This window comes from Dama dama, chromosome X, assembly GCF_033118175.1.
Source record: "Dama dama isolate Ldn47 chromosome X, ASM3311817v1, whole genome shotgun sequence".
NCBI classification, from domain to species: Eukaryota; Metazoa; Chordata; class Mammalia; order Artiodactyla; family Cervidae; genus Dama; species Dama dama.
In genome coordinates, this window is record NC_083714.1 from 30765255 (window position 1) to 31053612 (window position 288358).

Below are 288358 nucleotides of genomic sequence, written 5' to 3' on the forward strand. Positions count from 1 at the left end.
TTATTTTTTCTTTTTTATTTTTTCTCTTTTATTTTCCTTTAAAATTCCCTATTACTCCCCCATTACTCCTTAACTTTCATTTGTATAGATTTTTACGATTTTTTTAATTAGGGAAAAAAATTTTTTTTTCTTTCTTTTTTTTTCTTTCCTTTTTCTCTTCTATTTTCTATTTTTCTCTTTCTCTTATTTCTTTTGAAGTCCTCTAGTACCCCTCTACTACTCCGTAATTTTCATTTTCAATACACTATAACCTTACAAAAAAAAAAAAAGAAAAGAGAAGCCCTATTTTTAAACCGAAATTCAGTTCCCATTTTTATTCAGGAGTGTGTTGATTATTCTCTCCCAATCTTGACTCTCTGTTTTCTACCTCAGAACACCTCTATTGCCTCCTTTCCCCTTCTCTTCCCAATCCAATTCTGTGAATCTTGGTCGGTGTCTGGGCTACGGAGAACACTCTGGGAACAGACAACTGCGTAGATCTGTCTCTCTCCTCTTGAGTCCCCCTTTTTCTCCTCCTGCTCATCTCTATCTCCCTCCTCCCTCTCCTCTTCTTCATGTAACTCTGTGAACCTCTCTGGGTGTCCCTAACGGGGGAGAATCTTTTTGCCATTAACCTAGAAGTTTTATTATCAGTGCTGTATAGTTGGGAGAAGTCCTGAGACTACAGGAAGAATAAAACTGAAATCCAGAGGCAGGAGACTTAAGCCCAAAACCTGAGAACACCAGAAAACTCCTGACTACATGGAACTTTAAGTAGTAAGTGACCGTCCAAAAGCCTCCATACCTACACTGAAACCAACCACCACCCAAGAGCCAATAAGTTTTAGAGCAAGACATACCACGCAAATTCTCCAGCAATGCAGGAACACAGCCCTGAACGTCAACATACAGGCTGCCCAAGGTCACACCTAACACATAGACCCAACTCAAAACTCATTACTGGGCACTCCATTGCTCTCCAAAGAGAAGAAATCAAGTTCCATGCCCCAGAACACTGATGCAAGCTTCCCCAACCAGGAAACCTTGACAAGCCAATTGTCTAACCCCACCCATTGGGGGTAAATCCTCCACAATAAAAAGGAACCACAGACCTCCAGAATACAGAAAGCCCACTCCAGACACAGCAATCTAAACAAGATGAAAAGGCAAAGAAATATCCAACAGGTAAAGGAACATGAAAAATGCCCACCAAGTCAAACAACAGAGGAGGAGATAGGGAATCTACCTAAAAAAGAATTTAGAATAATGATAATAAAAATGATCCAAAGTCTTGAAAACAAAATGGAGTTACAGATAAATAGCCCGGAGACAAAGATTGAAAAGATGCAAGAAATGTTTAATAAAGACCCAGAAGAAATAAAAAAGAGTCAATTAAAAATGAATAATGCAATGAATGAGATCAAAAACACTTTGGAGGGAACGAAGAGTAGAATAACAGAGGCAGAAGATAGGATAAGTGAGGTAGAAGATAAAATGATGGAAATAAATGAAGCAGAGAGGAAAAAAGAAAAAAGGATCAAAAGAAATGAGGACAACCTCAGGGACCTCTGGGACAATGTGAAACGCCCCCAACATTCGAATCATAGGAGTCCCAGAAGAAGAAGACAAAAAGAAAGGCCATGAGAAAATACTCGAGGAGATAATAGCTTAAAACTTCTCTAAAATTGGGAAGGAAATAGCCACCCAAGTCCAAGAAACCCAGAGAGTCCCAAACAGGATAAACCCAAGGCGAAACACCCCAAGACACATATTAATCAAATTAACAAAGATCAAACACAAAGAACAAATATTACAAGCAGCAAGGAAGAAACAACAAATAACACACAAAGGGATTCCCGTAAGGATAACAGCTGATCTATCAATAGAAACCCTCCAGGCCAGAAGGGAATGGCAGGACGTACTGAAAGTAATGAAAGAGAATAACCTACAACCCAGATTACTGTACCCAGCAAGGATCTCATTCAGATATGAAGGAGAATTCAAAAGCTTTACAGACAAGCAAAAGCTGAGAGAATTCAGCACCACCAAACCAGCTCTTCAACAAACGCTAAAGGATCTTATCTAGACAGGAAATGCAGAAAGACTGTATAAAGGTGAACCCAAAACAACAAAGTAAATGGCAACGGGACCACACCTATCAATAATTACCTTAAAGGGAAATGGGTTGAATGCCCCAACCAAAAGACAAAGATTGGCTGAATGGATACAAAAACAAGACCCCTATATATGCTGTCTACAAGAGACCCACCTCAAAACAAGAGACACATACAGACTAAAAGTGAAGGGCTGGAAGAAAGTATTTCACGCAAACGGAGACCAAAAGAAAGCAGGAGTCGCAATACTCATATCAGATAAAATAGACTTTCAAATAAAGGAGGTGAAAAGAGACAAAGAAGGACACTACATAATGATCAAAGGATCAATCCAAGAAGAAGATATAACAATTATAAATATATATGCACCCAACATAGGAGCACCGCAATATGTACGGCAAACACTAACGAGTATGAAAGAGGAAATTAATAGTAACACAATAATAGTGGGAGACTTTAATACCCCACTCACAACAATGGATAGATCAACTAAACAGAAAATTAACAAGGAAACACAAACCTTAAATGACACAATGGACCAGCTAGACCTAATTGATATCTTATAGGACATTTCACCCCAAAACAATCAACTTCACCTTTTTCTCAAGTGCACACGGAACCTTCTCCAGAATAGATCACATCCTGGGCCATAAATCTGGTCTTGGAAAATTCAAAAAAATTGAAATCCTTCCAGTCATCTTTTCTGACCACAGTGCAGTAAGATTAGATCTCAATTACAGGAAAAAAATTGTTAAAAATTCAAACATATGGAGGCTAAATAACACGCTTCTGAATAACCAACAAATCATAGAAGAAATCAAAAAAGAAATCAAAATATGTATAGAAATGAATGAAAATGAAAACACAACAACCCAAAACCTATGGGAGACTGTAAAAGCAGTGCTAAGGGGAAGGTTCATAGCATTACACGCTTACATCAAGAAACAAGAAAAAAGCCAAATAAATAACCTAACTCTACACCGAAAGCAATTAGAGAAGGAAGAAATGAAGAACCCCAGGGTTAGCAGAAGGAAAGAAATCTTAAAAATCAGGGCAGAAATAAATGCAATAGAAACTAAAGAGACCATAGCAAAAATCAACAAAGCTAAAAGCTGGTTTTTTGAAAAAATAAACAAAACTGACAAACCATTAGCAAGACTCATTAAGAAACAAAGAGAGAAGAACCAAATCAACAAAATTAGAAATGAAAATGGAGAGATCACAACAGACAACACTGAAATACAAAGGATCATAAGAGACTACTACCAGCAGCTCTATGCCAATAGAATGGACAACTTGGATGAAATGGACAAATTCTTAGAAAAGTATAACTTTCCAAAACTGAACCAGGAAGAAATAGAAGATGTTAACAGACCCATCACAAGCAAGGAAATCGAAACTGTAATCAAAAATCTTCCAGCAAACAAAAGCCCAGGACCAGATGGCTTCACAGCTGAATTCTACCAAAAATTTAGAGAAGAGCTAACACCTATCTTACTCAAACTCTTCCAGAAAATTGCAGATGAAGGTAAGCTTCCAAACTCATTCTATGAGGCCACCATCACCCTAATTCCAAAACCAGACAAAGATGCCACAAAAAAAGAAAACTACAGGCCAATATCACTGATGAACATAGATGCAAAAATCCTTAACAAAATTCTAGCAAACAGAATCCAACAACATATTAAAAAAATCATACACCATGACCAAGTGGGCTTTATCCCAGGAATGCAAGGATTCTTTAATATCCACAAATCAATCAATGTAATACACCACAGTAACAAATTGAAAGATAAAAACCGTATGATTATCTCAATAGATGCAGAGAAAGCCTTTGACAAAATTCAACACTCATTTATGATTAAACCTCTCCAGAAAGCAGGAATAGAATGAACATACCTCAACATAATAAAAGCTATATATGACAAACCCACAGCAAGTATCACCCTCAGTGGTGAAAAATTGAAAGCATTTCCCCTGAAATCAGGAACAAGACAAGGGTGCCCACTCTCACCACTACTATTCAACATAGTGTTGGAAGTTTTGGCCACAGCAATCAGAGCAGAAAAAGAAATAAAAGGGATCCAGAGAGGAAAAGAAGAAGTGAAACTCTCACTGTTTGCAGATGACATGATCCTCTACATAGAAAACCCTAAAGACTCTTCCAGAAAATTACTAGAGCTAATCAATGAATATAGTAAAGTTGCAGGATATAAAATTAACACACAGAAATCCCTTGCATTCCTATATACTAACAATGAAAAAACAGAAAGAGAAATTAAGGAAACAATACCATTCACCACTGCAACAAAAAGAATAAGATACTTAGGAGTACATCTACCTAAAGAAACAAAAGACCTATACATAGAAAGCTATAAAACACTGATGAAAGAAATCAAAGAGGACACAAACAGATGGAGAAACATACCGTGTTCATGGATTGGAAGAATCAATACTGTCAAAATGGCTATTCTACCCAGAGCAATCTATAGATTCAGTGCAATCCCTATCAAGCTACCAACGGTATTTTTCACAGAACTAGACCAAAGAATTTCACAATTTGTATGGAAATACAAAAAAACCTCGAATAGCCAAAGTAATCTTGAGAAAGAAGAATGGAACTGGAGGAATCAACCTGCCTGACTTCAGACTCTACTACAAAGCCACAGTCATCAAGACAGTATGGTAGTGGCACAAAGACAGAAATATAGATCAATGGAACAGAATAGAAAGCCCAGAGATAAATCCGCGAACCTATGGACACCTTATCTTTGACAAAGGAGGCAAGGACATACAATGGAAAAAAAGACAACCTCTTCAACAAGTGGTGCTGGGAAAACTGGTCAACCACTTGTAAAAGAATGAAACTAGAACACTTTCTAACACCATACACAAAAATAAACTCAAACTGGATTAAAGATCTAAATGTAAGACCAGAAACTATAAAACTCCTAGAGGAGAACATAGGCAAAACACTCTCTGACACAAATCACAGCAAGATCCGCTATGACCCACCTCCCAGAATATTGCAAATAAAAGCAAAACTAAACCAATGGGACCTAATGAAACTTAAAAGCTTTTGCACTACAAAGGAAACTATAAGTAAGGTGAAAAGACAGCCCTCAGATTGGGAGAAAATAATAGCAAATGAAGAAAGAGACAAAGGATTAATCTCAAAAATATACAAGCAACTCCTGCAGCTCAATTCCAGAAAAATAAAAGACCCAATCAAAACATGGGCCAAAGAACTAATCAGACATTTCTCCAAAGAAGACATACAGATGGCTAACACACACATGAAAAGATGCTCAACATCACTCATTCTCAGAGAAATGCAAATCAAAACCACAATGAGGTACCATTACACGCCAGCCAGGATGGCTGCTATCCAAAAGTCTACAAGCAATAAATGCTGGAGAGGGTGTGGAGAAAAGGGAACCCTCTTACACTGTTGGTGGCAATGCAAACTAGTACAGCCGCTATGGAAAACAGTGTGGAGAATTCTTAAAAAACTGGAAATAGAACTGCCATATGACCCAGCAATACCACTTCTGGGCATACACACTGAGGAAACCAGATCTGAAAGAGACACGTGCACCCCAATGTTCATCGCAGCACTGTTCATAATTGCCAGGACATGGAAGCAACCTAGATGCCCATCAGCAGACGAATGGATAAGGAAGCTGTGGTACATATACACCATGGAATATTACTCAGCCATTAAAAAGAATTCATTTGAATCAGTCCTAATGAGATGGATGAAACTGGAGCCCATTATATAGAGTGAAGTAAGCCAGAAAGATAAAGAACATTAAAGCATACTAACACATATATATGGAATTTAGAAAGATGGTAACGATAACCCTATATGCAAAACAGAAAAAGAGACACAGAAATACACAACAGACTTTTGAACTCTGTGGGGGAAGGTGAGGGTGGGATGTTTCAAAAGAACAGCATGTATACTATCTAAGGTGAAACAGATCACCAGCCCAGGTGGGATGCATGAGACAAGTGCTCGGGCCTGGGGCACTGGGAAGACCCAGAGGAATCGGGTGGAGAGGGAGGTGGGAGGGGGGGATCGGGATGGGGAATACGTGTAAATCCATGGCTGATTCATATCAATGTATGACAAAACCCACTGAAATGTTGTGAAGTAATTAGCCTCCAACTAATAAAAAAAAAAAAAAAAGGAAACGAAGTAGCTAGAAGTTGCCATCGAAGATAAGCAAGTGCCATACTTCATACATTACAAGGCTTGGACTGGATTCCAGAAGGCAGAGTCCTGAAGCGTGTGGATGCCAATCTGCAAAGCAAAAACTTCAAAGAGCCAGTCAGCAGAGGCATGCAGAACGGAAGACGCATGCGAGGGGCGGCCCCTGGCAAGAAGCCTGGTGCAATGCAACAGAGAAACGTTGAAGCGAAAACGAAGAAGAACAAACTTAGAACTCCCCTGGAACTGGAGATAGTGGCTGTCCCAGAGAGTCACCTCAGCCTCCTCCCAAGAGACGGTCTCGGGTAGATCCTACTGTTGAAAACGAGGACAAAGTCATGAGCAGAACTGCCGACAAAGTCACGATCCCCAACAATTCAAACGGTGGCTAGGTGATGACTTGAACTTAATGACCCGGCCCAAACAAGCTCTCTCATCTTCCTTTGAAGAAGAATGTGGATTCCGTGCTAGTGCGTGTCTTCCAGATCGCGACAGTCTCATGCGACTCTTGCCTCCCCATGGACTGTAGCCCACCCGCCTGAACTGTCCGTGGAATTATTCAGGCATGAACCCGGGGCTGGTTTACCATGTCATTCTCCAGTGGATCTTCCTGACCGACCGAGGGATCGAACCCGTGTCTCCTTTAGCTCCTGTAGCACTGCGGTCAGATTTTTTATGGTCTGAGTCTTGGAAGGCCGAATTAATCATCTCGGTCACCTTCTTGCCTCCAGTTAAATATTTAGCTCCTCACAAAAGCATTGAGGTCCGGTTGCTGGGCCGTCTGGGACACAGGCACATGGGACCAGGACATAGAGTTGGCGATGCCTGAGGGCAAGTCTGACGCACAGCTGGGTGGGGTAGAGATTTGGTGGCAGTAGTCAGGGCTGGTGGGAGGAGGCGGCGGTGGCAGTAGCCAATCTCTCATCCACAGCACCGAAGCAGGACATGAAGCCTCAATTCCAAGAGTGTCAGACAATGTCGTGCTTGTGGAGCTCCTTCTTTAGGAAACGAAGTAGCCAGAAGTTGCCATCGAAGATAAGCAAGTGACATAGTTCATACATTACAGTGCTTGGACTGGATTCCAGAATGCAGAGTCCTCAAGCATGTGCATACCAATCTGCAAAGCAAGAACTTCAAAGAGACAGTCAGCAGAGGCATGCAGAGGGGAAGACACATACAAGGGGCGGCCCCTGGCAAGAAGCCTGGTGCAACGCAACAGAGAAACATTGAAGTGAAAACGAAAAAGAACAAACTTAGAACTCCCCTGGAACTGGAGATGGTGGCAGCCCCCGTGAGTCACCTCAGCCTCCTCCCCAGAGAAGGTCTCGAGTAATTCCAACTGTTGAGAATGAGGAAACGTTCATGAGCAGAGGTGACATCAAAATCTCGATCCCCGAAGTACTCAAACGGTGGCTAGGTGATGACTAGAAGATAAGTACCCGGCCCAAACAAGCTCTCTCATCTTCCTGTCAAGAAGACTGTGGATTCCGTGCTAGTGCGTGTCTTCCAGATCGCGACAGTCTCATGCGACTCTTGCCTCCCCATGGACTGTAGCCCACCAGCCTGCACTGTCCCTGGAATTATCCAGGCATGAACCCGGGAGTGGGTTACCATGTCATTCTCCAGGGGATCTTCCTGACCTAGGGATCAAACCCGTGTGTCCAGTAGCTCCTGTAGCACTGCGGTCAGATTTTTTATGGTCTGAGTCTTGGAAGGCCAAATTAATCGTCTCGGTCACCTTCTTGCCTCCAGTTAAATATTTAGCTCCTCAAAAAAGCATTGAGGTCCGGTTGCTGGGCCGTCTGTGGACGCATGTACATGGCACCAGGACATAGAGTTGGCGATGCCTGAGGGCAAGTCTGACGCAAGCTGGGTAGGGTAGAGAGTTGGTGGCAGTAGTCAGGGCTGGTGGGAGGAGGAGGCAGTGGCAGTAGCCAATCTCTCAACCACAGCATCGAAGCAGGACACGAAGCCTCAATTCCAGGAGGGTGAGACAGGGCCGTGCTTGTGGAGCTCCTTCTTTAGATAACAAAGGAGCTAGTAGTTGCCATCGAAGATAAGCAACTGCCATACTTCATACATTACAGTGCTTGGACTGCATTCCAGAAAGCAGAGTCCTCAAGCATGTGGGTACTAATCAGCAAAGCAAGAAGAACTTCAAAGAGCCAGTCAGCAGAGGCATGCAGAGGGGAAGACGCATGCGAGGGGCGGCCCCTGGCAAGAAGCCTGGTGCAATGCAACAGAGAAACATTGAAGCGAAAACGAAAAAGAACAAACGTAGAACTCCCCTGGAACTGGAGATGGTGGCTGCCCCTGTGAGTCACCTCAGCCTCCTCCCAAGAGACGGTCTAGGGTACATCCTACTCTTGAAAACGAGGACACAGTCACGAGCAGGACTGCCATCAAAGTCACAATCCCCGACAACTCAAACGGTGGCTAGGTGATGACTAAAACTTAATTACCCGGCCCAAACAAGCTCTCTCATCTTCCTGTCAAGAAGAATGTGGATTCCATGCTAGTGCGTGTCTTCCAGATCACGACAGTCTCATGCGACTCTTGCCTCCCCCTGGACTGTAGCCCACCAGCCTGCACTGTCCCTGGAATTATCCAGGCATGAACCCGGGAGTGGGTTACCGTGTCATTCTCCAGTGGATCTTCCTGACCTAGGGATCAAACCCATGTCTCCTGTAGCTCCTGTAGAACTGCGGTCAGATTTTTTATGGTCTGAGTCGTAGAAGGCCAAATTAATCGTCTCGGTCACCTTCTTGCCTCCAGTTAAATATTTAGCTCCTCAAAAAAGCATTGAGGTCAGGTTGCTGGGCCGTCTGCGGACGCAGGTGCATTGGGAACAGGACGTAGAGTTGGCGATGCCTGAAGGCAAGTCTGACACACAGCTGGGTGGGGTAGAGAGTTGGTGGCAGTAGTCAGGGTTGGTGGGAGGAGGCAGCGGTGGCAGTAGCCAATCTCTCATCCACAGCACCGAAGCAGGACCCGAAACCTCAATTCCTAGAGGGTGAGGCAGTGCCGTGCTTGTGGACCTCCTTTTCTAGGAAACGAAGTAGAACCTTTGTGGGGAGGAGCCAAGATGGTGCAGGAGTAGGACGGGCAGACCACTTTCTCTCCTACAAATTCATCGAAAGAATAACTGAACACAGAGAAAACTTCACTAAACAACTTCTGATCGCTAGCTTAGGTCATCAGGCGCCCAGAAAAGCAGCCCATTGTCTTCAAAAGGAGGTAGGACAAAATATAAAAGATAAAAAGTGAGACAAAAGAGCTAAGGATGGATATCCGTCCGGGAAGGGAGTCTTAGGCGGCACTGCTTGGGGTAGGGTCCGGGCCTGAGTGCCCTGAGGACTATCGGAGGGAGCTTCTGTGAGTTGCCAACCTGAACTGTGGGAGAGCAAAAGAGAGAGAGAAAACTAACCGGCCCAAACACACTGCTGGCCGTTCGCAGAACAAAGGAACCGAGAAAGTCCAGAGAAGAGCTCGCAGGCTGCGGACCGGCCCAGCCCCGCCAGAGGCAGGAGGCAGGGGGGAGGGGAAGGTCGCGGCGAGACACAGGGCGCAGGCACCCGACCGGCGCGGGTGGGGACTGGGGCTAGGGACGCGGAGGGTAGAAGGCGCACGCACCCGACTGGCGCCAGCAGAAACTGAGACTGGGTCCGCGGAAGGAAGTGGGCGCGCCACACCTGGGGAGAGTGCGCCCATCAAGCCCCTGGCTGCCTGGACCGCTCTGACGGGGAAGGCACAGAGAGCAGGCACAGCTGTTTGCTCCGCGCTTTTGTGGAACACCCGAGGGCTGGAACCGCGCGCAGTGCGGGGCGCGCTCCATATGGAGCGGCTGGGAGCCTGAGCAGCGCAGACGGAGAAAGCAGCACCAGCCCCTCCCTGCAGCGCCAGCCCCTCCCCGCAGCGCCAGCCCCTCCCTGCAGCGCCAGCCCCTCCCCGCACAGCGACGGAACTAGCTACCTGAATAAGAGTCCACCTCCGCCCGCCTGTGTCAGGGCAGAAATGAGGCTCTGAAGAGACTGGCAAACAGAAGCCAAATAAACAAAGGGAACCGCTTCAGAACGGACCGGTGCAACAGATTAAAATCCCTGTATAAAACACCGACTACACCGGAAGGGGCCTGTAGATATCGAGAAGTGTAAGCTGGCTCGAGGAGCTATCTGAAACTGAGCCGAACCCACACTGATGGCAACACCTCCAGAGAAATTCCTAGATGTATTTTTACCTTGTTTTTTAAATTTTTTATTTTTTCTTTTTTATTTTTTCTCTTTTATTTTCCTTTAAAATTCCCTATTACTCCCCCATTACTCCTTAACTTTCATTTGTATAGATTTTTACGATTTTTTTAATTAGGGAAAAAAATTTTTTTTTCTTTCTTTTTTTTTCTTTCCTTTTTCTCTTCTATTTTCTATTTTTCTCTTTCTCTTATTTCTTTTGAAGTCCTCTAGTACCCCTCTACTACTCCGTAATTTTCATTTTCAATACACTATAACCTTACAAAAAAAAAAAAGAAAAGAGAAGCCATATTTTTAAACCGAAATTCAGTTCCCATTTTTATTCAGGAGTGTGTTGATTATTCTCTCCCAATCTTGACTCTCTGTTTTCTACCTCAGAACACCTCTATTGCCTCCTTTCCCCTTCTCTTCCCAATCCAATTCTGTGAATCTTGGTCGGTGTCTGGGCTACGGAGAACACTCTGGGAACAGACAACTGCGTAGATCTGTCTCTCTCCTCTTGAGTCCCCCTTTTTCTCCTCCTGCTCATCTCTATCTCCCTCCTCCCTCTCCTCTTCTTCATGTAACTCTGTGAACCTCTCTGGGTGTCCCTAACGGGGGAGAATCTTTTTCCCATTAACCTAGAAGTTTTATTATCAGTGCTGTATAGTTGGGAGAAGTCCTGAGACTACAGGAAGAATAAAACTGAAATCCAGAGGCAGGAGACTTAAGCCCAAAACCTGAGAACACCAGAAAACTCCTGACTACATGGAACTTTAAGTAGTAAGTGACCGTCCAAAAGCCTCCATACCTACACTGAAACCAACCACCACCCAAGAGCCAATAAGTTTTAGAGCAAGACATACCACGCAAATTCTCCAGCAATGCAGGAACACAGCCCTGAACATCAACATACAGGCTGCCCAAGGTCACACCTAACACATAGACCCAACTCAAAACTAATTACTGGGCACTCCATTGCTCTCCAAAGAGAAGAAATCAAGTTCCATGCCCCAGAACACTGATGCAGGCTTCCCCAACCAGGAAACCTTGACAAGCCAATTGTCTAACCCCACCCATTGGGGGTAAATCCTCCACAATAAAAAGGAACCACAGACCTCCAGAATACAGAAAGCCCACTCCAGACACAGCAATCTAAACAAGATGAAAAGGCAAAGAAATATCCAACAGGTAAAGGAACATGAAAAATGCCCACCAAGTCAAACAACAGAGGAGGAGATAGGGAATCTACCTAAAAAAGAATTTAGAATAATGATAATAAAAATGATCCAAAGTCTTGAAAACAAAATGGAGTTACAGATAAATAGCCCGGAGACAAAGATTGAAAAGATGCAAGAAATGTTTAATAAAGACCCAGAAGAAATAAAAAAGAGTCAATTAAAAATGAATAATGCAATGAATGAGATCAAAAACACTTTGGAGGGAACGAAGAGTAGAATAACGGAGGCAGAAGATAGGATAAGTGAGGTAGAAGATAAAATGATGGAAATAAATGAAGCAGAGAGGAAAAAAGAAAAAAGGATCAAAAGAAATGAGGACAACCTCAGGGACCTCTGGGACAATGTGAAACGCCCCCAACATTCGAATCATAGGAGTCCCAGAAGAAGAAGACAAAAAGAAAGGCCATGAGAAAATACTCGAGGAGATAATAGCTTAAAACTTCTCTAAAATTGGGAAGGAAATAGCCACCCAAGTCCAAGAAACCCAGAGAGTCCCAAACAGGATAAACCCAAGGCGAAACACCCCAAGACACATATTAATCAAATTAACAAAGATCAAACACAAAGAACAAATATTACAAGCAGCAAGGAAGAAACAACAAATAACACACAAAGGGATTCCCATAAGGATAACAGCTGATCTATCAATAGAAACCCTCCAGGCCAGAAGGGAATGGCAGGACGTACTGAAAGTAATGAAAGAGAATAACCTACAACCCAGATTACTGTACCCAGCAAGGATCTCATTCAGATATGAAGGAGAATTCAAAAGCTTTACAGACAAGCAAAAGCTGAGAGAATTCAGCACCACCAAACCAGCTCTTCAACAAATGCTAAAGGATCTTATCTAGACAGGAAATGCAGAAAGACTGTATAAAGGTGAACCCAAAACAACAAAGTAAATGGCAACGGGACCACACCTATCAATAATTACCTTAAATGGAAATGGGTTGAATGCCCCAACCAAAAGACAAAGATTGGCTGAATGGATACAAAAACAAGACCCCTATATATGCTGTCTACAAGAGACCCACCTCAAAACAAGAGACACATACAGACTAAAAGTGAAGGGCTGGAAGAAAGTATTTCACGCAAACGGAGACCAAAAGAAAGCAGGAGTCGCAATACTCATATCAGATAAAATAGACTTTCAAATAAAGGAGGTGAAAAGAGACAAAGAAGGACACTACATAATGATCAAAGGATCAATCCAAGAAGAAGATATAACAATTATAAATATATATGCACCCAACATAGGAGCACCGCAATATGTACGGCAAACACTAACGAGTATGAAAGAGGAAATTAATAGTAACACAATAATAGTGGGAGACTTTAATACCCCACTCACAACAATGGATAGATCAACTAAACAGAAAATTAACAAGGAAACACAAACCTTAAATGACACAATGGACCAGCTAGACCTAATTGATATCTTATAGGACATTTCACCCCAAAACAATCAACTTCACCTTTTTCTCAAGTGCACACGGAACCTTCTCCAGAATAGATCAAATCCTGGGCCATAAATCTGGTCTTGGAAAATTCAAAAAAATTGAAATCCTTCCAGTCATCTTTTCTGACCACAGTGCAGTAAGATTAGATCTCAATTACAGGAAAAAAATTGTTAAAAATTCAAACATATGGAGGCTAAATAACACGCTTCTGAATAACCAACAAATCATAGAAGAAATCAAAAAAGAAATCAAAATATGTATAGAAATGAATGAAAATGAAAACACAACAACCCAAAACCTATGGGAGACTGTAAAAGCAGTGCTAAGGGGAAGGTTCATAGCATTACACGCTTACATCAAGAAACAAGAAAAAAACCAATTAAATAACCTAACTCTACACCTAAAGCAACTAGAGAAGGAAGAAATGAAGAACCCCAGGGTTAGCAGAAGGAAAGAAATCTTAAAAATCAGGGCAGAAATAAATGCAATAGAAACTAAAGAGACCATAGCAAAAATCAACAAAGCTAAAAGCTGGTTTTTTGAAAAAATAAACAAAACTGACAAACCATTAGCAAGACTCATTAAGAAACAAAGAGAGAAGAACCAAATCAACAAAATTAGAAATGAAAATGGAGAGATCACAACAGACAACACTGAAATACAAAGGATCATAAGAGACTACTACCAGCAGCTCTATGCCAATAGAATGGACAACTTGGATGAAATGGACAAATTCTTAGAAAAGTATAACTTTCCAAAACTGAACCAGGAAGAAACAGAAGATCTTACCAGACCCATCACAAGCAAGGAAATCGAAACTGTAATCAAAAATCTTCCAGCAAACAAAAGCCCAGGACCAGATGGCTTCACAGCTGAATTCTACCAAAAATTTAGAGAAGAGCTAACACCTATCTTACTCAAACTCTTCCAGAAAATTGCAGATGAAGGTAAGCTTCCAAACTCATTCTATGAGGCCACCATCACCCTAATTCCAAAACCAGACAAAGATTCCACAAAAAAAGAAAACTACAGGCCAATATCACTGATGAACATAGATGCAAAAATCCTTAACAAAATTCTAGCAAACAGAATCCAACAACATATTAAAAAAATCATACACCATGACCAAGTGGGCTTTATCCCAGGAATGCAAGGATTCTTTAATATCCACAAATCAATCAATGTAATACACCACAGTAACAAATTGAAAGATAAAAACCGTATGATTATCTCAATAGATGCAGAGACAGCCTTTGACAAAATTCAACACTCATTTATGATTAAACCTCTCCAGAAAGCAGGAATAGAATGAACATACCTCAACATAATAAAAGCTATATATGACAAACCCACAGCAAGTATCACCCTCAGTGGTGAAAAATTGAAAGCATTTCCCCTGAAATCAGGAACAAGACAAGGGTGCCCACTCTCACCACTACTATTCAACATAGTGTTGGAAGTTTTGGCCACAGCAATCAGAGCAGAAAAAGAAGTAAAAGGAATCCAGAGAGGAAAAGAAGAAGTGAAACTCTCACTGTTTGCAGATGACATGATCCTCTACATAGAAAACCCTAAAGACTCTTCCAGAAAATTACTAGAGCTAATCAATGAATATAGTAAAGTTGCAGGATATAAAATTAACACACAGAAATCCCTTGCATTCCTATATACTAACAATGAAAAAACAGAAAGAGAAATTAAGGAAACAATACCATTCACCACTGCAACAAAAAGAATAAGATACTTAGGTGTACATCTACCTAAAGAAACAAAAGACCTATACATAGAAAACTATAAAACACTGATGAAAGAAATCAAAGAGGACACAAACAGATGGAGAAACATACCGTGTTCATGGATTGGAAGAATCAATACTGTCAAAATGGCTATTCTACCCAGAGCAATCTATAGATTCAGTGCAATCCCTATCAAGCTACCAACGGTATTTTTCACAGAACTAGACCAAAGAATTTCACAATTTGTATGGAAATACAAAAAAACCTCGAATAGCCAAAGTAATCTTGAGAAAGAAGAATGGAACTGGAGGAATCAACCTGCCTGACTTCAGACTCTACTACAAAGCCACAGTCATCAAGACAGTATGGTAGTGGCACAAAGACAGAAATATAGATCAATGGAACAGAATAGAAAGCCCAGAGATAAATCCACGAACCTATGGACACCTTATCTTTGACAAAGGAGGCAAGGACATACAATGGAAAAAAAGACAACCTCTTCAACAAGTGGTGCTGGGAAAACTGGTCAACCACTTGTAAAAGAATGAAACTAGAACACTTTCTAACACCATACACAAAAATAAACTCAAACTGGATTAAAGATCTAAATGTAAGACCAGAAACTATAAAACTCCTAGAGGAGAACATAGGCAAAACACTCTGACACAAATCACAGCAAGATCCGCTATGACCCACCTCCCAGAATATTGCAAATAAAAGCAAAACTAAACCAATGGGACCTAAAGAAACTTAAAAGCTTTTGCACTACAAAGGAAACTATAAGTAAGGTGAAAAGACAGCCCTCAGATTGGGAGAAAATAATAGCAAATGAAGAAAGAGACAAAGGATTAATCTCAAAAATATACAAGCAACTCCTGCAGCTCAATTCCAGAAAAATAAAAGACCCAATCAAAACATGGGCCAAAGAACTAATCAGACATTTCTCCAAAGAAGACATACAGATGGCTAACACACACATGAAAAGATGCGCAACATCACTCATTCTCAGAGAAATGCAAATCAAAACCACAATGAGGTACCATTACACGCCAGCCAGGATGGCTGCTATCCAAAAGTCTACAAGCAATAAATGCTGGAGAGGGTGTGGAGAAAAGGGAACCCTCTTACACTGTTGGTGGCAATGCAAACTAGTACAGCCGCTATGGAAAACAGTGTGGAGAATTCTTAAAAAACTGGAAATAGAACTGCCATATGACCCAGCAATACCACTTCTGGGCATACACACTGAGGAAACCAGATCTGAAAGAGACACGTGCACCCCAATGTTCATCGCAGCACTGTTCATAATTGCCAGGACATGGAAGCAACCTAGATGCCCATCAGCAGACGAATGGATAAGGAAGCTGTGGTACATATACACCATGGAATATTACTCAGCCATTAAAAAGAATTCATTTGAATCAGTCCTAATGAGATGGATGAAACTGGAGCCCATTATATAGAGTGAAGTAAGCCAGAAAGATAAAGAACATTAAAGCATACTAACACATATATATGGAATTTAGAAAGATGGTAACGATAACCCTATATGCAAAACAGAAAAAGAGACACAGAAATACACAACAGACTTTTGAACTCTGTGGGGGAAGGTGAGGGTGGGATGTTTCAAAAGAACAGCATGTATACTATCTAAGGTGAAACAGATCACCAGCCCAGGTGGGATGCATGAGACAAGTGCTCGGGCCTGGGGCACTGGGAAGACCCAGAGGAATCGGGTGGAGAGGGAGGTGGGAGGGGGGGATCGGGATGGGGAATACGTGTAAATCCATGGCTGATTCATATCAATGTATGACAAAACCCACTGAAATGTTGTGAAGTAATTAGCCTCCAACTAATAAAAAAAAAAAAAAAAAGGAAACGAAGTAGCTAGAAGTTGCCATCGAAGATAAGCAAGTGCCATACTTCATACATTACAGGGCTTGGACTGGATTCCAGAAGGCAGAGTCCTGAAGCGTGTGGATGCCAATCTGCAAAGCAAAAACTTCAAAGAGCCAGTCAGCAGAGGCATGCAGAACGGAAGACGCATGCGGGGGGCGGCCCCTGGCAAGAAGCCTGGTGCAATGCAACAGAGAAACGTTGAAGCGAAAACGAAAAAGAACAAACTTAGAACTCCCCTGGAACTGGAGATAGTGGCTGTCCCAGAGAGTCACCTCAGCCTCCTCCCAAGAGACGGTCTCGGGTAGATCCTACTGTTGAAAACGAGGACAAAGTCATGAGCAGAACTGCCGACAAAGTCACGATCCCCAACAATTCAAACGGTGGCTAGGTGATGACTTGAACTTAATGACCCGGCCCAAACAAGCTCTCTCATCTTCCTTTGAAGAAGAATGTGGATTCCGTGCTAGTGCGTGTCTTCCAGATCGCGACAGTCTCATGCGACTCTTGCCTCCCCATGGACTGTAGCCCACCCGCCTGAACTGTCCGTGGAATTATTCAGGCATGAACCCGGGGCTGGTTTACCATGTCATTCTCCAGTGGATCTTCCTGACCGACCGAGGGATCGAACCCGTGTCTCCTTTAGCTCCTGTAGCACTGCGGTCAGATTTTTTATGGTCTGAGTCTTGGAAGGCCGAATTAATCATCTCGGTCACCTTCTTGCCTCCAGTTAACTATTTAGCTCCTCACAAAAGCATTGAGGTCCAGTTGCTGGGCCGTCTGGGACACAGGCACATGGGACCAGGACATAGAGTTGGCGATGCCTGAGGGCAAGTCTGACGCACAGCTGGGTGGGGTAGAGATTTGGTGGCAGTAGTCAGGGCTGGTGGGAGGAGGCAGCGGTGGCAGTAGCCAATCTCTCATCCACAGCACCGAAGCAGGACATGAAGCCTCAATTCCAAGAGTGTCAGACAATGTCGTGCTTGTGGAGCTCCTTCTTTAGGAAACGAAGTAGCCAGAAGTTGCCATCGAAGATAAGCAAGTGACATAGTTCATACATTACAGTGCTTGGACTGGATTCCAGAATGCAGAGTCCTCAAGCATGTGCATACCAATCTGCAAAGCAAGAACTTCAAAGAGACAGTCAGCAGAGGCATGCAGAGGGGAAGACACATACAAGGGGCGGCCCCTGGCAAGAAGCCTGGTGCAACGCAACAGAGAAACATTGAAGTGAAAACGAAAAAGAACAAACTTAGAACTCCCCTGGAACTGGAGATGGTGGCAGCCCCCGTGAATCACCTCAGCCTCCTCCCCAGAGAAGGTCTCGAGTAATTCCAACTGTTGAGAATGAGGAAACGTTCATGAGCAGAGGTGACATCAAAATCTCGATCCCCGAAGTACTCAAACGGTGGCTAGGTGATGACTAGAAGATAAGTACCCGGCCCAAACAAGCTCTCTCATCTTCCTGTCAAGAAGACTGTGGATTCCGTGCTAGTGCGTGTCTTCCAGATCGCGACAGTCTCATGCGACTCTTGCCTCCCCATGGACTGTAGCCCACCAGCCTGCACTGTCCCTGGAATTATCCAGGCATGAACCCGGGAGTGGGTTACCATGTCATTCTCCAGGGGATCTTCCTGACCTAGGGATCAAACCCGTGTGTCCAGTAGCTCCTGTAGCACTGCGGTCAGATTTTTTATGGTCTGAGTCTTGGAAGGCCAAATTAATCGTCTCGGTCACCTTCTTGCCTCCAGTTAAATATTTAGCTCCTCAAAAAAGCATTGAGGTCCGGTTGCTGGGCCGTCTGTGGACGCATGTACATGGCACCAGGACATAGAGTTGGCGATGCCTGAGGGCAAGTCTGACGCAAGCTGGGTAGGGTAGAGAGTTGGTGGCAGTAGTCAGGGCTGGTGGGAGGAGGAGGCAGTGGCAGTAGCCAATCTCTCAACCACAGCATCGAAGCAGGACACGAAGCCTCAATTCCAGGAGGGTGAGACAGGGCCGTGCTTGTGGAGCTCCTTCTTTAGATAACAAAGGAGCTAGTAGTTGCCATCGAAGATAAGCAACTGCCATACTTCATACATTACAGTGCTTGGACTGCATTCCAGAAAGCAGAGTCCTCAAGCATGTGGGTACTAATCAGCAAAGCAAGAAGAACTTCAAAGAGCCAGTCAGCAGAGGCATGCAGAGGGGAAGACGCATGCGAGGGGCGGCCCCTGGCAAGAAGCCTGGTGCAATGCAACAGAGAAACATTGAAGCGAAAACGAAAAAGAACAAACGTAGAACTCCCCTGGAACTGGAGATGGTGGCTGCCCCTGTGAGTCACCTCAGCCTCCTCCCAAGAGACGGTCTAGGGTACATCCTACTCTTGAAAACGAGGACACAGTCACGAGCAGGACTGCCATCAAAGTCACAATCCCCGACAACTCAAACGGTGGCTAGGTGATGACTAAAACTTAATTACCCGGCCCAAACAAGCTCTCTCATCTTCCTGTCAAGAAGAATGTGGATTCCGTGCTAGTGCGTGTCTTCCAGATCGCGACAGTCTCATGCGACTCTTGCCTCCCCATGGACTGTAGCCCACCAGCCTGCACTGTCCCTGGAATTATCCAGGCATGAACCCGGGAGTGGGTTACCGTGTCATTCTCCAGTGGATCTTCCTGACCTAGGGATCAAACCCATGTCTCCTGTAGCTCCTGTAGAACTGCGGTCAGATTTTTTATGGTCTGAGTCGTAGAAGGCCAAATTAATCGTCTCGGTCACCTTCTTGCCTCCAGTTAAATATTTAGCTCCTCAAAAAAGCATTGAGGTCCGGTTGCTGGGCCGTCTGCGGACGCAGGTGCATTGGGAACAGGACGTAGAGTTGGCGATGCCTGAAGGCAAGTCTGACACACAGCTGGGTGGGGTAGAGAGTTGGTGGCAGTAGTCAGGGTTGGTGGGAGGAGGCAGCGGTGGCAGTAGCCAATCTCTCATCCACAGCACCGAAGCAGGACCCGAAACCTCAATTCCTAGAGGGTGAGGCAGTGCCGTGCTTGTGGACCTCCTTTTCTAGGAAACGAAGTAGAACCTTTGTGGGGAGGAGCCAAGATGGTGCAGGAGTAGGACGGGCAGACCACTTTCTCTCCTACAAATTCATCGAAAGAATAACTGAACACAGAGAAAACTTCACTAAACAACTTCTGATCGCTAGCTTAGGTCATCAGGCGCCCAGAAAAGCAGCCCATTGTCTTCAAAAGGAGGTAGGACAAAATATAAAAGATAAAAAGTGAGACAAAAGAGCTAAGGATGGATATCCGTCCGGGAAGGGAGTCTTAGGCGGCACTGCTTGGGGTAGGGTCCGGGCCTGAGTGCCCTGAGGACTATCGGAGGGAGCTTCTGTGAGTTGCCAACCTGAACTGTGGGAGAGCAAAAGAGAGAGAGAAAACTAACCAGCACAAACACACTGCTGGCCGTTCGCAGAACAAAGGAACCGAGAAAGTCCAGAGAAGAGCTCGCAGGCTGCGGACCGGCCCAGCCCCGCCAGAGGCAGGAGGCAGGTGGGAGGGGAAGGTCGCGGCGAGACACAGGGCGCAGGCACCCGACCGGCGCGGGTGGGGACTGGGGCTAGGGACGCGGAGGGCAGAAGGCGCACGCACCCGACTGGCGCCAGCAGAAACTGAGACTGGGTCCGCGGAAGGAAGTGGGCGCGCCACACCTGGGGAGAGTGCGCCCATCAAGCCCCTGGCTGCCTGGACCGCTCTGACGGGGAAGGCACAGAGAGCAGGCACAGCTGTTTGCTCCGCGCTTTTGTGGAACACCCGAGGGCTGGAACCGCGCGCAGTGCGGGGCGCGCTCCATATGGAGCGGCTGGGAGCCTGAGCAGCGCAGACGGAGAAAGCAGCACGAGCCCCTCCCTGCAGTGCCAGCCCCTCCCCGCAGCGCCAGCCCCTCCCTGCAGCGCCAGCCCCTCCCTGCAGCGCCAGCCCCTCCCCGCACAGCGACGGAACTAGCTACCTGAATAAGAGTCCACCTCCGCCCGCCTGTGTCAGGGCAGAAATGAGGCTCTGAAGAGACTGGCAAACAGAAGCCAAATAAACAAAGGGAACCGCTTCAGAACGGACTGGTGCAACAGATTAAAATCCCTGTATAAAACACCGACTACACCGGAAGGGGCCTGTAGATATCGAGAAGTGTAAGCTGGCTCGAGGAGCTATCTGAAACTGAGCCGAACCCACACTGACGGCAACACCTCCAGAGAAATTCCTAGATGTATTTTTACCTTGTTTTTTAAATTTTTTATTTTTTCTTTTTTATTTTTTCTCTTTTATTTTCCTTTAAAATTCCCTATTACTCCCCCATTACTCCTTAACTTTCATTTGTATAGATTTTTACGATTTTTTTAATTAGGGAAAAAAATTTTTTTTCTTTCTTTTTTTTTCTTTCCTTTTTCTCTTCTATTTTCTATTTTTCTTTTTCTCTTATTTCTTTTGAAGTCCTCTAGTACCCCTCTACTACTCCTTAATTTTCATTTTCAATACACTATAACCTTACAAAAAAAAAAAAAAAGAAAAGAGAAGCCCTATTTTTAAACCGAAATTCAGTTCCCATTTTTATTCAGGAGTGTGTTGATTATTCTCTCCCAATCTTGACTCTCTGTTTTCTACCTCAGAACACCTCTATTGCCTCCTTTCCCCTTCTCTTCCCAATCCAATTCTGTGAATCTTGGTCGGTGTCTGGGCTACGGAGAACACTCTGGGAACAGACAACTGCGTAGATCTGTCTCTCTCCTCTTGAGTCCCCCTTTTTCTCCTCCTGCTCATCTCTATCTCCCTCCTCCCTCTCCTCTTCTTCATGTAACTCTGTGAACCTCTCTGGGTGTCCCTAACGGGGGAGAATCTTTTTCCCATTAACCTAGAAGTTTTATTATCAGTGCTGTATAGTTGGGAGAAGTCCTGAGACTACAGGAAGAATAAAACTGAAATCCAGAGGCAGGAGACTTAAGCCCAAAAACTGAGAACACCAGAAAACTCCTGACTACATGGAACTTTAAGTAGTAAGTGACCGTCCAAAAGCCTCCATACCTACACTGAAACCAACCACCACCCAAGAGCCAATAAGTTTTAGAGCAAGACATACCACGCAAATTCTCCAGCAATGCAGGAACACAGCCCTGAACGTCAACATACAGGCTGCCCAAGGTCACACCTAACACATAGACCCAACTCAAAACTCATTACTGGGCACTCCATTGCTCTCCAAAGAGAAGAAATCAAGTTCCATGCCCCAGAACACTGATGCAAGCTTCCCCAACCAGGAAACCTTGACAAGCCAATTGTCTAACCCCACCCATTGGGGGTAAATCCTCCACAATAAAAAGGAACCACAGACCTCCAGAATACAGAAAGCCCACTCCAGACACAGCAATCTAAACAAGATGAAAAGGCAAAGAAATATCCAACAGGTAAAGGAACATGAAAAATGCCCACCAAGTCAAACAACAGAGGAGGAGATAGGGAATCTACCTAAAAAAGAATTTAGAATAATGATGATAAAAATGATCCAAAGTCTTGAAAACAAAATGGAGTTACAGATAAATAGCCCGGAGACAAAGATTGAAAAGATGCAAGAAATGTTTAATAAAGACCCAGAAGAAATAAAAAAGAGTCAATTAAAAATGAATAATGCAATGAATGAGATCAAAAACACTTTGGAGGGAACGAAGAGTAGAATAACGGAGGCAGAAGATAGGATAAGTGAGGTAGAAGATAAAATGATGGAAATAAATGAAGCAGAGAGGAAAAAAGAAAAAAGGATCAAAAGAAATGAGGACAACCTCAGGGACCTCTGGGACAATGTGAAACGCCCCCAACATTCGAATCATAGGAGTCCCAGAAGAAGAAGACAAAAAGAAAGGCCATGAGAAAATACTCGAGGAGATAATAGCTTAAAACTTCTCTAAAATTGGGAAGGAAATAGCCACCCAAGTCCAAGAAACCCAGAGAGTCCCAAACAGGATAAACCCAAGGCGAAACACCCCAAGACACATATTAATCAAATTAACAAAGATCAAACACAAAGAACAAATATTACAAGCAGCAAGGAAGAAACAACAAATAACACACAAAGGGATTCCCGTAAGGATAACAGCTGATCTATCAATAGAAACCCTCCAGGCCAGAAGGGAATGGCAGGACGTACTGAAAGTAATGAAAGAGAATAACCTACAACCCAGATTACTGTACCCAGCAAGGATCTCATTCAGATATGAAGGAGAATTCAAAAGCTTTACAGACAAGCAAAAGCTGAGAGAATTCAGCACCACCAAACCAGCTCTTCAACAAATGCTAAAGGATCTTATCTAGACAGGAAATGCAGAAAGACTGTATAAAGGTGAACCCAAAACAACAAAGTAAATGGCAACGGGACCACACCTATCAATAATTACCTTAAATGGAAATGGGTTGAATGCCCCAACCAAAAGACAAAGATTGGCTGAATGGATACAAAAACAAGACCCCTATATATGCTGTCTACAAGAGACCCACCTCAAAACAAGAGACACATACAGACTAAAAGTGAAGGGCTGGAAGAAAGTATTTCACGCAAACGGAGACCAAAAGAAAGCAGGAGTCGCAATACTCATATCAGATAAAATAGACTTTCAAATAAAGGAGGTGAAAAGAGACAAAGAAGGACACTACATAATGATCAAAGGATCAATCCAAGAAGAAGATATAACAATTATAAATATATATGCACCCAACATAGGAGCACCGCAATATGTACGGCAAACACTAACGAGTATGAAAGAGGAAATTAATAGTAACACAATAATAGTGGGAGACTTTAATACCCCACTCACAACAATGGATAGATCAACTAAACAGAAAATTAACAAGGAAACACAAACCTTAAATGACACAATGGACCAGCTAGACCTAATTGATATCTTATAGGACATTTCACCCCAAAACAATCAACTTCACCTTTTTCTCAAGTGCACACGGAACCTTCTCCAGAATAGATCACATCCTGGGCCATAAATCTGGTCTTGGAAAATTCAAAAAAATTGAAATCCTTCCAGTCATCTTTTCTGACCACAGTGCAGTAAGATTAGATCTCAATTACAGGAAAAAAATTGTTAAAAATTCAAACATATGGAGGCTAAATAACATGCTTCTGAATAACCAACAAATCATAGAAGAAATCAAAATATGTATAGAAATGAATGAAAATGAAAACACAACAACCCAAAACCTATGGGAGACTGTAAAAGCAGTGCTAAGGGGAAGGTTCATAGCATTACACGCTTACATCAAGAAACAAGAAAAAAGCCAAATAAATAACCTAACTCTACACCGAAAGCAACTAGAGAAGGAAGAAATGAAGAACCCCAGGGTTAGCAGAAGGAAAGAAATCTTAAAAATCAGGGCAGAAATAAATGCAATAGAAACTAAAGAGACCATAGCAAAAATCAACAAAGCTAAAAGCTGGTTTTTTGAAAAAATAAACAAAACTGACAAACCATTAGCAAGACTCATTAAGAAACAAAGAGAGAAGAACCAAATCAACAAAATTAGAAATGAAAATGGAGAGATCACAACAGACAACACTGAAATACAAAGGATCATAAGAGACTACTACCAGCAGCTCTATGCCAATAGAATGGACAACTTGGATGAAATGGACAAATTCTTAGAAAAGTATAACTTTCCAAAACTGAACCAGGAAGAAACAGAAGATCTTACCAGACCCATCACAAGCAAGGAAATCGAAACTGTAATCAAAAATCTTCCAGCAAACAAAAGCCCAGGACCAGATGGCTTCACAGCTGAATTCTACCAAAAATTTAGAGAAGAGCTAACACCTATCTTACTCAAACTCTTCCAGAAAATTGCAGATGAAGGTAAGCTTCCAAACTCATTCTATGAGGCCACCATCACCCTAATTCCAAAACCAGACAAAGATTCCACAAAAAAAGAAAACTACAGGCCAATATCACTGATGAACATAGATGCAAAAATCCTTAACAAAATTCTAGCAAACAGAATCCAACAACATATTAAAAAAATCATACACCATGACCAAGTGGGCTTTATCCCAGGAATGCAAGGATTCTTTAATATCCACAAATCAATCAATGTAATACACCACAGTAACAAATTGAAAGATAAAAACCGTATGATTATCTCAATAGATGCAGAGACAGCCTTTGACAAAATTCAACACTCATTTATGATTAAACCTCTCCAGAAAGCAGGAATAGAATGAACATACCTCAACATAATAAAAGCTATATATGACAAACCCACAGCAAGTATCACCCTCAGTGGTGAAAAATTGAAAGCATTTCCCCTGAAATCAGGAACAAGACAAGGGTGCCCACTCTCACCACTACTATTCAACATAGTGTTGGAAGTTTTGGCCACAGCAATCAGAGCAGAAAAAGAAGTAAAAGGAATCCAGAGAGGAAAAGAAGAAGTGAAACTCTCACTGTTTGCAGATGACATGATCCTCTACATAGAAAACCCTAAAGACTCTTCCAGAAAATTACTAGAGCTAATCAATGAATATAGTAAAGTTGCAGGATATAAAATTAACACACAGAAATCCCTTGCATTCCTATATACTAACAATGAAAAAACAGAAAGAGAAATTAAGGAAACAATACCATTCACCACTGCAACAAAAAGAATAAGATACTTAGGAGTACATCTACCTAAAGAAACAAAAGACCTATACATAGAAAGCTATAAAACACTGATGAAAGAAATCAAAGAGGACACAAACAGATGGAGAAACATACCGTGTTCATGGATTGGAAGAATCAATACTGTCAAAATGGCTATTCTACCCAGAGCAATCTATAGATTCAGTGCAATCCCTATCAAGCTACCAACGGTATTTTTCACAGAACTAGACCAAAGAATTTCACAATTTGTATGGAAATACAAAAAAACCTCGAATAGCCAAAGTAATCTTGAGAAAGAAGAATGGAACTGGAGGAATCAACCTGCCTGACTTCAGACTCTACTACAAAGCCACAGTCATCAAGACAGTATGGTAGTGGCACAAAGACAGAAATATAGATCAATGGAACAGAATAGAAAGCCCAGAGATAAATCCACGAACCTATGGACACCTTATCTTTGACAAAGGAGGCAAGGACATACAATGGAAAAAAAGACAACCTCTTCAACAAGTGGTGCTGGGAAAACTGGTCAACCACTTGTAAAAGAATGAAACTAGAACACTTTCTAACACCATACACAAAAATAAACTCAAACTGGATTAAAGATCTAAATGTAAGACCAGAAACTATAAAACTCCTAGAGGAGAACATAGGCAAAACACTCTCTGACACAAATCACAGCAAGATCCGCTATGACCCACCTCCCAGAATATTGCAAATAAAAGCAAAACTAAACCAATGGGACCTAAAGAAACTTAAAAGCTTTTGCACTACAAAGGAAACTATAAGTAAGGTGAAAAGACAGCCCTCAGATTGGGAGAAAATAATAGCAAATGAAGAAAGAGACAAAGGATTAATCTCAAAAATATACAAGCAACTCCTGCAGCTCAATTCCAGAAAAATAAAAGACCCAATCAAAACATGGGCCAAAGAACTAATCAGACATTTCTCCAAAGAAGACATACAGATGGCTAACACACACATGAAAAGATGCGCAACATCACTCATTCTCAGAGAAATGCAAATCAAAACCACAATGAGGTACCATTACACGCCAGCCAGGATGGCTGCTATCCAAAAGTCTACAAGCAATAAATGCTGGAGAGGGTGTGGAGAAAAGGGAACCCTCTTACACTGTTGGTGGCAATGCAAACTAGTACAGCCGCTATGGAAAACAGTGTGGAGAATTCTTAAAAAACTGGAAATAGAACTGCCATATGACCCAGCAATACCACTTCTGGGCATACACACTGAGGAAACCAGATCTGAAAGAGACACGTGCACCCCAATGTTCATCGCAGCACTGTTCATAATTGCCAGGACATGGAAGCAACCTAGATGCCCATCAGCAGACGAATGGATAAGGAAGCTGTGGTACATATACACCATGGAATATTACTCAGCCATTAAAAAGAATTCATTTGAATCAGTCCTAATGAGATGGATGAAACTGGAGCCCATTATATAGAGTGAAGTAAGCCAGAAAGATAAAGAACATTAAAGCATACTAACACATATATATGGAATTTAGAAAGATGGTAACGATAACCCTATATGCAAAACAGAAAAAGAGACACAGAAATACACAACAGACTTTTGAACTCTGTGGGGGAAGGTGAGGGTGGGATGTTTCAAAAGAACAGCATGTATACTATCTAAGGTGAAACAGATCACCAGCCCAGGTGGGATGCATGAGACAAGTGCTCGGGCCTGGGGCACTGGGAAGACCCAGAGGAATCGGGTGGAGAGGGAGGTGGGAGGGGGGGATCGGGATGGGGAATACGTGTAAATCCATGGCTGATTCATATCAATGTATGACAAAACCCACTGAAATGTTGTGAAGTAATTAGCCTCCAACTAATAAAAAAAAAAAAAAAAAGGAAACGAAGTAGCTAGAAGTTGCCATCGAAGATAAGCAAGTGTCATACTTCATACATTACAGGGCTTGGACTGGATTCCAGAAGGCAGAGTCCTGAAGCGTGTGGATGCCAATCTGCAAAGCAAAAACTTCAAAGAGCCAGTCAGCAGAGGCATGCAGAACGGAAGACGCATGCGGGGGGCGGCCCCTGGCAAGAAGCCTGGTGCAATGCAACAGAGAAACGTTGAAGCGAAAACGAAAAAGAACAAACTTAGAACTCCCCTGGAACTGGAGATAGTGGCTGTCCCAGAGAGTCACCTCAGCCTCCTCCCAAGAGACGGTCTCGGGTAGATCCTACTGTTGAAAACGAGGACAAAGTCATGAGCAGAACTGCCGACAAAGTCACGATCCCCAACAATTCAAACGGTGGCTAGGTGATGACTTGAACTTAATGACCCGGCCCAAACAAGCTCTCTCATCTTCCTTTGAAGAAGAATGTGGATTCCGTGCTAGTGCGTGTCTTCCAGATCGCGACAGTCTCATGCGACTCTTGCCTCCCCATGGACTGTAGCCCACCCGCCTGAACTGTCCGTGGAATTATTCAGGCATGAACCCGGGGCTGGTTTACCATGTCATTCTCCAGTGGATCTTCCTGACCGACCGAGGGATCGAACCCGTGTCTCCTTTAGCTCCTGTAGCACTGCGGTCAGATTTTTTATGGTCTGAGTCTTGGAAGGCCGAATTAATCATCTCGGTCACCTTCTTGCCTCCAGTTAACTATTTAGCTCCTCACAAAAGCATTGAGGTCCGGTTGCTGGGCCGTCTGGGACACAGGCACATGGGACCAGGACATAGAGTTGGCGATGCCTGAGGGCAAGTCTGACGCACAGCTGGGTGGGGTAGAGATTTGGTGGCAGTAGTCAGGGCTGGTGGGAGGAGGCGGCGGTGGCAGTAGCCAATCTCTCATCCACAGCACCGAAGCAGGACATGAAGCCTCAATTCCAAGAGTGTCAGACAATGTCGTGCTTGTGGAGCTCCTTCTTTAGGAAACGAAGTAGCCAGAAGTTGCCATCGAAGATAAGCAAGTGACATAGTTCATACATTACAGTGCTTGGACTGGATTCCAGAATGCAGAGTCCTCAAGCATGTGCATACCAATCTGCAAAGCAAGAACTTCAAAGAGACAGTCAGCAGAGGCATGCAGAGGGGAAGACACATACAAGGGGCGGCCCCTGGCAAGAAGCCTGGTGCAACGCAACAGAGAAACATTGAAGTGAAAACGAAAAAGAACAAACTTAGAACTCCCCTGGAACTGGAGATGGTGGCAGCCCCCGTGAATCACCTCAGCCTCCTCCCCAGAGAAGGTCTCGAGTAATTCCAACTGTTGAGAATGAGGAAACGTTCATGAGCAGAGGTGACATCAAAATCTCGATCCCCGAAGTACTCAAACGGTGGCTAGGTGATGACTAGAAGATAAGTACCCGGCCCAAACAAGCTCTCTCATCTTCCTGTCAAGAAGACTGTGGATTCCGTGCTAGTGCGTGTCTTCCAGATCGCGACAGTCTCATGCGACTCTTGCCTCCCCATGGACTGTAGCCCACCAGCCTGCACTGTCCCTGGAATTATCCAGGCATGAACCCGGGAGTGGGTTACCATGTCATTCTCCAGGGGATCTTCCTGACCTAGGGATCAAACCCGTGTGTCCAGTAGCTCCTGTAGCACTGCGGTCAGATTTTTTATGGTCTGAGTCTTGGAAGGCCAAATTAATCGTCTCGGTCACCTTCTTGCCTCCAGTTAAATATTTAGCTCCTCAAAAAAGCATTGAGGTCCGGTTGCTGGGCCGTCTGTGGACGCATGTACATGGCACCAGGACATAGAGTTGGCGATGCCTGAGGGCAAGTCTGACGCAAGCTGGGTAGGGTAGAGAGTTGGTGGCAGTAGTCAGGGCTGGTGGGAGGAGGAGGCAGTGGCAGTAGCCAATCTCTCAACCACAGCATCGAAGCAGGACACGAAGCCTCAATTCCAGGAGGGTGAGACAGGGCCGTGCTTGTGGAGCTCCTTCTTTAGATAACAAAGGAGCTAGTAGTTGCCATCGAAGATAAGCAACTGCCATACTTCATACATTACAGTGCTTGGACTGCATTCCAGAAAGCAGAGTCCTCAAGCATGTGGGTACTAATCAGCAAAGCAAGAAGAACTTCAAAGAGCCAGTCAGCAGAGGCATGCAGAGGGGAAGACGCATGCGAGGGGCGGCCCCTGGCAAGAAGCCTGGTGCAATGCAACAGAGAAACATTGAAGCGAAAACGAAAAAGAACAAACGTAGAACTCCCCTGGAACTGGAGATGGTGGCTGCCCCTGTGAGTCACCTCAGCCTCCTCCCAAGAGACGGTCTAGGGTACATCCTACTCTTGAAAACGAGGACACAGTCACGAGCAGGACTGCCATCAAAGTCACAATCCCCGACAACTCAAACGGTGGCTAGGTGATGACTAAAACTTAATTACCCGGCCCAAACAAGCTCTCTCATCTTCCTGTCAAGAAGAATGTGGATTCCGTGCTAGTGCGTGTCTTCCAGATCGCGACAGTCTCATGCGACTCTTGCCTCCCCATGGACTGTAGCCCACCAGCCTGCACTGTCCCTGGAATTATCCAGGCATGAACCCGGGAGTGGGTTACCGTGTCATTCTCCAGTGGATCTTCCTGACCTAGGGATCAAACCCATGTCTCCTGTAGCTCCTGTAGAACTGCGGTCAGATTTTTTATGGTCTGAGTCGTAGAAGGCCAAATTAATCGTCTCGGTCACCTTCTTGCCTCCAGTTAAATATTTAGCTCCTCAAAAAAGCATTGAGGTCCGGTTGCTGGGCCGTCTGCGGACGCAGGTGCATTGGGAACAGGACGTAGAGTTGGCGATGCCTGAAGGCAAGTCTGACACACAGCTGGGTGGGGTAGAGAGTTGGTGGCAGTAGTCAGGGTTGGTGGGAGGAGGCAGCGGTGGCAGTAGCCAATCTCTCATCCACAGCACCGAAGCAGGACCCGAAACCTCAATTCCTAGAGGGTGAGGCAGTGCCGTGCTTGTGGACCTCCTTTTCTAGGAAACGAAGTAGAACCTTTGTGGGGAGGAGCCAAGATGGTGCAGGAGTAGGACGGGCAGACCACTTTCTCTCCTACAAATTCATCGAAAGAATAACTGAACACAGAGAAAACTTCACTAAACAACTTCTGATCGCTAGCTTAGGTCATCAGGCGCCCAGAAAAGCAGCCCATTGTCTTCAAAAGGAGGTAGGACAAAATATAAAAGATAAAAAGTGAGACAAAAGAGCTAAGGATGGATATCCGTCCGGGAAGGGAGTCTTAGGCGGCACTGCTTGGGATAGGGTCCGGGCCTGAGTGCCCTGAGGACTATCGGAGGGAGCTTCTGTGAGTTGCCAACCTGAACTGTGGGAGAGCAAAAGAGAGAGAGAAAACTAACCGGCCCAAACACACTGCTGGCCGTTCGCAGAACAAAGGAACCGAGAAAGTCCAGAGAAGAGCTCGCAGGCTGCGGACCGGCCCAGCCCCGCCAGAGGCAGGAGGCGGGGGGAGGGGAAGGTCGCGGCGAGACACAGGGCGCAGGCACCTGACCGGCGCGAGTGGGGACTGGGGCTAGGGACGCGGAGGGCAGAAGGCGCACGCACCCGACTGGCGCCAGCAGAAACTGAGACTGGGTCCGCGGAAGGAAGTGGGCGCGCCACACCTGGGGAGAGTGCGCCCATCAAGCCCCTGGCTGCCTGGACCGCTCTGACGGGGAAGGCACAGAGAGCAGGCACAGCTGTTTGCTCCGCGCTTTTGTGGAACACCCGAGGGCTGGAACCGCGCGCAGTGCGGGGCGCGCTCCATATGGAGCGGCTGGGAGCCTGAGCAGCGCAGACGGAGAAAGCAGCACCAGCCCCTCCCTGCAGCGCCAGCCCCTCCCCGCAGCGCCAGCCCCTCCCTGCAGCGCCAGCCCCTCCCCGCACAGCGACGGAACTAGCTACCTGAATAAGAGTCCACCTCCGCCCGCCTGTGTCAGGGCAGAAATGAGGCTCTGAAGAGACTGGCAAACAGAAGCCAAATAAACAAAGGGAACCGCTTCAGAACGGACCGGTGCAACAGATTAAAATCCCTGTATAAAACACCGACTACACCGGAAGGGGCCTGTAGATATCGAGAAGTGTAAGCTGGCTCGAGGAGCTATCTGAAACTGAGCCGAACCCACACTGACGGCAACACCTCCAGAGAAATTCCTAGATGTATTTTTACCTTGTTTTTTAAATTTTTTATTTTTTCTTTTTTATTTTTTCTCTTTTATTTTCCTTTAAAATTCCCTATTACTCCCCCATTACTCCTTAACTTTCATTTGTATAGATTTTTACGATTTTTTTAATTAGGGAAAAAAATTTTTTTTTCTTTCTTTTTTTTTCTTTCCTTTTTCTCTTCTATTTTCTATTTTTCTCTTTCTCTTATTTCTTTTGAAGTCCTCTAGTACCCCTCTACTACTCCGTAATTTTCATTTTCAATACACTATAACCTTACAAAAAAAAAAAAAAGAAAAGAGAAGCCCTATTTTTAAACCGAAATTCAGTTCCCATTTTTATTCAGGAGTGTGTTGATTATTCTCTCCCAATCTTGACTCTCTGTTTTCTACCTCAGAACACCTCTATTGCCTCCTTTCCCCTTCTCTTCCCAATCCAATTCTGTGAATCTTGGTCGGTGTCTCGGCTACGGAGAACACTCTGGGAACAGACAACTGCGTAGATCTGTCTCTCTCCTCTTGAGTCCCCCTTTTTCTCCTCCTGCTCATCTCTATCTCCCTCCTCCCTCTCCTCTTCTTCATGTAACTCTGTGAACCTCTCTGGGTGTCCCTAACGGGGGAGAATCTTTTTGCCATTAACCTAGAAGTTTTATTATCAGTGCTGTATAGTTGGGAGAAGTCCTGAGACTACAGGAAGAATAAAACTGAAATCCAGAGGCAGGAGACTTAAGCCCAAAACCTGAGAACACCAGAAAACTCCTGACTACATGGAACTTTAAGTAGTAAGTGACCGTCCAAAAGCCTCCATACCTACACTGAAACCAACCACCACCCAAGAGCCAATAAGTTTTAGAGCAAGACATACCACGCAAATTCTCCAGCAATGCAGGAACACAGCCCTGAACGTCAACATACAGGCTGCCCAAGGTCACACCTAACACATAGACCCAACTCAAAACTCATTACTGGGCACTCCATTGCTCTCCAAAGAGAAGAAATCAAGTTCCATGCCCCAGAACACTGATGCAAGCTTCCCCAACCAGGAAACCTTGACAAGCCAATTGTCTAACCCCACCCATTGGGGGTAAATCCTCCACAATAAAAAGGAACCACAGACCTCCAGAATACAGAAAGCCCACTCCAGACACAGCAATCTAAACAAGATGAAAAGGCAAAGAAATATCCAACAGGTAAAGGAACATGAAAAATGCCCACCAAGTCAAACAACAGAGGAGGAGATAGGGAATCTACCTAAAAAAGAATTTAGAATAATGATAATAAAAATGATCCAAAGTCTTGAAAACAAAATGGAGTTACAGATAAATAGCCCGGAGACAAAGATTGAAAAGATGCAAGAAATGTTTAATAAAGACCCAGAAGAAATAAAAAAGAGTCAATTAAAAATGAATAATGCAATGAATGAGATCAAAAACACTTTGGAGGGAACGAAGAGTAGAATAACAGAGGCAGAAGATAGGATAAGTGAGGTAGAAGATAAAATGATGGAAATAAATGAAGCAGAGAGGAAAAAAGAAAAAAGGATCAAAAGAAATGAGGACAACCTCAGGGACCTCTGGGACAATGTGAAACGCCCCCAACATTCGAATCATAGGAGTCCCAGAAGAAGAAGACAAAAAGAAAGGCCATGAGAAAATACTCGAGGAGATAATAGCTTAAAACTTCTCTAAAATTGGGAAGGAAATAGCCACCCAAGTCCAAGAAACCCAGAGAGTCCCAAACAGGATAAACCCAAGGCGAAACACCCCAAGACACATATTAATCAAATTAACAAAGATCAAACACAAAGAACAAATATTACAAGCAGCAAGGAAGAAACAACAAATAACACACAAAGGGATTCCCGTAAGGATAACAGCTGATCTATCAATAGAAACCCTCCAGGCCAGAAGGGAATGGCAGGACGTACTGAAAGTAATGAAAGAGAATAACCTACAACCCAGATTACTGTACCCAGCAAGGATCTCATTCAGATATGAAGGAGAATTCAAAAGCTTTACAGACAAGCAAAAGCTGAGAGAATTCAGCACCACCAAACCAGCTCTTCAACAAACGCTAAAGGATCTTATCTAGACAGGAAATGCAGAAAGACTGTATAAAGGTGAACCCAAAACAACAAAGTAAATGGCAACGGGACCACACCTATCAATAATTACCTTAAAGGGAAATGGGTTGAATGCCCCAACCAAAAGACAAAGATTGGCTGAATGGATACAAAAACAAGACCCCTATATATGCTGTCTACAAGAGACCCACCTCAAAACAAGAGACACATACAGACTAAAAGTGAAGGGCTGGAAGAAAGTATTTCACGCAAACGGAGACCAAAAGAAAGCAGGAGTCGCAATACTCATATCAGATAAAATAGACTTTCAAATAAAGGAGGTGAAAAGAGACAAAGAAGGACACTACATAATGATCAAAGGATCAATCCAAGAAGAAGATATAACAATTATAAATATATATGCACCCAACATAGGAGCACCGCAATATGTACGGCAAACACTAACGAGTATGAAAGAGGAAATTAATAGTAACACAATAATAGTGGGAGACTTTAATACCCCACTCACAACAATGGATAGATCAACTAAACAGAAAATTAACAAGGAAACACAAACCTTAAATGACACAATGGACCAGCTAGACCTAATTGATATCTTATAGGACATTTCACCCCAAAACAATCAACTTCACCTTTTTCTCAAGTGCACACGGAACCTTCTCCAGAATAGATCACATCCTGGGCCATAAATCTGGTCTTGGAAAATTCAAAAAAATTGAAATCCTTCCAGTCATCTTTTCTGACCACAGTGCAGTAAGATTAGATCTCAATTACAGGAAAAAAATTGTTAAAAATTCAAACATATGGAGGCTAAATAACACGCTTCTGAATAACCAACAAATCATAGAAGAAATCAAAAAAGAAATCAAAATATGTATAGAAATGAATGAAAATGAAAACACAACAACCCAAAACCTATGGGAGACTGTAAAAGCAGTGCTAAGGGGAAGGTTCATAGCATTACACGCTTACATCAAGAAACAAGAAAAAAGCCAAATAAATAACCTAACTCTACACCGAAAGCAATTAGAGAAGGAAGAAATGAAGAACCCCAGGGTTAGCAGAAGGAAAGAAATCTTAAAAATCAGGGCAGAAATAAATGCAATAGAAACTAAAGAGACCATAGCAAAAATCAACAAAGCTAAAAGCTGGTTTTTTGAAAAAATAAACAAAACTGACAAACCATTAGCAAGACTCATTAAGAAACAAAGAGAGAAGAACCAAATCAACAAAATTAGAAATGAAAATGGAGAGATCACAACAGACAACACTGAAATACAAAGGATCATAAGAGACTACTACCAGCAGCTCTATGCCAATAGAATGGACAACTTGGATGAAATGGACAAATTCTTAGAAAAGTATAACTTTCCAAAACTGAACCAGGAAGAAATAGAAGATGTTAACAGACCCATCACAAGCAAGGAAATCGAAACTGTAATCAAAAATCTTCCAGCAAACAAAAGCCCAGGACCAGATGGCTTCACAGCTGAATTCTACCAAAAATTTAGAGAAGAGCTAACACCTATCTTACTCAAACTCTTCCAGAAAATTGCAGATGAAGGTAAGCTTCCAAACTCATTCTATGAGGCCACCATCACCCTAATTCCAAAACCAGACAAAGATGCCACAAAAAAAGAAAACTACAGGCCAATATCACTGATGAACATAGATGCAAAAATCCTTAACAAAATTCTAGCAAACAGAATCCAACAACATATTAAAAAAATCATACACCATGACCAAGTGGGCTTTATCCCAGGAATGCAAGGATTCTTTAATATCCACAAATCAATCAATGTAATACACCACAGTAACAAATTGAAAGATAAAAACCGTATGATTATCTCAATAGATGCAGAGAAAGCCTTTGACAAAATTCAACACTCATTTATGATTAAACCTCTCCAGAAAGCAGGAATAGAATGAACATACCTCAACATAATAAAAGCTATATATGACAAACCCACAGCAAGTATCACCCTCAGTGGTGAAAAATTGAAAGCATTTCCCCTGAAATCAGGAACAAGACAAGGGTGCCCACTCTCACCACTACTATTCAACATAGTGTTGGAAGTTTTGGCCACAGCAATCAGAGCAGAAAAAGAAATAAAAGGGATCCAGAGAGGAAAAGAAGAAGTGAAACTCTCACTGTTTGCAGATGACATGATCCTCTACATAGAAAACCCTAAAGACTCTTCCAGAAAATTACTAGAGCTAATCAATGAATATAGTAAAGTTGCAGGATATAAAATTAACACACAGAAATCCCTTGCATTCCTATATACTAACAATGAAAAAACAGAAAGAGAAATTAAGGAAACAATACCATTCACCACTGCAACAAAAAGAATAAGATACTTAGGAGTACATCTACCTAAAGAAACAAAAGACCTATACATAGAAAGCTATAAAACACTGATGAAAGAAATCAAAGAGGACACAAACAGATGGAGAAACATACCGTGTTCATGGATTGGAAGAATCAATACTGTCAAAATGGCTATTCTACCCAGAGCAATCTATAGATTCAGTGCAATCCCTATCAAGCTACCAACGGTATTTTTCACAGAACTAGACCAAAGAATTTCACAATTTGTATGGAAATACAAAAAAACCTCGAATAGCCAAAGTAATCTTGAGAAAGAAGAATGGAACTGGAGGAATCAACCTGCCTGACTTCAGACTCTACTACAAAGCCACAGTCATCAAGACAGTATGGTAGTGGCACAAAGACAGAAATATAGATCAATGGAACAGAATAGAAAGCCCAGAGATAAATCCGCGAACCTATGGACACCTTATCTTTGACAAAGGAGGCAAGGACATACAATGGAAAAAAAGACAACCTCTTCAACAAGTGGTGCTGGGAAAACTGGTCAACCACTTGTAAAAGAATGAAACTAGAACACTTTCTAACACCATACACAAAAATAAACTCAAACTGGATTAAAGATCTAAATGTAAGACCAGAAACTATAAAACTCCTAGAGGAGAACATAGGCAAAACACTCTCTGACACAAATCACAGCAAGATCCGCTATGACCCACCTCCCAGAATATTGCAAATAAAAGCAAAACTAAACCAATGGGACCTAATGAAACTTAAAAGCTTTTGCACTACAAAGGAAACTATAAGTAAGGTGAAAAGACAGCCCTCAGATTGGGAGAAAATAATAGCAAATGAAGAAAGAGACAAAGGATTAATCTCAAAAATATACAAGCAACTCCTGCAGCTCAATTCCAGAAAAATAAAAGACCCAATCAAAACATGGGCCAAAGAACTAATCAGACATTTCTCCAAAGAAGACATACAGATGGCTAACACACACATGAAAAGATGCTCAACATCACTCATTCTCAGAGAAATGCAAATCAAAACCACAATGAGGTACCATTACACGCCAGCCAGGATGGCTGCTATCCAAAAGTCTACAAGCAATAAATGCTGGAGAGGGTGTGGAGAAAAGGGAACCCTCTTACACTGTTGGTGGCAATGCAAACTAGTACAGCCGCTATGGAAAACAGTGTGGAGAATTCTTAAAAAACTGGAAATAGAACTGCCATATGACCCAGCAATACCACTTCTGGGCATACACACTGAGGAAACCAGATCTGAAAGAGACACGTGCACCCCAATGTTCATCGCAGCACTGTTCATAATTGCCAGGACATGGAAGCAACCTAGATGCCCATCAGCAGACGAATGGATAAGGAAGCTGTGGTACATATACACCATGGAATATTACTCAGCCATTAAAAAGAATTCATTTGAATCAGTCCTAATGAGATGGATGAAACTGGAGCCCATTATATAGAGTGAAGTAAGCCAGAAAGATAAAGAACATTAAAGCATACTAACACATATATATGGAATTTAGAAAGATGGTAACGATAACCCTATATGCAAAACAGAAAAAGAGACACAGAAATACACAACAGACTTTTGAACTCTGTGGGGGAAGGTGAGGGTGGGATGTTTCAAAAGAACAGCATGTATACTATCTAAGGTGAAACAGATCACCAGCCCAGGTGGGATGCATGAGACAAGTGCTCGGGCCTGGGGCACTGGGAAGACCCAGAGGAATCGGGTGGAGAGGGAGGTGGGAGGGGGGGATCAGGATGGGGAATACGTGTAAATCCATGGCTGATTCATATCAATGTATGACAAAACCCACTGAAATGTTGTGAAGTAATTAGCCTCCAACTAATAAAAAAAAAAAAAAAAGGAAACGAAGTAGCTAGAAGTTGCCATCGAAGATAAGCAAGTGCCATACTTCATACATTACAAGGCTTGGACTGGATTCCAGAAGGCAGAGTCCTGAAGCGTGTGGATGCCAATCTGCAAAGCAAAAACTTCAAAGAGCCAGTCAGCAGAGGCATGCAGAACGGAAGACGCATGCGAGGGGCGGCCCCTGGCAAGAAGCCTGGTGCAATGCAACAGAGAAACGTTGAAGCGAAAACGAAGAAGAACAAACTTAGAACTCCCCTGGAACTGGAGATAGTGGCTGTCCCAGAGAGTCACCTCAGCCTCCTCCCAAGAGACGGTCTCGGGTAGATCCTACTGTTGAAAACGAGGACAAAGTCATGAGCAGAACTGCCGACAAAGTCACGATCCCCAACAATTCAAACGGTGGCTAGGTGATGACTTGAACTTAATGACCCGGCCCAAACAAGCTCTCTCATCTTCCTTTGAAGAAGAATGTGGATTCCGTGCTAGTGCGTGTCTTCCAGATCGCGACAGTCTCATGCGACTCTTGCCTCCCCATGGACTGTAGCCCACCCGCCTGAACTGTCCGTGGAATTATTCAGGCATGAACCCGGGGCTGGTTTACCATGTCATTCTCCAGTGGATCTTCCTGACCGACCGAGGGATCGAACCCGTGTCTCCTTTAGCTCCTGTAGCACTGCGGTCAGATTTTTTATGGTCTGAGTCTTGGAAGGCCGAATTAATCATCTCGGTCACCTTCTTGCCTCCAGTTAAATATTTAGCTCCTCACAAAAGCATTGAGGTCCGGTTGCTGGGCCGTCTGGGACACAGGCACATGGGACCAGGACATAGAGTTGGCGATGCCTGAGGGCAAGTCTGACGCACAGCTGGGTGGGGTAGAGATTTGGTGGCAGTAGTCAGGGCTGGTGGGAGGAGGCGGCGGTGGCAGTAGCCAATCTCTCATCCACAGCACCGAAGCAGGACATGAAGCCTCAATTCCAAGAGTGTCAGACAATGTCGTGCTTGTGGAGCTCCTTCTTTAGGAAACGAAGTAGCCAGAAGTTGCCATCGAAGATAAGCAAGTGACATAGTTCATACATTACAGTGCTTGGACTGGATTCCAGAATGCAGAGTCCTCAAGCATGTGCATACCAATCTGCAAAGCAAGAACTTCAAAGAGACAGTCAGCAGAGGCATGCAGAGGGGAAGACACATACAAGGGGCGGCCCCTGGCAAGAAGCCTGGTGCAACGCAACAGAGAAACATTGAAGTGAAAACGAAAAAGAACAAACTTAGAACTCCCCTGGAACTGGAGATGGTGGCAGCCCCCGTGAGTCACCTCAGCCTCCTCCCCAGAGAAGGTCTCGAGTAATTCCAACTGTTGAAAATGAGGAAACGTTCATGAGCAGAGGTGACATCAAAATCTCGATCCCCGAAGTACTCAAACGGTGGCTAGGTGATGACTAGAAGATAAGTACCCGGCCCAAACAAGCTCTCTCATCTTCCTGTCAAGAAGACTGTGGATTCCGTGCTAGTGCGTGTCTTCCAGATCGCGACAGTCTCATGCGACTCTTGCCTCCCCATGGACTGTAGCCCACCAGCCTGCACTGTCCCTGGAATTATCCAGGCATGAACCCGGGAGTGGGTTACCATGTCATTCTCCAGGGGATCTTCCTGACCTAGGGATCAAACCCGTGTGTCCAGTAGCTCCTGTAGCACTGCGGTCAGATTTTTTATGGTCTGAGTCTTGGAAGGCCAAATTAATCGTCTCGGTCACCTTCTTGCCTCCAGTTAAATATTTAGCTCCTCAAAAAAGCATTGAGGTCCGGTTGCTGGGCCGTCTGTGGACGCATGTACATGGCACCAGGACATAGAGTTGGCGATGCCTGAGGGCAAGTCTGACGCAAGCTGGGTAGGGTAGAGAGTTGGTGGCAGTAGTCAGGGCTGGTGGGAGGAGGAGGCAGTGGCAGTAGCCAATCTCTCAACCACAGCATCGAAGCAGGACACGAAGCCTCAATTCCAGGAGGGTGAGACAGGGCCGTGCTTGTGGAGCTCCTTCTTTAGATAACAAAGGAGCTAGTAGTTGCCATCGAAGATAAGCAACTGCCATACTTCATACATTACAGTGCTTGGACTGCATTCCAGAAAGCAGAGTCCTCAAGCATGTGGGTACTAATCAGCAAAGCAAGAAGAACTTCAAAGAGCCAGTCAGCAGAGGCATGCAGAGGGGAAGACGCATGCGAGGGGCGGCCCCTGGCAAGAAGCCTGGTGCAATGCAACAGAGAAACGTTGAAGCGAAAACGAAAAAGAACAAACGTAGAACTCCCCTGGAACTGGAGATGGTGGCTGCCCCTGTGAGTCACCTCAGCCTCCTCCCAAGAGACGGTCTAGGGTACATCCTACTCTTGAAAACGAGGACACAGTCACGAGCAGGACTGCCATCAAAGTCACAATCCCCGACAACTCAAACGGTGGCTAGGTGATGACTAAAACTTAATTACCCGGCCCAAACAAGCTCTCTCATCTTCCTGTCAAGAAGAATGTGGATTCCGTGCTAGTGCGTGTCTTCCAGATCGCGACAGTCTCATGCGACTCTTGCCTCCCCATGGACTGTAGCCCACCAGCCTGCACTGTCCCTGGAATTATCCAGGCATGAACCCGGGAGTGGGTTACCGTGTCATTCTCCAGTGGATCTTCCTGACCTAGGGATCAAACCCATGTCTCCTGTAGCTCCTGTAGAACTGCGGTCAGATTTTTTATGGTCTGAGTCGTAGAAGGCCAAATTAATCGTCTCGGTCACCTTCTTGCCTCCAGTTAAATATTTAGCTCCTCAAAAAAGCATTGAGGTCAGGTTGCTGGGCCGTCTGCGGACGCAGGTGCATTGGGAACAGGACGTAGAGTTGGCGATGCCTGAAGGCAAGTCTGACACACAGCTGGGTGGGGTAGAGAGTTGGTGGCAGTAGTCAGGGTTGGTGGGAGGAGGCAGCGGTGGCAGTAGCCAATCTCTCATCCACAGCACCGAAGCAGGACCCGAAACCTCAATTCCTAGAGGGTGAGGCAGTGCCGTGCTTGTGGACCTCCTTTTCTAGGAAACGAAGTAGAACCTTTGTGGGGAGGAGCCAAGATGGTGCAGGAGTAGGACGGGCAGACCACTTTCTCTCCTACAAATTCATCGAAAGAATAACTGAACACAGAGAAAACTTCACTAAACAACTTCTGATCGCTAGCTTAGGTCATCAGGCGCCCAGAAAAGCAGCCCATTGTCTTCAAAAGGAGGTAGGACAAAATATAAAAGATAAAAAGTGAGACAAAAGAGCTAAGGATGGATATCCGTCCGGGAAGGGAGTCTTAGGCGGCACTGCTTGGGGTAGGGTCCGGGCCTGAGTGCCCTGAGGACTATCGGAGGGAGCTTCTGTGAGTTGCCAACCTGAACTGTGGGAGAGCAAAAGAGAGAGAGAAAACTAACCGGCCCAAACACACTGCTGGCCGTTCGCAGAACAAAGGAACCGAGAAAGTCCAGAGAAGAGCTCGCAGGCTGCGGACCGGCCCAGCCCCGCCAGAGGCAGGAGGCAGGGGGGAGGGGAAGGTCGCGGCGAGACACAGGGCGCAGGCACCTGACCGGCGCGGGTGGGGACTGGGGCTAGGGACGCGGAGGGCAGAAGGCGCACGCACCCGACTGGCGCCAGCAGAAACTGAGACTGGGTCCGCGGAAGGAAGTGGGCGCGCCACACCTGGGGAGAGTGCGCCCATCAAGCCCCTGGCTGCCTGGACCGCTCTGACGGGGAAGGCACAGAGAGCAGGCACAGCTGTTTGCTCCGCGCTTTTGTGGAACACCCGAGGGCTGGAACCGCGCGCAGTGCGGGGCGCGCTCCATATGGAGCGGCTGGGAGCCTGAGCAGCGCAGACGGAGAAAGCAGCACCAGCCCCTCCCTGCAGCGCCAGCCCCTCCCCGCAGCGCCAGCCCCTCCCTGCAGCGCCAGCCCCTCCCCGCACAGCGACGGAACTAGCTACCTGAATAAGAGTCCACCTCCGCCCGCCTGTGTCAGGGCAGAAATGAGGCTCTGAAGAGACTGGCAAACAGAAGCCAAATAAACAAAGGGAACCGCTTCAGAACGGACCGGTGCAACAGATTAAAATCCCTGTATAAAACACCGACTACACCGGAAGGGGCCTGTAGATATCGAGAAGTGTAAGCTGGCTCGAGGAGCTATCTGAAACTGAGCCGAACCCACACTGATGGCAACACCTCCAGAGAAATTCCTAGATGTATTTTTACCTTGTTTTTTAAATTTTTTATTTTTTCTTTTTTATTTTTTCTCTTTTATTTTCCTTTAAAATTCCCTATTACTCCCCCATTACTCCTTAACTTTCATTTGTATAGATTTTTACGATTTTTTTAATTAGGGAAAAAAATTTTTTTTTCTTTTTTTTTCTTTCCTTTTTCTCTTCTATTTTCTATTTTTCTCTTTCTCTTATTTCTTTTGAAGTCCTCTAGTACCCCTCTACTACTCCGTAATTTTCATTTTCAATACACTATAACCTTACAAAAAAAAAAAAAGAAAAGAGAAGCCCTATTTTTAAACCGAAATTCAGTTCCCATTTTTATTCAGGAGTGTGTTGATTATTCTCTCCCAATCTTGACTCTCTGTTTTCTACCTCAGAACACCTCTATTGCCTCCTTTCCCCTTCTCTTCCCAATCCAATTCTGTGAATCTTGGTCGGTGTCTGGGCTACGGAGAACACTCTGGGAACAGACAACTGCGTAGATCTGTCTCTCTCCTCTTGAGTCCCCCTTTTTCTCCTCCTGCTCATCTCTATCTCCCTCCTCCCTCTCCTCTTCTTCATGTAACTCTGTGAACCTCTCTGGGTGTCCCTAACGGGGGAGAATCTTTTTGCCATTAACCTAGAAGTTTTATTATCAGTGCTGTATAGTTGGGAGAAGTCCTGAGACTACAGGAAGAATAAAACTGAAATCCAGAGGCAGGAGACTTAAGCCCAAAACCTGAGAACACCAGAAAACTCCTGACTACATGGAACTTTAAGTAGTAAGTGACCGTCCAAAAGCCTCCATACCTACACTGAAACCAACCACCACCCAAGAGCCAATAAGTTTTAGAGCAAGACATACCACGCAAATTCTCCAGCAATGCAGGAACACAGCCCTGAACGTCAACATACAGGCTGCCCAAGGTCACACCTAACACATAGACCCAACTCAAAACTCATTACTGGGCACTCCATTGCTCTCCAAAGAGAAGAAATCAAGTTCCATGCCCCAGAACACTGATGCAAGCTTCCCCAACCAGGAAACCTTGACAAGCCAATTGTCTAACCCCACCCATTGGGGGTAAATCCTCCACAATAAAAAGGAACCACAGACCTCCAGAATACAGAAAGCCCACTCCAGACACAGCAATCTAAACAAGATGAAAAGGCAAAGAAATATCCAACAGGTAAAGGAACATGAAAAATGCCCACCAAGTCAAACAACAGAGGAGGAGATAGGGAATCTACCTAAAAAAGAATTTAGAATAATGATAATAAAAATGATCCAAAGTCTTGAAAACAAAATGGAGTTACAGATAAATAGCCCGGAGACAAAGATTGAAAAGATGCAAGAAATGTTTAATAAAGACCCAGAAGAAATAAAAAAGAGTCAATTAAAAATGAATAATGCAATGAATGAGATCAAAAACACTTTGGAGGGAACGAAGAGTAGAATAACAGAGGCAGAAGATAGGATAAGTGAGGTAGAAGATAAAATGATGGAAATAAATGAAGCAGAGAGGAAAAAAGAAAAAAGGATCAAAAGAAATGAGGACAACCTCAGGGACCTCTGGGACAATGTGAAACGCCCCCCAACATTCGAATCATAGGAGTCCCAGAAGAAGAAGACAAAAAGAAAGGCCATGAGAAAATACTCGAGGAGATAATAGCTTAAAACTTCTCTAAAATTGGGAAGGAAATAGCCACCCAAGTCCAAGAAACCCAGAGAGTCCCAAACAGGATAAACCCAAGGCGAAACACCCCAAGACACATATTAATCAAATTAACAAAGATCAAACACAAAGAACAAATATTACAAGCAGCAAGGAAGAAACAACAAATAACACACAAAGGGATTCCCGTAAGGATAACAGCTGATCTATCAATAGAAACCCTCCAGGCCAGAAGGGAATGGCAGGACGTACTGAAAGTAATGAAAGAGAATAACCTACAACCCAGATTACTGTACCCAGCAAGGATCTCATTCAGATATGAAGGAGAATTCAAAAGCTTTACAGACAAGCAAAAGCTGAGAGAATTCAGCACCACCAAACCAGCTCTTCAACAAACGCTAAAGGATCTTATCTAGACAGGAAATGCAGAAAGACTGTATAAAGGTGAACCCAAAACAACAAAGTAAATGGCAACGGGACCACACCTATCAATAATTACCTTAAAGGGAAATGGGTTGAATGCCCCAACCAAAAGACAAAGAGTGGCTGAATGGATACAAAAACAAGACCCCTATATATGCTGTCTACAAGAGACCCACCTCAAACAAGAGACACATACAGACTAAAAGTGAAGGGCTGGAAGAAAGTATTTCACGCAAACGGAGACCAAAAGAAAGCAGGAGTCGCAATACTCATATCAGATAAAATAGACTTTCAAATAAAGGAGGTGAAAAGAGACAAAGAAGGACACTACATAATGATCAAAGGATCAATCCAAGAAGAAGATATAACAATTATAAAATATATATGCACCCAACATAGGAGCACCGCAATATGTACGGCAAACACTAACGAGTATGAAAGAGGAGGAAATTAATAGTAACACAATAATAGTGGGAGACTTTAATACCCCACTCACAACAATGGATAGATCAACTAAACAGAAAATTAACAAGGAAACACAAACCTTAAATGACACAATGGACCAGCTAGACCTTAATTGATATCTTATAGGACATTTCACCCCAAAACAATCAACTTCACCTTTTTCTCAAGTGCACACGGAACCTTCTCCAGAATAGATCACATCCTGGGCCATAAATCTGGTCTTGGAAAATTCAAAAAATTGAAATCCTTCCAGTCATCTTTTCTGACCACAGTGCAGTAAGATTAGATCTCAATTACAGGAAAAAAATTGTTAAAAATTCAAACATATGGAGGCTAAATAACACGCTTCTGAATAACCAACAAATCATAGAAGAAATCAAAAAAGAAATCAAAATATGTATAGAAATGAATGAAAATGAAAACACAACAACCCAAAACCTATGGGAGACTGTAAAAGCAGTGCTAAGGGGAAGGTTCATAGCATTACACGCTTACATCAAGAAACAAGAAAAAAGCAAATAAATAACCTAACTCTACACCGAAAGCAATTAGAGAAGGAAGAAATGAAGAACCCCAGGGTTAGCAGAAGGAAAGAAATCTTAAAAATCAGGGCAGAAATAAATGCAATAGAAACTAAAGAGACCATAGCAAAAATCAACAAAGCTAAAAGCTGGTTTTTTGAAAAAATAAACAAAACTGACAAACCATTAGCAAGACTCATTAAGAAACAAAGAGAGAAGAACCAAATCAACAAAATTAGAAATGAAAATGGAGAGATCACAACAGACAACACTGAAATACAAAGGATCATAAGAGACTACTACCAGCAGCTCTATGCCAATAGAATGGACAACTTGGATGAAATGGACAAATTCTTAGAAAAGTATAACTTTCCAAAACTGAACCAGGAAGAAATAGAAGATGTTAACAGACCCATCACAAGCAAGGAAATCGAAACTGTAATCAAAAATCTTCCAGCAAACAAAAGCCCAGGGACCAGATGGCTTCACAGCTGAATTCTACCAAAAATTTAGAGAAGAGCTAACACCTATCTTACTCAAACTCTTCCAGAAAATTGCAGATGAAGGTAAGCTTCCAAACTCATTCTATGAGGCCACCATCACCCTAATTCCAAACCAGACAAAGATGCCACAAAAAAAGAAAACTACAGGCCAATATCACTGATGAACATAGATGCAAAAATCCTTAACAAAATTCTAGCAAACAGAATCCAACAACATATTAAAAAAATCATACACCATGACCAAGTGGGCTTTATCCCAGGAATGCAAGGATTCTTTAATATCCACAAATCAATCAATGTAATACACCACAGTAACAAATTGAAAGATAAAAACCGTATGATTATCTCAATAGATGCAGAGAAAGCCTTTGACAAAATTCAACACTCATTTATGATTAAACCTCTCCAGAAAGCAGGAATAGAATGAACATACCTCAACATAATAAAAGCTATATATGACAAACCCACAGCAAGTATCACCCTCAGTGGTGAAAAATTGAAAGCATTTCCCCTGAAATCAGGAACAAGACAAGGGTGCCCACTCTCACCACTACTATTCAACATAGTGTTGGAAGTTTTGGCCACAGCAATCAGAGCAGAAAAAGAAATAAAAGGGATCCAGAGAGGAAAAGAAGAAGTGAAACTCTCACTGTTTGCAGATGACATGATCCTCTACATAGAAAACCCTAAAGACTCTTCCAGAAAATTACTAGAGCTAATCAATGAATATAGTAAAGTTGCAGGATATAAAATTAACACACAGAAATCCCTTGCATTCCTATATACTAACAATGAAAAAACAGAAAGAGAAATTAAGGAAACAATACCATTCACCACTGCAACAAAAAGAATAAGATACTTAGGAGTACATCTACCTAAAGAAACAAAAGACCTATACATAGAAAGCTATAAAACACTGATGAAAGAAATCAAAGAGGACACAAACAGATGGAGGAAACATACCGTGTTCATGGATTGGAAGAATCAATACTGTCAAAATGGCTATTCTACCCAGAGCAATCTATAGATTCAGTGCAATCCCTATCAAGCTACCAACGGTATTTTTCACAGAACTAGACCAAAGAATTTCACAATTTGTATGGAAATACAAAAAAACCTCGAATAGCCAAAGTAATCTTGAGAAAGAAGAATGGAACTGGAGGAATCAACCTGCCTGACTTCAGACTCTACTACAAAGCCACAGTCATCAAGACAGTATGGTAGTGGCACAAAGACAGAAATATAGATCAATGGAACAGAATAGAAAGCCCAGAGATAAATCCGCGAACCTAATGGACACCTTATCTTTGACAAAGGAGGCAAGGACATACAATGGAAAAAAAGACAACCTCTTCAACAAGTGGTGCTGGGAAAACTGGTCAACCACTTGTAAAAGAATGAAACTAGAACACTTTCTAACACCATACACAAAAATAAACTCAAACTGGATTAAAGATCTAAATGTAAGACCAGAAACTATAAAACTCCTAGAGGAGAACATAGGCAAAACACTCTCTGACACAAATCACAGCAAGATCCGCTATGACCCACCTCCCAGAATATTGCAAATAAAAGCAAAACTAAACCAATGGGACCTAATGAAACTTAAAAGCTTTTGCACTACAAAGGAAACTATAAGTAAGGTGAAAAGACAGCCCTCAGATTGGGAGAAAATAATAGCAAATGAAGAAAGAGACAAAGGATTAATCTCAAAAATATACAAGCAACTCCTGCAGCTCAATTCCAGAAAAATAAAAGACCCAATCAAAACATGGGCCAAAGAACTAATCAGACATTTCTCCAAAGAAGACATACAGATGGCTAACACACACATGAAAAGATGCTCAACATCACTCATTCTCAGAGAAATGCAAATCAAAACCACAATGAAGGTACCATTACACGCCAGCCAGGATGGCTGCTATCCAAAAGTCTACAAGCAATAAATGCTGGAGAGGGTGTGGAGAGAAAAGGGAACCCTCTTACACTGTTGGTGGCAATGCAAACTAGTACAGCCGCTATGGAAAACAGTGTGGAGAATTCTTAAAAAACTGGAAATAGAACTGCCATATGACCCAGCAATACCACTTCTGGGCATACACACTGAGGAAACCAGATCTGAAAGAGACACGTGCACCCCAATGTTCATCGCAGCACTGTTCATAATTGCCAGGACATGGAAGCAACCTAGATGCCCATCAGCAGACGAATGGATAAGGAAGCTGTGGTACATATACACCATGGAATATTACTCAGCCATTAAAAAGAATTCATTTGAATCAGTCCTAATGAGATGGATGAAACTGGAGCCCATTATATAGAGTGAAGTAAGCCAGAAAGATAAAGAACATTAAAGCATACTAACACATATATATGGAATTTAGAAAGATGGTAACGATAACCCTATATGCAAAACAGAAAAAGAGACACAGAAATACACAACAGACTTTTGAACTCTTGTGGGGGAAGGTGAGGGTGGGATGTTTCAAAAGAACAGCATGTATACTATCTAAGGTGAAACAGATCACCAGCCCAGGTGGGATGCATGAGACAAGTGCTCGGGCCTGGGGCACTGGGAAGACCCAGAGGAATCGGGGTGGAGAGGGAGGTGGGAGGGGGGGGATCAGGATGGGGAATACGTGTAAATCCATGGCTGATTCATATCAATGTATGACAAAACCCACTGAAATGTTGTGAAGTAATTAGCCTCCAACTAATAAAAAAAAAAAAAAAGGAAACGAAGTAGCTAGAAGTTGCCATCGAAGATAAGCAAGTGCCATACTTCATACATTACAAGGCTTGGACTGGATTCCAGAAGGCAGAGTCCTGAAGCGTGTGGATGCCAATCTGCAAAGCAAAAACTTCAAAGAGCCAGTCAGCAGAGGCATGCAGAACGGAAGACGCATGCGAGGGGCGGCCCCCTGGCAAGAAGCCTGGTGCAATGCAACAGAGAAACGTTGAAGCGAAAACGAAGAAGAACAAACTTAGAACTCCCCTGGAACTGGAGATAGTGGCTGTCCCAGGAGAGTCACCTCAGCCTCCTCCCAAGAGACGGTCTCGGGTAGATCCTACTGTTGAAAACGAGGACAAAGTCATGAGCAGAACTGCCGACAAAGTCACGATCCCCAACAATTCAAACGGTGGCTAGGTGATGACTTGAACTTAATGACCCGGCCAAACAAGCTCTCTCATCTTCCTTTGAAGAAGAATGTGGATTCCGTGCTAGTGCGTGTCTTCCAGATCGCGACAGTCTCATGCGACTCTTGCCTCCCCATGGACTGTAGCCCACCCGCCTGAACTGTCCGTGGAATTATTCAGGCATGAACCCGGGGCTGGTTTACCATGTCATTCTCCAGTGGATCTTCCTGACCGACCGAGGGGATCGAACCCGTGTCTCCTTTAGCTCCTGTAGCACTGCGGTCAGATTTTTTATGGTCTGAGTCTTGGAAGGCCGAATTAATCATCTCGGTCACCTTCTTGCCTCCAGTTAAATATTTAGCTCCTCACAAAAGCATTGAGGTCCGGTTGCTGGGCCGTCTGGGACACAGGCACATGGGACCAGGACATAGAGTTGGCGATGCCTGAGGGCAAGTCTGACGCACAGCTGGGTGGGGTAGAGATTTGGTGGCAGTAGTCAGGGCTGGTGGGAGGAGGGCGGCGGTGGCAGTAGCCAATCTCTCATCCACAGCACCGAAGCAGGACATGAAGCCTCAATTCCAAGAGTGTCAGACAATGTCGTGCTTGTGGAGCTCCTTCTTTAGGAAACGAAGTAGCCAGAAGTTGCCATCGAAGATAAGCAAGTGACATAGTTCATACATTACAGTGCTTGGACTGGATTCCAGAATGCAGAGTCCTCAAGCATGTGCATACCAATCTGCAAAGCAAGAACTTCAAAGAGACAGTCAGCAGAGGCATGCAGAGGGGAAGACACATACAAGGGGCGGGCCCCTGGCAAGAAGCCTGGTGCAACGCAACAGAGAAACATTGAAGTGAAAATGAAAAAGAACAAACTTAGAACTCCCCTGGAACTGGAGATGGTGGCAGCCCCCGTGAGTCACCTCAGCCTCCTCCCCAGAGAAGGTCTCGAGTAATTCCAACTGTTGAAAATGAGGGAAACGTTCATGAGCAGAGGTGACATCAAAATCTCGATCCCCGAAGTACTCAAACGGTGGCTAGGTGATGACTAGAAGATAAGTACCCGGCCCAAACAAGCTCTCTCATCTTCCTGTCAAGAAGACTGTGGATTCCGTGCTAGTGCGTGTCTTCCAGATCGCGACAGTCTCATGCGACTCTTGCCTCCCCATGGACTGTAGCCCACCAGCCTGCACTGTCCCTGGAATTATCCAGGCATGAACCCGGGAGTGGGTTACCATGTCATTCTCCAGGGGATCTTCCTGACCTAGGGATCAAACCCGTGTGTCCAGTAGCTCCTGTAGCACTGCGGTCAGATTTTTTATGGTCTGAGTCTTGGAAGGCCAAATTAATCGTCTCGGTCACCTTCTTGCCTCCAGTTAAATATTTAGCTCCTCAAAAAGCATTGAGGTCCGGTTGCTGGGCCGTCTGTGGACGCATGTACATGGCACCAGGACATAGAGTTGGCGATGCCTGAGGGCAAGTCTGACGCAAGCTGGGTAGGGTAGAGAGTTGGTGGCAGTAGTCAGGGCTGGTGGGAGGAGGAGGCATGAATCTCTCATCAACAGCACCAAAGCAGGATCCAAAGCCTCAATTCCAGGAGGGTGAGAGAATGCTGTGCTTGAGGATCTGATTCCTTCTGAAACAAAGTAGCTAGAAGTTGCCATTGAAGATAAGCAAGTGCTGTACTTCATACATTACAGTACTTGGACTGGATTCCAGAAAGCAGAGCCCTCAAGCATGTGGATACCAATCTGCAGAAGCAAGGAGAACTTCAAAGAACCAGTCAGTAGCGGCAAGCAGAGGGGAAGATGCATCCGAGGCGCGGCACCTTGCAAGAAGCCTCGTGCAGTGCAGCAGAGAAACGTTGAAGTGCAAAGGAAAAGGAAGAAACTTAGAACTCCTCTGGAACTGGAGATGGTGGCAGACCCAGTGAGTCACCTCAGCCTCCTCCCAAGAGACGGTCTTGAGTAGGTCCTACTGTTGAAATCAAGGAAACGTTCATGAGCACGGTTGCCGTCAAAGTCATGATCCCCGCAGAACTCAAATGGTGGCTAGGTGATGACTGGAACTTAATTACCCAGCCCAAACAAGCTCTCTCATCTTCCTGTCAAGAAGAATGTGGATTCCGTGCTAGTGCGTGTGTTCCAGATCGAGACAGTCTTATGCGACTCTTTTCGTCCCCATGGACTACAGCCCACCAGGCTCCTCTGTCCATGGGATTCTCCAAGCAAGAATCCTGGAGTAAGTTACCATGGCCTTCTGCAGGGGATCTTCCTGACCCAGGGATCTCACTGGTGTCTCTTGTTGCTCCTGTAACACGTGGTCAGATTCTTTACCGCTGAGCCACCATCAAAGCCCTCCATTTAGAGGGTTATGCAACGTACCAGAAATCTTGAAGCATCACAAATAATAAGGAGTATGCAATCAATGAAATTTGGCCATTGTAAAGGAGTAGTTCAGCACGATGCTGGGCACTCAACAGCTGTGTAAGTTTGAGAGGCCTCATACGCTGAGATCCTTGTGGACCACCCTGGTGCACCCATGTCCCAGGTGTACTGGTCCTCACATCTCTTGAGAGTGTTTTTAGAATTGGAGCAATGTTGGTCTATACACCTCTGGATCAGAATGGCCTTGCTTTATTTTTGAATGAATTATCTTCATCATTTCCTAAAATACCCGGCAAAGAACTCTACAACTTTGTTTAGTGCCAGCGATTATGAAGTTGTTCCCGTGAGTCCCACTGGAAATCTGTGTGATATGCTTGCACTCACCCTTTTTTGTTCTCTGTAAACACATTTTGCTTCTTAGTCCTTCTCCTGTAGAAACAATGTACTTTGTAAACGTTCATGTTAACAGAATTAATGTTTGCATTCTGTTTGATTTTAAATAGATAAAATAAAAGGAGTTACAGCTCCTTTTTTCTTTTCAAAGTTGCTACCAGTTTATTCGGTGATGGACAACAGACATGCTGTCGATTGTTTTATTGCTTAGTGGGCAAAGCTGCTTTTGAACGCTCATAGCTTATTTCTTTAGCACCACGCACTTTTACAATATGTGCTAATGCTATATGACATGATACTCTGATTCCTAGTGCCAAAGGTTCAATTCAGTGTATATAACTGAACTCACTCATCCATTTGTGCTCCCGCCATTTTTTATGGTGCTTAAAGTAAAAGGAGCCCATCCTTTGCGAGTCATCCATCCATGTTGTTCATTAGGCATTTTATCTTTGCTCAGATTATTGAAGAACGGTGGCTTGTTTCATGGTTTATGTATTTGTGCCTAATGCATGTTTTAACTTGATAGACGCAATACATTATGCAGCTACAGTTTTCTGGAAAAAAAGTTAATCGTTTAGAAATTGTTTTTCAGATCTTCAATAAATTTTTTCTTTATATTTCAAAACATATATAGTCATCTAAACTCAGACATAAAGTTTAGGGGTGATAAAGAGTAACACAATCCATCCCATATTCAGTTCTCATCTGACCCTCTCTGCATGATTAGTAAACTAATGTATTCTTCACAAATAACCATAGCTTTGTTAATATAAAGTTATCTTACTACAAGTATTTCTAAATATTATGCTTTAATGTTAGTCATATGATGTTTTGGGTTTCCCTCTAATTATGGTTTATTCACCAATTAATTCTTTGTACAAGTATTCTAATATTTGACTACTTTTCCCAATATTGGTAAACTGAAGCTGGTGGCCAGTATCTCAGGACTAAGGCTACATCTACTGGAAGCTATTACTGGCAGAGTGATTTTCTGGGTGACCATACTGCATCAACAAGCATAAATATTAAACAACTTTAGTTCAGAAGTCACTTGCGGATGTATCACTATTTTACACTGTCTTAACATCCTGCTTATGAGGCAGAATTATCTAGAAGTTAAAGCTATTAATGTGTAACTTTAATTCTTCAGCATCCTACTTTCTTTGTGTTCGTTCTGAAGCAACTGTGACAAAAATTATTTTTATTTTTTCATAGGGAGATCCTGCTTTGTTGTATTATACCTGATCCTGAAACTCAGGGACCCTTGGTGGCAGCCGAGGCAGATAAACCTTTCAGGGAGATATGCTCCAGGTTCCAGGGACCCAGATGATCTCTGTCTCCTGGGCCAGTGTCATTGCAGTATTGTTAAGTTCAAGTTATCAAGAACTTATTGGTAAGTTCTGCCTGCTCACACCTCTATTCCATATGAACTGTTCAGAATTGAATATATGATAAAATTTTCTACAACAATGAAAGTTATTACTCTGCCAGCTTGATAAATTGTAGTCCCAACTGGCAGAGCCATTTGCCTTGCAGTAAGCACAAAATGATAGAGTTCTTTTCTCCACACCTCTCCAACACTTGTTATTTCCTACCTCTTTCATAATAGCATTCCAACAGTTGTGAGGCAATAGCTCATTGTGGTTTTGATTTGCATTTCTCTAATAATTAAGGATGTTGAATATCCTTTCATTTGCCTATTGAACTATCATATGTCGTCTTTGGAAAAATGTTTATTCAGCTCCTCTGTTCCTTTTTAAAAACTGGGATTCTTTTTGTTATTAACTTGTATGTGTTCTTTATATATTTTGGCCATTAACTCTTATAAAATTTATGATTTGCAAATACTTTCTCTCTTTTAGTAGGTTGTCTTTTGATTATGTTTTGGTTTCCTGAGCTGTGCAGAAATCATTTAATTTGCTGTAGTCCCACTTATTTTTGGTTTTGATTCCCTTGCATGAGACATCCAGAAAGGTACTGCTAAACTGATGTTAAAGAACATACTCTTTATGCTTTCTACTAGGAGTTTATGGTTTCATAGGCCATATTCAAGTCTTTAGTCCACTTTGAGTTTATTTTGTGTATGGCATGAGGTAGCAGTTTTACTTTTTGTTTTCTGATTGTTCTGTAACTCGTTTATTTTTGTGTTTTCTACCATTTTATGTTAGTAGTTTTCTATGTTTTTCTCAGTTTCCTCTTTTTTGTGTGTCTGTGCTATAGATGTATGTTTTGTGGTCACCAGGAGGTATTTTTAAGATGTCTCATAGACAAAATAGCCCTTTTGCTGCTGATAGCATCTTATCTTTATTTGCCTGATGTTCATCCTTTTTCTCTTCCCCCTTTTATGCTCTTGTTATCTCACATTATCTATCCATTTTTATGTTTTGATTTTCTTACCAAATTGCAGTAGGTGTAATCATTTTTTACTGTCTTTTCTCTTTAACCTTCATGCTATAATTAACTGTTTAACAGCCCATTCTAATATGGAATTGAAAATATCTGATTCTATCACCTTACCCAAAGCTTTATGTGCCTTTGCCTTTTTGTTTCAGATAGAAGAACTGCTTTCAACATGTCTTGTAAAGCAGGTCTAGGGTTGACAAACTCCCTCAGCTTTTCTTTTTCTGGGAAAGGCTTTTGTTTCTCCTTCATAGCTGAATGGCATCTTGCTAAATAGTATATTATTGGTTGACAGCAGTTTTTATCTTTTAGTATTTTGAGTACGTCATTCCACCCTCTCCTTGACTATAGAGAAATCTGCTGATAGCCTAATAGCAGTTTCTTTGTAGGTTACCATTTTTTCTTCCCTGGCTGACTTTAAAATTCTGCCATTGTCATTGAATTGTGATAGTTTTAATATAATACATCTTGAGGAAGGTCTTTTTGCATTGAGGTAATTAGGTATTCTCTTGGTTTCATGAAATTCTATATCCTGTTCGTTCCCCATATTTGGGAAGTTCTCACCTATTATTTCTTTAAATGAATGCTGTTATACTACCTTCTACCCTTCTCCTTCTGGGATACCCATTATCTTAATTTTTCCCTTTGTAATAGAGTTGGGTAGTTCTCATAGAATTTCTTCATTTTTTTAGATTTTTATTTCTTTCTCTTACGTGTGTCATTGCTAGGGTTCTACCTTTGAACTCACTGATTCTGCTTTCCACATGGTATTTTCTATTTACAATGCTTTCTATGCATTATTCATCTAATTTTGGGGGGTTCTTCAACTTAATAATTTGGTACTTTGTTTTTTAGGGATTCATAGGTAGCTCAGTGGTAAAGAATCCACCTGCCAGTGCAGGAGACACAAGAGATGCATGTTTGATCCTTGGGTCAGGAACATCCCCTAGAGTAGGGAATAGAAACCCACTCCAGTACTCTTGCCTGGGAAATCCTATGGACAGAGAAGCCTCGTGGGATGCAGTCTATGGGGTCGCAGAGTTGGACATAACTGAGCACACATACTGTTTTTTTTAAGAGTTTCAATTTCTCCTTCTGTTAATTATATTCATGAACTTAACTGAACTGCCTTTCTAAGTCTTCTTATATATCACTGAGTTTCTTCATGACAGTTACTTTGAATTCTGTATCAGTTACCTGGCAAAGTTCCATGACTAAGTTTGGCTTCTTGGGAACTGTCATTTTCTTCTTATGATACTATGTTAGTGTGGTTCTTCATGTTACTTGATGTTGTTCCTCTGCTGATGCATTTGAAGTAACGGACACCTTTCTTCCTTCTCTTCCTCGCCTCTTTATTCTTCTCTCTTCCTTGATTCTAAGAATTCAACAGGTTAGTAATTAGGGGCCTTTCTTTTCTTTTCCAGTAGGTGGCACTATATCACAAGGTTTTCATTTCTCCTCTCAGAGCTACCTCTGGGTATACCTGAGAATTGAAGCTTTCCACCCTACAAGGACTCTTCAGAGGTTATCTCCCCTCAATGTTGCTGATTGTGCCTCTGGAGTCACGGATGCCTTGCTGCTACTGGTGTAACTGGCAATGCCGCCTGTGGCACCAGGATGGTGGGCATCTGTCCTGGATCCAGTATCCTGAGTTGTATACTCTCCCATCATGAGGAGGGGTGGGGACCCAGGGTCAAAGGTGTCTCTGCCTTGACTAGGGTTGTTGGGTTCATGGGTGCCACCACTGTAGGTGGTATTGCAGGGCCAGAGTCATAGGTGCCTCTATGCCTGATGGGACAGGGTCACAGGTTTTACTGCCCCTGTGTTCAGTTAGCTCCCTGTGACTGTGGACACCACTGCAGCTGAAAGGCTGGTTATGTGCATTGCCTTCCCTGATGCTTCTGGGTTCTATGGGGCTGCAGGCTCAGCCACTGCAACCCGGGGTCCAGGATCACAGGCACTGTCTCAAGTGCTCCCCTTGTTCTACCTCTTCTATGTGTCCACTCCACCTTCCTTTAGATGTACAGATGTGTGGAACTGTCCAGAGTCCTGGGCAGAAGCATCTTTGTTGAGTTATAGCTGTTTTAATGGTTATAGACTGAAGAGGAGAGAAAAAGGGAGCATTTCACGATGCCATGATGTTAACATTACTCAATAATTCTTTATTAATATTGGGTTAGCTGAAAAGTTCATTTGGGTTTTTTCCATAAGATGTTAGTTAAATTTAAGCTTTTTCAACAATTATCTTAAAATTGTAGCTTAAACCAAATACAACAAAAGTGAGAAACTTCCAAGTTACATTGATACTTTAGTCACCTGCTGTCAATCACTATCATTCCTAGTTCCTTCTAACTGTAGACATGACTTCTTCATATTTACCTGAGGCCTCTCCAATGTGATTTGGACACCAACAATTCTCAGTCTTATATTTTTCATAATTTGCAAATCTCAGCTACTACAGGGAAGAAAATTATATTGTAAGAAAATAAGACTGTGTTTACTTTCTCAAGGTCCTGTTTGTACTATTTCCAACAACCAAAACAACATCTGAGAGTTCCAGTTGTTTTACATCTTAACCAAGTTTGGAATTGTCAGCCTTCTTAATTTTAGCTATTTTGGTATGACTATAAAGATACCTCATTTTGTTTTTATTTGTTTTCCCCTAATGAAGAACAATGTTGATCACCATTTGGGAAAAATGGAACCAAATGCAATTAGTTATCACTGCACACCTATTAAAATGGATAAAGCTATAAACAAGAACTTAAAATACAAAGTTCTGGAGAGAATGCAGAACAACTGAAATGTCAAACACTGCCGGTAAGAATGTAAAATGTTATAATCATTTTAGAAAACAGTTTGGCAGATTCTTATGAAGTTAAATAACCATACAACGTATGTCTAGCAATCCAAATCCTAAGGATTTATCCAAGAGAAATGTAAATTATGTTCATACAAAAGCTTGGACATATATATAGAAGTTTTGTTCAAAATTTTCCCCAAACTGAAAGAACTTAGATGCCTTTCAAAAGGTGAATGGATAGATAAACCTTGGAACACACATGGAATGGAGTGTTCCTTAGCAATAAAAATAAGGAACTAGTAATTCATTCAACTGAGGTAAATCTTAAATGTACTTTGATAAAAGAAGCCAGATCCGAAAGACTATATGTGATATGATTCCATTTATATGACATCATACATGGCCATAAGACAAGTTAGAAATTTATTATAAGTATACAGTCTGATTGCAATGGAATTTAATCTCCTACTAGGGGAAAAAATCCAGAAAATAGACAAACTTTAAAAACTAAGGAACATACTTCTAAATAACCCATAGATGAAGTCAGTAATCACAGCAAAATTAGATAAGTTATTTAAGTGAGTAATAACAAAAGAAATGAACATACAGGAAAGTAAATATCTAGAATAAATGATCTAAGTCTCCAACTTAAGAAGCTATAAAAATAACTGTGCAGAAGTCTAAAGTAAGGAGATGGAAGGGGATAACAAACTACAATCAGACATCAAAGAGAGACTTCCCTGTCAGTCCAGTGGTTAAGACTGTGCTAAATGTAGGGGGCATGGGTTCCATCTCAGGTCAGGGAACTAAGATCCTACGTGCTATCTGTAGAGCACAGCCAAAAAAAGAAATAGGAAACAATATAAAAAAGTTTTAAATTGAAAAAAAATGTTTTTTGAAACGTTTAATAAGTTGTAAAGAATCCACATGCAATGTGGAAGACCTGTTCGATCCCTGGGTTGGGGACATTCCCTGGAGAAGGGAAAGTCTACCCACTCCAGTATACTGGACTGGAGAATTCCATGGACTGTATAGTCCATTGGATCCCAAAGAGTCAGACATGACTGAGTGACTTTCACTTTCACTTCACAAATCCTTAAAAGAAAGACCAACACTTGAGTGAATGTGGATTTTCACTACAGATCTGGGATATATTAAAAGTATGGGTAGTCACAAAAATGGGGTACTACAAATTTCCAAGGCCTTATTCTCCCTCAGAAAAAATACAAAACAAGCAGGGCTCTCTGAACCATCTTTGTCAGATTTCTGGAGAACAGTCAAAGGTTTATACAAACCAAGTGAACACTCAATCAGAAAAAAAATCCTCCAAAATGATAGAAAAATTTATTTGTATGTTTACTTTTCCCCACATTCTTCTGGTGTGGAGCCAGTCTTGGTCTTGCAGTGGGAGTACTCTAGTTCCCAGTTCCCTCTCTTAAACCAGAGAGAACTGGCTGATCTTACTTGCAGATTATCATATACATCTGTTCTAACATGTTTAGGGGATACCTGAAGCAAAGCACTCATTTCTACTTCTCCCAACTCCGGACACAGGTGGGATAAGTAGCTGGCCCTTCTCATAAAAGCTACAAGAGGACAATAAATCCACAGACACCTGAGGCAAGAGATTATGGGCAGAGACATACAACAGACCACATAAGGAACTAGAGTGAGGCTTTTTGTGGAATTAAGATGTTCAACACCAGCCACATAAATGGGAAAACTCAGAAAGCTGAGATACATGCTCAAAAAGGACTTGAGGAGACATCAAGCTTTCATGGTGGGCTACAGAAAAGAGGCAATTTGCAGACTAAGAAAGGTAACTGAGTCTTTTTGTTTGTTTTGCTTTTCTTTTTTTTTTTTTTTTTTTTGATTTGTCTGTTCTGTTATAGCCTGTGGCATTAAAGGAAATTTCTACTAAAATGTTGCCTAAATATAAGTTATGAAAAGAGACTTCAGTGATTACATACAGTAAGAAATAGCCTTTGTAAAAATAGTCTAGCAAAATCTCTAAACAAATGTTAATACCACACTTTAAGTGATTTCAAAAAAATACCACAGAAAATCCTGGAGAACTGGATATGAATTCCAGTGTTACCACAATGTAAGTGTCAAATTCCCAATCTGAAATAACACTTAATGCTGAGCAAAATATGTAGAAATCATCCCTGAGAAATTCCATACTTCAACCCAGACTTCAGCTGCACCCAACATCTGTTAGCCACAGATTTGACAAACCCTGAGTCTATAAAAGACCCCAAACTATTGTTGCCTTCAGAGTTCTGACCCTAGAGATTCCCTGCCATGATGCTAAGTGATATCACTTATATATGTAAGCTCTCTCTGTTTCCCTCCCCTCTGTGAGTCCCCTATCCCTCTTCTCCTTCTGAGCAATGATCCAAAAGTATCTGGAAGGTTCCCGACTGTGAGAGACTTCCTCTCATAAGGAATCCTATCGAACCGCCACCCAAATAAATCTCTGCTATAGCTACCTCTTGTCTTTTCCAAGAAATCATCAAACAATTGATATGACTACAGGTGTATATTGAACTGACTAGATTACATTTCATCAAATTTAAGACACTGTCTGCCACTATTTCTTCAATAAGTTTTTTTTTCACATTTATCTCTGTTTTATCTTTGAAGATGTTAATTACACATGTAATTGACTTTTTGACATTGCCCACAGCTCACTGATTTTCTCTTCATTTTATGGTTTTATTACCTTCTCTGTTTTATAATTTGCATTGAATAACTCCAAATTCACAAATATTTCTTTCTGTAGTATTTAATATGCCCTTAATCCATTCAGCATATTTTGGAGTTTTTATCTGTGTAGATCTGTGCCATACCTCCCTTCTGGCTCAGCTGGTAAAGAATCCACCTGCAATGCATGAGACCTGGGTTCAATCCCTGGGCTGGGAAGATCCCCTGGAGAAGGGAAAGGCTACCCACTCCAGTATTCTGGCCTGGAGAATTCCAGAGACTGTATAGTCCATGGGGTCACAAAGAGTTGTAAAGAATTAAGTAACATTCACATACCTTTCATGTCTCTAACTTCTTTAAGACTGAAATTATAATAATTGATATGTCCTTTGCTAATTCTAAGCACTGTGTCATTGTGTAATTTCTGGATTGGTTTCTGTTTATTAATTTCTGTTCTCATTTGCGTTCTCATCTGCGTCTTTTCATGTTTTTTTTTTTTTTTTAATGGCATGCCAGCCATTGTGGATTTAACCTTGTTGAGTTCTGGAAACTTTTCTGGAATTCCAAAAAAATCTCCATCTTCCTTCTGGTACACAGCTAAGTTACCTGAAAACAATTTAATCTTCCAGGACTTGCTTTTAAGATTTATTAGGTACACCAAGACACATAATAATCAAATTAACAAAGATCAAACACAAAGAACAAATATTACAAGCAGCAAGGAAGAAACAACAAATAACACACAAAGAGATTCCCATAAGGATAACAGCTGATCTATCAATAGAAACCCTCCAGGCCAGAAGGGAATGGCAGGACATACTGAAAGTAATGAAAGAGAATAACCTACAACCTAGATTACTGTACCCGGCAAGGATCTCATTCAGATATGAAGGAGAATTCAAAAGCTTTACAGACAAGCAAAAGCTGAGAGAATTCAGCACCACCAAACCAGCTCTTCAACAAATGCTAAAGGATCTTACCTAGACAGGAAATGTAGAAAGACTGTATAAACGTGAACCCAAAACAACAAAGTAAATGGCAACGGGACCACACCTATCAATAATTACCTTAAATGTAAATGGGTTGAATGCCCCAACCAAAAGACAAAGATTGGCTGAATGGATACAAAAACAAGACCCCTATATATGCTGTCTACAAGAGACCCACCTCAAAACAAGAGACACATACAGACTAAAAGTGAAGGGCTGGAAAAAAGTATTTCACGCAAACGGAGACCAAAAGAAAGCAGGAGTCGCAATACTCATATCAGATAAAATAGACTTTCAAATAAAGGAGGTGAAAAGAGACAAAGAAGGACACTACATAATGATCAAAGGATCAATCCAAGAAGAAGATATAACAATTATAAATATATATGCACCCAACATAGGAGCACCGCAATATGTACGGCAAACACTAACGAGTATGAAAGAGGAAATTAATAGTAAAACAATAATAGTGGGAGACTTTAATACCCCACTCACAACTATGGATAGATCAACTAAACAGAAAATTAACAAGGAAACACAAACCTTAAATGACACAATGGACCAGCTAGACCTAATTGATATCTATAGGACATTTCACCCCAAAACAATCAACTTCACCTTTTTCTCAAGTGCACACGGAACCTTCTCCAGAATAGATCACATCCTGGGCCATAAATCTGCTCTTGGAAAATTCAAAAAAATTGAAATCCTTCCAGTCATCTTTTCTGACCACAGTGCAGTAAGATTAGATCTCAATTACAGGAAAAAAATTGTTAAAAATTCAAACATATGGAGGCTAAATAACACGCTTCTGAATAACCAACAAATCATAGAAGAAATCAAAAAAGAAATCAAAATATGTATAGAAATGAATGAAAATACAACAACCCAAAACCTATGGGACACTGTAAAAGCAGTGCTAAGGGGAAGGTTCATAGCATTACACGCTTACATCAAGAAACAAGAAAAAAGCCAAATAAATAACCTAACTCTACACCGAAAGCAATTAGAGAAGGAAGAAATGAAGAACCCCAGGGTTAGCAGAAGGAAAGAAATCTTAAAAATCAGGGCAGAAATAAATGCAATAGAAACTAAAGAGACCATAGCAAAAATCAACAAAGCTAAAAGCTGGTTTTTTGAAAAAATAAACAAAATTGACACACCATTAGCAAGACTCATTAAGAGAGAGAGAAGAACCAAATCAACAAAATTAGAAATGAAAATGGAGAGATCACAACAGACAACACTGAAATACAAAGGATCATAAGAGACTACTACCAGCAGCTCTATGCCAATAGAATGGACAACTTGGATGAAATGGACAAATTCTTAGAAAAGTATAACTTTCCAAAACTGAACCAGGAAGAAATAGAAGATGTTAACAGACCCATCACAAGCAAGGAAATCGAAACTGTAATCAAAAATCTTCCAGCAAACAAAAGCCCAGGACCAGATGGCTTCACAGCTGAATTCTACCAAAAATTTAGAGAAGAGCTAACACCTATCTTACTCAAACTCTTCCAGAAAATTGCAGATGAAGGTAAGCTTCCAAACTCATTCTATGAGGCCACCATCACCCTAATTCCAAAACCAGACAAAGATGCCACAAAAAAAGAAAACTACAGGCCAATATCACTGATGAACATAGATGCAAAAATCCTTAACAAAATTCTAGCAAACAGAATCCAACAACATATTAAAAAAATCATACACCATGACCAAGTGGGCTTTATCCAAGGAATGCAAGGATTCTTTAATATCCACAAATCAATCAATGTAATACACCACATTAACAAATTGAAAGATAAAAACTGTATGATTATCTCAACAGATGCAGAGAAAGCCTTTGACAAAATTCAACACTCATTTATGATTAAACCTCTCCAGAAAGCAGGAATAGAATGAACATACCTCAACATAATAAAAGCTATATATGACAAACCCACAGCAAGTATCACCCTCAGTGGTGAAAAATTGAAAGCATTTCCCCTGAAATCAGGAACAAGACAAGGGTGCCCACTCTCACCACTACTATTCAACATAGTGTTGGAAGTTTTGGCCACAGCAATCAGAGCAGAAAAAGAAGTAAAAGGAATCCAGAGAGGAAAAGAAGAAGTGAAACTCTCACTGTTTGCAGATGACATGATCCTCTACATAGAAAACCCTAAAGACTCTTCCAGAAAATTACTAGAGCTAATCAATGAATATAGTAATGTTGCACGATATAAAATTAACATACAGAAATCCCTTGCATTCCTATATACTAACAATGAAAAAACAGAAACAGAAATTAAGGAAACAATACCATTCACCACTGCAACAAAAAGAATAAGATACTTAGGAGTACATCTACCTAAAGAAACAAAAGACCTATACATAGAAAACTATAAAACACTGATGAAAGAAATCAAAGAGGACACAAACAGATGGAGAAACATACCGTGTTCATGGATTGGAAGAATCAATATTGTCAAAATGGCTCTTCTACCCAAAGCAATCTATAGATTCAGTGCACACCCTATCAAGCTACCAACGGTATTTTTCACAGAACTGACCAAAGAATTTCACAATTTGTATGGAAATACAAAAAACTTCGAATAGCCAAAGTAATCTTGAGAAAGAAGAATGGAACTGGAGGAATCAACCTGCCTGACTTCAGACTCTACTACAAAGCCACAGTCATCAAGACAGTATGGTACTGGCACAAAGACAGAAATATAGATCAATGGAACAGAATAGAAAGCCCAGACATAAATCCACGAACCTATGGACACCTTATGTTTGACAAAGGAGGCAAGGACATACAATGGAAAAAAGATAATCTCTTTAACAAGTGGTGCTCGGAAAACTGGTCAACTACTTGTAAAAGAATGAAACTAGAAAACTTCCTAACACCATACACAAAAATAAACTCAAAATGGATTAAAGATCTAAATGTAAGACCAGAAACTATAAAACTCCTAGAGGAGAACATAGGCAAAACACTCTCTGACATAAATCACAGCAAGATCCTCTATGACCCGTCTCCCAGAATATTGGAAATAAAACAAAAATAAACAAATGGGACCTAATGAAACTTAAAAGCTTTTGCACAACAAAGGAAACTACAAGTAAGGTGAAAAGACAGCCCTCAGATTGGGAGAAAATAATAGCAAATGAAGAAACAGACAAAGGATTAATCTCAAAAATATACAAGCAACTCCTGCAGCTCAATTCCAGAAAAATAAAAGACCCAATCAAAAAATGGGCCAAAGAACTAAACAGACATTCCTCCAAAGAAGACATACAGATGGCTAACAAACACATGAAAAGATGCTCAACATCACTCATTATTAGAGAAATGCAAATCAAAACCACAATGAGGTACCGTTACACGCCAGCCAGGATGGCTGCTATCCAAAAGTCTACAAGCAATAAATGCTGGAGAGGGTGTGGAGAAAAGGGAACCCTCTTACACTGTTGGTGGGAATGCAAACTAGTACAGCCGCTATGGAAAACAGTGTGGAGAATTCTTAAAAAACTGGAAATAGAACTGCCATATGACCCAGCAATACCACTTCTGGGCATACACACTGAGGAAACCAGATCTGAAAGAGACACGTGCACCCCAATGTTCATCACAGCACTGTTTATAATTGCCAGGACATGGAAGCAACCTAGATGCCCATCAGCAGACGAATGGATAAGGAAGCTGTGGTACATATACACCATGGAATATTACTCAGCCATTAAAATGAATTCATTTGAATCAGTTCTAATGAGATGGATGAAACTGGAGCCCATTATACAGAGTGAAGTAAGCCAGAAAGATAAAGAACATTACAGCATACTAATACATATATATGGAATTTAGAGAGATGGTAATGATAACCCTATATGCAAAACAAAAATAGAGACACAGATGTACAGAACAGACTTTTGGACTCTGTGGGAGAAGGCGAGGGTTGGATGATCTGAGAGAACAGCATCGAAACATGTATATTATCTATAGTGAAACAGATCACCAGCCCAGGTTGGATGAATGAGACAAGTGCTTGGGCCCGGTGCACTGGGAAGACCCAGAGGGATCGGGTATAGAGGGAGGTGGGAGTGGGGATCAGGATGGGGATTACATGTAACTCCATGGCTGATCCATGTCAATGTATGACAAAACCCACTACAATAGTGTAAAGTAATTAGCCTCCAACTAATAAAAATAAATGAAAAAATAAATAAATAAATGGCTAACAAATAAAAATAAATATGAACATTAAAAAAAAGAAAAGAAAAGACTGTTTTTCCATCACTGTATAGTCATGCTCCCTTTGTCATTGATTAATTGATCATAGGTGCCTGGGTTTATTTCTGTGCTTTCTATCCTTTTGCACTGATCTATATTTCTCTTTTTGTGCTGGTACCATACTACTTTGATGGCTATAGCTTTGTAGTCTAGTCTGAAGTCAGGGAGCTTGAGTCCTCCAACTCCATTTTTTTCCCCTCCATATTACTTTGGCTATTTGCTATCTCTGTGCCTCCATATAGATTTTAAGATATTTTTTGTTCTAGTTCTGTGAAAAATGCCCTTGGTAATTTGATAGGTAACCTTCTTCTAGTTCAGATTTTATATACAGTGTTTTAATTATAATTTCATTTAGATACTCAAATTTTCCGTATTATTTTTCATTCCATGAGTCATTTATATAAGAGTGTTTTACATTTTTTGATTTTGGAAAATATGGCTACATTTTGTTATCAGCTTCTAATTTAATGCATTGTTGTCCATATGGTAACAAATCTGGTTTGAGTTTGCTCTGGTCTGTGGCTACTAATGGAAGTGTTCTATGAATTCTAAATTCTGTAAATGGCAGTTGCAGTTTCTATATTAACTAGATTACAAATTTTATTTGTATTTTCCATAAACCTTGCTATTTTAAACTGTACAATGAATAAATCATTTGGAAATTCACATTAAATCTTCATATAATATTTGCAGATTTATAACATCCTGTTCATAATCAATTTTATCTTTATATATTTTAAACTTATATATATCACTGAATATAAACAAGTTCATAGTTTTAATTGCTTGTTAGCACTAATTAATAATCACATTCTGAATAATGCTTTTCATTCATGTTTATTTTATCTGATATTAACATCAGGACCCTGTTTCTTGTTATTTGTAATTATTTGTTATGTGTTTTTATATAATTTCTTTCACATTTCTATGGTCTCATTGTTTAAGTATGTGTATTTTAAAAATTTGTGCTCAGACACTTCACTTGTGTCTAACTCTTTGTGACCCCATGGACTATAGCCCACCAGGTTCCTCTTTCCATCGGATTATCCCAGCAAGAATACTGGAGCAGGTTGCCACTTCCTCCTCCAGGGATTTTAAACTCAGTTTGATATTTGTTGAGTCTGAGATACTGATTTGTTACCATATAATTTATCCTCTCCCCTTATCTAATTTTTAACCTAAGTTCTTTTTGAAATTTTTTTTTTATTGAAGTGTCAACTATTTATAATGTCATGTATGCTTCAGGTATACAGCACAGTATTTCAGTTGTATATATTTCTTTCTCAGATTCTTTTCCCTTATAGATTATTACATAATATGCAGTCTAGTTCCCCTCTGGTATACATTAAGTCCTTGGTGGGCATCTATTTTATACAAAGTAGTGTTTATATGTTAACCTCAGCCAAATTACTTTATCTATTTAAGTATTCTACATTATATTTTAATTTTTTATCATTATTTTCAATGTTTTAACAAGGATACTTTAATTCTTTTTACTGTATCTACCATCCCTTTTACAATAGAAATACAATAGGATTTAATTCCAGGCATGTTCTACCTCCATCTTGTTGGTTATACTTGTCTAGATCAGAGATTCCCAAATGTTGTGCTTGGGAAAATGGTATGGTTAAGAAATCTATATAAATGTGTTGAGAGATCAATACCATAGGTACTCAGGGAAGCCAGAAACATTAAGAGTCCCCAAGCCAATCACCTCAGTTTATGAGAAACCTTGATGATTTACTACAGCATGGCATATAGAAATCACCACTATTTACTGTTCAAGTGTGTGAAAAGATAATGTACATTATAGCACTGAATTTTACTTTTTCCATTAACCACTTATACTTAAATCTTATCATTACTTACTTTTTATAGGCAAGGCATGTAACAAATCTACTCAATATATTTATTATTTGTACACCACTGTTTCTTGCATCCTAATAGATTTGGTTCCATTTTTATCCACCTGAAATACATCTAATAGTTCTTTTAATGATAGCTTATGAATAATAATTTTTATATTGTTTCTAAAATGTTTTTATTGACGCTAATTATTGTTTAGTTGCATACAAAATTGTTGTTGAGTAGGTCTTTTTCCTCAAAACCTTAAAACTAAGATTTCCTTCTGTCATTTATTTCAAGTTTTCTGTAGTAAGGAATTTGGAAATTAGAAGGAGCTAGTTTTTCAAAATTTAGCTCTTAGTATGTTGCTTCTACCCAGTTCTCTCCATCTGCATCTTCTTTCAGTATATATTGACCTTTTTATTCATTTATCTATATCTCTTAAATATTCCTTCATGTTATTTTTAAGTTCATTGATTCTATGTTTTTCATTTTAAGTAATTCTATTTTTCATTTTGTGATTATATTTTCAGGTATGTCTAACCCAATATTTGACCAGCTTCTGTTGTTTTGTTTCTACAATTAACTGTTTCAGTTCTACGATTTTTTCTTATTCTTTTAAAAAAATTATAGTATCTAAGACCTTCTCTGAAAAATTGGTAAAAGTGTTATTCTGATTTTTTCTAATTAATCTAATTCTTAGGGCTTGTTTCAAGATTTTCTGTTTTATCTATAAGCTCATGTTTCTTATATCTTCATCTGTAAGTCTTTTTGAGCCCTGTGTTGAAAGCTGTGTTCCTCTAGATGAAATCTGCCTTTGTTTTTATCAGTTCCATGGAGGCAGTATCAAACTTGGACTTCTTTAAAGAATAAATTCTCTAAGTTTTCTCAGACAAAACAATGTTAATTCAAGACTGCATACTGACATATGGCCTTGAATTAATTATCTCTTGCTGCAAAACAAATCTCCCTAAAACTTAGTGGCTTAAAAAAACATGCATTCTTTATCTCAGAGTATTCATGGTTTAGGAATCCAGGTACCCTGCAGGTGAGTACTCTATTTCAGAATGTTGCAAGGCTGCAATCAAGGTGTCAGCAGGGGCTGAATTCTTATTTGAAGATGTGATTGAGCAAAGATCCACTGACAAGTCCACTTACATAGTTCTTGGCAGGATTCAATTCCTCAAGAGTTGTTAAACTGAGAGCTGCTCACATCTTCCCAGGCTGTTAGTCTGAGGCCTCCCTCAGTCCTTCCCAAGTCTTAGTATATTGGTTAGTATATCTTAGTATATTGCTTAGTATATTGTCTGTTTGTCATTCTCTCTCTCTCTCAAGGCAGTGTTTTTATGGAGAACTCTGACTGGTACCGTTTTTGGTACTGAGTTGTTCAAGAATGGAATTTGAGTTCTTTGACTTGCGAGTTTCTGGAATTGGATTTCTAACCTCAGTAGATTTATAGATGCTAACGAATATTTCTAGTAGTAAACAGAGCACTGACAGTCTACGATCTAGCAATGCAGAACATTAGAACTGGTTGATCCTAATCAACCACTTAAAAGCAAGGAACTAGGTCAGTGTGTATATGATATTTGAACAGTTATGATAAACTAATATAGGGAGACTGGCTGCTTATTCCTAATGTCTCTAAACAAATTGGGAAAAAAAAAGAATGAGCTCAAGGATTTGAATTCTGAGTTCAAATGCCATATAATTCTATTGCTTGTATCTCTGAATCTTAAATCTTGTATCTCTGAAGGAGATACCTCCTGTAATTGCTGAAAACCATCCCCAGAATCTCATCTGCATCTGGCTGCATTAAAACACAATTTAAACTCCCAGCCTCACAGGATGACTATGGTTAAAGTGAGAGAATTGATGGGGAAGGACTAGGGCCTTGAAAGTTGGAATGCAGACATACAGGAGAACACTGATGGAGCTGGGGACATGGAGTCCTAAATCCTAATGAATCTTCTTTGCCAATGGGGGCATATCTAGTGTAGTCAGTTATTCTATAAAACAATGCTGATTCTTCTCAAGACACCCCCAGTACTCCTCTCTGCATCTAGATCTGTAACTAGACTCAAGTTCCAGCAAGCTCCTGAAGGTAAGATATCAATACATAGTATGACCCATAAGAATTTGTGCTATATTCCAACAGAACTGCTTGAATTTTCAAATTTATGTAGTAATGGATACTACAGAAGTGGAATAATGGTGGGAGGAACATGAAGTTGTACAGACTAAATTTATATATGTAAGCAGAATCACAAAGCAGAGATTCTGCATTTAATGGTGCAGTATCAGGAATTAGAGAGGGCTCTGTTTGGCTGATTCATGGATCAAAAGATGCCCCACCATGTTTGAGTTTGAAATGCTAGACATGACTTACTTTAATGTAGAGGAAGCACTTCAAAGGCATAGGGATACTGAAACGTTAGAACAGATTTGTCATATAAGAACTACTCATCCACACTGGGAGGGTCTAAAAGGTCTTTCACCATGACTAAGAAAGAAACTTGTGAGGGGAGCCAAGTATCCTTGAAAAGTCCTGTGGTCTTCTCTGTATGCCAGACCTTTCAGTGGGAAATGCAATCACTGAATTGGGAAACCTAAGTGCAATGGGAGTAATAAGATCCCAGGGTGACAGTGACATGTGGTGACACTTAACCACTAAAGGCAAGATGGTGTGATTACCATACTGGACAGTTGAGTCAAAGCAGCAAACAATCATCTGATTTTCACAGACCTATGGCACTGGCTAGTTGATCATGACTTTTGTAGACATGTTAGGAAGGCTACTAAATTATTACTTGATCTTATAGTCATAAAAGTTCTAGATCAAGTAAGCAAAAGTCTAACTTAAATCATAAAACAGAGTCCTAACTTCAGGAAACCTGAAATGTCACTGTGGTCCACCAAAGAGTAGGGGTTTATGAAGGTAAAATAATTTTACCTCATTTCATCTCATGGCGGGTTCAGTGATCCCTGAACTCATCCTGTTCTGGAATGCAGAATTGGAATAGAAAACTTCAGTAGCTGGCATAATCCCCACATTGGTTCCCTGACTTGTACAGTGAGGGATGTTATAGTGGGAAAGGCCAATGGAAGCCATTAGAACTGTCTCTATGCAGCAAAATAATAATGAAAAGCAATGCTGCATTCCTGAAGGGGACTGAAGAAGTTGGTGCTACAATCAAGGACTTGAAAGATAAGAAGTGATTATTCCTACCACATCCCCATTTTACTTGCTTATTTATCCTGTGCAGAAGACAGTGGATCTTAGAAAATGACAACAGGTTATTGTAAGCTTAGCTGGGTGGTGACTCCAACTGCAGCCTCTGTACCAGATGTGGTTTCATTGTTTGAGCAATTTATCATATCCCCTGGTACCTTGTATGCAGCTATTGATCTGGCAAATGCACTTTTCTCCATCCCTGTCAAGATCAGCACAAGTAGTTTGCATACAACTGGCAAGGCCAGAGATATATCTTCTCTGTTCTAATGCAAGGGTACATCAACTATCCAGCCATATGTCATAATTTAGTTCACAGGGATCTTGACTGCCTTTCCTTTCCACAAGATGTAACACTGGTCCATTACATCAATGACATTATGCTGATGGGATCCAATGAGCAAGCAAGAAGAACTATTCTAGTCTTATTGTTGAAACATTTGTGTGTCAAAAGGTAAGGTTTAATCCCACAAAATTCAGTCTTTCTACCTCAGTAAAATTTCTAGGAATGCAGTGGTGTGGAGCATGTCAAGAAGGATAAGTTGTTATATCTGACTCTCCTACAACCAAAAATGAGGTGCAATGCCTAATGGACCTCTTTGGATTTTGGAGGAGAAAGTCCTTATTTGAGTGTTTTTCTAACTTATTTATTAAGTGATCCTAAAAGCTACTATATTTTTGTGGGGCCCTGAATAAGAGAAGGTTCTGCAACAGGTCCAGGCTGCTGTGCAAGCTGTTTTGCACTTTTGCAATATGATCCCTCAGGTCCAATGGTGCTTGAAGTGTCAGTGGAAGACAGGGAGGCTGTTAGGAGCCTCTAGTAGGCTACTATAGGTAAACTGAAGAGAAGATTCTTCGAATTTTGGAGCAAATGCCACCATTCTCTGTGGATAATTACTTCCCTTTGGAGGAGAAAGTTATGGGCCTGCAACTGGGCTTTAGTAGAAAATGAATACTTGGTCATGGGCCACTAAGTTCCTAGGTAACCTGAGCTGCCCATCTGAACTGGGTGTTATTTGACTCACCACACTGTAAATTTGGGCATGCACAGGAGCACTCCTTCATCAAGTGGAAATCCTATATACAAGTCAAGCTAGGCAGGCTGTCAAGGCACAAGTAAGTTACACGAAGAAGTGTTCCAAATGCTTCTGGGTCCCCATTTCTGCTATACTACCTTCTCTCTCCTCCTGCTTCTTGGCCTCATGGAGGTGCTCCCAATGGTCAGTGGACTCAGGAAGAGAAGACCTGGGCCTGTTTTATAGATGTTTCTGCATGATATGTAGGCACCACCTGTAAGAGGGCAGCTATAGTGATTTCCTGAAGGATAGTAGTGAAAGGAAATTTTCTGATTGGGCAGAACTTCAAGCATTTATTTCACCTAGTAACTTGCTTTTCCCAATAACAAAGTGAGCCCCAGTATCACATCAAAATATTTGCTTCCTGTGATCTTATGCTCTGCTGGCCTAGAGTTCTTAGCTCCCAAGGGAGGAATGCTTCCACCAGGAGACACAACAGTGACTCCATTGAAATGAAAGTTAAGAATACCACCTGGCCATTTTGGTCTCCTCATGTGCCTGGATGAACAGGAAAAGGAGGGAGTAACTGCTAGCTGGGGTGACAGTTCCTGACTACAAAGGGGAGAATGGACTACTACTCCACAACGAAGGCAAGGAAGAACATGTCTGAATATGGGAGATCTGTTAGAGTATTTCTTAGTGTCACCATACCCTGTGATTAATGTCAATTAAAAAATTGTAATAACCCAATACAGGCAGAACTACTAATGCCCAGAATCTCTTGGAGTGAGGGTTTGGGTCCCCCCCCTAAGTAAAGAACCATGGCTAGGTGAAAATTGAAAGTGTTAGTTGCTCAGTTGTGTCTGACTTACCCCAGAGACTGTAGCCTGCCAGGTTCCTCTGTCCTTGGGATTCTCCAGGCAAGAATACTGACGTGAGTCGCCATTCCCTTCTCCAGGAGATCTTCCCAAACCCAGGCATCAAACCCAGTTCTTCTGCATTGCAGGCAGATTCTTTACAGCCTTAGCCACCAGGGAAGCCTCTGACCAGGTGAAGGGCTTGCTAAAAGCAGACGCTGGAAAAACAAGGAGAAAATGGCCATGACAGTTAAAATCTTCATTTCTCCTTACTTTGTTAGGACATTTGTGTGTGTATTCTTATCTATCTAGCAATTGTTTTCTCTCTTTTATCTTCTTATATCACACATAATATATAGAATTTTTATCATAATATTTATAGCTATTTAAGTAATATAATATCAAGGACATGAGTAACCATCACCCAAAAACTTTACCTCCCCTTTTTGTGAAAGATTTTGTATGTTTTCAGTTATACTCAGGATAAGTTATATTAGGTGAAAGTATTACCTTGTATTTGTCTTTGTATAGAGATTAAGTATGGTTTAAGGCTCTGAATAGGTGCCATATTGACAAGGGCTAAATTTGCGATGGTTAATTTTGTGTATCACCTTGATTAGGCAACAGGGTATCCATACATTTGCTCAAATAATAATATTCTGTGTTTGCCTCTGAGGATATATATATATATATATATATATATATATATTTGGCCATGTCACAGGGCTTGCAGGATCTTAGTTCCCCAACCAGGGATCAAATCTGGGCTACAATAGTCAATGTGTTGATTCTTAACCACTTGAGCAGCAGGAAAATCCCCCTGAGGTTATTTCTGAATGAGATTAACACTGAATCAGTGGAGTCAGTAAAGCACATTGCCCTCCCTAATGTGTGTGAGCCTCATCCAACCAACTAACGATCTCAACAGGACACAAAGGCTGAGTAAGAGTGATCCCATCGTGCCTGTGCTGAGACATGGATCTTTTGTGCCTTCAGTCTAGAACTGAAAAATCCTGCTGACTTTCAAACTAGAATTTAGAGCATCAGCTCTCCTATTTAAATTTGTACTGGAATTACACAATCAGCTCTACTGGGTCTCCAGCATGCCAAATAAATAATCTGAGTATCTATATTTCTCATGCATGCATGCTCAGATGCCCAGTCATGTCTGACTCTTTGTGACCCCATAACTGTAGCCTGCCAGGCTCTTCTGTCTATGGAATGTTCCAGGCAAGAATACTGGAAAGTTGGGTTGCTAATACTTGGTGTGGGTTGCCATTCCCTTCTCCAGAGGATCTTCCTGACCCAGGGATCGAACCCAAGGCTCCTGCTTGGCAGGTGGATTCTTTACACCTATGACACATTGTAAGCCATACATATCTCATAGATATCCAGACATATAGATATCTATAATATATATTACACTACAATTATATATTTATACTTGAATATGTGTGTGTATATAAACTTATTTTGACTTTGTTGAGTCTATTGATTCTAATGTACACAGCGTGATCAAAAAAAGGCACTTGTTTCAGAAATCTGCCAAAGATAAAATTTAGGCAGACAAATGGGATTAATGAAATGTTTTATGTGCTTGATTGTAATTATGGTGGGAGAGATACAAGCATGCTTAATTGTTATGGCTGAAATAGTACATAGAGAGTGATAAAAGAGAAAGGAAATGCATAGGACAATTAAATGTGTCAGATACCTAGAAGGAAGGATATCATGCCTCAACAGATATTGAGGGACACTATTTCCACCTTTAACAACTGGAAAATTGGAAATTTGTATCAAATTATAAGAAGCATTTACATATATATATGTGTGTGTGTATATATATATATATGTGTGTGTGTATATATACATATATATAGAGAGAGAGGGAGGAAGCCTGCTGCTGCTAAGTCACATCAGTCGTGTCCGACTCTGTGCAACCCCATAGACAGCAGCCAACAGGCTCCTCCGTCCGTGGGATTCTCCAGGCAAGAGTACTGGAGTGGGTTGCCATTGCCTTCTCCAAAGGGGAAGCCTAGGTATCAATAAAATGGATGGATTAGGTTGGGAATTATTTGTAGTTATCTGCTTGCAGAACTGCACAATAATAAGTAAGCAGTGCATGGTGGAACTCCGTGATGGCTCAAATGATAAAGAATCTGCCCACAATGCAGGAGACTCAGGTTCAATCCCTGAGTCAGGAAGTTCCCCTGGAGAAGGGAATGGATACCCAATCCAGTATTCTTCCTGAAGAATCCCACGGACAGAGGAGCCTGGCGGGCTACAGTCCATGGGGTTGCAAAGAGTCAGATACGCCTGTGCAATGAACACTCACTTCAAGCAGTGCATGGTATGTAGTATTTCACAGATTCATCCATATTACTATTTCTATTAGTAGTTGGTTCCCTTTTATTGATAAGGAGTATTCTATTGTATTCCATGGAGATAACACAATTGGCTTAACCATCTGTTGATAGATATTCAGATATAGAGTATTAGAAATAAAACTGATATTAACATTCCTGTTGAGTCTTTATTAAATGCCCAAGAGCACTATAAAAAACTTCCAAACTGCACCATCAGTGGCAGCAACTGTGTTATCATTTGTGGAAGATTCATTTAATGCTATAATGTTATACATTTTAAAGAAATATTTAGATTCAATTCTTGAGATAATTATTTGATTGATATTATCCTATTTTTCCAATAAGGAAACTCAGAGAAACAAGGTTATTGCCTAAGGTTGCATAGCTAATAGTTGTGAAGCTGGGATGTAATTCTAAGGTGCTTGGATTCTAGAATCTGTATTGTAACAAGAATATTCAACTAGTGGTGTTCCTGGCTTTAGCTTTTGATGTTTTCAAGATTTATTAGTAAATCTAGATATTAAATTTTTCTGGAGGCTGCTGGTGGGAACCAGTTACTTGGCAAATTACTGAGTCTAGGAAATTGCAATGACTGATTTTCTTTAGAAATAGAGTTGCTGGTATAAAAAATTATTGTGTATGCTCAGTCACTTCAATCATGTCCGACTCTGTGCAACCCTATGGACTGTAGCCCACCAGGCTCTTCTGTCCATGGGATTCTCCAGGCAAGAATATTGGAGTGGGTTGCTATGTCCTTCTCTAGGGGATCTTCCTGACCCAGGGATTGAATCTGAGTCTCCTGCATTGCAGGCAGAATCTTTACCACTGAGCCAATAATTATTATTAACTCTCTTCTATGTAGAGTTCAAGGAGTGAGCCGGTATATTGCCTTAGAAATAACTACGTAATACTTGATCTTCTTTTGAGAGCCAATAACTCATTTAACTAGAATAAGAATAGCCGATCCACTAAATAATGAGGTCTACTTGGTGGTTTTCCACAATGATATACATGCACTTATTCAAACAGAAGAGAAGGGGGTTACCTTGTTCAAAAGTCATCCATATACTTTGTCTTTGATCAAGAGCACAGTGGTCACATGGGAATTTCTTGGTAAATCAAAGAGAAAATTTGTCTGCACAGTTAAGTAACAGAACCTCTTAAGTAAAAATCATTTATTTGGGTGATATTTATCACTTGTTTACTGTGCTAGAAGTTTTTCAACTACATTTTGAAAATATTAAGATGAAGTAAAAATTTTGAGTACTAAATGAAATATTGTAAGTGAGGTTCCTTAAATTGCTCATTGTATTAGCATTATTACATTTTAATGAGAAAGAAATCAGTCACAAAGGAAAATGGCATATCAAAGCAATCTGCATTATTTGTGAATTCCCAAGCCAAATAATCATGAGTCCTTTTCCACATTCTTTACAAAGTAATTAGAATGAGAAACTGCCTGTGTTTCTTAGCCTAGTTCACAATCTTAAAGCAATCCAGATAGGATGATGATAATTATTTAATATGAATTAGAACCATTAGAGTGCTCAGATTTTTTAAACACTGTTGTTACCCAAAATAGCCAGGAATAATGCTGTAATGCATCACTCCTCAAGAAAATGACCCAGCTCTTCTAAAGAAACTATCTCTACATATGGCACTACTAAGTAGCTGGCAATCCAATATCTGCCCCATGTGGTTAGGTTACAGAGAGAAAATTTTTTTTAATATTTACTTATTTAGCTGTGTAGGATCTTAGTAGCAGCACATGGGGCCTTCATTGCATCATGCAAGATCTTTCACTGTGGTGCATGAATTCTCTAGTTGTGGCGTGGGGGCCTGTAGTTGCAGTGTGCAGGCTTAGTCGCTCTGTGGCACGTGGTATCTTAGTTCCCAGACCAGGGACCAATCATCATCCCTTGCAACACAGGGCAGATTCTTAACCACTGGACCATCAGGGAAGTCCCTAATCTTATTTTGTTTTTATTTTTATTTTTTTTTTTTAATTTTTATTATTATTTTTTTTTGTCATACATTGACATGAATCGGCCATAGATTTAATTTAAAAATTTGTACTGGAGTATAGCTGATTAACAATGGTATGCTGTGTTACATTCTGCTATAAAGTGAATCAGTTATACATATATTCACTCTTTTTAATATTTCTCATATAGGACGTTACAGAGTATTGAGTAGAGATTCCTATGCTATACAGTAGGTTCTTATTAGTTATATATAGTAGTGTACATATGTCAATCTCAATTTATCCCTACCCCTCCTTTTCCCCCTGGTAACCATAGGTTTGGGTCTACATCTATGACTACATTTTTGTTTTGTACATAAGTTCAATTCTACCATTTTTTAAAGGATTCCATATATGAGAAATATGTGATATTTGTCCTTCTCTGTCTGACTTCACTCAGCATAAGTACCAAGGTGTGGGGTGGGGGACACATGGTTTGGGAGTTTGGGTTTAGTGAATGCAAACTACTATATATAGAATGGATAAACAAGGTCCTACCATATAGCACAGAGAACTATATTCAATATTCTGCAATAAACTATAATGGAAAAGAATATAAAAAGTTTTGATTTGCATTTTTCTAATAAGTAGTGATCCCCTGGAGAAGGAATAAATGGCAACCCACTCCAGTATTCTTGCTTGGGAAATCCCACAGACAGAGGAGCCTGACGGGCTACAGTCCATAGACTCACAAGAGTCGGACACAACTTAGCGACTAAACAATGTGTGTATATATACATGCAACATATAAAAAGTTGAATCACTTTGCTGTACAGCAAAAGTTAATAACATTGAAAGTCGACTATACTTTAAAAAATAACTTGAGAATTCCCTGAAGGGCCCAGTGGTTAAGGCACCATGCTTCCACACTGCAGTGGGCATGGGTTTAATCCCTGGTCACAAAACTAAGATCCCACAGATTTACTACAATAAACAACAATATTTTATATACCATCTGTGTTGTGAGATCATTTTTTTTTAACTTTTCAAAGAAAACTTTGCTTATTTTGGGAACAATCCCCTTTTTTGGAATCTACCCTATTCCCCATAGCAACACTTAAATAGCATACTAAGAATTAAGGGATAATTCTTTTTTTTTTTCTTTTCAAAACAATAAAATTGAAATAAAATCCTAACATCAGGACCTTGAGTACATGATGCTAAGTAAAATAAGTGAGACAGAGAAAGACAAATACAATATGGTTTCACTCATAAGTGGAATATAAAACCAAGCAAATAATAAATGAACAAACCAAACAAAAATAAACATGTAGATATAGAGAACAGAGTAATGGGTACCAGAAGGAAAGAGGTAGGATGAGGGCTGGCTAAATGGATAAAGGGCATCAACTGTAGGGTGATAGATGGAAATGTTTTTGGTGTGAGCTCACTGTAGGGTATATTTAAGTAGTAATACATATGTTATATACATGAAACTTACATAATGTTATACACCAATGTTATTTCAATTAAAAAATCTTTTGAAAGGTAGAGAAAATCTTAATATTACACAAAATGACTATGAAATCAAGCAAAACAGAAATGGCATTTTTTAAAAGAATAAGTTAATAAGATGTGTAAATATATGCTAACCTATGTTGAACATTTCCCATGAAAATGGAAAGAGACAAAAATTAGAAAACCTGAATAAATGAATAACCTAGAACACTTTTTGAAAAATTATGAGATTAGGCTCAATGCATTTGACAAACTTTTTAAAGCATGGGTACTTCCAAAGTTTCAAAAGAGCAGATTATTTCAATTCATGTTACTTATTTTTCAATGTTTCATTTTTAAACATATTAAAAAAAGCAAAATTTGAGGTAGTAAAAACATGGCATATGAGCTCCATCCTTAGTCTTCAAGGCCCCCTGACCTTCACAGTCATGCCACTGATCTCTTTTATTCTACTTAAAAGATTCCCAAAGTGTTGTATAAACATCCTAACACAGTAAAATTTTTTAGTGATCACTTTTTTAAAAAGTTAATTTCAGAACAATCTCAACTTATAAATGCCAAAATCTCAAAGTAAGCCCCAGGAAAATAAATATTGAAAGAAATTGAAAGAAATACTACAACAGTGCCTAGTACAAACTGAGGTGTTAAAAATAGTATTATATAATCCTTCACTTTATTAGATCAAGGAAGAAAATAGACAAAAATATGGCCAGCATATTAAATACTGAATAGGTATTTGATTGAAAACAGCACATTTCCCTCATTTAAAAAATGTCTGGGAATAATGAATAGTAAACAAGTAATAAAGTAATCCCTGGTCAAGTAATAAAAAATACTGTTTTACTATACTAAAACAGTATTTAATCTAGTGATAATAAAAGGATATCTCTATTTTCTTCTATTATTTGTTATGTTCTATATATCATCACCATGTTCAATAACATTAGGTGTGCAGTTCAAGATAGTGGACTGAGCATACACTTTCTCCAAAATCCTTCATAATAATAATGAGGCATGAAAAATTAATAAATTGGTAACAGCACTATAGCATGAGGAATAGTATTATCAGCAGACTAGAAATTGAGGAATTTATCAAAAATGTATGAACCAGAAAATATCAGATGGTAAAAGAAACAAGTGTCAAAAGATGTACACATATGCACTCACACACACACACACACACATATACACACAGCATTTTTTACTAAAGACACACATAGTCTATTTTTTAAATGACAGCAGCAAAAATGGCAAATGATCAAAACCTGGAAGTCTACATCCTTCCACAAATAAAGTGACAAAACTATCAAATTTTGTTGGAGATGTAGACTTTTAAACCAAACTTTTTTGGAACTGAAGACTCTAAACCAAAACTTTTAGCAGAGAGGTGAACGCTTAAGAAAATATAGCTGAATCTTAGTAAAAGAATTTCAGGATTTTCTTAGGGTATATGTCCAGTAGTGGGATTGCTGGATCATATGCAGTTTTATTCCTAGTTTTTAAAGGAATCTTCATACTGTTTTCCATAGTGGCTGTATCAATTTGCCTTCTCACCAACAGTGCAGGAGTGTTCCCTTTTCTCCACATCCTCTCCAGCATTTATTGTTTATAGATTTTTTAATGATGGCCTTGTCGATTGGTGTGAGGTAACCTCACTGTTATTTTAATTTGCATTTGGGTGATGTTGAGCATCTTTTCATGTGTTTACTGGCCATATTTATGTCTTCTTTGGAGAGAAATTTTCCTCCAATTAAAAACTTGATTTAAAATAAAAAACTTCATGGTATTTTGTAACCATCTCCACCTCCTCAGTATGGCAATGGACTTGAAGACAATAGCTGGGATTATCAGTACGGGTATAATCCCTGTACTGATTATACAGGGATAATTATACAGGGATACTGAGAGAGCAAAATGGACCATATTCTCAAAAAAAATGTGCTTGTTAGTTTTGACTCATTTTATGGGTCTCTGAAGGGCTTTATCTATCACAGGACCTGTCTTTATTGTGGCTAACAAAACTTTCTAAAGGCTAAAGCAGCTACCAAGAGGGAGGAGACATTTGTGGAAAACATTCAAAAGCAAATGTATTAGCTGTTACTTCTTGAGTTAACTAATACCAGTGTGGGCAAAAATAGCCAAAATCTTGAGCAATAAAGCTATGGAATGAGAGGCTTTGGAAATAAGGACTTTGAAAGGTTTCACATATTCCTGGAAGTCTAAAAGGTCATATGTATGCCCAAACCTGGGTACATGCTCATACAAGATGTGAGAAGGTTCTAAGCACCTACCTATTGCTAAACTTCAGGGCTTGTGCAAATACAAATTGAAGGTTAAGACAGAATTGTAAACTCCTTGCTGAGCACTGAAGGTATGCCTCAACATTCATGCAGAGTCAAGCTCGAGACATTTAGAAAATCTCTGTTCAGTAACCAGCTCACCACTAAATGAATGGAACAGGGGCTTCAGTAGTAAGATAAAACAATCTAGAATTTATGAAATTTGCTCATAAAATCACAGAACAAAACAAGACACGACTGCAACAAGCATCAACAACAACCTAGGGAAGAAAGGAAAATCTGATTTCCAGAAGTGCCAGATTATCACAGTCAAAATACCCAGCTTTCAACCAAAATATAAATACTGCATGATTACAGTTTAATGAGGTATCTAAAGTAGTGAAATTCATAGAAACAGAAAGTAGAATGATGTTCACCAGGGTTTGAGGGGAGTTGCTGTTTACAGAGTATACAGTTTAAGATTTGCAAGATGAAAATTTTCTGGAGATGTCTCACAACAATATGAATATACAATGATATTGAACTGCACACTTAAAAATGTTTCAGATGATAAATCTTGTTATGTGCTTTTCACCATAATAAACAAATCTAACCTTTATTAAGTTGCTACAAAAAGAACAAACTAAACATAAAGCAAGCAGAAGGATGGAAACAAAAAGGGCTAGAATGTAGATAAATCAAATAAAAAATAATAAACAAAAAATAATAAACAAAAAAATAATAAACATAATCAGCAAAACCAAAGATTAGATTTTTTAAAAGATCGCCAACATTGATAAACCATTAGATAAAGTGAAAAAGAAAAATGGAAAAGTGTTACATTACTAAAATTAATGGAACAAAGGTATGCATGTTACTATTTAATTAACAAAATGGATCACAAGATAACACTATAAATATTTGTATGTTAATAGAGACAACCTAGATCAAAAGGAAAAACTAAACATGCAAACTACCAAAACTGACTCAAAAAGAGAACATCTGAATAGACCAGTAAAAAGTAGAAAGATTTAAGAAACAAAAATCTTCCAATATAGAAAAGCCCACACTTATATCATTACACTTACAATTTCTACCAAACATTCACAGAAGAGTATATGCTAATTCTTCACGAAACTTTCCAGGAATTAAAAACAGAAGTGAATACTTGCCAGCTCTTTCTATGAGATTGTAATTACCCTGATACCAAAATTACACACAAATACCAAAAGAAAGTACAACAAAAGACTAGTGTCTTCTATAGATGCAAAATTCACCAACAATATACTAACAAACGAAACCTAGCAATATATAAAAGAATTAAGCACCAGGACCAAGTAGAATTTATCCCAAGAATACAAGGTTGATTAAATATACGAAAATCAATTAATACATCAGAATAATCAATTAATCAATTAATAACCAGAATCAATTAATAACCAGAATACACTCAAAAACATATTATCATCTCGACAGAAACAGAAAAAGCACTTGACAAAAATTCAACATTCCTTTTGATAAAGAAAATCCTTTTAACTAGAATTAAAAAGAAACTTCTTTAACATGATAAACAACATCTATGAAAACTCAGTCAACATCACTGTAATCAAATGATTAAGTTCCAGTATAAGACATGGATGCCTGTTCTCGCCACTTTAACAATATACTAGAAGTCTAACCATAAAAATTATGGAAGAAATGAAATATACATAGGCTAAAAGAAAGGACTAAATGTACCTCTATTAACAGTTGCAATGATCTTATATATAGAAAATCCTAAAAACCCATACAAAAATTAGGAGAGCTAAAAAACAAGTTCAGCAAATTTGCACGGCACAGAATCCACATCTAAATATGAGTTGTATTTCTGTAGAAGAACACTGAATGATTCAAATGTAAAATTAAGGAGACAAATCCATTTACAGTAGCATCAAAAATAATAAAATACTTGAATACTTTTAAACCAGGAGGTGTTAGGAGCTCAGCTGAACTGGAAAGAGTTGATCTGTTAGTTTTCAGAGTAGCCGTATAAAGCAACAGCCAATATGAAAGTAACAGTGAAATCTCCAATCACATGTGATGGAACAAGAACCTAGACTAAGAAAACACTGACTTTCCCCTGACTCTTTCTTCCCCATGGAATGGCACACTCATCAAGGCTCAGGTGGCCCAGCAAAGACAAAGGTATGATCCCATTCTTGAGGGAGCGTGGCACAAAAGGGCCCTGCAGTTTTATGGAACCAATGGCCATGGGAAGGGAGAGAAGGATGGGTAGCAGTAAAAACATTCTGAGTACTGAGTTAGAATAAAGAAAAGTGTCTTTTTTTTTCATTTATTTTTATTAGTTGGAGGCTACTTACTTTACAATATTGTAGTGGTTTTTGCCATACATTGACATGAATCAGCCATGGATTTACATGTGTTCCCCATCCCGATCCCCCATCCCGCCTCCCGCCCCATCCCATCCCTCTGGGTTTTCCCAGTGCACCAGCCCTGAGCACTTGTCTCATGCATCTAACCTGGGCTGGTGATCTGTTTCACCCTTGATAGTATATTTGTTTTAATGCTATTCTCTCAGAACATCCCACCGTCGCCTTCTCCCACAGAGTCCCAAAGTCTGTTCTGTACATCTGTGTCTCTTTTTCTGTTCTGCATATACGATTATCATTACCATCTTTTTAAATTCCATATATATGTGTTAGTATACTGTATTGGTGTTTATCTTTCTGGCTTACTTCACTCTGTATAATGAGCTCCAGTTTCATCCATCTCATTAGAACTGATTCAAATGAATTCTTTTTAATGGCTGAGTAATATTCCATTGTGTATATGTACCACAGCTTTCTTATCCATTCATCTGCTGATGGGCATCTAGGTTGCTTCTATGTGTCTTTAAGGTTTTCTACTCCTTCCCTGATAAGGAGGTCTTGATAGAGATACATATAGAAACCTCAGCTAGTGGCCTCAGATAAAGATACACCTAGGAATGAGGACACTTACTAGAGAATGCAAATATGTGAAGACCACTAAAACAGGCCAGATGGACTTGAGTCTTTGACTGCAATTTTCCTCAGACTGTAATTCACTGGCTGTGCATGAAGTCTGGTGTGGAGAAGGCAGCATTCCCCCCATGAAACCTGCCCAGTAAAACCTATGTAATTATTATGGTTGTTCATCAAAACTCACACAAAGGCTATTGGGCAGGAGCCAGACTCCTCAGGATGTTGAAGACATATACACTCAAAACAACAAAAACTACTGAAATAAACTAAAGAAGATAAATAAATAGAAAGCCACCCTATGTTCATTGCTTGGAAGAATTAGTATTATTAGTACAGTGCTACTACTCAACAGAATAATCTTTAGATCAGTGCTTTCCCTTTCAAAATTCCAAGTCCATATCTTTCCCATAAATGAGAAGCAGATGCTATGGGCCATGTGCCACAAGTAGAGAATCTCTGCACTGCAAGGAAAGATCCCACATAAAGCAACAAAGATCCTGCATGCCACAACTAAGACCTAACACAGCCAAATAAATCAATAGAATAATCTCCCCTTCTCTTCATCTTTTAAAATCCTAATCATCCTTTAAAGATAAATTTATATATATGTGTGTGTGTATATTATTATATGATGTAATTTCTTTCAGATATTCCTTATAATTTGCTTTAACTGGCCTTGTCAAACTCCTTTTGCTGTTGTCTACCCCTACTCTGATTTTCAGGCCAAAATCTGACTATTTATGGGACCTACATGCTCCTGGATACCCTGTCTGAACCTTGAAGGATGATGGTTCCTATCTCTGACCAGTCTCACATAGTAGTCATTCTTTTGGTCAAATTTCCTGTTTCATAGTGCTTTGTATTCTTTCTTATATGTGGAATTCCTAGGTTTAAAAATGCTTTATAAATTCTCTCTGTCTCTCACACACACACACAAACACTCCTATGCTCTTCTCCTCTGTACTGCCCTCCTCCACATTCCTGTTCTCTTCCCTCCTTCTCCCTTGCATCCATCTCTTAAGAAAATAAAACTTTTAGGAATGGAAAGGGGAAAAATACAATACTTCCCCCCACCTGTCTCTCTTCTTCTTCTCATTTTTGAAGGTTTTTCTTAGCAATTTGACAACTCTGCCTTAAAGCAAAGACTGAATGTGTTTATAGAGGGAACAAGTTATGTGCAAATATATTAGTAAGGTTCCAACTTGCAATCCTGGCAGACAAAAATTAATCACTGGGTAAATATTTTTGTGATTCTGAGAGAAGTATTTTTATAAGACATATTAAGGAAGACTGAAAAAATGTAACCAAACAGTCTGCACATATTTATGAAATCCAAGCACATAATGTCCTACTGACAGGCAACAACAACTGTATTAAATAGATAAGAGGAAATCAATTGAAGCAAATGAATTTTTTGTTGAAAACTGAACTGCCAACATGACCCACATTTGTACTATAATATAGATGTTCTATACATATAGTCACATTACTGTTACTCTGCTTTCTTTCCATCTTAGCAGTTAACACTTTCATAATGTATAATTTGTATATCATCTATTTCTCTGCTAAAATGTAAGCTGTATGCATGCAAAGGATAGTTGTTCTTCACTGCTGTATCCTCAAAACCTAGAAAAATGTCTGACTCATAGTTTGCACTCATTAAATAAATACTGCATGACTAGAAAATGAAGGAGAGGAGGTAGTCCTTGAAAGTTAAGATATACTTTAAAAATCTTAAAGTATCTTCCGATATAATTTTATTAATTTTCAGAATACCTATCTGATACCTGTGATAATTAAAACACATATTTTTAATGACATTGACAAACTACAGTATGAGTAATAGAACATCATGAACACCAATTTGCCTGCTTCTGGGCTATTCATACTGGCACTTTATAATAATTATGATATACAGTAATTTAAAGTAAATAAACCAGCATCATATGAATTATATCAACATTTGAGATGTTACCCACTCCAGTATTCTGGCCTAGAGAATTCCATGGACTATACAGTTGCAAAGAGTCGGACATGACTGAGCGATTTTCATTTTCGGATTTATGAAGCAATAACACTAATAGGTATTATTTTAATCACCTATTTTGAACTGCAGGGCAAAACATAACTTTCAAAGGCAGTTTTTTGGTTTTTCTAAGAAGTTGTTCAATAATTAAAACTTTCAGAGGCAATCCAAGAGGATGAAGCCAATTTTCCATACTATATAATAATACTTAATGCTTTTCTAAAAGTTCAAACTTGTAAGTATCCTACCATGAGGTAAATCTCTGCAGATGAAGTTGGAATTTTTGGTTGTGACTGTATACGTACATTATTATAGCTTTGTCTGCTGTCAAACTGTGACCTTTTTATAATTCAGAGTCCTTTGATATAATTTGCCATTTATATGTAAAAACGCTATGTTCTGAGAGTAGTCTAGTTCAGTCTCTCAGTCAGGTCTGACTCTTTGTGACCCCATGGACTGCAGCACGCCAGGCCTCCTTGTCCATCACCAACTCCCAGAGTTTGCTCAAACTCATGTCCATTAAGTCAGTGATGGCATCCAACCATCTTGTCCTCTGTTGTCCCCTTCTCCTCTCGCCTTCAATCTTTCCCAGCATCAGGGTCTTTTCAAATGAGTCAGCTCTTCATATCAGGTGGCCAAAGTATTGGAGTTTCAGGTTCAACATCAGTCCTTCCAATGAACATTCAGGACTGATTTCCTTTAGGATGGACTGGTTGGATTTTGCAGTCCAAGGGACTCTCAAGAGTCTTCTCCAACACCACAGTTCAAAAGCATCAATTCTTTGCCATTTAGCTTTATAGTTCAACTCTCACATCCATATATGACTACTGGAAAAACCACAGCCTTGGCTAGACAGACCTACCTTGATATAAATGAAGGAGTCTACATTCTATTTGCTTTAAAACTGTTATTTCAAATGAAAGTAATTTTAAATAATCTTCCATGATTATTTAATCAGGCACTTCTACTTGAGATCATCAATAACTTATACATAAATAGTTATACTAGTAAACTGACAAAAATATAAGCAGCAAATTTTTTCAGACATTTGAAAATAGTGCATGACTATGATCTGTGAGAAAATCTAAACAAATGAGATGAGCCTTTCTATTGTCCTGATTTTCTGCCTCAAGGCATTTATTTGACTCTGGCTAAGAGGGGAAACTCCAGCAAAGGACTAATGTCTCATTGAGCAAAGGAGAGAAGAAATTGGAATTCACAGAATAACATCTGTGTAACACTAGATCACAGTCAGGGGATGACAAGAAAGGGAATTTGTGGCAAGGGCCAGCCTTCTCACACTGGTATACCAGGTCACATAGGCAGTATATCTGTGGAGATGTTGAGGCAGCAGGAAAATATGAATTTTTAAAATTTACAACAAAATATGTATATATCCTATTGGTTATTTAGAAACCTAACTCACTGTCTTGACAAAAATAGTTTAGAACAAGTACTAAAAATATATATAATGTACAAAAAGAAGCATAACAAACCTCAGAGAGCGGAAAGAATTTTATTTACAAAGTTAACACATTATCATGTGAATAAGTACATTTTCAGCAAAAAAATAATGAGACACTCAAAAGAAAGTGTCGCTCATTCACATATGTATAAAAAATTAACAGACACTATACCTGAGGAAGTCCAGCCATTTAATAGATAAATAATTTAATCAGCTATCACAAATATGTTCAAAGAACTAAAAGGAATTGTGAAAAGCATGTATCAGCAAAGAGACAGTATCAGTAAAGAGATACTAATTATAAAGAAGAGCCAAACAGAAATTCTGGAGATGAAGTATACAATAAGTAAAATAAAGAACTTCATTACAGGGTGCCAACAGACATCTAAGCAGGCAGAAGAAAGAATCAGTGAACTTGAAGAAAGATCAAATGAGGTTTAGTCTGAGGAGCAACAAAGAATAATGAAAATAAAACAGAGCCTAAAGATATCTGTGGAATACCACTGAGCATACCAACATGCATGTAATGGGAGTTGCAGAAGAAGAAAGCAGAGAAAAAAGGTTAGAAGAATTATTTGAAGAAATAATGGCTAAAAGCTTCCCACATGAATCTATGAATAAATCTATACATCCAAAAAGCTCAAAAACTCCAAAGGATAAACACAAAGAAGTCCACAATGAGACACATTATAATCAATTTGGTGGTGAAAGAAAAAGACAAAGGAGAGAAGTTCAAAATTAGCAAGAAAGAAGAGATTCATTATATACAAGAATCCTTGATAAGATTAACAGCCAATTTCTCATCAAAAACATGAAGGCTAGAAAGAAGAAAGATGACATTTTTAAAGTGCTGAAAATAAAAAACAGCAATAACAAACCTGCCAGTCAAGAATTCTAGATATGGAAAAAGTATACTTTAAAAATTAAGGAGAAATTATGACATTTCCATATAAAAGAAAGCTGAAGTTTGTTTCAGGTACCTCTGTACTATAAGAAATCCTAAAGAGAATTCATCAGGCTTAAGTGAAAGAAGACCAGACTTTAACTCAAGGGCATATAAAGAAATAAGAACTCTAATAATGGTAAAATCACAGGTAAATATAAAAGTCAGTGTTATTATGTTTTTGGTCTGTAACACCATTTTCTTTTCCTGTATGATTTGAAATGCAAACCCATCAAACAATATTATAAATCTTTGTTAATAGAAATACAATGTATAAAGATGTAATTTATGGCAGTGACAACATGAAGTGAAAGAAACTGTGTAGAAGCAGAGATTTTGTATACTACTGAGGCTAAACTGCCATTAATACAAATTGGATGGTTATAAATTAAAAATGTTAAATGTGATCCCCAGAGTAATCACTATATACTTACAACATATGCAGAATTAAATGCAAAGAGAGTCAAAACAATACACTTGAAATATCAACAGAACACAAAAGAGGGCAAAAATGGAGCAATTAATGAACAGAAAAGTATACAAGGTAAATAGAAAATAGCAAAATGGCAAAAGTAGTTCTTCCTTATCAGCAGTTATTTTAAGTGAATGGATTGAAAACATCCTTTGAAAGCCAGAGGTTGGTAAATAAACAATATCCTAGTCTATAAGACTTTCACTTTAGCTAAAAAAGCTCAAATAGACTGAAATTAAAGGACTGAAAGAGATACCTAATGAAAATAGTAACTAAGAGAGCTGTGGTATCTTTACAAGTATCAGACAAAACTGAAAACAGACATTGAGATAAAAAATTGTTACGAGACAAAAATAGGACATTATATATTGATAAGACTTGACCCTTCAAAATCACATACCAAGTATAAACTATATAAATTTAACAATAAAGCCTCAATATATATGAAGTTAAACTGACACCTGAATGGAGAAATAGAAAATTTCATTGGAGAATTCAATACCCACTTTCAGTAATGGATATAAGAACTTGACCGAATATCACTAGGTAAGTAGAGGACTTGACCAATATTATATATCAACTAGACCTAACAGGGGAGAAGGCAATTGCAACCCACTCCAGTACTCTTGCCTGGAAAATCCCATGGAAGGAGGAGCCTGGTAGACTGCGGTCCATGGGGTCGCTGAGAGTCGGATACGACTGAGCGTCTTCACTTTCACTTTATGCACTGGAGAAGGAAATGGCAACCCACTCCAGTGTTCTTGCCTGGAGAATCCCAGGGATGGGGGAGCCTGATGGGCTGCCGTCTATGGGGTCACACAGAGTCGGACACAACTGAAGTGACTTAGCAGCAGACCTAACAGACATGCACTCCCTCTTACCCTCAAACAGCAGAATATATATTCTTCAATAGTGTACACTGACCTTTCTCCAGGGTAAACCATAAATTAAAACTCAAAACAAGTATCAACAAGATTAAAAATAGTGAAGTAAAAAAAAAATTTCTCCGACCACAGTTGAATAACACTAGAAAGAATTAAAGGAAGAAAGCTGGAAAGTCTACAAATGTAACACAAATAACCAATTGGTCAAAGAAGGGAACACAAGAGGAATTATGAAACACTTTGTAAAGAAAATAACAAAACCACAACACACTAAAAATTATGGGATGCACTAAAAATCAATGCTGATAATAAAACTTTTAGCTATAAAGGCCTACATTAAAAAGGAAGAAAACTCTCAAATCAATAACCTAACTTTATACCTTAAGGAACTAGAAAACGAAGGGCAAACTAACTCAAAGCTAGCAGAAGAAAGGAAATAATTTAAATTATAGTTAGATAAATAGGGAACAGGAAAACAACAGAGAAAAATCAATAAAACCAAGAGTTTTTAAAACATAAAATTAACTTTTAAGATATTTAGCAAAACTGACTACAAAAAGAGAGAAGCCTCAAATGACTAAAATCATCATACTAATGAAGTAAGTCAGAAAGAGAATGATAAATACCATATGATGTCACTTATATGGGGAATCTAAAATAAGACAGAAATGAACCTATCCACGAAATCAAAACAGAATCACAGGGAGAGCAGACGTGTGGCTGCCAAGAGGGAAAGAGAGTAGGGAAGGACGGATTGGGAGTTTGGGATCAGCAGATACAAAATATTATATATAGAATGGATAAACAGCAAGGTGCTTCTGTACAGCACAGGAACTATATTCAAACTCCTATGATAAACCATAATGGGAAAAAAATTAAGAATATATGTTAACAATCACTTTCCTGTACAGCAGAAATTAACACATTATAAATCAAATATACTTCAGTTTTTAAAAAAGAAATGTATGAGGTAACTACTATTGAACTTACAGAAAAAAAAGGACTGTAAGAGAGTGATAGTTACATGTGTAAGCCAACAATTTAAAAAATAAATGAAATGTACAAATTCGTAGAAACACACAAACTATCATAATTGTACACAGAATGTATATACTAAAACAGAAACAGACAGATATAGAAACTAGTGGTTAAGAATAGTGTGAGGGAAGTGAGAGGCACAAAATAGGTGTACTGGATTAAGAGACACAAACTACTGTGTATAAAAAGTAAGGAACAAGAACATATTTGTACAGCTCAGGGGAATATAGCCATTATTTTATAATAACTTTAAATGGAGTATAGTGTATAAAAAACTGAATCACTATGTTTTACACCTGAAACTAATATTTCAAATCAACTATGCTTCAATTAAAAGAATACTTAAAAGTAAATGTAGGGGGGTGGGCCCAAGTGGAGGAATAGGATGGGGAGACCACTTTCTCCCCCATAAATTCATCAAAAGATAATTTGAATGCTGAGCAACTTCCACAAAACAATTTCTGAACACTGGCCGAGGACACCAGGTACCCAGAAAGGCAGGCCATTCTCTTTGAAAGGAGGTAGGACAAAATATGAAAGACAAATAAAGAGAGACAAAAGAATTAGTGACTGAGACCCATTCTGGGGAGGGAGTCCTAAAGGATGAGAAGTTTACAAACAGCAGGAAATCTTCTCACTGGCCTGTCTGTGGGGAGTTTTGGAATCTCAGAGGGTAACATAACCAGGAGGAAAAACAAACACACAGAATACATGCCTAACCACAACTTCCAGCAGAGAAGTAGCCCAAACCGCTCGGATCCGACACCAGCAATCAGAGGCTGGACAGGGAGATGCGGGCTGCATGCTCAGGGTAAGGACCGGGCCTGAATGCCCTGAGAACAATCCAAGGGAGTGAATGTGAGATAGCAACCCAAACTGTGGGATAGCCAGAGAGAAAAAAAAAAAAAAGAGAGAGAGAGAGAACTTTCCCATGACGGGCTCTAACATGCAGCCTGGCCTGCTCACAGAACAAAGGATTAAGCGAATACCAAAAGAGAGCTAGCCTGCTGCATATAGCCACCACCCGCCCCTCCAGCCGCCAGAGAGGCAGGAAAGCACATGACAGACAGAACCAGAAGGCAAAGGGGAAATCTCGGCCCCAGAGACCGGCATCCTCCACCAAACTGTGAGCAGGCTCCCAGTTGCTAAGTTTTCCTGGGATCCTGAACGGTTGACATCTGCCAGGAGGGTCAAAGGCTGAGATCCACTTCCCAGAAGAGACACTGTCCACTAAGACAGTGCTCTTGTGGTGCACCCAGGAAACCAAGTGGTGGGGACCGGGGAGGTGATTAAGACACACGGCACCCCTGGGACAGTGTGCTTGCCAAGCACCTGATCACCTGAGCTGCTCGAACCTGGGAAGGGGACAAAACGCACGCCGAACTGATTCTGTGCCTTTGTAGAGTGCCCAAGAACCTGAACCTGAGCAGCTCAGACCTGAAAAGTGCATGAAATGCAGGGTCCACTTTTGACAATACCCCTGCAGAACAACCTGGAGCCTGAGCAGTGTAGACTGGGAAAGCACAAGCCGCCATGAGCTGGGACAAACCCAGTGTGGCCCATCCACTGCAAGCACTCTTCAGTGCTTATTTGTTAGCAGTACTCCTCACTCCCACAACTGAACAAGTAAGCCTAATGAAGTGACCACCCTTGTGTCAGGGCAGAAATTAGACACTGAAAAGACTTGCAAACAGAGGAAGCCAAAATAAACAAATAAGAGGGAATCTCTCTGGAAGTGACAGTTGCAACAGATTAAAACCCTGTAGTTACCACTGACTAAGCACTGGAACAACAGACTGGTTCCAAATAGGGAAAGGAGTACGTCGAGGATGTGTATTGTCACCCTGCTTATTTAACGTATATGCAAAGTACATACATCATGAGAAATGCTGGGCTAAATGAAGCACAAGCTGGAATCAAGATTGCTAGGAGAAATATCAATAACCTCAGATATGTAGATGACACCACCCTTATGGCAGAAAGCAAAGAACTAGAAAGCCTCTTGATGAAAGTGAAAGATGAGAATGAAAAAGTTGGCTTAAAACTCAACATTCAGAAAACTAAGATCATGCCATCTGGTCCCATCACTTCATGGCAAATAGATGGGGAAACAGTGGAAAAAGTGAGAGACTTTATTTTGGGGCTCCAAAATCACTGTAGATGGTGACCACAGCCATGAACTTAAAAGACGCTTGCTACTTAGAAGAAAAGCTATGACCAACCGAGACGGCATAATAAAAAGCAGACACATTACTTTGCCAACAAAGGTCCATCTAGTCAAAGCTATGGTTTTTCCAGTAGTTATGTATGGATTTGAGAGTTGGACTATAAAGAAAGCTGAGCACAGAAGAATTGATGCTTTTGAACTGTTGTGTTAGAGAGGACTCCTGAGAGTCCCTTGGACTGCAAGGAGATCCAACCAGTCCATCCTAAAGGAAATCAGTCCTGAATATTCATTGGAAGGACTGATGCTGAAGCTGCAACTCTAATACTTTGGCCACCTGATGGGAAGAACTGACTTATTTGAATAGACCCTGATGCTGGGAAAGATTGAGGGTGGGAAGAGAAGGGGACAACAGAGGATGAGATGGTTGGATAGTGTCACTGACTCAATGGACATGAGTTTGAGTAAATTCCGGGAGTTGGCAATGGACAGGGAGGCTTGGTGTGCTGCAGTCCATGCAGTTGCAAAGAGTCAGATACGAATGAGTGACTGAACTGAACTAAAGCTTTGGAAGGGGCTTATAGACCTTGAGAAAAAGTACAAGCTGGAACAAGGAACTATGTGAAACTGAACTGACCCCCACATTTCCCACAACAGCTCCAGAGAAATTCCTAGATATATTTTTACTATTATCATTTTCTATTTTTTAACTCTAAGTTCTTTATTACTCCTTTAATTTTCATTTTTATAACCTACTATTACCTTATAAAAAAACTATTTTTAAAGCAAATTTCACATGTATATTTTTTATAATTTTTGTGATTGATTTTGTTCTGTATATTTAATATTGTATTTTTGAGAGTCTAACCTCTACTCTAGATTTTTAATCTTTGCTTCTTTGTATTTGTTATCAATTTTGTACCTTTAAGAATCTAATCTTCGTCTATGTCTCTTTTTCTGTTTTGCATATAGGGTTATCATTACCGTCTTTCTAAATTCCATATATATGTGTTAGTACAGATGTACAGAACAGACTTTTGGACTCTGTGGGAGAAGGCGAGGGTGGGATGTTTTGAGAGAACAGCATCGAAACATGTATATTATCTAGGGTGAAAGAGATCACCAGCCCAGGTTGGATGCATGAGACAAGTGCTCGGGCCTGGTGCACTGGGAAGACACAGAGGGATCGGGTAGAGAGGGAGGTGGGAGGGGGGATTGGGATGGGGAATACATGTAACTCCATGGCTGATTCATGTCAATGTATGACAAAACCCACTACAATACTGTAAAGTAATTAGCCTCCAACTAATAAAAATAAATGGAAAAAAAAATCTAATCTTCAGTATCCATTTTCACTTAGGGGTGTTATTACCGGCTTGACTGCTCTCTCCCCTTTTGACTCTCCCTTTTCTCCCACAGGTCACCTCTATCTCCTCCCTCCCCCTTTTCTTCTCTACTAAACTCTGTGAATCTCTCTGGGTGTGGAGAACACTTAATAAACTGATAAATACTTACTAGATTCGGCTATCCCCTTTGACTCTCACCTTCACCACATGTTCACCTCTATCTCCCTCCTCCCTCTTCTCTTCTCTGTGTAACTCTGTGAACCTCTCTGGGTGTTCCAGACTGTGGAGAGCACATAAGGAATTGATTATGGGCTAGACTGCTCTTTCCCCTTTCGACTCCCCCTCTTCTCCTCCTGGTCTCCTCTATCTCCCTCCTCCCTCTTCCCTTCTCCATGTAACTCCGTGAACCTCTTTGGGTGTCCCTTACTGTGGAGAATTTTTTCACCATTAACCTAGATGGTTTATCATCTGTGCTGTATGGATGGAGCAATCTTGAGGCAGGTTTAAGAATAAAGCTGAAAGCCAGAGGCAGGAGACCTAAATCCAAAACTTGAGAACAGCAGCAAACTCCTGATTCCAGGGAACATTAATCAACAAGAATTCATCCAAAAGCCGCCATGCCTACACTGAAACCAAGCTCCACCCAAGAACCAACAAGTTCCAGACCAAGACATAACATGTTAATTCTCCAGCAATGAAGGATCAGAGCCCTGAGCATTAAAATACAGGCTGTCCAAAGTCATGCCAAACCCATAGACACCCACAAATTCACTACTGGACACTTCATTGCACTCCAGAGAGAAGAGATCCAGCTCCAACCACCAGAACACAGATGCAAGCTTCCCTAACCAGGAAACCTTGACAAGCCACTAGTCCAACCCCACCCACAGGAAGCAACCTGCACAATAAAGAGGAATCACAAACTTTGAGCCTGCAGAAACCACACCCCAAACAGCAATCTAAACAAAATGAAAAGGCAGAGAAATATTCAGCAGGTAAAGGAACATGATAAATTCCCACCAAACCAAACAAAAGAGGAGGAGATAGGGAGTCTACCTGAAAAAGAATTCAGAATAATGATAGTAAAGATGATACAAAATCTTGAAAATAAAATGGAGTTACAGATAAATAGACTAGAGACAAGGATTGAGAAGATGCAAGAAATGTTTAACAAGGACCTAGAAAAAATAAAAAAGTCAATCAATAATGAATAATGCAATAACTGAGATCAAAAGCACTCTGAATTGAACCAACAGTACAAAAACTGAGGCAGAAGATAGAATGATGAACATAAATGAAGCAGAGAGGAAAAAAGAAAGAAGAATCAAAAGAAATGAGGACAACCTAAGAGACATCTGGGACAATGTTAAATGCCCCAACATTCGAATCATAGGAGTCCCAGAAGAAGAAAAAAAGAAAGACCATGAGAAAATATTTGAGGAGATAATAGTTTAAAACTTCTCTAAAACAGGGAAGGAAATAGCCACCTAAGCCCAAGAAACCCAGAGAGTCCCAAACAGGACAAATCCAAGGTGAAACACCCCAAGACACATATTAATCAAAATAACAAAGAACAAATATTAAAAGCAGCAAGGGAAAAACAACAAATAACACAGAAGAGAATCCCCATAAGGATAACTGCTGATCTTTCAACAGAAAATCTTCAGGCCAGAAGGAAATGGCAGGACATACTTAAAGTGATGAAAGAGAAAAACCTACAACACAGATTACTGTACCCAGCAAGGATCTCATTGAAATATGGAGGAGAAATGAAAAGCTTTACAGACAAGCAAAAGCTGAGAGAATTCAGCACCACAAAACGAGGTCTCCAACAAATGCTAAAGGAAATTCTCTACACAGGAAACACAGAAAAGGTTTATTAACTCAAACCCAAAACAAAGTAAATGGCAATGGGATCATACGTATCAATAATGACTTTAAATGTAAATGGGTTGAATGCCCCAATGAAAAGACAAAGACCGGCTGAATGGATATTATAACAAGACCCCTATATATACTGTCTACAAAAGACCCACCTCAAAACAAGGGACACATACAGACAGAAAGTTAAGGGCTGGAGAAACATATTTCATGCAAATGGAGACCAAAAGAAAGCAGGGGTAGCAATACTCAAATCAGATAAAATTGACTTTGACATAAAGGCTGTGAAAAGAGACAAAGGACACTACATAATTATCAAAGGATCAATCCAAGAAGAAGATATAACAATTATAAATATATATGCACCCAACATAGAAGCACCACATTAGGTAAGGTAAATGCTAACAAGCATGAAAGGGGAAATTTACAGTAATGCAATAATAGTGGGAGACTATAATACCCTACTCACACCTATGGATAGATCAACTAAACAGAAACTTAACAAGAAAACACAAACTTTAAATGATACAGTAGACCAGTTAGTCTAATTGATATCTATAGGATATTTCACTCTAAAACAATGAATTTCACCTTTTTCTCAAGTGCACACGGAACCTTCTCCAGGACAGATCACATCCTGGGCCATAAATCTAGCCTTGGTAAATTCAAAAAAATTGAAATCATCTCAAGTATCTTTTCTGATCACAATGAGGTAAGATTAGATGTCAATTAAAGGAAAAAAAAAACTACTAAAATTCAAACATACGGAGGCTAAACAACACGCTTATGAATAACCAACAAATCATAGAAGAAATAAAAAAAGAAATCAAAATAAGCATAGAAACAAATGAAAATGAAAACACGACAACCCAAAACCTATGGGATTCAGTAAAAGCAGTGCGAAGGGTTAGGTTCATAGCAATAAAAGCTTACCTCAAGTAACAAGAGAAAAATTAAAACAATCACCTAAATTTACAACTAAAGCAACTAGAAAAAGAAGAAATAAAGAACCCCAGGGTTGGTACAAGGAAATAAATCATAAAAATCAGGGCAAAAATAAGTGAAAAAGAAACAAAGGAGAGTAGGAAAAATCAACAAAACAAAAAGCTGGTTTTTTGAGAAGATAAATAAAATAGAGAAACCATTAGCCAGACTCATTAATAAAAAAGGGAGAAGAATCAAATAAACAAAATTAGAGATGAAAATGGAGAAATCACAACAGACAACACAGAAATACAAAGGATCATAAGAGACTACTATCAGCATCTATATGCCAATAAAATGGACTACTTGGAAGAAATGGATGAATTCTCAGAAAAGTATAGCCTTCCAAAATGGAACCAGGAAGAAATAGAAAATCTTAACAGACCCATCACAAGCATGGAAATCAAAACTGAAATCAAAAATCTTCCAACAAACAAAAGCCCAGGACCAGATGGCTGCACAGCTGAATTCTATGAAAAATTTAGAGAAAAGCTAAGACTGATTCTACTCAAACTCTTCCAGAAAACTGCAGAGGAAGTCAAACCACCAAACTCATTCTATGAGGCCACCATCACCCTAATTCCAAAACCAGACAAAGATGCCACAAAAAAAGAAAACTATAGGCCAGTATCACTGATGAACATAGATGCAAAATCCTCAAGAAAATTCTAGCAAACAGATTCCAACAATATATTAAAAAATTTATACATCATGACCAAGTGGGCTTTATCCCAGGGATGCAAGAATTCTTCAATATTTGAAAATCAATGTGATATACCACATTAACAAATTAAAAGATAAAAACCATATGATTATCTCAATAGATGCAGAGAAAGCCTTTGGCAAAACTGAACATCCATTTATGATAAAAATCCTCCAGAAATCAGGCACAGAAGGAACATACTTCAATATAATAAAAGCCATGTATGATAAACCCACAGCAAATATTACTTCAATGGTAAACACTGAAAGTAATTCCCCTAAAGTCAGGAATAAAACAATGGTGGCCACTCTCACCACTACTATTCAACATAGTTTTGAAGTTTTAGCCACAGTAATCAGAGATGAAAAAGAAATAAAAGGAATCCAGGTTTGAAAAGAAGTGAAAATCTCACTGTTTGCAGATGACATGATCCTATACATAGAAAATGCTAAAGACACCACCAGAAAATTCCTAGAGCTAATCAATGAATATAGTAAATCTGCAGGATACAAAATTAACACACAGAAATCCCTTGCATTCCTATACACTGAGAAAACAGAGAAATTAAGGAAACAATGCCATTCACCATTGCAACAAAAAGAATAAAATACTTAGGAATAAATCTACCTAAAGAAACAAAAGACCTATATATGGAAAAGTAGGAAACACTGATGAAAGAAATAAAAGATGACACACGTAGATGGAGAAATATACCATGTTCATGGATTGGAAGAATCAATATAGTGAAAATCAGTATACGACCCAAAGCAATCTATAGATTCAACACAATCCTTATTAAGCTACCAACAGTATTTTTCACCAAACTAGAACAAATAATTTCACAATCTGTATGGAAATACAAAAACCTCGAACAACCAAAGCAATCTTAAGAAAGAAGAATAAACTGGAGGAATCAACCTGCCTGACTTCAGGCTCTACTACAAAGCTGCATTCATCAAGACAGTATGGTACTGGCACAAAGACAGAAATATAGATCAATGGAACAAAATAGAAAGCCCAGAGATAAATCCACACACCTATGGACACCTTATCTTTGACAAAGGAGGCAAGGATATACAATGGAGAAAAGACAATCTCTTTAACAAGTGGTGATGGGAAAACTGGTCAACCACTTGTAAAAGAATGAAACTAGAACATTTTCTAACACCATACACAAAAATAAACTCAAAATGGATTAAAGATCTGAATGTAAGACCAGAAACTATAAAACTCCTAGAGGAAAACATAGGCAAAACACTCTCTGACGTGAATCACAGCAGGATCCTCTATGACCCACCTCCCAGAGTAATGGAAATAAAAGCAAAAATAAACAAATGGGACCTAATTAAAACTAAAAGCTTTTGCACAGCAAAGGAAACTGTAAGCAAGGTGAAAAGACAGCCTTCAGAATGGGGGAAAATAATAGCAAACAAAGCAACTGACAAAGAATTAATCTCAAAAATATACAAGCAGCTCCTGCAGCTCAATTCCAGAAAAATAAATGACCCAATCAAAAACTGGACCAAAGAACTAAACAGACATTTCTCCAAAGAAGACATACAGATGGCTATCAAACACATGAAAAGCTGCTCAACATCACTGATTATCAGAGAAACACAAATCAAAACCACAATGAGGTACCATCTCACGCCAATCAGAATGGTTGCTATCAAAAAGTCTACAAACAATAAATGCTGGAGAGGCTGTGGAGAAAAAGGAACCCTCTTACACTGTTGGTGGGAATGCAAACTAGTATAGCCACTATAGAGAACAGTGTGGAGATTCCCTAAAAAAATTTAAATAGAACTGCCATACGACCCAGCAATCCCACTGCTGGGTGTACACACCAAGGAAACCAGAAATAAAAAGAGACACATGTACCCTAATATTCATTGCAGTACTGTTTACAATAGTTAGGTCATGGAAGCAACCTAGATGTCTATCAGCAGGTGAATGGATAAGAAATCTGTGGTACATAAACACAATGGAATATTCCTCAGTTATTAAAAGAACACATTTGTATCAGTTCTAATGAGGTGGATGGAACTGAAACTTATTTTACAGAGTGAGGTAAGTCAGAAAGAGAAACACCAATACTGTATATTAACGCATATATATGGAATTTAGAAAGATGGTAATGATGACCCTATGTGTGAGACAGCAAAAGAGAGGTAGATATAAAGAGCAGACTTTTGGACTCTGGGAGAAGGCGAGGGTGGGAGATTTGAGAGAATAGCACTGAAACCTGTATATTACCATATGTGAAGTAGATCCCCAATCCAAGTTTGATGCATGAAACAGGACACTCAAAGCCAGTGCACTGGGACAACCTTGAGGGATGGGATGGGGGGGGGAGGTGGGAGGGGGGTTCAGGATGAGGGACATATGTACACCCACGGCCGATTCATGTCAATGTATGACAAAATCCATTATAATATTGTAAAGTAATTAGGCTCCAATTAAAATAAATAATTTTTAAAAAATATATATAATAAGGAGCACAATAGAAAAATGGAAGCTACATACTAAAGATTGAAATGCTGAAGCTGAAAAATATGAACTTAAATGAACCATTTCACTGCACAGACATAGCAGAATTACAGAAACTGTGAAAGCACAGATGAGTGGCCTTAACACAAGTCAATAAAAACCATCAAAACTGAAGCACACAAAAAAATTCACGGGAATAAATTAACACATCTCCAGTAAAATGTGAGACAATATTGAGCAATCTGAAATAACAGGCAAATATAGTCACAAAAGAAGGGAATAATGACAATAAAATAAAAATAATCATAATTATAATAATTTGTTCATAATATATAAGAATAAAATGAAAACTGGACACAGAAAGCTTTGGGATATTACAAGTTAAGTGGTAACAGTCTCACATGAAGATAGACAGTCTAATGTTAGTGAAAGTTGCTCAGTCATGTCTGACTCTCTGATACTACATGGATCCTCCCAGTCTCCTCTGTCCATGGATTCTCCAGGCAAGAATACTAGAGTGGGTAGCCATTCCCTTCTCCAGGGGATCTTCCCAACCCAGTGATCAAACTGCATTACAGGAGGATGGATTCTTTACCATCTGAGCCACCAGGGAAGTCCAACAATAGTGGAGTGGGTAGTCTATCCTTTCTCCAAGGGCTCTTGCCAACCCAGGAATTGAATTGGGGTCTCCTACATTGCAGGCAGATTCTTTACCAGCTGAGCTAAACTTCAAGATGAATACTGTAAAGATTAAATAAAGGATAAGATATAAAATAAGAAAATAGGAAATAAATGAAATACCAGAAACACTCAAAGAAGAATCAGGAAAGGAAGGAAACAAATAAAGGAAAATGAGGTCATAAATAAGTAAGACACTGGATTAAAACAAATATTTCAACATTTAATTGATCCTATAGTGTAAATGGTCTGTAAATATATAGTCCTGAATATATGTGGTATAAAAGAAACATGGTAAAGGCAAAGATTCCTTTAAAATAAATGGATCCAAAAATATACAGCATGAAAATACAGATCTACTAACCACAAGAGAGCAGAAATGGCTATAGGAATTACATTTCAGTATAAAGGATATTAACAGTCACAAAGAGGGACATTTCATAATGATGAAGGAATTCATAAAAAATGACATTAAAAAAATAAAAGAGAATGCACTTAATAGCAGCTTAAAATTAACATAGAGTAAACTGACAAAACTGAATGTCCACATTTTGTTCCTAGAGATGTCAATATTAACCCTTGGGCTAACTGACAAATTTGACAAAATAAACTGACAGAAGATCAATTATAAAAGAATTGTACAACATGACTTAATTCCCATTTATGAAATGTCCTCCTCAACTATATCAAAGTAAATATTATTACAAGTGCATGTGAAACATTGACCAAGATTGACCATATGTTCCACCATAAACCTAGTCTCAATGACAAGAAAAGGACTGATAGAGCAAATATTCTCCACTACAATGAACTCTAGTGAGAAATCAATAATAAAAAGAAATTTGGAAACCCCCCAAACATTTGGAAATTACAGAGTATGAATCTAAGTAAGCACAGAAAGGGGGAAATATCAAAAAGAACTTAGAAAATATTATGAAATAAGTAATGAAAGCACAGCATACAAACATTTATGGGGTGCAGCTGGAGCAGGACTGAGAAAAAAGTATTAGCTTTAAATGTTTATATTAGCATAGAACAGTGTTTAAAACCAATAACAGTAGCTTCTATAACTTAGGAAGTTAGAGAATGGATAATAAATTCAACACAATCTAAGCAGATGAAAAGAGATAAACATTCAAGTGTAATTTAATAAAATAGAACATGGACAAAAAGTGGAGAAAACTGATATAACCAAAAGCTAATTGTTTGAAAACAATAATAATACAATTCATAAAACTCTATCTAAAAGATGATATGTTAAAGTGCTGCACCCAATATGCCAGCAAATTTGGAAAACTAAACAGTGGCCACAGGACTGGAAAAAGTTACTTTATATTGCAATCCCAAAGAAAGGCAATGCCAAAGAATGTTCAAACTACGGCACAACTGCACTCATTTCACATGCTAGCAAAATAGTGCTAAAAATCCTTCAAGCTAGGCATCAGCAGTATGTGAACTGAGAACTTACAGTTGTACAAGATTTAGAAAAGGAAAAGGAACCAGAATTAAATTGCCAATTTCTATGATTTGTTGGATCATAAAAAAGCAAGGGAATTCCAGAAAAACATCTACTTCTGCTTCATTGACTATGCTAAAGCCTTTGACTGAGTGGATCACAACAAACTGTGGAAAATTCTGAAACAGATGGGAATACCAGACTACCTTACCTGACTCCTGAGAAACCTGTATGCAGGTCAAGAAGCAACAGTTAGACCCGGACATGGAACAATGGACTGGTTCCAGACTGGTAAAGGAGTACACCAAGCCTGTATATCGTTACCCTAATTATTTAAGTTCTTTGCAGAGTACATCTTGCAAAAATGCTGGACTGGATAAATCACAAGCTGGAATCAGTAATTCTGGGAGAAATAGTAATAACCTCAGATATGCAGGTGACACCACTCTAATGGCAGAAAGCAAAGAGGAACTAAAGAGCCTTTTGATGAGGGTGAATGAGGAGAGTGAAAAAGCTGGCTTGAAACTCAACATTCTAAAAACTAGGATCATGGCATCTTGTCCCATCACTTCACGGCAAACAGATGGGGAAAAAGAGGAAACAGTGACAGATTTTTTTTTCTTGGGCTCCAAAATCACTGTGGATGATGACTGTAGCCATGAAATTAAAAGGTGCTTGCTCCTTGGAAAGAACCTGTGACAAACCTAGACAGTATATTAAAAAGAAGAGAACAAACTAGTACAGCCACTATGGAGAACAGTGTGGAGATTCCTTAAAAAACTAGAAATAGAACTGCCATATGACCCAGCAATCCCACTCCTGGGCATACACACTGAGGAAACCAGATCTGAAAGAGACACGTGCACCCCAATGTTCATCTCAGCACTGTTTATAATAGCCAGGACATGGAAGCAACCTAGATGCCCATCAGCAGACGAATGGATAAGAAAGCTGTGGTACGTATACACAACGGAATATTACTCAGCCATTAAAAAGAATACATTTGAATCAGTTCTAATGAGATGGATGAAACTGGAGCCCATTATACAGAGTGAAGTAAGCCAGAAAGATAAATACCAATACAGTATACTAACACATATATATGGAATTTAGAAAGATGGTAATGATAACCCTATATGCAAAACAGAAAAAGAGACACAGATGTACAGAACAGACGTTTGGACTCTGTGGGAGAAGGCGAGGGTGGGATGATCTGAGAGAACAGCATCGAAACATGTATATTATCTATGGTGAAACAGATCACCAGCCCAGGTTGGATGCATGAGACAAGTGCTCGGGGCTGGTGCACTGGGACGACCCAGAGGGATGGGATAGGGAGGGAGGTGGGAGGGGGGTTTAGGATGGGGAACACATGTAAATCCATGGCTGGTTCATGTCAATGTATGGCAAAAACCACTACAATATTGTAAAGTACTTAGCCTCCAACTAATAAAAATAAATGGAAAAATAGAATAAAAAGCAGAGAGATCACTTTGTCAACATAGGTCCATATAGCCAAAGCTACGATTTTCCTAGTTGTCATCTATCAATGTTAGACTTGGACCATAAAGAAGGCTGAGCACCAAAGAATCGATGCTGTAAAATTGTGGGACTGGAGAAGACTCTTGCGAGTCCCCTGGACTGCAAGGAGTTCAAACCAGTCAATCCTAAAAGAAATCAACCCTGAACATTCACTGGGAGGACTGATGCTGAAACTGAAGTTCCATTATTTTGGCCATGTAATGCAGAGTCAACTCATTAGAAAAGACTCTGATGCTGGGAAAGAATGAGGGCAGGAGGAAGAGGGCAACAGAGGATGAGATGGTTGGCTAGCTTCACTGACTCAATGGACACAAGTTTGAGCACACTCTGGGAGATATTGAAGTATGGGAAAGCCTGGCATATTATAGCCCATGGGGTCACAAAGACTTGGACAGGACTTAGTGACTGAACAAAATATAGGTAAATTAGATATATTATCCAAATATAATCAATAAACAGAAAGGTAGTCAGACAATTGATACAGAGGGAGAAAGAATTCAACTTTACCATTATCAGGAATAAAACATGGAAAAAAATTTTTTTATAAATTCCCCACTCTTAAAAGGATAATAAGATACCACTAGTACAACTGTAGGACAATAAATTTGATGAGTTTTATGAAATAAACTTTTCAAAAATGCAGCTTACCAAAGTTCATCTAAATGAAAAATCTGGGATTTATATATTAAAAAAATTAATTTTTTATCAAAATCTTTCATATATAGAAAACTCCAGGTCATGATGATTTTTCAAGTAAATTCTAGCAGATATTCATAGTTGCCATAATGCTAAATATTCCATAAATTCTTTCAGAAATTAGTTGAAGAGAAAATATTTCCCAATACTTTTTAAGAGGAAAAGATTTTCCCGATATAAATTTCAGACAAACAAATAAGAGAAAGAAAACTACAGACTATTATCCCTCATGAATAGAGTTGCAAATTGCCTTCCTAAGTTATTATTTAACTGAATAAAAAATATTTTGAAAATACAATATATCTGAGAATATAAGGTTGGCTTAATATTAAAAAATATAACTTACAATATTAACAACAGAGAAATAATACATTTTAATCAAATAATGCTTAAAAAGCATTCAATAAAATTCAAAATCTATTAACAATCAAGCAAAACAAACAAAAACTTTCAACACATAGAAGAGCAACAGAAGAGGTTTTCTCACCCTGAAAAAGGGGATCTATAAAAAATTTATGGAAATTTCAAACTTGATGGTAAAGACTGAATGCTTTTCCCCTAAGATCAGGACCAAGACTATGTTATCTGCTCTCACCATTTCCATTTAGCATTTTACTGAATGGCCTCTGAGTGAAATAAGGTAAAACAAAGAAATGAAAGGCATACTGATAGAGAAGGAAAAAGTAAACTATGTTTATTCAGAGATGGTATGAGCACATATATATAAACCATCCTAAGGATTCTACAATAATCTATAATAGCTAGTAAGTAAATTTAGCAGAACAAGGCCAATATCAAATTTTATTTATATAGGCTGTGAACAAAAGTTAAAACTTAAAATGTCATATACAATTTCATTAAAACCATCATCAGTTGGAAGACTCAAGTGTTGATAAAATAAAATTTCCCCCAAATTGACCTATTGTTTTAATGTGTTCTTGATTAAAATCCCTGTAACTATTTCTGTAGACATTTACAAGGTTATTCTAAAAGATATATGAAAATGTATATAATGAAAATCTATAATATTTATTAAAACAGGAGAAAAAATTTCCATCCTTGGGGCAACAATATTTCTTAGAAAAGAAACAATGAACATAAAAAAAAATTAAATTAGACTTCATCAAAATTAAAAATTTATGCTCTCCAAAATCCACTACTAAGTAATTGGAAAAACAGAAACTGGGAGAAAATATTCATAAGTCTTATATATGACAAAAGATTTCTATACACAATGTATAAAGAGGTCCACAACTTAATAACAAAATCCAGTATTTGTTTAACATCAAAATACTTGAAAAGACATTTCACAATATGCATGTGGAAAGACATTCCAATATGCATGTGAAAAATCGTCAACATCTTTAGAAATTACAAAGTGAAAATTCACAAAGACAAAATACTCACTGGAATGGTGAAACTATAGCCATTCCAACAACACAGTATCCTCTGAGATGTGGAGCAATAGAACTCTCATTCACTGCAGAAGTACAACCTGCCAAAGTCGACTAAATATGAAGCAGAAAATCTAAGTAGCTTTATATCTATTAAATAAATTTTGTTATCAATATCTTCACACAAAGAAAACTCTAGGCCAAGATTATTTTACTCTAAATATTACACATTACAGAACATGTAAAATGGGAATGTAAAATGGTAAAACTTCAGAAAATAGTTTTGGCAAATTCTTATAAAACCTCAGTATGTTACTGATTAAATTTAGAATTTACTGTAATGTCCAAATTTCTTTCTTTTTAATATGCCAACTTTATCTTCTGTCAAAATTTAGCTGGAGATTTTTGGAGTGGGGGTTTTTCTTACAATAAATTCATAACTGTTTTTGAATATCTTGGAATGGTATTTGTTGTCATTTAGTCACTAAGTTGTGTCTGACTCTTCAGTGACCCTATGGACTGTAGCCCACCAAGCTCCTCTGTCCATGGGATTTTCCAGGCAAGAATGCTAGAGTGGGTTGCCATTTCCTTCTCTAGAGAATCTTACTGACCCAGGGATCGAACCCATGTCTCCTGCATTGACAGGTGTATTCTCTACCACTGAGCCACCAGGGAAGCCCAGAATGGGTATCAGAGCCCTTAAAAAGAAAGTCAGTGTATACAGAAATTTGCACATATACAAGAAATGCTTTATGTATCCCTTACCTATGGGTTCTATAATAAAATGCATGAATGAACCCATATTTTAAAGACTATCCAAAAATAATCCATTGATTTTTTTTTAGATTTTTGTTTAAAAAGTCACAATTAATTATTAAAAACGCCAAATCAATGTTGGTATCCTTTCTTATGCTTAGGAAATATTTTATATCTCATTATCACAAACATATCTAAATTCTTGTAAAAAATGTGCTAATGTCCAAAAAGCCATATATTTTACAGGAAAAAACTGTTAATGAGTATGGATTTTTTTTTAGAATAATGCAAATGTTCTGAAATTAGATAGAGGTGATAGTTGTACAACTCCGCGAATATACAGTTAACCCTTGAACAACATGGATTTGAACTGAATGAGTCCACTTATATATGGGATTTTTTTAATAAATAGGTGCTATAGTACTATACTGTCCTTGATGCAGAACCAGGGATACAGAAGGCCAATTGTAAAGTTATACTTGGATTTTCAACTGGGGGGAACATTCAGCAACCCTAACTCCCACATTGTTCAAGGGTCAATTGCAGTACTAAAAAATATTGAATCATCCACTTTAAAAGTTTAATTTATGTTATGTGAATCATATCTTAATACAGCTGTTTTGTTTAAAAAAAAAAAAAGGAATTGTTGCCGAACTGAAAAAGATAAACATGCTAATGTAAAACTACTAATTGAATAAAACTATTATCTCAAATTAGTAGCACAAAAATGACTCTTTAACCCCAAAATAAGAAATAAAGATCTCTACCATCCATTTTATAATATGCCAAAAGGATTTAACAACATTGATGTTTATTCACATAGAATCCTAGCACTGAGTCAAAAATACTGCTAGATATTCAAAGTATCACTTGTATGATTAAAGAAATATACACATTCTCAATCTGAAAGAGGTTGAGTATAAGGCTCCTCACTCACTTAAGTGGGATAAATGATTTCTTGTTGTTCAAATGCTGAAAAGGAACAGTGAAAGATGCAAGAGCCTAAAACAAGAACTAAGTGATTGAGGCTAACAGGAAGCTTTTTAGATGCTTAACAAAGACAACTGACTGTGTAGCTAATACAAGTGAGTACATTAGTAGAATATGCTTATATATAGAACAAAATTGCAGAAGACCCCGGTTTGATTCCGGGGTCGGGAAGATCCCGTGGAGAAGGGAAAGGCTACAACTCCAGTTGTAGATTCACTGCATGGAAAAATATTTTCCAGAATTATGAATTAATTAACAGCCTAGAATTCTTTTTTTTATACTTATGAACTATATAATGAAGGACTGAAGTGTATTTTGCATAGCTTTCATTTCTTTAAAATTGCTGCTTTCTAAAATTCTCTTGTTCTCACATTTTTTGGGACAACCCAACTACTGATCAGTAGAATTTCACCCAAGAAATAGCAATAGTTGGACATTTCTGAATTTTCCCATATTGCTTTTATTTTATTTATATTTGATTTTGAAGGATTGCTTATCCTTGTGTCACTGCAAGCAATCAGAACCCAGTCATTGTGTAACACATAAGGATACTTATTCTACAACAAAGCCTGAGTTTTTACCAACTGTAAACCCCTAGAGTTAAGTGTCTCCCTCCTAGTCCATTCATCTATACCATGGCCTTTTCTTTCCACACTCAGCAGATTCATAAGGTTATTTGCCTTTAGTGATTTCACTTTCTTACAGTATGAAATGATGATGGTTGATAAAAGGAGAGATTACATTTAAAAAATAATAATAATAAAGAACAGGAAAGCAAAGCTAAAAGAAACAGCAGCTCTAATTTATTTCTCTGTGAGAGTCTCAGGTCTCCTTAAGTATTTTCCTGTTTTGGCTCTTCAAATCCAGCCTAAGTGAAAATGAAGAGGTATGGTAGATGTTGTTATTACACATACACACAGTTTCCAAAGACTCCAGTAGGGTAAAGACCAAGAGGAAGCAAAACGAAAAGAAGATAAAAAGGGAGAGCTCGGTTCAATCCCTGGTTTGGGAAGATCCCCTGGAGAAGGGAATGGCAACCCAGTCAAGTATTCTTGCCTGGAGAATCCCATGGACAGAGGAGAGCCTGGTCGGCTACAGTCCATGGGGCCGCAAAGAGTCGGACACAACTGAATGACTTTCACTCACTCACTCAGAACAAAATATTCTCATTTATCTGCAATAGATAAATTTCAGATTTATGGGAAGAAATAATTTATTTTCCTTTTCTGCTGAAAAAGCACTGATATAACAGATGGATGGATAAACACTTAGGAATCTTTTTATATAACTAGATATCATATGATATTACATATGATACATATGATATTACATACAATAGAGATGTCTATGCAACATACAGATATAAGTATATAAATAGGCATATAGATATAGCAATATATAGTTGTTATTACTGTTTTATTGAGTCTATTTCCCATAAACAAAATCAGATTACTTGGTAAAGGAAATAAAAGATAGCCAATGAAAGCATTATGTTACAAATTTAAAATGGAATACACATAAATGAATTTTAAAAATGCATGAATACAAAAGTACATAAATATATACCTCTTTGCGAGTGTTAGTCTTTTAGTCATGTCCAACTCTTTGTGACTCCATGGACTGTAGCCCGTCAGGCTCTTCTGTCCATGAAATGCTTCAGGCAATAATACTGGAGTGGATTGCCATTCCCTTTCCTAGATACACATCTTAAATGTAACATACCACCTGGCACAGTGCTGAGTATATAGTACATGGCTGTTGACACAATATGACACTTGCTATGTTTAACACTTTCTTAACACCCATGTGTGACTCTTCCTGTATATTATTTTGAGTTCTAAAGATACACAATTCTTACTGGATTGGTTAACTCCTTTTTGCCTTTAAAATGTCAAACAAAAAAAATAAAATAAAATGTCAATCAAAAAGGCCTGTTCCCTCTGACCAAAGAACTTACAAAGGGGAAGCATAGCAGGGATTCAATGGTAATACACATACGCTAGCAGCAGTGCTGTCACTGTGCCCAGAACATCAGCAACAGCAGAAACTGTGCTGGTGAGCTCATCCCCTGCTCCAAACTTGACAGCAGCAGATTGACACCTGTTTCACTACCAGCAGCACCTGCGGACCTGGTGTCTCCTGATGTTCCAGCACCAGCAGAAGATTACCCAAGACAGAAGTCTCCTGAAGAAGAGAAATCACTCCATTACACACAGAGATGGAGAAATATCTAAACCCAGCATCTCTCAGGCTTCTAACCCATGGCAGTTGGTTAGCCAGTTTTGGGTACTCCAAACCTTCCACTAAGTAGCAGACACTGCTGACTCCGACTTCCATCCTACAGCAAAATTTGACCCAAGAAGTTTCTTCTCTTCCCCAGCAGCATAAGCAAAAAGAGTGGTAAACTCATTGTTACCAGATTTCTGAAACAGACTAGGGGAGACAACTACCACCACAAAATTTAGAATTCCTGAAAGGTCACCTAATATCACACAGCCACACAAAGAAGTGACTTCCATCACACAAGTTACCAAAAAGAATCTAACAGGAATTCAAGTGGAGTCAAAAGAATGATACAAACCAAGGTAACATTGAAGTGCTGTGCAGTGGCGCTGGAGTGGCAGCTGGAGCAGGGCAGGAGGAGGGGACGAAAGAGGATGAGATGGTTGGATGGCATGACTGACTCAGTGGACATGAGTTTGAGTCAACTCTGGGAGTTCTTGATGGACAGGGAAGCCTGGCATGCTATAGTACATGGAGTCACAAAAAGTCTGACAGGAATGAGCTGAAACTATGGCCCCAGGTAAATAACAGGGAGGGAACACAGCTCTACCCATCAACAAAAAATTCAGTTCAGTTCAGAAAATTGGATTAAAGATTTACTGAACATGGCCCCGCCCTTCAGAACAGGAGCCAGTTTCCTCCTCAGTCAGTCTCTCCCATCAGATAGCTTCCATAAGCCTCTTCTCCTTCTCAGTCAGAGGGCACACAGAATGAAAACCACAATGACAAAAAACTAACCAATCTGATCACATGCACCACAGCCTTGTCTAACTCAATGAAACTATGAGCCATGCCCTGTAGGGCCACCCAAGATGGATGAGTCATGGTGGAGAGTTCTGACAAAACGTGGCCCACTGGAGAAGGGAATGGAAAACCACTTCAGTATTCTTGCCTTGAGAACACCATGAACAGCATGAAAAGGCAAAAATATAGGACACTGAAAGATGAACTCCCCAGGTCAGTAGGTGCCCAATATGCTACCAGAGATCAGTGGAGAAATAACTCCAGAAAGAATGAAGGGATAGAGCCAAAGCAAAAACAATACCCAGTTGTGGATGGCATCGGTGATGGAAGTAGTCTGATGCTGTAAGGAGCAATATGGCATAGGAACCTGGAATGTTCAGCCCATGCTGCTGCTGCTAAGTCACTTCAGTCGTGTCTGACTCTGTGCGACCCCACAGACGGCAGCCCACCAGGCTCCGCTGTCCCTGCCATGATGAAGGCAAATTGGAAGTGGTCAAACAGGAGATGGCAAGAGTGAACGTCAACATTTTAAGAATCAGCAAACTAAAATGGACTGGAATGGGTGAATTTAATTCAGATGACCATTATATCCACTATTGTGGGCAAGAATCCCTTAGAAGAAATGGAGTAGCCATCATAGTCGACAAGAGAGTCTGAAATGCACTACTTGGATGCAATCTCAAAAACGTCAGAATGATCTCTGTTCATTTCCAAGGCATACCATTCAATATCACAGTAATCCAAGTCTATGCCTCAAACAGTAATGCTGAGGAAGCTCAAGTTGAACGATTCTATGAAGACCTGCAAGACCTTCTAGAACTAACACCCAAAAAAGATGTCCTTTTCATTATATGGGACAGGAATGCAAAAGTAGGAAGTCAAGAAATACCTGGAGTAACAGGAAAATTTGGCCTTGGAGTAAAGAATGAAGCAGGGCAAAGGCTAACAGAGTTTTGCCAAGAGAAGGCACTTGTCATAGCAAACACCCTCTTCCAACAACACAAGAGAAGACTCTACACATGGACATCACCAGATGGTCAACACCAAAATCAGACTGATTATATTCTTTGCAGCCAAAGATGGAGAAGCACTATACAGTCAGCAAAAACAAGACCGGGAGCTGACTGTGGCTCTAATCACAAACTCCTTATTGCCAAATTCAGACTGAAATTGAAGAAAGTAGGGAAAACCACTAGACCATTCAGGTATGACCTAAATCAAATCCCTTACACTTATACAGTGCCTGTGAGAAATAGATTCAAGGGATTAGATCTGATAGACAGAGTGCCTGAAGAACCATGGATGGAGATTCGTGACATTGTGCAGGAGGCAGGGATCAAGACCATCCCCAAGAAAAAGAAATGCAAAAAGGCAAAATCGTTGTCTGATGAGACCTTACAAATAGTTGTGAAAAGAGAAGCAAAAGGCAAAGGAGAAAAGGAAACATACCCATTTGAATGCAGAGTTCCAAAGAATAGCAAGAAGAGGTAAAAAAAAGCCTTCCTCACTGATCAATGCAAAGAAATAGAGGAAAATAACAGAATGGGAAAGACTAGAGATCTCTTCAAGAAAATTAGAGATACCAAGGGAACATGTCATGCAAAGATGGGCTCAATAAAGGACAGAAATGTTATGGACCTAACAGATGGAAACGATATTTAAGAGGTGGAAGAATACACGGAAGAACTATACAAAAAAAGATTTTCATGTCCCAGATAATCACGATGATATGATCACTCACCTAAAGCCAGACATCCTGGAATGTGAAGTCAAGTGGGCCTTAGGAAGCACCACTATGAACAAAGCTAGTGGAGGTGATGGAATTCCAGTTGCACTATTTCAAATCTTGAAAGATGATGCTGTGAAAGTGCTGCACTCAATATGCCAGCAAATTTGGAAAACTCAGCAGTGGCCACGGGACTGGAAAAGGGCAGTTTTCATTCCAATCCCTAAGAAAGGCAATGCCAAAGAATGCTCAAGCAACCACACAAATTGCACTCATCTCACATGCTAGTAAAGTAATGCTCAAAATTCTCCAAGCCAGGCTTCAACAGTATGTGAACTGTGAACTTCGAGATGTTCACTGGATTTAAAAAAGGCAGAGGAACCAGAAATCAAATTGCCAAAACCCGTTGGATCACTGAAAAAGCAAGAGAGTTCCAGAAAAACATCTACTTCTGCTTTATTAACTATGCCAAAGCCTTTGACTGTGTGGATCACAATAAACTGTGGAAAATTCTGAAAGAGATGGGAATACCACACCACCTGACCTGCCTCTTGAGAAATCTCTATGCAGGTCAAGAAGCAACAGTTAGAATTGAACATGGAACAACAGACTGGTTCCAAATAGGGAAAGGAGTACGTCACGGCTGTACATTATCACTCTACTTATTTAATTTAAAGGCAGAGTACATCATGAGAAATGCTGGGCTGGATGAAGCACAAGCTGGAATCAAGATTTCTGGGAGAAATATCAATAACCTCAGATATGCAGATGACACCACCCTTATGGCAGAAAATGAAGAGGAACTAAAGAACCTCTTGATGAAAGTGGAGAGGAGAGTGAAAAAGCTGGCCTAAAACTCAACATTCAAAAAACTAAGATTATGGCATCCCATCCCATCACTCCATGACAAAGAGATGGGGAAACAGTGGCTGACTTTATTTTTCTGGGCTCCAAAATCACAGCAGATGGTGACTGCGGCCATGAAATTAATAAGACATTTGCTCTTTGGAAGAAAAGTTATGACCAACCTAGACAGCATATTAAAAAGCAGAGACATTACTTTACCAACAATGGTCCATCTAGTCAAAACTATGGTTTTTCCAGTAGTCATGTATGGATGTAAGTAATTGGACTATCAAGAAAGCTGAGTGCTTAAGAACTCATGCTTTTGAATGGTGGTGTTGGAAAAGACTCTTGAGAGTCCCTTGGACCACAAGGAGATCCAACCAGTCCATCCTAAAGGAAATCAGTCCTGAATATTCATTGGAAGGAGTGATGCTGAAGCTGAATCTCCAATACTTTGACCACCTGATGCAAAGAACTGACTCTTTGGAAAAGACCCTGATGCTGGGAAAGATTGAAGGCAGGAGGAGAAGGGGACGGCAGAGGATGAGACAGTTTGATTGCATCATGGACTTGATGGACATGAGTTTGAGCAAGCTTTGGAGTTGGTGATGGACAGGGAAGCCTGGCGTGCTGCAGTCCTTGGGGTTGCAAAGCATCGGACATGACTGAGCAACTGAACTAAACTGAATATTTATTATTTCTCTAATATATCAAACATCTAGGCTTCTTCAAGGATAGTTTCTGTTGATTGCTTTTGTGTCTTATGTATAACATATTCTTATTTCTTTGCATTCCCAAGCAAGTTTTTATGGAAAGCCAGGTATTTTGACTATTATAAAGCAACAACTCTGGTAGTGAGAGCCTCTCTTCTACTCAAGCTCTGTTTTTGCTGCTTTTTGTTGTTTTGTAACTTTTTGAACTAATTCCATAAGTCTTTACTCTTGGTTGGCCATAGAAGTCTTCAATTTATTAGCTTTCCAGTCAACTGAAGACACTTCCTTAAGACTCCTGGAAGCAAAATCTCTCTTGGGTTTTGTGCAAAGGCTCTTTGTGGAGGCTGAGCCACTCTTTTAATGCTCAGTTGGGAAGAAACACCTCTGCCTTAGTGTTCACTTCATGTTTGCACAGAGCTTCAAGGTCAATCAGAGGTGAGAGCTTAGAGTCTTCTCAAGTGTTTCCTAGGCATGTTCACAACCCTGGTCTTGTTGTCCTCTAGATTCTCAGAAATATGTTAGAACTTTTAAAAGCCCTTATGTAATCTTTTCCCCCAACATTTCTTCTCAAGTTTTTGGGTTACTCTGTTTTTCTCAGCTGTTATTCATCACCTTAAACATAGGTGATTCAAATATTTGTCTGCAAAAGTTTCAACAGACATCCCCATATAGTGATTGAGCACTGTATTAGTTCTGACTTGGGCAAAATTATACCAATATTTTCACGTGGTCTTTCAGGGAACCAGCAGCCAAATCAAATAAAAACAAATCTTTGAGACTGAGTTCCATTTTTCTCCCTCCAGTAATGTGACTGTGTGTTACTTTCAATGATACTTATGGGGAGTGTAGGATCAGACTAGACTGAATTAAAACTCTTTAAAACTCACTGTTCTTACTGATAGTCATTTTTCTTAAATGGATCACTACAAGGTTTTCATTAACTTCTGAAACAGTTAATTCTGTTTGCTTTGGTTTTTTCATTACTTTTAAGGATAGGCAGATTTTCAGAGTTTCTTACAGTGCCATTTTCTCTGACATATCCAGATAACATTCTTAAAAATGCATTGTTTATAGAAATGGAAAACTGACTGGCAGGTGTTAAGGTAGGGTAGAGGAAAGGATGTACGTGTATGTGTTTGGTTATTAAAGGGCAACATCAGGGATCCTTGTGTTCATGGAAACATTCTGTATTCATTGTGGTTGTAGGCAAAAAAACTACATAATTCTAAACATGAATGCACATTAATAAATACTACTAAAACAAGAAAATCTGAACAAGTCAGATGAATTTTATTTATATAAATATAGTGGTTGTGTTATTGTACTATAGTTTTGCAAGATGTTATCATTGAGGGGAAGTGGGTAATGTGTGTCTCTATGTTTTATGGTATCTATGTTTTATTTCTTACAACTGTGTGAGAATACACAATTATCTAAAAATTATTAAAAGTTTAAATAAAAAGCTATTGAGCAGACTGAGCTGCAGGAAAGATATACCAAAAAAAGATAGTTTTCTGAGGAAAGTAGTTTCCATCTTTTTTGGGAAAGGTTAAATAAGTACACTTGCTGGATCTATGCTGTCCAGTACTTCAACTTCTGAATATATTCAATGGATGATTTTATAAGGAGCAACTGAAAATATATCAATGATGAACTCTTTCTTGGTGTGTGATTATTCATTCACTTCACATAAAACTTTCAATAAAAAATATATGGGAAGAAAAGGAAAAAATAAAGAGAAAAAGAAAAGGATAGCTATTACCAAAATTTTGTGAGGCAAATATACTAAATTGGTCAAAAGAGAGAACAAACACTGAAATAATTTAATGGCTTGCTTTTGTAATGTATTTTAAGTTCCTTTAAATATTTTCCACTTGTTGGCTCTTTCCAATTCAGATTTTCTCTTCAGCATTAGGAATTGTTTTCATGTCTCAATTGAAGAGTCTCACATACCCTGTTGACAAACAATGATCTTAGTCCTGTGGTTTCTGCTTATAGCTTTACTATTATTTTATTGGATAATTTCTACTAGTCATTTCAATTGTTCTTGCAAATTTCTTTGGAAGTATGCTTTTATTAGTTTGAAAGTTTTCTATCCCTTGCTGTGTGAAAATGACTCTTGCTGTGATTAAATGAGGAGCAAAAAGTCACTCACGGCAGGTCTGGTGGCATTCAGTACCCTTTCATGCAGAGTAAATGGGACTGGTGGGCTTTCTACTGAACATTATTCCTGGACTCCTCAGAAAGAAGCAGACTGTGTGAACTCTACACAGATGGGCTCTTCTGCCTTTTCAAAAAAGAAAGAGAATTACTTTTCCTTTGGTTGACAAAGTTGAATAGCTCCAAATTATTAACATTAGTCACTTTTACAGCTGTCCTAGTTTCTTCTGTGTGTACTCAAGCACAGATATTTCTTTCTTATGTTTGTCCTGTTATACCTTATGCTGAACCACAGCAAACAGAAAATTGACAGAAGACTTGTAAGAGAAGGACAAGACCAGGAATGCTCTCATGGGATAAGAATTTCTTTCTCTCTCTCTCTCTTTCTCACACACACACACAAGCTTGTGTACATACTCACCACTCTGTGTATTTGTGTGTGTCTGTCAGTATAGTGCGATATATGATTGGGTGTTTTGTAATGGTGCTTTTTTTTGTTATCAAATAGGAGGCTTTATTTTTTTAATATAAATTTATTTATTTTAATTGGAGACTAAATACAATATTGTATTGGTTTTGCCATACATTGACATGAATCTGCCACGGGTGTACATGTGTTCCCCATCCTGAACCTCCCTCCCACCTCCCTCCCCATCCCATCCCTCAGGGTCATCCCAGTGCACCAGCCCTGAGCACCCTGTATCATGCATTGAAGCTGGACTGGTGATTCATTTCACATATGATAACATACATGTTTGAATGCCATTCTCCCAAATCATACCACCCTCACCCTCTCCAACAGAGTCTAAAAGACAGTTCTATACATCTGTGTCTCTTTTGCTGTCTCGCATATAGGGTTATCATTACCATCTTTCTAAATTCCATATATATGCATTAGTATACTGTATTGATGTTTTTCTTTCTGGCTTACTTCATTCTGTACAATAGGCTCCAGTTTCATCCACCTCATTAGAACTGATACAAATGTATTCTTTTTAATGGCTGAGTAATATTCCATTGTGAATATGTACCACAGCTTTCTTATCCATTCGTCTGCTGATGGACATCTAGGTTGCTGCCATGTCCTGGTTATTATAAAGTGTTGTGATGAACATAGGGGTACACATGTCTCCTTTAATTCTGGTTTCCTCAGTGTGTATGCCCAGAAGTGGGATTGCTGGGTCATATGGCAGTTCTATTTCCAGTTTTTTAAGGAATCTCCACACTCTTCTCCATAGTGGCTGTACTAGTTTGCATTCCCACCAACGGTGTAAGAGGGTTCCCTTTTCTCCACACCCTCTCCAGCATTTATTGCTTGTAGACTTTTGGATAGCAGCCATTCTCATTGGCGTGAACTGGTACTTAATTGTGGTTTTGATTTGCATTTCTCTAATAATGAGTGATGTTGAGCATCTTTTCATGTACTTGTTAACCATCTGTATGTCTTCTTTGGAGAAATGTCTGTTTAGTTCTTTGGCCCATTTTTTGATTGGGTCGTTTATTTTTCTGGAATTGAGCTGCAGGAGTTGCTTGTGTATTTTTGAGATTAAACTTTTGTCAGTTGCTTTGTTTGCTATTATTTCCCCCATTCTGAAGGCTGTCTTTTCACCTTGCTTACAGTTTCCTTTGCTGTGCAAAAGCTTTTAGTTTTAATTAGGTCCCATTTGTTTATTTTTGCTTTTATTCCCATTACTCTGGGAGGTGGGTCATAGAGGATCCTGCTGTGATTCACGTCAGAGAGTGTTTTGCCTATGTTTTCCTCTAGGGGTTTTATAGTTTCTGGTCTTACATTCAGATCTTTAATCCATTCCATTTTGAGTTTATTTTTGTGTATGGTGTTAGAAAATGTTCTAGTTTCATTCTTTTACAAGTGGTTGACCAGTTTTCCCATCACCACTTGTTAAAGAGACTGTCTTTTCTCCATTGTATATTCTTGCCTCCTTTGTCAAAGATAAGGTGTCCATAGGTGCATGGATTTATCTCTGGGCTTTCTAATTTGTTCCATTGATCTATATTTCTGTTTTTGTGCCAGTACCATACTGTCTTGATGACTGTGGCTTTGTAGTAGAGCCTGAAGTCAGGCAGGTTGATTCCTCCAGTTCCATTCTTATTTCTCAAGATTGCTTTGGCTATTCAAGGTTTTTTCATTTCCATATAAATGGTGAAATTATTTGTTCTAGTTCTGTGAAAAATACCATTGGTAGCTTGATAGGGATTTCATTGAATCTACAGATTGCTTTGGGTTGTATACTCATTTTCACTATATTGATTCTTCTGATCCATGAACACAGTATATTTCTCCATCTATTTGTGTACTCTTTGATTTCTTTCATCAGTGTTTTATAGTTTTCTATATATAGGTCTTTTGTTTCTTTAGGTAGATTTATTCCTAAGTATTTTATTCTTTTCATTGCAATGGTGAATGGAATTATTTCCTTAATTTCTCTTCCTGTTTTCTCATTGTTAGTGTTTAGGAATGCAAGGGATTTCTTTGTACTGATTTTGTATCCTGCAACTTTACTCTATTCATTGATTAGCTCTAGTAATTTTCTGGTGGAGTCTTTAGGGTTTTCTATATAGGCGATCATGTAATCTGGAAACAGTGAGAGTTTTACTTCTTTTCCAATTTGGATTCCTTTTCTTTCTTTTTCTGCTCTGACTGCTGTGGCCAAAACTTCCAAAACTATGTTGAATAGTAGTGGTGAGAGTGGGCCCTTGTCTTATTCCAGACTTTAGGGGAAATGCTTTCAATTTTTCACCATTGAGGATAATGTTTGCTGTGGGTTTGTCATATATAGCTTTTATTATTTTGAGGTATGTTCCTTCTACTCCTGCTTTCTAGAGGGTTTTTTATCATAAATGGATGTTGAATTTTGTCAAAGGCTTTCTCTGAATCTATTGAGATAATCATATGGCTTTTATTTTTCAATTTGTTAATATGGTGTATTACGCTGACTGATTTGCAGATATTGAAGAATCCTTGCATCCCTGGGGTAAAGCCCACCTGGTGATGATGTATGACTTTTTTAATATGTTGTTGGATTCTGTTTGCTAGAATTTTGTTAAGGATTTTTGCATCAATGTTCATCAGTGATATTGGCCTGTAGTTTTCTTTTTTTGTAGTAGTGATGCTTTTACAGAAAGGAAACCATGAAAGAGAAAAGTGGAAAAACTAATTCACTGTTATATCAAATGTTAAAGGATGACTAATGACTATAGGGTCATACCTATTTTCCCAAAGTTTATATACCGTGTTATGGTACATTCTATTACAACAGAGCCAAGTAATAGTTGAGGAAAGCCATACAGTCTTGTGCACATTTTAGAATCAAACCAAGTGAAATATTCAAACAATATATTTGGATAAAGAGATAATACAATTTATCAATCCACTATTGCTTCAGATTTATTAACATTCATGTTTATCTAATTCTTCATGAGATTTTCAAAATTGTCATATCAGCTGAATGGTCTAAAATTGTTTCTAATTTTACAAAATTGTCTTTTCTAAAGTAAAAAAATTTAACTAAGAATTTAATCAAAACTAAACATGTAAAACACATTACTCAAGAGGCTACAAGCTAAAAACTAATAGGTTTAAGTAGGGTTAAATATATTAATAAATGGAAGTCCTTTTTTATTTTTTAAAAATATTTTTAATTTATTTGGCTGCACTGGGTCTTAGTTGTGGCATGTGGGATCAAGTTCTCTGACCAGGGATTGAACCGTGGCCCCCTGCATTAGGAGCCAGAGCCTTAGCCACTGGACTACTGGGAGGTACCTGATCAAAGTACTACCCAATCAATGATATTTCTGATGGTTAGTAAAGAAAAATATCTGTTGTTTATTCTTGATCTTTGAATATAATGTCATAACTGGCAACATTTCTACTCTAAAAATAGTTATTCATTATCCATGTTATGGGATAAAAGTTAGGAATAAAGAGGTGCATGCAGGTGAAGTAATCTTTTGTAGCAGATTGAACTATCATTCAATATCATTTCTTCCATGCTTGTTCTTGCCATGTATTCTCTGCCCTATTGAGTTTGGTCATGACCATGCAACATTTGCTGCATGTGAACAGAAGCTTTAAAACCAATTGGGGCCTGCGGCCTTCTTGCTTTCAATCATTAAAAGATATGGCCCTCAATCATTAGAATACTATGTCCAAATTAATGGATACATTAGTGCAGATTTCTGAATGGCAAGAAATGCAGAGTCACATGTTGCCAAACCTAACTAAGCCCAGCACAGAGGGCCCAGTAAAGTCTAATAAGGCCAACATATGCTAACAAAACTCAAGGGAGCTCAATAGAGTAACAAGGTACCTTAAACCCTAAAGTAACATAAATAAGAAATGCATATTTATTTTTTTTAAGCCCTGAATAACAAGGGGCTGTTTGTTAAACCAAGCAACCCAGAGAAAACATGTAACAATAGCTGGACTGGGGCTTGTAGGGTCAATTCAGTCAGGCTGGTTCACTGATAATAATCAACTGTTATATTACAGATCATCAAAATGGAAGAAAATCCAAAACTGATATGCTCATAAACAACTTTGTCAGACCACACTTAGATAACTACTAGAGAATTAATGAGTGACAGCATTCTATCTCATACTTGTAATGGCCAAAGAGTAATCGATAAACCTGATGACAAAAAATTTGATAGAATAAGAAAAATATAGTCCATGAGCCGAGCCTATATGTGTTCTTAACTGGGAATTGTAGATTAGGACACATGCAATACACAAGACATACGGCTCTTAAGGAGTTAGAAACCAAGTTAACTTCATTTCTAAAGAAGGGTTGATACTTAAAGTCTAAAAGAGATGATGATCACCACTACAATTTTAGATACAATTTCTCAAGATTGATTATTCAAATATTCACAATTCCTAAAATTATTTATCTTACAATAAGGCACTCAGTTTTTATGAAAAAAAATGCATTCTTGGCATCTTTACTGTTAAACTATATGAAGTTATTACAACTTTAATCTCTTTTCTTACATTTTTATACATGCCATGCAGAAATGTCCAGAAACCATTCTAAATAAACAGCATTAGGAATTACAAACATCGGGGAAAACAAATGAAAACAAAAAAAAAAGGAACAAGAAAACTACAATTATAATGAAAAGGTCAGTGTCTGGAAAGGCTGCTAAATAATAGGTGAATGGAAACTTGGCAACTGACTGTGCCCAGAATCACAATGCTAATCTCTTATCAGTGTATACCGTTCAGGACTTTTAAAGTGAGAGATGAATGCACTCTCAGCAAGCAGTAGAAGGCCTATCAGGTTATCTAAAATCCATCAGTGCCATGTAACAATAACCTTTATTTTGGTATTTACTTTTTAAATCTTTCCCACATTGCTTCCCATTTCTGGCTTTGCATTTACTTATGAATCCAACAGAGACTGTATCTGTAACAGATAATTCTGTTACAGATAATTCTGCTTAAATGGACAGCCACAGATTGAGAGACTTTCAGCTCCTATTATTGATACTGACCCACATACTGATGAACCTCTATTTCAAAAGAATATTTAGAGTGTAATTTACATCGAAGGAAATGTATATGTCTAAGACAAACAAGTGGGAAGATCCAAACCTAATCAAAGAATCACACAAATACAAAATCACAGATTGACCCTGTAATTCAGGTGACTCACTCATCCATTCATTTAAAAATAATTAAGAGAGCCTACTGCATGGATCACAATAAACTGTGGAAAATTCTGAAAAAGATGGGAATAGCAGACCACCTAACCTGCCGCTTGAGAAATCCGTATACAGGTCAGGAAGCAACAGTTAGAACTGGACATTGAACAATAGACTGGTTCCAAATAGGAAAAGGAGTATGTCAAGGCTGTATATTGTCAGTCTGCTTATTTCACTTATATGCACAGTACATCATGCTGGGCTGGAAGAAGCACAACCTGGAATCAAGATTGCTGGGAGAAATATCAGTAACCTCAGATATGCAGATGATACCACCCTTATGGTAGAAAGGGAAGAAAAACTAAAGAGCCTCTTGAAAGTGAAAGAAGAGAGTGAAAAAGTTGGCTTAAAGCTCAACATTCAGAAAACTAAGATCATGGCATCTGGTCCCATCACTTCACGGCAAATAGATGGGGAAACAGTGGAAACAGTAGCTGACTTTATTTTTCTGGGCTCCAAAATCACTGCAGATGGCAACTGCAGCCATGAAATTAAAAGATGCTTGCTCCTTGGAAGGAAAGTTATGACCAAACTAGACAGCATATTAAAAAGCAGAGACATTACTTTGTCAACAAATGTCCATCTAGTCAAGGCTATGGTTTTTCCAGTAGTCATGTATGGATGTGAGAGTTGGGACTATAAAGAAAGCTGAGCGCCGAAGAGTTGATGCTTTTGAAGTATGGTGTTGGAGAAGACTCTTGAGAGTCCCTTGGACTGCAAGGAGATCCAACCAGTCCATCCTAAAGGAGATTAGTCCTGGGTGTTCATTGGAGGGACTGATGTTGAAGCTGAAACTCCAATACTTTGGCCACCTGATGTGAAGAACTGACTCACTTGAAAAGACCCTGATGCTGGACAAGATTGAAGGCAGGAGGAGAAGGGGATGACAGAGGATGAGATGGTTGGATGGCATCACCTACACAATGGACATGGATTTGGGTGGACTCCGGGAGTTTGTGATGGAGAGGGAGGCCTGGTGTGCTGCGGTTCATGGGGTCGCAAAGAGTCGAACACGACTGATCGACTGAACTGAACTGAGTACTAGTCATTGTTTTAGATGAAAGGGATACAGAGGTTAAGAAGACAAACAAGTCCATGTTTCCATGCAATAACTTTCTAGTTGAAGAGACAGACACAAAAGCCAAACTAATTAACTGGCTGACAGTTGATAGTTATAAGATACAGTAAACAAAGTATGATGACTTAGGAAGTGAGTATGCTACCTAAAGACCAAGCAAGTAGTTTGATGTCTGGTCTTCAGTCCATCATGAGAGGAGTTTGGAAGTTACCACTCCATACTAACCAACAAATAAAAAGCTGGAAAACTGAAACCAACAGCTCTATTCAGATCTAAGAGGCAATTGAGATTACAAGGCAAATAACTGCCTCCAAAATTAGAGAAAAGGCCAGTAAGATATATTACATCATGGTTTTTCGAGCAGACATCCATGAGCAGAAACATAAATAAGAACCAGTACTAGGGTAGGAAAACTTAAACTATAGTTTGAAAATGGCTGGAGGTTCATTGTAAACAAATCTGAGAGTCAAAAACTCTACCAGGTGCCAGTCTTAGAGGGGCATTCTCACACTTGTGTTTTACTGCCAGGGACTCTCCTAGATTCTCAGTTATGATGAGAGAAAAAATTCCTCATGATTCTGACAGGGAGAGGAGAAAATAAATTTTTTAAACATACCAAAGCATTCTTTCCTCTTAACAAAGTCTACCCTCAAGAGAAACTATTTTAGTAGAGTCCAACCTATTGGAGTTTTATCAAAGCCTGTGACTTCCCTGGTGGTCCAGTGGTTAAGACTCCATACTTCCAATGTAGGGGGCACAGGGAAGTTCTGCATGCTGTACAGTGCAGCTCCCCAAAAGAAAAAGATACTAACAACAACAACAAAAAGTGTAACTGACCTGGGGGAAAGGAAATATCCAACTCCAGCATCTTCCTCTTCAAGGAGGGAAAGGGAAATAATGCCAGCCCCCCAATCCATCCCATTGTCCTGCCTAAAGAGGTGGGATAATGGAAGCACTTTTGAACTACACAGTCCAGGGGCACAAGCTTACTAAAAGACTGAGAGCTAATCACAGGACTATAGAACACTTTCTTTCTCCCTGCACCTCACCAGCATTATTACTGAAAGTGCATTTACCACAGTTTCTTCTAATGTACTACATAATGTCCAGCTTTCTATAAACAACTACATACTAGAAGGCAAAAAGCATAGTTTTAAGAGACAGTGCAAGCATCAGGACCACAGACAAATATGAAAAGAACGTTGGAATTATCAGAGAAGCAATTTAAAATAACTATAATTAATATGCAAATGTCTCTAATAGAAAAAGGAGACAACATACAAGAATAATTGAGTAATGTAAACAGAAAGATGGAAATTCTAAGAAGTAATCAAATGCTAACACTATAACAACAATGAAGAATATATTTGATACATTTATGATATTTATGGACACAGTTGTAAGAAGACTCTCCAAACCTTATGTTAACAGAATCTTAATAGAAAATCAAAAAGGAAATTGACTGAAAAAGTGGGACAGAATATCCAAGAACTGTAGGAAAACTATCAAAGTTAAAATATATTGGTAATAGGAAAACCTGAAAGAGAAGAGAGAAAGGAACAGAAGAAATATTTGAAGTAATAGTGCCGAAAATTTCTCCAAATTAATGTCAGAAACCAAACAATAGATCCAGGATGCTCAAAGAACACCAAACAAGAGGACTGCTTAAATAAACTACATCTAGGCATATCCATTATATTCAAACCTTCAGAAAATCAATAATAAAGAAAAACTCTTGAAAGAAACTGGGGTGCGAGCAGGGAGGAGTCCTTACCTAGAAAAACAAAGATAATAATTATATCTCATTTCTCTTTGGTAACCATGAAAGCAAGAGAATGGAGTGAATATTTAAAGTTTAAAAAAAAAGTCAGAATGCTGTATCCTGCAAAATTATCTTTCAAAGGTGAAGGTGAAGGAGGAATAAAGACATTCTCAAACAAATAAATAATTTAAAAAATGCACTGCAGTACATTTGCCTCACAAGTGATGTTAAAAGAATTTTCTCAGAGAAAAAGAAAATAATATGAGTCAGAAACTTGGATCTACATAAAGATAGAGCACTAAAGAAAGTGAAGATAAACAAACTATTTAATTTTTCTTATCCTTAGTTAATCTGAGATAACAGTTTGTTCAAGATAATAATAGGGGGGATTTCCTGGCAGTCCAGTGGTTAGGACCCCGCACTTCCACAGGAGGAGGCAACAGGTTTGATTCCTGATCCAAGAATGGTGATTCTGCATGTTGCAGGGCCAAAAAAAAATAAAGCAATAACAGCAACAATGGACTTATTGATTATAAATTATATATAATTTAAATGAATTACAACAATAGTATAAGGGATGGAGAAAAGAAATAAGGAATATGGTACTTGCACTACCTATTAAGCAGTATATTTGAATTTTGAAATGGAATAGTCATAAATGTACATTGAAAATTTTGCACTATAAAAAAAGTACAGTTAATATAAAAGAGAGAAAATGGAATTGCTCAAAGTACTTAATTAAAACCACAAAAGACAGAAAGAGTAAAGACAAAATGACAACAAAGAAAAGATCAACAGTGGAAAACAGTAAAATATATGTTAAGAAATTAATCCAACTACATCAGTAATCACTTTAAATGTTAATGATCTAATGCACCAATTAAAAGAGATTGTCAAAGTGGATTAAAAACAAGGCTCAACTATATGCTGTCTACAAGAAACTCACTTTAAATACAGACACATACATTAAAAGTAAAAGGATGGAGAAAGATATATTGAATAGTAAGATACACTAATCAAAGGAAAGTTATAGTATCAATATTAATTTCAAAGAGAGCTTCTTCAGAGCAAGAGAAATTACCAGGAAAAAAGGGTGACCTTACTTAATGCTAAAGGATCAATTTTTCAGGAAGAACCAACAATTTTTGATGTGTGTATGTACCTAAAAACAGCATCAGATGATATGATGCAAAAACTGCTAGAACTGCAAGGAGAAATAGATGAACTCACTCTTTCAATACTTCTCTATCAGTAATGTACAGGTCTACCAGACAGAAAATCAGTAAGAACATAGTTGAACTGAACAGCAGTATCAGTTAACCAGATATCAACATAAATAGACTATTTCATCCAATGACAGTAGAATGCACATCCTTCTCAAGCTCACATGGAACATTCACTATGATAGCCCACATTCTGGGTTATAAAACATACCTTACCATATTTAAAGGCGTAAAAGTCATACAACGTACACTCAGGCAAAAACTGGAATTAAATTAGAAATGAAAACCACAAAGATAGCTGGAGAATCTCAAAATACTTGGAGATTAACCAACACAATTCTAAGTAACACATGGATCACAGAATAAAGAGAAATGTAAAAATTTGACCTAGAAAGCATAAAGCAGAGACGTTAATTTGCCAACAAAGTCTGGCTAGTCAAGGCTATGGTTTTTCCAGTAGTCATGTATGGATGTGAGAGTTGAACTACAAAGAAAGCTGAGCACCAAAGAACTGATGCTTTTGAACTTGTTAGAGAGACTTCTGAGAGTCCCCTGGACTGCAGGGAGATCCAGTCAGTCCATCCTAAAGGAGATCAGTCCTGAGTGTTCACTGGAAGGACTGATGTTGAAGCTGAAACTCCAATACCTTGGCCACCTGATGTGAAGAACTGACTCATTTGAAAAGACCCTGATTCTGAGAGAGATTGAAGGCAGGAGAAGTGGGGGACAACAGAGGATGAGATGGTTGGATGGCATCACCGACTCAAGGGACATGATTTTGCGTCAACTCCAGAGTTCGTGATGGACAGGGAGGCCTAGCGTGCTATAGTCCATGGGGTCGCAAAGAATAAGACATGACCAAGCGACTGAACTGAAGAAAAATGAAAACATAACTCATCAAAATTTGTGTGAGGCAATGCTTAGAGGAGAATTCATAGAATTGGCTGTATATATTACAAAACAAGAATGAGCTAAAAACCAGTAATCTGAGTTTCACCTTTAGGAAACCAGGCCAAGAAGAACAAATCATATCCAAAATAAGGAGAAGAAAAGATATAGTTCATAAATTAGTGAAATTTAAAACAGGAAGTCAATAGAGAAAATAAAACCAAGAGTTGACTCTGGAAAGATCAATGAAATTCATTCAACTCTAGCCTAGCTAACTAAAAAAACAGAAGTATTATCAGAAATGAAAGGGGAGACTTCACTAAAAACTGCATGGGCATTTAAAAGACATACAGGAATATGATCAATAATGCTGTGGCCACAAATCTGATAACCTAGTTAAATGGACCAATTCCTTTAAAGATAGAATCTACGCTGGGAAAGACTGAAGTCAAAAGAAGAAGGGGACGACAGAGGATGAGATGGTTGGATGGCATCATTAGCTCAATGGACATGAATCTGAGCAAATTCCAGGAGATACTGAAGGACAGGGAAGCCTGGCTAGCTGCAGTTAATGTGGTCACAAAGAGACACAACTTAGGTACTGAACAACAACCAAAAAACCTCACAAAAGGGCGGCACAATCTGAATTGACCTGTATCTATTTAAAACTTCAATTAGTAAACGATAACCTTCCAAAACAAAACATCAGAGCTAGATGGATTCACTGGTGAATTCTACCCTATATTTAAGGTGGAAATTCTAATACTCAGCAGTCTCTTCCAAAATACAGAAGAGGGGCTACTTCCTAACTCATGTTATGAAAGCATCATTACCTTAATATCAAAACCACAGAAGACAATACAGGAAAAGAAAAGTACATAGCAATAACTCTCATGAACACAGATGGAAACGAAAGAACCTCAACAAAATATTGGCATATCAAGCCCAACAACGTATAAAATATAGTTACATGTTATGATCAAGTTGGATTCATTACAGTTGTGTAAGGCTGGCTTAATAAAGGTCAATTAAAGTAATATATCACAGTAACAAGCTAAAGAAGAAAAACCACATGGTTACATAAAAAAATAAAAAATCACGACAAAGTACAATGTACATTCTTTAGAAAAAAAACCCTCAATGAACTAGAAATAAAGGGGAACTTGCCCAACATGATAAAGTATCTCAAAATGACAATGAACATCTCAATATGCCAACATCTACAAACAGTTAATATATTTAATGGTGAGAAACTTGAAGCAAAAATAAGGCAAGGATGTCCTCATTCACCATTTTCAACATTGTCTAAGAAGATCAAGCTAATGCAGTTAGAAAAGGAAATAAAAGGTATATGGGAAGGAAGAAGCAAAACATGTCTTTGTTCACAGTTGACAAAGAAGCAAAACTGTCTTTGATCACAGTTGACATGACTGCCTATGTAGGAAATCTAAAAGAATTGACAAAAAACTAGAACTAAAAACAATTAATGTCATTTAGAGATATAAGGTTGATATACAGAGGTCAGTCATTATTCTATGTACCAGCAATAAACAAATAGCATCAGAAATTAAAAACCTAACAATGCACTAAATCATCATTCTCCAAAATGGAATACTTGGTTATAAATGCAACAAAATACATATAAGATCAATATGTGAATGACAAAAGAACAAAATAAAAAACTAATTGAGAGATATTCTATGTTCATGACTAGGAAGACACAAATTTTCAAAGATGCCTTTCAAACTTTATCTATTGATTCCATGAAATCCCAATCAAAATCCAAGGAAATAATTTTTTGGCTATTGGCAAATTTATTTTAAAATTTAAATGTAAAGACAAAAAGAAACAGAAGAGCCAACAAAATCTTAAAGAAAAACAAAATGAGAGTATTAACACTATTCAACTTCAATACTTAAGTATGAAGTTATAATAATAAAGACAAAGTGGCACTGGTAAAAGAAGAGACAAAATAGATCAATGGAATAGAATAGAGTGCCCAGAAATAGACTCTCAAAAATATGGTCAACTTACTTTTGAAAAAGGAACAAAGGCAATGATGGAGGAAAGGTAGTCTTTTCAACAAATGTTACTGAAACAACTGGATACCCACCTGCAAAAACATAAATCTAGACTCAGACATTACACCTTTCACAAAAATCAACTCATAATTAATCAGAGATCTAAAATGCAAAAAGTATAAGACTTCTAGAAAATAATGAAAAATTCTAGGTAACAGTGGGATTGGTTATAAAGATTTAGATACCACACCAAAGACACAATCCAGGAAAGAAAGTATTCAAAAAATGACAACCATTAAAAAATGGGCTAAAGAAAAGAAATATAACATCACAAGTTATTAGAGACATGCACATCAAACCCACAATGACATATCAACTCACAGCAGTCGAAATGGCCATCATAAAAAAGCTACAAACAGTAAATGCTGGAGAGGGTGTGGAGAAAAGGGAACCCTCCTACACTGTTGGTGGGAATGTAAATTGGTAGAGCCAATATGGAGAACAGTACAGAGGCTCCTTATAAAGCTAAAAACAGAACTATTATATGACCAAGCAATCCCATTCCTAAGAATGTGCTGTGCTGTGATTAGTCACTCAGTCATGTCCGACTCTTTGTAACGCCATGGGATATAGCCCACCAGGCTCCTCTGGCCATGTGGATTCTCCAGGCAAGAATACTGGAATGGGTTGCCATGCCCTCCTCACTCCAAGGCATATATCCAAAGAAAATCATAATTCAAAAAGATACATGCATCCATGTTTATTGCAGCACTATTTACAATAACCATGACATGGCAGCAACCTAAATTTCCATCAGCAGAAGAATGGATAAAAACTAAGTGGTACATATATACAATAGAATATTACTCAGGCATTAAAAAGAATGGAATACTGCCATTTTACAGCAACATGGATGGACCTAGAGATTTTCATACTGAGTGAAGTAAGTCAGACACAGAAAAACAAATATAATATGCTATTGCTTATATGTGGAATCCTAAAAAAATGGTATAAATAAACATATTTACAAAACAGAAGTAGAGTCACACATGTAACTTATGGTCACCAGAGGATAAAGGAGGGGAGAAAAACATCGGGATATGCAGGCATATATATGTACTATCATATATAAAACAAATAACTAATAAGAACCTGTTGTATAGCACAGAGAACTGTACTCAATACTCTGTAATGGCCTATACGGGAAAAGATTCTTAAAAAAAAAAAAAAAAGTGGATATATGTGTATGTATAACTGATTCACTTGCTTCACACCTGAAACTAACACAACATTGTAAATATACTATACTCCAATAGTTTTTTTAATGGGCTAAAGATATGAACAGGCAACTCACCAAAGAAGATAGACAGGTGACAAATAAGCATGTAAAAAGATGTTCACCATCATATGTAATTAGAGAAATGAAAATTAACACAACAATGTGAAATCACTAAGACTTATCAGAATGGTGAAAATTTAAGACACTGGTAACACCAAATGCTGGGGATGACGTGGAAAGAAAACAAGTCAATCATTCCTAATATGAACGCAAAATCATACAGCTACTGTGGAAGACAATTTGGCAGTTTCTTATAAAACTAAATGTATGCTGTAATGATCTTTATCTTTCTGGCTTACTTCACTCTGTATAATGGGCTCCAGTTTCATCCATCTCATTAGAACTGATTCAAATGAATTCTTTTTAACAGCTGAGTAATATTCCATGGTGTATATGTACCACAGCTTCCTTATCCATTCACAGCATGTATATTATCTATAGGGAAACAGATCACCAGCCCAGGTGGGATGCATGAGACAAGTGCTCGGGCCTGGTGCACTGGGAACACCCAAAGGAATCGGGTGGACAGGGAGGTGGGAGAGGGGATCGGGATGGGGAACACATGTAACTCCATGGCTGATTCATGTCAATGTATGACAAAACCCACTGAAATGTTGTGAAGTAATTAGCCTCCAACTAATAAAAATAAATGAAAAAAATAAAAAATTAAAAAAAAAAACTAAATGTACTGTTACTATGTGATCCAACAATCATACTCCTTGATAATACTCAGTTCAGTTCAGTTGCTCAGTTGTGTGCGACTCTTTGCAACCCCATGGACTGCAGCACGCCAGGCCTCCCTGTCCATCACCAACTCCCGGAGTTTACTCAAACTCATGTCCATTGAATCAGTGATGCCATCCAACCATCTCATCCTCTGTCGTCCCCTTATCCTCCTGCCTTCAATTTTTCCCAGCATCAGGATCTTTTCAAATGAGTCAGTTCTTCACATCAGGTGGTCAAACTATTGGAGTTTCAGCTTCAACATCAGTCCTTCCAATGAACATTCAGGACTGATTTCCTTTAAGATGGACTGGTTAGATCTCCTTTCAGTTCAAGAGTCTTCTCCAACACCACAGTTCAAAAGCATCAATTCTTTGGCACTTGGTTTTCTCTATAGTCCAACTCTCACATCCATACGTGACTACTGGAAAAACCACAGCCTTGACTAGACGGACCTTTGTTGGCAAAGTAATGTCTCTGCTTTTTAACATGCTGTCTACGTTGGTCATAACTTTTCTTCCAAGGAGTAAGCATCTTTTTAATTTCATGGTTGCAGTCACCATCTGCAGTGATTTTGGAGCCCAAGAAAATAAAGTCTGCCACTGTTTCCAGTTTCTCCATCTATTTGCCATCAAGTGATGGGACCAGATGCCATGATCTTAGTTTTCTGAATGTCAAGCTTTAAGCCAACTCTTTCACTCTCCTCTTTCACTTTCATCAAGAGGCTCTTTAGTTCTTCTTTACTTTCTGCCATAAGGGTGATGTCATCTGCATATCTGAGGTTATTGATATTTCTCCCAGCAATCTTGATTCCAGCTTGTGCTTCCTCTAGCCCAGTGTTTCTCATGATGTACTCTGCATAGAAGTTAAATAAGCAGGGTGACAATATACAGCCTTGTCCAGCTCCGTTTCCTATTTGGAACCAGTCTGTTCTAATTGTTGCTCCCTGACCTGCACAGAGATTTCTCAAGAGGCAGGTCAGGTGGTCTGGTATTCCTATCTCTTTCAGAATTTCCACAGTTTATTGTGATCCACACAGTCAAAGGCTTTGGCATAGTCAATAAAGCAGAAGTAGATGCTTTTCTGGAACTCCCTTGCTTTTTTGATGATCCAGTGGATGTTGGCAATTTGATTTCTGGTTCCTCTGCCTTTTCTAAAACCAGCTTGAACAACTGGAAGTTCATGGTTCACGTTTTGCTGAAGCCTGGCTTGGAGAATTTTGAGCATTACTTTACTAGCGTGTGAGATGAGTGCAATTGTGCGGTAGTTTGAGCATTCTTTGGCATTGCCTTTCTTAGGGATTGGAATGAAAACTGCCCTTTTCCAGTCCTGCGGCCACTGCTGAGTTTTCCAAATTTGCTGGCGTACTTACTTAGTGCAGCTCAATATGAGTTGAGCATATCAACAGCTCAGCTGGAATTCCATCACCTCCACTAGCTTTATTCATAGTGGTGCTTCCTAAGGCCCACTTGACTTCACATTCCAGGATGTCTGGCTCTAGGTGAGTGATCACACCATCATGATTATCTGGGTCATGAAGATCTTTTTTGTATAGTTCTTCTGTGTATTCTTGCCACCTCTTCTTAATATCTTCTGCATCTGTTAGGTCCATACCATTTCTGTCTTTTTTTTGAGCCCATCTTTGCATGAAATGTTCCCTTGGTGTCTCTAATTTTCTTGAAGAGATCTCTAGTCTTTCCCATTCTATTATTTTCCTCTATTTCTTTGCCCTGATCACTGAGGAAGGCTTTCTTACCTCTCCTTGCTATTCTTTGGAACTCTGCATTCAAATGGGAATATCTTTCCTTTTCTCTTTTGCTTTTGGCTTCTCTTCTTTTCACAGCTATTTGTAAGGCTTCCTCAGACTGCCATTTTGCTTTTTTGCTTTTCTTTTTCTTGGGGATGATCTTGCTTCCTGTCTCCTGTATAATGTCTCAAACCTCCATCCATAGTTTATTAGGCACTCTTATCAGATCTAGTCCCTGGAATCTGTTTCTCACTTCCACTGTATAATCGTTAGGCATTTGCTTTAGGTCATACCTGAATGATGTAGTGGTTTTTCCTACTTTCTTCAATTTCAGTCTGAATTTTGCAATAAGGAGTTCATGATCTGAGCCACAGTCAGTTCCCGGTCTTGTTTTTGCTGACTGTATACAGCTTCTCCATCTTTGGCTGCACAGAATATAATCACTCTGATTTCGGTATTGACTATCTGATGCTGTCCATGTGTAGAGTCTTCTCTTGTGTTGTTGGAAGAGGGTATTTGCTATGACCAGTGCATTCTCTTGGCAGAACTCTATTAGCCTTTGCCCTGCTTCATTCTGTACTCCAAGGCCAAATTTGCCTGTTACTCCAGGTGTTTCTTGACTTCCTACTTTTGCATTTCAGCGGCTGCATGGTGCTGGAGCAGCGAGCGGCTGAGAGGAGATACTCCACGTCCAAGGTCAGGAGCAGCAGCCATGAGGAGATATCCCACGTCCAATGTCTCGAGCGGCACCTCCACTTCGCTGGAGCAGTCCTGAAGAGATACCCCACGTCCAAGGTCAGAAAAACCCCAGTAAGATGGTAGACACTGGAGCGGCTATGAGGAGATACCCCACGTCCATGGGCAAAGGAGAAGCCCCAGCAAGATGGTAGGAGGGGCAAATTCGCATTTAGAATCAAACACGGTTCCTGCCAGTGACACTCAGAGGGCTCAAACAAACCTTGTGTCGCACCAGGACACAGGGACCCCTCAGAGACTGAGACAGAATTGTTTTTGAGTGTCTCCTGTGGAGGTACGGGTTGGCAGTGATCTGCCGCAGGGATAGGGTCTCTGGGTGTGGGTATGGCTAAGTCCTCTTGGAATAGGTCACCATTAACCCCACTATAGAGCTGCCAGAACTTACATAGGTCTGGTAAATAGACCCTTGGAGGGCACAACAGAACCTTGTGCACCAGGACCCAGGAGAAAGGAACAGTGACCCCACAGGAGATTTGCCTGTGTGTGTCTGGGAGTTTCCAGCAAGGGCATGGGTCACTGGTGGCCTGTTGAAGGGTTGGGGGCATGGACTGTAACAGTACATGCCTGGGATCTTTTGAGAGAGGTCACCATTATCTCCATTACCTCCACCATAGTTTGAAGTGAAGGGAAGTGAAGTCGCTCAGTCATGTCCGACCCTTTGCGACCCCGTGGACTGTAGCCCACCAGGCTCCGCCTTCCATGGGATTCTCGAAGCAAGAATACTGGAGTGGGTTGACATTTCCTTCAGGTAAATATCAGGAAGGAACACAGCTCCACCCATCAACAGAAAAGTGGATTAAAGATTTACTGAGCATGGCCCTACCCATCAGAACAAGACCCAGTATCCCCCTCAGTCAGTCTATCCCATCAGGAAGCTTCCATAAGCCTCTTATCCTTCTTCATCAGAGAACAGACAGATTGAAAACCACAATCACAGAAAACTAATCAAACTGATGACATGGACCACAGCCTTGTCTAACTCAATGAAACTAAGAGCCATGCCATGTAAGGCCACCCAAGACAGACAAGTCATAGTGGAGAGTTCTGACAAAATATGGTCCACAGGAGAAGGGAATGGCAAACCACTTCAGTATTCCTGCCTTGAGAACCCCATGAACAGCATGAAAAGGCACAAATATAGGACACTGACAGATGAACTCCTCAGGTCAGTAGGTGCCCAATATGCTTGGAGATCAGTGGAGAAAAAACTCCAGAAAGAATGAAGGAACAGAGCCAAAGCAAAAACACCGCCCAGTTGTGGATGTGACTAGTGATGGAAGCAATGTTTGATGCTGTCAAGAGCAATATTGCATAGGAACTTGGAATGTTAGGTCCATGAATCAAGGCAAATTGGAAGTGGTCAAACAGGAGATGGCAAGAGTGAATGTAGACATTTTAGGAATCAGCAAAGTAAAATGGACTGGAATGGGTGAATTTAACTCAGATGACCATTATATCTACTACTGTGGGCAAGAAACCCTTAGAAGAAATGGAGTAGCCATCATAGTCAACAAAAGAGTCTGAAACGCAGTACTTGGATACAATCTCAAAAATGACAGAATGATCTCTGTTTGTTTCCAAGCCAAAGCATTCAGTATCATGGTAATCCAAGTCTATGCCCTGACCAGTAATGCTAAAGAAGCTGAAGTTGAACGATTCAATGAAAACCTACAAGACCTTCTAGAATTCACACCCAAAAAAGATGTTCTTTTCATTATAGGGGACTGGAATGCAAAAGGAGGAAGTCAAGAAATACCTGGAGTAACAGGCAAATTTGGCCTTGGAGTACAGAATGAAGCAGGGCAAAGGCTAATAGAGATAATACTCAAATGAAGTTAAAAAAAGATGTCCACACAAAACCTTGCACACAGATACTTATTGTAACTTTATTTATAATTTCAAAAACTTGGAAGCAAACAAGATGTCCTTTGGTATGTGAATAGATAAATAGTGGTACATCCAGGTAATGCAATATTATGCAGCAATAAAAGTATTGGCTATCAATCTGTTTAAAACATGGAGGAACTTTTTTGACATATATGTGTATGTGTGCATGTGTGTGTATACATACATACACTTATTTTTTAGATCCTTTTCCATTATAGGTTATTACATATTTAACATAGTTGCCTGTCCTATACAGTAGGTCTCTACTGGTTATCTGGTTTACATATAATAGTGTGTGTGTTAATTTATCCCTCACCCCATTTCCCTTTTACTAATCATATGTTTGTTTTCTATGCCCAGAGACTATTTTTAAGTAAGTTCATTTGTATCATTTTTTAGATTCCACATATAAGTGATCATATGATTTTTTTGTCTGACTTATTACACTTAATATGAATCTTTAGGTTCATCTATGTTGCTGCTAATGGCATTATTTCATTCTTTTTACAGCTGAGTAATATTTCACTGTATACATATATACCACAGAAACTTTATCCATTTCTCTCTCAATGGATATTTAGGTTGCTTCCATGTCTTGGCTATTGTAAACAGTGCTGCAATGAACACTGGAGTGTATGTAACATTTCAAATTAGAGTTTTCTTCTATATATGCCCAGAAATAGGATTGCTGGATCATATGATAATTCAATTTTTAAGGAACTTTCCAACTGTTATCTATAGTGACTACACCAATTTATGTTCCCTAAAACAATGTAGGAGTGTTCCTTTTCCTCTACATTCTCAAAAATATGGTGGAACTTTAAAGCATATTACTAAGTAAAGAAATCCAATCTGAAGAGATTATATTCTTACAATTCAACTAAATGAAATTCAGGAAAAGGCTTAATTATGGACACAGTATAAAAACCAGTGGTCGTTGGAGTTAAGGAAGAGACAGTGATGAATAGGGAGAACCAAGGATTTTCAGTACGTTGAAACTGTTCTGTGTGAAACTACAATGTTGGATACATGTAATTATACTTTTGTCAAAGCCCATATAATGTACACGAAGAGTGAATCCTGGTTTGGGTTTTGGGTGTTAAGGATGCAGTCAATGGACATTCATAGTGTTACAAATATATTAGTGTTAGTGGTTAAAAGAGGGGAAGGCTGTGCATGTGTGGGACACAAAATGTAGCAGAACACTATTTTCTGCTAAATTTTGCTGTGAACATAAGAGTACACTAAACCTATTTAAAAAACCTTTCTAAAGTGCTTCATGTAATAAAAACAGCATTAAATAACACTCTGAGTTTCTATAAATGTAATATATTCAAGGAATAGAAACAAAGCCTGTGAGGCTGGAATAACAGAGTGAATAGTGACTGGTGGTTCAAAAAGATAAGAGTGTAAATTCTAATCAGTGCCATTTAGATTAGCAATTGATACTACAAACAGACTCAGATCTTCTTATTGATCTAGATCTGTGAATATAAATGCAATAATTATAAGTTTTTCAATTTGTATTGTTTTTGAATACTGACTACATATGAAACACATTTCTGGCTGGAGGAATTAATAAAAATGAGTAATTCAGCCCCTAAACTTATGGAGCCACAATATTAGGACAATACAAAGTATGCAAATAAACTAGCTTAAAAATACATTGCTATAAAAGAGATAAAAATAGAATACTCTGAGAATCAAGAGGAAGTATTTATATAATCACTGATTATAAAATATTGCTTGAGGAACTACTATATGCCAGACATCATTCTAGGCTGTGAGGATGATTACTGAAAAGACCAAGTTATCTGTCTTCACAGAAATTATATTCTCATCAGGGAGACAGACAATAAGCAATGAGATTAATAAATAAAAGCACTATATGGTATGTTGGAAGTTGAGAAGTTTTGTGAAAGTAAATAAATCCATTCAACAGATATTAGAAGGCCTGACTGTATGTGTAGGATGGGAATGAGTGCAATTTTATTTACGTATATAATTTCCTAGGCAAGGATGTCCTTTATCTTTCTGACTATTTAGTACTATGTTCTGGTATTAGTCAATGAAGTTAAACAGGAGAAAACACTTAAATTATACAAATCATAAAAGTTAACATAACCCAATTTGTAAATGATACTGCTATGTATCTCGAAAAACAAAGAATTCATGGGAAAACTGCCACAGCAAACAAGACAATTTAATAAATTATATCAGGTAACCCTTCCTTGGTCGTAAAGAATCTGCCTGCAATACAGGAGCCAAAGGAGATATGGGTTCAATCCCTGGGTCGGGAAGATACCCTGGAGGAGGAAATGGCAACCCACTCCAGTATTCTTGCATGGAGAATCCCAATGGACAGAGGAGTATGGCGGGCTACAGTCCATGGGGTCACAAAGACTTGTACATACTGAAGCGACTTAGCACACATGCACATCAGGTAATGTAATTAATTTATAAAAGTTAGTATCATTCATGAATAAAAACAAAATAGCTTAGAAAATATAAAAAGAGAATCTCTCATTTACAAAATAAATTTTAAAATTTGGCTATAAATGGCTAATTTCAGGACTATGGCAATAAATATCCAAGTTGAAAATGGAGCATCTTTTAGTGCAGGAGAGTATGGAGGTGCTAAATCAAAACAAGTAAAAACTATAATGATGTGAATGCACCAAAGGGATACAGAATCCACCTGCAAGAGCATCCAAAGGCCAAAGCTGTAGCAATTTTAGCAACTAAAGTAATACTGGATAATATCTCAAAGGAAAAAATAACTCAAACCATAAAATAAATATCCCTGAGTCTATATTGATATAAATAAACAATTAAATAAATTAATGCAGAAGAGAAATATTCCCTTTGAGGAAGAGCTCCAAATAACTTACACGGATTATAGCCCCCAAGTAAAAATGAAAGTGTTAAGTTGCTCAGTTGTGTCCAACTCTTTGTGATCCTTTGGACTGCAGCCTGCCAGGCTCCTCTGTCCGTGGGATTTCCCAGGCAATACTGGAGTGGGTTGCCATTTCCTTCTCCAGGGGATCTTCCCCACCCAGGGATCAAACCTGGGTCTCCTACATTGCAGGTGGATTCTTTACCTTCTGAGCCACCAGGGAAACCCCCTAACTAACTGGAATATAAATCTCCACTCCTCAAACATGGGATGCACATAATGACTTCCTTCCAAAGAACACATTATGGATAGGGAAAAATTAACTTTATGGATACAAAAAAAATAACTTTATGTTGAAAAAAGCTAGCAAAAACTACCTCAATCAAACGATTATATTACCCATTCCATGATAAGTCAGTCTTATCAACAAGGTGTAATGCAAATGGCACATATCCCCAGCCTATTCAAATCCCAACTGAGGGACATTTTACAACAAACTTTGATAAGTACTCCTAAAAGTTCTCAAGATCATCAAAAATAAAGTCCAAAAAACTGTCATGGATAATACAGGTTTCAGGAAACCCATTGACTAAATAAACTGTGGTAAGCTGTATGTGATCCTGGAGCAATAAAATGATATTAGGCAAAAATTAATGAAATCTGAATGAACTATAGATTTTAGTTAATAATGATGTATCAGTACTTATTCATTAATTGTGACAAATATACAGGGTCGCAAACAGTGAGACATGACTGAACTGACTTAGCACACTGGCACTCATGCATACAATATTAATCTGTTAATAATGGGGGAAACTTGGTATAGGGTACATAGGAACTTTTGCAGCATTTAACATTTTACCTCAGTGAATCTAAAACTATTGTACATTTTTAAACATACATTTTAAAATTGAGGATAAGCTTAATCAGCAATATATGGCGCCTGTATGAGAAAGATATAAAACACTTCAAAGACTCCCAAATGGACTTCAAAACAGGAAAATATATGGTTTTTGAAAAGATTTAAATTTATAAATATTCTACTCATCCCAAGGTAACTTTATACATTTTAATCATCCTAATAAAATTACCATTAGGTGCTTTTTCCCCTGGTAGATCTCATAAAGTTTATAATAAACATACTTAAAAGAACAAACTTACTTAAATAGTCAGAAAAAAGTATAAAAATATATTGATATTAAAGCAGCCTATTAAAAAAATAAAGCAGCATATAAAGACTATGCAATTAAAACATACTAGGTTTTTATTAATATACTAATAGTAATGTAATAAAATGGAATATCTTGAAGTATACCCAATGGATATGATAATTCAATGTACAATAAAATATTCCAATGACTGAATAAAATACAAAAAAATTTTGGTTAATACTAAGATTATTGGATAGCTTTTAGAAAAATGTTATATTAGTTCTGTTCTCTTCTTGATAAATCAAGATAAATTCAAAATCAGCATGAGATTTAATTCTTCTTCCAGGATGGTAGCATGAAGTATTCCACAGATCCACTCCAAGGTAAAACAAAGCAATACTGTTGAAAATTTCATTTAGAAATCTAACCATTCAAAGTCTCTGGGAATTGTTTTAAGAGAACAACAGAAAAAAATGAAGTATCTAGCTTAAAAAGATTATTGAGACAACTATAGTGAGAGTCTAAAACATTGGAGTCAGGATTATTCTTATAACTTTCCAATAAATTTAAAATTATTCGAAAATTTCAAATTGGGCATAAATCAAAAATAAATGAATAATATTCCTGCTTCCTCCATTCCTTTCACCCACTTCATCTTGAAGTAAATTCTACTGTGTGTGTGTTTGGTTAAAAATATGGAGTTTTCTCTCCCTTCAACTTCCAATCAAGTGTTATTATACTTTTTAACTGGGAAGGGCATAAGAAGGCCCATTGCTCTTTCTTTGTACTTCTAAGCCAAAGAGAAAAAATTCCTGGTGAGTGTGGCTCAGATATTTGGGAATTCTTTATTCAGCCTCTACCTATGAAATAGAGAGGCACTATGTCAAGTATAGCAGGCTAAGAATACTAGGTCCTAATTGTCCTCATCCTGGCATGCTTGTAAGACAGAGGTTCCATGCTGAGAGAAGCAAGATGAGACCAGAGGTTACTGCTCTACCCAGTGGCCATAGTAGTAGCTCAGATACTTTTGCCTAAGTGGAGAAGCAGATCATAAGGAAAAAAAAATACAACAAAGTACTCCCCAAAAGAACTGACTTTATTAGAAACAAAAGACTGGGAAGTTAAAGCCTAAGGGTACTCTCAAAAATAAAAGCTCCTCAATAGCTGCTTGTCTGAAGTGGCCTTACAAATAGCTGAAAAAAGAAGAGGCAAAGGAGAAAAGGAAAGAGATACCCATCTGAATGCAAAGTTACAAAGAATAGCAAGGAGAGATGAGAAAGCCATCCTAAGGGATCAGTGTGAAGAAACAGAGGAAAACAATAGAATGGGAAAGACTGGAGATCTCTTAAAGAAAATTAGAGACACCAAGGGAACATTTCATGCAAAGATGGGCACAATAAAGGACAGAAATGGTATGGACCTAACAGAAGCAGGAGATATTAAGAAGAGATGGCAAGAATACACAGAAGAACTATACAAAAAAGATCTTCATGACCCAGATAACCTCGATGGTGTGATCACTCACCTAGAGCCAGACATCTTGGAATGTAAAGTCAAGTGGGCCTTAGGAAGCAACACTACAAACAAAGCTAGTGGAGGTGATGGAATTCCAGCTGAGCTATTTCAAATCCTAAAAGATGATGCTGTGAAAGTGCTACACTCAATATGCCAGCAAATTCGGAAAACTCAGCAATAGCCACAGGACTGGAAAAAGTCAGTTTTCCTTCCAATCACAAAGAAGGGCAATGCCAAAGAATGTTCAAACTACTGCACAACTGCACTCATCTCACATGCTAGTAAGGTCATGCTGAAAATCCTCCAAGCTAGGTTTCAACAGTACCTGAACTGAGAACTTCCAGACGTTCAAGTTGGATTTAGAAAAGGCAGAGGAACCAGAGATCAAATTGCCAACATCCACTGGATAATCAAAAAAGCAAGAGAGTTCCAGAAAAACATCTACTTCTGCTTCATTGACTACCCCAAAGCCTTTGACTATGTGGATCACAACAAACTGTGGAAAATGGTGAAAGAGACGGGAATATCAGACCACCTCCTTACCTGCTTCCTGATAAACCTGTACGCAGGTCAAGAAGCAACAGTTAGAACCAGACATGGAACAACAGACTGGTTCAAAATTGGGAAAGGAATACATCAAGGTTATATATTGTCACCCTGCTTATTTCATTGCCATGTAGGGTACATCATGTGAAATGCCAGGCTGGATGAAGCACAAGCTGGAATCAAGATTGCCAGAAGAAATATCAATAACCTCAGATATGCAGATGACACCACCCATATGGCAGAAAGTGAAGAGGAACTAAAGAGCCTCTTGATGAAAGTGAAAGAGGAAAGTGAAAAAGTTGGCTTAAAACTCAACATTCAGAAAACTAAAGACTATGTCATTCAGTTCCATCACCTTATGGCAAGTAGATGGGGAAACAATGAAACAGTGACAGACTTTATTTTCTTTGGTTCCAAAATCACTGCAGATGGTGACTGCAGCCATGAAATTAAAACACACTTGCTCCTTGGAAGAAAAGCTATGACCAACCTAGACCAGCATATTAAAAAGCAGAGATATTACTTTGCTGAAAAAGGTCTATATAGTCAAAGCTATGGTTTTTCCAGTAGTCATGTATGGATGTGCAATTTGGACCATAAGAGAAGGCTGAATGCTGGAGAATTGATGCTTTTGAACATGGAAAAGACTCTTGAGAGTCCCTTGGACAGCAAGGAGATCAAACCAGTCAATGCTAAAGGAAATCAATCTTGAATATTCATTGGAAGGACTGATGCTGAAGCTGAAGATCCAATATTTTGGCCAACTGATGCGAAGAGCTGACTCATTGGGAAAGACTTTGATGATGCGTAAGATTGAAGGCAGGAGGAGAAGGGGATGGTAGAGGATGATATAGTTGGATGGCATCACCGACTCAATGGACATGAGTTTGAGCAAACTCCAGGAGATGGTGAAGGTGAGCAAAGCCTGGGAAGCCTGGAATGTTGCAGTCAACAGGGTCACCACGAGTCAGATTCGACTGAGGAACTGAAGAACAACAATAGCTGCTCTATTTTCAAAGCCTTGTAAGCTGAATCTGGATCAATTGATAAAATCTTCAAAGTACTCTGGATCACTTGATAAAATCTTCAAAGTAATTATTTGAAGTTCCAAGGGAAGACCTTTGTGCCTATGGCTGCATGGTCCACTTAGAAAGTTCATTGGAATACCTGATGCCATTACCAAAGAAACTCAAAGTACACATCAAATAGCCATTTGATCACCACTTTCATGCTTGAGTCTAACACCTGGAAATCTTTCCAACTGGCTGTTCTCTGGACTCAGACTGAGTTTCCAAATATTATTATTAACGTTTGTTTTTATTTTCAGAGATATCCCCCTCATTAAATATTGGCTGCTTCCACCATCCAGCAGATATGGTCCAACAAATATGCTCCAGAAATGGACTTACACTATTCAACTTAAAAAGAACAGATCTTCTTTCCTTAAATGGAGGCTGGGGAACAGAGGATGGAGGAGGAGTTGACAAAACTCAAGTCAGTCTCCTCTGTATCTGCTTGCTGACCAGTCCCCTACCTTGACCTCTGTCCTTGGTCAGTTTAGTATAGTTTTGGCAAGAATGCTAGCTACTGGGTCAGTTTAGTGAAAATTCCCCACCCTTGATACAGGACCAAATTCCTTATCCCCTTGATATTGCCCTGATTTTCCTTCAACAAAAATCCTATCAAATTGGTTTAAACCAAAGTTCTCTTAACCCTGATGTTTCTTTCCTCTTAGTAATTTTCTATTCACTGACCCCTACCCTGTTCATTGGTTATAAATCTACACTTACCTTTGCTGTATACAGAAATTAAGCCAAATCTCTCTCTCCTATTATGACACCGTAAAGCAGTAGTCCCCTTGGATAAAGACTGCCTTACTATTAAAAAATAATAATCTCTCTTCCTAATTATGACCAACAATAGGCCAACTAGTTCACCAGTGAGAACCAGAGAAGAAAAAAGTTAGGAGCTTTTCCGGTGTCAGAACAAACCACAAAGACTAACATCAAGATCAACTCTGTCCAAATTCAATTGGGAAAAAAAGTACTGAACAACTTAAGCCCCAGGGTATTGTTGAAAACAACAGGGCAAACAACTGGTAATTACTGGAGCCTAAAGCCTTCCACTGTGCAGATCACAATAAACTGTGGAAAACTCTGAAAGAGATGGGAATACCAGACCACCTGACCTGCCTCTTGAGAAACCTGTATGCAGGTCAGGAAGCAACAGTTAGAACTGGACATGGAACAGCAGACTGGTTCCAAATAGGAAAAGGAGTATGTCAAGGCTGTATATTGTCAGCCTGCTTATTTAACTTATATGCAGAGTACATCATGAGAAATGCTGGGCTGGACGAAGCACAAGTTGGAATCAAGATTGCTGGGAGAAATATCAGTAACCTCAGATATGCAGATGACACCACCCTTATGGCAGAAAGTGAAGAGGAACTAAAAAGCCTCTTGATGAAAGTGAAAGAGGACAGTGAAAAAGTTGGCTTAAAGTTCAACATTCAGAAAACTAAGATCATGGCATCTGGTCCCATCACTTCATGGGAATTAGATGGGGAGACAGTGGAAACAGTGGCTGACTTTATTTTTTTGGGCCCCAAAATCACTGCAGATGGTGACTGCAGCCATGAAATTAAAAGACGCTTGCTCCTTGGAAGGAAAGTTATGACCAACCTAGATGGCATATTAAAAAGCAGAGACATTACTTTGCCAACAAAGGTCCATGTAGTCAAGGCTATGGTTTTTCCAGTGGTAGTGTATGGATGTGAGAGTTGGACTGTGAAGAAAGCTGAGTGCCGAAAAATTGATGCTTTTGAACTATGGTGTTGGAGAACACTCCTGAGAGTCCCTTGGACTGCAAGGAGATCAAACCAGTCCATCCTAAAGGAGATCAGTCCTGGGTGTTCATTGGAAGGACTGATGCTGAAGCTGAAACTCCAATACTTTGGCCACCTCATGTGAAGAGGTGACTCATTGGAAAAGACCCTGAGGCTGGGAGGGATTGGGGGCAGGAGGAAAAGGGGACGACAGGGGATGAGATGGCTGGATGGCATCACTGACTCAATGGACATTGGTTTGAGTAAACTCCAGTAATTTGTGATGGACAGGGAGGCCTGGCATGCTGCTCATGGGGTCACAAAGAGTTGGACACGACTGTGTGACTGAACTGAACTGAACTAAAAGGCTGGATTACTACCAAATGAAACAGACCACTGAACAGAGGATACCAAAGAGAAAGAGGCAGAGAGCCATACTAAAACAACAGTGCATCTCAGTGTGATTACATGGATGTCTCTCATGCTTGGGGAAATAGACATTACTGAAATGGTCCACCAAGTCATTAGATAAATAATCAAACAGCAACAAAAACAAACTCTAGAAAGGGGTATAGAGGAATTTGTATCCACAGTTGCTATATTATCTAAAATACCCAGTTTTCAATAAATTATGAGACAAGCAAAGAAAAAAGAAATCTTGACTCAACAGAAACTGCCTGAAACAGTCATTTTAATAAATACTTCAAAGTAGCTAATTTAAATATATGCACATAATTAAAGGAAATCATGCTTAAAATATGTAAAGGCAGTTTGGATAATGATGTTTCATCAAATAGAGACTTACCGATTAAGAGGTAGATATTATAATAAATGAACCAAATGGAAATCATGGAGTTGGAAATTACAAGAATGAAAATGAAAAATTAACTAAAAGGGCTCAATAGTAGAATCTGATTGCAAAAGAAAAATCAACAAATATAGATTGATAGCCATTATGCTATCTAAAGAAGAGAGACAGCAGGATGAAGAAAAATGAACAGAATATCAGATAAATATAAGAGAATTATGAAAGACAGAATAAATGTCCATTTTTTCTCTATGCTTAACTCATATAATAAACAAAATGTATATAACAATATATAATTATACTGTTGTACCTACAGCACATAGAAATGCAATATATGTGACAATAAGAGCACAGGAGTAAATGAAAGCAAAGATGCAATGAGTAAGGAAATGACACTAAATGTTAACTTAAATACACAGGAACCAATAAAGAGAATCCAAAATGGTAAATAGTAAGTTAAATATAACAAGTCTTATAAATGTGTACCTCCTCTCCTTTATCATTTTCTTTAATAGACATGCAATTTTCAAAAGTAATAATATCCCAATATACATTTAGGTTTGTAACATATATAGATGTAATTTGTATAAAAATAAGCACAAAAAAGGTGGAAAATGGAATGGAGCTAAACAAGAATGACTTTCTATATCTCACTGAAATTAAGTTAGTATAAACCTAAAGTGGATTTGAGAATTTAAAATGCATATGGCACAACCTAAAACAACTATTAAAAAAATCCTCAAAAATATAGTGAAAATTCTTTAATGGAATCAGAATCTTGAGGTAGGAAATATTCACTTAATGCAAGAAAAGTAGTGAAGGAGGAATATAAGAACAAAAAAGACCTGAGATATAAAGAAAATAAAAATTAAATGGTAAACATAAATTCAACTTATAAAGAAAAAGATTAAATGAGAATAGACTGAAAGTGAAAGTCACTCAGTAGTGTCTGACTCTGTGAATATAGATTAAATGAGGCAAAAAGATGGAGATTATTAAGCTATATTAAAAATTAAAAAAGCAGCTTCAACTATATGACACTACTTAGACATTTTATCAAGACATATTACATCCAAAGATAAAATTGAGTTGGAAATAAAAAGGTGGAAAAATATGTATCCTGCAAAGAGAAACTATAAGAAAGCTGGAATGGCTAAACTAATTAAAAGGTAAAATAGATTTAAGAAACAAAATTGTATAACAATTGAAAAAAAATTTATAATGAAAAAAGCGTCAATACCATTAGAAAGTTATAATAATTATAAAAATATACATACTGAACAGTAGGGCACCAGAATACATAAAACAAAGGTTGACAACTGCGGGGAAAATAGACTGTTCAATAAAAGAGACCACTCCACTTTCAATAATGGATAAAACAACTAGGCAGAAGATCGGTATGGATATAGAAGACTTGAACAATCAAGTAACAGAACTAGACTTAGCATGTACCTGTTGAGCACTCTACTCAACAACAGCAGAACATTCCTCTCAAGTGCACACAGAACATTCTCTAGGGTAGATCATATGGTAAGCCATGAAACAAGCCACAGCAGAGTTAAATTGAAAATTAATAATACAAAGAGATTTGAGAAATTCATACATTTGTTGAAGCATTCTACTCAATAACCAACAGGACAAAAAAGAAACCATAATAAAAATTATAAAATGCTTTGAGATGAAGGAAAACAAATCACAACAAACCAAAACTTAAAAGAATGCAGTTAACATAGTGCTCAAAGGTATATTTAGAGCTGTACTATATTAAAAAAGAAGAGAGATATTAACGTAATTGGCCATTCTTAGATGTGTAAAGAGGAAGAGTGAACTACACTCATAACAAGCAAAGGTAGAAAATAATAAGGATTAGAGTAGAAATTAAACAAATAGATACCAGAGAAACAGTAGAGAAAACTAATGAAACCAAATGTTCATAATGTGAAAGGACAAAAAAGATTTACAAACCTGCAGTTTGATCAAGAAACAAAGATAAAGACTCACAACTAAAACCATACATGAAAGAGGAGACAAAATAGTGACTTAATAGAAATAAAGATTATTATGAATGAATACTAGGAATAACTGCATGCAACCAAATTTCACCAATGAATTGAAATGGGAACATTCTTCAGTTCAGTCAGTTCAGTTGCTCAGTCATGTCTGACTCTTTGCAACCCCATGGACTACAGCATGCCTTGAATCTTTCCCAGCATCTGGGTCTTTTCCAATGAGTCAGTTCTTTGCATCAGGTGGCTCAAGTACTGGAGTTTCAGCCTCAACATCCTTCTTAGAAAGGTACAAACTATGAAGACTGACTTAAGAAGAACCAGAAAATCAGAATAAAATATAGTGAGTTAATGAGAATGAATTAGTAAAACTTTTTTTTAATATGAATACAGGAGTACATCTTCTCTGAGTCAAGCTGAAAGTAGTTATGGCCCTAAAGAACAATATTTCCTTAATTTTGTGTGTTTTTTTTTTTTTTTAATTTTCACTTGTCACTTTGTTCATTTGGTTTGCAGAAAGTTTTATTTTTAAAAATGTAGCTGGAGTAACTAAAGGAAACATTGCTTAAAAGACAGATGATAAATACAAATGATTTTGATATATACTAAGGCACCAACATTAACATAAAAATCCATAATATCTGTATCTACTAAAATGCACTTAATAGAAAATTCTTTTTCTTAGCCCAATGTATGAATGCAATTTATATGCAATCATTTTCCTGTGAAGACTGGCTGCATTGTTCATTTGCAAACAGTAATAGTGATGTGTATTCATCCCTTTCATCTCTGTTTTATTCATCTTTGTTTCTCTAAGTTAATACTCAACTGCTAATAAATATATTCAAGAAAATTGTTTGAAGTAATCTGTTTGCTGTCTATATATATATGTGTTACAATGAAAATGTTAGAATAATGATATTCTCTCAGTTCTAACTTGTAAACATTGTAGACTCTTTGTAGCTGAAAAGACTTAAAATAGTGATGAATGAAACATGTCTATTCATATAGCTTAAGGGAGACAATCTATTATTATTGTCCAGTTGCATAATGGCCTTTACCCTTTGGAGCTACATAGGTTGGTCAGTTACAATTCATTCATTCTTCTCAGCTAACGATATTTTAAAATTATAAAAATAATTGTAAAACTTTTGTGACCCAGTAATTATATATATATATATATATATTAAATATTTAAAAGATAGGAGTTGTCCAAATCTACCTCTGCCTATGACAAAGTTGATTAAAATCTTTTAATTTCAAGGTTAAAGCTTTAATAATCACAATGACATCAAACTTGTTCTCTAAATATAATTTAAGCATTCCAACAAGTCATAAGACCTTCATATTTTTTAAAAAGAGAGTTCAACCAACATAATAATTTAGTGATATAAGCAACAGAAATAGTGATTTCAGTTTCCTCTGACTTAGAATTATTTAATTGATTGAGAAATATACAGAGAAAAGAAAAGCAAGCTATTATTGTTTCATTGTTCTTGTGTGCTTTTCACATTTAGGACTCTAATATGGTAACTAAAAACATGAGTAAATTTAGCAAACCATCACAAGTGGCATATTGATAAAAAGACAGTCCTTGTTCATGCAGCATTTACAAATAGGCAATATGTTTGTCAATTCACTGACCTTAAAGAGGAGGTAGGAAAATATAATAATATTTGGGTCGCTTAGAGTGTAGAGTATAAGGTAAAACATTTTTTTACTCCATATCATTCTATATGTGATTCTATATATTCTATATCTATATATATATTCTATATATCATTCTATATTCAGGTCTATATAAATGATCAAATAACCAAATTTATTTTACAGTTAAAGTGGTAACTGTACATCTTATTAAAAGTGCTTTTTTTCAGCAGCATGCAAATAAGCATTACTTTATTTAACCTGCCAAACAAAATATGACATTTATGCTTCATTTCATTAATTGTTTTCAATCTTTGGAATCAGAATAGAGAGGCTTAGTTGATTTCTAAGCTGCCTTCTTTTTGTGAAGGCCTTTCTAACAGAGAAACCAAAAGTTTACAAAGATAACAGATGTAGCGAAGTGCCTTTTGTCCTTACATGCTCAAGTTTTCTCTTCTGATGCTCTGGAAGCTAAAGACTTCAATAAAAAACAAACAACTGTTCTCACTTGATTTTGATTATAAATGTATGAACAGTAAATTATTCTATTCATTTCTCATGTGTGATGATCAGTAAATTATCCTAACAACAATTACAATTCTATTTATTTTTCATTTGAGAATGGTTAGGAGTTAGTGGCTATTAAAGAGCCTTTGGAAGATGTCAAAAATGGAACTTATATAATTTTACTGTGTTTATTCTCATCTGCAATTACCTTAGGTATATCTGCTCTTATACACACATACACACGTGTCTGCTGGAGTTATCACTTCCATGAATATTGGCCCAATGGTCCTCATATAGCAACAAAAAAATACCCTCATAAACAATCCATTTTAGGTTATTGTTGAACTAAGTATCAAGGAATGATCTCCAGTGGTTATTAGGTAATTATGTGTCCAGCTCAACCTAATTTCTTACATTTTAGTATCAATTGTACCTTGGCAACAAATATCCAGCCAGCAAGTTGTGACCACTACTAGTTTTGTGTGGTCATGAGACTAGTTATCCCCAATGGCATCTGAGTAGAAGTGATCTGTGTCACTTCTGGGCCAAGGTTCTTAAGAAGCTAGTGTGTTTTCTCCACGTTCTTTATTTCTCTCTGGCCACCTGAATGGCAATCTCCTGGTTAACATTAGAAATTGAATTATAGAAAAGGCAGAACTGACAAACATGAAACTTTTCTGGACTCTTACATAAGCATGAAATGAACTACATATTTATTGAGCCAGTTCATGTATCTTTTACCATGGTCCGTTGTGGTTTTTAAGTCACTTAAGTCGTGCCCAACTCTTTGTGTGCCCATCAGGCTCCTCTGTCCATGGGATTTCTCAGGCAAGAATACTGGAGTGAGTTGCCATTTCTTCTCCAGGGGATCTTCCCAACTCAGGGATTGAATTCCCATGTCCTGCACTGGCAGGTAGATTCTTTACCACTGAGCCACCAGGGAAGCCCTTCTATGATTTAGCCTACTCTAACATATGGCTCAAAAGGTTTTTTTTTCCCCTCTAACCAAATTGGAGCTACAGAACACTATTCTCTCATTACCACCCATCTCACAATAGGTATTGTTTTCAGCCTATAGTGTTTTTCAATAGACAGCTTCAATTTGTACTCAGTACAATGTGTAGGAAAGTATGTATTTCATGGTGTCAGGAGACTTCATTTTGAACCCCAGTTTGCATCGTTCTAGTTGAGTAATTCAAAACCTTTGTGACTCAGTTTCCTCAACTGTTTAATAATGTATAATTCACAACTGTATGTGAGCCTGTCTGTCTGTTGTGTGAAATAACTAAGCAAGGTAGTATTTATGAAAGTTCCAAACACATACTTGAACTATTAATTTCAAATTAATATTTAATAATATTTAATTAAATGAATATGAAAATATTGTTTAAATAGTATTAATATTGGTATTAATATTTACATTTAATCAATTAATTAATACTTAACCAATTTTAATAAGAAGATGGCAATATAAATAAGCAGACATTACCCCAGGATTTAGATGGAGAAAATGAAATCCAGAGAATTTAACTCACCAGCATTGGTGAGACTAAGGGGAAACTGTCACTTTTACTTCATCTATGTTTTACTAGTCCTTTTTCAGTGAAACTGAATAATTAGTAGGATTAAAGTAAAGATTTAATGTAAACACTTCTTATAAGTTAAAACATTCAACTATTCATTGATTAATGAAACTTGGGCAGCTTAACAAGCTATTTAAAGGGGAAACGGAATTTGTAATATTATAGGTTGGCAGTTGAGAGTAAAGATTCAGTTAAGAGTAAACAGTCTAAAGACTGTTTAGATATATAACTCTGTTTTACCACTTATTATCTGTGTAATTTTCAGTAAATTCTTTAACTCTCCAGGTCTCAATTTCATAATTTGCAAAACTCCTACTTCTGGGTATACATCTGAAAGAAATTAAATCAGGATCTCAAAACGTTATTAGCACACCCATGTTCTTGCAGCATTAGTCACAGCATGCAAGACATATAAAGTGTCCATCAGTGACCAATGGATAAAGAAATAGAGTATACATGTACATGTATATATATATATATGTGTGTGTATATAGCACATACATATATACAGCAGATTATTTAGGCATAAGAAAGAAGAAAATCCTGCCATATGTGACAACATGGATGGTACTTGAGGGCATTATGCTATGTAAGTTAGAGAAAAACAAATACTATATGATCTTCCTTATATATGGAATCTAAAAAAAAAAAATTACACAGCTCAAGTAGAACAATGGTGGAAGAGTGGGGGAAACAGGGAGATGTTGACTAAAAGATACAAACTTCCAGTTATAAGTTGAGTAAGTTATGAGAATCTAATGTACAGTATAGTGACTACATTTAACAGTACTGTATTATATACTTGAGAAAGCTGCTAAGAGATTAGATCTTAAATGTTTCCATGACACATCAAGAACCTGTAACTATATGAAGTGATGGATGTGTTAAGTAACCATATGCTGAAAATTATTTTGCAATAAATGTGTGTGTCAAATCATCACATTGTACACCTTAAAATTACACAGTGTTACATATCAATTATATCTCAACAAAGCTGGGAAGGGGGGGTCAATTTTCCACACAGCAGCTAACAGGTAGCAAGCATTCATATACATATAAAAAGCATTCTATTCTCATTTGCTTCTGTTCCATTTATAAGATCATTTTCAAAAAGATGGGCAACGTGTACACTGCCAATTCTAAAAGACTCTCAAGTTTGCGAGCTCACTAATGAATGAATAATCATGCACATCGTCTTTCAAATTTGTATCTACAAATAGCATTTATTTGTTAAAATTATTTGTGGACTATTAGAATAACATCTACTTATTCAGGGTAAAATAACTGGTGTATAGAAGGAAAATATTGTTTCCAAAATTATAAATACTATTGTCCAAAGTAACTTGCAACCAGATTCAGATTCTCCTTCCACCTCTTTTCAGCTCAGTTCAGCTCACTCAGTCATGTCCGACTCTTTGTGACCCCATGAATCGCAGCACGCCAGGCATCCCTGTCCATCACCAACTTCTAGAGTTTACCCAAACTCGTGTCCATTGAGTCGGTGATGCCATCCAACCAGCTCATCCTCTGTCATCCCCTTCTCCTCCTGCCCTTGATCTTTCCCAGCGTCAGGGTCTTTTCCAATGAGTCAGCTCTTCGCATCAGGTGGCCAAAGTATTGGAGTTTCAGCTAACCCAGAACTGATCTCCTTTAGGATGGACTGGCTGGATCTCCTTGCAGTCCAAGGGACTCTCAAGAGTCTTCTCCAACACCACAGTTCAAAAGCATCAAGTCTTCTGTGCTCAGCTTTCTTTACAGTTCAACTCTCACATCCATATATGACTACTGGAAAAACCACAGCTTTGACCTTTGTTGACAAAGTAATGTCTCTGCTTTTTAATATGCTATCTAGGTTGGTCATAACTTTCCTTCCAAGGAGCAAGCATCTTTTAATTTCATGGCTGCAGTCACCATCTGCTTTTGGAGCCCAGAAAAATAAAGTCAGTCACTGTTTCCACTGTCTACCCATCTATTTGCCATGAAGGGACGGGATCGGATGCCATGATCTTAGTTTTCTGAATGTTGAGCTTTAAGTCAACTTTTTCACTCTCCTCTTTCACTTTCATCAAGAGGTTCTTTAGTTCTTCACTTTCTGCCACTAGGGTGGTATCATCTGCATATCTGGGGTTACTGATATTTCTCCCAGCAATCTTGATTCCAGCTTGTGCTTCCTCTAGCCCAGCGTTTCTCATGATGTACTCTGCATATAAGTTAAATAAGCAGGGTGACAATATACAGCCTTGACATACTCCTTTTCCTATTTGGAACCAGTCTGTTGTTCCATGTCCAGTTCTAACTGTTGCTTCCTGACCTGTATACAGGTTTCTCAAGAGGCAGGTCAGGTGGTCTGGTATTCCCATCTCTTTCAGAATTTTCCACAGTTTATTTTGATTCACACAGTCAAAGGCTTTGGCAGGATAATTATTTCTTCAAAACTACTATTAATTAGCTAGCACTCATTTCTATTCCAAAGTATCATGTGCTTTATTTTAAGGGATGACATTACTAACTCCATTTTAAAAATAAGGAAACTGAGGCATATTTAGGGGTTGAATGCTTAACCAACTGCTGCAACATGCCATGGACATTAATTGTATCCTCCCAAAATACATATGTTGTTGCCCTAATCCCCAATGTGATGTTATTTGGCCTTTGGGAAATAATTAGGTTTAGTAGAGGATGGGATTAGTACCTTTATATGAAGACTTTGTGCTCTTCTCTCTTTCTCTCTCTCCCCCTCCCTCTTTCTCCATCTGCAAGACAGAAAGAGACTGTCACTGGGGAATCAAATGAGCTGGCACCTTGATTTTAGACTTCCCAGCCTCAGTAATTGTGAAAAATAAGTATCTGTTGTTTAAGCCATCCTGTCTGTGGTATTTTGTTATGCCAATCTAAGCTAATATACAACTCTTTTAAATTTAGTAGTAATTATATGTCTTGTGCAGGAAGATGCAAAGGATATTATCAAGCCAGTTAAGCTTGCAAAGTGTTTTGGCCTGAATCCTTTGGTCATAATAGAAATATCTGAAATGTACTGAATACAAATCAACCTTCTACTACATTTTAAAACACAAAGTCTGGAATTGTATTCTCAAGGTGAAGTCTGTGTATAACTTGCATCAAGTTTCCTGGAAAGCTAACCAAAAATTTTGATTCCTAGAACACAGTCCAGGCCTAGGGAATCATAACTTCTGTTGGCAGATCATTACAGATTACTATATTTGTAAACACTTTCTTCCTTTTTTTAAATGTACTCTAAAATTTGAAGCCTATCAATTTGGAGGGCTAAGTTATAGATATAGAAAATAAGAGCAATCAGAAAACAAGCATCTCAGCAATCAGTCTTCACTGGAGCTCCTTTGTAAGTGAGAAAAACTAAAGGATATGCTCATCCATAAACTACTGTCACTTGATCAAAAATCCCAGTGGTAATGGCCCAATGCTAATATACCTATCTATTCATTCTTCTATCTTATCTTTTCTAATTTAACAGATAAGTTCATCATTCCCTGAAAAAAAGTGAACCCTTGCTCACATTTAAACCTTTGTTCATAATGCCTCTCTCTTCATCTCATTCACTCATTACTTGTTTATTATTTTTCTACAGTGTGCAAAACACTGTTCTATGCATTAGGGATAAAAGAACTAATTAGACAGTGAAGGGCCATAACTTTATGCCACTTACATGAGTGGGGTAGAAAGTCAACACAAAATCAAATAAATAAGCAATTGAATTTATGATAAGGCCTATAATGAAAATGAAACAAAGTATATTATAGAGAGTGATTTAATGGACATAGGATACATTAGCTATGGTCATTAACAAAGTTCTTCCTGGGATAGTGAAAAGTAGTTAATCTGTGAAATAAATAATGAAAAGGAACAAATAACAAAAAGGTCTAGAGGGAAGACATTCCAGGCCAAGGGAATAGCCAGTGCAAAAGACTTGAGATAGAAACAGTCTTGGAGTGTTTCAGGTCAGAAGGAAATCCAGTGGCTGTAGAATAGTTAACAGGAATGGGAGTCATAAATAAATGGGAATCATAACAGATGTGGAAGGAAAGGGCGTTTTCTCCCCCAGAACACAGGGCAATCATTCCAAAAATGCAAAGCTAATGGTAAGCATCAGTTATCCAAAAAACTTATGTTGATACCAAATTATACATAGAAGAAAATAAAAACTTCTTCCCCTTCTTACCAGCCTTTTTCTTTCCTTCCTTTTTTCTTCATAAATATTTCTTGGGAAATTACTATGTGGCCTGTAATCTTCTAAGCACTAAGGAAATGCTAAGGAAAAGACAGATTTTTGCTCATACTGGAATTTATAATCCAGTTTGAGGATTAAGACGACAAGTGTATAAATACCTACAATAAAATGTAAAATATATCAGACTGAGATACATGGTACTGGAAGAAAACAGTTGGAAACAGGAAACACAAATTATGTCAGGGAAAACAAATTTAAATAGAATGGTCATGAAAGACGACACTATAAATATGACATTTGACCAAAGTCCTAAAGAAGCTAAAAGGCATGAGACATGTGAATATCAGCAGAAGAAAATGCCACATAGCAGCAACAGCAAGTTTGCATGCCTCATATTGGAATGCCTAAAATTATAGGAATACAGAGTCAATATGGATGGAGTACTGTGAGCAAGGATAAATTTAGGGAAATAGCTTGTTTCTTTAGTGCCCTTTGGGGGGATTCTTGGGTGTGGTTTCCCCAGGGGCTTTTTCATGCACTTCCCATTGTAGTTCTGATAACAGTCATCCAGAATCGATTCCCTTTAATGCTCTCTAGTATTATCTGCCTCTTTCTCCACCTCCTCTTTCCTGCTACCAGTGTGGAGGTCCCTCTACAATACTCAGGGAGCTGTGGAAGAAAAACTGGTTTTTCCAGAAGCATCCTGCATAGTTGAGGAAGCCAGGCACTTGCTCACCACTCTTCTTTTCACCAGCTAATTTAGCCCCATGCTCTGCCACTGTGGGGGAAGGTCAGAACTGACAAAGTTCTTAAACATCTCCACTGCACTAAACTTATAATTTTTTTTTTCTCCAATGGAGTGCTGGAATCTCTCTTCAGGAAACCTGAATTCCTACAAAGACTCTCTCATCCATGCCCACGAACGCCTGCTCAAGTCAGCCCTCTCCAGGTGCTCCCCCTCCACAAGTGTGAGAGGCTGAAGCCATTCCACAGACTCCTGCTGCTTCTGTTATAGGGAAGAACAAAATCAAACTCCATTCTTTAACTTTAACCTTTGCTTCTGGTGCTTTTGTTCACTAAAAAGATACTGTCAATACATAATGAGTTGCCTTGGGGGAACTCCGCCCCTCCTCCTTAATGTTAAATGGAAGTGCCTTTGAAACCAAAGTGCCTTTGTTCAGGGAAACATTCTCACCCTCTCCACCTGCTGTTGACTTCAGGAAGGAAGAAATACACACATCCCCTTCCAGAGGCTGGCCTTTCCAGGAGATATTTGCAAGACTTATGACCTTTTTACTTTACTTCATGACCTCCTCCCCCTCTCTGTTCTACAAAAGAAACTGGCATCCAGACCATGATAAGATGGTTATTTTGAGATATTAATCTGCCATCTTCTTTGTCTGCTGGCTTCCTGAATAAAGATTACTCCTTATCTCAATACCTCATCTTGGATATTGCTCTGATCACTTGTTATGCAGTGAGCAAAGCAAGCCTGGGCTTGGTAACACTTCCACAACTCATCCTGAGGTCTATTACCTGATACACAAGTGGGCAAAACTCCTCCCAGGTCACTTGGTTTATGCTACTAGACCCCACAACTGCCACAGAGGAACCTTTACCTTGGTGGCTGGATGCCAGATTTCAGTTGTTAAAAGAGAAGGATAAAAGGAGGAATGTCTTTATGCTGCTATGATGGTGATGCTATCTCCTAACAGGTAATTATTATTATTAATTAATATTAGTAGTAAAAAATACTTTAAAATAGGTCTATTTTGTGTCTCTCAATCCTCTGCTCAAAATGTTCCATTGCTTTCCTATCTCAACACCTACTTCAATGCCTTTCAGACTTCATTGTTTACCACTCCCCCTGCCCAATGAATTTTTGCTCTAGGGTCCCTTATTTTTGTTCCTTAAAATTTCTAAGCACAAATTCCATTTCAGGATATTTCATTTTGATTCTCCCTTTGTCTGGAATACCGTCCCTGAAACATATACATAGCTCCCTCATTTATTTCAATTCTGCTCAAAAAGTCAGTTTTTCAAAAAGGCATATTCTAACCTTCCAACACACAGTATCAATCTTTCCTACCCACTCCAACCTGCCCAGCTCTCCTTATCTCCCTTTGTCTCAATCACCTTGTATTCACTCCATTGGTGAGGGAGGGAGTCCTGCCCTAGGGTTTTAGGAATGGGTGGTCACACACCACCAGAGACTGAGAGATGAAAACAACAGTAGTTTATTAATCACATATATTAACATTCCCAAAGAGAACATCACCCACAATGCAGGGCCATGTGGAGATTGTGCTTGGGACACAGTGAACAACCAGGGACTGTGGGAAGCCGATTTTTAGTGTCAAGAGGACAAGGTGTCCCTCTGGTTTCTATGGGAAGATGTGATTGGCTTATTTGAATAACTCGGGATTGGCATGGAACTAAAACTCCCTTACAGGGATAAGCAAGAGCTGTGCCTGGACCCACTGATAAGGATGATTGGTGGGCTAGGGGACTTTATCCTCAGGAAAGCAATAAGGAGGGGAAATTCTGGTTAGACCATTTGAGATCCTAACAATTTCAACAGCCTAAACTTTAGATATTACACCACACTACTGTTTTACTTTTCACCATAGCCCTTAGTTGTACTATCTGTATTGTTTAGTTTAAAAAGTCCACTCTATGTGTGTGTGTGTGTATTGTACTGTGATGGCTGAACTCATCTGTCAACTTGGGGCACAGGCATTTCAAATACTTAGTTAAATGTTATCCTAATTACTCTGGGTGTGTCTGTGAGGTTGCTTCTGTTTGGTAGATTGAGTAAGCAGTTTGCACTCCCTAATGTGATGGGTCTCAGCCAATTTGTTAAAAGACTGAATGAAACAAAATGTTTGTGTGAGACAACTTGCTCTTTGGTTGACACTAGGTTGGGACACTGATCTTCTCTGGCCTTGGACTCAGACTGGAACTTATATCATCAGTTGTACTGGTTCTCATACCTTCAGACTCAGACTGGAATTATACTATTAACTTTCCTGTGGCCTCATCATGTACTATAGATCTTGAGACTTCTCAGTCATCATGACAGCATAACCTAATTCTTTATAATACATCTCTCTCTACATATATATATAGAGAGAGACATATAGATACATATATATATAATAGATAAAGAGATATAAACATATAATCTGTAGTAAAGAGAACAGTGAATATCCATGGTGTGATCTGGCAGTAAAGACACAAAATATAACCATTAGATATTCCTAGTCAACCAATTATAAGAAGTGAGAAGTTGGGTAACTATATATGATATTATCAAACATCTTTAGAAAACTAGAGAAGAGGAGGAGCCAAGATGGCGGAGGAGTAGGACGAGGAGACCACTTTCTCTCCTACAAATTTATCAAAAGAATAACTGAACGCAGAGCAAACTTCACAAAACAACTTCGGATCGCTAGCTGAGGTCATCAGGTGCCCAGAAAAGCAGCCCATTGTCTTCGAAAGGAGGTAGGACAAAATATAAAAGAGAAAAAGTGAGACAAAAGAGCTAAGGACGGAGATCCGTTCCGGGAAGGGTCTTAAGCAGCATTGCTTGGGGTAGGGTCCAGGCCTGAGTGCCCTGAGGACAATCGGAGGGAGCTTCTGAGAGTTGCCAACTTGAACTGTGGGAGACCAAAAGAGAGAGAGAAAGTTAACCGGCCCGAACACACTGCCAGCCGTTCGCAGAACAAAGGGACCGAGAAAGTCCAGAGAAGAGCTCGCAGGCTGTGGACTGGCCCAGCCCCGCCGGAGGCAGGAGGCAGGAGGCAGGGGGGAGGGGAAGGTCGCGGCGAGACACAGGGCGCAGGCACCCGACCGGCGCGGGCGGGGACTGGGGCTGGGGACCCGGAGGGCAGAAGGCGCGCGCACCCGACTGGCGCCAGCGGAAACTGAGACTTGGTCCGCGGAAGGGAGTGGGCGCGCCACACCCGGGGAGAGTGCACCCATCAAGCCCCTCGTTACCTGGACCGCTCTGACGGGGAAGACACAGAGAGCAGGCACAGCTGTTTGCTCCGCGCTTTTGTGGAACACCCGAGGGCTGGAACCGCGCGCAGCGCGGGGCGCGCTCCATATGGAGCGGCTGGGAGCCTGAGCAGCGCAGACGGAGAAAGCAGCACCAGCCCCTCCCTGCAGCACCAGCCCCTCCCTGCAGCGCCAGCCCCTCCCCGCAGAGCGACGGAACTAGCTACCTGAATAAAAGTCCACCTCCGCCCGCCTGTGTCAGGGCAGAAATGAGGCTCTGAAGAGACCGGCAACCAGAAGCCAAATAAACAAAGGGAACCGCTTCAGAAGGGACTGGTGCAACAGATTAAAATCCCTGTAGAAAACACCGACTACACCGAAAGGGGCCTGTAGATATCGAGAAGTGTAAGCTGGAACGAGGAGTTATCTGAAACTCAGCCGAACCCACACTGACCGCAACAGCTCCAGAGAAATTCCTAGATATATATACATATACATATATACATATATATATATATTTTATTTTTTTAAGTAACAAAAAAAATTTTTTTTTATTTTTTATTTTTTCTCTTTTATTTTCCTTTAAAATTCCCTATTACTCCCCTATTACTCCTTAACTTTCATTTTCATAGATTTTTATGATTTTTTTTAATTAGGGAAAAAAATTTTTTTTTCTTTTTTTTTTCTTCTTTTTTTTCCTTCCCTTTTCTATTTTCTATTTTTCTTTTTCTCTTATTTCTTTTAAAGTCCTCTAGTACTCCTCTACTACTCCTTAATGTTCATTTTCAATACACTATAACCTTACAAATAAAAAAAAAAAAGAGAAGCCCTATTTTTAAACCAAAGATTATTCTCTCCCAATCTTGACTCTCTGTTTTCTACCTCAGAACACCTCTATTTCCTCCTTTCGCATTCTCTTCCCAATCCAATTCTGTGAATCTCTGTAGGTGTCTGGGCTACGGAGAACACTCTGGGAACCAACAGCTGCGTAGATCTGTCTCTCTCCTCTTGAGTCCCCCTTTTTCTCCTCCTGCTCATCTCTATCTCCCTCCTCCCTCTCCTCTTCTTCATGTAACTCTGTGAACCTCTCTGGGTGACCCTAACGGGGGAGAATCTTTTCGCCATTAACCTAGAAGTTTTCTTATCGGGGCTATATAGTTGGAGAAGTCCTGAGACTACAGGAAGAATAAAACTGAAATCCAGAGGCAGGAGACTTAAGCCCCAAACCTGAGAACACCAGAAAACTCCTGACTACATGGAACTTTAAGTAATAAGCGACCGTCCAAAAGCCTCCATACCTACACTGAAACCAACCACCACCCAAGAGCCAAAAAGTTTTAGAGCAAGACATACCACCCAAATTCTCCAGCAACGCAGGAACATAGCCATGAAAGTCAACATACAGGCTGCCCAAGGTCACACCTAACACATAGACCCAACTCAAAACTCATTACTGGGCACTCCATTGCTCTCCAAAGAGAAGAAATCAAGTTCCATGCACCATAACATTGACGCAAGCTTCCCTAACCAGGAAACCTTGACAAGCCAATCGTCTAACCCCACCCACTGGGTAAATCCTCCACAATAAAAAGGAACCACAGACCTCCAGAATACAGAAAGCCCACTCCAGACACAGCAATCTAAACAAGATGAAAAGGCAAAGAAATACCCAACAGGTAAAGGAACATGAAAAATGCCCACCAAGTCAAACAAAAGAGGAGGAGATAGAGAATCTACCTGAAAAAGAATTTAGAATAATGATAATAAAAATGATCCAAAATCTTGAAAACAAAATGGAGTTACAGATAAATAGCCCGGAGACAAAGATTGAAAAGAGGCAAGAAATGTTTAATAAAGACCCAGAAAAAATTAAAAAGAGTCAATTAAAAATGAATAATGCAATGAATGAGATCAAAAACACTTTGGAGGGAACCAAGAGTAGAATAACGGAGGCAGAAGATAGGATAAGTGAGGTAGAAGATAAAATGGTGGAAATAAATGAAGCAGAGAGGAAAAAAGAAAAAAGGATCAAAAGAAATGAGGACAACCGCAGGGACATCTGGGAGAAGTTGAAACGCCCCAACATTCGAATCATAGGAGTCCCAGAAGAAGACAAAAAGAAAGGCCATGAGAAAATACTCGAGGAGATAATAGCTGAATACTTCTCTAAAATTGGGAAGGAAATAACCACCCAAGTCCAAGAAACCCAGAGAGTTCCAAACAGGATAAACCCAAGGCGAAACACCCCAAGACACATATTAATCAAACTAACAAAGATCAAACACAAAGAACAAATATTACAAGCAGCAAGGGAGAAACAACAAATAACACACAAAGGGATTCCCATAAGGATAACAGCTGATCTATCAATAGAAACCCTCCAGGCCAGAAGGGAATGGCAGGACGTACTGAAAGTAATGAAAGAGAATAATCTACAACCTAGATTACTGTATCCAGCAATGATCTCATTCAGATATGAAGGAGAATTCAAAAGCTTTACAGATAAGCAAAGGCTGAGAGAATTCAGCACCACCAAACCAGCTCTTCAACAAATGCTAAATGATCTTCTCTAGACAGGAAATGCAGAAAGACTGTATAAAGGTTAACCCAAAACAACAAAGTAAATGGCAACGGGACCACACCTATCAATAATTACCTTAAATGGAAATGGGTTGAATGCCCCAACCAAAAGACAAAGATTGGCTGAATGGATACAAAAACAAGACCCCTATATATGCTGTCTACAAGAGACCCACCTCAAAACAAGAGACACATACAGACTAAAAGTGAAGGGCTGGAAAAAAATATTTCACGCAAACGGAGACCAAAAGAAAGCAGGAGTCGCAATACTCATATCAGATAAAATAGACTTTCAAATAAAGGAGGTGAAAAGAGACAAAGAAGGACACTACATAATGATCAAAGGATCAATCCAAGAAGAAGATATAACAATTATAAATATATATGCACCCAACATAGGAGCACCGCAATATGTATGGCAAACACTAACGAGTATGAAAGAGGAAATTAATAGTAACACAACAATAGAGGGAGACTTTAATACCCCACTCACAACTATGGATAGATCAACTAAACAGAAAATTAACAAGGAAACACAAACCTTAAATGACACAATGGACCAGCTAGACCTAATTGATATCTATAGGACAGTTCACCCCAAAACAATCAACTTCACCTTTTTCTCAAGTGCACATGGAACCTTCTCCAGAATAGATCACATCCTGGGCCATAAATCTGGTCTTGGAAAATTCAAAAAAATTGAAATCCTTCCAGTCATCTTTTCTGACCACAGTGCAGTAAGATTAGATCTCAATTACAGGAAAAAAATTGTTAAAAATTCAAACATATGGAGGCTAAATAACACGCTTCTGAATAACCAATGAATCATAGAAGAAATCAAAAAAGAAATCAAAATATGTATAGAAATGAATGAAAATGAAAACACAACAACCCAAAACCTATGGGAGACTGTAAAAGCAGTGCTAAGGGGAAGGTTCATAGCATTACACGCTTACATCAAGAAACAAGAAAAAAGCCAAATAAATAACCTAACTCTACACCTAAAGCAATAAGAGAAGGAAGAAATGAAGAACCCCAGGGTTAGCAGAAGGAAAGAAATCTTAAAAATCAGGGCAGAAATAAATGCAATAGAAACTAAAGAGACCATAGCAAAAATCAACAAAGCTAAAAGCTGGTTTTTTGAAAAAATAAACAAAATTGACAAACCATTAGCAAGACTCATTAAGAAACAAAGAGAGAAGAACCAAATCAACAAAATTAGAAATGAAAATGGAGAGATCACAACAGACAACACTGAAATACAAAGGATCATAAGAGACTACTACCAGCAGCTCTATGCCAATAGAATGGACAACTTGGATGAAATGGACAAATTCTTAGAAAAGTATAACTTTCCAAAACTGAACCAGGACGAAATAGAAGATCTTAACAGACCCATCACAAGCAAGGAAATCGAAACTGTAATCAAAAATCTTCCAGCAAACAAAAGCCCAGGACCAGATGGCTTCACAGCTGAATTCTACCAAAAATTTAGAGAAGAGCTAACACCTATCTTACTCAAACTCTTCCAGAAAATTGCAGATGAAGGTAAGCTTCCAAACTCATTCTATGAGGCCACCATCACCCTAATTCCAAAACCAGAGAAAGATGCCACAAAAAAAGAAAACTACAGGCCAATATCACTGATGAACATTGATGCAAAAATCCTTAACAAAATTCTAGCAAATAGAATCCAACAACATATTAAAAAAATCATACACCATGACCAAGTGGGCTTTATTCCAAGAATGCAAGGATTCTTTAATAGCCACAAGTCAATCAATGTAATACACCACATTAACAAATTGAAAGATAAAAACCATATGATTATCTCAATAGATGCAGAGAAAGCCTTTGACAAAATTCAACACTCATTTATGATTAAACCTCTCCAGAAAGCAGGAATAGAATGAACATACCTCAACATAATAAAAGCTATATATGACAAACCCACAGCAAGTATCACCCTCAGTGGTGAAAAATTGAAAGCATTTCCCCTGAAATCAGGAACAAGACAAGGGTGCCCACTCTCACCACTACTATTCAATATAGTGTTGGAAGTTTTGGCCACAGCAATCAGGGCAGAAAAAGAAGTAAAAGGAATCCAGAGAGGAAAAGAAGAAGTGAAACTCTCACTGTTTGCAGATGACATGATCCTCTACATAGAAAACCCTAAAAACTCTTCCAGAAAATTACTAGAGCTAATCAATGAATACAGTAAAGTTGCAGGATATAAAATTAACACACAGAAATCGCTTGCATTCCTATATACTAACAATGAAAAAACAGAAAGAGAAATTAAGGAAACAACACCATTCACCACTGCAACAAAAAGAATAAGATACTTAGGAGTACATCTACCTAAAGAAACAAAAGACCTATACATAGAAAACTATAAAACACTGATGAAAGAAATCAAAGAGGACACAAACAGATGGAGAAACATACCGTGTTCATGGATTGGAAGAATCAATACTGTCAAAATGGCTATTCTACCCAAAGCAATCTATAGATTCAGTGCAAGCCCTATCAAGCTACCAACGGTATTTTTCACAGAACTAGACCAAAGAATTTCACAATTTGTATGGAAATACAAAAAACCTCGAATAGCCAAAGTAATCTTGAGAAAGAAGAATGGAACTGGAGGAATCAACCTGCCTGACTTCAGACTCTACTACAAAGCCACAGTCATCAAGACAGTATGGTATTGGCACAAAGACAGAAACATAGATCAATGGAACAGAATAGAAAGCCCAGAGATAAATCCGCGAACCTATGGACACCTTATCTTTGACAAAGGAGGCAAGGATATACAATGGAAAAAAGACAACCTCTTCAACAAGTGGTGCTGGGAAAACTGGTCAACCACTTGTAAAAGAATGAAACTAGAAAACTTCCTAACACCATACACAAAAATAAACTCAAAATGGATTAAAGATCTAAATGTAAGACCAGAAACTATAAAACTCCTAGAGGAGAACATAGGCAAAACACTCTCCGACATAAATTACAGCAAGATCCTCTATGACCCACCTCCCAGAATATTGGAAATAAAAGCAAAACTAAACAAATGGGACCTAATGAAACTTAAAAGCTTTTGCACTACAAAGGAAACTATAAGTAAGGTGAAAAGACAGCCCTCAGATTGGGAGAAAATAATAGCAAATGAAGAAACAGACAAAGGATTAATCTCAAAAATATACAAGCAACTCCTGAAGCTAAATTCCAGAAAAATAAAAGACCCAATCAAAAAATGGGCCAAAGAACTAAACAGACATTTCTCCAAAGAAGACATCCAGATGGCTAACAAACACATGAAAAGATGCTCAACATCACTCATTATCAGAGAAATGCAAATCAAAACCACAATGAGGTACCATTACACGCCAGCCAGGATGGCTGCTATCCAAATGTCTACAAGCAATAAATGCTGGAGAGGGTGTGGAGAAAAGGGAACCCTCTTACACTGTTGGTGGCAATGCAAACTAGTACAGCCGCTATGGAGAACAGTGTGGAGATTTCTTTAAAAACTGGAAATAGAACTGCCATATGACCCAGCAATACCACTTCTGGGCATACACACTGAGGAAACCAGATCTGAAAGAGACACGTGCACCCCAATGTTCATCACAGCACTGTTTATAATAGCCAGGACATGGAAGCAACCTAGATGCCCATCAGCAGACGAATGGATAAGGAAGCTGTGGTACATATACACCATGGAATATTACTCAGCCGTTAAAAAGAATTCATTTGAATCAGTCCTAATGAGATGGATGAAACTGGAACCCATTATACAGAGTGAAGTAAGCCAGAAAGATAAAGAACATTACAGCATACTAACACATATATATGGAATTTAGAAAGATGGTAACAATAACCCTATATGCAAAACAGAAAAAGAGACACAGAAATACAGAACAGACTTTTGAACTCTGTGGGAGAAGGTGAGGGTGGGATGTTTCAAAAGAACAGCATGTATACTATCTATGGTGAAACAGATCACCAGCCCAGGTGGGATACATGAGACAAGTGCTCGGGCCTGGTGCACTGGGAAGACCCAGAGGAATCAGGTGGAGAGGGAGGTGGGAGGGGGTATCGGGATGGGGAATACGTGTAAATCTATGGCTGATTCATATCAATGTATAACAAAACCCACTGAAATATTGTGAAGTAATTAGCCTCCAACTAATAAAAAAAATAAAAAAGAAAAAAGTCAGATTGAGTGCCCGTTCCTAATGTCAATATAGAGAATGGATTAAGAGACAGGGGAGAGTTCAGTGATTCAAACTTCAAGCTCAAGAACCACATAAATCAGGGGTCCCCAACCCCTGAGCCATGGCCCAATACCAGTCGGTGGCCTGTTAGGTAACAGGCCGTAAAGCAGGAGGTGAGCAGCAAGACAGTGAGTGATGCTACATCTGCCACTCCTCATCACTTGCATTACCACCTGAACCATTCCCCCACCCCCACCCTCATTCGTGGAAAAATCGTTTTCCAGGAAAGTGGTCCCTAGTGCCAAAAAGACTGGGGACTGCTGACATAAATAATCTGAAATCTTCAATGTGTGCCCTGAGGTAAACTACTATTGCCTACAGCCTGAGGGCTAAGATTGCTAAAATTCAAAAACAGAACCTCACTCTGTGACTGGCTAAATTACGATGCTAATTAGACTTCTACCTCACAGGGTTTTCTCTCATTAAAATGAAAACAATGATTGGGAAAGAACTGTCACTGGACTGGGACACTGATCTTCTCTGGCCTTGGACTGGAACTTAAACATACAATCAGCTTTAGTCATTCTCACACCTTCACACTCAGACTGGAACTATACAATTGGCTTTCCTGGGCCCCCATCATGTACTATAGATATTGAGCCTTCTCAGTCATCATGACCGCATAAGCTAATTCTTTATAATACATCTATCTCTCTCTTTTTATATATACACACACATACACACACACGTATGTCTATTAGATGGATAGACATATAGATATATATAATAGATAGATACAAATATATAAATATAGAATCCACAGTAAAGAAAACAGTGAATTCTTTAATTTGGAATGAAGATATATGGGAAAACTCATATGGATGAAACTCAGGACACTGAGACTCTAAATTTGGTCAAGTTTTTGCCAGTAGAAGAGGACTCCCCACTCTGACTGTTGCAGGAAGGGGGACCCCTTCCAGGGCCTGGAAGTGGGCTCTTGTCTAACACTCAGAAATGAACTGTCCAAGGAAACACACATGCTAACAAAGCAAGAGATTTTATTGGAAAAGGGTGCCCAAGCAGAGCAGTAGGGTAAGGGAACCCAGGAGAACTGCTCTGCCATGTGGCTTGCAGTCTCGGGTTTTATGGTGATGGGATTAGTTTCCAGGTTGTCTTCAACCAATCATTTTGACTCAGAGTCCTTCCTGGTGGTACATGCCTTGTTCAACCAAGGTGCCAGTGAGAAGGATTCTGGGAGGTAGTTGGACATGTGGTGTCACTTTTTGACCATTCCTGAACTCTCCCTGTTGATGGTGGCTTATTAGTTCCGTGTTCCTTACCAGGACCTCCTGTCATAAAACAATTCATGCAGATGGTTACTATGGTGCCTGGTCAGGGTGGGCAGTTTCAGTCAGTGTGCTTCCCTTAAGACTGTAACAGTTTCCCCACTCCCATTGGGAATGGTCTCTCCATCACCACCTGAGGGGATTAACTTCTCATTGACTGAGGAAATTGTGATGGCCTCCTTTGAGACAGGTACCCTGCAATACAATGCTCATTCTTCTCAGGATCCACCTTTACCAGCCCTCCCAGCCTCTAGACCTTTAACTAACCTCAAGCTTTAGCAGGTCCCTAAAGATGAGGTGTACTTGTGACCCATGAAGATGTGTGCTACACACCAAAAGCACTACTTGAGTTTTCTGATACATACTGACAGATCCCAGGGATATGTGTGAGAATGGATAGAATATAGAGGTGTGGGATAATGATGGAAGAAATTTAATATTGGATAAGGCAGCATTTATTGACATGGGCTCACTAAGCAGAAATTTTGCATTTGATGTTGTAGCTCAGGGAGTTAGAAAGGGCCCAACTGGTAAGTTGATTGGCTGAAACACAGACCAAAAGATGGACCACACCGAGTGAATTAAAAAAAGTCAGATCTGCCTTATTTTAATGTACAGAAAGGAATTCAAAGGTTTAGGGAGATTTGAGTGTTAGAGTAGTTACTTAAGACCTACTCACCAACACAGGTAGGGTTCAGAAGACACACCTTTCATCAAAATGCTGAGAAGTAAATTTCTGAAGGGGGCTTCAGTATCCTTGAAGAGCTCTGTAATTGCTCTTCTGTGTAGGCAAGACCTTTTCATGGGACTACAATCACTGAATTGGCTAATCTAAATAAAATGGAAGTAACTGGATGCCAGGTGGCAAGAGTCAACATGCAGCAGTTGGCCACCAAAAGCAAGGTAAGTATTGTTGCTATAATGGACAGTAGAGACAAAGGGGCGATCAGAATAGTCTGAATTATGCAGACCTATGCTGCTGGCTCGGAGAAGGCAATGGCACCCCACTCCAGTACTCTTGCCTGGAAAATCCCATGGATGGAGGAGCCTGGTAGGCTGCAGTCCATAGGATCGCTAAGAGTCGGACACAACTGAGCGACATCACTTTTACTTTTTGCTTTCATGCATTGAAGAAGTAAATGGCAACCTACTCCAGTGTTCTTGCCTGGAGAATCCCAGTGACGGGAGAGCCTGGTGGGCTGCCGACTATGGGATTGCACAGAGTAGGACACGACTAAAGCAACTTAGCTGTAGCAGCATGCTGCTGGCTAATTAGTCATGGTACCTGTAGCATTGAAATAGATTGAAGCCTACTAAATCATTTCAGCCGTGTAAGCAGAAAAGTTCTAGGTTAAGTTAACAGAAGTGTAAACTGGATGATAAAAACAGAATTGTGGATCCTATGTCAATTCCCAGTCTTGAGCTATTTTACATACCCAGAATTCCTTGAATGAAGGAGAGGCCAGGTCCCCTTAAGGAAGGATACCAGTAAACTACCAAAATTGTACACTCTGTTTCTCCCTGCTCTCCCCAAAGGAACCAATGGCTTGTTACAGGGTAACTGCACTGGGGAAAAGAAAATAATCAAAACTTTTGTGGACTATAAGACCCTAGTTCTCAAAGAACACTAATTTGTGGGGACCTAAAACATCACTGCAATTGACCATTCAGAGTACAGATTATGATCAGCTGATCAGTGAAATTTTAGCTCTTATACAGCTCACAGTGGGTCCAGTGGATGCACAACTGGAATAAACACTCAACAGCTGGCAGAATCCTCACATTGATTTCCTGACCTGTAATATGAGGGCTACTGTGGTGGATTAGGCCAAATGGAAGTCATTAGAAGTAACTCTCCCTAGCAAAATAGTGACCCCTAAGCAATGCCACATTTGTGGAGGAATTATAGAGATTAGTGCCAACATCAAAACTTGAAAGATGTAGTGATTTCCACCACATTTCCATTCAATCTTCCTATTTGGCTTATACAAAAGTCATATGAATCTTGTAGAATGACAGTGGTCTATTGTAAGCTTTACCAGGTGGTGATTACAATTGCAGCTGTTGTACCAGATGTAGTTTTATTGCTTGAGCAAATTAACACATCCCCTGGTACCTGGTTTGCAGCTACTAATTTGGAAAATGCCTTTTTATCCATCCCTGTCCATATAGTCCATCAGAAACAGTCTGCTTACAGCTGGCAAGACTAGCAATATACCTTTATGTTCTATTTCAGGGATATAGCAACTCCCTAGTCCTATGCCATAATTTAGTTCTCAGAAATCTTGATCACATTTCCCTCCAATAAGATAATGAAACAAGCAGGACCCTGTGGGGCTCCTGGGCACAAAAGCCTTTCTGGGTCCCCTATTTCTTAATTACAGAAAATAGGCTTCATTCAACTTCCAGGACCTACTCTGAGTTCCAAGGGGGCATGTTCAAACAGTTACTAGTTAGAGAAGGGAGAAGATGTGGGACAAGTGCAGCCTTGGGGGCAAGGTCCTGGTTCCCCATCAAGGAATATACATAACAATATCTTTGAGCTGTTTTGCAAACACTGAAACCCCCACCAGGTGGGAGAGATTAACTGTGTGCTGCCCACAAGCACACAGACCCCAAACAGATTGGAACTAGAAATTTGGTGATGCTGACTCCCACTTACCTCATCACCAACCATCAGAAAAAAGTCCATGTGCTGATTACACCCTCTTTGAACCACTGATATAAGAAGTCCTACCTCCTTCAGGTTGGGGGAGACAGTTTTGAGGGCATTAGCCCACTGTGGCCCACAATAAAGCTATTCTTTTCTACTTCATCCAAACTGTCTCTGAAATTTAAATTAGGTGTGGGGGTACAGAAACCAGATTCAGCTTCAATATCACATTTATTCATGACATAGATGACATTATGCTTACTGGAAAGAGTTATCAAGAATTAGCTATTTACTTAATGCTAAGCTATTTGCATGTCACAGAGTGGAAAATAAATCCAAAAAAATGTCAGGGCCTCTTTACCTCAGTGAAGAATCTAGGGCAGTGAGTTAACAGGCATGCTGAGACATCCCTTCTAAGGTGAATCATATATACTGAATATTTGTCCTCTCAGAATTCATATGTTGAAATCTAATCCCCAATGTGATAATATTTGGAGGCAATGTGATTAATAGCTGATTAGGTCATGAGGGTAGAAGCCTCATGAATGGGATTAGTGTCCTTATAAGAGAGACCCCAGAGAATTCCCTTGCCCCTTCTTCTCTATGACAATACAGAGAGAAGATGGCTGACTATGAACCAGAAAGCACATTCTCAATAGACACCAAATCTTTCAGCATCTTGAAGTTGGACTTAGCATCCAATGTGGTGAGAAATAACTTTCTAATGTTGATAAGCCACAGAGTCTATACTAGTCTGTTATATAGCTGCCTGAACTATGTCGGTGAAGGACAACTGTTGCATCTGACCCCTTCTATGACCAAAAAAGAGGCACAATGACAAGTAAGCCACTTTGAATTTTGGAGGCAAAATATTCCCCATTTAGGTGTCTTACCCTGGCCCATTTACCAAGAGATTTGGAAAGATGACAGATTTTGAATGGGGCTCAGAATGAAAGAAAAGTGGCACATAGTTTCCCAGGTGGCACTAGTGATAAAGAACCCACTTGCCTATGCAGGAGACAAAAGAGACATGGGCTAGATCCCTGGGTTGGGAAGATCCCTGGAGAAGGAAATGGCAACCCACTCCAGTATTCTTGCCTGAAGAATCCCATGGACAGAAGAGCCTGGTGGACTGCAGTCTGAGGGGTTGCAACGAGTCGGACACGACTGAAGACACTTAGCACTAGCACAAAACAAGAGCAGACTCTGCCACAGGTCCATGCTTCTGTGCAAGTTGCTCTGCCACTTGGGCCATACGAGTCAACATATTCAATGGTGCTTGAAGTGGCAGTGACAGATAGGGATGCTCTTAGGGGTCTTTGACAGGACCCTATAGGTGAATCATGACGTAGGCTCTCAAAATTTTGGAGCAAAGTCCTGCCATAATTTGTGGATAACTACTCTCCTTTTGGAAAAAAAGTTCTTGACCTTTGCTACTGTACCTTAGTAAAACCTGATCGCTTAACCAAGGTTCAAAAAGTTACCATTCTAACTTAACTGCCCATCATGAACTAGATGTTATTTGACCTATCAAGCCAAGAAGTTGGGAATGCATAGCAGCAGTCCATCACTGAATGGAGATCATATACATGATTGGTCCAAGCAGGCCCTGAAGGCACACATAAGTCACATGAAGAAGTAGCTTGAATGCCCATGATTCCCACTCTTGCTACACTGCCATTTCTCTCCCAGCCTGAATCTATGGCTTCATGAGGAGTCCTCTACAATCAACTGGCAGAGGATAGAAGACTAGAGTCTAAGTTACAGATGACGGCATGATATCAAGTACTACCTTAAAGTGGACAGTCTCAGTATTACAGCCTTTTTCTGGGGTATCAATGGAGGAGAGTGGTGAAGGGAAATCCTCCAGTTGGGCAGAACTTCAATCAGTGCACCTAATTATTTGCTTTGCTTGGAAGGAGAAGTGGTTAGATATGTGTATAAATATGAACTCATGGGCTGTGGCAAATGGTTTGCGTGTATGATATGTAACTTAAACACATTGGGAAATTAGTGACAAGAAACTTTGGGGAAAAGGTATGTGGATATACCTCTCTGAACAGGAAAAAAACTGGTGTGGTGGTTAAAAATCTGTCTGCCAATGCAAGGAATATGGGTTAGACCCCTGACCTTGGAGGATACTACATGCTGCAGGCCAACTAAGCCTGTGCACCACAACTACTGAGCCCACACTCTAGAACCCGTGAGCTGCAACTACAGAGCCCACGAGGCACAACTACTGAAGCCTGTGCATCCCAGAGCCTGTGCTCCACAAGAGAAGCCACCTCAATGAGAAGCCTGTGCACCACAATGAACAGTAGCCCCTGCTCACTTTAACTAGATAATGCAGCAACAAAGACCCAGCACAGACAGAAATAAACTTAAAAAAATTTAAGTGTCCATACCTGTGTGCCATGTGAATGCTCACCAAAAGATGACCTCAGCAGAGGAGAATTTTAATAATCAAGGGGATACCATAACTCATTCTATGAATACCAGTTAGCCTCTTCCTCTAGTTACCCTGTCACTGTCCAACGGGCTCAATAACAAAGTAGCCATGGTGGCAGGATCAGGACGATAAGCATGCACCAAGGCTGACCTGGCTATGGCTACTGCTGTGTCTAATTTGCCAGCAACAGACCAAAACTGAGTCCTCAATGTGGCACCATGCTCTGAGGCATCAGCAAGCTACTTGGTGGTAAATTGATCACATTAGATTTCTTCCATCATGGAAGGGGCGGCAGGGCATATGGTCATACAAAAAATTTGCTAGTGGATCACTAGAAGTAATAGCGAATGGTACCATTTTCATCTTCTGATTCCTGGATCTCTGAATCCTTATTATGAGAAAAACAGCACTATGTACTGGACACCAATTCAAAACACATACACCATTCCTGCCTCAGCCTTGCAATACTGTCACCTTGCTAGTACTGTAACTGTGTCTTCAAAAGACTGTTCCACAGTTTTATTTCAGTTGCTTCAAGATGGTAGCGAGCATGGTAGTATCAGTGAATTCCATGAGCATGGACAACTCCCACATTTCTTTTGCTGATAAATGAGTTCCTTGATTATAAGTAATGCCATTTAGAATACTATGATGCTGGATATGGCATTAACCTAATGCTAAGTCCATGAATGGTTAAGTCTTTAGCAGAAGAATTGTGTGCAGGGAAGGCAAATATATTTGTTCATTGTTATTCAATGACAGGAATCCTGCAGGAATCAGCCACTGTTCACTTTTAATCTAGGACACATAAATATCCATGAAGAATACAGTTACACAAACATTTTCAGATTCTACAGTGACTGGAATCATGGAATCAGTGGTCCTCAGCTGCTTTAGCTCTCTAAGCATATATATTTTTGTCTTCATCAATCAGCTCTCTGCCAGAGACAAATGTATGGTTACATTTTACCCAGATTATCCCACTGTTTAAAAGAAGGCTATTTAAATAGCTTGATATATGTTCAGTTTCAGGACTTCAGGGCATACTTTGAGCTGAGTACGTAACTATGTTAGTACATTATTTTATGGAACTTGTCTCTGGGGCACATTCACCCAATCATCCTGTTGGAGAATCTGGAAGGAATTTGGATGCTCTGTAGAGAATGCAACAAAAACTAGTGTTATTCATGCTGCCTGTTTTTCACTTCAGTTGGTTCAGCTGCTGATTTAAAAAAAAAATGTGAGTGGGACTCTGGAATAAAGAAAAACTGGACATAAGGAAAGATGACTTATGTTGTTATTATTGCTTTGCAAGAGACACACATTTGCCTATTACTAAAACTATCTTAACTGAATAAAATATTTTAATTGGGTTGTGCCATTTAATAGAGTTTTTAATTGTAGTAGATGTATTTTACATCTCAGATACTTCTCAAGCACAAGTTTGTACTATAAGCTCACAGAGTATATAAATACATAGCTTATTTCAATATAATCTTTATATTTTTGACTCATTTATAATTGTTAATGGAATCTGGGTCAATAAAACAGTTATGGAGAGAATGAATGCTGTGGTTTTCTAAATTTGCATTGTTCTTTCTTGAAAACTGCTCGCTTCCTCAGTATAATAGCACTGAAATATTGTGGAACAAATTAAAAACATTTGTTGGAATGCATAGCTCACTTAACCATCTGCCTTTGCCTGGTGGTGTGCTTTTCCCACTTGACACAAATAATTAATAATTATTAATCTTTTACAAGCTTATAAGGACAAATTCAGGTATCATTATCCTCACTAATAGAGGAAAAGCCACAAACACATTGACAGTAAAAGGATGAAAAATATATATCATGGGAAAGCAGTCATAAGAAATCTGGATTGGCTATTTTAATACAAAAAAAACTGTAAAGGTTAGCGATAAAATGGGGCATTTTATAATGATAAAAGTGTCAATTCATCAGTAATATAAAACAATTACAGATATACATGCACCCAATAAGAAAACACCAAAATGCATGAAGAAAAACACTGAAAGAAAGGCAGTGGGAAATGAACAACTTAACAGTAGTAGTAGGCTTCCCTGGTGGCTCAGCTGGTAAAGAATCCACCTGCAATGCGGGAGATATGGGTTCTATCCCTGGGTTGGGAAGATCCCCTGGAGAAGGAAATGGCTACCCACTCCAGTATTCTGGCCTGGAGAATTCCATGGACTGTATAGTCCATGGGGTCACAGAGTCAGACACAACTGAGTGACTTTCACTTTCAGGAAACTTCAGCACCTATCTTTCAATAATCAATAGGACAACTAGGCAGGATATCAACAAGGAAAGAGAAGATTTTAACAAGACTGTAAATCAAATAGACCTAACAGACATCTATGGAACATACCACCCAACTGTAGCAGAATACAATAGCAGAATATATTCTTCGTAAGCATACATGGAACATTTTTCCAGGAACATTTTAAATGAATAAAACAATACAAAGTATATTCCCTGACCACAATGGAATGAAATCAGAAGCCAATAATAGAAATTTGGCAAATTCACATATACGTGGATATTAAACAACACACTCCGAACTAACCAATGGTCAAAGAAGAAATGAAATCAGAATATATACAGAATATTTTGTTCTCAAGGATATGAGAAAATATTTATATGCATATTTCATAAAAGATTTTAAAAACTCAGAAAAGCTTAAGAGAATATGTTCAACATCAACAGCCTTTAGGCAGATGTTTAAAATCACAATGAGATACCACTGCACATTAGAATCACTAAAATTAAAACACCTAATAATATCAAGTGTTGACAACAATGGAGAGTAACTGGAGCTCTCATACACTGCTGATCAACATGCAAAATGGTATAGTCACTTTGAAAAACATCACAGTATCTTAAGCCATTAAACATATACTCTACATGTATACACTGTATGTGCAGCATGTAAACATATACATGTGACCCAGGAATCGCATTCTTAGTATTGCCCCAAAATAATTAAAGCATAAATCCACACAAAAATTTATACACAATATTTATAGCTGGAATAACCTCCTAAATAGAACAACCCAAAAATCCATCAGCTGCTAAGTGGATTAAACACACTGTGCTATATCCATATTAAAGAATACTGTTCATTCAAAAGAAATAAAATATTAAAACATATAAAAGCATGGATGGATGTCAAGGACATTATGCTTCATCAAATAAGTAAAATATAAAAGGCAAGATACTGTATGAATTCATTTATATAAAATTCTATAAATGACAAAATTACAGTGACAGAAAGCAGACCAGTGGTTGTTAGAGATAAGCTTCTAGACAGATCAACAGCAAAGGGACAAGAGGAAACTTTTTAAGGATGTGGAATTAATTTATATTTTGATTGCACTTGTGGCAGCCAGTTCTCTATTTTAATACATTGGGTTAATGCATATAACTAATTTTTAGAAAGGCATGAAGTGATTGGAAATGGACACCATCTTATTTACATGTATTTGGAAGTCAATATGGAGCAATTTATGCCTCAGTCTGCAAAGTATTTTCTCACACACACTGCTGTATTTTTTATGTATTTTATATGGAATCTGTCACAGATTATATATATCACATGTATGTGTGATTTTTGCTTTATAAACAAAAATAAATACACATGTAAATAATACTCAGCAAAGAAACGTATTGCCAGTATTTTAAAGATCCTTTTGTATCTGGGTCTGATAGGATCCTCCTTCATCCTATCAAGAGTAATCACTGCCTGGAATTTTGTGTAACTTATTCCTTTTCCTTTCTTTATAGTTTTATGACAGTGTGACACAACCTTATGGTGATGGTATCCCTAAACTATGTGCTGTTTAAATATGTACTATTGCTACTCTTTAAATGCTGACCACAGAAATTTTCACATGCTTAACAGTATCTAAAATTAATATCTTTAAATTTTTTCTGACAAAATAATTTTATTCCAAAAATTCCAATTCCAAATTATATATTATTGCCCAGTGTTTCCTTTTTTTAACCTTAGAAGTAGAAATCAATAATATTACTTTATAATTTTAAGGACTGATGCTGAAGCTCCAATACTTTGGCCACCTGATGCAAAGAGCTGATTTATTGGAAAGGATCCTGATGCTGGGAAAGATTGAGGGCAGGAGAAGAAGGGGTCAACAGAGGATGAGATAGTTGGATGGCATCACTGACTCAATGGATGAGTCTGAGCAAACTGGGGGATAGTGAAGGACAGGGAAGTCTGGCATGTTGCAGTCCGTGGGGTTGCAAAGTGTAGGACATGACTTAGTGACTGAACAACAAAGATTTACCCATTTCTATGGTGGTTTTGCTTATTCTTTTGTATTTCTTTAAAATATCTTCTATGATTACTTTTCTTCTACTTGAAGAATGCTTCTTAAAAGTTTCAGTTTCTGTTACCTGAAAGTCTTAATTTACCTTGATTTGTGAAAAATAGTTTCAATGCGTCTACCGCTCTAACTTGACAAGGTTACTGTCTTTCATTTTGATAAGGATGTTATTTCATGTCCTCTGGCTTCACTTACTGCTCTTGAGAAGTCAGCATACTTGTCACTTTTTGTAGGTTATCTATATTCTCTCTGGCTATTTTAAAGATGTTATCATTATTTTGTATTTTGTATTTTTAATGTGATACAGATTTATTTTATTCTTCTCCTAAACTGTGGTTTTCTGGCTCTTTAGATTGGTGTTATTGATACATTTTGGGAAATTCTCTGCCATCTTCTCTTGATGTTTCCTTGGCACTCTTTTTCCCCTTCTGATACTCTTGATTTAATATGTCAAGTCATAATTTACCACTCTTCTAGGTTTTGCCTAAACTACCTTTCATATTTTTCTTCTTTTTGTCTCACTGTGCTGATTTTTTTTATAATTTCTTCAGACTTTATTTCATTTTAACAATTTTCTCATCATTTATGTTTAATCTACTTTGTAAGGCCTCCCTCCATAGTCTTTCTAAATTAAATGGGTTAATTTTTTCATTCTACAAATTCTTTTTGTTCTCCTTTCAAATTTGTTTCAGTGGCTTCTCTGGTGGTCCAGTGGTTAAGAATCCACCTTGCAATGCAGGGGATACCAGTTCAATCCCTGGTCTGGGAAGATCCCACATGCTGAGGGGCAACTAAGCCTGCAAGACTCAAATACTGAGCCCACGTGCAGCAACTACTGACACCTGCATGCCCTATAGCCCATGCTCCAAAACAAGAGAAGACACTGCAATGAGAAGTCCGAGCACCACAACTATAGAGTAGTCTCCACTCTCCACAATTAGAGAAAGTCTGTGTACAGCAACAAAGACCTAGCACAGTCAATAAATATTTTTTTAAAAAATCTATTCAAAATCTGTGAAAGTACTTTACTCAGCTTTCATAATATTAATAACCTTTCTAATGTCTTTAAACATATTTAACATCCATATTTTATGCTCCATTCCTTATAACTTGACAATCTAAAGTGACTATGAAGTTAATACTTCTTTTCATTATTCTTGGTAAGTGTCATTCATGATAAATGTTTTCTTATATAGTTTTTAAGTTTGAATTTTTAATTTTTGTTATTTGGAACTTAGTAGTAGTTTGCTGTGGTGGTCCCCCAGAGAAGATGTGGTTTGTGTGTTGCCAATTGTCTTGGCATTTTAGAATACTTTGAACATTTACTTAGAATGTTCTTCTTTCTAGACAAATAGTGTGAATTAAAACCCCATGCTCATGTGAGGACTGAGTTACACAAACTTTTAGTTTTCTTCTCCACCTTTCTACTAAGGGTCAAGACCAATATAAGCAAGTGTTCATCTTCCTTTGTTAAATCTATGTGTCCCCTTGTCTTTCTCTTATCCATGCCCATGAACATACACCCACACACACCCACACCCACACACTCTTTTGATCCAGTGAAGGTCACAGGAATTGTCATTTCATTCCCACATGCATATGCCCTATTAAAGTTCAAGTCGTATTCAACAAGGGATGGGAAAAATCCCAGAGAAAACTTTAGCTTCGGTGCTCATTTGCCAACATGTATGACTGCTTTCTCATTAATCCTCACCACTGTTTCACTTTCATTTTCAAAAATGTATTCATGCATTTATAATACTTTTATATTTTACCTAGCAGTTTCTCTGGTTATGTTGCTATGTTCTCAGAAAAGATAATCTGCCATGTGTATTTTGCAATTTATTTCATGACACTTTTATAATACCTTTATCATAATGCTTCATAGTCAATGCCAAGTCCTCTATCAAACTGTAAAAAACTGAAAATATAATCTGTAAGGCTCCGTGTGATCTGTTCCTTTCATAGTTCACATGTCTTATCTTACATCAATAAGTCTAGTCACACTGATTGTTCCTTGAGTCTTTCAAACATACTCCATTATGTTCATTCAATTTATGGAAATTAATAACATAGACTTTTAAAAAACTATGGAAAAGATCAATGAAACTAAGAGATGGTTCTTTGAAAAGATAGGCAGCATTGATAAATTTGGCAAGACTTAAAGAAAAAAGTAAAAGTGAAAGTCACCCAGTCATGTCCGACTCTTTGCGACCCCATGGACTGTATAGTCCATGGAATTCTCCAGGCCAGAATACTAGAGTGGGTAGCCTTTCCTTTCTCCAGGGGATCTTCCCAACCCAGGGATAGAATCCAGGTCTCCCACACTGCAGGCAGATTCTTTGCTAGCTGAGCCACAAGAGAAGCCCAAGGATACTGGAGTGGGTAGCCTGTTCCTTCTCCAGCAGATCTTCCCAACCTAGCAATCAAACTGGGGTCTCTTGCATTGAAGGCTGATTCTTTACCAATTGAGGTAAACTGACAGACGTCAAATAAAGTCAGAATTGAAAGAGGAGACATTACAATCAGTAACACAAAAATATAAGGGATCATAAAGAATACTATGAATCAGTACATGCTAACAAATTAGACAACTTAGAAGAACTTGATAAATTTCTAGGAACATAATCTAAGACTAAATCTTGAAGAAACAGAACATCTGAACAGACTGATTACTAGAAATGGAACTGAATCAGAAAACCTCTCAACAAACGAAAGTCCAAGGACAGATGGCTTCACAGGCGAATGCTGTTAGATATTTATAAAGAGTTAATACCTACCCTTCTCAAATTATTCCCCAAAAATGAAGAGGAATGAACACTTTCAAAATCATTTTCTGAAGCTAGGATTACCCTAATACCAAAAGGAGACAAAAATATTACCAAAAAAAGAACACTGCAGGTCAGTAACCTTGATGATCTTAATGCAAAAATCCTCAACAAAATATGAGCAAACAGAATTCAACAATACATTAAAAGAATCATATATTATACTATCAACAGAAAACCTCAAGACTCCACCAAAAAATTATTAGAACTAAAAAACAAACTAAGTAAAGTTGCAGGAAAAAAATAAACACACAGAAATCTGTTGCATTTCTATACAGTATTAACACCTAGACTTCTCAGGTGGCACTAGAAGTAAAGAATCTGCCTGCCAATGCAGGAGAAGCAAGAGACATGTGTTTGATCCATGGGTCAGGAAGATCCCTAGGAGAATGGCTACCTCCTCCAGCATTCTTTCCTGGACAGAGGAGTCTGGTGGGCTAAAGTTCACAATGTCATAAAGAGTCAGACATGACTGAGCACATGTGCACACACACACACACACACAAACATCTATCAGGAAACAAAATGAAGAAACAATCCCATTTACAATTGTATCACAAAGAATAAAATAACCAGGAATAAATTTATCCAAGAATGTGAAAGACCTGCACTCTGAAAACTCTAAGACATTTATGAAAGAAATTAAAGACAATGCAAACAAAGATATACTGGATTTGAAGAATCAATATTGTTAAAAGGCCCAGACTACTGAAAGCAATCTACAGATTCAATTCAATCCCCATCAAAATTCCAATAGCATTTTTCACAGAACTAGAATAATCTTAAAATATGTATAGAACCACAAAAGACCTCAAAAAGCCAAAGCAATCCTGAGAAAGAAGAACAAAGTTGGAAGTATCATGCACCCTGATTTTGATCTATACTATGAAGCTATATTAATCAAAACAGTATGACACTGGCACAAAAACAGACACACAGATCAATGGGAAAGAATAGACAGCCTAGAAATAGACCCACATGCTTATGGTCAATTATTCTGCAACAAAGGAGGCAAGCATAACAATGGGGGAAAGACAGTCTCATTAATAAATGGTGCTGTATTTGTATTTGTACCTTAGAACTTAAACAGGGTGACTGAAGAAGTGGCAAGGCCTTTTTAGGCCTAGGCTCTGGGATTTGCTGTATTAGTTTTCTATTACTGTTATAACAAAATATCACAAAATGAGAAACTTAAACCAGCATACTTATGGGAAGAGAGGTGCACAGTGCAGTGAAGATTAAGGAAAGTCACTGTGTTTTTAACTTCCTGGGATTATTGCAATTAAACCATCTAGTTTGATTCTATTTGTAATTGGAAATATATGGCACAACCAAATTTTCGAAAGCTAGAAGTCGATAGAATTATCTGGATAATTACTAAGTTATAAAGTTAATTCTCTCTTTAAACTATAGCTATGATCACAGAAACAGATTTTTGGTTTATATAGAAGTAAAACTTCAAGAAACTTTGTGTAAGGCAATTTAATGAGTCAACATATTAAGATGAAAACAGGATCTGTTTATTATAGAGCCAACACTAAGGTTTGTGAGCAAATGCTCAACTTGGGACAACTTTATTCCATTCCATTCCATTTCATATATTCTGAATGAGCCATTCTTCTTGTTTGATCTGCTATATCTCCCTCCTGTGATTGTTGTTTGTTATGAGTCTGCTACCAAAAATGCATTTCTTGTTTTATCCCTTCAAAGTAGCCTTTTTTTTCCAAAGTGGATATATGAAGACAAATTAGAAAAGGATGTTTTCTTTGATGCCCAATTGCTTCTGAAGTTTTCACAGAAATACAACTTTCGCCCAACACTTACTTTTTAACTTCTATTGGGTGTATTAAAATATCATTACCTCTGCTTTAAATAAGAAATAGTCACATAGTAATACTGTGTTTTCTGAGCTTAACATCTCAAATTTAATATGCTACTTTTACTCCTTTTACATTGTTATAATAAAATATAAGCAACTATTAAATGCAGGATGATAATTTGAAAAATCATTAATTTTTTATAAAGTTAACCTGGTTGAATTCATATTTTTACCAAGGAATATACATATATACCTAAATATTGAGACTATAATAGAATTCCAAGGATATGGGAATGTGTAAACAACAGATTTATACAAAAATTTACAGATACATAACATTCAATGATTAGCAATTTCTACTGAGTCAAATTTACTTCTCGTTTTTGGATTAGAAGTTATGACAACCTGGGATTTAAGTTTCTAATATTTTGTTATTTAAATAAATATTTCCATGATTTTATACTATTCGGAATACAGTTTGCTGTACATTTTTGGTAGTTACTTCTTTTAGGCTACCAAATTTCACTTCAATATCTATGTTTACAAAATTTGTTTTAAATGTTTAGAATTGCATTTTCTAACTTTTAATTATTCATTTTTCTCAATTTTGTTAATCCCAGATTATAAAAGAGCACAGTGGTGCAGCAGCTCAGATTTGACAATAGTCTTCCTTGTATGGATTGTCTTACCAGCAGGATATACCCCTTTTAGATACTTTGGAAGCCAAATGACTCTATAGTAAAGCATGCTGCATCTGCTCCTGTACTTCGTACCTCTGTACCTCCATAAAAGTCTGTCTGGAATAAGTGAATGAAAACTTACAATTTTTTATTGTGTTTGTGTGTGTGGTGATAGTGATAAGTCTTTTCCAGACATCTATATCCTTCCTGAAATGCTGGAAATGGGGGGAAAAAAGATTTTGTCTTTCATTGCAAATACTAAAGATAATGTCAAGTTAGTACAAATAGAGAGTTATTGTGAGAATGATTATGAATAAAGGAACATCTTACAAAAATATAAGATAATGAGCCTTTACAGTATTGGCCTTTCAGAGTGATTTCTAGACTTGAGCTAGACTGTTGTTCCAAATTAATGTAGCATTAGAAAATTTTCCAGCAATTATTATAGAGCTTCACCATGATGTTCCAATAGAAATTTCTTTCAACTATACACTGCATATCTTCCTTTTTATTTCACACTACCAACTGGCCTTCTCTGATAATTCACAATTTGTATTTCCTTACATTCTTGAAATTCATGGCACTCCACATTTGTTCACTCATAACCATTTACATTTTTTTTATCACTGACTGACCGCACCCTTCTATGTTTTATCGTTCAAGTTTCCAAAACAGGCTATGTGATCTTTTGCAGTTGACCCAAACCAAAAAATGGATTTGTCAGCTCTTGGGACAATAGCCCCTTCTTAGTCCAACTGGCTCTGGCCAGGATGGGATGAGTGTAGGGGGACATATAAATAATGACTCTCCAGGCATCAAAGGTTTTAAATGGAGCAGATTCCATTACAAAGAAGTGTCAGAGTGGCAGACAGTATGAATGGCATATATAATGCAGGCATACAACCCAAGGACAAATGCAAAGAAATAGCATGAACTTTTGAAGAGTAAAATTCAAAATGAACTAAGGAATAGGAAAATGCCAAATAAAACATTGTTTCAAAGTGTTTTTATCTGCAAAATTGAGCTTTATGGCTTATCTGTCCCAAGCAAATTAACTTTTTGTTGTTTTACCTGCAACAAAAAGCCTATGAATAAGAAAGAGCATGTGGTACTTAAGTCAAAATGCTCTTATGTGAGGATTCAAAAGGTGTTTCTTTTCATTATGTAAATTATTTGTTATGAATAGAGGTGAGACTTGTTACTTAAATTTTATATAATAAAAATATTTATATTAAAATCCTTATTTGTTAATTTATTTTTAACCCTGAGCTGAACAGTGATTTGGTAAAATGTCATATCCTGAGTATGGAATTTATAGCGTCTTTTCTAAGTCAAAATCCTCCCTTGTATTTACATAATGGCAACTGCCAAAGACTTCAAAGCACTTGACAAGTATTTCTCAACAAGCTTTAATGGATTTTAAAATTAAATTAAAGAAAAGCATGTAGCATTGCACACATGCATGCTTATTCAATATTCTTTTCTCCTTGTCAGTGCCTTCTACTCTTTTTAATGTTCTTACCCTTCACATTTTTAAAATTCACCCTTGAGTATTCCACTGATGGATAAAAATTACAATCGGATCCTATTATCTCTCTATTTATCTACCTGTCCATCTATTTATATTTATACCCATTATGGGTACTTCCTCCCCATAGGAACCTGTCAAATTAAACAGACTATGATCAAGTTGTAAAGAGCTGACCGTACTCCCATTAAAATAAAATTCAACTGGGTGTCATAGTCACTTAGTTATTTTATCTTTTAAAGAGATATTTTATAGAGTTGCGATATGATCTAGCAATCACACTCCTGGGCATATATCAGGACAGAACTGTAATTCACAGAGATACATGCACTACTATGTTCAAAGCAGCACTATTTATAATAGCCAAGACATGGAAACAACCTAGATATCCAGCAACAGATGAGTGGATAAAAAAGACATGGTATACATACACAATGGAATATTACCCAAACATAGAAAAGAATGAAATAAATGGCATTTTCAGCAAAATGGATGGACCTAGAAATTATCATACCAAGTAAAGTCAGAAAGAGAAAGACAAATATCACATGATATCACTTATATGTGGAATTGAAAATATGACACAAATGAATTTATTTACAAAACACAAACAGATTCACATAGAAGCTCCGATAATCAATGATACATTCTGTGTTTGGTCTATGTTATGTTCTTCCTTTGTGGTTGCCAAGGAGGAAAGGACGGGGGATGGATGTGGAGTTTCAGGTTAGTAGATGCAAACAATTACATATACAATGGATAAACAAGAATGTCCTACTGTACAGCACAGGGAAATATATTCAATATCATGTAATAAATTATAATGGAAAAGAATATGAAAAAGGATGTATACATATATATAACTGAGTCACTTTGCTGTACATCAGAAATTAACATGGCACTTTTAATCAACTAAACCACAATAAATAACTTATTTTAAAAGAGATATTTTACTGTTAAAATTAATTGGAATATAGAAAAATCAGTGATCCGGTTAACCCCAAAGATATCTTGGTAAACATTACCTTAATATTGTATTTTACCACATGCAAAGCCTCTGGAAGTTTAAGAGCATCTGAAGGTAAATAAAAAATTATGCACTTTACTTTTATTGTTTACAACTAAAATGATCCTAAGCTGCTCTTATTAAGACCTACAACCAGACTCTTTCAAGTATATATATAAATGTGTGTGTGTGTATCTCCCACCTACAATAAAGAATCATTTGCTGGTCCAATATTTGTGCATCAGTGTTTCCTTTAGATTAATTCTTATCAGCATTCATTGCTCTTTAGAATTTTCTAGAAACTATTTTTAAAATCTCATGTTAAGTTGCCTCTCAGACCAATTCAATCAAAATCTATGAGGTAAGACTTATATATTAGTCTTTTTTATAGAAGGACACTAAGTGAATCTAATGTGTATTCCACGTGGACAGAGTAAGTAAAGGAAGTCTCTGCCATCTGTTGTCCCTTCTTTGTATTCTCTGTGACATTTGAAATGTCACCAAAGAGATGCACTAAGGCTTCCCAGGTGGTACTAGTGATAATAAATCCATCTGCCAATGCAAGTTTAATCCCTGGGTCCGAAAGATCCCCTGGAGAAAGAAATGGCAACACACTCCAGTATTCTTGCCTGGAAAATTCCATGGGCAGAGGAGCCTGGCAGGCTACAGTTCATGGAGCCACAGAGTCGGACACGACCGAGGGACTGAGCACCCGCAAAGAGACGTACTACTTCGATTTAACCAGAGATTCTTAACCCTTTCTTGGGCATTGGACCACTTTGGTAATCTGGTGAATCCCATGGATCCCTTCTAAGAATAATATTTTTTTTTATAGGCAGGACTTCAGACTGGAAAAGGTGCTGATAATCAATGATGCAGCCTTTGTTTGGTTTATGCTATGTTCCTCCTTTGTGCGGGAACAATTCACATTAACTTGCCTATGTTGAGTAAATTTGAAACAGTGTCATTTGAGAATTCAGGGAATGAACACACTGCAATGATCACCTGAAGTAAGCTAAAAAGGTCTGAAGAAAAGTCTACTGACATATAAACTCTTATTCAAGTCTTAAACACAACCTCACAGAGCCAAAAAATGTGTTGAATTTCGTGTGTCTAGGTGGAGAAGGGGTGTTATGTCTAGGAGATGTATATATTATTTTTCAGTCATTTTCTGAAATGACTGTGCCTCCATTGATAGATCACATCAGAGATATCCTTTGAAGCTTTAAGAATAAGTAAGAATTTATGTGAAAAACATTTCGCTGGCCCACAAGCATGCTCGTGCATGTGTATGTGAGCGCCATGTTGGCGATTCTTGGAATGATTTCCCTCCCCCGCTTTCCAGAGCTCAGCTGAGCAAGTGTGTTGGCTTTATCTGTATCAGACAGTAACAGCTATTACTCCCTCATCCCCACCTCCCGAGAACCAGTTTTTCAGCTTCCAGATAAATGGCCACTCCTCCCTCCCACCCACCTCAACTTCCCAAGGAAGGAAAATCTATTTCAAAACACTTGTAGAGAGTGTTGGTTTCTAAGTCCAGCCAATCCACTCACAATGTTATAGTAATGTTAGCAGCTCTTTGCAGGAAACTGCCCTCAGCAGGAAGCTCCCTTTTTCTTATCACTTTAGTAAAGCTGTATTTTAACTACATTTTAAACCAGGCACCCCAGTGCTCTACTCCTCTCCCCCCCCAAGTCCATCTTTGCAATCTTTTAATCACACAATAAGAGTGTCCCAGGTGACGGCAGTGGTAAGGAATCCACATGCCAATTAAGGAGACACAAGAAACGCGGGTTGGATCCCTGGGTGGGGAAGATCCCCTGGAGAAGGAAATGGCAACCCACTCCAGTATTCTTGCCTGGGAAATCCCAAGGACAGAGGAGCCTGGCAGGCAAAATTCCATGGGATCCCAAAGAGTTGGACACGACTGAGCACGAATCACACAATACCTTGTCCAACTTGTTGGTTCTTTCCGTAAAGACGTAGAAATGAACACATAATTAACAGATGATCAGATCTCTTCCCTAGCTTCCTCTTCAGTAACCTAAACAAATTATGTGACCAAACTGTGTGAACCAGATAACGTCTAAAACATCACAAGGAGCTAGCTGACTAGCCTGCAGAGAGGGGTTGTGACAACTCTGATCCCCTATTCCAATGATGGACTGAGCCCCTGTTTCTCTTTAAAAACTTTCATGGTGAGCAGAAGCTTCAGAGGTGGTTTTTGCGGGGGGAGGATGTGCCCACCACCTGCCCAGATTGCTGGTTTCGTGATTAAAGGCAACTTTCTTTTTTATCAACATCCGTGAGTAGTGATTTTGTAAGCAAGGAGCAATTTATTTGCTAACACAGCTGCTCCTAATGATTATATCTGGGACCACATGGGGTACCCAGCAAGCACAGGGATTTCCATAGGAACTCTTCTCTTCGCTCTCTATGGGTTTTATTATCTGGGCTGTCCCTGGGTTGGCTGCCTTCACCATTTGCACATGCGCAGGGAGGTGGCTACCCTCTGTGGCATGGCTGCCAGGATAGCGCACAGGGCCAGGGAGGTCCCTACGCGTCTCGGGGAAGACCTCGCCCAGGAAGCTTTTTAAGACAGCCATTCCACTGGTACGCCTAAGAGAAAAACTTGTCCAACCACCAGCCTACCACAAGCTCGGCTCTTCTGAAAGTGCTATCTTAGAGATGCTGCGCACGAATTTGGGAGAAAGTTTTGAGTTCACATCTTTGCTCCTGGTTTCTAAATACCATTTCAGATACGGAGTTTGGAAAACACGACTGCCATCGTAAACAAGTAAACTCGAGGAGATGCTAAAACTTGAGGAGATGCTAAAACCCACCCCGTCCCAAACTCCAAGCCCCATGGCTAGCCTCATGCACAGTTAACTAGAGCTGGCTTCTACTCCTCCCCCAAGCTTTCCCAGGAGCAGGGGACCAGCGGACCCAAAGAAAAGGGTGGCGAAAGTAACAGAAGAAATATTTAAGTACCTCTGAGCCACCAGAAGGCTGGGAGACCCTGGAGTTGAAGTCCCTGTGGACGGAAAGATCCACCTTTTGCCTCTCCAGCTGCAAGCAGGGTGCGGCCGCAGCTGCTCGGAAACAAAAGACCCTCGGTTACGTAGGGTATGCACGTTATGCACGTTACGCACGTTACGCACGTTACGTAGCGTGGCGCACAGGCTGCAGGGCGGGAGCGCGGGGGGGGGGGGCAGCCCGACGCGGACACGGCAGCTCTGCACCTGGAAACCCCAGCCACAAGACCTGGCCTGGAGCTGGGTACAAAACTCTGTAAATGTCCAAGATCCACTGTGTCCCCCACCAGGCACCTGCTGGGTGGTTACCCTGGAGGAGCCAAGATCCAAGTCGGGGAAAGAGCCATGATGTACCTATGATGAGCCGCCAGCCCACCTCGGCTGACCCTCAGGTAGCTCTCCCAGCGCCCGAGGCTGCCTGCAAGCCTCTGTCGGAAGCTGCCTGGGGTCGGTGCTGGGAAGACTTTCTCTCGGAGGTATTTGCTAACCAGCCTTGGAGTAGAAGGCCCGGCTGTGCAGCTCTGAGGCCAGGCAGGGTGGGAGCGGGCCCCAGAACACAGAAGGTCCCCGAGTGACCACAGGAAGTTTTCCTGGGGACCAGAGAGGAGTCATTGTGCCAGTGTTGGACTTCTTCCCGAGAGCACATTTGTCTGAGTGCATGTGCCTATGCTTGTGTATGTGTGTGAGAGAGAGGGCAAGAATAATATATACATGAATAAAATAAAATACATGGAATGGCAATGAGAGATGATTATTGACATAATTATCAAAATACTAAAAATTGTGATATAATGATATACATATATAGCAATTAACTTGCTTGAAAACGTGTAACAATGAATCTACTAAAGTAAGTCCCCTACATACGAGAGTGAGTTCCATTCCAAGGGTGACTTCGTAAGTCCAACTTGTTCATAAGGACAACAAAGCTAGCCTAGGTACCCTACTAACACAATCAAGCTATATAGTTCTGTACTGTAATAGGCTTATACTTTTCATACAATGCATAAAAAATAAACTTTTAATTTTACAGTACCTTGGAGAGTACAGTAGTAGAGTATAACTATATACTTTGACTGTGTGGATCACAAGAAACTGTGGAAAATTTGTGAAAGAGATGGGAATACCAGACCACTTGACATGCCTCCTGAGAAACCTGTATGCAGGTCAAGAAGCAACAGTGAGAACTGGACATGGAACAATGGACTGGTTCCAAATTGGGAAAGGATTAAGTAAAGGCTATATATTGTCACCCTCCTTATTTAACTTAAATGCAGAGTACATCTTGCAAAATGCCCAGCTGGATGAAGCACAAGCTGGAATCAAGATTTCCAGGAGAAATATCAATAACCTCAGATATGCAGATGACACCACCCTTATGGCAGAAAGGGAAGAGGAACTAAAGAGCCTCTCTGATGAAGGTGAAAGAAGAGAGTGAAAAAATTTGCTTAAAATTCAACATTCAGAAAAACTAAGATCATGGCATCCAGTCCCGTCACTTCATGGCAAATAGATGGGGAAACAATGGAAACAGTGACAGACTTTATTTTCTTGGGCTCCAAAATCACTGCAGATGGTGACTGCAGCCATGAAATTAAAAGACACTTGCTCTTTGGAAGAAAAGCTATGGCCAACCTAGACAGCACATTAAAAAGCAGAGACATTATTTTGCCAACAGAGGTCCGTCTAGTCAAAGCTATGGTTTCTCCAGTAGTCATGTATGGATGTGAGGGTTGGACTATAAAGAAAGCTGGGTGACAAAGAATTGATGCTTTTGAAGTGTGGTGTTGGAGAAGACTCATGAGAGTTCCTTGGACAGCAAGGAGATCCAACCAGTCAATCCTAAAGGAAGTAAGTTCTGAATATTCATCGGAAGGACTGATGCTGAAGCTGAAACTCCAATACTTTGGCGACCTGATGTGAAGAACTGACTCACTGGAAAAGACCCTGATGCTGGGAAAGATTGAAGGCAGGAGGAGAAGGGGATGACAGAGGATGAGATGGTTGGATGGCATCACCGACTCAATGGACATGAGTTTGAGCAAGCTCTGGGAGTTGGTGATGGACAGGGAAGCCTGGCATGCTGCAGTCCATGGGGTCGCAAAGAGTCAGACACGACTGAGCAACTGAACTGAACTGATAGTATAACAGCTGGCATACAGGGGCTGACCTGAGCAACTGAACTGAACTGATAGTATAACAGCTGGCATACAGGGGCTGACATCAAGTGAACGGGCAAGAAGAGTTGCTGACTGGAGGCCAAAGAGGAGATGGGAGATGGTAGAGCTAAAGGATGGTCAGCAATAGGAGACAGAAGGCAAGCTACAATTTCACTGGCACCTGATGTTCATGGCATAGGTTCTGGTTCTTTGCTGCATTGAATTCTATCTACTCTCTTAAAAAACAAGTGATAACTGGGCAGTAGCTCATTTTTCGTCATCATAGGTGACATGGTAGCACTGGACTGCATTCTGAATGGCTGCTGCAACCCTCATTAACCATTCTACATTTGGGTCCTGTGTCTCAAAAATTAACAGTGCCTCCTCAAATAAAGAAAAGCCCCTTGCCATTTCCTGTGTTGTGATTCTCTTTGGTTCTTCAGTTACTTCTTCCTCTTCTCTCTCTTTGTCCTTTCTCTGGGCCTTCAGTTCCATCATGTCTTCATTAGCAAGCTCCTTCTTTGCACAGTAACCATGCTGTATAATAAAGTACACAAAATCCCAACCAACTGTAGAGGGTGCATGCACATAACAATGTATGCCAGACACGTGAGCTAACTTACATAGCTGAACATGCTAACTACATTCACATCTTTGAAAGTTTGCAACTTGAAGGTTCACATTGTACGGGACTTACTGTATCAGAATTTTTCATAAGTGATGAACATCAATGGCATTTATCTGCAACAACTACAACAAACGTGAACAATATATATCTTTATGTCACTGAGGCAATCCCAGTCCTAATAATGTGCTAGACTGTTGTCAATTTTTACAATAGAAGAAAATGCTATTTTTCAGTGCCTTTGCAGAGAAAATGGAGATGTTATTTGTTCCCACCACCCAAGTTTATGAACATTCTGAATTTTATAAGAGGTCTGTGATCCCTAAATAAGAACCCCTGGTAAAAGGTGTTTTCTTTGATAAACTGCAAATGTGTCTCAGTTACTATCACAAATAACATCTTAACACAGAAACTGACATATAATTTTTAATCTAATTTGAGGTGGAAGACCTTATATCTATGAGACATAGAAAATTACTTTTAAGCAGCAAAAATGCTTAAATTATACAGCTTTATCTACAGCAAACAGATATTGGCAGAAACTTTTATTGGCTGGCTTTAACGTACAATCAGGTGACATGATGACAAATTAAGAATTGAATGAGAACTCAAGGATAGAAAGCAAGTTGATAAGACAATGAAAATAAACCTCCTGTTTTACAACTTTTGTTAAGTGTTGGTTGGACCAAGTCAAAGTGGTTTATTCTAGCAATTATGGCGTAGTGTGTGAACACAGGATGGAGCTAGGCACAAAGGGGAAGTTTAGGGAAAACACCATACATTTATATCCACTCCTCTATATTAGAGGTTAGGAAAAGAAAAAGATAGATGGTAGAAGAAAAAATTGAATGTGTTAATGAAACAGAGCAAGACACTATGGTCCTTGCCACCCACCTCTCCACCATATCCTCAGCCTGCCTTTTGTTTGTGGAAAAACTTTAGCCAAAGAATGGGTTTAATCAGAGAAAAGAGAAAATGCAGAAACAAAGGAAAACAAAGGAGACCAAATAATAGTTTAGTCAGTAAGCATAGTCAAGGACCTTTAGTTCCTTCTCAAGGGCTATAGATAATATTCTGAGCCATATCCTGAGCTGTCTTATAGATACTGAAACCTTCAGCAGGTGAAAGAAGTTAACTACATGATGACCAGACTGTAGCCATGACAAAAGTAGCCATAGTTCTGAGAACTGGCCTCAAAGATATAGGAACAAACCACCCCTGGAACTAGAGATTAACTGTACCTTAAGCAATCAAGATGATGTTGGTCATATCATCACATGACCAATTTCAAGTTGACTGTCAGAACTGACTGTACTGTTTCTGCATGTACCCCTTAACCCCCACTGCCTCCATCTATAAAAGCTCTTGCCCACAGATTGTTAGTGTGGGAGAAGTTGGCCTTTGGAATAGGAGCTCCCCCTCCCCTGCCCACCATGCTGACATTTGAAATAAAGCAAACTTTCCTTTCCGTCAACCTTGCCTCTTTATTCGCTTTTGATCAGAGAGCAGCCTGACCCCTCCTTTTGGTTACAGTAATACTTACATTAAGCAATAAACTTAAATTCCTTTGATTTACTTTTTACTCCACTCTTTGGATTAGGTTTTGAACAGGAATTGTGAAGTGGTAAGTGTAAATCTTTTGTTGCATGCTTCAAATAGCAGCTTTCTCTTAAACATGGTTTAATGCCCTCTGCAGCTATTGTTTGTCTTTCTGTGACTTCAGGGCCAGGAGCAAAGATTCGCATGTCTGGCTTTAATATTTCACAGATTTAATAACATATCTTTTCATTAATTCACAGATTTATTAAGATCTAACAAATTTAGAGACTAGTTGAATAGGGACAGTCACTGCTATTCTCTAAGTCTATTTTTATTTGAGTCATTTAGAGGTATATTACCAAATTAATGGGTTTCTATGCAAAAATGCATGAATGAGTTGTGTTTAGGTAGAAATAATGTAGGCTGGCTAGAATGATGTTGCTGATTGACAGATAAGTATAAGATTGAGGAGCATGATAAATGTAAATTCCAGATAAACTGAGGCTATGCTGAGTATTTTTAGATAGCTTATTGGTATATCCAAAAGTCCCTTTTCTGTTTGCCCATTTCTGTTCCCCTCTAACCTTAAAAGAGCCTAATTATAGGAATGAGATCACTAAGCCATTGAAACTAACTCTGGACTTATGCTCTCCTGAATACACACCATGTGTTGTCTAACCTGTTGATTCTTTTCCTAAATAAAATGAAAGAATAGAGAAGTAAGCAGTCTAAAAATGATTAGCTCTTGAATCTCCCTCCCACCTCCTGCCCATTTCCAGCCCTCTGGATTATTACAGAGCCCCAGCTTGAGTTTCCTGTGTCGGAGGGGACATATGTGCACCTATGGTTAAGTCATGTTGATGTATGACAGAAATCAAACCAGTATTGCAAACCAATCATCAACCAATCAAAAATAAATAAATATTTTTTTAAATGACTAGCTGTCTAGTGACTGCAACAGCCCCACTAAGGAATCCTACAAGGCAGATCATGTAGACAAGATAACATCTAAAGAGAGAATCAGTCAGTCTGCACACAATGGAGAAGGATGCAGAACCCAACCTCCTGCCTTGATGATTCACTGAGAGTCTTCCTTCCACTTTTCATTTCACAAACTGTCATGGCTGAGCAGAATCTTTGGAATTGGTCTTTGCACATGAGTCCACCTTCTCCCCAGATTGTCGGTTTCTGATTAAAGCACCTTTCTTTACTACTGGCACTTTAGTGGCAAGCAGCTGAACCTGGGTTCAGTTACAAATCAACCTTTTAGCAAAATCATATTGAATACCAGCTTTGTGAGTTGGTATTTATTTCATTTCTTTTAATCCTCTAAAGTTGTATACGACTTCTCAAAATATATGAAATACCCCTAAAATGATAGCAAAAAGAAAATTTATCAGACATTGGGTGATATTCTGTTACAGTCAATAATTATATTTCATGCCACCTCATTATCTCTGTAATGGACAGGCTACCCCAAATTCTAGAGGTATTATGTAAAAATGTTAATAATTGTGCAGAATTTATTGTTTTTACTAAAATGTATCATTTTAAATAAGAAAGATGTCTTACTCTGTATTTTTCATTCTAAAGCACATTGTTAATTTTTTAGTTCAGTTTCATACAACTTCACTGGTTAATTCTACCAAATGTTTGAAGAAAAAAAACAGCCTTTGGAAACTCTTTCACAAAATAGAGGCAAAGAGGATATTTCCTAATTCATTCCACAGGGCCACTAATTACCTGATACCATCATAGGAAAAGGAAACCAAAGACCAATATCCCTTTGAATTGCAAAATCCTCAAGAAAATGCTAGCAAACCAAATTAAGGATATGAAAAAGACTTTACACCATGAACAATTGGGATTAACCAAGAAATGCAAGAGTGGTTCAACATACAAAGCAAAATCAATGTAATATACTATATTAATAGAACAAATTTAAAAATCATCTCAAAAGACACACAAAAATGCGTTTGACAAGATCCTACACATTTAAATTGTAAAAAACACTTAAAACATTGTGAATAGAAGGGTACTTTTTTAACCTCACAAAGGGCTTCTATAAAAAACAGCTAACATCATACTCTATGGAAAAAGACTGAAATATTTCTCCCTAAGGTCAGAAAAAAGGACAGTGTCCACTTTTGCCATTTCTGTTCAACATTTTACTGGAAGTTCTAGCCAAAGCCATAAAGTAAGAACATGAAAAATAAGATTCAGATCAAAAATAAATAATTAAACTTGTCTTTTTACAGAAGGAACGATCTTATATATAGAAAACTCTAAAGATCAAACACAATGTAGTAGATATAATAAATAATTTCAACAAAGTTATGGGATACAGGAAGAATATACACAAATCAGTTATATTTGTACACAATACCAATGAACAATCAGAAAGAAAAAAACTTTTAAATCTATTTATAATCATATTTTTTTTAAAGATACTTTAAAAAGTTTAAGTGCAAGAATTTTCCACTACAAACAACAAAGTCTTAAATAAATATAGTATATGTTCATGGACTGGGAAATTTAATATTATTAAGATGTCAATAAAGGGACTTCCCTGGTGGTCCAGTAGCCAAGACTCTGTGATCCCCAGTGCAGCAGGTCCAGGTTCAACCCCTGGACAGGGAATTAGATCCTGCATGCTGCAACTAGGAGTTTACATGTCACAACTAAAAAAAGAGCCCATATGCCACCACTAAGACCTGGAGCAGTCAAATGAATAAATATTTTTTAAAATATTTCAATACAGCTGAAAGCAATCTAAAAATTTATTAAAATTCCTATATAAATGCCAGCTGAACTTTTTGCAGCAACAGAGATTTGTTAAGAAATTTGATCTTGAGATTTTAATCTTAAATTCACTGGGAATTTCAAGGTCTTTTATAGGCAAAACCATCTTGAAAAATAAAAAAGAACAAAGTCTATCCCCTCTATTTACCATTCTCCACACAGCAGCCAAAGTTGCTTCTATGAAATACATATCATGTTGCTATTTTACACAGAAGTCCCAATGCATTACAATTTAACTCAGAACAAAACACAAAGTTTATGTTTTTGTGTTTAGTGTGTACATAGTCTGGTCTTCCACTACTTCTATTACCTGATCTTTTTACCATTCTTTCTGTTGTTCACTTGACTCCAGTCACTAGCCTCCTTGAAATCCCTTGGATATACCTAGCCAGCTTTTTAGGGCCATTGTACATAATGCATTCTTTGCCTATAACACTTTTTCTCACATTGCTTTAGGATTTGCTCTCTCACTTCAAGTAGCTTCTAATGTCACCTTTTCAGAAAGGCCTTCTCTATTTACTCTCTCAAAAATTGCACTCCCAATTCCCATACCTTCCATTGGCAATCTGTTTCCTTTCTCCTGCCTTATTTTTCTTCATCATTACCTCACATATATGAAAATATTCAGTGTTTATTTATCTTCATAAAATTTAAGCTACATGAAAAATGAGGACATTCTCCATTTGTTTATTGTTGTGTCACCAATGCCCAGACCAGTAAACAGCATATCTTAAGTGCTCAATAAATATTTCTGAATAAATAAATGGATATTAGTAAATGAGGTAACATTTACCTCTTCATACTTTGAAAAATATTAAAATTGTACAGCTGCCACTTTCCTCATCTCCTTTGTCAACTCTTCCCCATTAATTTCCTTCTTCCTTATATAAGGTAAATATAGCTATGAAGTGTATATTTTAAAACTCTTTTAGGAATTGAAAGGAGCTTCATATTGCTGTCACTTACGACTCAACTTGAATGCTTAATATTTATTTTCTCCAACATTGGAAATATAAATGTATATATTTAATGATGTATATATATATATATTTATATATGTACAAATATATGCATACAGTTGGCTCTCTCTGTCTACAAGTTCCACAATCATGGGTCCAATCAACTGTGGATCAAAATACTTTTTAAAAATTCCAGAAAGTCCCAAAAAACAAAACTTGCAGTTGCAGTACACTGGCAAATATTTACATAACATTTACATTGTATTTACAAATACTTACATAGCGTTTACATTGTATTAGGTATTATAAGTAATTTAGAGATGACTTAAAGTATATAGGAGGATGTGTCTAGGTTATATGCAAATACTTCACCATTTTATGCAAGAGACTCGAGCAATCATGGATTTTGGTATCCTTGGGGAGTCCTGAAAGAATCCCCCACAGATACCAAGGGACAACTGTATGTATATACAAACACACACAGATAAAAATGTATTTCTATTTCCTCGGGTTCTAAACTTGGATACTATGGTAATGAAGCTATCTTCTCTGATATTATGCTCATTCATATTGGTTTACTTCGTTCAGAAAAGGGAAAGAAAAGCAAGGAAAACTGCTCAGTGGTTCCAGGTGGCCTACTTAACGTGGATCAGCCATCTCATATGTCTATATTGATTAAAAGAAGCAAAACCATATGGGTAGCTTAAAAGTAAACATTTTTTCTAAGTCTCTCATTTACCATATCTGTAATCTCTACTAGCCACACAAGCAATATTCACAGAACATTTTCTTACTTTGTAAACTTTTGTATTATTTATTCATGACATTTGTATATAAAAGTAGTGACATCCTTTCTCAATGAGATGTCACTAATCCTAGAACATACATTAATGATATGAGATAGAATTCAGTCCTGAATTCAGATAACCACTGACCGACCTTGTCTACTCAGCAATTTTTCTTCTTTCTCTGCTCCACTTTTATTTATTCATTTATTTTTAGGTATATTTTTTATTAATTTATTTTAGAAAATCTGGCCATCTCTCTCCAATTGTAATCATACATTCCATAGTTGAAATTCTGAGAATCTGATTTTTCAATGAACATTTTAAGGCTTTAAAAGATTGAATATGGATCAGTGCCACAGCACAATTACGCTTTCAAAAGGGCTTTGAGGGATCTTCTCCTATCAGTTGCTTTTCAGTGTGGATCCCTTTGGTCTTCTCTTGGATGAGCTGTAGCCTTGCTCTTTAGTACCAATCAATCTCTTTTTTTTTTTCTTTTTTAAGACAGGAGGCACTTTGAAATTGGCAACCATTTGAAATCACTGATCAAAGTATGCCATGGATTGTTTCCAATGAACTGCATCTGCATCTACGATCACTGGCTTCCAAGAGATATTTCCTAACACAGCAGCAAAACTGGCTCAGACACTGGTCACAGGCCAACTACCTTCAGCTTTGCTCCTATGATGGTTTCTATCAAAGGCCACTGAGTGGTTTTTGATGGCACTTTGACTTCTTTCATAACGCAAGGAAAGTGGAAGTTCATCTTCTATAAATAACTGCATCTATTTAAAAGTACCAAGCTAACTACTTTTCAAGCCAAGCAATACTAATATATCCTTGGTATATATCAAGTGGTTTTCTGATATTGAAAAGTGATTCAAGAGAAAAATTGCATATTTTCTGGAAAGAAACTGGTTTTCAAATTTAAATTAACGTGTTTATATTTTAGTTTAAGACCTATTTAAAAATCCACAAAGTTTTAAATGGTGCTTCTGCTAAAATTGGGTTTCCAGGTTATTTGTTTGGTATTTTGACCAATGACCATTATTTCTATGATCAGTTGTCAGTCTCTGTATCAGTATTATAGATCAATTAACTTTTAGGAAGAACAAGTAAAAATCATGTATCAGTTTTGCACGATGAAAAAAATAAGCAACAATGACTCTGAAAATGTAAAGTGTCTAGTAAAGAGAGTAAACAACCAGATATTAAATTAAATATGTGGGGAAATGGAGGTCATTTATAGGCATATTCTACATGTCTGCTGATATTTGATATATACTCACCAAAGTAAATACAAATAGGAATGTAGATACCCTGTCACTCTGGAAAACAAATGATTAAGACACAGATGGGACTTCCCTGGTGCTCCAGTGGGTGGGACTCTGTCTTGCAGTGCAGGGGATGTGGGTTTGATCCCTGGTGGGGGAAATCAGATCCCACATGCTGCAGAGCAACTAAGCTCTTGCGCCACAACCACTGCACCCATGTGCTCCAGAGCCCATGTGCCATGACTAGAGAGTCTGTGTACCACAACAAAAGATCCTGTGTGATGCAACAAAGATCCCACATGCCACAACTACAGTCAAATAAATAAGCTTTTTAAGCCATATATTCTGTTTTTATATAGATTTAAAATCCATATTGATAAATTTTGAGCTCCAAGATCTCTACAGACATAGCATTTAAGTAGTTTTCTGCTGAAAAGTCATCCTGATTTTCAAAGTGATGATTCATTATAATAAAATTATTTTAGAAATCAACACACAAAGTAAAATATGTAAATAAAAATATCTTCAAAACAATTCAAGCTTCTAAATATCCTGTCACATTTCATCAACTGAAATATTTATGTCAAAAGCTATATGTTTTTAACACACAAGTAAGAAAAAAGTGATGAAAAGATTTGGCTTTTGTTTTTTATGGGTGGAATATTTCCCCTCAAAATTCATATTTTGAATCATTAGCCCACAATTTTTTGTATTTGGAGATGGGAATTTAGAGAGGTAATGTTAGGTAAGATTAGACAAGATCATAAGTGTGGGGCCCTCATGAGAGGATTGGTGTCCTTGTAAGAAGAAACATTAAAAACCTAGCTTCCTCTGTGTGTGCGCGTGTGTGTGTGTGTGTGTGTGTCTCCCTGTCTCTTCTCCTCCCCTTCCTCTGTGTGTGTGTGTGTGTGTGTCTGTGTGTGTGTGTGTGTGTCTCCCTGTCTCTTCTCCTCTCCTCTCCTTTCTCCTTTTTTCTTACAATTCCAGTGCATGCATGCACACACACAATGAGAAAAGAGCATATGAGAGCACAGCAAAAAGGTGGCTATCTGGAAGCCATGAAGAAGCCAGAAATTATGAGAACTAATAAATGAATTCATCAAGGCTGCAAGATACAAGATTAATTTAGAGAAATCTTTTGCAATTCTATAAACTAATAGTGAAATATCAAGAGAGGAAGTAAAAAAATCCCATTTATACATACATCCAAAAAAGACTCTAGGAATAAACTTAACCAAGGTGAAAAAACCATATACTGAAAACTATAAAACATTGATAAAGGAAACTGAAGGTGATACAGAGAAAAGATATCTCATGCTCTTAGACTGGAAGAAGTAATAGTATTAACATGGCCATACTACCCAAGCAATCTACAGGTTTAATGTAATTCCTATCAAAATATTCAGAACATTTTTTACAAAACTAGGACAAGTAACACTAAAATTTATTTTGAACCACAAAAGAAAACCCAAATGCCAAAGCAATCTTGAGAAAAAAGAGCAAAGCAGAAGATATAACTTTTTCAGACATCAGTTCAGTTCAGCTCAGTCACTCAGTCATGTCCAACTCTGTGACCGAATGAATTGCAGCACGCCAGGCCTCCCTGTCCATCACCAACTCCCAGAGACCATCCAAAACCATGTCCACTGAGTCAGTGATGCCATCCAACATCTCATCCTCTGTCTGTCATCCCCTTCTCCTCCCACCCTCAATCTTTCCCAGCATCAGGGTCTTTTCAAATGAGTCAGCTCTTCGCATCAGGTGGCCAAAGTATTGGAGTTTCAGATTCAACACCAGTCCTTGCAATGAACACCCAGGACTGATCTCCTTTAGGATGGACTGCTTGGATCTCCTTGCAGTCCAAGGAACTCTCAATAGTCTTCTCCAACACCACAGTTCAAAAGCATCAATTCTTCAGTGTTCAGCCCTCCTTATAGTCCAACTCTCACATCCATATATGACCACTGGAAAAAACCATAGCCTTGACTAGATGGACCTTTGTTTGCAAAGTAATGTCTCTGCTTTTTAATATGCTGCCCAGGTTGGTCATAACTTTCCTTCCAAGGAGCAAGCGTCTTTTAATTTCATGGCTGCAGTCAACATCTACAGTGATTTTGGAGCCCAAAAAAATATAGTCAGCCACTGTTCCCACTGTTTCCCCATCTATTTGTCATGAAGTGATGGGACTGGATGCCATGATCTTAGTTTTCTGAATGTTGAGCTTTAAGCCAACTTTTTCACTCTCCTCTTTCACTTTCATCAAGAGGCTCTTTAGTTCTTCCCTTTCTACCATAAGGGTGGTGTCATCTGCATATCTGAGGTTACTGATATTTCTCCCGGCAATCTTGATTCCAGCTTGTGCTTCCCCCAGCCCCACGTTTCTCAGACATCAGACTATACAACACTATAGTATAGATATATACTATAGTATAGTATATATACTATAGACATCAGACTATACTATAAATCTACAGTAATCAAAATAGTGTGGTATGGGTACAAAACAGACATATACATCAATGGAACAGAATGAAGATCTCAGAAATAAACCAGCATAACTAAAGTCAGTTAATCTATGACAAAGGAGCTAACAATATGCAATGGAGAAAATACAGTCTCTTCAACAGCTGGTGTCTGGAAAACAGGACAGCCACGTGTAAAATGATGAAATTATAACACACCCCACATGATACACAAAAATTAATTCAAAATGGTCTAAAGACCTATTTGTAAGAACTGAGACCACAACACTTCTAGAAGAGAATACAAGCAAAATACTCTTTACATAAGTTGCAACGATATTTTCTTAATTTCCTAAGGCAAAGGAAATAAAAGCAAAAATAAATGCTAGACCTAATTAAACTTAAAAACAATTGCACAGCAAAGGAAACCATCAACAAAATGAAAAGACAAGACACAGAATGGGAGAAAATATTTGCAAATAATGTGACTGACAAAGGGTTAATCATCAAAATATACAAATAGCTCGTGCAGCTCAATATCAAAAGAACAATCCAACCAGAAAATGGGTGGAAGACCTGAACAGATATTTTTATCCAAAGAAGATACACAGCTAACTGGCACATGAATACATGCTAAAATTTGCTAATTATTAGAGAAATGCAAATCAAAACCACAATGACATATCACCCTGCACCTGTCAGAATGGCTATTATCAAAAAGTCTACAAATAACAAATGTTGGCCAGAATGTAGAGAAAAGGGGACCGTCAGACACTCTTGGTGGGAATATAAACTAGTGGAACTAATATATTAAACAGTATGGTGGTTCCTCAAAAAACTGAAACTAGAACTACCATATGATTGGGCTTCCCTGGTGGCTCAGTGGTAAAGAATCTGCCTGAAATGCAGGAGACCTGGGTGCAATCCCTGGGTCGGGAAGATCCCCTGGAGGAGGGAATGGCAACCCATTCCACTATTCTTGCCTGGAGAATTCCAAAGACAGAGGAGCCTCCCGGGCTACAGTGCATGAGGTTGCAAAGAGTCAGACACGACTGAGCAACTAACACTTTCACTTGCACCATATGATACAATAATTCCACATTTGAGTATATATCCAGAAAATAAAACACTAATTGAAGAAGATACATGCACATATGTCCCAATATTCATAGCAGCACTATTCACAATAGTAAAAACATGAAAGCAACCAAAGTGCCCATCAAGAGATGAATAAAGAAGATGTGGTATGAGTGTGTGTGCACACAGATACACAAAATGAAATATTACTCAGTCATAAAAAGTAAAATAGTGCCATCTGTAGCAATCTGGATGGGCCTAGAGAATATTATACTTAGTGAAATAAGTCAAAGACAAATACTGTATGATTTTATTTATATGTGGAATCTAAAAAATAAAATGAATGTAGGTACAAAACAGAAACAGATTCACAGACATAGAAAACAAACTTGTGGTTACCAAAGGGGAAGATCAGGGGAAGGCTAAATTAGGAGTATTGGAATAATAGATACCAACTACTACAAAAAAAATAGAAAAGCAATACGCATTTACTGTATGGTATAGGAAATTATGCCTAATATCTTTTAATAACATATAATGGAATATAATTGCAAAAATACTTAATCACTTTGCTGTATACCTTAACACTATATTATAAAGCAACTATACTTCAATTATAAAAAATGTAAGAATTAAAGCTCTCATCAGGAACCAAATGGTCTGGCATCTAGATTTTGGACTTCCCAGCCTCCAATACTGTGAGAAATAAATTTCTGTTGTTTAACCCTTCTGGTATATGGTATTTTGTTAGGACAGTCTGAGCTATTACAGTTTGCTAAAAAGTACAGAGGAAGAAGTAAACCAGAACACCTTTTCATTTAACTTAGAAATGAGAGTCCCTATTTCTTTGTCTCTACACTCTTCAGGGGGCATTTTTGTTTTGTTTTGCTTTGTTTTAAATCAATTGTGAGTAACTCCTTAAAATGCTGTTCTAAGAAAAGTCACTAATACTATTTTATTATTTCATGAAAAACACTGTAGCTTGGTGTGGTAAGAACAAAAGAGACATTTTAAAGATAAGTATTGGATGCAAATATCTTTAAGAAGCAATGGAAGAAACTGATATTAAGTGCTGTTTCAAATACTGCACTAAATAATACATAATATATGTTTAATACTTACAGAAACTCCTTTTAGAAATGAGGAAACTAGTTCAGTTCAGTTCAGTCGCTCAGTCGTGTCTGACTCTTTGAGACCAAATGAACCTCAGCACGCCATGCCTCCCTGTCCATCACCAACTGCCAGAGTCCACCCATACCCATCCATTGAGTCAGTGATGCCATCCAACATCTCATCCTCTGTCATCCCCTTCTCCTCCTGCTTGCAGTCTTTCCCAGCATCACTGTCTTTTCAAATGAGTCAGCTCTTCGCATCAGGTGGCCAAAGTATTGGAGTTTCAGCTTCAACATCAGTCCTTCCAGTGAACACCCAGGACTGATCTCCTTGCAGGCTGGATCTCCTTGCAGTCTAAGGGACTCTCAAGAGTCTTCTCCAACACCACAGTTCAAAAGCATCAATTTTTCAGTGATCAGCTTTCTTCACAGTCTAACTCTCACATCCATACACTACCACTGGAAAAACCATAGCCTTGACGAGATGGACCTTTGCTGACAAAGTAATGTCTCTGCTTTTTAATATGCTATCTAGGTTGGTCATAACTTTCCTTCCAAGGAGTAAGCATCTTTTAATTTCATGGCTGCAGTCACCATCTGCAGTGATTTTGGAGCTCAAAAAAATAAAGTCTGACACTGTTTCCACTGTCTCCCCATCTATTTCCCATGAGGTGATGGGACCAGATGCCATGATCTTAGTTTTCTGAATGTTAAGTTTTAAGCCAACTTTTTCACTCTCCTCTTTCACTTTCATCAAGAGGCTTTTTAGTTCCTCTTCACTTTCTGCCCTAAGGGTGGTGTCATCTGCATATCTGAGGTTATTGATGTTTCTCACGGCAATCTTGATTCCAGCTTGTGCTTCCTCCAGCCCAGCATTTCTCATGATGTACTCTGCATATAAGTTAAATAAGCAGGGTGACAATATACAGCCTTGACGTACTCCTTTTCCTATTTGAAACCAGTATGTTGTTCCATGTCCAGTTCTAACTGTTGCTTCCTGATCTGCATACAGGTTTCTCAAGAGGCATCCTATCTGTTTCAGAATTTTCCACAGTTTGTTGTGATCCACATAGTCAAAGGCTTTGGCACAGTCAATAAAGCAGAAATAGATGTTTTTCTGGAACTCTCTTGCTTTATCAATGATCCAGCAGATGTTGGCAATTTGATCTCTGGTTCCTCTGACTTTCCTAAAACCAGTTTGAACATCTGGAAGTTCACGGTTCACGTATTGCTGAAGCCTGGCTTGGAGAATTTTGAGCATTACTTTACTAGCGTGTGAGATGAGTGCAAGTGTGCAGTAGTTTGACCTTTCTTTGGCATTGCCTTTCTTAGGGATTGGAATGAAAATTGACCTTTACCAGTCCTGTGGCCACTGCTGAGTGTTCCAAATTTGCTGACATATTGACTGTAGCACTTTCACAGCATCATCTTTCAGGATTTGAAATAGCTCAACTGGAATTCCATCACCTCCACTAGCTTTGTTTGTGGTAATGCTTCTTAAGGCCCACTTGACTAAAGTAGCTTGTAAAACCATAGACCTAATAAATGAGAGTCTGGAATACAATTTATGTTACCCAAAGCCCTGTTTTCTTTCCACCAAGCCATATTACCTCTCAAAGCATGCACAGTATTTGTTAGTGCTCAATCTATCATACCATTGGGAGACTCTGTGGGGCTTAATGTCTTCATCTTCTCCTAAGTGAACAATAGATTTAAGTTGCCTTGGGACATTACTTTTCAAGTTTCATTGTATTCATTCTCAGTGACCCCGAGTTTATATTGTTTGAGAATATTATGCCATTTAATGTAGTAGTTTAGAATAAGGACTGATACAGAGCTCCTGGGTTCAAGTCTCAACTCTATCTCTATTTAAATAATATTTTATCCCTCTTGGTTAACATATGTAAAAAGCCTAAAATAATAGTATATAACTCAGAGAATTTTTGTGAGGATTAAGAGAGGTATTATATCTATAGTATTTATAAGAGCACCTATTAGTCCAGGCATATAAAAACTATAAAACTATATAAACTAGTCATTGTCATTATTATAAATGATCTAAAAGCTTTTTCCTCTTCTTATAGAAAAAAGAAGATACCTATATGATTTTTAAATAGATGGATTTTATTTTTATTTATTTGACTGTATGGCATGTGGGATCACAGTTCCCCAACCAGTATTCAAACCCATGCACCCCATAATGGAAGCACGGAGTTTCAACTACTAGACTGCCAGGGAAGTCCTTCAATGGATTTTAAACAATGAGTATTTTTATCTGAGATTCTTAGACTGGTTGGGGCAAACATAGTGTTGGTAATGTAAAGATTACATGTTCTGTGAAACTGAGCCCTTTATTGTCAATTTAGTTGTTGCCTGCAATAAAAAATGAGATTTTTTTCAGTATTTCACTTCCAGGATCTCAAGTAGTGCCTAGTATACTTGCATTTTTAAATTAATTTTATCAAAATGCTTGTTCTTATTACATGTAGATTTGTATGTGTGTCTCTGGAGTGGATAACTTGAAAATTGTTGAAGAGGTCTCATAAGACTTTGATTTCAAAAGTGCCTCTGCTCTTTGTTTTGTGTCTGTTTCTAAGCAAGTGGTTTAACGTGTGTAAGCCTCAGTTTCGGTAGAAATAACATTTGTCTGTGTTAAACATGTTTCTAAATTCTGTATTGGCTATTTGATATCAATTATTCCCAACCTCTCCATAAGTTCACTAGGTCACAGGGCCAGATTTAATGACCAAAATTGTTAATATCTTCACTCTGAGGTGGAGCTGATGTAATGATAATAGAAATAAGTGTGTTAGTCGCTCAGTCATCTCTGATTCTTTGTGACTTCATGGACTATAGCTCACCAGACTCCTCTGTCCATGAGATTTTCCAGGCAAGAATACTGACTGGAGTGGGTTGCCAGTTCCTTCTCCAATAGAAATAAAGTGCACAACAAATGGGATGTGCTTGAATCATCCCGAAACCACCCCTCCCACACCAGTCCGTGGAAAATTGTCTTCCACAAAATTGGTCCCCAGTGCCAAAAAATTTGGGGACTACTGCAATAAAAGACATCTCCACCTAGTCACATCATAAGGTCACATCATAAGTCACATCATAGTCATAAGGCAGAATCCCAATCCCTCTGCTTACTGACTGCTTCATATGATAAGCCTTGTGTGATCCTGCATGGTCTGCTGTGCCTGTCATTTCTTAGGGAACTGTTTTTAAAATTTTCTTTCAATGGAATTAGCCTATGTCATCATTCAGTCACTTTTTAAAATTAAGATCCTGGTACAATACAAAGTCCTCTGTTGTAAACATATCCCAGTTGTGTATTTAATGAGAAATGGAAGCACTTGATAAATGATAAACAGCTTTGTTAATGTAAGTTGCTTATCAAACACCAGTTGAGCTAATTTCCCAATCAAGAATGTATATTCCAATCTCTTTACTATATAAAACAAAATTAAAATTTATGATTTCTAAGAATTAACTCATTTTATACACACACACACGGCATTTGCTGAAACCTCTTCAAAGTTTGTTAGAGGTTGCATTATTATATGTGCTTGTCAAAATTCATAGAATTATATCCAAAAAGAGTGAGCTTTCAGTTCAGTTCAGTCGCTCAGGTGTGTCCAACACTTTGCGACCCCATGGACTGCAGCATGCCAGGCTTCCCTGTCCATCACCAACTCCTGGAGCTTACTCAAACTCATGTCCATAGAGTCGGTGATGCCATCCAACCATCTAATCCTCTGTCATCCCCTTCTCCTCCTGCCTTCAATCTTTCCCAGCATCAGGGTCTTTTCCAATGAGTCAGTTCTTCGCATCAGGTCGCCAAAGTATTGGAGTTTCAGCTTTAGCATCAGTCCTGAATGAAAGGACTGATTTCCTTTAGGATTGACTGGTTGGCTCTCCTTGCTGTCCAAGGAACTCTCAAGAGTCTTCTCCAACACCACAGTTCAAAAGCATCAATTCTTGGCACTCAAATTTCTTTATGGTCCAACTCTCACATCCATACATGACTACTGGAAAAACCGTAGCTTTGACTGGATAGACCTTGTTGGCAAAGTAATGTCTCTGCTGTCTAGGTTGGTCATAGCTTTTCTTCCAAGGAGCAAGTGTCTTTTAATTTCATGGCTGCAGTCACCATCTGCAGTGATTTTGGAGCCCTAAAAATAAAGTCTGTCACTGTTTCCATTGTTTCCCTGTCTATTTGCCATGAAGTGATGGGACTGGATGCCATGACCTTAGTTTTCTGAATGTTGAGTTTAAGCCAGCTTTTTCACTTTTCACTCTTATTTTATTTTTCTTCACTCTTCAGCCTCTTAACTCTTATTTTATTTTTAATAATAAATAATTATTAATACTATTATAACATTTTACAACTAATATTATAATAATACTAAAATCATTTTAGTACATTTTATCAAAATTCAGTTTATTGAAGTATAATTTACATGTACTAAAGCTCACTCTTCTTAGATATAATTCTATGAATCTTGACAAGCACATATAATAATGCAACCTCTAACATAGTCAAGATTTAGAACACTTTCATAATCACAAGTTGGTCTCTCTGCTACTTTGTAGTCAGCCCTCTCTTCCATCCACAACCTACATTTCCAGCCCCTGACCAGAATTGCTCTCCCTCAGGGGATAGACTTTCTGTCTCTTGGGTCCCTTATTTTGGGAAAGGTTTGTGTCTCTTTGGAATTCAGACCTCTTTGCCCTATTTTCCATGTTTTCCCTGTGTCATCAACTTTTTGATGAGATCAAGAAAATAAATATATTTTAGATTATCCAATTTTTTTTATTTGTTAATTATGGTAGCAGTAGTCCTTCTGCCTTATACATCCTACATGGAAACCAAACTATGTTACTTTTTATGGACATACATAAACGTGTTGGAAGGATATAAATGAAATAATTCTGATACAGCATTTAATCTTCAGAAACTAACTCTAATTAACCAATCTTTTTCTTTTTCTTGGTTTCCTATTTCTATCATGCCCTCCAAGTTCACGTTTTCTTCTAACTTTTTTACATACTGCATATATTTGTCTCTTTTTCCTTTATAGATTTGCAGCTTTAATTTTTTTTGAGGTTTAAATACACTACAGGAAAACACCAAATTTCCCTAATGATTTCAAGTTTAAAAAGATATATCAAAGGCTTTCCTGGTGGTCCAGTGGTTAAGAATGCACCTTGCAATGCAGAGGACATTGGTTTGATCCCTTGGCTGGCAAGATCCTACATGCCATGGGGTAACTAAGCCTGTGCACCGCAACCTCTGGGCCCATGTGCACTAACTACTGAAGCCAGTGTGCCCTAGAACCTGTGTTCTTGTAACAAGAGAAGCCCATGCACTGCAACTAGAGAGTAGCTGCTGCTCTCTGCACCTAGAGGAAGCCTACATGCAGCAATGAAGACCCATTGCAGACAACAATAAAAATTATTAAAAAAGATATGTCAAAACCCTTTAAAAAACCCAGTTTAACCTAGTGAATATTCAAAAAAAGAGAAAAAAAGGAGAGTGGAGAGAGACAGAGACAGGATGAGAGACTGAGAGATTGTAGTGCAAGATACTTATTCATAAGGTAATATATTAAAATTGTGTTTTACAGCTACCACCTATGCATGAGTTTAATCTTTTTAGAATTTCATGAATTTCTTTAAGGCTTGTTTTAAAGTCCAGTTTCAAATTTGTAATGGATATGCCCTACTACTTACAAGATTACTCTACTTTTTTTTTCTTTTTAGTCACTTAAGCCTGGCTTATATTTTTAGGACAATATTTTACCATAACAAAAATACTAAGAAAATTGCCACATGAAATTATTGCTCTTCCAAAATGGAATTTATTATGAGCTCTTGTATATAAACTCCATTAATTTAAGTTGTGAAGAATGAACTTAAAAAGGTATTTCCTTCAGCATATAATACAGTTCTTTGGCAAACTGACTACCTTCCTAACATATAGCCATATGGTTCTCTTCTGTTCTAAAGAATAGAATGTCTTTTATGCCCTCTTTATTCTCTATCTTGATCATTAATCAAAGCTCTGAGATCATATTCTAAACATAAAAACTCTATTTTTTCTAAATATTTTTAAATTTCATCACAGTCACCATGGGTATTAAATGAGCACTCAATATAATTATATAATTCATGGATTAATTTTGTATTTGGTTTCCAGATAGGCCAGATTTAAAGCATAAATTTCTGTAAACTAAATTTAAATCACATAAAATGGAAGAAATAAATTTGTACTTTCTTCTGGTAATCGCTATTCTGTAGAATGAAAATAAATAATAAATCCAAATGTTCCCATTATTTTCCCATTCTCTAGATGATTTTTAAAATCACTGCTCATCAGCATATCTTTAATTCACTTAGTTCCCTCTTGAAAACTACTCAATGTTTTTACCTTTAAGTATACATGGAATATGGAAAATGTGTGTTTAGCTATAAAATATTAAATGTCAAGTAATTTATGGTAGTGCTGTGGGACCATTCATTTAAAACTGTTTATTTAAGCACACTGGGGCTTCCCTGGTGGCTCAACGGTAAAGAAACTGCCTGCCAATGCAGGAGACGCAGGTTTGATCAATGGGTTGGGAAGATCCCCTGGAGAAAGAAATGCAATCCACTCTAGTATTCTTGCCTAGGAAATCCCATGGACAGAGGAACCTGGTGGACTATAGTCCATGCGGTTGCAAAATAGTCGGTCACAACTTACTGATTAAACAAGAAATTTAAGCACACTTCTACAGTTAGCTAACAGAGGTGAGAATATAGTTTGGTGGGTTCCTGGTAGTAAATTCAGGACTTACCATTTAACATACGCTTGTGAAATATAAAATTTTCTGGCTGAGATAATTGGACAAGTCACTTCTTCATTAAGCCTCAGCATTTTTATATCTAAAGATAATTTGGGACTTGATTATCTCTTGAAAAACTTTCTAGCACTAACAGTCCTTAGAGTTAATCTAAGGATTTAATTAGGTGAGTCTATCTGTAAAACGGTTCTCAAGGCAAGAATACTGAAGTGGTTTGCCATTCCCTTCTCCAGTGGACCACATTCTGTCAGACCTCTCCACCATGACCCGTCCCTCTTGGGTGGCCCCACACAGCACGGCTTAGTTTCATTGAGTTAGACAAGGCTGTGGTCCTGTGATCAGATTGGCTAGTTGTCTGTGATGTGGCTTCGGTCTGTCTGTCCTCTGATGCCCTCTCTCAGTGCCTACTGTCGTATTTGGTTTTCTCTTACCTTGTATGTGGGGTATCTCTTCACAGCTGTTCCAGCGAAGCGCAGTCACTGCTCCTTACCTTGGACGTGGGAGTAGCTCCTCCGGCCGCGGCCCCTGACGTCGGACATGCGGTAGCTCCTCCCAGCCGCCACCCCTGACCTCGGACGTGCGGTAGCTCCTCCCAGCCGCCACCCCTGACCTCGGACGTGCGGTAGCTCCTCCCAGCCGCCACCCCTGACCTCGGACGTGGGGCAGCTCCTCCCAGCCGCCACCCCTGACCTCGGACGTGCGGTAGCTCCTCCCAGCCGCCACCCCTGACCTCGGACGTGCGGTAGCTCCTCTCGGCTGCACTTGTGCATTGTCGCAGCCGTCCACGCTTGTGCGCCGTCGCAGAGACATTACTTTGCCGACAAAGGTCTGTCTGGTCAAGGCTATGGTTTTTCCAGCAGTCATGTATGGATGTGAGAGTTGGACTATAAAGAAAGCAGAGAGCAGAAGAATTGATGCTTTTGAACTGTGGTGTTGGAGAAGACTCTTGAGAGTCCCTTGGACTGCAAGGAGATCCTAACAGTCCATCCTAAAGGAGATCAGTCCTAGGTGTTCATTGGAAGGACTGATGTTAAAGTTGAAACTCCAATACTTTGGCCACCTGATGCGAAGAGCTGACTCATTGGAAGAGACCCTGATGCTGGGAAAGATTGAGGGCAGGAGGAGACGGGGACGACAGAGGATGAGATGGTTGGATGGCATCACCGACTCAATGGACATGGGTTTGTGTGGACTCCAGGAATTGGTGATGGACAGGCAGGCCTGGCGTGCTGCGGTGCATTCCATCGCAAAGAGTCAGACACAACTGAGCAACTGAACTGAACTGATCTGTAAAAATTAGGCATAACATAGATTTGCTGATTCTTCTTTATTGTTATAGATACTTGATTTTTAGAGATGATGTGTGGTGAGAACGATTGCAAGAACTCTACCTGCCACTCCTCGGTTTTATGAAAAACACTGAGTTGAGGCTAGCAGCATTCCCTGAGGAAATAAACTTATATGACACTTTTCTGATTATTTCAGGAAAAAAAAAAAAGATATTTCCTAGCTCTGTAAGAGACATTTACTTCATGACAGAACCAAAATCTTGCTTATAGGATATTTTTTTCTTCAACATGGTATAAGATTGGGCTATTTCTGATGAAAATAAATTTACCTTCGGAGATGTGCACATTTAATAGGCCAAATAATAAAATAACTATCAGGCTAAGAATTTTCACTGCTTGGGATACTGAAAATAAAATCATCATTGAGAATCTCAGAAAGAACTACTAATGCCCATCCAGCTAAAGCCATCTGAGGATTCTGGGATTACTGCTTGCTATGGTTTGAATGTCCATGTCCCTGTAAAATTTATATACTGAAATCTTAATGCCCAATATGATGGTATTTGGAGGCGGGGTCTTTGGGAGGTGATTAGGTTATGAGGGTAGGGTCCTCATAAATGGGATTTGTGCTTCTATAAAAGGAGACCCTCTGAGCTCTCTAGCTCCTTCAGCCATGCAAGGACACAATGACAGGTCTGAAACCTGGAAAAGTGCCCTCACCCAATTATTCTGGCACCTTGACCTCAGACTTTCAGCCTTCAGAGCTGTGAGCAAAAAATTTCTGTTGTTTTTAAGCCACCCAGTCTGTGTTGTTACAGTAGCCAGAACAGAGTAAGACACTATTAAAACCTCAAACTGTAGGATTTGGTCAGGATCAGAGAAACTCTTTTCTGCCTCTGGAAAGGGGCAGGATTTTCTCAAGGATGGGGATAGTATTTATGCCTGAAATACTTGAATAAAAGAATGCTTTGAAGATATGAGTACAACACTGAAAGGAGGAGAGCCACAGTTGGAGTGGAGAAAGTATTCATGGGAAAGGCTTTCACTGAGAAAGCATAAATTATTAGATATCTTCCCTTATGAACTTAGGGAACTTGGACAGGGAAGCCTGACATACTGCAGTCCATGGGATTGCAAAGAGCTGGACATGACTGAGTGACTGAACAATGACATTGAACTGAAGGGGAAGTAAAAATAAGTACTTTTTTTTTCTCCCCATCCCATCATAATTTTGATATTAAAATTTCCGATTTCTATTTCTATACTAAAGAAATCAAAACAAGTGCATTAGTCTTGTAAAGGCTGAAAGGCCATTGTAGCAGACGAAAGAAAGCCTATTGTATCATATCCCATCTAAGTTCCTTTTGGACAGAGTAATTTCCCATAAAGTTTTTACTTAAAATTACAAGTGGTGATGGAATATGTCAATGGTGTTAGGTAACCCTAGATAATTCCAATTCTAAGGCATATATAAGTGATAATTAAATCAACATAAATTATCTAAGAATTTTCCCTTAAAAATGAAAGGAGTAGCCTCCAAATTATTATGCATTACATTGTTTTGAGAATAGACACACTAAATGACCTTCATGGCAACTAGAATTATCAACCATGGTAAATCTATGCCTTTCATGTCGAATGCTGACAAACTCTATGTATTTGTGGTTGTTTCACCTTATGATACAGAATTTTCTCTTATTACAAACATTTTAATATTTATTGTTAATTTATTTTATTTGCATTAAAAATAGTAAGAAGATATTTGATTCATCAGGATTTAATTTTGTTAACCTTCACTTTGCCTTGGCCTTCAGCTTTACCTTCACAGTCCAAGGTGTTAACACTGGTAGACTGTTTCTGCTTAAGCACAAACTTAATATTGCCAGTAACATGGGTACAGAAAGGGTCTCTTCTTAAATGTAAAAGCATTAACTGTCTCTGTTGATATGGGTTTCTTCTCATCCTCTTTGTCTTATTGCAGCTTTTAAAAGGGGCATTGTCATCTACTGTCAATTCTCATTTTTTAAAAAAAGCTATCCTTAGCTTTCTATCAATCAGCATACTCATGCTTTGGTAATATTTATTGTTTGACTGTAAACTCTGATCCAGATATTTTAATGAAGGAAAGAATGTTGTTGCTGTTGTTGTTGTTTAGTTGCAAAGTTGTATCTGACTCTTTTGCAACCCAATGGACTGTAGCCCACCAAGCTCCTCTGTCCATGGGATTTCCCAGGCAAGAATACTGGAGTCGGTTACCATTTCCTTCTCCACGGGGTCTTGCCTACCCAGGGATTGAACCCACATCTCTTTTATTGGCAGGCAGATTCTTTATCACTGAGCCACCTGGGAAGCCCAAATCAAAGAACAGAACACAGAAAATCATGCATGTATCTACAATGATGAGGATATCAGCAGCTGAAAATATACTTGTATCCTACCTGTGATGAGAATAAGGATCATCTTCACTCTCTGGACACAGAAGTACTATGAGCTCCATGTCATGGAAGATTCTCATTTCAAAAAAAGGAAAAAATCTCTTCTTCTAATAAGAACTCTCCAAGGGGAGGAGTTATGGGCTTTGCACATTATGGAAAGCATACATCTAAAGCTACTCTAGGTACATGAATACTCAACATATGTGAGTAACCAAATCTCAATTCCACCATCAATTTATTTGGTGCTCTCTATAAGTCTCCTGAGTTGCTATTTCCTCATTTATCAAATGGAGATAACACAATCTATCATATACGAGGGTTACTTTAAGAGTAAAATGAGATCATAGATGTTAAAATATTATGAAATTTGAAAGCATTATATAAATGTAAGACACTACTATTACTAGAATCAATGAAGGTTTGTACCGAGGGGAAAACAATGCAAATATAATGCAAAAAAATGAAGCTCCACTGACGCAAAACTACATACTACAATCATACTCAGTTCATGAAAATTTGGAAACCTTCTGGATTAGCTGAAGCAAAAAAAAAATCAGTGTGCTTTAGCTATTATTGGTGAGTTTTTAGTTTATGGTTTTTGGGTTTAGAAGGAGCAATTTGCTAAATGCAAGGCAAAACAAATCCACACATATACACATATTTGCATGGCTAATTTTTAGCCTACTACTATATACAAATTATACACTTGTAACTGTAAATTCATTCCATAACCTAAAACTTAGTCCTCCTATATACTACCATCAGCATATTTGAATCTTAAATTTATTATATCCCACATATATTTCTTGTTTATTTCCAAGCAAATGATGACATGTGTGATTACAGGGACTATGCCTGCCTTGCTCACAATTAAATCTTTATTGTATTATACAGTATCTGAACTATGGAAGACACTAAATAAATTTTAATGGAATAATGAAAGAAACAAATGAGTATTGTAATGCCTTTCTGCTGAGTAAGAAATCCCATGTTTAGTTTCAGATAAAAAGTTTAAAGAATTTTAGATACAGGGTTTGATTTTTTTTAAAGTCATCAAATAGCTTATAGGACATGAGGAACTATGTAGAATTTTTAGCATGATCAAAAATTATAAGTTATAGTTATGACATTGATTATTGTGATTACTGATAAAAATTATTGAGTAACTATAGAAACAACAAGATAGAAATTACACTTATCCTAATACATGTCTCATTTGAAAGTGATGACACTTATGGTAAATTACTGATAAAGATGGTGAAAAGAAACGGTAAGAGCATGAAGTGTTGAGTAGGTGTAGAAACTACTGAAAGCTGTAAACAAAGTTCAGCAGCATAGTAAAGAGAATACAAACAAGATTATAAATGATAGTGCATAAGCGCCCAGCAAAAAGCATGAAACTGAAAGGGTGGGAGAATAGGCTGATGAATGCATTTAATTGAGTCTAAAGGTACATGGGAGAGACAGGAAACAAAAGATATTATCAAAATGCCAACCATGAATAATAAGAAAAGTGTATGAAATATTATTAAATTTTGTATCAACCTGTCACAAAGGAGACTTTACTTTAGTCAATTATATCTACACTGAAAACTACCTCCTGCTTTTCTACAACCAAATTTGGCTACCATTAATGAGCTGTCCTTGCTTTGGATTATCTGTGGAGAAGAGAATTTCTATATAATTGGATAAATGCCTGTGGATAAAATAGAGTTAATAATGTATGAGTCTATTAAAAATCAAAACCAATGTATGTTTGTGATTTTTCACTAAATCCTTTTCCCTGAATTCTCTGTTTCTGAAGATTACTTTTACTCTATCTGATGTCTAGGAGCAAGCAAAAGTACAAGGTGGCATTTTAGGGTTTCTTCTAATACCATGATTCAATACCATATAAATCCAGGTGTGCTTATGCATATGTCTCATATTTGTTAACAACCAACTAACAACAAGTAACAACCAACAAGTCAATGAGTATAAAACAAGTTTTGGAATTCATCAAGTGCTGGGAAAAAGTCTTGAAAAATCAGAATGATTGCCAGAACAACTCTGAGAATTCGCTGAGGTCTATTTGGAAATTTGCTGTCACAATAAACTATAAACACACCATTTCTATCATTTATATCACCATCTACTCTACACTCTTGATACAATATTATTTCAAATGTAGTCTTTATATACTATTTAAAATTTTTCCCAGTAGATTTATTAAATAATTCAAACAGAATGCTATAAAACAATGCTTGGTATTTAATGACTAAAAACAATTTCACGAGCCCCAATTCTTTTCTTATAATTATTTTTTATCTCATTGCATAATATCACACATTTAATTTTTGAATAATTTAGTATTACTCCCTCCTTGCTATCAAAGGGTCCAATTCATTTTGAAGATAAGTGAGAAAACTCCTCAGACTTTTGCATAGAAATAGAATCAAAGTACACATTTCACTTTGCACAGAACAGTAAGGATGCAGCATATGTCTTAGCAAGTACAGAGAAAATCTATGAAGGAGGTAGGCATCTCCTTGTCAAGTGACATAGAGGAATATTTGAAGGGAAATACAGCAAGTAAGGTGGCATGCAACCTTTCTGAATGGATTTCTAGGATGTAATGGAGTAATGAAGTAGGTAAGAAGTTAGTAAAAAATTCAGAGTGCTTCTCACTCCTAATTATGTATGAAAGAAAGATTACATGCATTCCATATTATCTTACATAACAGAACTATGACAAACGAATAGAAGTTGAAGGGGGAAAACTTTCTGATAGCCTAAACTATCAAAAATAATAAGGATTTTTTTCAAGAATTAATGAGTTTCCCTTCACTAAGTATTCAAGCTAAAGATGAATAATAAGGTGTGGTAGTGGGTGGTAGTTTTTCACTTTAGTTCAGGAATGACTTAATTCAATCACAAATTAAACACTAGGAGTTGACTAACTCAAAAAACATACTGACAATTAGTAATGTTTCCATACCAATGACAAGACTTGGATTTTGAATAGAGTGATTTTTAGGCAATAGTAGCTAAGGGCCCAGCAATTAGATGTAATAAAATCCTGTTGTTCACTTTCTTATGACTCATCTGAGCTATAAAATAAATAGTCTGCCATAAATATTACATAGAAAACAAAGGTCATCTCACAAAAAAGTCATAAATAATACTAAGTCAACTGAAATGAGAAACCCATAAACATAATTTTTCATACTTCTGTTTTATAATTGCTCTTAAGATGAGAAAAGTGATAATAAAAATGACACGAGGGGATTAAATGTTTTTCTTCAATGACTTTCATATAAAATTGTCTCAGTTTACTAGTAAAAGGATGATTGTCTCCTTAAATTGCAGCGCTAAAACCTCGATTTTTGAATTGCAATATCTATATTCTTTCCTGCCTCAGAAAAACAATGAAATTCAAATTCCCATGCCTGAAATATAGCTCTCACTATTTTTATTGAGATAAAGTTCACATAAGATTCACGATATTAAGGTGTACAATTCAAGTGACTTTTAGTATTTTCCAATGTTATGCAACTACTATCATATTCCAGAATATTTTTATCCCCCCTGCAAAAAAAAAAAAAACTATACTCATTAAGCAGTCATTTTGCATTCATTCCTCCCTCCAACCTTGGTGGTCACTAATTTGCTTTCTGTTTCTATGGATTTGCCTGTTCTGGATATTTCACACAAATGGAATCATACATGTGACCTTTTGTGCCTGGCTTCCTTTACTTAACATAATAACACTTTGAAAGTTCATCCATATTCTAGCATGTATCAGTATTTAATTTCTTTCTATGACTGAATAAAATTCCATTGTGTAGATATACCACATCTTTTTAATCCATTCATTGGCTCACTGACACTTACTATTTTTTGGTTATGGTAGATACTGCTGCTCTGAACATTCCATGCAAGTTTTTATTTGAATATATGCTTTAAAATCTTGGGTGCTGCATGAGTTTTCTAGGGTTGCTGTACTGTAACAAAGTATTAAAAATGGTATGGCTTCAGCAAAAAAAAAAATTCTGTTGTCAGTTTTGAAGGCTAGAAGTCAGAGATCAAGATGTTAACAGAGTTGTTTTCTTTTGAAAAATAGAAACATCTATTCCATGACTCTAGTTTCTGGTGGCTTTCTGGTAATCTGTGGCATTCCTTAGCTTATAGAAGCATCACTCCTATCTCTGCCTTCATCTTCACATGTCATTTTCCCTATGTGTATGTCCATGTCCACGTTTCTCCTTCTCATAAGGGCACCAATCATACTGGATTCAGGTCCACCCTAATGGTCTCATTTTTAACTCGGTTACCTCTGTAGACTATTTCTTGAAATAAGGTCACATTTGGAGGTAATGGTGGTTAAGACTCCAACATAGGAATGAAGGAGTGAAACTGCTGAGTCATATGTTAATTCTGTGTTGAAATTATTGAGGATTCACCGGCAATGTATGAAGGTTCCAGGTTCTCCATGTCTTTGCTAGCATCATTACTTCCTTTTTTCAAAAATTATAGCGATTCTATCTCTGTCACTTTTATAATATTATATACAGAATTATTTTCAAATACTCAGACAAATGATAGGGTTCATATATTATCAACAGTGGAAATATTTAAAAACCAATAATGAATACTGCATTCTTCTTTGAACATCAATGCTTTTCAGACTTTCCTGTATGTATATCAGTGTGCAGAAAAATAGCCCTACACCTATTTACTTTCACAATAGTATAATTATATAGAGTGATTGAGAAATGATTACTAATAAATTTATTAGTCATTTAAAAATTATTCCAATGTCATTTCTTTCTTTGACTGGCAAAACTCATAACAAGGAGCCTTCTACATGAAAATATGTCACTGATATGGATCTTTGAGTTTTAGATTTCTATCTATTTTTTTATAAGGTACTCAGCAAGCCCAATTAATTTCCCTCCTAGGTCTCATTTAAGCTGTACTATAGGACTCTCCTCTATTATACAAAATACATACAAGCAGTATGAAAATTAAGGGGATTCTTCTTTAATCCTTTGTGAATAAGAATTTGTGACCACGGGGAACAGCCAGTTGCTGTTTATATTAGCATAAATATTACTGTTAGAGTAGTGAAATACAATGTTAATTTTCAGTGTGAGAAAGTAGACCAGTCAGAAGTTGATTCATGATTCTCAGCAGTGTACCCTATTTTAGGCCCAGCTTCACATTTAATAGATAAAGTGATCTTTCAGCCCATATGGGGCAAACTTACTTTATGTTTTAAGTACAAACCTACTTTGTACTTAAACTTAATTCATACTTAAATGATGAAGAGGTGGAATAGGGAAATGGAAACATTTGCTTCAATAAATTTGTCCAAAATACTCAATTTTGTGAGGGCTGTGCTTTCTCCTTATATTGGCAACTAGTTTGTGTCCGCATCAAAGGCACTGTCCAATATATGTAAAAGAAAGAATATAATTCTTCAAACATGGGGAACCTAGCAGGACAATCTCTATTGCTGAATTTCTGCACCACAATATGATTATTTACTAGAAGACATATCACCTCAGTATGCAGGTAATATATCTTGCAAAATTCTAGGCAGTTGAATTTTAGAGAATATTTTAACTTATTTTAAGATATCTACAAGTTTATTGGAATAATGTTTACAATTATAATGGATTGAAAAATTACACTGAATTTGGTAGATAAACTGAGTGACTTCATTATGAAAAGCAGTACATGCTTAGGAAAATTAACCAATATATATACTGCATGTAGAGCAATGAATCACTTAAGTCATGGAAGAAAATCTACCAGAAGAACTTTCAAGTTCTTTCCAAAAGTAGATCTGAGAAAACAACAATTTACATTCAAGAGATACATTGCCTTTTTCATAAATGTGCATGAAACAATATTGAAAAGACATCATACTTGTTCATTTTCAGGATGCATAAGCACTTCCATTGCATCTATTTATTTTTTCAAAAGAATCAGGTAACATATAAGTTAAATGATAATATTCTCAATATCTAAATTCTTCTTTATTCTTACATCACTCTTTTCCTTTCAAGGAAGTGAAATATGTTCCATGTTTTCAACTTTGGCCTCCTCAAAGATAAAACTAATTTCACTATTTTACCTCCTATTGATCAATAATATAGATTGTGAAAGTCCATTCAGCCTGGTGAGTTCTTCATCACACTTTTAATAGCTAAACTTACATGCTCAGTCCTTGAGCTATTGGACAAAATATTTTACCTGATACTGCAAGTTTTTTAAAGAATAAAATGGGTCCCCCAAAAGCCATAATTCAGCTTTTCTGCCTATTTTTTATGGCATTAAAACAGAGAACAGAAGAGCATCTATCAGACATAGTTACCAAAACACAAATCTATTGAATCTCTCTGTTTTATACCATTCATCAATATTCCAAAATTTCTGTCCTCTGAAACAGTAAAAATAAAAATAGAAACTTGATGATCTTCCTTTGAATATTTCCAATTGTTTATAAGAAATATACTAACATTCCTTCTACCTTACTATATGTTATTTTAGCAATTTAACATATTAAGATGGCACACCTACAGATAAAATAGGTATATGTGACCATATATATAAGTGTATTGGTCAATTGTTTACATGATATTAATTTAAAAATTTCTTACAGATCTCACAAAGCTCCTCCATCACCCTACCTGGAGGTCTGCAGTTGTCCCAATTATTAACATACTGTGACCAATTCATTAAAAACCACTGTTAGAAGTGCAACTAGTATATATGCTTTATTATTCAGTTAAAAAATGCTTTATTGACTATCCCAAAGCCTTTGACTGTGTGGATCACAATAAACTGTGGAAAATTCTTAAAGAGATGGGAATACCAAACCATCTGACCTATCTCTTGAGAAACCTCTATGCAGATCAGGAAGCAACAGTTAGAACTGGACATGGAACAACAGACTGATTCCAAATAGGAAAAGGAGTACGTCAAGGCTGTATATTGTCACCTTACTTATTTAACTTATATGCAGAGTACATCATGAGAAACGCTGGGCTGCAGTAAGCACAAGCTGGAATTAAGATTGCTGGGAGAAATATCAATAACCTCAGATATGCAGATGACACCACCCTTATGGCAGAAAGCCAAGAAGAACAAAGAGCCTCTTGATGAAAGTGAAGGAGGAGAGTGAAAAAGTCGGCTTAAAGCTCAACATTCAGAAAACTAAGATCATGGCATCTGGTCCCATCACTTCATGGCAAATAGATGGGGAAACAGTGGAAACAGTGTCAGACTTTATTTTTTTGGGCTCCAAAATCACTGCAGATGGAATTGCAGCCATGAAATTAAAAGACACTTACTCCTTGGAAGGAAAGTTATGACCAACCTAGACAGCATATTAAAAAGCAGAGACATTACTTTGTCAACAAAGGTCCATCTAGTCAAGGCTATGATTTTTCCAGTAGTCATGTATGGATGTGAGAGTTAGTCTGTGAAGAAAGCTGAGCACTGAAAAATTGATGCTTTTGAATTGTGGTGTTGGAGAAGATTCTTGAGAGTCCCTTGGACTGCAAGGAGATCCAACCAGTCGATCCTAAAGGAGATCAGTCCTGGGTGTTCATTGGAAGGACTGATGTTGAAGCTGAAACTCCAACACTTTGGCCACCTGATGTGAAGAGCTGACTCATTAGAAAAGACCCTAATGCTGGGAAGCATTGGGGGCAGAAGGAGAAGAGGATGACAGAGGGTGAGATGGCTGGATGGCATCACCGACTCTATGGACATGGGTTTGGGTAGACTCTGGGAGTTGGTGATGGACATGGAGCCCTGGCGTGCTGCGATTCATGGGGTCTCAAAGAGTCGGACAAGACTGAGCAACTGAACTGAACTGATTCAGTCAAACTTCATTTGGAATGTATACATCAAATTAGTAACAAAGAGCACAAATTGATCAGTAGCCCAGAGAACCTGGATTTCTAGCAAATGAAGTGAAGGTATAGGAAAACTTCACAGATATTTAGCTATTTCTAATAAATTAATGTCAAAGAAGATTAAAATTCTTAGATATGGGATGATATATTCTCTTGACTTTTCCACTTTATTATATCCTCTGGTTCTGGTATTTGTGAATACCTTTGTATATATGGGCATATGTATATGGATATGCAAATATATATCCTGTAGATGACTTTTGATTGCATGCAGAAAATTTAGATTATCTCCAATATGAACACTCTGAAGACCAACCTTAATCTCAAATTTATTGAAATTTTTATACATGATTTCATTCAGGATTTTGTCAACTTTTCCACAATATGAAAGCTAGAACTAGGATTTGTAGGTAAGAGTTAATAGTAATAAAAATAGCTAATATTTATTGGGTTGTACATGAACCGAGAACTTCCAGATGTTCAAGCTGGTTTTAGAAAAGGCAGAGGAACCAGAGATCAAATTGCCAATATCCGCTGGATCATCAAAAAAGCAAGAGAGTTCCAGAAAAACATCTATTTCTGCTTTATTGACTATGCCAAAGCCTTCAACTGTGTGGATCACAATAAACTGTGGAAAATTCTGAAAGAGATGGGAATACCAGACCATCTGACCTGCCTCTTGAGAAACCTGTATGCAAGTCAGGAAGCAACAGTTAGAACTGGACACTGAACAACAGACTGGTTCCAAATAGGAAAAGGAGTACATCAAGGCTGTATATTGTCACCCTGCTTATGAGTACATCATGAGAAATGCTGGGCTGGAAGAAGCATAAGCTGGAATCAGGATTGCTGGGAGAAATATCAATAACCTCAGATATGCAGATGACACCACCCTTATGGCAGAGAGTGAAGAGGAACTAAAAAGCCTCTTGATGAAAGTGAGAGAGGAGAGTGAAAAAGTTGACTTAAAGCTTAACATTCAGAAAACTAAGATCATGACATCTGGTCCCATCACTTCATGGGAAATAGATGGGGAGACAGTGGAAACAGTGTCAGACTTTATTTTTCTGGGCTCCAAAATCACTGCAGATGGTGATTGCAGCCATGAAATTAAAAGACGCTTGCTCCTTGGAAGGAAAGTTATGACCAACCTAGACAGCATATTAAAAAGCAGAGACATTACTTTGCCAACAAAGGTCCGTCTAGTCAAGGCTATGGTTTTTCCAGTGGTCATGTATGGATGTGAGAGTTGGACTGTGAGGAAAGCTGATCACTGAAAAATTGATGCTTTTGAACTGTGGTGTTGGAGAAGACTCTTGAGAGTCCCTTGGACTGCAAGGAGATCCAAGCAGTCCATCCTAAAGGAGATCAGTCCTGGGTGTTCATTGGAAGGACTGATGCTGAAGCTGAAACTCCAGTCTTTGGCCACCTCATGCGAAGAGTTGACTCTTTGGGAAAGACCTTGATGCTTGGAGGGATTGTGGGCAGGAGGAGGAGGGGACAACTGAGGATGAGATGGCTGGATGGCATCACCAGGAGCTGGTGATGGACAGGGAGGCCTGGCATGCTGCAATTCATGGGGTTGCAAAGAGTCAGACACGACTGAGCGACTGAACTGAACTGAAATGAACTATTTTCAAGTCACTTGAGCTTAGCTTTTGTCGGTACATTAGCTCACTGAATTGTCACATCCGTAGCAGGTAATGCTATTATTATTCCCATTTTGTGTAGAAGAATCTGAGCTCACAGAAAGTAAGCAACTTGTCTATCTTTGAGAGTTAATATTCATAACTAGGTTTTTCTGATTCTAGAACCAAAGCACTTAAATATGCTATGCAATCTGACTTTGCTCAACATAGAACAATTGACTTGTATTCAGAAAGGTTCAAAAGAGTCCAAAGGGAGATAATGATCCTTATTACCTGAAATGTTACAACTAAGGTTTCCTGACTAGTTGACAGAGATGTAATGGCAATTAAAGCAGTATATGTGGTATTGTACAAATTGTGAGATTCTCTTGTACTGAACATGAAATCAGGTCCTGCATAAAGAAAGGGCAAGAGAAGAGGCTGAGCAAAAAACAAAAGATGCAGAAGCTATCTACTGATTTTTTTTTCTCTGTGAGATTGGTTTTTGGACTGCATTGTCAGGAATTCCCAGAATCCATATTTGAACAGAAGAATAAAAGTCTCTTCCAGTACCAAATACAATGTGAATGAACACCATCCATCATTCAGTTTTATATGAGCCATCACTATCTTTCATTAATGCAGATAATTCAAAAATAAATAAATGAACAGTGCTGAGTCTAAGAACAATGAAACAGTCATGTGAAATGCTATATCTTTCTATTACACACATATGCTACGTGCTGCTGCCTTTAAATACACCAAATAGGAGATGTTTATTTGTAAAATTATGTTTTACATTTAAAATTTATAAATTCTCTATTTTTTTTCTTATTGGGGGAAACACTATAGCACATGCATAATTCAATTCTAAAAGCCACCTCTATGGGGATACTGATACTTTATGTAGCAATCATTGTGTTGAAAACATTAATTGATCACAATGAACTAAAAAAATACTAATGGTGCACTGCTTTTACTGACTGGTTTCTTGGTGATAATAGCCTAAGTGTATTTTAAAAGTTGTATGCGTCTAAATAAGTCCTATGTATGCACAAAATTTGTAGCGAAATAAATATTGACTCTCATTTTTGAGTTACAAAGACAGATATAAAAACAAAAACCTTACTTCACAGTTCTATCATAAAACACACATAATTTTTTGTGTGGCTGTGCCCCGTGGTTTGCAGCACCTTAGTTCCCTGACCAGGGATCTAACCTGGGCCATGACAGTAAAAGCACAGAGTCCTACCCACTGGTCCACCAGAGAATTTCCCACACATAGTATTTTATTCTTAATTTTATTCACACATTAAATGGATTGCCCTCCTTTATATATTGCATAAATCTCCCTACAGTCATATGAATCAAAACAGTTAGTCACACTGCAAACATGATGTTAGACTCTTTAAGATGGATCATTCATAATAATGCATTAATTTACCATAATTTTTTATATTAGTACTTAGGTGAGCTATGATGACTGTGTTTGAAATCCCACTTTTGAAAACAAGGATCCTATCAAGCTCAATTCAAAGACATTTTAACATAAAATAGCCACTCATTGTGAGAGGAAGCATAACTTTATTCATTTTTTTCACTTTCTTTTTTATTGATGTGTAGTGTATACAACATCATATACATTACAGGTGCACAATATAGTAATTTACAATTATTTTCTTGTCAGTCCCAAACTCCCTATCTATCCCTCTATCCCACCCTTCCCCTCCAGTGATGATAAGTTCTTTGTTCTCTAAATCTGTTCCTATTTTGTAAATAAGTTCATTTGTATCATTTTTTTTTAGATTCCATTTTAGTAAATGCAGATTGAAAACTCACTTTTCTAACCTAAATCTAATACAGAAAATGAAGGCTTGAGTGAAATTAAGTATACAAATCAAGTTAAATATGAGAAATGAGAGGAGAGCTAAGAAAACAATGAATATCAAATTAAGAATTTTGTAATAAATTATTCACTATCTAAGAATTTTATAAATGAAGCACAGTAAAATGAATAAATTCAAGAATGCCTTCCACATTCAAATCCCAATAGGTACAGGAAATGGAAAAAGCATACATTGCTAAATATATACAGTAGAAAAAGGGAAAGACATCCATTTTTTGTAAGAAAAACAACTGCCACTAAAGAAACTCAGTGCTGAAAAACTATGAATGAAATATGTGTAACGTATTCAGAAAACGAAAACAATATGTTAAGTTGTAGCATGTCTGAGTACCCTCAGCCACTTCACCTATTGTACAGAACAAAACATATGGTGATAGGTTTTATAAAAGCTATTGCAACAGTATTCCTAAATAAGCAGAACAGCTGTTTCTATAATTGCAAAACAGCTAATTTTTACTAATTTGGGACACGAGTTCATAGATAGGCAACAGCTGCAGTTTTGTCAGCTGCATCCTAATGTCCCACAGACCTCTGCTCAAGAAAATAGAAGTAGAGACTGCCTCCTTTTATTGCACTGCCTCCTCTCCTTTCCAATAAATATCCTGAAGGTCATTAGTAATGAAGTTTCCCCAAGGGCTTTTTCATTCAGGAACAGGTAGAGGACAAACACCAGATCTCTAGAAGTCAGTACTAGGATTTTAATAGAGAAATCATGGTTTAGAAAAATTAAAGAGGAGACAGAAAGGAATTTCTACCTGGTATAAGTTGCTACTTCTTTTCACAGCCTGGAACCCTAGTCATTGGCTCTTCAGTTTAGCGGTTGAGATAACACTTATTTTGTTTTTTTCTAGTAGAAAATGGTAAAAAAAAAAAAAATGATTCTATTGGTTGTTGCCTTCTTAGAAAAGGGTTATTTCATTCTCCCCTTTCATCATTCTCCATCCATCTTTTTTTGCCCCTATTTATTTTATCTTCTGTCTATAAAACTAGTTTCGATGAAGAGTAGCGGTGTTTTTATTCGGGCTTGGAGGATGCTCGTTTGTGTGATAACCGCTTGCTCCCTGCAGTACAGCTGGTAGGATGTGATGTGCATACTAAGGAAGGTGGCATTAGACAAGTCTTAGCCAAGCCAAATTTTCATTCTCAACCTTTTCTATCACAGAATGAGTGGACTTGCTTTGCAAAAACCTGGACTATTCTTCTGATACAAAAATGGCTCAGTGTTTTAATAACTGCATTTCTGGGTAATGTGTGTTTAGAATGTATTTGTATCCCATGAAAGCAGATCTGTCCATTCCCTTTCAACTCAGATATCATTGTCTCGGTAAGGCAGACACTTAGTTTTTTTTTAAATTTTATTTTTAATTGGAGGATAATGGCTTTACAATATTGTGTTGGTTTCTGCCATATATCAACATGAATCAGGCCATAGGTCCCATCCCTCTTGCACCTTCCTCACACCTCTCACCGGATCCCACCAGGGAGCACTGGATTTGAGCTCTCTGCATAACATACTGGTTATCTAATTTTACACATGATAATGTATATGTTTCCATGCTACTCTCTGAATTTGCCCCACCCTCTCCTTCCCCGCCTGTGTCCACAAGTCTGTTCTCTATATCACGCAGGCCCTTTCTATAGCTCAAAGTGAAAGTGAAAGTTGCTCAATCGTGTCTGGCTCTTTGCAACCCCATGGACTGTACAGTCCATGGGATTCTCCAGGCCAGAATACTGAAGTGGGTAGCCTTTCCCTTCTCCAGGGGATCTTCCCAACCCAGGGATCAAACCCAGATCTCCCGCATTGCAGGCATGTTCTTTACCAGCTGAGCCACCAGGAAAGCCTTCTATAGCTCAAATGTGGCAATATTTTCTTGCAAGTAAAAGATCACTGACTTGGGGCTTCCCTGGTGGCTCAGCGGTGGAGAGTCTGCCTGCTAAGGAAGGAGATACGGGTTCGATCCTTGGATAGGGAGGATCCCACGTGTTGCTGGGCAGCTAAGCCTGTGTGCCACAACTACCGAGCCTATGCTCTAGAGCCCGGGAACTGCAACTACTGAGCCCACACACCCTAGAGTCCCACTCCGCAACAAGAGAAGCCACTGCAACGAGAAACTCATTCACTACAGCTAGAGAGTAACACCTGCTTGCCACTAGGGAAAAGCCCACACAGCAATGAAGACCCAGCACAACCAAAAATGAACAAATAAATAATTTTTTAAAAAAAGACCACTGACTTTTGCTTGCTGTTTCTATCTGCTGAATTTTTAAAAATCAGTCTGTCAGATTTTTAGTAATCATCTCTCATACAAAGTCTAACCCAGAAAGCATCAATATTCCTTCAAGCCTCATGCACAGACAACACTTAAGAAGGTAGGGGAAAAATATCCTCTATTGCCCAAATCATGGTGAAAATATGGATAAACCTTCCAATATTGGCATGTAAGTAGAGAAAAACCTCTACATTTGCCCCCAACATTTATGTATAAATTTTAGAAAATAATAATGTAGCAATCTTAATTTATGAAATACCTTAGTTTGCTGGTGCTATGCTCCGAATGTTTGTTTTCACCCAACATTCATATGTTGAAGCCTAAGTCCCCAGTGTGCTTGTATTTGGAGCTGGGACATTTGGGAGGTAATTAAGGCATGCGGGTGGAACCCTCAAAAATGGGAACAGTGCTCCCTTATAAGAGACTGGAAAGACCAGAGTTCTCCCCCTTCAACATGTAAGGATATAGCAAGAAGATGGCCATCTGTGAACCAGGAAGTTAACCGTCACCAGACAATGAAGCTGGAACAGTAAGAAATAAGTGTTTCCAAGGAATTTTTGTTACAGCAACCCAAAATAACCAAGACAGCTGGCATATATCAAACTTGAAAAAGTAAAAGTAATTAATAGGAATGTTTAAAAAGCATATGGCTTAGAGGACAGCAAACAGCATACTCCTGATATTTTTTTAGAGGAGATTTAATTGTTAATATATCAAACTCAAAACAGGGAATTATCAAAAAAAGTAAATACAAAGAATTAATTCTCATAGTTTATATACACAGATGCTGTACAGAATTATATGATATTATGCTTTAGTTACAATTGCATGTATTTATCTCAATAGATCTGTCTAATATTATTTCTTTTACTATTACTCAAGGATTGTTATTTAAAGTGCCATTCCACTTTGGATTGGGAGGTTGAAAATGTTTTTTGACATCTCAGTTGTGCTATCTCCCAGAGACCAATTAAATTCATTAGCAAAGCTACACAGAAAACACATAATTAAACCAGAATCCCTTTTCAGTTCTTGCATTATCTATACTATTATTAAACACCTGGTAACTGAGACTTCATCCATCACAAACAATACAGTTTAATTTCATTAACTTGTAGATTTTTGCAACCAGTTCCCATCATCCATATTCCATCAGACTCATATAAATTAGGGTGTATACAATACACATAATAATGACATATGTTCAGTTTCTGGACTTTATTACTATTGACATTTTTAATGTTTTCAGTCTTTATAATGGGCCTATTTATCTACCCTGACACATTATAAGACAGACAGACAGTAACTGGGTATCAGACAGATTCACACCTGCAACATCAAATCACTGAATTAGTCTCAACCTAAAACAGTAAACTCTAAATATTTACAGAGCCTCAGTACAGCACCTTCTTTCCAAAGTCAAGCTTTAAACTTCAAAAGCTGAAAATGCCTAAGATAAAATATTTTCTGATGCAGTGGAGATGATATACAGTAGTAATAATGAAGATAATATGAGAAGAAATTCCCAGTTTGAGCCTTACACGAATAAAAACTAAAAGTAAACACTTTCCCTCACTATCCTTTGTCACTAGGCCCATGTAATGAATTGATGACTCATACATGCAACTGATAAAAATAAGGTTCTAGCCTTGCATCAATCCTTCCCCAAAAAAATGATCATCATTCAATGGCTAAAGACTACACCCTAATTTATTTGTTTTCATACTAGGATTACTTCAACAGTGCTCAAAAATATTTTACAATCAATAAGCCACAATCACCATACAGCCATGGATTCAAGAGAAAACGGCCCACATATGGACACATCCGGGCAAAATAAAATATTTCAAATATTTACAAAACAATTGTTTATGCGTTAAGACCTGAAAAGCAAATTGGTTCAAACAGAAGAAAAAAAGGAATCAAGCTGTCATCAGATTTACTCTCTTGAAACATTCTGGGCAAGACATAAAGAAACATTCAGAGAATGTGAGCTGATATAATTTGGAACCAAGCAGTTCTACCAACCAAGTTGTTTTAATGAATGACAACAGAAATGAAGTTGTAATATGTAAAAAATTTGAAAATAAACTATCTACTTATCTTGAAAATAACAATTGAAGACATAAATATAAACTGAGAGATAAAATAATGGAGAAGTTATCATATGAAAGAAAGTCTAGTGAGAATATACATCAGGTATAAATAAAAAGATCTTAAAGAACCCGATTACTACAATGGTGTGGTCAGCCACCCAGAGCCCAACATACCAGAGAGCAAAGCCAAGTGGGCCTTAGGAAGCACTGCTGTTAATAAAGCTAGTGGATGTGATGAATTCCAGTGGAAATATTCAAAACTCTAAAGCATGATGCCATCAAGGTGTTGCATTCAATATGTCAGCAAATCTGAAAGGCCCAGCAGTAGCCACAAGACTGGAAAAGATCAATCCTTATCCCAATTCCCAAGAAGGGTAGTACTAAAGAATGTGCTAAAGGGAAAGGGAAAGGGAAGTCGCTCAGTCGTGTCCGACTCTTCACAACCCTGTAGACTGTAGCCTACCAGGCTCCTCCATCCATGGGATTCTCCAGGCAAGAATACTGGAATGGGTTGCCATTTCACCATTGGACAATTGCACACATCTTCCATGCTAGTAAGGTCATGCTTAAAATCTTGCACACTAGGCTTCAGCATTATGCAAACCAAGAACTTCCAGATGGCCAAGCTCAGTTTATAAAAGGAAGAGGAACCAGAGATCAAATTGCCAACATTCACTGGATCATACAGAAAGCTAGGGAATTTCAGAAAAACATCCACCTCTCTTTCATCGACTATGTCAAAGCCTTTGACTGTGTGGATCATAATAAACTGTGGAAAGCTCTTAAAGAGACGGGAATACCAGACCGTGTTACCTGTCTCTTGAGAAACCCGTATGCGGGTCAAGAAGCAACAGTTAGAACCCTGTATGGAACAACTGATTGGTTCAAGATTGAGAAAGGAGTATGACAGGGCTGTCTGCTGTCACTCTGTTTGTTTAATCTATACACTGAGCACATCATGAGAAATGCTGGGCTGTATGAGTTACAAGCTAGAATCAAGATAGGCAGGAGAAACATTGACAACCTCAGATACGTGGATACTACCACTTTAATGGCAGAAAGTGAAGAGGAACTAAAGAGCCTTTTGATGAGGGTGAAGGAGGAAAGTGAAAGAGCTAGTTTAAAACTAAGTACCAAAAAAAAATAAGATCATGGCATCTGGCCCCGTTACTTCATGGCAAACAGAGAGGGAAAAGGTGGAAGTAGTGACAGATTTCCTCTTATTCGGTTCTAAAATCACTGCAGATGATGACTGCGGTCATGAAATCACAAGACAATTGCTTCTTGGCAGGAAAGCTATGACAAACATAGACAGTATGTTGAAAAGCAGAGACCTTACTCTGCCAACAGAAGTCTCTATAGTCAAGGCTCTGGTCTTCTTAGTGGTCATGTACAGTTGTGAGAGCTGGACTGTAAAGAAGGCATAGCATCGAAGAACTGATGCCTTCAAACTGTGGTGCTGAAGAAGACTCCTGAGAGTCCCTTGGACAGCAAGGAAATCAAACCAGTCAATCTTAAGGGAAATCAACCCTGAATACTTGTTGTAAGGACTGATATTGAAGCTGAAACTCCAGTGTTTTGGTCATCTAATGCGAACAGCTGACTCATTGGAAAAGCCCCTGATGCTGGGAAAGATTGAGGGCAGAAGGAGAAGAGGACATCAGAGGATGAGATGGCAGGATGGCATCACTGATGCAATGGATGTGAACTTGGGGCTTCAGGAGATGCAGAGGGACAGAGAAGCCTCTGTTGCAGCCCATGGGGTCACAAAGAGTTGGACATGACTGGGCAACTGAGCAACAACAACATAAATAAATAAATAAAATTTAAAAACATGTTTGACTCTATACACTATATATGTGTGTTAAATAAAGAAAATACTAATTAATAAAAAAAATCATACATTTTGATTACAAAAATGGATGCAGTTTGAATAGTAATAGACAATTTTTTAAATTAATTAATTTGGCTGTGTTGGGTCTTCATTGCTGTACGGGCTATTTTCTAGTTGCAGAAAGCAGGGGCTACTCTATTGAGGTGGTTTCTCTTATTGTAGAGAACAGGCTCTACGGTGCCTGGGCTTCAGTAGTTGCAGCTCCTGGGCATGAAGAGCACAGACTCAGTAGTTGTGGTACATAGGCTCAGTTGCTCCTTGGCATGTGGGATCCTCCCAGATCAGGGATGGAACCCTTGTCTCTTGTATTGCAGGCGGATTCTTTACCACTGTGACAATTGTTTTATAACAACAAAACTTTCTATATTGGTTTTATTTTCTATTCTAATTCTGTATGCCTCTGGTATCATCATGGTGATTCTGCCTTCAATCTACCACCTCATCGAAATTTCAATACATTGTGCTTCTTTCTGTTTTATGGGCAGAGTCTTCCAATTGTAGTAAGATTTTGGAACTTGTGGATCTTTTATTTTTCCCCATTGCTTTAGTTCCGTGTGAATTACTTGGGAATTTTAATTTGCTTGAAATCTGACCACCATAACAGTGAAGACCGTTTTTCTATGAGGCTCAGAAATGTTTATACAAGTTTAAGAATGAGGATAAGCCATGGAGAACAAGATGATCAGCCTTTCCTTTTGAAAACAACTCCTTAGGTCTGATTTTTACCTTGTCTCTAAAGGGACAGTTTAGTTTAATCCAAAATTACATAGACCTGGAAAGAATTACCAGAACATTGTAGCTGGTGTTTCACTGGCTTGCTTCTTAATTTGTATGGCTTGTTATGTTGTTTCCACTGTTTCCTATACAGTCTTTTGAGAAATACATGTTCAAAGTCCATACTATATTTCAAAAAGACTACTGATTAATCAGTTTTCTCATTTCCAGAAAGATAGGATTATATTATATGATGTCTAAAGTCTTTTGCAATTTTAAAGATCTATAATGATTATAGTTTGACAGATACAGTTTTCATTTACCAATGTATTCTATCATTATTTCTATAAGTCATCCAACCTTTCAGTTAATTCACTTCACAGACAGAAATGTGTGGAAAAGAGGCACAGTTGACTGGATTTTTCAATTTTCACTGTTCAACAGGTTATATTTATATCATGCTGACAGAGTAAAAAGAAAGGTAAGTAAAAATAATTATGTTAGGTGAAATAGAACTGGTTATAGAAATTGCACATATTATATATAATATAGAAATTATATAAATTATACAATACAATTTAGAAATTATATAATACAGAATAAAATTTATAGTAATATAGAAATATATCACATATAATACAGAATATAAATAATATATAATATTAGTGTGTTAGTTGCTCAGTTGTGTCTGACTCTTTGTGACCCCATGGACTGTAGCCCTCCAGGATCCTCTGTCCATGGAATTCTCCAGGCAAGAATACTGGAGTGGGTTGCCATTTCCTTCTCCAGGGGATCTTCCCAACCCAGGGATCGAACCTGTGTCTCCTGCATTGCAGGCAGATTCTTTACCATCTGAGTCACTGGGGAAACCCTAATACATAATATGAAATTGCACATTAAATATAATATAATGCATTACTTTTGTATGAAAGTGAAAGTCGCTCAGTCACTTCCCACTCTTTGTGACCCAACAGACTATACAGTCCATGGAATTCTCCAGGCCACAGTACTGGAGTGGGTAGCCTTTCCCTTCTCCAGGGGATCTTCCCAACCCAGGGATCAAACCCAGGTCTCCCACATTGCAGGCAGATTCTTTACCAGCTTAGCTACAAGGGAAGCCCAAGAATACTGGGGTGGGTAGCCTATCCTTTCTCTAGGGGATCTTCCTAACTCAGTAATTGAACTGGGGTCCCCTGCATTGCAGGCAGATTCTTTACCAAGTAAGCTATCAGGGAAGCCCTATTTATTATTTATAACACATAATACATAACTCAGTCTTTCTTCTAACTTTGATAATATTATTAATGTAAAAGAAGTATGTACCAAGGGAAGACAAATTAGAAAATATAGATAAGCAAAGGTAACAGAGTAAGTGAAATAGGAAAAATCTATTTTAATTCCAGTATCTAGGAATAATCATTATTGTTCTGTGGTGTATTTTCTCTAATTCTTCTCTCTCTTTTTCTTCCTACCTCTGGTATACTACACGTGTAGTTTTGTATCCTGGTCAATTTTCTCAATATTATATTATGATATTTTTTCATATCAATAAAATTAGGTGTTATTCTTATATCTTTTCCATTATAGTCTTTTAATTTGATGTACCAATACATAACATCTTCTGTTTTTGATATTTTAGTTTGCCCAATTTTTTCAAGTGAATACAGCTGTAATGCATATTTTGAGAGAGCTGAAAAAGCTATTCTGACATGTATCTCCTGGCTTTAAAGCACTGCTTTAGTCTGTAAAGTACCTATTGAAGTAAAAAAAAAAATGAAGTAAACATACAGATGCAGTTATAGAAATCATATGTATGTTTCCTAAATCACTATTTATCCTAAGATACTTGATTGAAGAGTAATTTTTTTCATTCCAATTTGGTATGCTCTATTTGTCATATACTAAATAATTAACTTCTCTTTGTCCTTCTATAATTGCTGTTTTGACCAGTTAATCTGTATGCTCATACTTCCAGCAGTATCACACAATTTTTATTATAGCTTTATGCCAACTGATTTTATAACATGCAGGCAATTGCTCTAATTGTTGGTGTACATACTGTAGCAGGAAAAATCAACCATGATCAACAGTTCGTACATATGATATGTGAATCTAGACTGGCAATGTCCTGACAGATGCACTGATAGCTAGAAAATCCATTTACTTTAATTCATATTGATGTGACATTTTTACTGATGGTCTTTCTTTACATTGTTGTGTTAGTTGGGCTGCTGCTCTCAATTAAGAATGACAAGCAAGAGTCTCCCTAGATGTAGAAATGCAGTTCTCTGGAGATAACTCTGATGGAGAATTAAAACCCAGTGAGTCAAGAACATTGTTTTTCACTCACTAGTCAATCCAAGGGTAATTTGAGAAAGTAAAACTCTTTAAATATTTCCTTATGAGGAACTTCCCTGTTTTGGTAATATAATAAATTTTAAGAGTAATGTTTAGTTTGGTGCAAAAGTATGGCATTCAAAGACACTCAGAAGTATTGAACAAAAAGTATTGTTTTTAACTTTGTCATTGTATCAGTCATAATAGAACATAGGAAGATGGATAATAAAAACAGAGGAATAATATGATGATTCCATTACTCCATCATAGAAAAAGACACAGTGATTAAATAATTGAATTTTTTGTTTCTTTCTTGAATGTGATCAAAAAAGTACAAAACTTAATAAGAAGGGATCTTAACATCTTTATCCATAAGGGTAAACCAGAACTATACTGTGACCTCAGCTTTTTCACTAAAAAAATCAAGTCCTGAACCTAATTACAGCTTATATATTTGACTTTAAAATGAACTTTTCATCCCTTGGGATCCAGCAAAATGTGTTCAATGACAAAAAAGAGAGCCAAAGAAAGAATAATAAGGGGAAAATATCAGAGACATTATATTTGCCCTTGAAAAATTGGAGAAATATAGGTAATGAGCTAGCTTTTACTAGACACTTTACATTGATTTTCTTAAATATAAAATAGACTGTCATAAACCATTTTAGGTTTGAAATCCTATCACTAATGCTTCTCTTTAGCTTGGAGGATTTCTCAGTTTTCACTGCTTATTGAGGATTTGATAATAGGCCAAATTTATTCAAAAAGTAAATTGATCAACAATGTCATTAGACAAAGTATACAAATGGGTAGAATTTAGACCAACTATACAAATAATGGGCACGCTTTTTTGAAAAAACAAAACATTAATATTATAATATTAAGGTAACAAACCATGTATGAGTTCATGAAGTCATGCATTAATATTTCTCATTATACTTAGCAGAATTCAAAAAAATATTATTTTTGAAAGATTGGTTTGGACCTTTGTCTAAATAACTTCCCTTGTGGCTCAGCTGGTAAAGAATCTGCTTGCAATCCGGGAGACCTGGGTTCGATCCCCGGGTTGGGAAGATCTCCTGGAGAAGGGAAAGACTACCCACTCCAGAATTCTGGCCTGGAGAATTCCATGGACTGTGTAGTCAATGGTGTTGCAAAGAGTTGGACATGACTGAGCCACCTTCACTTTCATTTTCACTTCTGAAGCATTTCAGTTGTTAAGTACCTCATTTTTGTTATAAGCCAGGTTTTCACTGTCATTCTCAGCATATCAATAGTGACACTGTTGTCTAGGAATGTTTGATGTACTTATGAGATCCCCCACAGATATCTTCCCAACCAAAGTCAGTGTTGTGGCTGGACAGGCTCTTGTGGTTCTTGTTTTGATTGCAAGATGCACATCAGCAAAAAATCCATCAAGGAACTTTTGTGAAAAAAGATATGTATTACTCAGTGTTTTCTCTGGATGAAAGCCTTAATAATCACCTCTGGGTGATTTTTATTGTCTTGTTTTCTGTTTTTCTCTAGTTTCTAAATTTCCTGTCATGAACATTATTTTTGTAGTATGTGAAATAAAAGGATGTAGCAGTAAAAAAAAAAAAAAAAAAGATATGTATTACTCAGACAGAGGTCCTAGAAGGTACATGGATGGCACACTCAAAGGCCACATAGCAAAGTCATGAGGAAATAGAGAGAAAGCATGCCAACCTGGAGCTCTGCCTTTATTGGTGTCCAAAAGAGGGATGCCTAAGACTTCACAGGTTCACTCTTTATTGGAAAATTTAAGCATAAGAGTGGGAATTAGAGCATGGGAAGGAAAAAGAGAGGTCACTGTCAGTAAACCTAGGTTATTCAGGGTTTTAAAAGGAAAACCTCATGGTGGGGCAGCCTGGTTTTTCATTTAGTTGAGCTATGTCACATAGCTGACAATATGTTTGAGATGGATGTCTTTGAAATGGATGCCTTGGCAATCAAAAACTTAATATCAGACACTTACATTACAATCAATAATTTTAAAAGTTTAATGTCAAGCGCTTACACTCCAGCAGTTATGTCAATGACACAGCATCACCTTTGCAAAATGGACATTAAGGACAAGGAAAAGGAAGGATATTGGTATTTTCAGAACACCTATTATTCTCTCCTCTATTCCATAATTCCTATTACCACTGGAATTCTAAATTCAACTTTGATCATGTTTTCCACTGCGAACTCTCTTTTATTGGCTTCTGATTGCCTAGAGAATAAAACTCAAACTCATCCTGATAGCATAAAATTTATACTTCAATATCATGTAATATTTTTGATTACCTAATAGTGCTTTGATTTTGATGCATTTATATTATTTTCTAGCTGTTCTGTATATCCAAAATGTCCTTCTTCCTTGTTAGCCTTGATTGAATTCAAATTAGGGGCAGATAACATTTCTATTCAAATGTCAAGGTTTATTCAACTCTTGATGCAGAAAGAAACCCTTTGGTTATGCTATCGTAGTTTGCCATTTTTTAATACTTCTATGTTGAGTTCAACATAAGCTAAACTCATTATAATTTGCCATGACTATGCTTATCCTTGTCGCTTGGGTTGTGTGTGTATTGCAAAATGGACCACATTGCATTCATCTTTGTAACTCTGCAAACAAACATAGATTTTTGTACATAGAAGGAAATTATGTTTATTAAGTAAATGGTAAAGTTTATAATGCAATCAATTCTTACAATATGACAGGTTATAGTGTGGAATAAAATAAGACAATATTTTACTTAATCCAATTGTCCTTATAACAAAAGAAGTCTTAGTTGCCAAACCAAGGATTATAATTTCTAATATAATATTATAAGTAAAAAGTATGTTATAAAATATTCTTATAACACCAGGACATAGAACAATGTTAAAAAGATAGTACAGCATATCTTGTTCTAATGTACTTTGCTTTATCACTCTTCATAGATAGTGCTTTTTACATAATGAAGGTTTGTGGTAACCCTTCCTCAAGTAAGTGTATAGGCATCATTTTTCCAACAACATTATTATTTTTATTGATAGTTAATTTGCAACATTGTGTTAGTTTTCAAGTGTACAGCTAAGTGATTTAATTATACATATACCTTTTATTATACATATTCCATTTCAGAATCTTTGTTATAGGTTATTATGGAAAACAGCATAAGTCCCTGTGCTATACAGTAGGTCCTTTGGTTATCTATTTTATATATAGTAGTGTGTATAGATCTCTATATTAATCCCAAACTCCTAATATATCCTTCCCCCCCAGCATTACTTTATAATTAAGGTATATAAATTTTTTACACATAATGCTATTGTATACTTAATAGACTATAGTACAGTATGAACATAACTTTCATATGTCCTGGGAAGCAAAAAAATTTGCTTGACTCAACTAAACCTATAATATCTCAGAGGCACGCCTGTAGATGATCAATGAATAATTGTAATTTACATGTGCCCTAGCATAAGCTGTGAAAGTATTAGTCATGTCTGACTCTTTGTGACCCTACGGACCGCAGCCCATCAGGCTTCTCTGTCCATAGAATTCTCCAGGCAAGAATCCTGGAATGGGTAGCCATTCCCTTCTCCAGAGGATGTTCTAGACCCAGAGATCGAACCCGTGTTTCCTGTGGCTCTTGTATTACATGCAGATACTTTACAGCTAAGCCACCAGGGAAGCCCCAACGTAAGCTGATATAAGGATAAAAATGAACTTTAAAAACAATAAAAGCACATGTACTTGCTGAATTGAACACTTCACCTAAGAAAATGTAATTGGATTAGTTATGTTTGCTAAAAGTAGTTATTTCCTCAAACATTATAATATTGAGACTATATCAGCAAGATATGGGATATAAAAATCATTCTAGATATTTCTTCTGAAAAGGGATTTAATACAAGGAATTAAGTGCTTAAAACCATTGCTAGGCTTCGAAGTCAGTTGCAGAGCACCAGCATTTTTCAGATTTACTAAAGCAAATTTTCATACTGTTCATGGGGTTCTCAAGGCAAGAATACTGAAGTGGTTTGCCATTGCCTTCTCCAGTGGGGCAAGTTTTGTTAGACTGTGACGGTCCAGGAGTCTCTGGCAGAGGCACTTATCTCACATGCTAGCAAAGTAATGCTCAAAATTCTCCAAGCCAGGCTTCAACAGCACATGAACTTCCAGATGTTCAAGCTGGATTTAGAAAAAGCAGAGGAACCAGAGATCAAATTGCCAAGATCTGTTGAATCATAGAAAAAGCAAGAGAGTTCCAGAAGAACATCTATTTCTGCTTTATTGACTATGTCAAAGCCTTTGACTGTGTAGATCACAACAAACTGTGGAAAACTCCTAAAGAGATGGGAATACCAGACCACCTGACCTGCCTCTTGAGAAGCCTGTATGCAGGTCAGGAAGCAAAGTTAGAACTGGATATGGAACTACAGACTGGTTCCGAATAGGGAAAGGAGTATGTCAAGGCTGTATATTGTCACCCTACTTATTTAACTTTATGCAGAGTACATCATGAGAAACGCTGGGCTGGATGAAGCATAAGCTGGAATCAAGATTGCCGGGAGAAATATCAATAACCACAGATAGGCAGATGACACCACCCTTATGGCAGAAAGTGAAGAGGAACTAAAGAGCTTCTTGATGAAAGTGAAAGAGGAGAGTGAAAAAGTTGGCTTAAAGCTCAGTATTCAGAAAACTAAGATCATGGCATCTGGTCCCATCACTTCATGGCAAATAGATGGGGAAACAGTGGAAACAGTGGCTGACTTTATTTTTTTGGGCTCCAAAATCACTGCAGATGGCATTGCAGCCATGAAATTAAAAGACACTTACTCCTTGGAAGGAAAGTTATGACCAACCCAGATAGCATATTAAAAAGTAGAGACATTACTTTGCCAACAAAGGTCCGTCTAGTCAAGGCTATGATTTTTCCAGTGGTCATGTATGGATGTGAGAATTGGACTATAAAGAAAGCTGAGAGCTAAAGAATTGATGGTTTTGCACTGTGGTGTTGGAGAAGACTCTTGAGAGTCCCTTGGACTGCCAGGAGATCCAACCAGTCCATCCTAAAGGAGATCAGTCCTGGGTGTTCATTGGAAGGACTGATGTTGAAGCTGAAACTCCAATACTTTGGTCACCTGATGTGAAGAGCTGACTCATTTGAAAAGACTTTGATGCAGGGAAAGATTGAGGGCAGGAGGAGAAGGGGACACCAGAGGATGAGATGGTTGGATGGCATCACCAACTCTATGGACATGGGTTTGGGTAGACTCCGGGAGTTGGTGATGGACAGGCAGGCCTGGTGTGCTGTGGTTCATGGGGTTGCAAATAGTCGGGCATGACTGTGTAACTGAACTGAACTGAACTGAACCATTAGGGAAGTTATCCATGTCCACCCAGTTACCAGCACAATTAGCAGAACAGTGAGAAGGAGGAAGAGAATGAGAGATCGGAGAATACTCCTGAATGCTAGGCCCTATGGCAGGTGAAGGTTCCCGCTTTAGTACGTATGGAGACCCTATGGACAATGATCACAGTGTTCCAACCATCCTTTGCAGGGGAAGTGACGGAGGGTGCTGACAACCAGGGTGCGATAGAACAAAGTAGACCAGTGAGACAGAATAACTATGGGATTATACCTAGGTCACAGTTCTACAGGGGCCCTCCTCGCCAAACACAGCCCAGAGAGGACAGCAATGAAGAAAATAAAGAAAATCAAGATGAGACCCAAGGTCAGCAACCACTTCAACCTTGGTACTGCTGCAACCTCAATTACTGATACAGATGCTCAACCAGGAGATGGGAAAGAAACAAAAGCAGCTGATCCATAAGCTAAGAATCTGTCTGCTTCCTAGACTGAGCAGGAAGGAGCTGAGTCAATGACAGTTAATCATCTCTACCATCATTTGGTTTAGTCATTCAACAAGAAGTAATTAACATGAAATTCCAGCAATTAGAAATGAATAAAATATTGGAACAGAAGATCATAAGTTCTTGCTTTTTGTCTGTTGAACAGATAACCAGAACTGTCTGCATTATCTATTCAGCATGGAGTTTTTATTATTTTTAGATAAAGACATTTCTTTTTGTTAATAAAAACGGTGTGTGTTTTTTTTTCTGAAGAGCCTGGTTTTTCTTTATATACCTTTTATTAAAATTGTTTAATATTGTTTAATATTTGGTCAAGTTTTGATATTTTTAAAACGCCATTTCTAATTTGTAATAAAAGTTTACAGCTTGATTTTTTAAAAAAGTCAACAAACTGTAAGCACCTGTTAATAAAAGTCTTAAATAATTAAAAAGTCTTAATAATTAATACATAATAGTGGAAATTTAAGGTGATAATGTTGGGAAGTTAAAAATACATACAATTTTCAACCTAGCACACACAAACATGGAATATGTGTGTATTGGTGCATCCTTCATACAAGAAATGGAGATACAAGAGCAATGACCAAAGGTTTTGGGACCAAGGTATCTTTTGTTTAAGGAGAGATCCATGAATGAATATGAAGATTATCCTAGTGCTCAGGATTTTGCTCTCTAATGGGAAAGTCAAATCCTATTTAACTCAATAAATCTAGAAAATAATAAACATTGAACAAATCCAACAGTAAAACCGTATACAGTAAGATCAATAGAACAAGAATAATGTGAACATTTTAGTTTGGAAAGTGTGTCCGACTCTTTGCGACCCCATGGACTGTAGTCCGCCAGGCTCCTCTGTCCATGGAATTCTCTTGGCAAGAATACTGGAGTGGGTTGCCATTCCTTCTCCATGGGATCTTCCTGACCCAGGGATCGAACCCTGGTCTTCCAAGTTGTGGGCAGACTCTTGACTGTCTAAGCCACAAGACCATAACTTTTTGTTATCTTAAAATTTCCCTTAATATATAAGTACAATATGCATGTATAACACACAACATACAATATTTTATTGATGCATAAATCATAAGTATATAATTAGATGAATTTTCAAAGTGAATACATGGATAACCATCATTCAAGCCAATAAATATAATATTTTCAACAGCATTGGAGCACACTCAACCAAAAATGACCAGTGTTGACTTTTAGCTTCACAGATTAGTTCCCCTTGGTTTCAAACTTTATATGTCTTTATATACATACAGTAGAATGAATACATAAGCTTTAGTATATTCAAAGAATAGAAACTACACAGCAATGAGAATTAATATACCAGGAATGAAATGGAAATCCTGGACTAGTGAGTTTACATATAGTCAACTACATTAGTTATTGCCAAATGCTTTTCCAAAGTGAATGTACCAGTTTACTCTACCAGGTGTATATAGGAAATCAGGTTGTCATACATCTTAACAAAAACTGTGTACTATCTATCTGCTTTTAAAAATTTCGGCATTATTACAAGCATTTAATAGTTCCTCTTTCTAATTTTAATTATCATTCCTTTAATGACTAATTGATGCTGACTACATATTAATATGTTTATTGGAGATTGGGCGTCATCTATAGGGAAGAACCTGTTTAAGCTAATCTGACTTGAGCAGTCTTATTAAACTGATTTGAAGAAGTTCATTGTGTGTTTTGGGAGGAAATCCTTGATTGGACATACGTATTGCTTCTCTTTATCAGAGCAAATAATTCTACATCATACCTGTTCTACCATTTTCTTGCCATCTGTGATGTGCTTGGTCGCTCAGTCAGGTTCGCCTCTGCAACCCCATGGACTGTAGCCTGCCAGGCTCCTCTGTCCATGGGGATTCTCCAGGCAATAATACTGGAATGAGTTGCCATGCCCTCCTCCAGGGCAATCTTCCCAACACAGGTTTCTTGCTATATGTGTTGTCAAATTTGAATTTCCTATCATCTCAGTTCAGTTCAGTTCAGTTCAGTCACTCAGTCGTGTCCGACTCTTTGTGACCCCATGAATGCAGCACGCCAGGCCTCCCTGTCCATCACCAACTCCCGGAGTCCACTCAAACTCATGTCCGTCGAGTCGGTGATGCCATCCAGCTATCTCATCCTCTGTCGTCCCCTTCTCCTCCTGCCCCCAATCCTCCCCCAGCATCAGGGTCTTTTCCAGTGAGTCAGCTCTTCACATCAGGTGGCCAAAGTACTGGAGCTTCAGCCCCAGCATCAGTCCTTCCAATGAACACCCAGGACTGATCTCCTTTAGGATGGACTGGTTGGATCTCCTTTCAGTCCAAGGGACTCTCAAGAGTCTTCTCCAACACCACAGTTCAAAAGCATCAATTCTTCGGCACTCAGCTTTCCTCACAGTCCAAATCTCACATCCATACATGAGCACTGGAAAAACCATAGCCTTGACTAGACAGACCTTTGTTGGCAAAGTAATGTCTCTACTTTTTAATATGCTATCTGGGTTGGTCATAACTTTCCTTCCAAGGAGTAAGTGTCTTTTAATTTCATGGCTGCAATTCCATCTGCAGTGATTTTGGAGCCCCCAAAAATAGTCTGACACTGTTTCCACTGATTTCCCATCTATTTCCCATGAAGTAATGGGACCAGATGCCATGATCTTAGTTTTCCAAATGTTGAGCTTTAAGCCAACTTTTTCACTCTCCTCTTTCACTTTCATCAAGAGGCTTTTTAGTTCCTCTTCACTTTCTGCCATAAGTGTGGTCATCTCACATAGCTCTTAAATAAATCCATACCTTCCCAATTTCCAGGGCTTTACTTTTTACTTCTTTTGGTATAGCATTACAATTTTAGTCCTAATAAAATATCATTTTAATCATTGCACTTTCCAGGTTAAGAATTTATAAGAGTTGTGTTATCCAAAGGGCAAGAAATTTTATTGCCATAAAGCCCTGTGGGAGCATGGGGAAGTTGAGACAGGAAGCTAGAGAAGAGGGAAAGAACTGTTACTCTTCACTGCAAGTCTGGCCTTTGTGAAGGAAAGAACTAGCTATGAAGAGTCTCAGACTGCAATACAGTTTTAGGAAAATTAAGGTCAGGTTGATATAGTGTCCTGAGACCAAAGTTGCCCTGTGAGATTAGTCCTACATCTCATAAGAATGGATCTGCCTTAGTATCACTGTGGCATTCAGTCATTCACTGGCAGCTCCTGGAATCTTCTACTACATTCTCTGTAGTACGAGATCTTAGAGCTGTATTTTTATGGTTGACCCAAGAGCTCATTATAAATGACCTGAACAAACCAAAAATCTCTAACACTTCACAATTTTGGCCCACTATTTTTTTTAATCAAGCTTATCACATACTATCCCCTTCCACAAAATTCTTGTTCTAGTCTTCACTGTGCCTCTTTTTTATTCCCCATCTTCTTAGCTGCCATTTTTGTTACTGTTCCTCTATTGCATGTTGTATACTCTGACTATAATATTCTTGCACTACACTTCCACTCACTGAAGGCCAACTCTTTCATCAGGGTCCTGCTCAAATTCTATTAGTTCACTGCTCCAGTGACCTTTATTTTTTCTACATCTTTTTAGCATTTATATTCCAAATCCTTTATAGTATTTGATTTATTATTGTTGTCTTTGTATGCTAATACATATATAATTTACTTAACTTTATAGAACTTATTGAAGAAAAAAAATTGGAGGATTATATCTTCTATAGTGTTTTCATATTCTAGGAATTAGAATGCTTTATATGTACAGTCTCAGGACTTTGCATATCTTCTACAGTGGCATATACCAAACTGCATTAGATTTATTTGCTTGTTTGATCTATTATATCCATCATACATAACATGATCAAAATATATTTATTGAATAGATTGCTGAATGATACTTAGTTATTTTATTATTTCATCCTCTATGTACTTTGTGTTTCAGTAATATATATTCAACTGTGACTTGATCTTTCTCAGATTTATGACTCATTTGGTGCTCAGCATTTTGGAGTGATATCACTAAACCAGGAAATACACCTTTATTGATTAAACCTATATCTCATATCTATTTTTATCATCATGCAGTCAATGTAATTGATTATAGACATACCTGATTTTACAAAAAAATTTTTTAGATTATTGTTAAACTGATAACATCAGTAAACTTTATACTTTGGATTAATAAAATGCAGGAAATAAGAAAAATATTTCAATGAATCAATTTTGAATATTTCTCATTATACTATAAGAATATGAAATTCTATTAAATTATCAAACCTTCATATTTACTAAAGTAAACCTAGTTCAGAAGTTTTTCAAATTCTACCTTTAAAAGATCACTAATGGATTCTTCAAAACAAGCAAACCAACAAACTCATAGAAAAAGAGATTATATTTGTAGTTTCCAGAAAGAGAGGTCGAGGAGTGGGAATTGGATGAAGGTGATCAGAAAACACAAACTCCCAGGGATAAGATAAATAAGTACTAGGGATGTAACCTACAACATGATGATTACAGTTACCACTACCGTATGGTATGTATGAAAATGGTTAAGAGAGTAAATCCTGAAAGTGCACATCACAAGGAAAATGCTTTTCTATTTCTTTAATTTTTTATCTATATGAGATGATAAATGTTCACTAAACATATTGTGGTCATCATTTCATAATGTATGTGAATCAAATTATTATGCTGTATACCCTAAACTTGGAGAAGGAAATGGCAACCCACTCCAGTATTCTTGCCTGGAGAATCCCAGGGACAGGGGAGCCTGGTGGGCTGCCGTCTATGGGGTCACACAGAGTTGGACATGACTGAAGTGACTTAGCAGCATACCCTAAACTTATTCAGTGCTATATGTCAGCTGTATCTCAATAAAACTGGAAGCAAAAATGGTATGGAATGGTATGAACAATAACGCTATGAAAAATCAACAGTAACACCAGTAATAATTCCATTTGCTTGAATAACATAAGATCACCATTAATAAGAGCATGAAATCAAAAATAAAACAAAGAAACAAAAAATTCAGCCCATTTCCATTTCCATAGGCCAAGACAAACACTTGGCTTTTCTTTTGCATAAACTTTTATAACTAAAACCCCCAATATGACTTCTAAGTTATTATTTTAAAAACTTTTATTTGACTATAGTAAGAATAATATAATTAAATCAATATAATCCAGTCAACATCCTTTGACTTATTTTCATTTCCAAGGAAAGAAAAATACTCTGCATGTGAGTAAATATTAGCAAGTTGAGCACAAAGTTATATATAATGAAATCCAAATGTGATTAAAATTAATAAGCAGTCTCTGCTTTCTTACAAAGAGAATAACACAAACATTGTGCAGACAGTTTAGAATTAAACTGGATAATAACTTAAATGGAAATTAAATGCACCTGATTTTGTTACTATGAACATTGAACAGACTTATGAAAAATATGGGAAAATATGCATCTCTGATGAACAAAGGGCAGTCCTATTTTCTATAGTGTGGTGGGCAGAATATTTGTCCTCTCAAAACATCCAACTCCTATTCCCTCGAACTTAAATTAGGTAATTAAGGTTGCTAATCAAGTGACTTTGAGAGGGGAATGTTATACTTTTATATCAGGATGAAAGTGATAGTATCAGGATGGGGTGGGAAGGCAATGTAACCACAAGGGTTCTTTCATGTAAAAGCAGGAAAATCAGAATCAGAGTCATATAGTATGAGGGAGACTCAATTATCCATTTTTTATTTTGAAGATGGAAAGGTGCTATGAGACAAAGAACTCAGACAGCATCCAAAAGCTGAAAAATATAAGAAAACTAATTGTGTCCATATTGGGATAAATGATGGCCCCCCAAAAGACATGTCTATGTAAAATCCCTGTACAATGTGTAAACGAAATGCTACTTGGGAAATATAATTTTTCAGATGCAACTAAACTACAAATTTTGAGATCAGATTATCCTGCATTATCTGAGTGGTCTCCAATTCCAAAGACAAATGTTCTTATAAAGAAAACAGGTGATGGGGAGCCTGAAGGGAGGACCTGAGGATTCCTAGGAGCCAGGGTGAGTGGGGCTGGGTGCAGGCAGTGTTGGCAGGACGGCCAGCTCAGAGGGGCTGGCAGCTCACAGGCAGCGTGGGGAGCACTGGAGTTTGCAGACCCCACTAGGGGGTTGGGTTTGCTCACTCAGCAATAAATAACTGTGTCACACCTAATCCTAAATATACCACTACAAAGTGAGAGTTAAAAAAAAAAAAAGAAAGAAAGAAAAAAGGAGGGGCTTCGCTTATGGCTCAATGGATAAGAATCTGCCTGCCAAGGCAGGAGACATGGTTTCAATTCCTGGTCTGGGAAGGCCCCACATGCGTCGGAGCAACTAAGCCCATGTACCACAGCTACTGAGACCACATGTTGCAACCACTGAAGCTCACATACCCTAGAGTCTGTGCTCTGCAACAAGAGAAGCCACTGCAATGAGAAACCCACACATCTCAACTAGAGAGTAGCCCCCTCTCACAACAACTAGAGAAAAGCCATGCAGCAGTGAAACTCCAGTACAGTAAAAAATAAATAAAATTATTATAAAGTAAAAATAGAAATTTAAAGAAAGAAACAGAGAGATTTGAGATGGACAGAAGTATGGAAGACAGAGGAGAGGAGAAAGCAATTAAGGATGAAGGTACAGATTGAAGTGATATAGCTACAAGTCAAAGAACATGTTAAGATACCAGAAGCTGAAAGAGGCAAGGAAGGATTTTCTCCTAGAGTTCCAAAAAGTGACGGTGGCCCTTTCTGACACCTTGATTTTGGATTTTTGGCATCCAGAATATAAAAGGATAAATTTCTCTCCTTTGTAAGCCACTACAGTTTGGTTCAGTTCAGTCAGTCAGTCGTGTCCAACTCTTTGCGACCCAACGGACTGCAGCATGTCAGGCCTCCCCGTCCACCACCAACACCCGGAGTTTACTCAAACTCATGTCAATTAAGTCAGTGATGCCATCCAACCATCTCATCCTCTGTCGTCCTCTTCTCCTCCCGCCTTCAATCTTTTCCAGCATCAGGGTCTTTTCCAATGAGTCAGCTCTTTGTATCAGGTGGCCGAAGTATTGCAGTTTCAGCTTCAACATCAGTCCTTCCAATGAATCATTTCAGTCAGTTCAGTTGCTCAGTCGTGTCTGACTCTTTGTGACCCCATGAACCGCAGCATGCCAGGCCTCCCTGTCTATCACCAATTCCCGGAGTTTACCCAAACTCATGTCCATTGAGTCAGGGATGTCACTTAAGCATCTCATCCTCTGTCGTCCCCTTCTCCTCCTGCCTTCAATCTTCCCGAACATCAGGGTCTTTTCAAATCAGTCAGCTCTCTGCAACAGATGGCCAAAATATTGGAGTTTCAGCTTCAACATCAGTCCTTCCAATGAACACCTAGGACTGATCTCCTTTAGGATGGACTGGTTGGATCTCCTTGCCGTCCAAGGGACTCTCAAGGGTCTCCTCCAACACCACAGTTCAAAAGCATCGATTCTTCAGTGCTCAGCTTTCTTTATAGTCCAACTCTCACATCCATATATGACCACTGGAAAAACCATAGCCTTGACTAGACAGACCTTTGTTGACAAAGTAATGTCTCTGCTTTTTAATATGCTGGCCAGGTTGGTCATAACTTTCTCTCCAAGGAGTGTCTTTTAATTTCATCACTGCAATTCCATTTGTAGTGATTTTGGAGCCCAGAAAAATAAAGTCAGCCACTGTTTCCACTGTTTCCCCATCTATTTGCCATGAAGTGATGGGACCAGATGCCATGATCTTAGTTTTCTGAATGTTGAGTTTTAAGCTAACTTTTTCATTCTCCTCTTTCGCTTTCATCAAGAGGCTCTCTAGTTCTTCTTGACTTTCTGCCATAAGGGTGGTATCATCTGCATATCTGAAGTTATTGGTATTTCTCCTGGCAATGTTGATTCGTGCTTGTGCTTCATACAGCCCGTTTCTCATGATGTACTCTGCATATAAGTTAAATAAACATGGAGATAATATACAGCCTTGACATACTCCTTTTCCCATTTGGAACTAGTCTGTTGTTCCATGTCCAGTTCTAAATGTTGTTTTCTGACCTGCATACACAGGTTTCTCAACAGCCAGGTCAGGTGGACTGATATTCCTATCTCTTTAAGAGTTTTCCACAGTTTATTGTAATCCACATAGTCAAAGGTTTTGGCATAGTCAATAAAGCAGAAATAGATATTTTTCTGGAACTCTCTTGGTTTTTCAATGATCCAGCAGATGTTGGCAATTTGATCTCTGGTTCCTCCGCCTTTTCTAAAACCAGCTTGAACATCTGGAAGTTCATGGTTCACATATTGCTGAAGCCTGGCTTGGAGAATTCTGAGCATTATTTTACTAGCATGTGAGATGAGTGCAATTGTGCAGTAATCTGAGTATTCTTGGACTTCCCTGGTGCCTCAGATGGTAAAGCATCTGCCTATAATGTGGGAGACCTGGGTTCGATCCCTCGGTCAGGAAGATCCCCTGTAGAAGGAAATGGAAACCCACTCCAATACTCTTGCCTGGAAAATCCCATGGATGGAGAATCCTGGTAGGCTACAGTCTATGGGGTCGCAAAGGGTCAAACACGACTGAGTGACTTCACTCTTACTTTGAGTGTTCTTTGGCATTGCCTTTCTTTGAGATTGGAATGAAAACTGCCCTTTTCTAGTCCCATGGCCCCTGCTGAGTTTTCCAAACGTGCTGGCATATTGAGTGCAGCACTGTCACAGCATCATCTTTCAGGATTTGAAATAGCTCAACTGGAATTCAATCACCTCCACTAGCTTTGTTCATAGTGATGCTTCCTAAGGCCCACTTGACTTCACATTCCAGGATGTCTGGTTCTAGGTGAGTGATCACACCATCGTGATTATCTGGGTCATGAAAATCTTTTTTGTACAGTTCTTCTATGTATTCTTGCCACCTCTTCTTAATATCTTCTGTTTCTGATAGGTCCATGCCATTTCTGTCCTTTATTGTGCCCATCTTTGCATGAAATATTCCCTTGGTATCTCTAATTTTTTTGAAGAGATACCTAGTCTTTCCCATTCTGTTTTCCTCTATTTCTTTGCATTGATCACTGAGGAAGGCTTTCTTATCTCTCCTTGTATTCTTTGGAACTCTGCATTCAAATGGTTATATCTTTCCTTTTCTCCTTTGCTTTTCACTTCCCTTCATTTCACAGCTATTTGTAAGGCCTCCTCAGACAGCCATTTTGCTTCTTTGCATTTCTTTTTCTTGGGGATGGTCTTGATTCCTGTCTCCTGTACAGTGCCATAAACGTCCGCCCATAGTTCATCAGGCACTCTGTCTCTCAGATCTAGTCCCTTAAATCTATTTCTCACTTGCACTGTATAATCAGCTGTGCTTTGCTGGAGCAGCTGTGAAGAAATACCCCACGTCCATGGTCAGGAGTGGTGGCTATTCTTCGCTGGACTGGTCAAGTCCAAGGTCAGAGAAATCCCAGTAAGATGGTAGGTGCTGGAGCAGCTGTGAGGAGATACCCCACGTCCAAGGGCAAAGGAGAAGCCCCAGTAAGGTGGTAGAAGGGGCGAATTCGCATTTAGAATCAAACCCCATTCCTGCCAGAGATGCTTAGAGGGCTCAAACAAACCTTGAATGCACCGGGACCCAGGGACCCCACAGAGACTGACACAGAACTGTGTTTGAGCATCTCCTGTGGAGGTACGGGTTGGCGGTGGTCTGCCACAGGGACAGAGGCTCTGGGTGCAGCAGACTTGGGTATGGCATAAGCCCTCTTGGAGGAGGTTGCCATTAACCCCACCATAGAGCTGCCAGAACTTACACAGGACTGGGAAATAGACTCTCAGAAGGTACAACAGAACTTTGTGCACCAGGACCCAGAAGAAAGGAGCAGTGACCCCATAGGAGACTGCCCCAGACTTGCCTGTGGGTGTCCTGGAGTCTCTGGTGGAGGTGTGAGTTGGTGGTGGCCTGCTGCAGGGCTGGGGGCACTGAGTGTAGCAGTACATGTGTGGGATCTTTTGAGGGAGGTCACCATTATCTTCATTACCTCCACCATAGTTTGGCCCCAGGTAAATAGCAGGGAGGGAACACAGCTCCACCCATCAACAAAAAATTGGATTAATGATTTACTGAGCATGGCCAATAAGAACAAGACCCAGTTTCCCCCTCAGTTGGTCTCTCTCACCAGGAAGCTTCCAAAGCCTCTTCTCCTTTATCCTCTTATCCTTTACAGGGCAGACAGACTGAAAACCACACTCACAGAAAACTAACCAATGTAATCACATGGACCACAGCCTTGTCTAACTCAATCTATGAGCCATGCCGTGTAGGGCCACCTAAGACAGACTAGTCATGGAGAGTTCTGACAAAATGTGGTCTGCTGGAGAAGGGAATGGCAAACCACTTCAGTATTCCTGCCTTGAGAACCCCATGAACTGTATGAAATGGCAAAAGCATAGGACACTGAAAGATGCACTCCTCCAGTTGGTAGGTGCCCAATATGCTTTTGGATATCAGTGGAGAAATAACTCCAGAAAGAACAAAGGGATGGAGCCAAAGCAAAAACAACACCCGGTTGTGGATGTGACTGGTGATGGAAGCAAGGTCCGATGCTGTAAAGAGCAAAATTGCATAGGAACCTGGAATGTCAGGTCCATGAATCAAGGCAAATTGGAAGTGATCAAACAGGAGATGGCAAGAGTGAACGTCCACATTTTAGGAATCACCAAATTAAAATGGACTGGAATGGGTGAATTTAACCGAGATGACTATTGTATCTACTACTGTGGGCAAGAATCCCTTAAAAGAAATGGAGTAGCCATCATAGTCAACAAAAGAGTCCAAAATGCAGTACTTGGATGCAATCTCAAAAATGACAGAATGATCTCTGTTCGTTTCCAAAGCAAACCATTCAATATCATGGTGATCCAAGTCTATACCCTGACCCATAATGCTATAAGCCACTAAGTTTGTGGTAATTTGTTATTGCAGACTTAGAAATTTAATAAAAGCGCAGAAAGCCTCCAGGAAGGAATATAGCTCTGCTAAAACATTAATTTTAGCCCAGTGTGACCCATTCTCAACTTCTAACCTCCAGAATTGTGAGATAATATATTTGCCTTTTTAAAAATCACTTACATTTTTGTTAATTTGTTATGGTAGCTATAGGAAACAAGGATGCATAGCTATATAAAATGTGGTGTTTCAGCACTTCTCTGAAAAGAACATCGACTTCAAGTGAGCCTTTGATACACTCTAGAAAACCTACTAAGTATTTTTTTGTTGGTAAATTTCTGTAATATCTCTAATGACAATTTTACATGTTCTCTTTGTTAATCGAACTCACAGCACTTTTACTGTCTGACTTATTTCATTTAGCAAACTACAGTCAAGGTTTGTCTGTGTGTGTTAGTCGTTCAGTCCTGTGTGACTCTTTGTGACCCCATGGGCTCCTCTGTCCATGGAATTCTCCAGGCAAGAATACTGGAATGGGTTGCCATGCCCCTTTCCAGGGCAACTTCCTGACCCAGGGATCAAACCAGGTCTTCTACATTGCAGGCAGATTCTTTACCATCTAAGCCCCAAGGCAGATTCAAAGTCTGACTATGTTGTTGAAAATAACAGGATTTCCTTTTCTTTATGGATGAATAGTATTCCATTGTACATATATACCACATTTTCTTTGTATTCATCTGTTGATGGACATTTTAGTTGTTTCTCTCTTGGTTACTGTGAAAAATAAATGTGGGGGTGCTTGTGTCTCTGTGTCATAGAGATTTTGTTTCCTTCACTATATACCCAGAAGCAGAATTGCTCGATAGTATAGTAGCTCTGTTTTTAGTTTTTTGAGGACCCTCCATACTGTTTTCCATAGTGGCTGCACCAACATATATCCCCACCAACAGTGCACAAGGGTTTTCTTTTCTCCACATCATCATTTGCTCTCTCTTGTCTAACAGCCATTCTAATGAGTGTGACGTGATGTCTCATTGTGGTTTTAATTTGTATTTCCCTAATAATGAGTGATGCTAAGCACCTTTTCATATGCCTGCTGGACACGTGAATATCTTCTTTGGAACAATGTCTACATGGGTCCTTTGCCCATTTAAAAAAATTATTATTATTATCATTTTGTAAAAGTTGTTTACATAATTTAGACATTAACTTCTTAGAAAATACATGATTTACAAATACTTTCTCCCACTACATAGGTTCCCTTTCATTTTGTTTATGGTTTCCTTTACTCAGAAGAAACATTTTAGTTTGATATTGTCCTACTTGTTTGTTTTTGCTTTGGTTGCTTGTGTTTTGTGTATCACATCCAAAACATCTTTGCCAAGACCCATTTCAAGAAGCCTGTTCTCTGTTTGTTTCTAGTTTTATGATTTCAGGTCTTATATTTAAGTCTTCAATCCATTTTGAGTTAATCTTTGTGTATGATATAAGATAGGGGTCTACTTCCATTCTTTTACATATAAATATCCAACTTTCCCAGTGCCATCTATTTAGAAGACTGCTTTTATCTCACCAAGTGTTCTTGACTCCCATATCAAATAGTTAACTATATGCCTGGGTTGACTTTTGGACTCTCAACTCTGTTCCATTGATTAATGTATCTATTTTCATGCCAGTACCACACTGTTTTAATTATTATAGCTTTAAAATATAGCTTAAAATCAGATCATGTGTTGCCTTAGCTTTTCATTTGGATAGTTTCAGTTGCTTTATCTCCAAGTTCACAAATTTTTTTGTAGTGTCTAAACTGCATAATCTCATACAATTATTTTCTACCTCCATACATTGTATTTATTTTTATCTCTTGAAGTTCTATTTGGGTGTTTCTATATATTTCATGCATCTACTAAACATACTCAATCTTACCCCTACCTTGTTGAACATATGGAATATCAGTCAGTCAGTTCAGTCACTTAGTTGTGTCCGACTCTTTGCGACCCCAGGAATGCAGCACACCAGGCCTCCCTGTCCATCACCAACTCCCAGAGTTTACTCAAACTCATGCCCATCGAGTCGGTGATGCCATCCAGCCATTTCATCCTCAGTTGTCCCCTCCTCCTCCTGCCCCCAATCCCTCCCAGCATCAGGGTCTTTTCCAATGAGTCAACTCTTCGCATGAGGTAGCCAAAGTACTGGAGTTTCAGCTTCAGCATCAGTCCTTCCAATGAAGACCCAGGACTGATCTCCTTTAGGATCGACTGGTTGGATCTCCTTGCAGTCCAAGGGACTCTCAAGAGTCTTCTCCAACACGACAGTTCAAAAGCATCAATTTTTTGGCACTCAGCTTTCTTCACAGTCGAACTCTCACATCCAAACATGACCACTGGAAAAACCATAGCCTTGACTAGACGGACCTTTGTTGGCAAAGTAATGTCTCTGTTTTTTAATATGCTATCTAGGTTGGTCATAACTTTCCTTCCAAGGAGCAAGCGTCTTTTAATTTCATGGCTGCAATCACCATCTGCAGTGATTTTAGAGCCCCCAAAAATAAACTCAGCCACTGTTTCCACTGATTTCCCATCTATTTCCATGAGGTGATGGGACCAGATGCCATGATCTTAGTTTTCTGAATGTTGAGCTTTAAGCCAAAATTTTCACTCTCCTCTTTCACTTTCATCAAGAGGCTTTTTAGTTCCTCTTCACTCTCTGCCATAAGGGTGGTGTCATCTGCATATCTGAGGTTATTGATATTTCTCCCGGCAATCTTGATTCCAGCTTATGCTTCTTCCAGCCTAGCATTTCTCATGATGTACTCTGCATATAAGTTAAATAAGCAGGGTGACAATATACAGCCTTGACATACTCCTTTTCATATTTGGAACCAGTGTATTGTTCCATGTCCAGTTTTAACTGTTGCTTCCTGACCTGCATACAGGTTTCTCAAGAGGCAGGTCAGGTGGTCTGGTATTCCCATCTCTTTCAGAATTTTCCACAGTTTATTGTGATCCACACAGTCAAAGGCGTTGGCGTAGTCAATAAAGCGGAAATAGATGTTTTTCCGGAACTCTCTTGCTTTTTCGATGATCCAGCAGATATTGGCAATTTGATCTCTGGTTCCTATGCCTTTTCTAAAACCAGCTTGAACATCTGGAACTTCTCAGTTCATGTATTGCTGAAGCCTGCCTTGGAGAATTTTGAGCATTACTTTACTAGCATGAGAGATGAGGGCAATTGTGCGGTAGTTTGAGCATTCTTTGGCATTGCCTTTCTTAGGGATTGGAATGAAAACGGACCTTTTCCAGTCCTGTGGCCACTGCTGAGTTCTCCAAATTTGCTGGCATATTGAGTGCAGCACTTTCACAGCATCATCTTTCAGGATTTGAAATAGCTCAACTGGAATTCCATCACATCCACTAGCTTTGTTCGTAGAGATGCTTTCTAAGGCCCACTTGACTTCACATTCCAGGATGTCTGGCTCTAGGTCAGTGATCACACCATCGTGATTATCTGGGTCGTGAAGATCTTTTTTGTACAGTTCTTCTATGTATTCTTGCCACCTCTTCTTAATATCTTCTGCTTCTGTTAGGTCCATACCATTTCTGTCCTTTATCGAACCCAACTTTGCCTGAAATATTCCCTTGATATCTCTAATTTTTTGAAGAGATCTCTAGTCTTTCCCATTCTGTTGTTTTCCTCTATTTCTTTGCATTGATTGCTGAGGAAGGCTTTCTCATCTCTCCTTGCTATTCTTTGGAACTCTGCATTCAAATGGGTGTATCTTTCCTTTTCTCCTTTGCTTTTTGCTTCTCTTCTTCTCACAGCTATTTGTAAGGCTGCCTCAGACAACTATTTTGCCTTTTTGCATTTCTTTTCCATGGGGATGTTCTTGATCCCTGTCTCCTGTATAATGTCATGAACCTCCGTCCATAGTTCATCAGGCTCTCTGTCTATCAGATCTAGTCCCTTAAATCTATTTCTCACTGCCACTGTATAGTCATAAGGGATTTGATTTAGGTCATACCTGAATGGTCTAGTGGTTTTCCCTACTTTCTTCAGTTTAAATCTGAATTTATCAATAAGGATTTCATGATCTGAGCCACAGTCAGCTCCTGGTCTTTATTTTGCTGACTGTATAGAGCTTCTCCATCTTTGGCTGAAAAGAATATAATCAATCTGATTTCGGTGTTGACCATCTGTTGATGTCCATGTGTAGAGTCTTCTCTTGTGTTGTTGGAAGATCGTGTTTGCTCTGACGAGTGCGTTCTCTTGGCAAAACTCTATTAGCCTTTGCCCTGCTTCATTCCCTACTCCAAGGCCAAATTTGCCTGTTACTCCAGGTGTTTCTTGACTTCCTACTTTTGCATTCCAGTTCCCTATAATGAAAAGGACATCTTTTGGGGGTGTTAGTTCTAAAAGGTCTTGTAGGTCTTCATAGAACTGTTCAACTTCAGCTTCTTCAACATTACTGGTTGGAGCATAGGCTTGGATTACCGTGATATTGAATGGTTTGCCATGGAAACAAACAGAGATCATTCTGTCGTTTTTGAGATGGCATCCAAGTACTGCATTTTGGACTCTTTTGTTGACCATGATGATTACTCCATTTCTTCTAAGGGATTCCTGCCCACAGTAGTAGATATAATGGTCATCTGAGTTAAATTCACCCATTCCAGTCCATTTTAGTTCACTGATTCCTAGAATGTCGACATTCACTCTTGCCATCTCCGGTTTGACCACTTCCAATTTGCCTTGATTCATGGACCTAACATTCCAGGTTCCTATGCAATATTGCTCTTTATAGCATCGGACCTTGCTTCTATCACCAGTCACATCCATAACTGGGTATTGTTTTTGCCTTGGCTCCATCCCTTCATTCTTTCTGGAGTTATTTCTCCATTGATCTCCATTAGCATGTTGGGCACCTACCCACCTGGGGAGTTCTTTTTTCAGTATCCTATCTTTTTGCCTTCTCATACTGTTCATGGGGTTCTCAAGGCAAGAATACAGAAGTGGTTTGACATTCCCTTCTCCAGTGGACCACATAGGGAATATACTCAATATTAATTATTTTCATGTCTTTGTATATTAATTATATAATTTCCATCATTGATGAGACTGCTTCTATCAATTTTCTCTTTTTGGTGTTATATTTTCCTACTTCTTTTCATGCACTGCAACTTTTTATTGAATATCTTATATTGTGATTTTGTTTTGCCACTGAGTACTGGAAATCATTGTATTCCAATAAATATAGTTTAGCATTCATCTTGGACACCATTATGTTACTTGGAAATAGTTTCTACTTTGGGGATTTTACTTTGAGTTTATTAGTTAGGACCACAGAAACCTTTATCTAGTGTTAATTTTGTCTCCATACTTAGAAAATACCTTTCTGAGTGTTATTTCTAACACCCCATATATTGTGAGGTTTCCAACTTTGGCCTGTGGAAACCAGAACTATTCCCAAAGTGAGTTAATAGTATTATTTCCCTGGCTTTTTTTGGTTGTTTATTTATTTGACCTCAGGTAGTTTCCTCATTTGCATGTACTAAAATAGTACTCAGCAGAAAAATTGAGGAAGATCATCTTATTTTATTCTGTCCTGTGAACTTTAATTGTGTTAGTCTTCCCAGACTTGTGGCTCTATCTCCTCAACTCAAAGAGATTGCCTGGCTTTGTCTGGGTTCCTGATCCCTGTACTGAAACCTTTAAACTCTTTCTAGGCAGTAATCTGGGACAATTATAAGGCTCACCTTGTCTCCTTACCCTGTTTTTAGAAATTACTGTCCTGTTCTACTTGACCTGGAAATTATTGTTTCATATATTTTTTTCTGAATTTTAAATTATTTTAGGTGGGAAGGTAAGTCCAGTTCAATGTTGATCAGAAGTGAAATTGAGATATTTATTGTAACTGTGGTAGGCAGAATAATTGCCCCCAAATATGCGCACATCCTAATCCTTAGTACCTGTGAATTTGCTAGGTTACATAGTAAAGGGGAATTAAGACTGCAGATGGAATTAATGTTGCTAATCCTTTGACCTTAAAATAGGACTATGGTAGTTTATCTGGATGGAACCAAATGAAGGGCATCCTTAAAAGTAGAAGAGGGGGGCAGAAGTATAGTTCAAAGTGATTTGATATGAGAAGACCTCAACCCATGGTTGCTGGCTTTGAGGACAGGATAGAGGAAGATATTCTCAAGCCAAGGAATGCAGAAAGCCTATAGTAGCTGGAAAAGAAAAATAAATGGATTTGCCCCTAAAGCCTCCAGAAAAGAATGCAGTATTGACAAAAACTTGATTTTAGCCCAGTGAGACCCATCTCAGAATTTTGAGGTACAGAATGATAAAATATTTGCACTGTTTTAACTCAACAAGTTTGTTGCAGTTTGCTCTAGCAACAATAGAAAATTAATATATATAGGTGAGAAAATAAGACTTGAAAGTTTCATAGTTCAGAGTTAGAGTTGGATCATATGCCAAGGTGAATTATATCAGGTCTTAGCAATTAGACTAAGCTACAAGAACTCAGAATCCAAGCAAGTAGTGTGAACAAGACCATCATCAAGAATAGAAATTTGATCTACACTAAAGAATTTTTGTTAGATTTCTCAATGTATTTTTTTGATGAGTGAAGGAATTTGATGATGATTACAGTTATTCAAGAGGGAAAAAAAGAGTGAAGGCACAAAGCTAGGTTAGAAACAATTGAGATAAATTCTGACAGTCCTGGTACAATGACTTTCAGGGTGTGTAAAAGTTAGTCTGTGGAAATGTTGCAAATGCACTGATAGTCAGACAAACTATTGCAATTATGGTAATCTATAAATTATAATAAAATTTGGTAGTTTTAATTTAATATTTTTATTCTCAGTCATCATACATGATTTTCAGAACAGCAAAAAATATTTTACAAATTTGGGAAAGGGGAGAAATGGACACAAGTGTAATACTCTGCTTTAAAAAATGTTTATGTAATGTGCTAACATTCACAGATGCTTTTGAACTGTGGTGCTGGAAAAGACTCATAAGAGTCCCTTGGACTGCAAGGAGATCCAACTAGTCAATATTAAAGGAAATCAGCCCTGAATATTCATTGGAAGGACTGATGCTGATGCTCCAATACTTTGGCCACCTGATGCAAAGAACTGTCTCATTGGAAAATACCCTGATGCTGGGAAAGATTGAAGAAAGGAGGAGAAGGGGACAACAGAAGATGAGATGGTTGGATGGCATCACCGACTCAATGGACATGAGTTTGAACAAGCTCCAGGAGTTGGTGATAGACAGGGAAGCCTGGAGTGCCCCAGTCCATGAGTTTGCAAAGATTTGGACACAACTGAGCAATAGAACTGAAAATTCACAGCTAGGACATCAGCTATCAGTTAAATATTCTATTCAGTTTATATCAACCTGAGCATGATTGTTCATTAATGGATATTAATCTTATGGTTGCTAGAGAATTAACAGATTGCCAGAGTAAATTATGACAACATCCATCTCAAAATAGAGAATTATTTTTCCAAGAATCATCAACTTGTTATAATAACTATTGCCAATGAAAATAAATCCTCAGTGGCACATAAGTAATGATTCTAATTATTGACTTTACACTTACTGTTTCTGTTTCCTGTTCAGCCTTCAAACAAACTCTTGTTTGTCCCTCATTTATTGTCAGCATGCAAATGTGCCTCCATCTCAATGAATAGGATTGTAATTGTTAAAATGTAAGCCATTGTCTTATTAAACAGCAGTGTTCAGACTAATGCAAAATAAAATAGCCAGGCAATTAACCATTGTACCATACAACAATACCTAGAAAAACAATGAAAAGAAAATATATTCCACTATTAATAAAAAAATTTTCCTTTATCAGAAAACAGCAGGGAACTGATTTTACCTATCTATACTAGTGTGTGGTTAATATGCAACTATGGAGATTGTAAGAATCTAGTTTTGAGAACAAAGTGGAGAAGATTTTACCTGCTATGAATATGCATTTCCAAGTACTTTGAGTTGATTTTCCAAGAAAAAACTGCATACTTTAAAAAATACTGTCAAGTCAATTTCAGTCAGAAGGGTTATTTATGATTAGACAATTGAATCTTTCATTGAATGATTGAATTTCTTCCCAATATAATAATACATGGTTTTTTAGCTTATTTAATATCTCAGCTTTATTGAACACACAGCCATTCAAAGTAGCCCATTCCAATCCTACACAGCTCTAATTGATAAATATTTCTTCTTTAGGGGGACACTGTTTATGCCCCTGGCTACTTATCTCTGATGGCACTCATGGAGTCCTTCAAATATGTGAAGTCAGCAAAATGTGCACCCCACCAAAAGACTCTTATTTCTAGACAAATATGACCAGGTTTTTCAAACATGTGCATAAATAAAAATTATTGATATAACTGTAGCACTTTACATGTATCTCTAATAAATTTGACTTGTGTTCTAGTCTATGAAGACATATTTTTTGGTTTTAATATACTTAGTCTTTTTCTCATTCTAATGTTATACACAAATTATAACTGAATGCTATCAATATTCTCCCTTGTAGAAGCTATAAGTTATTAATAGGAGAGATGTCTGTGGCATTGGTGAATGCACTCTAGGTTGACAGGGAATCAGAAATTAGCACTGTCCCAGTGAGTTAGAGATCCTAACATTATTATCAGTTAGCCTAGACAGTTTCATCTTTTCCAGAAGGACACATTGAGACTCTGATGAAATACAGACATACTATGTCTATTGCTATATTTCCCTGGTGTATTAGCTTAGTAACCTACTCAGCCATAAAAAGGAACATATTTGAGTCAGTTCTAATGAGGTGGATGAACCTAGAACCTATTATACAGAGTGAAGTAAGTCAGAAAAAGAATGATAAATATCTTATTCTAATGCATATATATGGAATCTAGAAAAACGGTACTGAAAAATTTACTCACAGGGCAGCAATGGAGAAATAAACATAGAGAATAGACTTGTGAACATGTGGAGAGGGGAGGAGAGGGTGAGATGTATGGAAAGAGTAACTTACATTACCATATGTAAAATAGACAGCCAAAGGAAATTTGCTGTATGGCTAAGGAAATTCAAACAGGGGCTCTGTATCAACCAAGGGGGTGGGATGGGAAGGGACATGTGAGGGAAGTTCAGAAGTGAGGAGATATAGGTATACCTATGGCTGATTCATGTTGAGGTTTGACAGAAAACAACAAAATTCTATATAGCAATTATCCTTAAATAAAAAGTAAATTAATTAAAAAACCAAATGGATGTATTAATTAGTGGTCATTAGTATAATTTCATAATTGTTAACAACTTACTTAATGATTGATTTTACAATTTTACTGAAATCAAGAGACGTCATCAAAATGCTCTTTTCTCTAATGAAAAATAAGGACCATGTTTTTCCATATTCAGCCTTCCAATCCTTTTGATATTCTTCACGATGATGAAAAAATTGCCGGCAGATTTGGTGATGTAATTATTAAACTTGTTCACAGCTTTCTTCAGTAATTTATTTGGACGAGGAGAGTAACCAGGTACTCTCTTATAGTCTGACATATCATTAGATGCAGTTTTCCATTACCATTGCTGATTACATATTTTCTGATCTGAATCTAATTCATTTTGCCTGAGAAGATAGAAACATAGCAGGAACTGAACATTTGCACTTTTCTTCATTATACATGAATATCACATTCTTCTCCTAAAGTATCAGACTCTTCTTTTTCTTGTTATTTATTTGTCTCTTTGGTTTTGGTTTAAACATTATATCAAATCTCATTTAGATGAGATTTATCACTTTGTTCAGTAAAGTTCAATTCAGTTCAGTCACTCAGTAATGTCTGACTCTTTGTGACCCCATGAATCACAGCATGCCAGGCCCCCTGTTCATCACCAACTCCCAGAGTTTACCCAAACTCATGTCCATCAAGTCAGTGATGCCATCCAGCCATCTCATCCTCTGTCGTCCCCTTCTCCTCCTGCCCTCAATCCCTCCCAGCATCAGGGTCTTTTCCAACAAGTCAACTCTTGGCATGAGATGGCCAAAGCACTGGAGTTTCAGCTTCAGCGTCAGTCCTTCCAATGAACATCCAGAACTGATCTCCTTTAGGATGGACTGGTTGGATTCCTTGCAGTCCAAGGGACTCTCAAGAGTCTTCTCCAACACCACAGTTCAAAAGCATCAATTCTTCAGCGCTCAGCTTTCTTCACAGTCCAACTCTCACATCCATACATGACCACTGGAAAAACCATAGCCTTGACTAGACGAACCTTTGTTGACAAAGTAATCTCTCTGCTTTCTAATATGCTATCTAGGTTGGTCATAACTTTCCTTCCAAGGAGTAAGCGTCTTTTAATTTCATGGCTGCAATCACCATCTGCAGTGATTTTGGAATCTGCCAATTTCATCCTTATAATAGCATTCTTATTTTATAGCAACAATTTTGGAAATATTTGAATTACAAAAATGAATTTACACACAAATCTTATACCTTTCACAAAATGGATCACAGAACTAAATGGAAAACTCAAAACTATAAAACTCTAGAGTATAACAGTAGAAAATCTAGGTGATCTTGGATTTGGTGGTCACATTTTAGACACAATATCCAAAGGATGCTCTATTGATAAAAAGGCTAGTTTGAGCTTGATTTAAATTAAAAACTTCTGCCCTATGAAGAACACTGTTAGGATAAAAAGACAAGACACAGAGAAGGAGAGAGCATTTGCAAAACACATGTAAGATAAAGGAGTTGCACCCAAAATATACCAAAAAATAATCCTAAAACTTAACAATAAGAAAACAAACAACTCATTTAGAAATGGGCAAAAGATCTAAACAGACCCCTCAACAAATAAGATATACGGATGGAAAATAAGCATGTCTAAAGATATTCAACATCATAGTACATCAAGTAACTTAAAATTAAAATGACAATTAGATACCACTACAAACCCACTGGAATGACTAAAATCCAAAACATTGACAATACCAAATACTGTCTAGAATGTGGAACAATGATATTCATTCACTACTGATGGGAATGCAAAATAGTAATCTACTTTAGAAGACATTTTGGCAGGTTTAAAGCAAAGCTAAATATACTCATACCATTTGATCCAGCAGTTGTACTATTTGGTATTTATCCAAATGAGTTGAAAACTTGTATCCACACAAAAACATGCACACAAATGCTTATAGCAGCTTTACTTACATTTGTAAAAACTTGAAAGCAACCAATGTGTCCTTCAATAGGTGTATGGATAAACACACTGTTTTAAGTCCAGACAATGAGATAATACTCAGTGCTAAAAAGAAATGAGCTATCAAGCCATGAAAAGATATGGTGGAACCTTAATGCTTATTACTAGTAAAAGAAGGCAATTTGAAAAGGCTATATATTGTGTGACGGATGGTTTGATGGCATCACTGACTCAATGAACATGAGTCTGAGCAAACTACAGGAGATGGTGAAGGACAGGGAAAACCTGGCATTCTGCAGTCCATGGGGTCGCAAAGAGTCAGACATGACTGAGCCACTGAACAACAACAGCACTCTGTGTGACTTCAACTATATGACATTCTGGGAAAGGCAAAACTAAGGAGAAGTAATAAGATCAGGTATTGCCTGAGGTTGAAGGTAGGGTGAGAGGGAGGGATGAATCATTTGAAAGACTTTTTAAGGTACTGAAAATATCCAAAATGATATTGCACTGGTGCATATATCTCAGTATATATTTTTTATACTTATAGAATGTATAGCACAAAATAGTAAATCCTAATGTAATCTATGGACTAATAGCTTATGATGAACAATATTGGATTTGTGATCTCCGAAGAAGATTTAGCTTTGCGATCAGGGACCAGGCTTGATTACGCAGAGCTTTTGTGTGGCAGAAGTTTTATTACAGTGAAAATGGACAGAGAAAGCTTCTGAGATAGACATCAGAAGTCTTATCAAGGCCTTATATACTTTTACCAGACCCACTCCCACAACATACATCTAAAATTAACAAGATTAGAACTAACAACAGAAAGGTCTTACCAGACCCACTCCCACAATGTATGTCTTAAGATGACAAGACTTTTGGCAACAACTCAGCCAATGAAAAGCCATGAAGTATTTGTTTACTACAGCCCTCCACACTTCCCTTTCCTCTCTATAAGAGAGTTATCCTTATCTTTCCCTGGTCATAGAGGGACTCACAGGTGGCTCACCATGATTGCAGACCTCAAATTGCAATTCTCAGCTGATCAAATATAAACTCCTTTTTTTTTGCTAGAGAAATAACTTACAGTTTGTTTGTTTTAGGTCAACGTTTTAGTGGCCAGTGCAGGCACCAGAGAAGACTTTCAGTTGCTCCAGAGCTGATGAGCAAACAGATGGATGGTACCGACAACTGAACCCACTGTTGCTCACTGCTTTTCTCACTAACCCTGGAGTTTGAAGGCATACCTTTTTTTCTGGATTTGAGTCTCCCCTTTTGCCTTTGAAGCTGTCCAGGCTTTATTCATCATCTATTTTAAGGTTTCATGTTTCTGGTTAAGGCTGTGTTCTGTATGCAAGTGCTTGTTTGGCACTTTATTCTAATTTTGAAATCAGATCATTTCAACTGAAACTGGCTGAAAAGCCTTTCACCCATTCTTTCAGGAAAAGGGGTTGTTTCACTGAAACTGCCAGTTCAGCCATGAGTCCATTTCTGTGGAAGAGGAGCTGTTCTTAGCAAACTGGCTGAGAAGCCTGCTGCCTGACTCCTCCAGGACCAAACTGTTCCCCTTAGAACTGGCTAGTATTAAGTCTGCAGGGTATTTGAGTTACAAGCTATTCAAATAGAGCTGTTTGAGCTATAAGCTTTTTAAGCTGTTTGAATATTGCTATTTTACTCTAGAGAAAAAAAAATCTCTGAGAAATGGGATCCCAGATATCTAAACATTTTGAGGGCCCTCTCTTATAGGGACTCAAGTCAAATTTAAGTTTGAACACCTTAGACTTTCCTCATGCACATTTCTAACTGAATGAACAGACCTGCCCATAGCTAGTTTAGAATATGGTCATTATGAAAAACTTTTGAAATTCCCAAACTCAATTTTATTAAAATTGAATTGGATCACTATAGCTCTAACATTTCCAGAAATGAGTGGTAAGCTGATTTTGATTAGTACTTTGAGGCTTCCAAATGTTACTGGTAGCTTCTCTGCAAAGTTTCTGCAGAGAAATCAACTGATAGCCTTATGGCGATCCCCTTGTATATGATCCTTCATATACTATATCAATCTTTATATACTGTGTGATTCTGTATACACTGCCTTCAGAATTCTCCTTTTATCTTTAATTTTGACATTTTAATTATCATATGTCTTGGTGCGGTTCTCTTTGAGCTCACTTTGGGACTTTTTGCTCCCTGTACCTGGATATCTGTTTTCTTTTCAGGTTTGGAAAATTTTCAGGCATAACTTCCTCAAATAATTTTTGATTCCCCTTTCTCTCTTTTCCTTCTGGAACTCCTGTAATGTGAATGTTGGAATGCTTAAGGTTATCCTAGAGAATTCTTAAATTATGTTCTTTTTTTAAGTTTATTTTTATTTACAATGTTCTCATTGAATGATTTCTATTATTCTACATTCCAGATCACTTACTCATTCTCCTGTATCACCTAAGATATCATATCTCCTCCTAAGTCTGATATACATTTATTCTTTTAAAATTCTAGCTATTGAATGATTCACTTCTGATTGGGTCTTTTGTATATTTTCTAGTCCCTTTTGGGGGCTTCCCTGCTAACTCAGCTGGTAAAAAATCCATCTGCAATGCAGGAGACCCTGGTTCAATTCCTGGGTCAGGAAGATCCACTGGTGAAGGGATAGGCTACCCACTCCAGTATTCTTGGGCTTCCCTGGTGGCTTGGCTGGCAAAGAATCCACCTTCAATGCAGGAAACCACTTTCACTGTTCACATAAATTGTTTTTCTTAATTAAGATAACATTTTTATTACCAATATTTTGAATCCTTACCCAGTACACTGCTTATTTCTGTTTAAATTATTTTTTCAGGGTTTTCTCTGTTGCTCTGTAAGTTGAGGGTAGTTCTTCTGCCTTTTTATTTTGCTTAACTTTCTCTTCCTCTATGAATTTAATTTAAACAAGTACCTACTGAAGTTCTGAGGTGGTGTTCTTAAATGCAGGAGTGTTTCTATATTACACAGTCTGCATATTCCTAATACCTTTTTTTGGAGATATGGATTTGATGTGGACACAATTCACTATTTCCTCCGTGTGCACTGGTAGCTATCACCTTGGTAAGGGGTGAACCTGAAGATGGAGGAGCTAGAACTTGCACCAACTATGAGGTGGGATTTTCTCTCTGCTCAATAGCCAACTGTTCTCTGAGGGGCATATTCTGCTCCCATATTGCTGGAGGAGAAACCCTGAGGGTCAATGTGCTTCCTGTTTAGGTAGCCACATCTCTGCTCAAACACAGCCTCTGGTGAAAGTCTCTTTTTCTCCCTCACTTGCCAATGAGGGACTTACACATGATTCACTATAATTGCAGAGGCTAAATCATAATTCTCTGCTGATCCTGAATAAGCCCATTTTGTTCAATTGCTAAATTGTGTCTGATTCTTTGTGACCCCATGGACTGAAGCACGCCAGGCTTCCCTGTCCTTTGCCATTTCCCAGAGTTTGCTCAAACTCATGTCCATTGAGTCAGTGATGGCATCCAACCATCTTGTCCTCTGTTGTCCCCTTCTCCTCTTGCCTTCAATCTTTCTCAGTGTCAGGGTCTTTTCTAATGAGTTGGCTGTTAGCATCAGGTGGCCAAAATATTGGAGCTTCAGCATCAGTCTTTCCAATGAATATTCAGGGTTGATTTCCTTTAGGATTGACTGGTTGAATCTCCTTGCACTCCAAAGGACTCTCAAGAGTCTTCTCTAGCACTACAATTTAAAAGCATCAATTCTTTGATGCTCAGCCTTCTTTATGGCCCAACTCTCACATCCATACATGGCTACTAGAAAAACCATAGCTGTGACTATATGGACTTTGTTAGCAAAGTGATGTCTCTGCTTTTTAATACACTGTGTAGGTTTGTTATAGTTTTCCTTCCAAAGAGTAAGTGTCTTTTAATTTCATGGTTGCATTCACCACCCACAGGGATTTTGGAGCCCAAGAAAATAAGATCTGTCACTGCTTCTACTTTTTCCCCTTCTTTTTGTCATGAAGTGGTGGAACTGTATGCTATGATCTTAGTTTTTCGAATGTTGGATTTTAAGCCAGCTTTTTCACCCTCATCAAGAGACTCTTTAGTTCCTCTTCATTTTTGCCATTAGAATGGTATTATATGAATATCTGAGATTATTGATATTTCTCCAGGCAATCTTGATTCTATCTTGTGATTCATCTAGCCTGGCATTTTGCATGATGTAATCTACATAGAGGTTAAATAAGCAGGGTGACAATATACAGCCTTGTCATACTCCTTGCCCAGTTGTGACCCAGTTAGTAGCTCCATGTCTGATTCTGTTGATTCTTGATTCACATACAGGTGGATCAGGAGACAGGTAAGGTGGCTTGGTATTCCCATCTCTTTAAGAATTTTCCAGTTTGCAAAACCCATTTTGCTGGTAGCCTGTTTGTTTTAGGTCAACAGGAAGTGTACTGGAACTCTATATTCTCTGCAGACTTAAAACTGCTCTGGAGAATTAAGCATATTAACTATAAACAAATGCAAGAATTGATATGGGTTTATACTTTCTGACATTCGCATTAACAATTTTGTCCTTAAATAAATGAATAAATGGGCAGTCATTAATTTCCTCTCCTTTCATTTACTGTCCCTAGAGTTTCTCATCATAATACTCTGCAATTATTAAAATAAAAACAGAATTTCAGGGCACCAAATAAATCTGTTTCATGTATATAACTGAATGTATTCACACTTTTAAAAAATTGCTTTGATTTTTGTGAAGTGAAGTGAAGTGAAGTGAAGTGAAGTTGCCCAGTCATGTCCCACTCTGCGACCCCATGGACTGTAGCTTACTAGGCTCCTCCGTCTGTGGGATTTTCAAGGAAGAATACTGGAGTGGGTTGCCATTTCCTTGATTTTTGTAGTAGCCCTCAAACTGGTTTTCTTAACTAAAGAAATGTCTTACTAGTCTTTTCTACCATCAGTGTTCCTTTTAAATTCCATATTCATTATTGCAAAATCTATGGTTGAAACATTTCACTATTTTTTACAATGTAAATTTTTTTCTTAGAATGGCATAAAAGAATGAACATGATGTTACTCAATCTATATTTTATTCCTCATATTCTTATAATATACTTTTCATTCACTGCTTATTATATACACCCCACACACAAACACATATTTATACACTATAATAATATCCACTCTTCCTTAAATATACTCTATTCTATTAAGTTCTCTGTGACTTTACTCATGATATTCCTTTTTTCTTATATCTCCCTCATGAATAGAGTTTCAAAAATTATTTAAAGTCTATCTAAATTTATGACATTTCAAAATTTTGCCAAATATTCCATGCTGAGTTGTCTGCTTTCTTCAAAAAAATGTTTTCCTAGGCTATTTTAGCTCAAAAGTTTGATCATTTATTGAGTTAGTCAAAAATTTCATTTGGGTTTTTTCATAAAATGTTTTGAAAAACCCAAATGAACTTTTTGCTCAACCCAATATTTACATATTTATTTTCTATGTTTTTTTTAGGATAACAGTTTCTTCTGGAAGGAGATAGTGCCTTTTCTTTTACTCAGAGCTCAGCATAATAACTTGCACATAGACAGAATTCAACTGCTTATAAACAATGTATATTGATTAAATATTAAAAATAACCATTTGGGGGCTTCCCTGGTCACATCCAGTAGTCATGTATATATGTGAGAGTTGGACTATAAAGAAGACTGAGGGCTGAAGAATTAACGCTTTTGAACTGTGGTGTTGGAGATTCTTGAGAGTCCCTTGGACTGCAAGGAGATCCAACCAGTCCATCCTAAAGGAGATCAGTCCTGGGTGTTCACTGGAAGGACTGATGTTGAAGCTGAAACTCCAATATTTTGGCCACCTGATGCGAAGAGCTGATTCATTTGAAAAAAAACCCTGATGCAGGGAAAGATTGAAGGCAGGAGGATAAGGGGACGACAGAGGATGAGATGGTTGGATGGCATCACCAACTCGATGGACATGAGTTCAGGTAAACTCCAGGAGTTGGTGATGGACATGGAGGCCTGGCGTGCTGTGGTTCATGGGGTCTCAAAGAGTTAGACACGACTGAGTGACTGAACTGAACTGAACTGGTCACTCAGAGGTAAAGAGTTGGCCTGCCAATGCAAAAGACATAGGTTTGATCTCTGATTCTGGAAGATACCACATGGTGTGGAGCAACTAAGCTTGTGTGCCATAACTATTGAGCCTGTGATCTAGTACCCAGGAACTGCAACTACTGGGTCCACACACCACAAGTATTGAAGCCCGAGCACTCTAGAACCTGTGCTTCACAACAAGAGAATCCACCACAATGAGAAGCCCCTGTACTACAACTGGAGAGTAGTCCCTGCTCTCTGAAACTAGAGAAAAGCCATTGCAGCAATGAAGCCTCAGCACAGCCAAATTAATAAATAAATAAAATTATGAAAAAGATTAATTAAAAAATAATCAGTTTTAAAACAATGAATAGAATATTAATCTTTCAAAATATATTGCTACTTCTTTCATCTTAAGACATTTACTGTAAATAAGTTATATTTTTCTTTCTTCATCTTCTACAAGTAAGACTGGTCAGAAAATTTCTTTGAAAACTCTGAAGCAGAATTACAGTGGGCTATTAGCCATTGTTTGTGTACTGCTTTATACCTGTATCTAAAAAATGTTATTTTCAGCTATTTCTCCAAATTATTTGAATAACCATACAAAGTCTACCTACCACATTGTCACAAAAAATCTTAACACAATTCCAAATGTTATGCTCAATATCAAACATTTTGTACAATATTCCACTTGATATTTTGCTATGCATGTATGATACTAGAATGATAAAAAAATCTAAGAAATTCAACTCCATTTTAAAATAGGTAGCATGACAGCATCTACAGTCTTTGCCCTCCACAAAGATTTTTTTTCTCCTTGCAAAAGACAAAGAAGCATAGTTAAGCCTGAGAAATTCTTTAGGAAGCTAATGGTGTGATGCTTCTGCAATATGACAGAGATGGGAATTTCCATTAGATTCAAGTATTTCACTGAAGTTTTAAGGAGGTTGTTAATTGTAAGTCAAGTGACCATTTCCAAATCCTCAATTTGCCATACTGAACTGCTTAAAAAGGTCACTGATGTATCATTTTGCATTTAAGCACTCATCACTTTATTAAGTTCAAAGGCTCTTATTAAAATGCTAGTATAAAGGTAAATAAGATTTTGTTACAAAAAGTCCACACTGTTATTCCTTTTTATTAACCAATACTTCTATTACTATATTCCCACTAGACAAATTCAAGCAATCGTGATTTTTGCACATAGTACATTAAATTTGAGCTTTTCCCCACTCTGTTAACACCACTTACAGTTAACTGCCCACAACACTCTTCTCAAGAGGTAATTTTTGGTAATATTCTAGTATACATTGTTCTGTTTATATACATTACTCATTGATTAGTGTGTGTGTGCATATATATATATATATATATATATATATAAATCTCCATGAGGTGAAGTGTGGTTTTTAAAACATATATAGTGCCCTGTGATTATTTTTATTGTGTTAAAATATACCTAAAGGTTTTTGCATGTTATATACAGGTTTATATTTTTCTTTTAATAATGAGATAGCATTACATGGAGCAGCAATATAGCAAAGTCATTAAGAGTGAGAACTCTGAAATCAGAATATTCAGATTAGAATACTTGATAACCACTCATTACCTGTGTGAGTTATGGCAAGTTATTTAACCTCATTGAGACAGTTTTCATTCCTACATACAGGAGAATATGATAGAAAATTTCACTTTGGTGATCATGAGCACTGAATGAATTAATGCATGTAAATCATTTATGTTTTAGGATTACAGTAAATCCCTGTTAAATTGTAGATGTAATTATTGCATAGGCCGGATGTTTGATAATTTAGTGAATTATTTCTCACATGATTCTTGAAGCTTTTCACTAGTATAAACAATTCAACAGTGAATATCTTTGCTAATATAACCTTACCACTTGTTGAATATTACTAGAAATTAAATTGTTAGCTCAAAGCATATATGCACCTTAAATGTTATGGATGTCATCATATTGCTTTATAAAAAGACTACTATTTCATTGATTTGTAGAAGACGTTTATATTCTCTTGATAAGAACTATGTTCGTGCATGTATGCTCAGTTGTGTCCAACTCTTTGTGACCCCATTGACTGTGGCCAGCCAGGATTCTCTGTTCACAAGATTATCCTGGCAAGAATACTGAAGTGGGTTGCCATTTCCTTCTCCAGGGGATCTTCTCAACCCAGGGATCCAAACCATGTCTCCTGCAGCTTCTGCAATGGCAGGCAGATTCTATACTACTGAGCCACTTGGGAAGTCCTAAGAACTATGTTCATCTATTATTAAATCTTCTTTTTTATCAACATTTGCTCCAATTTTATAACTTTTTAAACCCTGACTTTATTATCATCTACCAAACATAATTTTAAACTTTTAATTAGATCATGTTGTTTTGCTTTTTTCATGAATGATTCTTGGGTTTAAGATCAAGTGTCAGTGATTTTTTTCTTCAGAAAGGCCAGATAGTAAATATTTCAGATATTGTAGGTCACATATGGTCATTGTAACATATTTTTCTTCTCTGATTTTTGTCTTTATATGACTTTTCAAAATATAAAAAACATTTTTGGCAGGCTGGATTTAGGTACAATTCAGATGTGAGCCATAATTTGCTGAACCTCCCCCTAAAAATGTTATAAAAGTATTATACTATATTTCTACTAGTCTTTATAGTAAAAAAAAAAGTCAATTTAAAATAAAAATATAAATTAGCCCAAAGACAAGATACAGAACCCTTGACTCCATATGAAAAAGTGTGTTCACTGAGAAATTTTACATAGACTATTCTCACATAGATGAGTAATTCAGGAGTATACTAGATATATGGTATAATATACCTATAACCATCAAATAATTAAAAAATATCTTCAATTGACAGTACCCTAGGGTGATAGGTAAAAAACAAACAAACAAACAAAACACTTAAAGGAATCAATCCAGAAACTAGGGAATTCCTAATTTTCACAATCTAAATTTGCCCAAATATGAAGCACAATCAAAAATTACAAAACACAAAAGAAAGCAGTTCAAAACATGAAAAAGTCAATGAAAATAATCAAGAGTGAAGTCCCAAGTATACTGTTATTTTTTACATTATGAAAAATAACACAACAAAAAATATTTTAAATGTTTAAAGAAATAAAAAAGTGAAAGTGTTAGTCATTTTGTCATGTCCGACTCTTTGTGACTCCATGGACTACAGCGTGCCAGGCTCCTCTGTCCATGGGATTTCCAAGCAGGAATACTGGAGTGGGTTGCCATTTCCTTCTCCAGGGGATCTTCCCAATCCAGAGATTGAATCCACGTCTCTTATGTCTCCTACATTGGTTGACAGGTTCTTTATCACTAGTGCTACCTGAGTTGGTGTGGAAAACAGCCGTGTAATACTAATAGAAGAGGAAACAATATCACTGAAATTAAAAACTCTGTTAAGTGTGGCTTCTATTCAGAGATATAGAGAGTTTGAAAGAGCATCACTCACAAAAACATGGGCAAAGGGCAAATCTTTGATGTCTTGATCTTGTCTGACCACAGAAGTCTCAGAGAAATCAACCAAACTGATTTCTGAAATAATATAGGTCCTATCAGGGAGAAACATGACTTGAGCATTTGCTTATCATGGACAGAAATCACTGACCTTCACATAAACCAGTAAGAATATTCAGCTAGACAATTTTTAAATGTTGAAGTATAACTGACTTGCAATATTGTGTTAGTTTCAAGAGTACAGCAAAGTGGGTCAGATATTTTTATAGATTATATTCCATTATAGGTTGCTACAGGATGTTGAATATAATTCCCTGTGCCATACAGTAAATCTGTGATGCCTATCTATTTTATGTATAGTAGTTTTTATCTGTTAATCCCATACACCTAATTTATCCTTCCCCCACTCTTCTCCATTGGTAAATAAGGTGTGTTTTTTTTCCTACATCTGTGAGTCTTTTATCTATTTTGTATACAGATTCATATTTCATTATTTTTAGGTATCACATAAAAGTGCAAATATAGTACTGATCTTTCTCTGTCTGACTTACTTCACTAAGTATAGTATTCTCTAGGCCTATTCATGTTGCTGCAAATTGCAATATTTCATTCTTTTTAATGGTTGAGTAATATGTCTATATCTATCTATGTATCTATCTATCTACCATGTCTCCTTAACCAATCATCTGTTTATGGGCACCTGGGTTGTTTCCATGTTTTCTCAGTTATAAATAGTGCTGCCATGAACATTGGAATGCATGTATATTTTCTATTTAGAATTTTCATTTTGGGGGGTACATACCCAGGGAGTGGAGTTGCTGAATCAATATAGTAGCTGTATTTTTGCTTTTTTAAGGACCTTCCATACTGCATGGGTTTATTTCTGAGCTTTCTATTCTGTGTTATTTACCTATGTATCTGTTTTTGTGTGTGTACCATGTACTGCTTTGATTAATATAACTTTGTAATATAGTCCAAAGTCAAGGAGTGTGATTCATTCAGCTCTCTTCTTTCTCAAGGTTGTTTTTGCTATTTGGGATTTCTTTTGTTTCCAAACAAGCTTATTTTTTTTTATTCCAGTTCAGTGAAAAATGCCAGACATATACCCTAATGTTCATAGCAGCACTACTTAGAATAGCCAAGACATGGCTAAATGTCCATCAACAGATGAATGTGTGTATATACATATACATGCATATATATTGAATATGATATATACATGAAAATGAAAATCACTTTTCATTGATATACAATGAAACATTGTAAATCAACAATACTTCAACCAAAAAATAAATTTATGTGGAAGACATATTTAAGAAAATTATTATTTAAACAGGGAGGAGTAAAGGAAGTGAAGGTTTCTGCACTTCATACAAAATTAGTAAAAATATACCAATAGATTATGAAAAATTATATACACATAATGTAATGCCAATAACAATTACTGAAAAAGCTATATAAAAGGTTAAACTCAAGCACAATAGACATTAATAAAAAATCAAACTCTAGAAAATGTTTAAGTAACCCACAAGTAGATAGAATTAAAAAAGAGAAAAATGAAAAATAAAACAAAGTTATTTGCCAAGACACATCTGATAAGGATTGGTATCTAAAATATACATAGAACTCTTACATTTCAGCAAAAAGAAAATAACCCTATTTTAAAATGTGGCAAGGATCATAACAGACACCACACCAAATATATACAGATAACAAATAAACATATGAAAAGATAATCCAAGCCCCATGTAAACAGGGAAATGTAAATTAAAACAACAATGAGATACAACCACACATTAAAATGTCAAAAACCCAAAACTCTGACAAAATCAAATGCTAGTGAAGGTGTGGAACAACACTAGCTCATATTCATTGCTGGTGGGAATGCAAAATGGTAGCTTCTTGGAAAATTAAACATACTTTTACCATCTGATACAGCAGTCACAGCCTTTGGTATTTACCCAAATTGGAAACTTATGTCCGTACAGAAACATGCATACAGATGTTTATAGTGGCCTTATTCATAACTGCTGAAAACTGCCAAAATTTGGATGCAACAAAGATTTTCTTTAGTAGGTGAATAGATAAATTGTAATATACCCAGACAATAGAATATTATTCAGCTCTAAAAATAAATGAGCAAGCATCATGGAAAGACATAGAGAACACTTAGGCAGATATTACTAAGTGAAAGAAGTCAATATGAAAAAGCTACATACCAAAGAAAAGAATATTGTATTTATTTTTCCATATTTTAACATTTTTGCAGTTATCATTTTTGAGATATAAAATCTAAATTCTATTAGTGATTAAAATTTCATTTTTCAACATGTTTGTCAATATTTAAATCCTTATTTGTCAATTAAAATATTAGATATATGAATCAAATTATATTTTCAGTACCTATGAATTATTAATGTTAAAATTTTACATACAATTTTTAAATTAAAAAGTGAAAATAATAGGAAATGATAGCTTATTCCATAGCCATGGAAATGAATAACTAAACAGATTAATAAATTTTCCTATGCTTAAAATATTTTTAAAACTAATTGAGAACTTAGTATTCATAGAGCAAACCATGCACGAACCATAAAGTTTAAACTATAACAATAACTTTTAGAGATCTCTACCCAAATGTAAGTTTATTGAAAATACTTTTAATTTTTATGACTCAGCCAACATGTAATTGAAATTATTTCATTAAACAAAAACCGAACGTTAGAGTCATGACCAAATACAGTCATGGAAATTATAAACTGATTATTATTTTCAAATAATTTCCAGCAAATGAAAAGAAGTTATAGTTCATAACAGAATTACTCACACACAAGGATTCAAAGCCTAGATTCTTAATCAAGCAAAATTGCTGCCTTGAAAACTATTCTGAGAAATACTTGACATTTAACCACCTTTCTGTATTAAAAATGCAATGCATTTTCTACCTATTTTTTAGTAATAAACACCATGTTTCAGAACATAGAGATCATAGATAGAAAAAGAAAGCTTTAACAAATCAGTTTTTGACAGATATTATGGCAAAGGATATTCAAAGCAGACTATTTTTATCCTTCCTGGACAAATTTAAAGAATGAAATGGGAAAGCCTAGTTTTATTGTTAACTTGCTATAATGAAAGAATGAATGATTAGAACAAAAGTTGCTCCTATGATGCTGAGAAAGGTACAGGAAATGAATAAAAGGAGATGACCAGAAGAAAATTCCCAAATTCCACAGAGGCCTCTCTAGGTATAAAGAAGTGAGCACAACTTATTAGAGTTCTGAAAGAATAAAAAAAAAAACCCAATTATTTCTTTAAGTAACATATTTCTCTTTTCCTTTCTATATAGTCTATTTTGATATCTCTCTTGTGGGGTTAGGATTCTTTGGGATGATTTGGATATGGGATAGAGTTGCAGAGTAGGTAGAACCAAAGTTACTGCATGCAGGATTTGTTCAAACTTAAAACTATAGGGTGCTTCAGAGTAACTGAGCTATAAATCAACACAGTTTTTAGTATATTTGGAGAGGGAGAGAGTGCAATTTCCCAGAGCTGTATTTTAAATACATTCATTTCACAGTAATATGCATGGAAAGTATGTTGAGTGGATGAGGGTTACTTAAATCAGAATCAAACTTGTAGAGAAATTTGTATCTCCCTTTTCTATTCAAGAATTAGTATTCCCCTTTCCCCCACCCCCCAGGCTCCTAACACAGACTTCTTTGACATTTTGCATTGCAGGCAGATTCTTCACCAACTGAGCTATCAGGGAAACCGGTAACTCTTCTTACAATGTACCAACTAGGGCACTGTTGATTACATCAGTTCCGTTCAGTCAGTCACTCTCTGAGATCCAGTACACACAATTAATTTTAAAGTATCCTTCAGAAAGTCCCCCAAGGAAGAAATTAGATATTATTTATTATCTAAATAAAGAATGGCGTTGGTGTACTTAACCTCAAAGTAAACTTAGGAAGATAAATCACAGATATCAGATAGTTCTCTAAATGCACTTTTTAATGTTAGAAGGCTAATAAAATTCTAGAGTTTTGAATTTACACTAGACAAGACAATCTTTCATCATATACCTTAGAGGTAGCCGATTATCTTGGTTTTCCTAGGACTGTCTCAATTTTAAGACACAAATTTCTGCATTCCATGAAACTCCTAAGTCTTGAGCAAATTGGTATAGTTGATTAGCCTATGCATGCTGCGTGCTAAGTCACTTCAGTCATATCCTACTCTGTGAGACCCTGTGGACTGTAGGCCACCAGGCTCCTCTGTCCATGGGATTCTCCAGGCAAGAATACTGTAGTGAATTGCCATGCCCTCCTCCAGGGGATCTTCCCGACTCAGGGATTGAACCCCCGTGTCTTGTTCCTGATCTTAGAGGTAGTGATTTCAGTCTTTCACCAGTGAGTATGATACTAGCTGTAGGTTTGTTATATATGGTCTTCATTATGTTGAGCAAGGTTCCCTCTATGCCCTTTCTGGAGGGTTTTTATCATAAATGGTGCTGAAATTTTCAGAGGTTTTTTCTGCATCTACTGAGATGATCATATGGTTTTTATTCTTCAATTTGTTATATCACACTGATTTATTTGCAAATGTTGAAAAAATCTTGGATCCCTGGGATGATTCCCACTTGATCATGGTATGTGATCCTTTTAATGTATTATTAGATTGGCTTCCTGGTATCTTGTTGAGGATTTTTGTGTCTATGTTCATTACTGATACTGGCATGTAATTTTCTTTTTTGTGTTACCTTTTCTGATTTCGTATCAGGGTGATGGTGGCCTCATTGAGAATGAGTTTGGTCATGTTCCTTCCTCTGCGATATTTTGGAAGAGTTTCAGAAGGATAGGTGTTAACTGTTTTCTAAATGTTTGATAGAATTTGCCTGTGAAGCCATCTGGTTCTGTACTTTTTTGTGTTGGAAGTTTTAAAGTCAGTTTTTATTTCAATACTTGTGATTAGTCTGTTCATATTTTCTATTTCTTCCTGGCTTAGTCTTGGAAGGTTGTACCTTTCTAAGAATTTGTTCATTTATTCTAGATTGCCCATTTTATTGGTGTATAGTTTCTTATAGTAGTCTCTTTCATCCTTTGTATTTCCATGTTGCTGGAAATGGCATTATTTTATTTTTTAATGACTGAGTAATATTCCATTGTATATATGTATACATATGTATATGTATACATATGTATATGTATACATATATATGTATGTATATGTATACATGTATATGTATATGTATACATATATATGTATGTATATGTATACATATATATGTATATGTATACATATATATGTATGTATATGTATACATATATATGTATATGTATACATATATATGTATGTATATGTATACATATATATGTATACATATATACAATGGAATATTACTCAGTCATTAAAAAATAAAATAATGCCATTTCCAGCAACATGGAGTCCATTTTAACTTTTACTTTTTCGTTTCTAATGTTGTTGATTTGAGTCCTATCCTTTTTTTTTTTTTTTTTTTGTCCCTTGATGAGTCTGGCTAAAAGTTTATCAATTTCAGCAAAAAAATTTTTTTAATTTGTATGGAGAGACCCTGAATAGTCAAAGCAATCCTGAGAAAGAAAAATGAAGCTGACTTCACACCATACTACAAAGTCACCAAAATAGTACAGTACTGGCACAAAAAAATAGAAATAAAGACCAATGGAACTTGATAGAAAGCCAGAAATAAACCCATGAACCTATGATCATTTAATCTACAGCAAAGGAGGCAAGAGTATACAATGGAAAAAAGATAGTAACTTCAATAAATGGTGCTGGGATAACTGGACAGCTACGTGTAAAACAAATGAGAACATTCTTTAACACCATACACAAAAATAAACTCAAAATGGATTAAGGATATAAATGTAAGACCAGATACTATAAAACTCTTAGGGGAAAACATAGGCAGAACATTCTTTGACATAAATTGAAGCAATATATTTTTCGATCTCCTGGAATAATGGAAATAAAAAGATAAATAAACAAATGGGACCTAAATAAACTCAAAAGCTTTTGCACAGCAAAGGAAATCATAAAAAAAAAAAAGACAACTCACAGAATAGGAGAAAATATTTGTAAACAATGTGACTGACAAGGGATTAATCTCCAAAATTTACAAACTGCTCGTGTGGCTCAATACATATATTTATATATATAAACCAATCAAAACATAGGCAAAAGACCTAAATAGACATTTTTTCCAAAGAAGATATACAGATAGCCAAGAAGTACATGAAAATATGCTCAATGTCACAATTTATTAGAAAAATGCAAATCAAAGCTACAATGAGGTATTGCCCCACACCAGTCAGAATGTTTGTTAGTCTGTCAGTTACATCTGACTCTTTGCGACCCCATGGACTGTGGCCCACCAGTCTCCTCTGTCCAAGGAGTTCTCAAGGTAAGAATACTGGAGTGGGTTGCCATGCCCTTCGCCAGGGGATCATCTCAACCCAGGGATCAAACCTGTGTCTCTAGCATCGCAGGCAGATTCTTTACAGACTGAGCCATTAGGGAAGCCCTCCAGTCAGAATAGCCATCATCAAAAAGTCTACAAACAAAAAATGTTGGAGAGGGTATGAATAACAGGATACCATCCTACACTGTTGGTGGGAATGTAAGTTGGTACAGCCACTGTGGAGAACAGTATTGAAGTTCCTTAAAAAACTGAAAATACAGCTACCATATGAACCAGCAATCCCCCTCCTGGGCATATATCTGGAGAAAACCATGGTTTGAAAGGATACATGCATCCCAATGATCATTGCAGCTTTGTTTACAATAGCCAAGATATGGGAGCAATCTAAGTGTCCATCACCTGATGAACAGATAAGGAAGTGACACATATATACAATGGAATATTACTCAGTCATTAAAAAAATAAAATAATGCCATTTCCAGCAACATGGATGGACCTGGAAATTATCATACTAAGGGAAGTAAGTCAAACAGAGAAAGAGAAATATGATATTGTTTATATATGGAATCTAAAGAAAAATGATACAAAGGAGCTTATTTACAAAATAAAAAAAAAAGACTCACAGACTTAGAGAACAAACTTATTGCTACCAGGGGAATGGATTGGGGGAACGGATAGATTGGGAGGTTGGGATTCACATACATACACTGGTATTTTTAAAACAGATAAGCAACCACCACAATATTATAAATAAATTTTCCTCCAATTAAAATAATTAAAACAAATTATTTAAAAATAGTTAATTAGAAAAAAAGATAAGCAACAAGTACCTACAATAGAGCATGTAGAACTCTGCTTAATATTATGTGGCCGCTTGGATGGGAGGGGAGTTTAGCAGAGAATGGATACATGCATATGTATGGCTGAGTCCCTTCACCATTCACTTGAAACTATCACAACAGTGTTAATTGGCTACAGTCTAATACAAAATAAAAAGCTTTTAAACAACAAGGGAACTATACTCAATATCTTGCTTTAAGTCAAAATGGAAAAGAATTTGAGAAAAGAATATATATATATATACATATGTATAAGTGAATCACTTTGTTGTACATTTGAAACTAACAATGTTGTAAATTAGTGATGTTTCAATTTAAAACAAATTTAAAACTCACATAAAATACAAAAAATAAAATAGATAACCAACAAGGACCTACTGAATAGCACAGGGAACTCTGTTCAATATTCTGTAATAACTTAAATGGGAAAAGAACTTGAAAAAGAATAGATACATGTGTATATACATTTTATATATATATATATATATATATATAGGAATAACTGAATCACCTTGCTATACACTTGAAACTACTGTAACATTAATTTATTTTTCTGTTCTCCATTCAATCATTTTATAATTTTTTTTTAAATGGAGGATAATTGCTTTACAATATTGTTCTGGTTTCTGCTGTACAACACAAATCACCCATTACTCTCCCCTTCCCCATATATATATATATATGTATATGTATATAAATTTAGTGGCTGCAGTCACCAGATGCCATACATACACACATACACACAGATATATCCCTTCCCTCTTGTGCCTCCCTTCCACCCTCCTACTGACATAACATTGCTAATCAACTACACTTAATTATAAAATAATTTTTTTAAATGCACAAAGCAACTCTTAAAAAAAAGAAATGTTTTGATTTGTCTAGTGTATCAGTGGACTTTTCTTGAGCTCAGTTAATTTGCATGGGGCACTGGCAGGTCTAGGGAACATTATAAAGGAAGAGATAGAGCAATAAGCTTAACTTTTCCCAAACCTCAGCTATCTGAAGGCCTATGGTTTTGAGAAGACACCAGTTCTTATCATGAGGTTTTTGTGTTTCTTTTATTACCTAATGTCACATTGGCCTAAATCCCATGGAGAGGTGGTAGAGTGGAAAAAAGAAAGTGAAGTCACTCAGTCTTGTCTGACTCTTATTGAGGACAGAAGGAGAAGGGGGCAACAGAGGATGAGATGATTGGATGGTATCACTGACTCAATGGATATGAGTTTGAGCAAACTCAGAGATAGTGAAGTACAGGGAAGCCTGTCATTCTGCAGTTCATGGGGTTGGGACATGACTTAGCAACTGAACAACAACAAATCACTTATAAAAGAGATTGCAAACTGGTAGCAATAAGGGTAAATCTAGGACACAGACTTGTTTTGGACCACATGTGTTTTAACAAATGGTTAAGTAAGCAAAAGGGAGACTTGTGGTTGCTGATGGAACACTTCTGTATCTTGATCATGATGCAGGTTACATGAATGGACATGTGAGAAAATTACATTAAACTATAAACACACATATATAGATGCCTAAATGAGGGCATGTGAAAGTGGTAAAATATAAATATGTTTTCTGGATTTTAGTAGAGTCAATTTCCATATTTTGATATTATATTTTAGTTAAGCAAGATTCTCTCATTGAGAGAATTAGGTTAAGTTTACATGGGGCCTCCCTGTACATTCATCTATAACTTCCTGTGAACCTACGATTATTTCAAAATTAAAAAAAAGAAATTAAAATCTATGTTGCAGAGAAGAATTGAAATACCAATTGATACACTACGTCTACCCATCTGGATACTAAATTTTTCCAGTCTATCCAATAAGTTTCCTAGCCCCCACCAAAGTTCTGCGTTGAGAATCGAGCAAAACACTATAAAAACAAGGAACAAAATACTCACCATCTTAAGTATTAATTTTAAAATTGACTGTTGTAAGTGAGAGAATCTGCATACATTTTTATAGAATACATTCTCTTTCTGAAAAATAGTCATCATAAGCTTGGTGGGAGGATCACACGGACAAGAAAATCTGAGACCTAGGAAGAATAATCCTCAATTAATCAAATGACTAGTGTTCCTCATCAGGATGCTAGATAAAAATGGACTCAATGTCCTGTTATCTTTTCTATTACTACATGTTAAGGATACTTATCAATGAGACCTAAACAGGAGTTACATTCTTCTTTTTTTTTTTTTTTTTAAACATTGCTTAATCTCCTGCCTTTGAGATGAAAGACCCTATGTTGACAATAGTTGTTTCTACAGCCTGGGGTGCAAAAGTCCTGTAGAATAGAGATATGCAAGACTCCTCAAAAGATGTTGTGATGTGAAGGGAAGTGAAAGCATTAAGATTTCCAAAGTGAATTCTTAACAAGCAGACCCAGAAAAAAATTCATGTGGGATCTCCCATGGTCCTATTATAACGCTGCAAATTTTACAGCCAAGACTTCAAAATTATCTGTATCTTCAACAAATAACTTTTGGAGGACTATCATCTACCAGGCACTGTTTTAAGCACTGACAATAAAGCAGTGAAAAGAGTCAACAATAATTCTTGCTCTTATGGAGCTCACATTCCAATATATATATATGTGTGTGTGTGTGTGTGTGTGTGTGTGTGTGTGTGTGTGTGTGGGTGGGTGTGCATTTGTGCACATGTTCATGCAAATATAGCTGGGAGAGGAACAGTTTGATAGGCCATGAAAAATGAGATAAATAAAATATATAGTATATTAGATCATGATAAATGTTCTTGAGCAAAATAGAATAGTGAAGGAGATAGAAAGTATCTGAAGCATGGTAAAGAGGCAAGCAAGTTTAATTTTATAGGCTTCTTAGTAAGTGCTCGGGACAGGCTTTATATATCCAGAAGAAATTTTTGTGTAAAAAATGAAGGTGAAGAGATGAGGCATGTTAACAAACTAGGGGAAGCACATTCTAGATATAGCAAGTGCAAAGACCTTGAAGTGTGATTTGTTTGGTGTGATGCAGATACAGGAAAAATATTACTGTGGCTCTATTTAAGTAATGAGGGGACAGTAGTAAAAGATGGAGTGAGAGAGATAATGGGGATTTGTGAGGTTAATTGTACCCATTCAGGTCCAGTTTCCAGAGCAGACAAAAAGTATCCACAACTGTAAGTCAGTTTTTTCCTTGTAATGAGAACTAGAATTTACTCTCTTAACAACTTTATATATAACATATAGAAGTGTTAATTTGCAAATTAAATTATATATATATGTATTTATAAATAATATATGTATATATATTTATAAATCTCCATAAACAGTAAAGGTTGGAGGCACATGTGTAGTCTTGGTTAAAGAAAATTTAGTCATATGCCGCCATATCCCCTAGAGCCCCTATACTGTGTTTTTAGCTGAAGGGAAAGTGGGGTTCATTTACCTGTACCAGAAAACCAGATTTGGGTCTTCAGAAAGATTCTCTTTTTTTCATGTTTAGTTACAACATAGAAGCAATCTAACGCCTATTGTACTGTATCTGAAATTTAAATGAATTGTAACAGAATGACCTTATATTTAAGAGAAACTCCCTTCTCCCACCTCCTTTGGACAAAATTTTTCTAGAAAACCTTGCACTTCTATCATAGTATAATTTTTTGTCTGTTTTTTGGCCACACCGGTGTCAGACATTTTGGTAGATGAATAGTGGGAGGGGACACCTGGTATGAATGTTGCCTCATCCTCAACTTGTATGTTGCTGTCTCCCTTGTAGCACTAATCTAGAGGAAGTCTGCTTGGCTCCCAGGACCTGAGAGCCTGAAATCCCCAGTCCTACCCTACTCCAGTCCCTGCCTGAGAGAAAGAGGCAGAGAGCCCTACCATCCTGGTTAGCTCACTTTGGCTCAGGACAGGGACTTCCACATATGAATATAGCTGATAATTTCCAGACCTGACACTACAGATTAGATTAATGGGAAATTCACCCACTTCAGACTGGGGCTTGCCAATCTGTCTCTGCAGGGGAATCTGACCTTTCACAGTATTAGGGAATATGCAGTAACACCTAGCAGCAGCAATACTCAGCAGCACAAAGCAACATCTTAGGCAGCAAACAGTGGTTCAACGGAGCGATCTGGGAGAAGAAGTTAGTTAGCTAGTTGCAGCTAAAGAATTTGTGTGGGGGTACAAAGGTGGTTTCCTCAGCATTCAAGCTCCCACTGTTGTGAACAAGCAGAACCTTATGGGGCCTCCTGGGACTGACCCCCTCCGCCAAGTTCTCTGCCTGCCTCTTGTTTGTATAAAAACGTAAGCCTCCGAGGCCTTCCCAGAGTTCCAAATAATATATTTAATCAGAGAAATGGCTCTCATTCAAACAAAGGAAACAAAGGAACAACAGGAACAAAGGAAAACAGTTAAGCAAGACAAAATAATAGTAGTTGAGCCATTAAACACAGTCAAGGACCTTTAGTTCCTCCTTAAAAGCTATAGGTAAAATTCTGAGCCATGTCCTTTGAGCTGTTTTGCAGATCATAAAAGTTCCAACAGATGGAAGGAGTTAACTGCATGCTGACCACAAGCACAGGTAGATGCCAGACCAGTTGGAACAAGAAGGTCTATTTTGTTGATTCTCAATTACCTCACCAACAACTAATCAGAAGAATTAGGAGTTCTGATGTTTTAAGCACTAACTGCCTAGACTCCTAGTTTGGTACCTGTAATAAATGCTGCAGTCAATATTTCACCACAATTGGTGTCAGTAGTTTGGCTTTACTCTGTGAGAATGAACAGACTCATATTTGGTTCAGTAACACTTTGTGGAAATGAAAACCCCAGGGTTGTTTTGATAAAAGGTAGTTTTTCCAGCAGTCATGCATGGATGTGAGAGTTGGACTATAAAGAAAGCTGAGGGCTGAAGAATTGATGCTTTTGAACTGTGCTGTTGTTGAAGACTCTTGACAATCCACTGGACTGCAAGGAGATCCAACCAGTCCATCCTAAAGGACATTAGTCCTGAATATTCATCAGAAGGACTGATGCTGAAGCTGAAACTCCAATACTTTGGCCACCTGATGCGAAGACCTGACTCATTTGAAAAGACCCTGATGCTGGGAGGGATTGGGGGCAGGAGGAGAAGGGGATGACAGAGGATGAGATGGTTGGATGGCATCACTGACTCAATGGACATGAGTTTGAGTAAACTCCGGGAGTTGTTGATGGACAGGGAGGCCTGGTGTGCTGCAGTCCATGGGGTCACAAAGAGTCAGACACGACTGAGTGACTGAACTGAACTGAACAGTTTCAATACACCCACATAAAGAGAGTAAAGTCACAGGATTTATTACTTACAAAAATCTCAGAATGATGGGGAAGGTAGGAGGAAATGGAGAGGAAATAAACTAGGGGAAAGGAAGTCTCCCATCCCACATCAATAGTGAGCAGGAAATGGAGAGCAGGGTAGCAATCATTTATTACTTATAAGGTAATTGGGACACAGATCACTAATTTTTGGAGGGCTTAACCCTAAATGGTTATTTAAAGGTGCCTTGGGAAAATTAAAGCAGGAATATGTGGTGGGAATCCTAAGCTTAGGTCCTTTCTAAATGCCAGGTTCTGGGTGTGAGCAGGGTTGTCATACTGTTAAATGCATAGGCAACAACTCAAAATAGCTGTTTTCTTATCACAGCCATTTGCTCCTGATAATGTCATTATCAGATTTTCAAAAATTACTAATTTCATCTCTTTGTCTTTTATTTTCTAATTGTTGATCACTTTGGATAGCTTGTGTCTTTCTCAGAACTTTCCTATTTGATTTAAATGATCTAAATTTCTGGAATGCAGTTGTTTAAACCATTCCTTTATATCCATTTTACTTCTGTAAGGTCATTACAGCAGTGAATGTCCCCTCTTTCATTCCTGATTTTAGTAATTTGGTATGAGTCTAGTTCTCTCTCCCCTTTTTTGGTCAGTCTATGTAAAGTGTGTAAAGTTTGTAAAGCTGTTCAATATGCCAAATTTTGGCTTCATTGATTCTATTTTTTATTTCATTTATTCCCACTCAAATATTTATCATTTCCTTCCTTTTCTTTCCTTTTGTTTAAGTTTGATTTTCTTTGTTTCCTTAAGATGGAAAGTTAGATTATTTATTTTATATCTTTCTTCATTTTTATGTGCTTAAAAGTATAATTTTCTCTCTAAACTATTTTAGCTGCATTTCAGAAGTTTTTGGTTGTCATGTTTTCATTTTTACTTTCCTCAAATTATCTTCTAATTTTTCTCTCAATTTTTTTCTTTGATTAATTGGCTATTTAGAAGTAACTTTTCAATTTTCTATATATTTGTAATTTTCCCTAAGTTTTTTTTTGTTGAATTATAATTTAGTTTCATTGTTGGCTGGAGAACATATTTCATTGATTTCACATCATTTAAATTATTTTCAGGATTATATTAGAGTCTAGCATATGTCTATCCTTTAGTAAGTTTCATGTGGCCTGAGAAGAATGTGTATACTACTGTTATTGGGTAGAACATTGAATAAATATCTGTTAGTATTAGTGTTGTTCAAGTCTTCTATTTCTTTGTTGATCTTCAACCTAGATTTCCACCCATTATTATGGAATTCTCTATTATTGTTGATGTTTCTATTTATTCCTTCAATTCTGTCAGTTTTTGTTTCATGTATTTGGGGATTTTGTTGTTAGGTACATAATATGTTCATAATTATTTTTTATTGATGAATGATTCTCTTATCATTATATAATGTCATTAACTTTCAGTAACAAATATATTTGTTTTCAAGTCAATTTTGATTGGTATTAGTTTAGCCATTCTAGCTCTCTTATAAAGTCTGCATAGTACATATCTTTGTATTATTTTTGTTTTAACATATTTTTTAAAACTTATGTTTCTTTCAGCATATATCCATTCTATCAATATCTGCTTTTTAAATGGACTTAATATTCTATTTATGCTTATTCTTATTTATGCTTAATTTATGCTTAATTAACTTCTGTCATTTTCTATTAGTTTTTACATGTTTTACATATTTTGTTTCTCTGTTCTTATATTCTTGCCCAATTTATGTTAGACAGTTTCTAGTTTATCTTTTTAACTCCTTTGAACATCATTCCCCTCCTCTGTACTTTTATTGCAGTACAAATTATATATACATATATATGTATATACATATATATATATAAACACACACATATATACAAAAACTTATATATAAAAAACCCATCAATATACTGTATAATGATTATTTCATGAAATTGTTTTTAAAAGTTGCAAGAAAAATAGTAAAAACATAGGTGTATGTTGTCTTATTTACCTATGTAGTCACCTATACTATTTCACTTTATTTCTTCATATGGTTCTGAGTTAAAGTCTGTCAGGAAGCTGTGGTACATATACACCATGGAATATTACTCAGTCGTTAAAAAGAATTCATTTGAATCAGTTCTAATGAGATGGATGAAACTGGAGCCCATTATACAGAGTGAAGTAAGCCAGAAAGATAAAGAATATTACAGCATACTAACACATATATATGGAATTTAGAAAGATGGTAACGATAACCCTATATGCAAAACAGAAAAAGAGACACAGATGTACAGAACAGACTTTTGGACTCTGTGGGAGAAGGCGAGGGTGGGATGTTTCGAGAGATCACCATCAAAACATGTATATTATCTAGGGTGAAACAGATCACCAGCCCAGGTTGGATGCATGAGACAAGTGCTCGGGCCTGGTGCACTGGGAAGACCCAGAGGGATCAGGTAGAGAGGGAGGTGGGAGGGGGGATCGGGATGGGGAATACATGTAAATCCATGGCTGATTCATGTCAATGTATGACAAAACCCACTACAATATTGTAAAGTAATTACCCTCCAACTAATAAAAATAAATGGAAAAAAAAAAAAAAGTCTGTCAGGAAGCATTTAACAGGAGGCTTCCTGTGTGCTGTTTCCTATCTCTCTTGAGCCCTCTGTTCCTTATCAGTCCTTGTCCAGCGAGAGGAGCAGGCAAGCCTCTCTCAGGACTGAGATCAAAGAGATGGGATGCTTGCATAGGATTTCCTTCATTAGCTTTCCCATAAGGTGAAAAGTAACTATTTAGAACCCTCTTTTCATATGGATCACCTCTTGGCCTTATGGCCTCTATTGCTCCTTGCTTCCTTGGTAAACTTGTAAAGTCTGGTCTCTTGATCTTCATCTAAAGAAGCTACTGGCACATATACTCTTACAGAATTCAATAAAGCACCTTTGCTCCATCAGAGCTTGGGTCCCGTGTCTGTCTGTCTGTCTGTCTCTCTCTCTCTGTCTCTCTATTTCTGGCTGATTCCCTGGAGTGCGAAAGTCAGCTGCGTAACCCAAGGAATATTAGCCTGTTTCCTTCTTTCACTCTCTCATCATCGACTCCGGAACACCGGATTCCGGTCCAATAAAGGACCAACAAAAGCCCACTGTCCTTTCATTGCAGCCTGAAGAATTCTCTTTAGTATTTCTGGTAAGGCAGCTCTGCTAGTGACAGTTTCTTTCAGCTTTTGTTTACTAGGAAATGTATTAATTTCTCTTCACTTTTGAAAGAAATTTAAGCTGGGTATAAAATTCTTGACTAAAAATCTTTTCCTTTAAATACCTTGAATATCATGCAACTGCCTTATTTCATTTTTCAGTCACTAAGTTGTGTCTGACTGTTTGCAACCCCATGAACTGCAGCATACCAGGAGTCCCTGTCCTTCACTATTCCCCAGAGTATGCTCAAACTCATGTCCATTGACTTGATGATGCCATCCAACCATCTCATCCTCTGTCTTCCCCTTCTCTTCCTGCCTTCAATCTTTCCCAGCATCAGAGTCTTTTCAAATGAGTCAGTTCTTTGCATCATGTGGTCAAAGTATTTGAGCTTCAGCTTCAGCATCAGTCCTTCCAATGAATATTCAGGGTTGATTTCCTTTAGCGTTGACTGGTTGTATCTGCCTTCTGGTCTCCATGTTTTCTCATAAGAATTCACCTGCTAATCTTACTAAGGAATCTATTTCACATGATAGTTTTTTTTCCTCTTGCTACTTTCAAGATTTGTTCTTTGCCTATGATTTTCATTAATCTGTGATGTGTCTAGGTATGGATCTATAAGTTTTTCTTCCTTAGAGATCATTAAGCTTCTGAAATGTGTGACTTAATATTTTACTTAAAATTTTAGAATTTTTCATACATTTTTTCTTTAAGTATTTTTTCTGTTCTGTTCAATTTATTTTTTCCTTCTGTGAATCACCTATGCTTTAGTATGCTTGATGATATCCCACAGGTTTCTGAGGCACCCTTCATTCCTGAAATCCTTTTTTTAACTCTTTGATCTTCAGACTTCATACTCTCTATTGGCCAATTTTCAAGTTTGATGATTTTTTATCTGCCAGTTCATATCTATTTTTAAACCCCTCTAGTACATTTTTATTTCAACTCCAGAATTTATCATTTATTCTTTTATTTATAACATCTATCCTTTTATTGATATTTTCTATTTGGTAATACTTTATTCCCATACTTAACCTTGAATTCTTTAGACATGATTTCCTTTAGTTCTTTGAAAATATTTATAATAGCTGATATAGTCTTATTTACTTAGTATAAAATCTGGGTCCCTCAGGGACTTTTCCTGCTGATTACTTTTTTCCTTTTTTATGTAACATACTTTCCTGTTTCTTTAAGGGTTTTTTACTTAGTGACTGAAAACTAAATATTTTAGATAATATATTATTACAAGCCTATATCAAGTTCTTCCACACTCCCCAACCCCCAAAATGTGTTGTTGCTGGTTTGTTCTTGTTTTTTACTTTCTTACTGCTGCTTATTAGCTAGGCAACAATATTGGGCTATTAAAGTATATTATGTGTTACTGGCAGTGTGTAGCCATTGAGTGCCCTGCCAGTTTTTCTGTAAAGTTGTTTTATTTTTAAGTGTGGGCTTCCTAAAGACCACACTTGTGTCAGTAAAATTTAGCAGTGAGGCAAGAATGAATCATGTTTGCTTAAATATCTTTCCTTTATATCTTCTACTTTTTTCCCAAGGGGACGTATCTGAGAAAGAGCACTCATAAACATCAAGAAGTTTTCAAGACACTTAAATTTCACTTCCTGCTTGCATAGGGTCTCAAGATCATCCAGAGGTGAGTGACTGAGAAATTTTTCCTTCATAGGATTTTACTAGGTATGTGCAGAACTTTCTGCATAAGTGAATCCTACTAGATTGCCAGAAATATGTCAGAGCTTCCCAATGTTCTCTATCATTATCAGTTTTCCAGTACATCCTTTTAAACTCCTGTCCAGGTTCTACTTTGCCCCATCAGAAATCACAGTCAGGCAGCCAGGATGTTCCCAGATTTTGTTAATGTTTGGATAACTGAATCAAATAAAACAGTAACCAGAATTTGAGAATGCTGACTTTCCAGGGAGCAATAATTTTGTATGAAATATTTATTTTGCTCTAGGGATGGTGCTCCTAAGAGAACTTCAAAAGAGGTTGGATCTCTCCATTGTCTGCAGCTTTTGGCTAGTGCACCAGTTAGCCTAGGAAGGATAAGTAAA

General features: G+C 38.1%; 6 pseudogenes; all 6 read left to right on the forward strand.

Annotated features, from left to right (window-relative positions):
• The first annotated feature begins 8149 nt into the window (after positions 1-8149).
• Positions 8150-17173, forward strand: LOC133052593 (mortality factor 4-like protein 1; annotated as a pseudogene).
• A 100-nt stretch (positions 17174-17273) lies between these two features.
• On the forward strand, positions 17274-27742 carry LOC133052594 (mortality factor 4-like protein 1; annotated as a pseudogene).
• Positions 27743-27842: 100 nt separating this feature from the next.
• LOC133052596 (mortality factor 4-like protein 1) lies at positions 27843-38302 on the forward strand (annotated as a pseudogene).
• A 100-nt stretch (positions 38303-38402) lies between these two features.
• On the forward strand, positions 38403-40610 carry LOC133052597 (mortality factor 4-like protein 1; annotated as a pseudogene).
• Positions 40611-49665: 9055 nt separating this feature from the next.
• LOC133052598 (mortality factor 4-like protein 1) lies at positions 49666-187046 on the forward strand (annotated as a pseudogene).
• Positions 187047-226150: 39104 nt separating this feature from the next.
• LOC133052599 (Y-box-binding protein 1-like) lies at positions 226151-238734 on the forward strand (annotated as a pseudogene).
• Positions 238735-288358: the final 49624 nt, after the last annotated feature.